Below are 288,358 nucleotides of genomic sequence, written 5' to 3'. Positions count from 1 at the left end.
ACTCAAGCCCGCAGGGGTCAGCTGTTGGAGGATGAGTTCCTCGACCAGGAGGTCAACCGGGCGGTCGTCGGAGGACTCCGGTACGCCGATGACACGGATGTTGTTGCGTCGGGCCCGTCCCTCGAAGTCCTCCAGCCGCCGGGCCATCTGCTCATTGACCCCCTTGATGTCGCCAAGCGCGGCCTGCAGGTCCGACACATCCGCACCCAGGGTGGAGGTCCGCGCATCGAGAGTTTGAACCCTCTCGTTTGTTTTGGAGAGGTCCGCCCGTATTAAGGTGACATCAATCGCCACCGTATCGATCTTGCGGGCCAGGGCCTCGTATTGCGTGGCGATGGTCTCCCTGATGCCATCAATGGCGCCCATGATGTCCTGTAGGGAAAGTTCCGAAGAGACGGATGTGCCACCACCGGCGACGTCTGAGGGGGGGCCGGCCGTTCCAGGAGAGCCTCTGCCCTGAGTGTAGCGGTCCATGTTGTTGGTCTGGACCGATCCTCCACGGAGGGAGGATTTAGTCTTACGCCCCTCGGGGCCCCCCTTGCCCCCCATGCGGCCACGGACTCCGAGGGGGACCGCCGATCAAAAGTAGTTGGGATACCGGCCCTGGAAACCAGCGCCTCACCCGAGGCCACAATATGGCGGTGCGGGGGGACCCAAGGCGATAGGCACTCTAGTGGCAGGTGGAGACAAAGCTTTGTGCAGAGGTCAGGGAAACACCCCGCCACCTCAATCGCTCCAACGGCCAGCCCCCTGAGGTCTGAAAGTGAAACCGAAAGTGGCCGAGCGGCCCCCGGCACCGCGCCGCAGCCGTTGTTGTTCAACTGCGACACGGCCCCACGGCCCACCTTCGCCCCGGGCACCTCCGTCAGGTGGGTCCCAAAAGTTCAAACGACGATAACTCAGGATTCCCGGGTCCGATTAAATTTCTGAAAAGAGATACGTGCTCAGCCGGTCGTCCACTCCCAGATTCCATAAACCAAATCAGGATATTGTCAGGATAAATTCCGAGGAGCAGCGAGGGTCCGGGGAGCCCTGTGCTCACGCGACCATCTTGGATGCGCGCTAGGCTCCTCCTTGAACTATTTTTTTAACCATGTGCTCCCATTTATCTGAACATTCATTATTTACAGCTCAACATTAAGTGCTATAAGAGCTAATTGCTGGGATGCAAGTGAACTCTCAGTAAACTGTACCTGTTTGTGCTGCTATTCTCAGAGTAGATATGGGATCACCACAAGCACTGGTCACATGACCCACTGTCACACTGCAAAGACAGATGAGTGACAGTCCAGGCAGAGCCCAAAGAAAGTGCATGGTGCAGTGCTGGGGCTTTTGAAGACCCACCTTGAATCTGGTGGCAATGAATAAAGCTGGATTTTGATAGGACCGGACAGTGCATGCAGATCCTATATCTGATATTTCTTTCATACACAAGGGGATTCAGATTGAGAAAATTGATGTTGTACCAGGGAATCCATAAGTAAAAAGCTGACTTCAATTGCTGAAGCATTATGTCCCAAGTGTGCAAGCACCACACATTAGACCTGAAATGGCGTGAAGCTCCAACTCTGTGCATTAATCGGATTAGTGTGGTCATCAGCTCAGATAATGAAACACACAAAAATTGATGGGAGGCAATTTGGCTAACCACTGGCAATCGCTCTGGTGTAGCATTCCAACCCATCATTCTTTTGCTTGCCATGCCACCTCAGTTTGGATATAGCCATATACAAATCATTATTGCTCCTCATAGGAACTGACCAGCCCAAGGTCCTCGCTGAACTGGAACACAAGCAACCCAGGACCGATCTTGCCCTAGTAATGGGCTCACCAGCCAGGTGCAGCTTGGTTGCAGTGACACGGTGAGCATGGGACCCACGCCTGGGCGTAGCCATGCAACTTAGGGCGGTACATGAAACAAACAAAAGGTGATGGGGGGGAAGGCTTGCTATTTGTCTAACCACTGGTAATTGCTCGGGGTAGCATCCCAAAACATTGCTCCTTTTGCTCACCATACCACCATTTCAGGCTGGACTGTTACCATGAGGAGCAGGGTCAAGACTGATTTGCAAGCATCCTCCCATCACCTTTTGTGTGTTTCATCATCCCAGTTAGTCAATGCTTTGTTTGTGATAAAACAGGTGTGGACTCTCTAAAATGAACCTTATGAAATAAATGTACCAAAATCTATATCGAGGAGGCTTGGCCTATGTAAATAAGGGTATGGCTTTCAATAAGACAAATAAAATCCTGTGCTTTACAAAGCATATCACCTAGTCAGTATTTGGGTGCCTCTATGTGAGGTGCATGTTATTGCATCCAGATATTTAACAAAACAACAAACATACACCTAAAAACAGGCCGGACCCGTTGGCTTTGTTAATGCATGCTAGCATATATATAGAAATACATGAGTAACAATAATGATTGTTTTGTGAATAATAAGAATTGAAAATGTTTAAATTCTGACATTTGTAGATGGAATTAAACAATGCTAAGATCCATGGAAAGGGACATGGTCAGCAGCGGGTCTCAATCACTTATGTTGTCCTACACACCACTTTCTTCTACTGTCTCTCGCTCCCTTTCCTCCCCACATCTTTCTAAAATCCATCTTACTACCTCCCACATTATAATTTTCCTCGTCACACCATCTCGACACTCGTTTTCTGCAGGTACTTCTGTTTATCTCCTCACTTGACCATCCCCTCCATACAACCCGCCAACTCGGCTTTAAGATTGCATTTTATTTTCCTTTGACACTGTAAATATTTAGACTGCTGTGTACCTCCTTTGCACACTTCACTATATGTGATGATCACTACTTGTACTCTGCAAAGCGGGAAAGGATTGCATGTGCTTGAAGTCGTAACACTGCCTTCAGACTCATCTCAAAAGATGTCACTCGTGTCATATCATGACTCATGAAATATCACTCACAAACGAACACACCGAGGCACCTGGAGGCAACTCAGTTCACATTGAAGAGTCATGTGTTGGATTAGAAAATGACAGAAACACACCATTTAGCAAAAAGCAAAAAAAACTCTTGTTGCTGCATCACTGTTATGGACTACCTCAAGGCTTTCTACAGTTGTTGAGTTGAGAACTCAAGCATTAGTTTTGCCTGTAAACGCATACATTTAGTATCCGATAATGATCTATTTAAATTTTTTAATATCTGCCTAATCTGAGATCTGGCAGGACCTGACTCACTTAAAGCCCTGCAGGTAGCACACCTTGATTGGGTCTTGGTCCGTTGAGCAATCAGATCCATGTCCTCAACACTGCCAATGTATCGCACTTTTTTTTGAAGCTCACTCTGAAATCCCACGGCCAGTTATAGAGGTGCACAAGCTATTGAGTTCTCAAGGTCCTCTGGTACTGTTGAGACTAAGACGAGCTGAGCTTTACTATGGTGTCTGCCTGCCCCCAAATTCTAATGCAGGAGTGGCTCATATTGGGGGAAAGAGGCAGGGGGCTGTGGGTGGAGGGAATGGGGGACGCCAGAGACAACACAAAAAACTAAAAAATAAAGCTGTCCTGCTGCCCTCCAGCATTGCATCGCGCTCTTCCGCTCCTGTCCACCACTGCAGGCAGGCACAGCTCTCAGCCTGCCCTGCGACCAATCCTGAAGCTGCTCTCAAGCATGAGAGCAGCTTCAGGATTGGCCTGAGTACCGATGATGTGCGCTTCAAGATAGCCTAGGAGTCTTTGCCTGCTCTCGCTAACCCCAGAGCTTCACTGCGCATGTGGTATTTGGCCGGCCTGAGATGACCGGCCATAACCACAAGCACAGTGTAAGTAGAGCCCACCAATCCCCTTCTAGCCTATCATCACCCTGGCCCCGCCCCAAGCCCTGGGACAAGCTAAATAAAATGATAATAAAACGGGTTTTAAACCAGTTTTACTATTGTTTTATTTTTACATTTTTTAAAGCCATTGTGGGGGAGCCATCACTGTTCTAATGGCATGGGCCAAACATTGATGATAGAGCAGTGACCTTTGATGAAAAATCGGCCAGCGAGATACCGATCCAGCAGCAGAATTGCTCATTGTGAAACCAGAAAACCTGGGGAAAATCACGGCTTCCCTGCTTGAACAAAATGTGTGATCGTAGAAAAATATTTTTATTTTACTGAGCTTATTTCACTGAGCCTCCTTTTTCTTCATTATCAGAAACAAGAGTACCTTCAAATGGGTAAGTTCAGGAAGTGCGCTGTAGAAAAACCTTGTGAATTTGATTTAAAAGACTAGAATATTTCTCCATTTATAAGAAGAATCTGGGCAATTTATGGAGTACTCCTGACAACTGACTTGCTTCTGATTTCACTTGTAGCATTGCCATCAAGGCGTGGGGGGTCATGAATATTTGTAGGTTTATGTTTTAAAACTGACACTTTTAATACATGTCTTTTGCTGTGAAAAAATCCAAAGTACTTTGTTCAAAGACATATGAGCGTTAAAGAAATACACTTGCTTTAAAGTGACTGGTGAGTTTTTATATGGTGTTCATTGCAAGATTTACATGCCAAATATGTTTTTGTCTCAGCTCGTGCACCAACTTTTAGAGCCAAGCTCTGCCCTCCGCCCAGTCTGTAGCCAAAGTAACTAATGTGTAGTGGCGGCTCCTCCGCTAAGGCCGTGTGGGGGCTCCTCCGCTAAGGCCATGTGGCGGCTCCTCCGCTAAGGCCGTGTGGCGGCTCCTCCGCTAAGGCTGTGTGGTGGCTCCTCCGCTAAGGCCGTGTGGCGGCTCCTCCGCTAAGGCCGTGTGGCGGCTCCTCCGCTAAGGCCGTGTGGCGGCTCCTCCACTAAGGCCGTGTGAGGAAAGGAAAAATAAAATGATAATAACTTGTTATTATCATTTTATTGTTTCCAGCTGCTTTGCAGGTGGGCGGGCAGGGCAGCTCTGCTCTCAGTGCAGGGCAGGGGAGGAGTGGCTTGCCCTCTCCAAGTGCGCAAGAATGCTTGGCCGGCCCTCTTGGGCCAGCCGACCATTCATGCGCACTTTGCATGTTCTCCATGTAGGCTGCATTACAGCCTGCATAGAGAACATGCCCAGGTCCCCATTCCCTGGCTTAGTTCAGAACCATGGCGCTCAGACTAATCATAATGCTGCATTGCAGTGTTGTGATTGGTCAGGGGAGCTGGGGTGCTTACCAATAACAATGCTGCATTGCAGCAGTGTGATTGGTCAGGGGACCCTGGGTGTGCCTCCTGGTTGTGTTCGTCCAGAGTCCCACAGAAGAGACACAGTGCAGAGGAGCGGGACACAGCAACAAGGTTTTTTTTACATTCCCCTTCCTCCTCCAACCCTCCCTCCGCCTCACCACCCCCGATCCATGCCGGCCGCTACTGGTAATGTGACTGTTGCTGCAGACAGCAATCCGATTCACATCGCCAGGTCAAGATTGAGTAAGAAATGTATAGGGGGTGCCACCTCATACCACCCCCCCCCCCTACAGCTACATCCCTGCTGAAAAACTGTGAAGCCTTTAGAAGGGGGCGTGTGGGTCCTTAGAAAACGTATACACTGATTAATAATTAACCCCTGTCCATATCTTTCAATGCCAGCTTTGTTACATCACCCACTCCTTTTTATATACGTGGCAGGGCGCCATTGTGCACCGTATGCCTCCCAATTCTTGTACTAAAAGGCATTATGCCCCTATTGATTTATATAATCTGTCGACTATTTACCTTGGCCCAAGGGTACAATTAAACACTCACATTACACTTCCCTGTCGAGTACTGGTGTTGTGCCATCAACAATGCATACGGAAACCATGTGCTCATCTCGCGGGAGTTCTCTTGTATGCAAAACAAAGCTGAACCACTTTCATATCCAGAGGCAAAGGACCTGTTTGTTGCTCTTTCCCTATCTTTCATCACAGAAATACAATCTGTGCAAAGAGGGGTCCAGTTCCACTAGTTCAATAGAATATTGAACTACGGCTTTGTATTATGGTTTTAGGCACAGATTATCAACACTTTGTGCCAGTGCAGTGCCAAGAAAAGTGACGTAGACCGGAAAAAAGTGTTGATGCAGAATTTATTTTAAAGTGAAACTCGTGCTTCACTGGAAATGAGTCCTAAAATAACATAAAGTATTGCTGTGCACTGCTTTCCTCTACTTTGCATCAAGGAGCCGTCCCATGGATGCTACATGGGTGTTGACATGCAACCACACACAGATTTTGAAAGAAAGCACCAACTACCAACATTTGTAGGCAAGGCTTTGCACCAAAAATATATGCTGCAAGAGTAAAGTGGCAGAGAAGTCCAAACATTTGAAATTCTACATGTGTGGTGCTCTGTACAGTACACATAGAAAGTTGCAATAGTGTTTAACTATGTCTAAGCATAATTTTTTGTACTGTAAGGGTAAGTACAAAGCCTATGCAGGGTAACACAGGACTATGTGTGGCAAAAGGCACTGCCTAAAGTGGACCAGCGGAGAAGGGGGGAGCAACAGCACCATACCGTAGTAAATATGGTTCTCTCCTGCTCTCTCCCATGCACACAAAATAGCGAAGAAACTTGGTTGCTGCGTGACTCTGCATGATTTCTATGTAAATTTTGCCTTTAATAAACATGCATTTGCATGGCCAATTGGAGTGGGTTTAATATGCTAATGCATGCAGCATAGACACATTCGAGAGAGACACATGTGAGGAAACCAGCAGGAGTGCACAGAGAGGGCTATAGTTGTATAGTTGTCCATCACGCAGTCAATTGGAGGCCGAAGGATCCACACAAATGGCCGACAGAATTAGCGGAGAGGTGAATACTCCACTGTGCTGAGCCAAGACTTAATTGATAATGTCTCAAGCTTATCGTTGAAATAGGCTGGTTTGGAGAAAACCAATGAATGGAATTTGTGGACCCAAAGCCAACTCAATGCATATTGGTTGCGGCCAGTTTGCTTGTTGATTGCACTGTCAAGACCCAGAACTAAAAGCATGGGAAGAAAAAAGAAAACAATGCTACTCTGGGGGTTTGGTATAGGGCTGCACATGCCATTTTTGTGGGCTTTTTACAATCTTTAACCTGATATGTACTGCCAGTATGACGAGTAGGAAGGAGCATGCTCTTGATCGGTGGTGTGGTCACTTGCTGACACAATGAGAGTCAGTCTTTTACTGCATTCAAGGAATGAGGAATATTGCTGACTTATAATCATTTATAGCTGTGCTTGGGAACTAGGAGAATGTGTTAATGTTATGCCATGCATATTCTCTTTATACCTAGAGCCTTATTTTCCATGTGAAAGCTTGAGTTGTACTTTCTTCTGCCTCATCATCATTCCTCCATCATCGTTGGCAGCCTCGCATCTTTTCCCTCAATCTAGATGAACACGGTTTCAGGCGCTCTACTAAAGGGTTAGTCCGAAGAGAGAGAGATTCAGGGACAGGAGGGTGGGACGGGCAGAGTGGTGAGGATTGACAGCCGATTACGTGTAATTGTGGCTCACCAATTAGGGTGTGGTAGACATTATGTTGTAAGTATAGTGAACTACTTTACTTGATAGAATGTTTGTGCTTTGTGACCTGTTGCCCTACCTGGGCCTCCTTGAGTGGTTATAGTTCCTGAAAGTTGGTATGTGCGAATGGTATAGTACAATGCTTTCCAAACTTTTGACTCCTGAGGACCCCAATTGAGTCACTACTGGAAGCCTGTTTCCCTCAAGCAATTTGTACTATTTGAATTTCAAACATTAAAACAATCATTCACAACAAATACACAAACAATTGCACACCACACAAATACTCAAATTGCTAATGGTTTTACTATTTCATACTGAAAAAATGTCGAAAAATATAAATGTTTAGGTCGCGCCTAGCAGCGCGCATGCGCTGCTCTGCGAGCCCTGCTGTATCTACTCTATTGAGATTGATCCCGCCCCTGGCTTCTTATTGGTTCCTTTGTGTGCTTGTTTAAATTCCTCCCTTTCTGTGGCTAATGTTCACATTTGTCCCTCCTTTCAGTGGGCGTTGACTGTCCCTGGACCTGTTACTTGTATAATTGCTCATCTATTCAATTTCACTACGTTTTTGCACTGCCTTTTCTGTTTCCTAGAGAAGTCTCTCCTAACGCACAGCAAGCACTCTGTTGCTGCTTCATCTTCTCCCCCGACCTTTCATCTTTCCCCCCACAAAGCATGTTATGTGTGTGTACATTAGTTACAGTGCACTTTTTTTTTTCTTTAGATTGCCTCGGCTCGTGTTCGGAATGTTGTTTGCTGGCTCTCAGAAGCAGAGCCCTCCCAGGCCCTGTTGAGCCTGGGCCTCACTTTTATCAAAATGCAGAGTATGCTCAATATGAGACTCTTAACAAAAGGTTGTTTTTCCACCAGTTTTGTCCAAGGGTGTACTATTTTAGCACTATTTTGTCCAAGACTTACCTTGTGAAACATATGCCTGCAGCTGTTGGGCTTGGATTCCTGTTTCTTTTCTCCTCCTCTTCCCTCTGCTCGTAATTCAATTTGGTGAGTGCTGGGTTTCCTCTAGAACTACATACACAGTGATTGGCTACTGATCCAATTACACCCAGGAAGGGCAGGGAAGTATGCACAGAGAGCTCTGAGGAGGGGGCAAGACTCCACGGTAAGCACGCCTCTCAGCAGCATGCTCCAGAAGCTTTTAGTATGTATGTACGTGCTATTAATGTATTTTTGTATTGCTGCACGGCTGACTGGACTGTGTAGAGCATACTGCTGCAGCATTGATTGATTTGCTCAAGGCTTGCTTCCTGGTGTAATAGCGTTACCAGACAGCCGCCATAAACATAAAGCAGAGTGAGGCGCTATGAAACTAAGGGGCATATTCTCAAGGACGCATCGCTGATCTAGTGGCACTTTTCCGCCACAAAATTGGTGCTAGATCCATCGCCCTATTCACAAGCCTGCGCTAACAGCCGACATCGCCAGTTTACCTGCGATAGCTGCCGCAAAAACATCGCCAAGGCTGACAGCGACAACTAACGCTAGTCATATGCAGAGTAGGCTTTCCCATCTAAAAACTCACGATAACACACCTCTGCGATATTCTCAACGACCAGCCAGATCGGCAATGCGGGGCAAAAACAAGCGATAAGGCACGTTAGCAGAAGTGACTTAAGACCTGCTTTTATCTGGTCTTAAGTAGGACGAAAAACTGCAGTAGAAAGGGAGCCCAGCCCTGAGCCACATCTGAAGACCAACAGATGCCATGGACCCACCAATCATGCAGCTCCGAGACCCAAAAGGGCCAAAACACCTCCACCCCCAGGAACCCCTCCCCCAGGGGAATACCACCCAGGCAGCGCAGAACAAGACAAACATTAGTCCACTCGTACTTGTCAACTATATGAATTATCAGAGTCACCAAATAAGCTCAAAATGTTTATTTTGACTACAGTGATACATGAAACAGCATGCGAGCCACGAGCAGCAGCAAAATGCATGAAGGGAGCACCATCAGCATTGTCACAATACCATAGAATACAAAAGGAGTTGTCATTCCATAAAGAAAGTGACAAAGGCAAAAGTACTAGGCCCAATCAACCTCCCCCGGCAGTAATAAGTCACCCTACATAACAGAAGATCTCTAGGAGACATTAGTAGACTCCCTACCTGAAAGCCTAAACGCAAAGGTCTACATCATAGGAACAGCAGAGTTCAGCTCCATGGAACGGCTTCCTATGAGTATATGTCAGAAACATGCAACCACGTCATATCAAAGCACGATTAGTCCAAGGTGCAGCTGATGCTAAAATGTCTTGTCTAGGTAATAGGGACTGACCAGAACAGAACAACAAGAGCCATTGTCGACCGACCGTGCACATTATGTACAGACAGAATTTGATGTTACAGCTGAGTACATGAAAAACAATCTGTCACCATGTACAGGGCAGAGGTGGAGTGTTGCGAAAAAAATCTCTAGCAGAGGCATGCGCAAAAGCAGCAGCATGGGGCAAGCAAACCCAGGCTAAGTTAGCAATGTCGACAATGTACTCAAAGGGCCTCATAACCCCATATAACACCCTCCCCCTGGTGAGTCAGTATGACATAGACAGAAGACCAAAAACAAAGTTCAAAACTCAGGCAGTTATCAAAATATCGGTGATGGACTTCCCCCAAAAAGAAATGGACGAAATCGTAGATAAAATGGAAAGTCAGTAGAAAAAGCCAAAGGCACATTGAGCTGTGGAAAAAAGAGTCAAAAATGCAGACAGCATAGTCGTGGTGACCTAAGCAGTTAATGCATGAAGGTACGTGTGCTAAGAAATGCAATTCCCTCCAACAGTTCATCCTTGTCATTTGTAGAAAAAAGCGATGAAATCCAATTAATTAAGTCAAAGGAACAATGATGTACCTCATATGCAGGAGCATCCAAAACCAGAAATGGGAAACTTGCGTGATATTCAATGAAACTACGTTGTAGGAAAGTCTACACAGCTGCACAGATATCCCATTGAGCCAAGATTCCAAGTAAAGCTGCACGCGTCATCTGACCATCCCCAAAACAAGCCTGCTCATGCGCCTCCAAGGGAACTATCAACCGGCTGAAATCAGGGACTGGACACCACGTGTTCGATAGGCACAGTTCCGTTGCCCAGGAGAAATGGCATCTCTTGAAATGTAGCACAGGTTGATCGCAAGTATAGTATGCAAATCGAAAGATCGTAACTTACGCCAATCGTTGCCAAAGGCAAGCATCCAAAAGCCTCATACAGGCGAATTCGGTAGAGTTGGAGCTGGTCCGGCCTGTGCACAGCCTCAAAGTGAGCAGCCATTATGAAGCACAAAGAGGAGGGGCAATATGAAGTGACACCCACCGAAGACGCTGGAATAGGTAGAATGAATGAAAGCTTGTATTACCCCAAATACAGTTTGGACAGAACAGACCATGCCAGATCCCCCACGTTTTAAAAAACATGCAAGGCCTGTCGTCTCAGATACATTGAATATTTGGTGAATTAGTTCCCCCAAATGAAGTGGGAGGTCAGTGTCAAGAAGCAACTGTATCTGACTCGAGTTCCGAGCCACCTGCAAACCTTGATTCATTCTCTGGAGGGAGTGAGGGCCACCTCCTGTTGGAATAAAAGGGCTTTGTGCCTGCTCTACTTTTTTAGCTCTGCTTACAAAGTTGGAATGGAAGGCCAAAGTGTAGGATCTTAACTCCCTTGTGTGGGTGGGAAAAGGACCTTGCTACAGCAAGTTATGCCCTGGGGAACTCTTACCATGTTATGGACTCCCACCCGCAAGCCACAGCAGTCTTGATTGTGTAACATGAGTTAGCTGCCGTCAGTGGGCAATGTGAAGACAGGCGTGGAGTATGGTCTTGGTATCCCCTTCAGTAGGCATGCTGGATTCTGCTCAGACACGTTACATTCGACGTGCAATTGGACGTGTTTGCACACAAGAGAGTGACACACTGCCTATTCACCCTCCTCCCCTGTAAGAGAAACTGCTTTATCCTCCCTCAGACACCGAGGAGCAAAGGGTAGCTCCCATGATTCATGCATGAAAGCGCTACCAAGGGGATTGAAGCTGCAAACCGGAATGTTTTGTTGTCAGGCTTGCGGACATGCGCAGACAGGCATGGCAATGGTATGCTGTAGGGGTGCACGTGATGCAACCGCGCAGCGCACACAGGGATATGGGCTCAGGGGTAGGGAGGAGCAGCTGTGAGGCTCCGTAATACACATTGATCCCACACATTTTCCAGGGGCAAAACATGGCAGACATGAATCCCAAAGTCGCACACATCACACGCCACATAACTTGTAGGTCTGCCAACAAAGCATGGAGAGCCACCACTTCACCCATGTCTCACTTGCCTCTCACAGGTGATCATGGATATGCACTCTGCCCAATTCACCCATGTCTCACTTGCCTCTCACAGGTGATCATGGATATGCACTCTGCCCATGGATGATGACACCCCTCCGAGCCACAAACACCTCGGACTAGAGGCAGTACAAGGTGGCCCACAAACGCACCAGGGGCATTGTTGGTCACACATTTGGCTTGTTGAAGTCACGTTTCAGGTGCCTGAGCATCAGAGGTGGAAGACTCCTGTACAGCCCAGATGACGTGTGCAAGATGATCATTGCATGTTGTGTATTGCACAACATCTGTGTACACACCAATGCCCCATGGATCAATGTTAAGTACAAAGACGATGGTCCTCAAACAAATAGAATAATGTTCAAATAAATATAGTTCGGAATCGATACTATATTCTGGATGTCCAGCCGGATATTCTAATATTATAATAAAACAATGAACATATATAGGAACAAAATTCATGTGGGACACGGTCCTGTATCCCGTGAAAACAACAACATTACAAAACACACAAGGGCATTTCAGGCAAGACAGTAGGAGCTTTGTACATTATCAGATGTCTCAAGCTTTTGAAAAACAGTAAATGCACTTTTTTACACAATGGATTAATGTGCACGCTGTTTTGTTGGGGTCGACGATGTTTCGATTCTGTTACTGGGGTTGTAGGATCATCATCAGGACATTGATGAGTGCATGCCTGATTATAACAGAAATTGCCTGTGAGAAAACAAAGGGGAGGGGTAAGCGGTGGGTAAAGGGGGCATAGAAAGAGAAGATCCAATGGTGGCGTGGTGAATTTGTCACAAAAATGACACATAGATTGCAGGTGTGGTAACCAAGAAGCATGCAAGTGTGTGGGCATGCGTTGAGCTCATAATTCATGAGAACGGATCGAATAAGGCGAGGAGATGGGACGAGATGTTGCATGGACGTGCTGGGGGTGCTATTAATGTCAATAATAAAGGGTGTCAATTACGCTCAAAGTGTGATTCAAGAACGATCGACAATTGATAACAGCCGAGAGCCAGGGTACCGCGTGCTCAGGCACCATGCGTGATTCGAGTCAAAGGGGAAAGGAGGCGGCGCTCACCTTGGTAGGGTAGTGAAGGGGTGAGATTTCCGTGTCCACGGAGGGTGGGGGTGAGTCGCGGGAATCGGAGACAACTGGCAAGAGGAAAGAATAAATAACCCGCGCTGATTGAAATGGCTACATACAAAGCTAGAATCGTGCTGGATAACGGTCCGGCGGTAGTATCGAGGAAGTACGATACTACGATGGCGTGACAGTCCACTGGAGATATAAAAGTTACGCGTTAAGTAGATCAATGGTGGGGAAGAGGGTGAATCAACGCTAATGGGGAAACATATTACCTAATGTGGAGGGGATCAATGAAAGAGCCCAACAAGTTGACGATCCAACGAGTGTTTCGAAAATTCGGAAAGTTTAGGCGGCATGACGATGCACTAAGGATAGAAATGCCAGTCATTAGTTAGGTCAATGCGCAGTTCTGTAGGAATTGGAGCTATGAAACGGGGGAAGTGGGGAGGTGTTGCCAGTGCTTACCGGTATTCTGCCGGGTCCTCTGGTGTAGTAAGCCAAGTGATGGGGCGATGGTGCGCTGTGTGCGTTTAAATGCTCGGAGCGCGTGTGAACGGCTAAAACGTGAACCGCGTGTGGACGACGCCATCTTAGGTGAGTGAAATGGAAAGTGAAAATAGACTAAGGAATTTAGAAGTGAAGGAAAAGAAGATAACAATGAGCAAAATCTTGCAATGCGGACCAAGCAATTATTAAGAGACAATTTACACGCATAGAAATGGAATAACAAGGATTGTTATTTTGCGGCGTCACTGCACATGAAAAATGCTATAATGAGCAAAAGAGGGAAAAACTGACACGCAATTAAGTCATGTAGTAGAAAGCAGTTCAATATAAACGTGAACTTGCTTACTTGAATGGAGCAACGCTAAGGCGAGATGCAATGAACAGGTGACAATGTGGAAAGAAAGAGGGGAAGGGAAAATGACAACACAATTGCTAAGGGAATTGGCATTTTACAGAGAGTGCTAAGGCGCGAATGAGAATGTGATCCAGCAATACAATGGCGAAATTACAGTATATCAAATGAGGTTTGTCCAGTCCTCACTGCGATTCAGGCCCTGCCTGATGCTGTTGGTGCAAATGATCATTCTGAGTTCTTCTTTGTTCAGGATTTTAGCAATGTCTCCACCTCTCGGCGGTTGTTTGATGGTTTTGATCACTGTCCATTTGATGTCATCCTCTTTGTGCCCCATTTCAATGAAATGTTCGACAAGTGGGCCATTAGGGGTTTTACACTGCACTCTGCTTCTGTGTTGGCCGATGCGCAATTTAACTCTTTGTGTTGTCTGGCCGATGTAGATTTTGTTGCATGGGCATGAGATTAAATAAATAACATTGCTTGTGTTGCAATTGGAAAAGGAATTCAGGGTAATAGAAACATTGTTGAAAACAAAATCTTTACCTTCCATGGTAGTGCTACAAACATTGCAATTACCACATTTGGCATGTCCGGTAAGAGGTTCTAACCCCCAGTGGGCATCAAGAGTCAGCGCTGGTCTAGAGGAAGGTAAGGCAGCACTTACTAGATGGTCTTTTAGGTTCCGGTTCTTCCGGAAGGCAAACATGGGCCGCTCTATTGTGAGGTTGCCCGCATTCACAACAGGCCAATGTTGCAAAATGGATTCGCGAATTTGGTTTGAGGCAGGGGAGAAAGTGGTGACACAAACTATACGGTTGGTGTTGGTTTTACATTTGGGTGTAAGAAGGACTTCCCTAGGGTAATACCAAGCACGTTTCTGTGCATTCCGTACTAGTCTTTTGGGGTAACCACGGGCTCTGAGTTTTTTGGTAAGAGTGGAGGCTTCAAAGAAATAATCATCCTTAGAAAAAAAATTGCGCCTAATGCTGAGAAATTGGGAGTAAGGTAAAGAATCCCTAAGTGCTCGGGGGTGATGACTTTCATATCTGAGTAGTGTATTTCTCTCTGTGCTTTTTCTGTATAGCTTGGTGAGTAGTTCACCATTGGAGTGGTATACAGTTAAGTCAAGGAATGGAATATGTGATCTGTCATGTGTACTTGTGAAGTTGAGATCAGCGCAGTTATTATTGAGCCAGTGTAAGAATTGGGAAAGTGTAGCCTCATTTTGATGCCATATCAAAAAAATATCATCTATGTAGCGGCGCCATATAGTGATACCTGAGAGGAATGGGTTGGTTGTGGAAAGGATAGACGTAATTTCTAGGTGATCCATATAGAGTATGGCTAGATTGGGCGCGAAGACAGCGCCCATCGAAGTACCCTTAACTTGTTGATAGTATTCATTCTCAAAACTGAAGAAGTTCCGGGTCAGGCATAGTTCTAGCAATTGGATAATAAAAAGTGTGGGAACAGAGTGGGGGCGAGGTCTAGAGTCAAGGATCCCTTGGATCACAATTAGTGCCAGAATTTGTGGAATATTAGTGTAGAGCGATTCTACATCCATCGTGCAAAGTATCTCCTGGGTGGGGTCAAAGGGGTGGTGTTCAATAAGGTTAATCATGGACATACTGTCTCTGATATAGCAATGGGTCAACGGCACGAAATCCTTTATGAAGTGGTCAATATATTAGCCTAAAGGCTCTAAAATAGAGCCACATCCAGAGACTATTGGGTATCCTGGGGGGTTGATCTGGTTTTTGTGGACCTTTGGCAAGGTGTAAATGACTGGGGTGCGGGGTGATTTTACATTTAAGAAGAGGTATTGTTTTTGTACTTAACTACTACCCAAGGTCTTTGATTACCCTCTGGGTTCCCTTATTTCTTATAACCATGGATCAATGTGCCAGATGCACCGGACGATGATGAGGGGGATGAGGCAGGTGGACCGCGCCCCACTGTGCTGCTTATTGCTGATGTTTGCATCGCTGTTGGGCCCATCGCAACTTTTTTCACGTTCGGGTTTCCTTTTTTATCGGCGCCCCGGTAAGTTTAAGACAGACATTTGGTGCGTTATCTGGAAACTATTGCCTGTTGCCGGCGTGTTGAGAATACACCGTTTCCCGCGATAGACGGCGTTCTGTGCACATGCGTTCACCTAGGTTGGCGATGATTATCGCACGTTCTTGAGAATATCCCCCTAGGTGGTTTAATAGCATGCTGTCTTACATTTTTTCCTGGGCCATTTTAGCATCTCTTTAGAATCTAATCAAGTGAGCCTCGGGAGAGCACCTTTGCAGCGCAGCACACTTCACATGTATTGCATTACTGCACAATTGATTTCGGTGAGAGATTACGCAGTTTGCTAATTTTGGCACACCCATTCAGCCAGGTTTTGTTTAATAGTCGCACCTCATTGGAAGTCAGGACGTTTTGAGTATCCTTGCGTTTCAAGTGCAGGTGACAACACAACCTGTAATAGTTATGGCCAGGGCTTCCCTGGCCTTTTCCATTCCTACCATGTGTGCGTGTTTTTATAGACTTTTTAGAAATCTATTTGAAGGAGGTACTCCCCTCCTGTTCTCTGATAAAAAGAAATTACAGGAACAAAGTGGGACATCAGGAAATCTGGTAGTGCTCGTGAATGTTTTTTTCCAGTACTTAATATCTAGCTTTCCTTTTTGTGTTCTTATTTAACGTTACCCCTCTTGGTTTTTTTTCTTTGCAAAAGGCCGAGTTTAGTCACTAAAACAGAGGCCCGATTACCCTTCACACTGCTGCTTGAAAAGTGGCAGTCTTCATGCTGCTGTCTTCCTGTATAGTGAAGCTAACCCCCCTTGGAATTAATTGCATTAGACTAAAAAATATATTAACTGGGACTGTCCTAAAACACAAACTGGGTTTCATGGCCTGCTTCAAGCCCCCAAATTGATTTACCAAATAATCTGTAATGAAAGTTATTTTGTACTTCCCTTTTGTCATTAAAAGTCAACCAGCCTCTCATTTCTTCAATCTCAGTATACATACATTCTTTCTTCCTTTCTGTCTTACCCCTTCATCTAATTAAAAAAATAAAAAGTGCAAGGTGAAGAAATATTATGTAATTGGGCATTTGTCAACACAGCCTCATTAGCAAAATTGATTCGGGATTGCCGGGTTGTAAAACGTTAACACCTCATGGTGAAGATTAATGGATTATGCGCCCATTTTGTTCTGCAAGAATGTGCACAAATATGTTTACATTTATAGCTGTTGCATTTAAGGCGCCATATAGAACTCCAGGCCGGCAGCAGTCTTGCAACTGATGCTGGTGTCTCTTCATTACCAAGGCTTTATTACCACACTGGAATTATCTGGGTGATCTGATGGATAATTCAACAAGCATTTACAATACAATGGTCTCGGCATTGGTAAAGTTAGAGCTATTGCCATTGCTCATGACATTATTTTTATTTATGTTTTTGTTTTTAAAACATTTAAAGAAACGGCATTGTCATGAGCAATGCCAATAGCTCTAACTTTAACAATGCCGAGACCGTTGCATTGTAAATGCTTGTTTTTTTAGTAGGCACGGGGAGATTAAGTGATTCAGCACCCAGAATCACAGGTGTTGAAAGTGGGCGCTGGAGAGCTGAAGGTGGGGATGGATTGAGGGAGACGGTAGTGGTACTCACAAGGGAAGGTGCTGGAAAGGACGTACTAAGGACGGGCACTGTTAAGGAGGTACTACACATTGGTGAATGAGAGTCCCAACGAAGGGTGTGCAACACAAGAGAGACAGAGCTCTCCATACATACTCCAGCTACAAAAGAAAGACCGAGATATCCATACATAATACTCCAGAATGAGGCAAGTCCATTTCAGAACCTTACCTTCCACCTCCAGAGAAAGGTTATTACAAATCCTGTTGCCTTCACTTCTCTTTCGATTCCAACCACCTTTAATATGTGCAGGCGAGAAGGAGTGATAGAAAAAGTAGTTTTATACCAATTGACAGACTACGAGACGGTAGTGGGAGGTTCATGGTGACTGTACTTTCCTAAAAATCGTGCAATTGGTTGAAGAATGACCCGCCCCTGTAAAGATGACCAACCCAGCCCGGAAGAAACCGCCCACTACTTGTGTAACTCCGGAAAAGCACGCCTACTGTTCCGGAAGTGAATATTCTTCGTCTCCCAGCAACTCGTGAGCCGGTACACCAACAGAAGCCACTCCATACTTGACGATTCGGGCTCCCTGGCTCACCACTCATCTAGTGAAATTCAACACCTGCCAAAAAGTTTTCTATACCTTTAACAGCTAGAACAACTCGTTTATAAATCTAAGAAATACCGTAGTTACTTATTCTATTGTATTCTTGTGCAAAAATTACTCAGTTTCAATAATACATCATTCTGTTACTTGCCTGGGTTGCGCATCCTGGTGCACTGTCTTAAATGGGACTATTAACGTGCGAATAGAATACTAACGCCAGTGCTCGCTTATGGATAGCAGAAAGCTCTTTAAAAGAAGAGCGGGTCCTCAGTGCCCAACAGTGCGTGCCTGTTTGAAGCACTAGTCAGGAGGGTTTGGCAGTTCGTGTCTGTGCCCTGTTTCACTCCGACGTAGGAGGGGGTCGATATCGTTATACGTTTTCACTGCGATGTGACTTCTCATAATTTATATCAACTCGCACCGTGGCTTGACAGATTCTATTTCTTGAGACCTGTTAAACGCGGAAAGGCAAGGAGAGATTCCTAGCTTCAAGATCACCCTACAGAAATGCTGCTGTGGTAATGTACTCTGTAGCCGACCTTGTTTTCGCATTGCGTTGTCGTGGCTTGTTTACAGCTTCCTTTGCCTGACTCCGAATCCCTTCGGGATGCTGTGGTGAAAACGTGTGAGCTGTGTGTCCTGTGCGGTAGTGTAGGTGTGCGTGCGTGAGGACGGGAGTTCTGCTCTTCACGTGCTGTAGTTGCTGCGCCTACGCATGAGATTGAAACTGAAGGAGTGAAGGGTAGGCCACTTAAGAGTCACTGGTGCCAGATGGTTCCGCAGTCTGTCAGGCAGGCAGGCAGGCGGTCGCGCTTGCTTCGAGCTTCAGGGTGACATACTCATTTTAAGAGTATTGACACAGCTCTTGGCATGTTCCGTTGGCATGCGTCACTCGCTCGAAACCTCAATTCTCGTGTAAAATGTCTAGTTTTCTCCCAACATGGTTTGAATGCGATCACTATTTAGCTCAAGGCTGCTCCTTAACATAAGTGCCTGCTGTGTCCACCCCTCTGTGACTCGCCCAGTGCCTGAATGCCCGATCCCTCCTAAAGCGACTGCAGAATCGCACAGCATTCGCCAGTCGCTGTTCACTGAAAAAAGAACCGATTGCTGTCGCTAGACCCCGCTTTTCACCTAACAAGCCGAGGGCATGCAGAATCGCACAGCATTCACCAGTCGCTGTTCACTGAAAAAAGAACCGATTGCTGTCGCTAGACCCCGCTTTTCACCTAACAAGCCGAGGGCACCGGAAGACACCACCGCCTTTCTCCGAGGCAGAGCAGAAATGCCTCGGAGAAAGGCAGCGGCATTTTCGGATTCAGGGGCGTGTTTGTCTTTTCTCTCCTCCAGCCATTGGCTGGAGGAGATAATGAGACTTCTTGCAAAAAACACGCCCCCCGATCCGAAAAGGACGGGGCCTAATCGGAATGACTGACCTCTTCTCCAATGGCTGGCCAGCATTCAAGAGGCCAGCCAATGGAGAACAGGGGAGAAGAGGGGCGGGTTCAAGCCCCTCTTCTCCAAGTCATTAAATCTCGCGAGCGAGACTGCGCAAGCGCAGCCTTCGCTAGCCGAGACCTAAAAAGGTACCCAACGCTATTGGCCCTATTTGAGTGCTTAATTACAGCATTTGTTTTATTTTGAGAGCACCTATACTGGACATTTGCTATTACAAAAATCTTCAAACAACTGCAGTCTCTTATACCCAATTTAACAGTACTTTCACTTGCCTGGTTTGCTCTTGCACTTTGACATAGCTGACCATAGCAGATGTTAGCAGTGGGCATTTAACTCGCTGAGCTTTTTTCCTAGTTCGGACCATTTTAAATATGCTTAATGCTCTTTTGGTGATGTTCTCTCACTTCAGCCAGGAAAGTCTGTCTCGCATTTCCAACCCTCATATCTCTCTCCACTGCCCCCTCTCATTCCTCCCTCCCTCACACTCCATCTCCTCTCTGTACTGCCTGCTCACACATGCTGCCTTCCTCAACACCGTTCTACTCTATGCCCCTGCACTCTATGCCCCTGCACTCTATGCCACTGTACTCTGCATCACACCACTCTGTGCCACTCTAATCTATTCCTCCCCACTGCACTCATCACCACTGCATTTTACACTGCACTGCACACAACTCTACACATCTGCACTCTACCCTGCACCGTTCCACTCAACTTCACTCTAATCTGAAGAAATCTATACCACTTTGCGACACGCCACTCTGTCATTGCCCTCTGTGGCACTGCAATCTACTCTGCACTCTCCACTCAATGGCACTGCACTCTATGCCAATGACTCTACACCACTTCACTCAAATCCACTGCGCCAATCTATTCTGCACTAGTGTACTTTATACCACTTCACTTTAGTCACTCTATTCTATTACACTCCACAATACTCCACTTTATGATACTCTAGTCCATTAAACTCTACCTCACTCTGCTCTATGCCACAACACCCTACTCCACTCTACGACACTAGTCCACTCAACTTCCTCAATGCCACTTTACTCCACTCTATTCTGTGATGCACTACCCCACTACATCATCTGAGCATCACCTCCGCACCAGCACACCACCACCTCAGCATCACCTCTAGTCCATTAAACTGTACCTCACTCTGCTCTATGCCACAACACCCTACTCCACTCTACAACACTAGTCCACTCAACTTCCTCAATGCCACTTTACTCCACTCTATTCTGTGATGCACTACCCCACTACATCATCTGAGCATCACCTCCGCACCAGCACACCACCACCTCAGCATCACCTCTAGTCCATTAAACTCTACCTCACTCTGCTCTATGCCACAACAACTCCACTCTACGACACTAGTCCACTCAACTTCCTCAATGCCACTTTACTCCACTCTATTCTGTGATGCACTACCCCACTACATCATCTGAGCATCACCTCCGCACCAGCACACCACCACCTCAGCATCACCTCAGTCTGCCCTCGGAATCTGGCATCTGTTTTTTCTCCTCTAGTGTTCATCCGCTGCTTGTGTTGTAATTCGGATACTATTTCCCAACATCCACCCCAAATAACAAAACTAAAGCTACAATAAACAAGCATTAAGAAAAGGCAGGAAGAAGTTGCCAGCATTGCAAGGACAAAAAACTAGAAGACATTTTTATTTTAATTCTTTGTTTAATAGGTTTGTTCAGGTGTACATAATGTCTTTTTGGTTCTATTTAAGGTACCAAAAATGCATAACACTTTTTAATTATAATTTTCAACATGATGCACAGCAGCTACACTGCTCTATAACATAATTTAAAAACATAGGCAAAGTCAATAGCTCTGGCTAAACACTTATAAGGTCCCAAAGGCGAGACCTATTGGGTATGCCAATGGTTGTTAAAGGTTGGTGCTGCATCTCTGTGACTAAATTTTCAATGTTTAGTTTTATTTCATGGTCTAAAGCTCCTACTTCTGCCAGGGCTGGACTGGAACCCCAAAGCAGCCCTGGCAAATGTTGTCAGATCAGTCCCCGTATGGTGCACACAAAGTGAAGTGAGTGAGCCTGACCTCTACAAGGGGAACTTTGGGAGGGCTCTTCCCCCATGAAAATTAGGGAAGAAATCTTGCATTCTACTGCACATTTGTCATTATATATTGAATTGTATTAGCTTTTGATGACCTTACTGTGCACCAAGATACGACAATGTTTGTATGGGCTCTTCAATGATTCCCTCACTTTCACACTTCAACAACGACTCTTCTCTCTTCATAGTCCCCCTGTCACATGTATTTACATTTTTTTATAGCACCATCGGTACAGGCTCGCCTTCTCGCAATACGACATGTGCACTGCTGTTCTCGCTGTCCTTGGAGTTGGGGGTTAGCTGCTGCACCAAGCTGGCTCCCGCATGAAATGGAATCCGACTGGAGGAGCAGAGGCTTCTCCCTATTCAGCACAGTATGCTACAGTCAGCAGGCTGGCAGAGGGGGCTAGAAGAGACTGGCAGGCTGGGCCGCCGTGGATAGCCACCATGTGAAGGAGGTAACTGCTCACTGGTGACACTGGTAGACTCAGCTCCACTCCAGAGCTTTTTGCCAAACATCACACTCCAAATGGAGCGCAGAGTTCTAAATCTCCACAAACTCCACTGGTGGAGCAGAGTTAACCGTCCACCCCTAATTAGGATAATGAAAGACTGAGAAAAAAACATAACTTACTAGCTTGTACCATGCAGTTTGCATGCAACTCTTTGATGGCAGTTCATCGCTCATTGTGCTAGATTATGATTGTAACTTATGAACTGCTCAGTAACAACAGAATCTCTGTGTCAAAAGCAGTAAACCACTGAGCTTTGCACATAAAATATTGTTTTTTTAAATGTATTGTACGCGTTCTTGCAGAAGGCATATTAACCCTCTGCACTACCTTAGGTGAGTCAAAGCTGCCACTGGACATAACTCCCATCCCTCCCCAGCAGGTACATCAATCACCAGAGTTATCTTGCCACTTTTATTGTTGCCAAAAAACTGCTGATTATACAAGGAACTTTTGTTAAAGGGTAATAAGTTACCCTTCTGGTGTGGTCACAAGGCACCGAAACACTGCTTATCTGAGAATAAGAACCCATATGTGAAATGAAGAAATAAAGTTGAAGTGAAACTTTTATTCAGCAAGTCATTAACACAGCAAAAGAAATGCATATCATTTCATTATCTAAGCAAAGCCATCAAGAAACCTGACTTCACTCTGTCAGGGATAAACCACATGATCAGGGATAAACTACATGATCATTATAATGCTCAGAAGTCTAGAAACCTGGCTGGAACTAGGACCTGTAAAATGACATAATTGAAATCAGTAAGAGATTCAAAAGACACAGAATACATTCTATGAAAATATAGCGCCTAGAGGCAAGCTTTTCTAAAGAGAACTAGCCATGTAAGATTAACATTTCAAGAGACCCTAAATGCAAGGAATTGGGTGTGGATGAAAAATACCGAGAATAATCAGAGATTAAAAAAGAAAAAAAGGTTATCTAAATTGGGAGGTACCACCTGAGAGAGGCTTTGAAGTCCCAAATCAGATAAATGGCCGGCCGGAGAACCCACGCATGTGATGGACACAGTAGCAGAATTCTGGCTTCTAATTGAGGTGTTGGATCTAATATACCTGAAAATGCAGAACTATGACACTGTTCTGATGCACTTTCTGACGCACTTTCTGGTGCAGGTGGCTTGACCGCATGTCTTAGGACACGGAAATGGTCAGGTGGTTGAAACGGGTGGGTGGCCATGCTTGACCGCAAAATATAAACAAAGAACATCTTGTCACGTACATATCTCTAGAAATATGGGAGAGCGGAACTTAAGACAGGTGCTCCTATCGCAAAGCTACGGCTGTGGTTTCACTTGAACAAGCTATCTTTCAAAATAATAATGTAGCATGATGTACCAACTTTTACCAGCTGGTCCTGTGTACGTGCGTGTGTGGGTGTCTTGCAAATGTGTTGTGGAAAGCTACTGTACTTTCATGGTTGCCCGAGCTACCTCGTTGTGTCCAGCGCAAACAGAAATGCACGTTTAAAAATCATTAGGGCCTAGTGGATTTTATTATCATGAGGCGGTGGCCTTTGGCCTTGGGCTCAGGCCTATATGCAGGCGGTTCAAGGGATCTGTGGGCCCTCATTTACTGATTGTGTATGGTGAAAAATGGTCACTTTAGCATATTTTCAGATTTTCTCTAGCAGGGCCATATGAGACCTTCAGACTATCAAGGTCGATCAAAATGCTCTTTTTGGTAATCAGATGGTAAAACGTGATCCTACATCATTTCCCTGCTCTTGTTAATTTATCAACACACTTTTAACAGAGCATTTCGGCGACCCCTCCGCTAGTGGGGGAATCCAGGGCATGTCGTTAACATAATACTTAAAGCTGCCCTGGGGTTGTTCTCTTGGCCTGGCAGTATCTCCATCTGGCTTAACAAGTATTTCAGCATAATCTGCACCTGATTTATTGAGCAGACATTCATATCGGACAGCTGTAGGGCCTTTGCTCAGGGTATCTCTACCTGGTGGGAGTGGAGGAGCTGATGGAATGTCATAGTGAGTGCCAGGTGCTGCTAACTTGCTCATTTACAATTGCATCCCAGTCCCATCCCCAAGAACCCGATCCATGTCCTCGTATTTTGCTACCGGGTAGATCCCTGTGCTAGAGTAGTTCATCCGTACTACCTTGGTGCTAAACTTCTTGACGCAATGGCTGCCTAGCTGAAAGACGCAACACAGAAGCAACACAATCCCAACTATGGATATCACTAATTTCAGGATTGCTGTCAGCCATGAGGGCATCCAGCCAAAATCGAACCAGTCCGTTGGAATAATGTCCACAGGGGCACCTCCCTCCTTCGTCATTTCTTTTCCCAAGTTGGTCAACTCCTCAATGGCCCTTGCTATTGATCCGTTATCCTCATTGTTTCCCGGTATGAAAGTGCAGCAGGATTTTCCGATCCGCTGGCACAGACAACCGTCTTTAGCAGTTAGCATGTCGAGGAAGTAGCGATCAATCAATCAATCAATCAATCAATCACAGAACTTATAGAGCGCACTACTTACCCGTGAGGGTCTCAAGGCGCTGCGGGGGGGGGAGGAGGCTGCTGCTACCGCTCGAAGAGCCAGGTCTTGAGGAGCTCCCTGAAGGTGAGCAGGTCCTGGGTCTGCCGCAAGTGAGTGGGGAGGGTGTTCCAGGTCTTGGCCGCGAGGAAAGAGAAGGATCTGCCTCTGGAGGTGGTACGCTGGATTTGTGGGATGGCGGCGAGGGCGAGTCTGGCGGAGCGGAGCTGGCGGGCGGGGGTGTAGAAGTTGAGTCTGTTGTTAAGGTAGGCTGGTCCGGAGTTGTGGAGTGCTTTGTGGGCATGGGTGAGTAGCTTGAAGGTGATCCTCTTGTCGACGGGGAGCCAGTGAAGATCTCTGAGGTGGGGGGTGATGTGGCTGCATCGGGGGAGGTTGAGGATCAGGCGGGCCGAGGCGTTTTGGATGCGTTGTAGTCGTTGTAGGTGTTTGGTCAGGATCCCCGTATAGAGTGCGTTGCCGTAGTCAAGCCGGCTGCTGATGAGGGCTTGGGTCACAGTTCTTCTGGTTTTGATCGGGATCCACTTGTAGATCCTGCGAAGCATGCGGAGGGTGTTGTAGCAGGAGGAGGAGACAGCGCTGACTTGCTTGGCCATGGAGAGGGAGGAGTCGAGGACGACTCCTAGGTTGCGTGCGTGGTCCGTGGGTGTCGGTGTTGTTCCTAGCGTTGTTGGCCACCAGGAGTCGTTCCAGGCAGACGGGGTGGGGCCGAGGATGAGGACTTCTGTCTTGTCCGAGTTCAGCTTCAGACGGCTGCTCCTCATCCAGTTGGCGACGGAGAGGAAGGAGGTGGTCCAGTCTAGGGCTTTTTCCCGGATTCCGGCTTCTTGGAGGCGTATTCTCAGTGTGCGGTGGCATACCGTGTCGAAGGTGGCTGACAGGTCCAGGAGGATGAGGGCTGAGGATTCGCCGTTGTCTAGTTGGCATCGGATGTCGTCTGTGGTGGCGATGAGGGCTGTCTCGGTGCTGTGGTTCCGTCTAAATCCGGATTGCGACGGGTCTAGGATGTTGTTGTCCTCGAGGTGGCGGGTCAGCTGTTTGTTGGCGATTTTCTCAATGACCTTCACCGGGAAGGGGAGCAGGGAGTTGGGTCGGAAGTTCTTGAGGTCCTTAGGGTCCGCCTTGGCCTTCTTGAGGAGGGCGTTTATTTCGGCGTGCTTCCGGGAATGTCGCTGAGTCGAAGGAGATGTTGATGACCTTCCGTAGTTGGGGTGCGATGATTGCGTCTGCTTTGTTGAACACGTGGTGTGGGCAGGGGTCTGTTGGTGATCCAGAGTGGATGGAGTTCATGATCTTTCGTGTCTCGTTGTCGTTGACGTGGGCCCATGATGTCAGCTGGTTGGTGCAGGTGGTGTTCGGTGTGGGATCAGTCGTGGTTGGGGCTGGTGGTGCGTTGAAGCTTTTGTGGATGTCTATGATCTTGAGGTGGAAGAAAGTGGTCAGAGAGTCGCACAGTTCTTGCGAGGGCAGGATGTCGTTGGTGTTGGCGTTGGGGTGGGAGAGTTCCTTGACGATGCTGAAGAGCTCTTTGCAGTCGTGTGCATTGTTGTCCAGTCGGGTTTTGAAGGAGGATCTCTTGGTTGTTCTGATGAGTTGGTGGTGTCTGCGAATGGCGTCCTTGTGGGCGGCGTGGTTGTCTGACGTGCGGTCTTGGAGCCATTTTTTCTCTAGCATCCGGCATGTGTGTTTGGAGGTCTGGAGTTCCTCGATGAACCAGGCGGCTTTCTTGCTGGAGTGGTTGATGGAGGGCTTCTTTAGCGGGGCGAGAGTGTTGGCGCAGTCTTCGATCCACTGTCTGAGGTTTCGGGCGGCGGTGTCGGGGTCAGTGGGGTCGGTTGGAGGGTCCAGTGCGAGGGCAGAGGTCAGTTGGTTCTCTGTGATTTTGCCCCAGCAGCGGCGAGGTAGTTGCTGAGTGTGGTGGTGCGTGGTTGCCTTCTTGAATGTGAAGTGGATGCAGTAGTGCTCGGTCCAGTGGAGTTCGGTGGTGTGGTTGAAGGCGACATGGGTCCTTGTGGAAAAGATGGGGTCGAGCGTGTGGCCGGCGGCGTGGGTGGGTCCGGTGACGAGTTGTCGGAGGCCGAGGTTGGCGAGGTTGTCGATCAGGGTGGCGGAGTTGGTGTCGTTGTTGTTTTCGAGGTGGTAGTTCAGTTCCCCGAGGAGGATGTAGTCCTTGGAGGCGAGTGCGTGGGTGCTGGTGAGGTCGGCGATGAAGTCGCTGAACAGGGCCCGGGATCCGGGGGGTCTGTAGATGAGTGTTCCTCTGAGGGTGGTGTTGGGGTCGGTGTGGATCCGGAAGTGGAGGTGTTCGGCGGAGTTCAGAGAGTCGTCTGCGAGGGTGTGGACCTGGAGTGTGTGCTTTGTGGACGATGGCTATTCCTCCTCCGATTTCGTTTGCGCGATCCCTGCGGGTGATCTTGTAGTCGTCCGGGATGGCTATGGCGATGTCCAGTACCGAGGATTCGTTCCACCAGGTCTCGGTCAGGAATGCTACGTCTGGGGCCGTTGTGTCGAGTAGGTCCCAAAGCTCGACGGCGTGTTTGCGTGCGGAGCGGGTGTTAAGGAGTATGCAGCGGAGGTGGTTGGGTCCGGTCCTTGGAGGCTTGGTGGTTCTGTCGCAGGAGAAGTTGCAGGTGTGGCAGGAGAAGGGTCCATGGGTCCGTTTCGGGGCGGCCTGGAAGCAGCGGCGGTCTCGGCCGGTGTTGAGAGCGAGAAGGGTGTTGGCGTTGTATCGCAGTCTGGTGTTGCGGGGGGCGTGGGATCCAGGGGTCCTGGCGCTGGGCGCGGTCCAGGCACGGACGGGCACAGACGGGATGCTCCAGAACCATCAGTCTTAAGGGGCGCAGTTCTTTCCTAATTGCATTTAGTCAATCCCTGGTGCTGTTGATGGCTTTCATGACCTCATAGCGGGTCACTTCGAGCCAGCGGGCATTTGCATTAGTTTGGAAGACTGGAACTACCCCTCCAAAGAAGAGCTGGGCCTCGTTGAAGAGGCAGAACTCCTGAGGAACATTACCAAGGGCCTCTGTTGCGAAGTACTCAGCTGTTCGCCGGTGGAGGAATATAACATCACCTGTCATTGGGTGTGACAGTATGTGGCAGGCGTTCGATGCCGGCACAACCAGGTGTACTTCATGCAGAGTCACAAGGGAGCACAGTCCGAGCCACTGAGGAGGTAGCTGGAGATAGAGGAGTTCTCCGCAAGCCCAGTAATAGTCCATCAAAGTGGAGGTGCCGAACTGCATATCAAAATTGAAGATAGTTGTGTTGCAATGTGTGTTACGCCCAACAGGTACAGAGCCATTACCTAGGAAACAAACAGATGGGTTTTTTAGTTTAAATGCTCTTTTAAGTTCGGACATTCCTTCCCTACCCCAGGTATACCTGCCACTTTCCTGAGCCCATATCTGTTCACAGTCCTCATCAACACCCCAGTCAATGTCTCCTTCATAATCTGTTTCTCCAGCCCAAGGGGGGCCTAAGGAATCTGCTCTACATATTAGGCCATCAACAGGGATCAATCTGCCCTTTGTGTAAATCTGTGCTAAGAACTTCAGCACAGTTCTATTGCAGCATAGACATGTGTGGTCCTCATGCGTTAGGGAATCATCGCAATTTGCTACAGGCACCGACACTGAGATATATCCTCGTTCCAGCATAATTGGTCCACGAAGGTCCATATTCCCGTATCCCCTTTTACGCATGTTCCCTATCTCTTCTGTCAAAGCGGCTGTCTCTGTGAGAACCTTGTGTAGAATGGGGGTATAGTCCCATGTTGTGGTATTCACAAACACCGTATCCAATTCAACCGTGCTGACCTGGGTCTGTCCCTGCATGCGGCAAAGATACAAGTGCAGAAGGCACATGGCAATGTGTGGTGGGACTTCTTTAGGAAAAATTAGTCTGTCAGCTCCTACTGCATGGGGGATGTATGAACATACGTAGCAAGAATCATTCGTTATTGTTTTCCCTACTGCTGTCATGTCCCTGTACCATGAGTTGTCTACTAGGGAGGAGTGGACCGAATGATCTCTTACTCACTGCTGTAGACCTAGTATGGGCCCTAAGCCCTTTTGTATCTCTACAAGATGATGAAATGTCTTATACCCTGTCCTCTGGTTCGTAGGCTTGCGGGGGACAAGGGGCTTTGTTCTGTGAGGGGAAATGTGGTATCTTGTATTCGTTGCCATGCATCTTTCCTGCTTCTCTGCCTTGCTGCTCAGCTAGAGTGCATGTGTTCTGTGTGGATGTGTTGTAGAATGCTGGTGCATGTGATGTAATGGAATGTTGGGGATGCCTGGTGGATGAGTGTCAGTTGGAAGGATGGGCTGAGCAGCAAGGGAGCTGTTCCTGGTGGGGTTCATATATGCTGATCTTACCATCTACAATCTTAATCAATAAACCATCTTCATTTGATTTACATCTCGGCATGAATGGACTTATTTATATTATAACATTTGGCGACGATCTGGGATCACCTACATGTACCTGATGGATTACAAAAATTGAATTCTGAAGAAGTTACAAGGCAAATTCAAGAACCTTTTGAAATTTCAAGCCAACTGCAAGTATCCCTTGAAACTACAAAAAACGATTTCCAAGACAAGGTAAAGAACATTTCAAAATTTCCTGAAACATTTATTATAGCATACTGGCACCCCTGAGAGCCCCACCAGTGACCTCTTCACCGGTCGCCCATTTCCTAAGAGTGCCAGTCCCTGCTGTAATTTCATCCTCCTGCTGCCTGCTTTTACGCTGCTGCCAACTACCTGCCTGTAAGCTTGCCTCTCCTGCCGTGATTATCTTCTTCTAAGTTCCGTGGCACACCGAGAGCTCACAAGAGCTTCATCATTGCTGTTTTTCCCTTGGTGTTTGTGAGGTGTATTTTGAAGGAGTCGGCAGTGTCGGGTGTTGTCGTCTGGCAGAGGGTGGATTTGTTGGGCATTGGATCTGAAGTAATTTTCATGCATAAGGAGCATTTTGGAGCACCATAAGCAGATTGAATTTGTTTTTTCGCGACCTATTTGTGACTTTCATTTTTACCGCTTTTGACTTCTCCCAGTGACATTTTGAAATTGCAGGTCAAAGGGTGATCGGCGCATCGGCGAGACTACGCTGTTTGGTGACTTTTCTTCGGGTTTTGGCCAACTTTAATTACAGCCATTTCATTGTCATTTCAACCGTCGTTTTGTTTTTAAAATTCCTGTCATGAGTCCCCGTAGAGCGCGCACTCTTACCTCTATCTTGCGCAGCTCCTCGAGACCTTTTGTGACGTAGGTCTGCCTTTTTGCTTTCCCTTGGACGTTTTGGTGCATAAGCGCACCGTGAGCCACCCTGCATCCACGTCTAAAACGTGCCGCCATTTTGAGGTTGCTCTGCATTCATATTCAAGCTGAGCCGATGTCACTTGTCAAGTTCTCACAACTTCGTGGAGCATGCTGATGGTTCCTGTTGTCGTTTGGAACAGTGCCATTGGGCGGACAATTTATAAGGCGGTACTGTGCTCTTCATTTATTTGCTTTAAGGCTGATCGAACTTTTGTTCATCGAGGAGTTTTTCAAAGGCAGCGATGTATTTTGGGACTTTGCAAATTTCGGTTCTTCTTGAGACTTTGTTGGCGTCTCACACAAGCTTTTCATTGGAACTTGCTTGTCCCGATTTACAGTACTTTGTGTTTCCATCACCACTTCTTCCTGCCACTGTCCTGGACTTCGGGTGAGAAATCGCTCACCGGAGTGAATTATTATTTATTTTAAATGTTTTGCTAATATTTAATTCTTTTCTCTACTGTACAATGCCTTACTGTGTTTTTCCTTATCATTCTTATTGGTCTTTCTACTTTATTATGTTTATAATGATTAGTCATTACGTGACTTTCCATTTTCTGCTTAAATATTTTGTGGATTAGTCACCTACTACATGTTAATTTAGGTTTTACTAGCCTTTTATGGTTATGTTTGGGAATTCTTCCCTTTAAAGTGTTAATGATAGTCGTTTGACTATGTGACTTCATATGTCACCTACTTTCACATGAATGCTATTTACATTAATGTACTTTGTGTTTATTAAGTAATTTCTTTGCTGTTTGAAGTGTGATTTTTGATAGTCTTTTCGACTATGTGACTCTCAGTGTCACCACGATACGTTATGTTACAGCATGTTTTCACAAGCTTAGTTACATGAATTTTTGCTTTTTGAGGTATGCTTTATATAGCCCTGGCTATGTGACTTTCCACCTGTTGCAATTTATTTTTGCGTGGAATTATTACTTAGGTTACCTACATGATGCTTGTATTGAATTTTAAACTTTGTTTTGCTAGCAAATTATTTCTTTAGGGGTTCCCCTTTTCTATGTGTTTTGTTTGTGATTATAGCATTTGCTATGTGACTTTGCTTTCTCTTCAAATGATTTTTGATGCATTAGTCACCTATTTCTAGTTTTCTTTGTTGGGAATTTACCTCTGGCAGAGGTATGTGATGCGATAGCTCTGTAGCTATGTGACTTTTGTCGCATTTTTCCTTGTGCGCATTTTTCCTTGTTTAGTGCATCTTATTCTTCTTTATAGTATTTGATGGATTTGTCTTCGTTTTGGGATTTTTTTTTTTTTTTTTTTTTCCAAGGTTTGGTACATTCTCGATTATTTTAGGCACTTTTGAGGTGTGTGTATTTTTTCACTATTAATTTTGCTGTGTGTTCAGCAGTGTCCTTTTTGGTTTCTGTTCTTGGAAGTACTTTTTTTGCCTTGTTGGATACTGCACGTTATTTTTCATTTGTTGGCGTTCGTTCATTATTCCCTTACTTACTGGTCTGGCCAACTGGTATGTACTGGTGTATTCTGGACGTTTGGTCTTTTGTTATCTCTTCGTGTGTTTAGTTTACTGTGTTGGTCAGAATTTTGCTGCATTATCAGTCTCTGTTTTTTAGTGTTCTCTCCAGCTTTCAATTCTATTATTTGTATTCACTCATTGAAACCAGGGTTTACATCCTGTTTTTTCTTATTATTATTTTTCCGTTAAAGGGGAAGAGATGTGTTATGTCATTATTGATTCTTTATTGATTTATTGTTTCATTCTTTTATCGTTCTTTATTGTGATGTGTTATACAACTTCATTCCATTGTTTAATTGATTCTTCCCTTTACATGCTCTTTGCTGTTCTGCTTATGATATTGTTGAGCAGCATGTTTTCCTTGTTGTGATTTGTAAAGAGGGAAGATGTGTGGTATCTTGTATTCGTTGCCATGCATCTTTCCTGCTTCTCTGCCTTGCTGCTCAGCTAGAGTGCATGTGTTCTGTGTGGATGTGTTGTAGAATGCTGGTGCATGTGATGTAATGGAATGTTGGGGATGCCTGGTGGATGAGTGTCAGTTGGAAGGATGGGCTGAGCAGCAAGGGAGCTGTTCCTGGTGGGGTTCATATATGCTGATCTTACCATCTACAATCTTAATCAATAAACCATCTTCATTTGATTTACATCTCGGCATGAATGGACTTATTTATATTATAACAGGAAATAACGAATCAGCGGGCTCTGTGGTGGCGAGAAGGACGTTGGCGGGAAACTTGTTGTTCTGTGATATTGGCAGCCCTTTCCCACGTACTATTTCTGTCCCCCAGGGCAGAAGTTGAGAGTTCGAGATGCACACTAGTGTGTGTATTGCTAGTGCTACTGTTGGGGAGTTTGGGACCTGGCGTGCTGTGTGTTGTGTTCTTCTGGTTGTGGGTGACCGCTGGTACAGTGGATGGAACAGTGGATACTAAGGCATTTTTGCTACCTATATCATGATAACATGATGTACAGCAAGAAAAAAGATATACCAATTAAACGTTGCTAGTGCCACTCCAACAATGTTACATAACATTAATATTGTAAGAATACATATCTTTGCATCACGTGAGTGTCTTCTTCTTCTTCGTCAACAGTGGAAGGGAAGCCGCAGTCCTCATTCCGGGGGACCAAGGGCATGTCGCTTTCTCTTTTAGTCCATTGTCTGATGCTGCGGAGGTGCAGTATCGAGCACAAGAGAAATTCATATTTGTGATCAGTGAGGCCTAGTAGATTTTTATATTTGAGGAGGATGAGAACTGAGGGACCTAGGTAGATGTGTCAGGAGAGGTGTGAGTTACTATGGCACCAGTGACTGTGTGATATAAAAAATGGCCAAAGTAGCACATTTCCAGGTTATGGTTAGTGGGGCCTATATAGAGACCTTCATACTGCCAAGGTCGATATTTATTCATTTCTATGGTAGCCCGTGATCCTCCATCATTTCCCTTCTCTTGTTCATTTTTGAACACACTTCTAACTGTATATATAGCTTGTTCTTTATCTCGGCCTATGTTCCAAGGGGTGTCATTAGCATAGAGCTATGGTATAGTCTATCCCTGCTAAAGGTGTACCTGGAGGAAGCGGGGGAGCAGTATATACTTAGTAGTTGATGTCGGGAGGGGTCTTCTACAAACGTGAGCCAGTCGGTGTGAGCTCAACTACCTCTAACATTGCTAATATACTCCTGTTCCTTGGTCTACTGACCCTACGTATGAACTTCCTGTAGATCCCTATCTTTGCATTGTTCATTTCTATTACTTTAGTACTCATTCTTTTCAAACAATGACATTTATCTGCGGGACGCAACACAAAAAGCAACAGGAAAAAAAAAAGAGAAAAAACTTTTTAGAACAGCCACAAAGGTATCCAGTCAAAGTTCAACCAATCAGTGGCTGTCCGCTATGGCACCTCCTCCAGCAATCCATTTCTTTTCTATCTTGTGCAAGTCGTTGAAGGCATTGGTGATGGAGCCATTTTCTTCAATGTTGGCAATGTGCAGCACAATCCCTTATCCAAAGGCATACCCTCCTCTTGATATTTCGAAGCCAGAGTGCTTTTGCCTTGATCTGGAACATCACAATGATGGTGTTGGAAAAAGAGCTGCACTCTGTTCAATAGGCAAACCTCCTTTGGTAGGTTTTTGAAAGCTGTCCTCCCTTAGTACTCAGCATACTGCCACTGTCGGTGGAGCCAGATAACAGAGCCAGAGATGGGCATCGATTTTTGGAGATATTTGCTGCTGGAACTGTCATGGAGACTTTGTGCAATGTACTTGTGAGCACAGGCTGCTCCTTCGTGGGGGCTGTTGGAGATGGTGCCGTTCTCTGCAGGCTCAGTAAAAGTTCATTAGGCTGGAGGTGCCATATTAAATATCCGAATTAAAAACAGTGCTGTTTGCAATTTGTGTCCCGACCCACAGGTAACATGCCATCCTAGAAAACAGAGAAGAGGTGCCTTTAATTTGAAATCATTTTATAATTTTGGACATTTTTCTCCCCACCCCAAGTAGACTACCTGTCTATCTCATCTTCATAATCCTAGTCTACCCTATGTTGCCCTAAGGACGCTGCTCTATACCTCAAGTAACCTGTGGCACTCAATTTGCCATGGACGTAAATTAGTGCAAATAACAATAAAGCAGTTCTATTCTTACATGGGCACGGTAGGGTGTGGGGCAACGAGCCATGATAGTCTGATAGAGATCCGGTTATCATAAACCCATAGTTCCTACAAAAGGCTACACTAAGGTCTATATCAGGAATACTTATCTAAAATATCCTTGTTGCCTTCCCTTCTATTCTGGAATTGGCAGTGACAACATCATGCATTATTGGGATGTGGTCCCTTACGTTTCTAGTTACAAACACTTCAGAGAAGGTGGCCTCAATAATCTGATATTTGGTCGTGTATTCTGCAGAGGACCAGGTGTAGGAAATATTCTACAGTATGTGGTAGTACCTCCTAAGGTAAAATCAGTCTATCTGTGCCTACTGCATGCGTAGTCTATGAGTTATATAACAGTACTCCTTAGTCTTCTGTCTACCTATTGTTGTCATCTGAATGTACCACATGTTGCTGTGAAGGGAATCATCAGTATGCTTTCTAACTGCTTGGGCACTATTCACATTATTGCATTAATACAGTATTACTTTCAGCAGGGGAAGGATATTAGGACACAGGGTGCGCATAAATATTTGGGGTGCTGACGGTACTGGCAGAGGATGGTGAACCCTTTTGCATTCTCACAAAGGCCATTTTGTCCATCTGCTAGCAGGTATATTGGAGGTGACTTGGGGTGCACAGTGGTATTGGCAACTTCAATAGTTTGAGCAATACTAGCCTTTCTATTAACACAATGAGGTATAACAATGAACTAATAAATCTTCCTAGTGCCACTCTGATAATACTGCCAAATATTAAAATACAAATACATAACTTTGCATAAGACACTTCTGTGCGGCGGGTGTTGAAGCTACGTCTGAATCTATAACCGACCAAGCTGTCACCGTCTTCTTCCTCTTGGACAGTCAATGTGAACAAGTTAACCTCCTCTAGTTCGTTGTCCAGAGATGAGGGGGTGCATGGTCGACCCTGAAGTCTGTTCTGTTAATCCTTTCCTTTTGGCAATGGGGACAGCTGTTTGTGAGTAGTCTATTATTATTTCAAAAAAGGCTTTGGGACAAAAATCCGTGTTGCCTTATTGCTATGTCGAAGCTCAGTACTGATCGGGCCCTTCTTTCCTCCACCTGGAAACCTGAGTTCGAAAGGAACTTTGCAGTGCGTGATACTCATACAATTTCTTATATATTTCATATTTATATACAATATAATATGAAGCACAGTTATTCAATGCACACTGTCCTCCTTTATTTACATATACTCATGTTTTCATTACTAACCTTAATACATAAATATGATATTACTATATATTATTTATCTTTTGTAGTCCCTGGCGAATGCACTGCATTAAAATGCAAATCGTGTGATCCTAGGCAATTTATTTCTCTTTACACAGCTCTCTGTGTTCTTAACTGTATACATACATATCTTTACATGAAGGTGGCCTCAATCTCCCATCGATCGTTACAAACTACAGGAAGCCTGTTTCCTGCCTGGCTCAACGCCCAGAATCTGTGGTCGGCCAACAGTGCTACTATCAACGGCAGCCCAAGAGAAAGCTTATTATTACCTCGTAACATCTACAAACATGTTTTGTGTTTAATTGTACGCTATGCTGAATAAAATATTTAATATCACGTCTTTTTTGTAAAGCACACTTTCACTCAGAATGGTATTTTGGCACTAGATACCAGGTCCTTATTGTTCCTTCAACTCAATGGTACTCCTTTCATCCACCTCAGAATGATGAAGGGCTGATCAGACCCCGCATCTATCCACTTTAGAAGGATGAAATGCTCAATAGACCTAGTAGCATATGAACCTGTGACCATCAAGTCAGACACAGGCTCACGTTCTCTGTATGTCATGCACGTTGTGTAAACGCCGTATATTCTAGTCTTTTGCTCCTAAGGGCCTACAATAATATATTGGATCTATATTTTGACTCAAAACGAAAATGGGGCGTAGCTAGCATGCATTTCATTCCTTTGTTTAATGTTCAACATCCGCTCCGACATCTACGTTGCTCTAAGGCCAGTGGCACCAACCAACTTGAACAATTTCAAAACCTCATTTTGTAATAGCAAACATCAACTGTGTGTGCTCTGTTGCGACACCCTCCCAGATCGGTTCTTGCATTTGAGCCTGTGCCTGCCTTGGCTGCTGCTGAATTCGGACGCAGGTAGGAGTAAATCATTCTGTACTTAGTATCTCGGGGCTGCAGTATTTTGTGTAATCTTACTATGTTAATCTAGCATCTAGCTGACCAGGTAGGCCCCTGCATTTTGTTCATTAAAGTATTGATGCCTAAAGATATTCATCACGTCTATAATGAAAAATTATTTTATGACTTATAATTGGTCATCTAAATAGAGAGATATTCATAAGCGTTTGAAAATGAAAGTATTTTCCTTTCTGCCAGAAAACTATATTTCTTATATTGATGGCATTTTTAGTCTTCTAACATTGTGGGCCATAGAACATTATTGTGTAAAGATCTATTTCCAATAATGAAGGAGATTTTTGATTGTTACCAGCAAAGCACTTTACTCATTTTTACAATCTTTGTTCATTGTTCTATTGTTGTCAATAATCTAGATGTTGAGGGGCATGTTGAATAGAATAAGGATCCAAAGATATCAAAGGGAATAGCTTCATTTTACCTGGTACTACATCTTCTATAATTGGGCTCTGGGCGGTAAGGGATGGCAGTCCTTGAGCTCAACCTATTATGTCATCTACCTTTGCTTGGCTGGTCTATCATTTGCTGCTGGGCCAAGTCTAGGGCGTAATAGTAACCAGAAAACATAAAAAGGTTGCTGTGTGACGTGGTCAATTAATGCCTGCGAAAACCCTCCTCCCCCTCTTACTACCACTTGACTCAATATTCAAGTGGTAGGATCCGTTATTAAGCGTCCAAGCACGCCAGAAAGGTGAGATGAGAGGCGTGTGGTGTGATGGTCAAGGAACTGAAGGTACTCCATTTAACAGTCTTGAAGGCAGCTACTTGGTAGCTAGACACAGTATACACTGAATGCACCGCGAACCAGTTGCGTGGTCTCAAATTGAACCTGCCTCAGTCAAAGTGGGTGTGTTGGGCACGTACCTGGATGAGGCGGAGGAGTGGTGCGGTGTACTACAGACCACAGCATCAAATAACTAGCGGCGATCTGTAAGGCTAATGACTGGTGTGATACAGATGACAGCAACATTCACTAGCGGGCTTTTTCCCTTAAATGACAGAATTGGTATAAGGCCAGTCAACTTTAAATTGACAAAATTTGCTCATACAGTCAATATTTGCATATATTAAAAAAGGATCAACATGACAATCAAGATGCACCTAGATATTATGGTCTCGCTAATAAATCAATAGATCAGCATCTGCCAGACAGGCTTCAAATTCAAGAATATTTAAAAAACAATTCACAGATCTAAGTTCTTCTAATAACTGTTTGTGAATCACAGGCGTCCCATCTTATTTAAGAAATCCACGCCTTTTCCAGCGCAAAATGCTGGAGTGTGTTGCTGTTGTGACATATGCAGAGTTTGAATAACCAGTGATGCAGTTGTCAGCCCCATTGTTTAAAGCGGAAATAAGTGCCACTAACCCAGCTTCTTGGGCTGGATAATGTGGAGGTAATGCAATCTGCTGTACAATGTCTAGGGAATCAGAGGACTCATGCAGTTGGGCCCTAACCACTGCGGCTCCTGTGTACCTGACCCCTTTTTCTTGGTCAATGGTGGAGGACCCATCAACAAAATATACAGTAGTATCTGGCAAGGGGTCCTCTTTTGCTGCTCCTGACTCATCTGGAGAGAATATGGCACAGTCATGGGTGTCATCATCTGAGGCTGCAATGGGATGTGCAAAGAATGTGGCAGCCTTGACTGTGTGACATTTGACAACTTTCAAGGAAGGCAAATGACAGTATCACTTCATAACCTGATACTCTTTGTGTTGTTAATGTTGTCTTAACTTTCTGAATTATGGCAAAGACGGCGTGCTCAGTGTACAGTGTTAACGGGGATCCCATGACAATGGGGGTACTTTTCTCAACAGCGAAAGCTGGTACGGCAAGAGCTTGCTCGCATTGGTAAGGACCTTTCATGACAGAGTCTAACATGCCGCTGAAGTAGGCAATGCGCTTATGGCCCATGGGATATTCCTGTGTGTCCACTATCTGATCTGAAAAGGTAATCAGGTGCCTGCTGCTGTTGCATGGGAACCTGTATTTGCAGGAGCGGTGGCTGGGTACGTTGGGCGTGAGAGTACAGTATTTGGGGCTGGAGGCGCTGTGGGTGTATTTGCTGTCGCTGGAATCGGTGTGGTGCTTGCTGGGCGGGACCCATGGATTGTTTGTTCTGGTCTTGAAGTCTAGTACGGCACTCTCTTTGCATATGGCCTACCTTGTGGCAATAGAAACAGATGTGCTGTCCTGACTGCAGTAGGAATCTCTGTTGGCCCATTTCATTCCCTCTTCCCTGCATACCTGTGTTCCCATTGGCATTCTTTCTGTTGTTGTTGTAATAATGTTATTGGTCATTGCAGTAAGCAGGTTGTGCAGACATGTATTGCACGGGAGGCTGTGGTTGCATCCATTGTGGGGCAGGCTGGGTGTTGGCTGCGAGTGCATTCACGGCAGTCTGAGGAAATGTGGTGACTGCCGTCATCTGAGTGACAGGTGCAGCTAACATGACTGTGTCTGGGGTGTCCTTTTTCTTATTAAGCTTCTGCTGCACCAGCTTTGCAGCTGCATTCTCTATAGCTAGCTGTCTAGGAGGAGGGTAGTTAGTTCGTTAAAAGTGGTGTTATGGACAGCGATAGCAAAGGTCGTGCACCAAATAAATAGTGCAATTGATAATACGTGGGGGGGTTGGTCATAGTTGATATGGAGGATGGCAGGCAGCGAGGGAGGAATACTTTTCCCCCCCTATTGTCTAGCAGTTGCAGAGGCAAATGATAGACAAAAAATGTTGTGAATGAATGTGCTGATGTTAAAGGTACGGTAAAAGGAAGGGTGGTGTAGGGGGATGGCGGGGGTTATTCTAGCTACCTAGCGGTGTTGCAATTAGATAAGGGAGAGAGGCCTGTTAGTGCAACCCAGACACCAGCTAAATGGAATGGCGGTCAAGACACTTGGCTACTGTGGGAAGGTGTCCAGACCAAGGAGTGGCGGGTACTGGGGTAGGACAAGGGCAAGTAGGCGCTATGTTATTAGAAGCACAATAGGCAAATAACAAAGCAAAAGACAAGAAAACATGTAACGTAAAAAAACAAAAATTAAACATGACATATTATTCGAAAATAAATTATGATGTAATATAGAAGATGCATCGTGAAAAATAGAAGGAAGCACTGTAAACAGACCTAGATATTAAATCTCGCTAGTGGCCTAGAAATGGGAGCGCAGTGCGAGAGAACACGAGCTCAAAACAAAAACAAAAAAAAGAGAGAGGTGTGAACAGTACCGAGGAGAGAGAGAGGCCACAGAAGGTGCAGGGAGAGCAGAAATCTGAAGCCGAGGAGAAGACAGTGAGCACAAAAAAGGGAGAGGGGAAGATGATAGCAGCGTATATTAGCGTGTACAGAAAGAGGGAGAGGGAGGGGGGAAGAGGAGAAGAGGAGGATAAGGGGTGAGAGGAGTTTAGAAATAAAAGAGAAAAGCAGATGAGAAAAGGAGAAAGTTATAATCGAATGACAGCTCAGCTGAGCCAGCCGTGCTGAAAACCCACGAAGGAGGAAGAAGGAGGGTCTGCAGTGACCACAAGGGACTTCCCCTTTTCCGAGGCAGTGAGCTGCGCAGCAAAAATGGACCATCAGGGAAAGATACAACATTTACACAGAAGAAACAGTGTAATAAAAGAGAAGAATGTTACACCCAATTCATGCAGAATGAGGTCATCAAGGAAAGAGATGAAGACACGAGAGAGAGAAAGACCTGTGAAATAATGTGACCCGAAAGGACAAAACGGGCAAAGAAGGGAAACACACATTGAAAAAGGGACCCTAGGGAAGAGAAAACCACACTGTAGATAAAACGTAGAAGGCAACGGTGAAATACAAAGTCAATATATAAAAAAAACACAATGAGGACTCAAAACCTCAAACCACAAAATTAGGACTCTAACCCCGAAACCTAGAACCAGAGGACTGTAACCTCGAACCAAAATGCACGGTAAAACCTAGAACCACATCCGAGGACTCTAACCTCGAAATAAAATACGTAATACAATCTAGAACCCCATCCGAGGACTCTAACCTCGAAGGAACCAAAATACACAATAAAATCTAGACCGACATCCAAAATCTGGAACCACATTCGAGGAATCTAGCCTCGAAGGAACCAAAATACACAATAAAATCTAGAACTACACACAATACAATGAGAAGTACGTATACAGCCGTGACCACACACAGAGGGTGCGAATCGTGGCAAGACAGACCACTACAGAGGATCGAGGAGTCGGGCAGAGAAAGAGCCCAAAGCCCCCACCTCACAACCACATACCAAGGACCAACGGAAGTAACTCAAGGGAAAAAATTAAAAATATCCCTGACTCACCCAGTGGCCGGCAGTGGGGAGAGAAGGGGGTCCGTGGGCAGACCGCCGAGTGTCCCCGGTCCGCCGCAGGTAGGATCAGTCAGCACAATGGATTCGTGGTCGCCAGCTGTTTAAGGGTTATAAGTTACGCTTCTGGTGTGGTCACAAGGCACCGAAACACTGCTTATCTGAGAATAAGAACACATATGTGAAATGAAGAAATAAAGTTGAAGTGACACTTTTATTCAGCAAGTCATTAACACAGCAAAAGAAATGCATATCATTTCCTTATCTAAGCAAAGCCATCAAGAAACCTGACTTCACTCTGTCAGGGATAAACCACATGATCATTATAATGCTCAGAAGTCTAGAAACCTGGCTGGAATTAGGACCTGTAAAATGGCATAATTGAAATCAGTAAGAGATTCAAAAGTCACAGAATACATTCTATGAAAATATAGCGCCTAGAGGCAAGCTTTTCTAAAAAGAACTAGCCATGTAAGATTAACATTTAAGAGACCCTAAATGCAAGGAATTGGGTGTGGATGAAAAATACCGAGAATAATCAGAGATTAAAAAAGACAAAAAAGGTTATCTAAATTGGGAGGTACCACCTGAGAGAGGCTTTGAAGTCCCAAATCAGATAAACGGCCGGCCAGAGAACCCACGCATGTGATGGATACAGTAGCAGAGTTCTGGCTTCTAATTGAGGTGTTGGATCTAATATACCTGAAAATGCATAACTATGACACTGTTCTGACGCACTTTCTGACGCACTTTCTGTTGCAGGTGGCTTGACCGCATGTCTTAGGACACCGAAATGGTCAGGTGGTGGAAACGGATGGGTGGCCATGCTTGACCGCAAAATATAAACAAAGAACATGTTGTCATGTACTTATCTCTAGAAATATGTGAGAACTTAAGACAGGTTTTCCTATCGCAAAGCTGTGGTTTCACTTGAACAAGCTATCTTTCAAAATAATAATGTAGCAAGATGTACCAACTTGTACCAGCTGGTCCTGTGTACGTGCGTGTGTGGGTGTCTTGCAATTGTGCTGTGGAAAGCTACTGTACTTTCATGGTTGCCCAAGCTACCTCGTTGTGTCCAGCGCAAACAGAAATGCACGTTTAAAAATCATTAGGGCCTAGTGGATTTTATTATCATGAAGCGGAGCCCTTTGGCCTTTGGCTCAGTCCTATATGCTCAAGGGATCTGTGGGCCTTCATTTACTGATTGTGTATGGTGAAAAATGGTCACTTTAGCATATTTTCAGATTTTCTCTAGCAGGGCCATATGAGACCTTCAGTCTATCAAGGTCGATCAAAATGCTCTTTTTTGGTAATCAGATGGTAAAACGTGATCCTCCATCACTTTGCAGTGCTTTTAAAAGCGCTGCCTGTGGACCACCTAGCAAAATGTCACTCACCACTGGGGGTCTCTGAGGGCCACAGTTTGGGAACCACAGGTATTATAGATTTTATATAATTTGGTCTTGCAGTGGCCATCCAAACCTGGCTGGAGTAATGTTACCAGATGTCTCCATGTCATGAGGGATGACACCAGTCTAAATTTTTCTTTGTCTGACACTCATAATTTAGAGCATCAGTCCAATTGAGTCAGTTGAGGTTTATCAGGACTGAAGCTTCCCGCATGCTTTATTTGTCACCGGAAAGTTCAAGACTGCAAATGGGTGTCTTAGATAGATTATCTATTAACTAACCCTGAGCGTAGTGGGGCTACGCGGAGGGCCTCGGATGTACGAACAAACTCCATGGTCCTCCGCGTAGCCCCGCTACGCCACCCATCTCCACCCCCCTATATTAATAACAATAAATTATACAACTAATAAGTACATTTAAACCACTTACCTGAACTGCGACGTCCCCGGGCTGCCCTCCTCCTCTTCGTCACCGTTTCTGCTAATTCTTGCAAAAACTGCGCATCCATGCGTGCCCATGCATGCGCATTTCTCACAAGAAATGCCGAAAAACTGCTGATTATACAGTTCATTTAACTCTTTGATATTTGGTCCCTCAATATTCTGCTCACGATATTGTGACCCTTCGATATTCTGACTTTGTTATTACATAGTAGGCCTCTTTCTGTAGCACATGTAGTAAAGCGTTAACATCACAGAAACTGACTGCAGAGTGCTCAGCTTGGAAACACAAAGTACCATCCATTGCTCCGAACCGAGCTGCGCTGGCTTCAGTACATGCACTTTTGTATGAGCAAAGGTGAAAATCTTTTGTAACATCTCTACTGGGTATCCCTCCAGGCTTTTTTAATAGCCTTCTTCTTTATGTGAAATTGCACAAAAAGCATGGTTACTTTGTGCATATATTGGTATGTACATTTTGCTCATGATACTCAATTTATGTGCTGGCACAGGAATAAATGTAAGCCTCAGACGTTTTACTCCAATCCAGTTTTGAGAAGGCCCCAGGGGTGTAACACAGGTTCATGCAGCCCTGGAAGCAGAGGGGGGATTCCAATCATTTAAGGAGCCCCAATCCTGTAGGGGACCCCCATTCGGCTGAAGACCGTGTATATCTGTGAAATATGGGATAGGGGCACCTCAACACATTCTGCAGGGCGACCCCTTCATTTTGTGTTACGCACCTGAAAAACTCCAGGTGAACTTTAAATTATTCCAGCTTAATTCTGTGGAGAGCAGCTCAAAACCCTCAAGGCAGCGCCCAAAGTAATCCATAGGCACTTCAGTAAAAGGTTTATGAGGCCCAGCTCGAAGTTCTGAAGGCACCACTCAAGAACAGGCACAGATAACTCAGTAAAAGGTCTATTGGGCTCCTCTTTAAGTGCTAAAACTGCTACTTAAGCAGGGCCACAGACATGAATGGGGACCCCCCAGTACTTAATTTGAGCTTGTGGTTGCAGGTGGTGACCACCAACTTGTACGTTTCCTCGTCAGACTTTGAACGAGAGCAAGAGAGAGAAAATAACAAAAGAAAAGAGAAGGAGAAAGAAAACAATGGAAACGCAGTAAGAAAGAAAGAATACAGGAATGAAAAAGTAACTTAAATAAGGGGCATATTTACATGGGCTTTAGCTCTGCTTTTTCGGCTTACAAAGCCAAAAAAGTGGAGATAAAACCAGCGCCCTATTTACAAGAGGGTGCCAACATGCATAATCGCATGTTAGCACCCTTTTTCCCAACGCCTCACTTTGCATCTCCAATGAGATGCAAAGTGGACGTTACTGGGCGTACCCAAGATGGACTACCTCGCAAATATCACTGATGTTTACATCGCGATATTTACAAGACAGCCCACATGATTTTAGCACACATTAGATTTTGGTGAAAACTGCCGTTTTCGCCAAAACCTAACGTCTGCTAAAATCCTGACTTAGCCATCCCTAACATAGGGGCTGGATTATGTTGATACGACCCTGTGGGTCGTATCAGCAAGGTTATCGCCCTTTTGGAGGGAACATCGCTGGAAAACCAGCGATGTTCCCTGCAAAAGGGCGATAACCTCGCTATCTCTGGAATTTTTATCGCCCTGGAGTAACGCGTTATTAATAACGCGCTACCAGGGCGATAAATACCAGGGATAGCCTGTGATAATACAATTATCGCTAAGCACGGCCAGCGATAATTATCGCTGACCGTTGTTAATATGCCCCTAAGTGAGATAAAGGGGCATAGATGCCTGATGGTGGATGAAAGAGGCATTAGGTGCAATTAAGACTATGCAGGCTTGGTGTTACCCGCCTGATATTCAATATTCAATAGCACGAGAGCCAAACTGGTGAACAAAACTTTGAGCCCTGGCACCTGTTCTTTAAGATATTAAGAACTGGGCTGAAGTGCAGTCATTCTGCACCTCGGGTGCACCTAGTAGTCATCAACACTGTCGACCTGAGGAAGGGTTGTTGGTGTTGAGCTCAGCTCACACTGCCCAAGGGTAAGACAGGAATACCTGAAAGAGGTCTTTGGTTTGCTTCTCATGGCGGAACAGGTGAAAGGGAATTCATAAAAGACATCATATTTTAAGGGCCATTATGGACAGACCTTATATTTTGTGGGGAATGCAGTGCAGACCAAATACTGGTATTGTCACTTGTACAGTAATTGGGGCAGGCCCCCATATGCGACCCTAGGGTCAGCTATAAGTATTTTGAGGCCCTCAGTGACTTACATCTTCTGTTTGGATTCACCATGTTTAGTCCTCTTATAGCTAATCCCCTCTAGCGCAGGTACACTCATGGCAATTTCTGGCAGGGTGCCATTAGTGACTTCCTGTGTGCCAATAACAAGAAATGATGACCATCCGAGTAACCTCTGAGGGCCTCTGCAGCACAGTTTCATATGTATTTGTAGGACACACCATTCCAACATCACAAGACCACTGGACTATCACAAAATGGATGTGAGTCTTCAATACAGTCTGCCTTGTGTTTCTTGTACGGTTTAATGTGATCAAACTGCACACAAGGACACACCAAACCCAGGCCTGGTGGCTTTGCCAATGCTGCCCTCTGTGGAGCTCTACATGAGTCATTCCCTTTCACAGAAGACTTCTCACATTACTCATGCTGGGTGGGTTGGTTTTGACACGCTCTGAGCTTGTGTGGTTTGCCACATTAAGAGCATGACTTGTGGTTATGTCAGTCACACCAACATTTACATCATGGTAATCTATCAGAGGGATTTCAAGGATGTTTGTGGTATAAACATTGAAAGGAAATCCCAGTCTGAAAGCGGGCCTGCTTTGCAACGCCTCAACTGATTAGATAAAGACTCTTGCGGTGAGAAGCCGCCAGGATTCGAATCTATCCAATTACCTGCCAGTTGTAAACAGGCTGCAGTACCTCACAGAGGCCACTATAGATTCTCCATCTAATTTATTTATCTCGTACTATTACTGCTTAAGTTTCGGGCTTCAGCCATTTTAACACTCTAATGATATGTGAGACATTCCCTTCCATCATTCCTATTGCAGCACGCGCTCTCCCTTTCAAGATATCGCAGGAAGTGACACAATGTTGGTACTTGATGACATCACAGTAAATGACATCATCATCAGATGAGCAGTAAAAAAGCCTCTCACATACCTGATTCAGGCATGTGGGATGAATTTATGGCATCAGATTTTGATGGCTGTAGAGCATTCTAGCGGTTCTGTATGGCAGCGCTGGCCTATGCAGCAATCAGGCAGTGTCCACTGGGCCGGCCTGAAAGTCAGTGTGTGTGCCGGTTTCTAGCTGCTTGTGGGCCTATTTTATGGTCTACTGGGCAGGTTTTTACTGTTGATTTACCTCATATTTAAACAAACATTGCCTGCAGAAAGCAGAAATTCATGCAGCTTTCCATACCTTGTAAAAGATTAACCCAGCGTCTTTACAAGTTCAAAATGGCCCCACTTCGCAAACATGGGCCAATTGCTTTTTTTAGATTTCTAATTCACTAATGGGGGGCACTTTTATTTTAGTGATGGACCTATTTTTTGTCCAGCCTATAGAAGGCAGCTGTTTTGGCTGGAATCTTGCTAGACCGGCAATCTTTAAACTGTGGGACAGCCTGATTGCTAAACTCTGAGGCCAGCTCAGCCACTTCAAAAGAATATCTATATTTGTACTATTGCTTGGTTTTTTATTTACTTCTGTGTTGCCATCCTCCTGGACAACCTCCCCAACCTCGGACTGAAACAACTAATCACCATCCCTACCTACAAGGCAGGACACACCCTCGATCCAATCTTCGCAGGAAGTGACAACATCCACTTTAGCCACACCACACACAATCCCCCTGAATGGACCACCACAGCGTATACTTCCATGTCGACAAACTCACTGCCCCCAATCCTGAACCACACCCTCCATGAAGGAACTGGAGCAAGGTCACTGAGGAGCACCTCAACCCCACCCTCAACCGCGATGCCTCCACAACCTCTACCGATGCCAACTACGTAGCCAAAGAACTTTACAGATGGATCACCAAATGTGCATACAAGCTCGCCCCCCTCCACATCCCCGATAGACAATGCCCCAGGAAGGCCACCTGGTTCACCACCGACCTCCAAGAAGCCAGACGAACATGCAGATATCTCAAGAAGAATTGAAGAACCAACTAAATTCCTGAAGACCGCACCACATACAAGAATGCCATGACGGAATACCACCTGCTCATCAGATCCACCAAAAAGGCCTTCATCCGCAACAAAATCCATGCCATTGCCAGCAAAACCAAGGAACTCTTCAACATCATTCAAGAATTCACCAAGCCCCCCAGCGAAGCCACGGACATCACACCCTCCCAGGACCTCTGCAACAAACTCAGCGCATACTTCCACCTGAAAATAAGATCCATTTACGACAACTTCAATGAACAGACTCCGAACACCGAATCCACTCCTCCCCCCAGCAAAGGCAACCAGCCCACCATCTCCTCCTGGACCCCGGCCACCACAGAAGATACCGCATCGACCTTGAAAGGCATTCACTCAGGAGCCCCCACGGATCCCTGCGCTCGGCACATCTTCCACAGAGCCGCCGCCACCATTGAGGAAATATGAATTTTGTGATCAGTTATGTCCCCTATCGTAGACCCCAACGGCTCCATGTGCATGCTATAAGTACATGTATGTTCCCTCCAGTTCCAGTTTTGAAGACGCAAATATATGTGCGTCCACCGTCAACATGTCCTCTTTCAGATCCGCCATGAATGGGTCAGATATTCCATTCCTAAGTATGAAAGGCCACCGACTTTATGTGGTTCACTTTCCACATTTTACAGATTCAGGCGAGTAGGCCCAGAATTCTGTCATCAAGCCTTTTCCTGCCTTCTGCCTCTGAAAGCTCCAGTCTGAGCCTGCATCTGTATCCATGAACTTTGTCCTACTCCCTGCGCGGCTAACGGTGCCTGATCCAGCCTGTTGCCTGCCAAAAACTGTATTTCACCTTCAAGATTATCTGCTCCGCTCCTCATCCGATGCATTCCTGTCTAGTAGTTTAGGTAAACATTCCTCCAGCTACCGTGCAAAGGGCCAGGCCTCGCTGTCCTCATGCAAGTAATTCATAGCTCCTGTTACCATGGAATATTCCTACCCCCTCGCATCCCCCTCGCATCTCATGTAGACACTTAGACGCTTGTACACGCACTAACAGTCAGTATAGAGTATAGATTCTATCCTAGAGACCTTTCCTTTTGGATAACACAGTTCTTTAAACATAGGATATTAGATATGATTTGGGATTAGGTTGACATGACCCCCCAGACTTCTGTCTCCACATGTAGAGCTAAATGTCAAGTCCCCTTCACCCTCTAGTTGCACGTCAATCACACGTCATGCGTCTGCGCGCGCATCTCTGCCAAATATTTCTGCTGACATTGCAGGATTCTCTTATGGATCCACCCACTTGTGACATCATGTATAATGACGTTATCTAAGTTACGCCTATATGTCCGCCTTTTTAGTTACGTATGCATATTTTATCTGTATTATCAGCTGTTACGCCTCCTGCATCTGTTTCACTGTAATGCATTTCCTATAAAACTGATTATCTGTCAATAATGTATGCCCTTCCTTCCTGAACTTTCGTGGTGATGGAATTAGAAGCCTGCAATTCGAATTGTATTTCCTTTGTAAAGGAATAAAGCCTTTTAGAACCTCTAATACCACGGATTCTGCCTCTTATATTTACTGAGTTATTACTGAGTTATTCTTACTAGACTTTACCGCATAAAAAATAGTACCGGTAATGAAATATTTACCACATAAATTGGCGCCCGAACAGGGACACTTTCTCATCTCACGCGCCGGAGGTGCGTTGCAGGCCCGGTCTCCTGCCACAGCTGAACGGACAAAAACGCGTACCTGCAGGATTTCCTGTATCTCCCTCCGGCCAAGCGGGGGCGACTGAGGCTGCGATCAACACCCAGACGAGGCGGTGAGAAGTGCGAAGTATCCCGACCAGAGCCTAGCTGAGGGAGCAAGATCCGAGGTATACAGAGGCCCACCAGGTTCCGAAGTTCCGAGTCCAGTCGAGTCGAGTCCAGTCCGGTCCAGTTTCAGTTCCGTTCCGAGGCCTTCCGTTCCGAGCTACCCGGTGAGTACCATTACCGGGGAGGCATTTAACGTGCACATAGTCTGTGCCGGTCAAGACGGGTTTGGGTACACAAATCCGGTCTGCACTGTTTCAGCAGTGTATCTGTACTGTTTAGCAGTATATCTAGTATGCCTTGCATATAAATAATTATTATCTAGTGTCAGTATTATGTCAATAACTAGTTTTCTATTAGTTATCATCGTTCGTTAAACTGTTAAGTGTTCAATGTTTTAATACGTTCTATATATGGTGGTGTGAATGACTGTTCATTATTGTGTTTATTGTATAAAGTGTGTCCTAGTAATAAGGTCTAAAAATGCCGCTCTTTTCGAAACTAAGACAGATCAAAACTAGAAAAGGTGTACTCGAAGAAGCTGTTCCCATTCCACCTAGGGACACTCCAGGGTACTTTATGTATCATAAGCATGGCCTAGATGCCGTATTATTTCTTGATTTATGGGTGGACTACACCAAGGATTTGCCAGAAAGTCAGAGGTGGCCCACAGCGGGGACCTGGGATGCAGATAGCATCATGAGAGTAGAAGAAGAATTATGGAAAAAGAAAGCCAGACAGTCACAGAAAGATGCCATTGAATTATGGCGTAAAGAATCATATAGACGTACAGAAAAAGCGCTCAGACAGGAAGAGAAAGGTAGAGAGAATTCAAATAAAACCCGAGAAAATCTATTAATTGAGGAAGGTACCCGAGTAAAATCAGAACAAGTAGACAGACAAAGAAACACTCTTATGAACGGTATGTATCCGCTTCTGGCCGAAGGGTTACCTAAGGCTACCCCGGAAATACCAAAAGACTTGACTCCTCCATTGCTCCCGATAAAAGCACATCCCAAAACACATCCCAAAACAGCAAAGGACGTTTTCCTTTCCTCCTATTTAGATGACGTAGCTCCCGAGTATGCTAATACCATACCACACACCCCGCTTGTCGATGGTGTTCAACATCAAGAGCATCCGTCTGTATCCCCGCAACAACAAACTCCTACACAAGTTCCAACAGGTCCGTCCGTTTCTACAGTTTTTCCCGCATCTACAATTTCTATCTTACGTCCAACGAATCCTTTCTTGCCCAGCACCTCAGATGGTGCTACAGGAGGTACGACAGACATGTTTGCCACACCGCCGCAAAATAAACAGACCCTTAGAGATTTAGCACTCCAACGTACACCCCAACTAGCGACATCCGACATGTTTAAAGAACAGCTTGTGGATTGTAGATACGATCCAGTGCCAGGTAAACAGGACAAATTGCTCATATCATCACTACGTATACGACGAGCTACATTGTATTTAATGACGATACCAGGAATGGTTGAACACCTAGACAATATATATCGCTTTGTCCAAACAGGGCGAGGTCCAGAGAGTATTAACGAAGCTATGGAATACCAGAAAGTGGATGTACAAAGACAACTACTACGCTTTTTCATAAATTGCGTGATTAGGAACCAAGACAGGCCTGGGGCAGATCATGATACCATGCAAAAACTTGCCAAATGGGGTCAGAACATATCAGAAGAGAAACATGATAGACAGGCGTGTATAATCGCCATGTATCGAAAGATCCGCAAGGAAGTAGAATGAATACATAAAGAAAGACGGGAAGCAGACAGAATTGAATCAGAGGAGGAGGAGGAGCAAGAATCAGAACAATTAGAAACGATAGCTTATGTAGGTAGAGGAAGACCCCATAATAATACTAGAGGCTTTAATGACCCGATACGTCCGATACGTCCAGAATATAATAGACATTTTCAAACCCCTATGTTAAATACAAGATCCCCAGAACACCTATTCCAAGCCGCTGATAAATTACTCCGAGATCGAAGGGGGTACCACATGCTCGATTCCATGGACGAACAAGAATTAGCCAGGTCAGCAGTACAATGGGCTGATAGTCCCAGCGAATACAATGATGATGTACTAGCACACACGTTTCTGAATCTTGCCCCATACGAACAGCGTTTAGCTAGTATATACATGATTCAACACCTCCTTATATTATATAAAAGCCAACACTCCGATCCAGGACCCTTACCTGACATATTGACAGAACTACTCACGAATAAATGGAGAGGGTCAGGTACTGATTTGATTAAAGAAATTCTAGAATTCCGAAACCAGTATATAGCTTTCGTGTGTCCAGAACACGTTCCAGTTCCCATTATGGGAAGAAAAATGTATCACATAGATAGACAGAATCCGTTACGCGAAGTACACCCAATCAGAGGTGAAGGTAATAACTTTACACGCGTGTTTGTGTACACGCCTATAACTAAAATTGAATTATTAGAAATGAAGAAAGTAGTACCCAGCCATGACAAGGATCCAGCAGGTTTCCACCGTGAGATAAAAGACATGTTACTCATGGGAGAGTATACCTACCCCGACATTATGAAAATATTAAAAGTCCTATTACCCGCCGGTGTTTATGAGAAACTCAAAGAAAAGGAATGGGAGGTGGGAGACCAAAAGATAGATTGGACAGCATTAGAAAACGAAGAAAGGGCCCGAGCTGCAGGAGCAGGGCTTGGGGAAAAGACTACAGCATTACCAGGATTACTAGTGCAGGTACTGCCACGTTTATTAACTACGAAAAAGGAAGACTGGGGTGCAATCTCAGCCTGTAAACAAAAGCAAGATGAAGACACTAGTGATTTCTATTCCCGATTTGAAAAATGTTTTGGTATAAATAGTGGCATAAAAGCCAGTAGCGAGTCATATCCACATCTGTTTGTGACAAAATTAGTTGAAAATTCCCTACCACAAGTCAAGAATAGAGTATTGAAATTCGAAAGTACCTGGCAAGGTAATACCCCGTCACAGATGTAACAGATGTTACAATATCACCACAATAGAATTAGAGAAGAACAAGAACACGAACAAAGACGTATGAAAGATACAAAAATGAAAATGCTTGTTGCTCAGTCAGTTCCAGCTGATGGTCATCTAAAGGGTGATTCCGCAGGTCAAACGAAAGGGACATGCAACTATTGTAAACAACAAGGTCATTATATACACGATTGTCCAGTCCTGAAACATAATATTGCCACAGGTAGAACCCAGGAGAGACCACGTCCACCTAGACAGGATCAGAATCAACAACAAATCCCTCAGCATGCACAACCTAGGTTAGCTCCGCAACAACTAGCTCCGCAACAGGCAGCTCCACAACAGACCGTGGCACCACCACAAGCGCAGCCTATTGCTGCCACACAAGCAACAACACAACAGATGTATCAGTATGCACAAGCAGATTATCCCGATTATCAGCGATACACATGAAATAGCCTAGAGAGGGAAGTTGGCTTACCCCCTATTGAGGTTCCTGTAGACCAAGGGGGACCTTATGTACATAGTGAACTATTAGGGGAAGACAGAAAGTTTTTACTTGATACAGGGGCAAGCAGAACAACTATATGACGCAGTGAAGTTCCAGGGGCACCCCTCTCAGGCTCACAAAATATTTCCCTTCGATTCTCAGGAAAACCTATAATTAATGATGTAACACAACCTCTTCCACTCACGGTTGGTCCATTGACACGTACTACAGATTTATTGCTTACTAAATCATGTCCAGAAAACTTGTTAGGTATAAAAACATTGAAAGCTCTAGGAGCCATTATATGTTGTTCTCCGGAAGGAGTACGACTATTTCTACGTGACTTTAAAGGTCACTACGTGTCCAGAGACATGGATCACCGGCTGCAGAATTTACCTACACATTTATGGGCACAAGGCCCCACTGATGTTGGTTGCATGAACATTACACCATATCGAGTCACACTGAAAACAGGAGTAGTACTACCACGAATGCGACAATACAAGTTACCACCAGATGCTGTTGTGGCTTTGCTGCAAATCATTGACGAGCTCATTGCACAAGGAGTGGTTGTCGAAACCGACTCCAATGTATGTAATTCCCCGATAATTCCGATTCTTAAAAGAACGGATCCAAAAGCACCACCAGTATATCGATTAGTTATTGATCTGCGCGAATTAAATAAATGTATTGTACCACAATACCCTGTGGTCCCAGATATCTCTTCATTACTAACAGCTATTGACTCAGAAGCAACGTTCTTCACTGTAATTGATCTCAAGAATGCTTTCTTTAGCGTCCCAATAGATTCGGAAAGTCAATATCTGTTCGGATTCAGTTTAAATGGACGAAGTTTTAAATTCACACGTGCACCTCAAGGATTTACAGAAAGCCCCAGCATCTATAGCCAAGCACTGAAACGAGAACTTGACAGTATCCACATGCCAGTTAACACTGCCTTGCTTCAATATGTCGATGATCTGCTGATCACCGCCCGAAGCGAACCTGAATGTGAAAAAGCGTCACTGACGGTTTTAAAATTTCTGGCCGACAAGGGGCACAAGGTGTCCCCTTCTAAGCTGCAATTCTGTGTCCAGCGAGTTGTTTACCTTGGGCACTCGCTGTCCAAGGAGGGAAGACAGCTTACACCCGACCGCATCCAGTTAATTGCTAACATGTCACCACCCAAGACACAAAAGGAGGTGCGGGCTTTTATAGGTCTCACTTCATACTGTAGGCAGTGGATCCCTCAATATGCATTTCTAGCGAAACCACTCATCCAGTTGACAACACAGGAGGCAGCCACATCGACTGTCCTCCCTTGGACTCAAGAACATACACACGCCTTTGAAAGCTTAAAGAAAGCTTTATGCCAAGCACCTGTTTTAGCAACACCATGTTACAGTAAACAGTTTACACTCTTTGTTACAGAACGCGACGGTACTGCCTTGTCAGTACTCACTCAGGAACAAGCAGGATCACACAAACCATGTGCTTATTTCTCTAGTACATTAGATCCAGTAGCTCAGGCTCTTCCTGCGTGCCTGAAATCGGTGGCAGCAACAGCTTTAGCAATCAGACAAAGCGATGCCATAGTGTTAGGACACCAATTGACAGTACAAGTACCACACGCAGTAGAGGTTCTCTTGAACCGCACACAAACACAACACTTGACTATAGCGAGACTCACTGGTTACGAATTGACATTGTTTCAGCCACATATAGAAATCAGACGTTGTAATACGTTAAATCCTGCCACACTGTTACCAGTGGGCGGAACAGACCCCTTGGCACATGACTGTGTCGAAGTCATTACTATCACGACGAAACCCAGACAAGACTTGACAGATATCCCTTTGTCAGATCCAGACTTGACATTGTATGTAGATGGGTCATGTATGAGAACAAGTACAGGAGAGTTAGTGGCCCCTTACGCAGTCACAACAGACACTGAAGTCATTGAAACAAATTGTATTAACACTTTGTCAGCTCAAGCAGCAGAGCTCATCGCTCTGACACAAGCCTGTATTCAAGCCAAAGATAAGAAAGTCAACATATACACAGATTCACGTTATGCATTCGGAGTCGTCCATGACTTCGGCGTACTGTGGCGAGAGAGAGGTTATTTAACTTCTCACGGTGCCCACATCCAACACGGACCCCTCATTCAAGCCCTATTAGACGCGATTCATCTACCTACTACAATATCGATTATGAAATGCAAAGCCCATACAAAAGTTACCGATATCATTTCTCAGGGTAATGACCTAGCTGACAGAACAGCTAAACAGACTGCTCAGAACCAGACTCATACAACTGACGCGACAAAGACAATAGTTCCGACACCAACACATTGCATGACAGTTAAGGATCCCGCCCTTGATGTAATTGACATACAGACACATGCTACACCAGAAGAAATAAAGAAATGGACTGAATTAGGAGGGATCCAAACGGATCAAGGATGGATGACGAAGGAAAAATCTATATGGTTTCTTCCCGACTCCATGGTTCAAGTCATCATTAACACAATACATAGTCCAGCGCACCTAGGAGAAAAAGCTATGCTAGACAGCATTCAACACATTTTGTTCAACAAACACTTACGAGCAGCAGCCAAACAGAAAGTACGTACATGTATGATATGTTGTCAGTTTAATCCAGGTAAAAGCATCCCCGTAGAGCAGGGTGGATTTCAATCTCCCGATCATGCTTTTGAAGTCCTCCAGATGGATTATATCCAGATGGAACGATGTCGAGGATTCAAATATGTTCTCGTAGTTGTCTGTGCTCTTTCTCGTTGGACAGAAGCCTACCCGGTTTCAGATTACACTGCCCCGACTACTGCCAAACAGTTAGTTCGAGAATTCTTCCCACGGTACGGTTTACCACGTGTTGTCTACTCAGATAACGGCCAGCCATTCTCATCCGAACTAATGAAACACGTTTCCCTTTTGTTAGGCTACCAATGGAAATTCCACTATGTCCGACATCCCGAGGCAGCAGGTCTCGTGGAACGCCATAATCAAACTCTGAAAATTAGATTGTCCAAAATATGTAGAGAAAAAGGTGTCGATTGGATAGTAGCCTTACCAGTTGCGCTCTTTTACATGAGAATGGTAGCACATTCTCGAACAGGGCTATCCCCGTACGAGGTGATCTTCGGTAGACCACCAAATATGTGGGGGACGCCTATACCTCGCAAAATCACTGATGTTGACTGTAATATGCTGACAGATTACCTGGCTTCCTTGATGTCTGCACTACAATCTTGTCGTTCACAGGTAGCTGCAGCTTTTCCTGATAATACTGAGGTGAAGCCCCATGACGTGGTTCCAGGCGACCTGGTTCTGGTCCGGAATTTCGACCGGAAGACCCAACTGGAGCCTAGGTGGAAATCGCCAAAGCTTGTTCTACTAACCACAAGGACAGCCGTGAAGATCGAGGGACGTAAAGGGTGGTTGCACTCGAGTCATATCAAGAAATTTTATGGACTACCATCCAGTGTGAATACTCAACCCTGCATTCCCTCACAGACAGACTCTAAGCTCCCCTTGGTTGAGCAGTCAAAAACTGAACTTTATAAACTAAAATTAAGGTCTAGCAAGTCAGACAATTTGATTGTTTAAGTCCTCTCCAAGGTGAATCGGTTGAATTTGTCTCTGACATGTATCCTCTAGACCGGAATAGAGAAAGAAATCAACAGATGCAGCTTAAAAAGCATGCGTATTGTAAATCACTTCGTAGTCACTGCACAGTAACATTATTAATTTTGTTTTTTCTAAGTCTTCTGATCATCATTTCCAGTATACTATTGCACATGCATTACCCTATTTTTAAGCGTGCTTACAATGTAACTGCAGAACATTCTTTTAGCGAATTACCTCCGCATGAGTTGTCCTATAGATTTGCGCTGCGCAACAACACATTCATTAGTATGTTACATCATTCCCATCAGACCAGCAATGCCACAAATTGTTGGATATGTCGCCGACTCCCTCCCTATCAGAACTATAAGGGAGTTTTGCCCCTCTTTCCATATCCGTTCACACACAATGGCTCCTGTGGAGCATGGTTTAGTTTGATTAATTCCCTAGATTCAAATTCCGCAGTTTATCAAGACAACTGGGTATGGGGAAACCTGAACCTAGTTTTGCTTAAAGTCTGCTACCCTAACAAGGAGGGACTTCCCAAAAGAACAGGAACTGATCTGGAAAATGAAGTATATGGATTAGGTAATTTTACACTTAACCTCATGATCCTGAACGTTGAATCTGAAGCTACACCAATCTTGCCCGCCATGTCAGTATTCCCAGTAAAAGGGGAATTATGTGTAAGAAAGAATGGTTCCATACACATGGGCCATAGTAAATGCACCACTGTAATAAAATTCAGTGATCAAGGCAAGTCTACCTTTAGAGCTTCCCATCATTCCTACTTCATATGTGGCCAGACCGCATATATACGTCTACCTCTAGATTGGGATGGTACCTGTTACATAGCATTCCTTCTACCACCTGTTTTCCTAGCCCCTCCTGATTATCACAGAAATACCCATTTAGTACACAATAGACAGCAGAGAGATCTCCCAATTGTCGATTACACTGAAACAGCATGGGAGCAATACACAGATTTCAATAAAGGTTTCTTTCCCTATATAGGTACAGTCACTAATAGTAAGCTGATACGTAGATTAACTAGAACCCTTGAAGCAGTAGTGAACGAGACTACTTCCGCCTTAGGCAATTTAACAGAAGAGCAGTCTGCTATGCGGATTGTTGTGCTTCAAAATCGTCTTGTCCTTGACGTCATCCTGGCCGATAGGGGCGGAGCTTGTAGGGTCATCGGATCAAGTTGCTGAGTTTTCATACCAGAAAATTCGCCGTCAGTATATAAAGCCATAACTCGCCTTCATAAGATTGTGAGCCAGATACACCAGAGTCCAGGCACCTGGACTTGGTCCGGTTGGTTTTGGAGCGTGTTGTCAGCCTGGGGATGGAGAATCCTATCCTTCCTAGGTATTGGCTTTCTCATACTATTCAGTTGCTGCCTATGTCTTCAATGTGGGCCAGCGATTTGTGGTCTGTGTGCCACATCGTGTATCCCACATCCACGTTTTCGTTCAAGATCCCGGAAGAAGAAAGAAGAACAAATGATGCTATATGAACAGATCGATGGATTGATGAAGATCGATATCTCCTGAGGGTCCGTAGGGGACAAGGAGGGAATGAGGAAATATGAATTTTGTGATCAGTTATGTCCCCTATCGTAGACCCCAACGGCTCCATGTGCATGCTATAAGTACATGTATGTTCCCTCCAGTTCCAGTTTTGAAGACGCAAATATATGTGCGTCCACCGTCAACATGTCCTCTTTCAGATCCGCCATGAATGGGTCAGATATTCCATTCCTAAGTATGAAAGGCCACCGACTTTATGTGGTTCACTTTCCACATTTTACAGATTCAGGCGAGTAGGCCCAGAATTCTGTCATCAAGCCTATTCCTGCCTTCTGCCTCTGAAAGCTCCAGTCTGAGCCTGCATCTGTATCCATGAACTTTGTCCTACTCCCTGCGCGGCTAACGGTGCCTGATCCAGCCTGTTGCCTGCCAAAAACTGTATTTCACCTTCAAGATTATCTGCTCCGCTCCTCATCCGATGCATTCCTGTCTAGTAGTTTAGGTAAACATTCCTCCAGCTACCGTGCAAAGGGCCAGGCCTCGCTGTCCTCATGCAAGTAATTCATAGCTCCTGTTACCATGGAATATTCCTACCCCCTCGCATCCCCCTCGCATCTCATGTAGACACTTAGATGCTTGTACACGCACTAACAGTCAGTATAGAGTATAGATTCTATCCTAGAGACCTTTCCTTTTGGATAACACAGTTCTTTAAACATAGGATATTAGATATTTTGGGATTAGGTTGACATGACCCCCCAGACTTCTGTCTCCACATGTAGAGCTAAATGTCAAGTCCCCTTCACCCTCTAGTTGCACGTCAATCACACGTCATGCGGCTGCGCGCGCATCTCTGCCAAATATTTCTGCTGACATTGCAGGATTCTCTTATGGATCCACCCACTTGTGACATCATGTATAATGACGTTATCTAAGTTACGCCTATATGTCCGCCTTTTTAGTTACGTATGCATATTTTATCTGTATTATCAGCTGTTACGCCTCCTGCATCTGTTTCACTGTAATGCATTTCCTATAAAACTGATTATCTGTCAATAATGTATGCCCTTCCTTCCTGAACTTTCGTGGTGATGGAATTAGAAGCCTGCAATTCGAATTGTATTTCCTTTGTAAAGGAATAAAGCCTTTTAGAACCTCTAATACCACGGATTCTGCCTCTTATATTTACTGAGTTATTACTGAGTTATTCTTACTAGACTTTACCGCATAAAAAATAGTACCGGTAATGAAATATTTACCACACCCCGACAACTGGAAACACGCAGAATTCAAGACCCTACTCAGCAGATCCGATGGACCTCAAGAACTACCAACCTATCTCTCTCCTTCCTTTCGCGGCCAAAGTCAACGAGAAGATTGTAAATGTCCAGCTAACAAAATTCATTGAAGATAACTCTATCCTCGACCCCTCCCAATCTGGATTCCGCAGCAACCACAGCACCGAGACCACCCAACTCGCTACCACAGATGACATCTGCACCCTCCTACACCTAGGCCACACCACGGCCCTGATCCTACTTGACCTCTCTGCAGTCTTCAACACCATCTCCCACCGCACTCTCACTGCCAGACTCCATGATGCTGGCATACAGGGAACCGCCCTCGACTGACTACACTCATTCCTCACCGGCAGAACCCAAAGAATCAGACTTCTGCCCTTCCTCTCCGAACCCACAGAAATCAACTGCGGAGTACCCCAAGGATCACTAATCAGCCCCAGGCTCTTCAACATCTACATGGCCCCCCTTGCCGCCATTGTCAGACAGCATAGACTCAGCATAGTATCCTATGCAGACGACACCCAGCTCATCCTCTCCCTCACCAAGGACCACATCACCACCAGACTCAGTTTCCAGGAAGGAATGAAGGACGTTGGATCCTGGATGAGCAGCAGCTGCTTGACGCTTAACTCGGAGAAGACAGAAGTCCTCATCCTTGGACCCTCCCCATCTGCATGGTGGCCCACCGCCCTCAGCAGCCCCCTCACCCCCACGGACAATGCCCGGAACCTCGGCATCATACTCGACTCCTCTCTCACGATGACCCGACAGATAAATGCCATCGCCTCCACCTGCTTCAACACCCTCCGCATCCTTCACAAGACCTTCAAATGGATCCCTCCTGAATCAAGAAAGACCGTCACCAACGCACTCATAACCAATAGACTGGACCACGGAAATGCCCTCTACGCCGGGATCGACAAATCTCTGCTTCGAAGGCTCCATACCATACAAAACACTGCCGCCAGACTCGTCCTTGGCATCCCCCGACACGAACACATCACTCAACACCTGCGAGACCTCCACTGGCGCCCCGTCGAGAAGAGACTAACCTTCAAGATACTCACCCACGCCTACAAATTCCTCCACAACACTGGACCCCAATATCTCAACGAAAGAATCTCCTTCTACGTACCCAAGAGAACCTGCCGATCCACCGACCTTGCCTTTGCCGAAAACCTGCGCATCCGCAGAGCCAGAACGGGTGGAAGAGCCTTCTCTTACCTCGCGGCAAAAACATGGAACGAGCTCCCGCTCAACATCAGACGCTCCCCAACTCTTCACATCTTCAGGAGGACCCTCAAGACCAGGCTCTTCGACTGACCGGAGCTGAACCCCTCCCCTCCCCCCACCAGCGCCTTGAGACCCTCACGGGTGAGTAGCGCGGTTCACAATTCCCTAATTGATTGATTGATTGATTAATTATTTCTTTTTGGTATCTATGTCATTGCTCACATCCAATATTGTATAACTGGGTTTCTTTTTCTCTGTTTTTATGAAGGAATTTTTGATTGTTGATCATTGTATGTTTGATTTCGAATAAACACTATTAAAGAATTGAGACACAAATGAATATCTAAAAACCCTTTCTTTTTCTAAATCTGCTATTTAAACTGGAAACCTCCTTACAATGTTTCTAATGTTACATATTGTTTTGAGTGAAATAGTAACTATGTAGATTATTGTTCTCAACATATCTCAAAGGCTACTCCAAATCTGCAGATTTATGTTGCAAAGATAACAATAACTCGCAGGTCATCTGGGGGTCATCCGAACATACTAGTTTACTCAAAGGGGCATGAGATATGGAATTTTATGCCCTCTAAACTATACTGTGGTAGTAAACCAAACCATTGTTATTTGTGGAAACGATTTGAGTCCCATTCATTACTATGCTTAAAAGCAAACGTAAAATTTGGACAAAATGGCAGGATTCATGATATATGAGAGTATCTCAGCAGCATTCACTGAAAAAATAGGTTACAGTGAAGCAAGATTAGAGAACAGCTGGTTTGTGTATAGAGTGGGCAGTATCAGTGTTGGCTGGTGACATTTAAAAGTGGTGGGCTCAGGCTCCTCATCTCGTGTCTGCATGCCTGCCGAACAATCACTGTCCTCACCATGCCTGTTTCTTACAGCTCCAACCCTTCCCACCATGCTATGTATGAGGGCTCAGTAGCTCTGAAACCGTTAAATAAATCCTCACAGTGGCAAGTCACCAGTTTACAGAAAGAAACTGAATGCAAACCTCTTCCATCTATCCAACCATTTATTGTTCAGTAAAAAAGCACTTAGACACAGTACAGCTAGCGTTGCCCCACTAAACACGTCTCTACCTCCACTATATACAGTGTGTGTGATGGACAAATTGCGCTGAGCACAGAATTTCTTAAAGTTTGACACAACTATGAAAAGCAACCAGGAACGCACCACAAAAAGTTTGAAAACCATGCTTTCATTTCTAGGGGCACCGAACATTTCTTGAAATACCAGCTTTGTGGTTTCCATCCAGTTCATCTAAAGAGTTTTGCTCAGCAAATCAGGCATAATCTGTTTTTTAAAGTTTGACAACAGGACAAAGGGCGTGTGTTCTTACAAACACGTTTTAGGGTATGTTAATTTACAGCTCAATTAACTATCACCAGTACATTTCGAATGTACAGCACTCACACTGGACTCTCTATGCAAAAACAGAGCAGACTGTCTTTCTTCTTCCATTGTTAGTGACGGTTTTGCGGCTGCATAAAGCCCCCGCAGGGGGCCACTAAAGAGGGCAGCCCTCTAGTGCCACTGGGGCACTCCACACCCCCCTTATGGTCAGGGACCCTGGGAGGAGTCCCCCCCCCAGCCTTGTTGCGGCACACAAGGTGGGCGTCACTTCCTGTGCGCGAGGACTGGGGGATGTCTATATAGGCCTCCCCCACCATCTGGACGTCCTCTTTTGCGCGCCGGACACGCCGTCTGTAGTGTTTGGCCCTCGGTTGCTCCGCTGAAGGCGATGTCCGGCCGTGTCGCCGTAGGGCCGTTTGGCCAGGGAGCTGCATCCTTGGTTTTGCGAGGTGAGGAATTTTTGGTGAATAGAGGTGAGGGTCCGATTGCATTGACGGCACCATTTGGGCCGGTCGTTGCCCCATGCTTATTGTAGGCCTGGCCAGGCAATTATGGGGGACAATGTGAGCGGCTCCTCCTGGAAGTTGTGAGCCAGGCAGGCTTGTGCTTTGTTGCGGTGATTTCGTTCTGCCCTCTGCCGCCCCCTCTCGGGGGGGTGAGGGGGGTAGGGGGTTGCGGGCGGTTTGGTCGTTGCTGCATTTGCCAGGGCACACGTGGTACAGCTCTTGTTCCAAGGGCTGGCAGACAGCGCTGGGGCAGTGGCCTAGCGAAACTTGAGGGGCTCCTCCTGGCAAAGACTACAGAGCCTGGAGGAGTGCAATCGGAAGCCCTGCCTATATTAGTGCCACAGTCTAGGTGACATTTCACTTTTGTGCTGCCCGATTGTTGTTGCTGCGGAGGGGGGGAGCGGGTTGCTCTCTGGAGTCGGGGCAGATGGCAGGGCGCGTGGGTCTGCGGGAGGCCACACGGCATTTGTTGGATTTGTGTTGTTGACCGATTGGGGCGATGGGCCGGCGGAGGCCTGTGGCACACCTCCCTCAGAGGGGAATGGGGTTGCTTTGTTTTCCTCCCATATGACCCGGGCGTCGCCCATGTGGCCAATGGCTCCTGCCTCCGGGCGCCGTGGGGGGGGTGCCTTGCCATGCGCTGCGGGGGAGAGATTGAGGAGGATTTTGGGATGGTGGCGCACTATTGGACGCCATTATTGGTATTGCTGGGGCGGTCACCGCCTGTGGCGTGTTGCATTGTGACTGCCTTGACCTTGTCGGTGGAGCATTTTCATTTCCAGGGAGCGGAGGTCCCATGACGGGTTGCCGGTTGTGACATGCCCCCCTCCTAAGGTGTGACGGAAGGTGATTGGGCATTAGTCACACGTCGGGCCTGTTCGGTGGGGCCGCGGCAGAGCCCACGGTCCAGGGGACAATTCCTTTTGTTTGGCTGCAGGAGAGACCAGTCAAACGGAGTGGTGTGGTCGCTAACATGGTCCATGTGGTGGCTGTTCGTGGTTGTGTCAAACCAGCAATGGGGGGTTGGTTTTGTTTTTAAAGAGTGGTGTGCTTTTTCTGTTCTTGAACTGAGTTGATTTGTGTTGGGGGCCATTTTGGCGCCTGGGACATTGGCTGCAGCCGGGTTCAGGCATCCCCCGCATTGGTCAAGCTATGCAGAAAGGCTTTGTTTTTTAATATACTCACCATGGGGCACTTGTTTCCTTGCCGGGTGGCCGCGGGGTTGTGGAGCGGCGTGCCGACCTCGGCCGACCGGGGCCAGTGGGTGGGGATCATTGTTTGGGCGGGAGACTCCGGGGCTTCACGCCCCCCTCCCTCAGCAAAACTGTTTGTGGCAAGCCCTGAGGCCAGTTGGACTTGAACCGGAGGGGGCGGGCTCGAGCACGCAGCTGACGCCTGCTCGGGGGCCGCTCATTGCCGCTGATGGAGATGCGGAGTTTGCCTTCCCCTGTGCCGCAGCTGGGGTGGTGGCCTCGGCTCCCCACCCCTCTTCCGTGGGAGTTGGTGGCTGCGTGGCTCCAAGCTTGGGTGGGCACGTGGGCTGAGCAAGGGGAGACTGAGACCGATTTGGCTTTGCTTTGGAAGAAAGAACAAAAAAGAAAGAAAAAAATAGAAAAAAATAGAAAAACCACCACCAGCGTGGGGCGTCGGTGTTGTTGTGGTGGGGTGACCAGGCGTCCCAGATTTGCTAGGACGGTCACAGGTTTTCGCCGGCGGTCCCGGCGGATTTCGGAAAATGTAACTCATGTCCCGGTTTTTAAGGAGTGTCGACTGAAAACAGCGGGAGGGGCTTTTTTGTGTTTTGAAAAGCAGGGATAGTTAGCAGTTGTTTCAATACAGCAATTTGATTAACAGGCAAACTACTGAGTTTCAGAGTTGCATTTCATGTATGTTCTTACTGCCTGCTGATAAACATGTAAAGAAAAAACTATACCTCAATGTTTAAATGTGTGGTTGAGGGCACAGGTAAACCTTTACTGCCTGGTGAACGTAGCCCTCCTCAGCTCCTTGAAGCTGGGGGAACACGAGCCGCCTCAGCTCCCTGAAGCTTGAGGAGAACAAACCGCTGAAGCTCCTTGAAGCTTAGGGAGCAAAGGCCCCTAAAGCTCCTGGAAGCTTGGGAGCACAAGCAGCCTCAGCTCCTTGAAGCTTGGGGAGCACAAGCCGCCTCAGCACCTTGAAGCTTGGGGAGCACAAGCCGCCTCAGCTCCTTGAAGCTGAAGGAGCACAAGCCACCTCAGCTCCTTGAAGCTGGGGGAGCAAAGCCACTTCAGCTCCTTTAAGCTTGGGTAGCACAAGTCGCTGAAGCTCCTTGAAACTTCGGGAGCACAGGCCGTCTCAGCTCCTTGAAGCTTGGGAAGCACAGGCTACCTCAGCTCCTTGAATCTCCTTGAAGCTGGGGGAACACAAGCTGCCTCAGCTCCCTGAAGCTAAGGGAGCATAAGCCACTGAAGCTCCTTGAAGGTGGAGGAGCACAAGTCGCCTCAGCTCCTTGAAGCTGGGGAGCACAAGCAGCTAAAGCTCCTGGTAGCTCTTGGAACACAACCCACCCAGCTCCTTATAGCCCATGCTACAGAAAGAGCACAGGCCCTGTGGCTCTTTGAAGATCGTCCTGCCTAAAGTACATGGGGGCATATTATCAAGGACTGCGTTAAAAATGCTCTATGGAATCTCCATAGAAGCCCATGTTCTGGGGTCAACATGGGCTTCTATTGGAATTCTCCAGGGCATGTTATCAAGCCCATTATCGCCGCTTTAGCGGCAGTTTTCTGCCGCTAAACCGGCGATAATTTTAACGCCGTCCGTGATAATATGCCCCATGGGCCGCACAGCTCGTTCAAGGCCTTGCTGACTCGAGGGCACAGGCTACATAGCTCCTTGAAGGCCGCCGCTGAGCAACGCAGAGAAGACAGACAGCTGCAACTCATTGGAACCACTGCTGCCTACAAGTCACCCGTGGCGGCTGGGCAGCACAGGCCGCTGAAGCCCCTGCTACCAGGAGAGCACAGCTCCCTACAGCTCCTTGAAACCCTTGCTATTTAGAGTGCTTTAGATTAGTCGTGAAGTCCCTTGATGCCCGCAGTCAAAAAGAGCCTGTGTCTCTGTACGCCGTCGACGCAGTGCTGCTTAGAGCTCTCAGGTAGCGCTGCTCCTTGAGGGCACAGGCCACGCATCTCCTTGAAGCTTGGCTAGGCATAGATCATGGGGGCCTGCAACCCATTGACACCATTGCTGCCTAGAAATCGCCAGTCACAGCCGATACAGCTCGTTGAAGCTCTTGCTACCAAGAGAGCACACACAATTACTGCTCATTGAAGCCATTTCTGTCTAGGGAGCATTGCTCCAAAGTCCCTTCAAGCCCGTACTGCAGACAGTGCACAGGCCTTCGTGGCGCTATGAAGCAAAGGCCACAGCAAGGAGCACAAGATGCTGCAGCTCCTTGAAGCCAGGGTGCCTAGAGAACATAGTTCTGCAGGGCCTTGTGTAGCTTAGAGGGCACTGGGCAGTTGTGGTCTTTGAACTCGCAGCAGCCTATCGAGCACAGACTGCTGCAGCTCCTTGAGGCCTGTGCTGCTCATTGAAGCCCGTTGCTGATTACTGAGCACAGGCCCCATAGCTCCTTGAAGCTCCTGCTTCCTAGAGAGCTCCAAGTCGCTACATCCCTTTGAAGCCTGAAAAGTACAGGGAGCTCAGGCTGCTGCCTCCATGGAAGGCAGGCGGCTGCAGCTCTTTCACGCACCCCAAGGCTCTGTAAATGAAGACCTCAGCAGAACTTTGAAGCTTGTACTGCCTGCCTACAGAACTTAAGGAGCTCGCTACAGCTCCTTGAAGTCTCGGCTGCCCAAAGATCACGGGCCATGCAGCTCCAGAGCTCTTCCAGTCTCGGATCGCTGTACAGCACAGACCACTCAGACCTATCCCATCCCATGGTGATCCAGAGCAAAAGCGCTATATAGCTCCTTAAAGCCTGTCGCTGGGGCGCTCCTGCCACAGTGTATGCAGATTCTCAGAGCAGCAGCCAGTGGTGGTTTGGCATAAATGTGGAAGCGATCACAAGTGCATTGTTTCTTGATTAAAAATGAATAAACTGATCCACTGACTTTTCCCAAGTTAAGAAACACCCAAATTGTGGTCATAATGCAGCCTCAGAATCACACTATATAGTGGCCTGAAGTCTAAAAACTTACAGATGATGCCGTCGGGTGTCTACTTGACATCATAAGGGCGTGTTGACTCTTCTGGAGGTTCAATAATTGAGCGAGCAAAGAGGGGCCAGGACATCAGACTGACTCTGCACTGCAGCAGACAAAGGGTGTGATATTTATGTCCAGGAAACCCAAAATTGCATATAAATTGTGTTCTGAGAGCAGTCGTCCAAGTTCAAAAGGGAGGGGAAGGGATCGAAGGTGGTTTGTTGATTTCCTACAAAGGCCAACGCAAACCTAACCAATCCTAGAGCTGCTTTCATGCTGTTTTAAGCCTAAGAGAAGCGCCAGGATTGGTTGGAGCAGGTTACCCCAACGCTCCTTTTGAGGGTAAGGGGCCTGTGCCTGCAATTCCCGGCTGTTTAACACAGCTCGGTTGGATGTTGTGTGAAGCGCACATGTCGGGCTAGCCGTTGCAAGACAGTCGGCCACTCTGTCATGCGCACTCAGCACTGGCACACTTGGCAAGTCATCCTGCTGCTGCCACCAATCAGCCCTGCCCCAGCACTCATACTCACGCTAGAACAGTGGGATGGCGGCGGCACATCATAATACAAATGGTAATGACCATTTATAAATTTGTATTTACTGCTGCGTTCACTGCAGGTGAGGCAACGCTCCTCTGCCCTTTAGGAGGAACAGCCCCTGGGCAGTATTTGGGTGAAATCTAGAGAATAGTGTTTCCATTAGTATATCAAACATACAAGGTCTTGGCTCAAGGCTGTAGGATACAATAGGCGAGTTATGACTAAATACACGGCAGAAGCCATGAAACCCACTGAGTAAAGCATCTCCCACCAGTCTATTTAGTTGAAAAGCTTCTCAAAGTTCTAGCAGGCCATAGCTGTGGATGACTCCTATCGTGAAATCAGACCACAAGCTCTCTATTTGGGTGGAGGATAAGCAAGTTGCATGAAGCTTGTTAGCTTTGAACCGAGTAGGTAAATTAAATATATTCTATTCTCCAGTAGTTTAATATTCAAGTTATTCTTTATTGATGCGTGGGGGGAAGGGAATAGGGATTATTGAGTGTTTCCAGAAGGCATGAGACAAGTAACCCTACAGGTACTGCCCAACTTCAGAAATTCAATAGGGAAACATCTTTCTTTTGGTTCTAGTTTTGTATTGAAAAGAGTGTGGACAACTGGGGCTGGTGAAGCAGTGCCTGGTTCAGATTTGTGGTGTTTCTGCATACAGCAACTTGTAAAAGGCAAGAAAGCAATTAATAATGTGATGTACAGCCTTGTGATGGAGAATCATGGTTAGTCTCAGACTTACCTCTTAGGAGGCCAGTTAGTCATCTCAGCCGCCCACAGCCTTATTATCGTCATCGAATTATCAGACTTTGAATTAGTTATAAGACTCTCTCATGGACCTGCCCTCTATGCAGGGTCACCCCCAAATGTTTTGCCTTCATCCCTCCTGTTTTGCTGAATTTATTTTTTGTTGGCCTTAAGACTCTGTGCACTTTTACACTACATCCCAGTGGGAAACCATGAATTACTTAGCAGAAAAATGCACCAGCATCAAAAATATTTTAATGCCTTGACCACCCTCAAGCACCAGTTTTGGGTATCACTCAAGGGCAGCAATAAGCACTAAATGCCCCCAACATACCACATGCCAATTGCCATCAATGGTCGTTGTCAAAGGTCAAGGGTATAAGTCCCAGGTGCCCCACCAAAAAATAGACTACTCCCTCACTGACCCACTGGGAAGAACAACGCAGATGATTTGCCTTATGTTGTAATGTGCTCAAAACAAGAGCTAATAACAGGACAGGAACCTGTCACAAGTCCAACTAAGTCCTCGCACCACACACCCTCGCCCCCAAGCTCAGCCATACTCAGCTGCTTTTTAATTTGGAGGTTTTAGAATGACAAATTATTTTTCTTCAGGCATATTCGCTCCTGCCATCGTTTGCCCTTTCATTAGTAATGTATCATAACATTTCTGGATCTTCTCTAGACCACACCCACACTTGGCAGTCAAACATTACAAAGCAAGGCAGCTCAATAACTATAACATTTTGTTATTGTGTGACGTGTGTCTAAAAATTCTTCTCAATTACTCATTTTGTCTTCTACAAGCAGTGCTTAATTTGAGCCGGTGGTTGCCAGTGTGGACCACTGGCACTCATTTTTGGGGTCCCGGCACTTATTTTTCTGCATCAGACTTTTACCAATAGCAAGGCAGGGAAAAACAAAGCAGAATGACGGTGGAAGAGAAAGATTAAACAAATGTCACAAAGGGAGAAAGCAGGAACCAGCACGACTGGGATAAATGGGCTGAGAGTATCTGGCAATGGATTGAAGAGGCATGAGGCGGATTTAAGACTTTAGAGTCTTGATTTTTGGTATTCCAACATTTATCTGCTCGGGCCATGGGCTTCTTAGAGGAGTTTTTTTTTTTTAGTTTAATATGCTTTATTGTAACATAAGAGACAGTAGCAGAATATAAAACATAACTTCTAAATATAATAGAGTAGGTAGACATAATCACAATAGAAAGCATTTTTTTAAATTTTAAAGGGAAAAAGAAGAAAAAGGGGGGTAAGAAGGGGAAAGTAGGAAATACTAAATATATTCGTAGATACTAAATAATTATTATAACATTATGCTCCTAAAAGAATACATAATATAAGAAAAAATTAACTAATAAGTAAAAATACTATATGAAAGAGAAGGAAAAATAGAACAAAGAGGAGGGAATTCAAGGGGGTTGGAAATTTTCTGAGCGACAAATAGAAACTTTATGAAGAGAAACTGTATTTATAGAACTTGCATTCAAATAATTAGTTAATGGAAACCAAAACACATCTCTATTCACATGAGCATTAAATTGGGAAGCATAAGCAACATCTAATCTGTGATATTGGCATACAGTATTCCACCATGACTTGAGTGAGAGTTTGGTCAAACACTTCCAGTTCATCGTAATTTGCTGAAATGCTAAAGCCAACATAAGATCAAATAATCGTTTGTTGGGAGAAGGCAGGGAAATGGATTGTGAGAGGCTACCCAGAAAAAGAAGGGTATTGGACATGGGAGTATGGATCTGAAAAATGGGTCCAAATTTGGTTCCAAAAAGAAATTACAGGGGGACATGAGAAAAGAAGATGTGAAATATCTGCTGATGGAGAATCACAGGACCAGCATTTCTTATCATTAATGTGTGCAAAATTTGCTATGGAAGTGGGAGTGAAATATAATCTGTGATATAAGTAAAACATGGATTGAGTGGTTGAAGCAGATCTTGAAATCTTTAACGACTGAGCCCATAACTTGTTCCATACCTCAATGCTCCATTGGGATCCAAAATCAGATTCCCAAGCTAGTTCAATCTTAGATTCATCATGATCAGGGTTTGTGGTAAAGAAAAATTTATAAATTAAGGAGGCTTTCGGGGTTGACGTTAAAATTTTTAATAATGAGTCCTACATGATTGACGGATCTTCGGAGGGAAGGGAATAAAAAATACTAAGAAGTAATTCCATAAGGATGGAAAATTTATATAAAAAAGAATGAGGACATTTAAATGTAGATTGAAATACAGGAAAAGAACAAGGAGAAGTACCATCGAACAGATCTTTAACCCAGGTGATGCCTTTTGTCCTCCAAGAGGACCAGTATAAGGGTCTATTATTAATAGTTATAAGATGATTATGCCACAGAGGAGAACACAAGAATGTATTTCTAGATATTATTTTTGGTTGAGTATGTGATTTTAACAGAAAACAAGTGTGCTTAAACAAAGGAAGGGATGTGAGGGCATTTTTAGCAGTAAAAGAAAGAACTTCCTTGGGGGAGAAAGGGGTAAGTAAGCAACGTTCAATTTTAACCCATAAAGGAGTAAAAGGAGAGGATTCCGTGAGAAGCCAAAAGGAAGCTTGTTTTAAACTAAAAGCCTTGTGGTATAAACGAAAATCTGGAAAATTGACTCCACCTACAAATTTTGGTTTCCTAAGATGAGTTAAAGAAATTCTAGATTTTTTATTTTTCTATAGGAATTTAGAGAGGAGAGAGTCAATCTTTTTAAAGAAAGAAGCAGGGATATGTAGTGGAATCATAGAGAAATAGTATAATAAAATAGGAGTAATCATCATCTTAATAGAGTCGAGTCTGCCCCACCAGGAGAGAAAGAGAGGATTCCAGGAAATGACGAGTTTTGAGATGCGGTCCAAAACCACATCTAAGTTTATTTTCACCGAGTTGGTAATAGAATTCGAAAATCAAATGCCAAGATATTTAATTTTAGAACTGTTCCAATTAAAGCCTGTGGATTCAAACTGCTGCTTGAGACAAAATTTAGTAAGAGGTAAAACTTCTGTTTTGTCGGAATTGATCTTATAACCTGATACTGCCGAGAATTCAGATATCTCCTGTAATAATGAGGGAATAGAGGAATTTGGGTTAGAGATAAAAAGTAAAATATCATCAGCATAGGCCGATAATTTTAGATGATGAGCCCCATAAGGAAAACCAAAGATAGAAGGATTTTGACGGATACGAGAAAGAAAGGGTTCAAGGGAGAGAACAAACAGAAGGGGGGATAATGGACAACCTTGTCTAACTCCACGATGAACTAAGAAGCGTTGTGAGATTTGCCCAATAACGATAGTAGAAGCAGAGAGGGTAGAGTAGAGGAGAGAAACAAGAGAAATGAATTTAGTACCAAAACCATGCCAACGGTGAGATTTAAACAAAAAGGACCAATCTACTCTATCAAATGCTTTTTCTGCATCAATGGAGATCGCCGCTAGAGGGAAAGAGAAAGAGGGGGCTTTATTGAGAACATTGAAAAATAAACGTGAGTTGTCAGAGGTTAGCCTTCTTTTAACGAAACCACATTGCTCAGGACCAATTAAATGAGGAAGAAAAGATTCTAGTTGAAGAGCTAAAAGTTTAGCATAGATTTTATAGTCAACATTTATTAATGAGATGGGGCGATCATTTTTGCAACATTTGGGGTCTTTACCATCCTTATGAATCAGACAAATTGAGGCTTCTAAAAAGGTACCACTTGCTACCCCCGTGGAACAGAAATGTTGGAGGAGATTAAAAAGTTTTGGTAATAATAAGCTAGAAAAATGAGGATAGAATTCGACAGAAAAACCGTCAGGACCAGGAGATTTATTTTTCTTTAGAGAATTCAAGGAGGAGGAGATTTCCTGTATTGATAGATCTGTGTCTAAGGAGGTAAAATCAAGATCAGAAGATGGGATGGATGTTATGAAGGTAATCATCAATGAGTGAGTCAGATGGGGGTGACTCAGGGGTGTATAGGGCACTATAGAACTTAGTAAACTCGGCAGATATGTCCTGATCTTTGAAAAGAAGTTTGCCATCGGATGAGTGAATGGATTCAATCGAAGTCTTTTCTTTCCTACATTTCAGATAATTAGCAAGAAGAGAGCCAATTTTATTTCGACCACCATAGTATCGAGCGCTACTGCGAAGTAAAGTGAAGGAGGCATTATTAGTGGAGATTTTATTAAACTCCATCTTAGCGCGTATAAGGTCCTGCAAAATAGAATCCGATGAAGAAGTATAGAATAAGTGTTCTAAGTGTTTAATGGTGGACAACAGGGCTTTATGTTTGATGGAGGACTGTTTCTTTTTCTTAGAAACAAAGTCTATTATAAACCCACGGGCTGATGCTTTAAAACTGTCCCACACCGTGACAGGAGATATAGAGGGATCTTCATTAATAGAAAAGAATTCTTCAGCAAAGGATATAAATGAGGATGAGAAAATTGGATCTCGTAAAAGATAGTTATTGAATCTCCATCTAGATGCTTTAGAGCGGGGAGGGAGTAAATCAAAGTCAGCGATTACTGGAGCATGATCTGCAATTAGAATGGGCTCAATCGAGGAAGAAATGAGGTTTTAGGCCAAGGATTGCGAAAGAAAAATGTAATCAATCCGAGATAAGGAACCATGGGGAGGGGAAAAAAGGAAAAATCTGATTGATCAGGATTACATAACCTCCAGGCATCTACTAATTGAGTCTGTGAAATAGTATGGAGAAATTGTTTATGCGCTCTATGGGGAATAAAGCGGACTTGGGATTTGCGATCGATAAAGGGGTCCATAACTTGGTTGCAGTCACCACCTAAAATAAAAAATTCGTCTTTATGTTGAAAAAACTTATCTGTGATGGCAGGCCAAAAAATGGGGTCAGGTTGAGTAGGGCCATAAATGTTAAACACAGTGAGAGGAACATTATTAATTAATAATTTGACTAGAACCCACCTACCGTCGGAGTCAGTATCTTGCATTAAAACAGTGCATTTCAATTTTTTATGACAGAGTATAACAACCCCGTTCTTTTTGGTATCAGTGGGAGAGAACAATACTGAACCAACCCAATTACGCTTAAGTTTGAGAGCTTCAGCCTCAGATAAATGAGTTTCTTGGAGCAAAACTAAATCAGGTTTATATGAGGCTAGATGAGAGAGAATTCTCTGCCTCTTTATGGGATTATTAAACCCTTTAACATTCCATGTGATATCTCTGAATGGAAAAAATTAACATTGTGTAACAACAATATAACCAGTATAAATGGAAGGATACAAACGAGCATAGGAGAAGAGAGAAGTATCGAATGAAGGAGAAATCAGACAGAAAGAGGAAGGAAAAGAATATATTTAGTAGAAAAAGGAAAGAAAACAGGAGAAGAATGAAAAGGGAAAGGAAATGGAAGAAGAGGCAGTACATGTCCAAAAAGGATGACTGAAAAAACATACCTGAAGGGAACAAAGAAGGTACAACGAGGCGGGAACGACACATGAAAAGACGAGACGCCTGAAAATGGGAAGGCGAACCACAACGGGATGAAGAAGAAAAAGGGAACGAATTATATGCATTGAAAATGTATAGGCGAGCCTGTAGGAAAAATAAGAAAAACAAACAATTAACAATGAATGAATACAGAGGATATCAGATGACTGACAAACAAATGACGGAACATGAACCATATATGAGAGATTGGATAAACAAAATATGAGACCACAAATGAACAATGAAAGGGGAAATACTAGAGAGAATCAAGACATTGAAAAATATATAAACAAGAACAACAGCCAATGAATATGAAACAAACTATTAAAAATGACAGTCGAAACTTGTAAAACCAGCAGAATTTAGCGGGAACAAAGCTAAAACCAGTCAAACGCATCCGGTAAGTATAAAGAAGGTTGCAGGCATCCTGTGGAGAAAAAGGTTAAATAATCAACCCTTTGGAGGACTAGCAGTATCCATAACAGTAGTATTGTGGATATGAAGGAAGTTTTTAAGTTCCGCAGGATCTTGAAAGGACCAAGTTTGGTTTTGATAAGTCACCTTAAAATTGCATGGGTGGAACAGTCCATATCTGGCGCCAAGATTAAAGAACTCTTTTCTCCTATTCGCTGTAGCGTTGGAGACATCTTGAGAAAGAAACACCCTCTGCCCCAGCCAAGTAATTTGCCGTTTAGCCCTGCCAGCTGAAAGAACAGAGAGTAAATATGTAAATTTCAAGAATAGGATGATGACTCCTCGAGGTTTAACTGAAGATGCAGAGACTGAAGGACGGGGACCAAGTCTATGTGCTCTTTGAATGCTGAGAGAAGTAGTAGAAGGCATATCCAATAATTTAGGAAGGAAGGAGGAAAAAAAAGAAACAGGGTCATCTCCTTCCAAAGCTTCCGGCAGACCATAAATGCGTAGATTATTTCTCCTATTCCTATTTTCTAAGTCCTCAGTATGTTGCTGGAGGCTGAAAACTGCCTTTTTCAAAGATGAGAGTCTCTGAGAGCTTCCCTGTACCTCCGACAGCTGTGTTTCCATTGAAGATACTCTGCTCTCCATAATAGACCACTTTTCTTCAAGAGATTGCATTTTATTATTAGTTTCCTCCACCAGTGGGCGCAACGCGCATATCTCCTCTAAGAGCAATTCCATAGAAATAGGAGATGCCGTTTTGTCGGGAAAAGTAGAGTCCTGTTTCAAACGCTTTGATGAAGAGGAGGGTGGAGATGATTTGTTAGAAACAGACTGTGAGGAGGAGTTGCGATTAGAAGATACACCAGCCATTTGGTCTGCGTTGAGAGAGGAGTGTGGTACCGAGGAAACAGGGGAAATAGTCTTGGGCACAAAAACAAATTTTGGTTTGCGCAGTTTCTTCATATACCTTTCTCACAGGAAGTACAACATACGTTGTTCAAACTTGTTGGCACTCGTAAGATATGGTCTTTCAGAAAAGCTATCGCCTCTGTAAACAGACAGGTATCAGGCAAAAGTAGGTAATAGGCAACAAGTTGTAGTGTCATAGGAGCTAAAGTAACGGAAAGTATGTAAGATATTGCGCTCCAAATTAAAAATAAAAAGCTCCAATAATTTTCACATAGACTGTAGCAAAAATGAAGGTAAATACTGAAAGTTAAAAGCAATACAAAATGGCCGCCCTTATATAAGATAAAAGTAAAACAGGTAAAAAGAATTCTGCATCATGTTGTAAAAGCTGGGAGAACCTCAATTTAAAAGAGCCATTGTGCAGGTATAAAGGTCCACTAAAGAGTAGAAAATATTTTATGCAGGTAAAGGCTGAGATTCCTCGAGTACATTTTGCCGGTGTTCAGCTAAAATGGCGGCCTTTCTGAAGAGAAGACGTCGGCAGACAACGATACTAAAATGCAAATAAGCGCGATGCGCTTAAATGCGGAAATTCAGCTCACCAAAGACATCACATGTTCCGGTGTCTGTTGCAGGCAGTCTCGGGCGAAAAACGGCTCGGGAAGTATGCTGGCAGAAGGAGTGAAAGTCCCGTCGCGGCGGACCAAATCCCTCAGGCGTCCATCTCGTCCGGCGCCGTAGCCACGCCCCCACTCTTAGAGGAGTTTTGATCACCGGTACCCAGTTATTTACAAATTAGGCACTGTGTACAAGAGCTAAGCATGCTGCTTTCATGCTGTCTGTGTGCATAGTAGGAAGTGCAATAAAGGCATGTAGATAAACCACAAAAAATAAACACCAGCATGTACTTTTGCACAAATATTTTTCTTTTCATGATACAAAGGAACTTTTTCGCTTCACTCCTTTGAATTTTTTTTTTGTGGTTTTGCTCAGCGCACTAACATTTCTAGCAATGTTTTTAGGAGTGTGCACATATGGGAATGCAGCCTATAAAAATAAAATGTGTGACCAACAGAAGGGTATGGACACATGTCAATTAATATGTAAAGGAGAACATGTGTGTTTATAGTTAAATCTCAGTTATGGTTCAGCAAACACAAACAAAAAGTTGAAAAATACATTTATGTGCAATGCACAATATATACCTTAATTCTTGTACCCGTCATATTCTGCTCTTTGTAGACGTTTCTTACACACCATTGGCTAAGGGGTGTACTAAACATGGTGAGGGCATGATTTATGGTGTGTGTTGGGTTTCTCACACCATAACTAGTGAATTAAGAAGAAGTACAGAGTGTAATATGCTATTTATTATCATTGTTGAGTGTGAGAGGGAGCCTTGATTCCTCAGCATAGGTAATAAATAGCATACTATACTCTGCACCTCTGCATATATGGTTTATCCCATAATATTGTTTCATGTGTATTTGTGATAATAAAAGGTATTTGTAAGAAAATAGATTATGTGGTGACCCACCTCAAGGAATAATCACAACACTTGCCACGGTAAACCTTCTTAGGCACTAAATTAATCTGAGCTCAAACCCCTGTTAGATATGGCACAGAGCAGACACGCTGAACTTTTGCCAATGTGTAAAGTAGTTATACAGTTCCAAAACGGTAATACATTTAAAATGCAAAACTATACAAATCCCAAACTGAATTAGAAAACTAGAGTAAACTGTAATAAACACAATGGCACCAAAATAACAAAAATCTAATAAGGGGAACCGAGATATGAAATTTTTAAAGTTTTAAGTAGGAATAGCTCCTAGAATCCCCAAGTGTGAATGATAGTCAGTGGTTTTGGTAGACCGGGATCTAGGTGCCGTTTGTTGCTGAATGCAATAGCGCATTTATCGCATAATGCATTGGATACACCAATCTGGTTCATACTGGTCAATGAGTTTACCTTCTGACTTAGTCCTTTAAGTCCCAATCGACAACAGGAGTACCCACCTAAAGTCATAGGAATGTACTTAGAGCCTCACAGGGTATCAGGCAAAGATCAAAGTGCAGGGTACTGTCCAGCTACTGTTGCCATTGGTCAGCTGGGCAGTTGCATAAAAATACCTATTGTAGCTTGTTGTCTCCCTGTAGCATTAACAAGAGGTCAGTCTTGGGACCCTTGGAGGCACCTTCATTGTCCTGGCTACAAGCATGAGAGTAGGTCCAGTTTTCTAGGCTGTTCTGAGGTCTCAGATATCAGATTCACTCCTCTTCTGATCTTTCTCAGGTCCAGGAGTGTTCTGAAGTGGGTGTCTGGGGGTGCCACATTCACACCTGGTGTAAGCAACCGGGCATGAATCACTCCTGGGAACACCTTAATCAATGGGGTAAAAGTTAGTGGGGCCAACCCTAACCACTTTGGGCATTTTCAAGATGCTGAAAGTCTTTGGCCACAGTAAACTTGGGTTATGATGGGTGGGGGCAGTGTGTGTGGACTGTACTATAATAATCCAGATGTCCTCACACATCTAACACTCAAACACAGTTTGGGAATGTCTCTGTACCGTCAATAAATTGAGAGCCAAAAATCAGGTAGAACAAAGCAGGGTATTTCAGCAAAACGTGTTTTGGCATCCTGTTTCTTGTCCTTTCTAGTGCACCCCCAGTGTTCTATGTAAACACCCAGCAGATCTGTCAATGAGGATTTGACACTCCAGCAAAAATTGACACAATAATGTCAAAAAGAGGCCCACTGTGATTGGAGCCTGCATGGCTGGGGTTGGGGCGGGGGGTATGGAAGGACTCTGTCCAGGTGTGAGCAAACATTTGTCTGTGACAGGGAGACCTCTTTGAAGGTAATGCAGTTCCTGGGCCCAACTCCACTGGTCATCCCGCCAAGGGAACAACAACATTTCCCCATGCACGGGCCTTTGTTCTCTGTACTGAAAGCAGTTTTCACACCACTTCAAATGATAATCTCTGGGTGGAAGAAGTGGTAGAGCAAATGCAAATGTAGCTTCCAGGAACTTTATAACTATTAAAAATATTGATTCATTAGTTTTCAAGCTAGTCCTATTCCAGAGATACAGTAGTAGGACATTAATCTGCACTCTGGTTTCCTACTTAGGACAGCTATGCTTGACACAGTGAAAAATAGCGTTTGGGTGCTAGTTATCATAAGGCCATGTTAACAATAAATGTATACATGTCCTGGTAAGAAAGTGGGTTACTGGTGGGGGAGGGGTGAAACTCTACTCAAGCAGCAACCACAATCCTTGTCAGGGTGAAGTCACAAGAAATTCTTAGATTAACCTGTGCGTATCCGCTGGTAGCTTGGCACAAAAGCAGACAGGCTTAATTTAGAGGCAATGTGGGAAGTATTAATGCAGCACTACAAGCAGTAATAAAATTACAACACAACACAAGAAAATCCCACACCAATCTAGACACAAAAAAGAGTAAAATTTAACAAATAATTTTAGACCACTAGGACAAAAATCCAATAAGTAGAACCGAACATATTCAATTGTAAAGATTTATGTGAAAATAGCGCCAAAAAGCACAAAGTGCCAAATGTGGATATCTGGTCGCCCTGGACTGGGGCAAAGTCACAAGGTCAGGTCACTCATCATGGATCCTGATTGCGGAGTGATTCAGAGTCCTGCGTTCAGCCACAGCCTGTGCAGGTTAAGAGCGGTGGGTCCGGGTGTGGGAGGGATTTCGACAGACGATGATGAGGGAACATTTATTATTTATTTAAATTTCCCTCGTCATTTTCCGTCGAAAACCCCACCCTCACTCAGCCCACCTACTCTTACCTGCACGGCCACGGCTGCTTGTATTATAGATGTGTAGCGCAGCTGTGGTTCCTAGGAGCTGCAAAGCTGTAAAGCAAGGTCTTGCATCGTCGCTGGGGATTCTGTCAAAGAGGGTTTTGCATGTCATGCGTTGAGATGCATCGCATGCCGGCTAGTTCCGCAGAAGCTGCGGGGCTTGCGATGCAGAGTTCTGCATTGAGGATGCCTTTGTTGAGGGGCTTGCAATGCAAAGGACTGTGTTGAGGATGTGTTGCGCAACTGCGGTTCTTGGAAGGCTGCGGGCGGCAATGTGTAGTCCTGCGCCACAAAAGAACCACGCAGTGTTCTCAATGCAGAGGTTGATGAGGCGATGTGTCATGCAGCAGCTCTGATACAGAGCTTTTGGTCAGTGATGCGTCGCACTGTAACTCTGATGCTTTGGTTCTGCTGGGACTACAGTTGGGGCTGACAGAGCACCTTTCAGGCCCGCCTCCTAGGGTCCAGGACTGGGGTGGCACAACTTGAGACGGTAGGACTCACAGCTCGCAAAGTCCAGGTGCTGGATAGAAGATAGAGGAAGCTTATTCTGTACCTGAGTCTTCTGATTAGGGGGCCAGCCAACTAGTCCTTGGAGTCACTTTGGTGGTTCTAGGTTCAAGATGTAAGTTCAGACCTTTACTCAGGCAGCAGTCCTTCTTGTAGCGGAGCAGCTCTATAATCCTTCTTCTGAGTCTTCCACAGGTCCAAATGTGTTGGGATCTGAGGTCCTGGTGCCCCCTTTGAAGTAGGAGAGGTTTCTAGAGGTTGCCACCACCAATACATTCTTGAAATTTACTGCCTCCCTGCCCTGGCCCCAGATTGTCTGGGGTCACAATAGGCTACTGTCAAAGCATTTAAGAGAGCGCCCAGCCAGGGACTTTTTGAAGTGCAAGTATGGTAGAAGAATTCTCCTCCCCCTTGTTTACTCAGAGTGACCAATCCTGCCAACACCTAGCTTCTCTTCGTCTAACTGTCTGGGGGAAATAGACAAAGACCTACTGCCAACTGCACCTAGCCATGTGACTCAGGACACAGGCAGAAGACACCAAGTAGTTGGGGCAAAGAAATGTCAGTTTCCTAAAAAGCGCCATTTTCAGAATTGTGACTGAAAATCTGACTTTACCTTTACAGAGGGCTTTAAATTACAATTCTTTAGAAACCAAGCTTGACCTGTCTACCTGCCCCAAATTTAAAGTTTTCACTTTTTAAATGTAATGAGATAGCCCAATGTTATCCTATGGGAGAGGTAGGCCTTGCAGTATTGTAAAACAAATTTAGGAACTATTCCCTACCAAGAAATGTAAATCTTAAAAAGTACACACTGGTGTAACTAGACAGAGGACAGTCCGCCCCAGGAAGCGCTGTTTTTGGGTGCGGCTGAGGTAAGCAAGTTATATCTGTCCAATACCACCATCCCCTCTGCCCCAGATAACAAGTCGTCCATCAGCTGTCAGCCCCTACTCCCCCTCCCCCCTCCACCCCAGAACAAGTTGTCGGTCGCACGCCACCTCCCCCCGCTTTACCTGCATTGGGCGGCAAACTTAGGGTATGTCCCAAATGGCAGTAGGTCTAGCTACGCCCCTTAAAAGACATGTCCAACTTTTAAAATCACTGCACCCTGCACTCTGAGATATTCGGGGTCTACCCGATAGTGGCTTATATGTAATAAAATGAAGGTTTGGCCGTGGCAAAAGTTTATTTTGCCAGGTTGAAATGGCAGTTTAAAACTGCACACAAAGGATGCAATGGCAGGCCTGAGGCATGTTTTAAGGGATTACCTAAGGGAATGGCACAATACATGCAGCAGGCTCACTAGTAGCATTTAATTTATAGGCCCTAGGTACCTGTAGTACCACTTTACTAGGGGATTTAAATGTAAATGAATTAATTTTGACAGACGACGAGGGAAAATTTATTATTTATTTAATATTCCCTCGTGGTCGTCTCTCAAATCCCCCCCAACTCTGCCCCACCACTCTTACCTGCACAGGCCGCTCCTGACTTTGTATCATATACTAGGGACTTGTAGGTAAGGGTAGGAAAAATATTCAGTTTTGCAAGTGGAATTGGCGGACATTTGGTGGCGTTTGGTGGACTTCCTGACAAATTTAGCTAATTGTGTGTGTTGGAATTTTTTCTAGCGTGCCGCTCTAAAACAGTAAGTTGATAAGGGCGAGCAAGATTTGGCATCCCCTAGCACGATTTTCTGTTGCTAGGGAGACATCTGGCATGATTTTTCCAGCTCGGCAGTCGCTGGTGGTCGTGAATGTTCACAGTCAGAAGGCTGCCCCTTGAGTAGAAAATCTACTAAAGCTGCAGAGAAATCAACTCGAGTAGCTATGCCCTCTGGCAAGCTGTGTGGTGCCATTCGAATTGATTTTTCAGCCCAGAATGCACTCCTGGCGCTAAATCAAAGCGTGAGCAGTGTGACATGCCTTTTTCCGCCCATTGGCAGAAGTCTACAGAGTCAAATTCTGCGAGTTCTGCCCACTTATACTTATAGGTAAGTTAAATAGTCTAATTATGACTATGCTAATTCATCCGTGTTTAAAGGGAAGCACAGGCACTTTACTTCTGGCTAGCAGGGGTAAAGTGCATAGAGTTCTGGCACCAGTAAAAATATAGGTCCAGCAAAAGGCCAAATATAGGGCGTGACCACGCAGAAAAGGCTGATTTCCTATAGTATTTAACCAAAAACAGGATGTAACTGGCTAAATTCGAACACCAAGGGACAATCTCATGTAAGAGGCCTCACAGCTGTTGGGAGAGCTGTTTCCCTGTATGAGGTCATTGATGCAAATCACTAAATCTCGCCTAAACATGAATGTGTCGTCATGTAACGCAGCTGGTGCTCATGTAAAGTGCTCTGATACCTTTGGGTCAAGTTCGCACTAAATAAAACTGCAAAAATATATATAAATAATATTTAAAATATAAAGGTCAGCAGTGCGGGTGGCAGGTTGTTCCTAGTATGTATGCCATCTTCACTCTCCATTTCCTTGTGGGTCGATTGCCTACGTCATCAACGACCCATTAGTATTGAAGGTCATGAAAGAGAGAGACAAGTTAAACCTGCTTGACGTATCATTGCAGAGGGTGTACGTGATTACAAGGTGTTTGGCAGCAAATGTGTTATCCACGGCTCGGCTGTTACCTACTTACGTGTTCCGCGTCAACGCCTCACTGAGGTGTCAAAGGCCCGCACTCCCCCTCCTTTGTAAATGAGTAACGTGACTGACTGATATGTATTATCCTAATCTGTGTATAATGTGTGCTCTTCCAAACAGGGGGTGGCATGTCATGCGACTAAAACATCACCTTGAAGCTACAGGAGTTTCTGAAAATATACTTAGTGGCTTGAGGGCGGGGGTCTCTCCAGGCATTTCCCCACCACAGGCTGAAATGCAGCCCTGTCAGATATTGAAGGGTCCCTGGCATGGGGTTATACTGATGTGATGTGTGCCCTGTGCAGGAACTTGTTTTAGGTAAGTCTATGCCTGGCACATATAGAGACTTTTCTCACTGTTTCACATTATCCCCCGTCTGTTCTAGTCAGTCTAAAGCATGAGTACTCACAAACATTTGACCAGGGGCCACAAAGAACAGCCTGTGGTGTGACTGATGCCCGTAGGGTACTGGGTGTGCCAGGGTTTGTGTAAGGAGGTCTAAAAATGTTTGATAAACGGGCAAGCTTTTATTTGCAAGTTAATGAATGCTTGTCCGTTTATTTAACATTTTTTTCCCTGAAAATTAGTGCTCAGCAGCTGTTGCTGCTCTGGACGGGGGGTGGGGGGTGGGGGGGGGCATGTGAAGGTCAAGAGCCCCAGGGCCGTACTTTGAGTATTACTGGTCTAAAGGATTCTCCCGAGTTCTCTGGCTGAGCACCAAATGTACGTGTTGTGTATATCTATGTATTCTATGTGGGTATGCTTACCTCATAGAATACTGGTATGTCATTACTAGAAGTGTCATGGTTCCAAGGTTCGAGAGTGTGGGGAGTCGAGGATACGGTGTGGTGGAGTGAAGTCGTGTTCCCTGGCACTTGCGTGTTCCTGTATTGTGTTACTACAATAAACATCTCAACCATCATCCTGCTTCCAGTCTTCACTACAAACTGGCGACGAGGATGGGATTTGAAAGGTGGCCACAGTGCAAAATCGTGAGGATTGTATTTTTGCGGAACAAGTCAAAAAAAAAAAAGGCGAGATTGAGGTGTGTACTCATCGCGTGTGGATTCGTTATATATCGGAAGAAAAACCGAGAAGAAAGCAAGTGACTGTTCAAGTCAGGCAAGAAACAGTATACGGTAAGATCACCTGGGGGCAGGAAGCCTGGTGTGAGAGCCGTTGTTAACTGCCGTTGGAAGTTTTCTTTCGGATGACGATGGAGTTCCGATGTGGACGTGCGCAACAGGAGGGGAAGGGTCTTCTGTTGTCCCTGAAGTTGTGCTAGACTCTCCTGTTGTTCCTGAGGTAGTTCAAGATGCTTCAGTTATTAATACTCAAGGTGTAGTTGTTTCCAAAAGAAATAGGGTTCCGTCAGTTTGGTTAAAAGATTATATAAAGTGATGTATTGTATAATTATCTAGTTGTATTTGTTATTTTCTTTTCTCTTTTATCATTTTTTAGATGTTGTTGTTTGTATGCTTTATTATTTGCATAGTGTTGTCTTATGTGTTGTTAAGGAGGGGGGATGTGTTGTGTATATCTATGTATTCTATGTGGGTATGCTTACCTCATAGAATACTGGTATGTCATTACTAGAAGTGTCATGGTTCCAAGGTTCGAGAGTGTGGGGAGTCGAGGATACGGTGTGGTGGAGTGAAGTCGTGTTCCCTGGCACTTGCGTGTTCCTGTATTGTGTTACTACAATAAACATCTCAACCATCATCCTGCTTCCAGTCTTCACTACAAACGGCACTAATTTTGCAAAGTGAAAAACACAGCACCTAGCTAACAAGGCTGCCTTGCACGAGGGGCAGCCTCGCACCATGCTGCAGAGGTGAGTGTCTTCTAGCATGGGATATGTACTGGATGCATAACCTTCCAGTATTAATTCCTACATCTAGACAAACTCAGCATGATCCCGCACAGATAAGGTTTACTGTGCAGTGTTGTGTCTCGTGCTGAGGCCCCTCAGCTATTCAGGCATGGGGCGCATTGGGGAAACACTGCATGCCTCACAATAACGACACGGAGCCTGTAGTGTGGTGCTTATGGCTGCCGCGTACGCGCATCGCTGAAGTCACGTCCGCGGCAGTCTCTTTATTAAACTGCCATCACATGACCTTGACCATACTATCTGGCCAGGTTCTAAAGAGGCAGGACCCCAGGCACCCCTCCCTTGCACTCGAGGTCAGGACACCCTAATGAGCGCATCCGTTGCATCACGGGTGCGGCATAACATTCGTCCCCAAAACAAAAGTTGTAAAGGTCTCAAATTAACTATGGCAAATGACAACAATCACAATGTACAAAACAAGAAGAACGTTCTTACGTGAAGTAGTCCCTCAAATTGCGGGCTGGCTCAGGGTTTCGTCGGAGTCGGTACTGTGACTTTCCGCGCCCACTCAGTTCTTCTTCCACCTTCCTACTCGAAGCAGAGTGCGGGACCTTGGAGGGGCTCCCCGGCACTTCGCCATTTCCTGACGCGCTGGTGTCGTGCTGGTGTCGTGATATTTCAGAGTTCTGACTGAAGGGTTTCCGAGTAGAATCAATGGCTCTCTCCGGTTGACCTTCTTCTAGCCAGGCATCTTCAGTGGGCCTATTCAACCTCACGGGTCGCTGTCCAATGACGCAGTCTCAGAGGAGTGAAACTTCTTGAAATGTGAAACGTTCCGGGTTACTGTCTCGCCACCTCGTCTGGCCATCACCCGAGTGCCCTTCACACGAATTACAGTCATGGGGTGCCTTTCATAGGGGAGACTGAACTTGCTACTAGTCATGTGGTTATTGATTAAGACTTTATCACCCCGTTCCAGGTGTAGTTGCTGGGCTCTCCGCCGCTGACTGACTTGAGCATGCACCCGTCGTCTCTGTTCGTCTATCCGGTGGTTGTCAGGGGATGTCAGGCACCACTGGGAGTGATGTGGGATGGAGTCGGTGATGACCCGCCCCATCAACAGATGCCCTTGAGTGATACCGGTGGTTGTGTGAGGAGTCTGCCGATAGTTACGCCGGAACGTGAATAGGGCTAGCTCTATGGGCTGATGGCATTCATGGGCTATGCGAATTACCTTATTTAAAGTTCGAATGAATCGCTCTAACATCCCCTTGGCCTGCGACCAGCAAGGAGTGATCCTCCAGTGTTTGATGCCCAGGGATGTTTGGTACATGGCTATCTCTTGCCCTTGGAAAGGAGGTCCATTGTCCGTTTTTAGTTCTTGAAAGATGCCATGAGTTGCTATTACTTTCTCCAACTTCGGGATTATTTCAGCAGCATTCAGTGTGTTGACAATCTCTACCTCTGCGTATTTGGAGTAGTCGTCGATGGCCACAAATGTGTGTCTCCGATCCAGAAGAAATCTGAAATGAAGACTGGCACTCGCGCAGGGACGTGGGGGCCGGCACTCAAGGAAGGCGGCTTCCACAAACTCATCCATTAGGGGAAACCATACCTTTGTTCGTAGCCTTGATGTGGTTTAGACCGTTTCTTGGTGCCCACCGTGTGCGAGTTGAATTACTCAGGCAGTCAGAGAAGAAGGGATAACCAGCCGATGTCCTCTCATCAGGACTCCTGTGGTGTCTTCCGTTAGTTCTTCACAAATGTGGTATAGGCATTCCAGGATCTGTTGCGCCTCTGCCGTTAGTATCTTCCACTTTTCTCGGGTTCGGTGCCAGTTCCCATGCTTCATAGCTTGTGAGGCTCTCTGTAGACACTCAGGCTGGTATTCGACTCGACAGCTGTAGTTCTGGAGCTGAAGCATCCACTTCTCTATCCAGGGAGGGGGCGTTGACGATGTGCCTGAGAAAAGGGATAGCAGTGGTTTGTGGTCGGTGGCCACCACGAACGGCTTGCTGTACACGTAGAGGTGAAAGTGGTGACACCCCCAGTGTATAGCAATTGCATCTTTTTCGATTTGTGAGTACCTCTGTTCCGTGTCGATGAATGAGCGGCTTGCAAATGCCAACGGGGCCCAATCTTCTTCAGCATTGCGGCGTTGCATTAGTACTTACCCCAGACCTTTCGGACCAGCGTCTACTACAACCAGCGTCATCTTTGTGGGTAGTGGCAGCTGACAGAGCCTCTTTAATGTCCTGGAAGGCCTTGGCCTGGGCTTCACCCCAGGTCTAGGGGACTGAGTCCATGGTGAGATCCCTCAGTGGTTGAGTGAGGGTCATGAGGTCTCGAATAAAACGCCCGCAATAATTAACCATGCCGAGAAAGCTGCGGACTTCTGTGATGTTGGCCGGTGCTGGTGCATTTTTGATGTCGCGGACTTTGTCTGGGTCCGGATTCACCCCTTCAGCCGTATAGGTGTAGCCAAAGAATTGTAGTTTAGTTTTGAGGAACTCGCATTTCTCTCGGTGCAGTGTGAGTCCAGCGTCTCGGATTCTCTGAAGTACTTGAACTAGTCGGGAGTTGTGCTCAGAGATGGACTTGGCATGTACCATGACATCATCACTTACATCACGGGTACTCATAGTACGGCCCGCGGGCCGCCAGCGGCCCGGCAAGCCTTCCTTGGCGGCCCGCGGACCTTGCAGACATAGTTCCTGTGCTTTAAAAAAAAAAAAAAAAAGAGTGTCAGCAAACACCACCGGTTGCAGCAGCGCGGAGCTGTGGGGGCTGGGCGATTCTTTTAAAGACCATTCGCTTGTTAATGAGGCTTTGTTGTATTTCACCTCTTCTTAGCACCCCTGCATCTCCACTCTGAGTGGAGATGCAGGGGTGCTAAGAAGAGGTGAAATACAACAAAGCTTCATTAACAAGCGAATGGTCTTTTAAAGACCCATGAAGTACTCGGGTGAGGCTGTGGCTGTGTGTGTGCCCGGGAAGCAGTCTCAGCCTGGGGTGACACACGCGGGGTGAGGTGACAGAGGGTGACGAGGACAGCAGGGAATGGGAGCAGCGGGTGACGTGACAGAGGGAGACAGACAGAGGGAGACAGATGGGGACAGAGAGAGGGAGATGGTGGGAGGGAGATGGAGGGAGGGAGCCAGACAGAGGGAGACAGATGGGGATGGAGGGAGGGAGACAGACAGAGGGAGACAGATGGGGACAGAGGGAGGGAGATGGAAGGAGGGAGACAGAGAGAGGGGGAGACAGAGCGAGGGGGAGACAGAGCGAGGGGGAGACAGAGCGAGGGAGACAGAGTGAGGGAGACAGAGCGAGGGAGACAGAGAGACGGAGCGAGGGAGACAGAGCGAGGGAGACAGAGCGAGAGAGACAAAGCGAGGGAGGGGGAGAGAGAGGGAGGGAGACAGCGAGAGGGAGGGAGAGAGCGAGGGAGGGAGAGAGAGAGGGAGGCAAGCAGAGTGAGTGAGACAGAGGGAGACAGAGGGAGAGAGAGAGGGAGGGAGAGAGGGAAAGAGAGAGAGTGATAGAGAGAGGGAGGGAGACGGAGAGAGAGGGAGGGAGAGATAGAGAGAGGGAGAGATAGAGAGAGGGAGGAGGACGACAGAGGGAGACAGACAGAGGGAGGGAGACAGAGAGAGGGAGACAGAGGGAGATAGAGGGAGGGAGGGAGGGAGGGATGGAAGGAGACAGAGGGAGGGAGGGAGACAGAGGGAGGGAGACAGAAGGAGGGAGACAGAGGGAGGGAGAGGGGGGAGACAGAGGGAGACAGAGGGAGACAGAGAGAGAGAGAGGGAGACAGACAGAGGGAGGGAGACAGACAGAAGGAGGGAGACAGATAGAGGGAGAGAGAGGGAGGGAGACAGAGACAGACAGAAGGAGACAGAGGGAGGGAGACAGAGACAGACAGAGACAGACAGAGGGAGGGAGACAGAGACAGACAGAGGGAGGGAGACAGAGAGGGAAGGAGACAGAGAGAGAGGGAGGGAGACAGAGAGAGAGAGGGAGGGAGACAGAGAGATAGGGAGGGAGACAGAGAGAGAGAGAGGGAGACAGAGAGAGAGAGAGACAGAGAGAGAGGGAGACAGAGAGAGAGAGAGAGAGAGAGAGAGAGGGAGACAGAGAGAGAGAGAGAGAGAGAGGGAGACAAGCAGAGTGAGTGAGACAGAGAGACAGAGGGAGAGAGGGAGGGAGAGAGAGAGTGATAGAGAGAGGGAGGGAGTCGAAGAGAGAGAGGGAGGGAGAGATAGAGAGAAGGAGGGAGAGATAGAGAGAGGGAGGGAGACAGAGCGAGAGAGAGAGAGAGAGATAGATAAATAGAGAGAGAGAGATGTGTGTATGTCGGGTCTTGTGGCTCAGTGGACGAAGGCATCCGCTGCAGGGGCCTGTGTTCAACCTCATTGGCATAGTTTTTTTTTTGCTGTAACCCCGCCCCCTCACCCTATTGCCCCCGCCCCCACCAGTGCGGCCCTCGGCCATAAACCACACTGTAAATTTGGCCCCTGAGAGAAAGTTTGTGAGTACCCATGACTTACATTGATGACTTCTGGGATATCTATGATTAACTCGTGGATCACATTTTGGAACACCTCAGCAGCACTAGATACCCCAAAACTCAAGCGTATGTACCTTCGGAGTGCAACATGGGTTGAGAATGTCGTGATGTTCCTGGAGGCTTGTCCAGGACAAGCTGGTGGTATCCGGACCACAGGTCGAGCTTCGAAAACCAGCACGCTCCTGCCATTTCCCCAATCAAGTCATCAATGGTCGGGGTGATGTTGCACTCTCTTTTGATGGGGCAATCTCATATCAACACATATTCTTACGGCCCCAGGCTGCTTGGGTTTGCGGGTGACGACGATTGGGGAGAGCCATGGCATGGGTCCCGTCACCTTTTCAATTATGCCAGCCTGTTCCAGCTTGATCAGTTCTTTTTCAACCAATGGGTGTAGATGAAAAGCCACTCGTCTATGCCGTAGGGCCACAGGTTACACCGTGGGGTCTGTGTGGAGATGTATTTCTTTTCCCTTGTATTTTCCCATTCCCTCAAATACCGAGGCAAATTCGGTGATTATATGCTGGATGGATTCCTGATGAATTCTTAATGCAAAGGTCACGATGTCTAGGTCGTCCGCAGCTCGGCATCCCAAGAGCATGCCCTGCCCGTCTTCAGTGTTGTAAACCATGGTGGTGACCGATCTAGTCCCATGTGTCACCATCGTCTTGAATTTTCCATGCATTTTCAGCTGTTTGTCCTGACCATAGGCGAAGACAGTGATCATCGTGGATTGCAGGGTGGGCGCCGGGTGCATGGTTTTATATAGCGCTGCCGACATTAGGTTTATAGTAGCTCCTGTGTCTACAACAGCCGTGACATCGTGTTGCCTGACTTGAATGTGGCACTGAGGAAGCCGTCTGCGTCAACTTGTCGCCGCTACGATCATGTGCACTTTGTGTACTGCTCGTTCCTCCTCCTCATCGTCCATGTCGCTTGTTTCACCGCCTCCTTCGGGTATTTGGTTGACCGTTGGCTTGGGTTTCTTGTATCTCTTCAAGCAGCATACTTTTTCAAAGTGGTTTAACCAGCCACATCCGGTGCATCGCTTTACTTTCGCTGGGAATTCTGCTGCCTTGTGAGGTGGTCCCACACAATAGCCATAGTTTCGCTGGTTCCCCTGCAGGTTACTTGCTGGCTCTTTTTTGGTAGGTCGGTATGTGTGCCTTGTTGCATCTGCATTTACCGGTTCTACTCTGACAGGTGACTGCAGCGCCACCTCCATATGAGCCACACTGGCTTTGGACAGTTCTTTGGTGCGCCCTAGGGTCAAGATGTCTGTCAACGGCTTGCCAGATTCTTCTAAAATCCATTCGCGATGTTTCGCCGAGGCACACCCCTGGATTATTTTTCCCTCTAATCTCCTCTGTCTCATCTCTGAAGCCACATGTAGATGCTAGGTTTTTGAGCCAGGCGTGGAAGGTATCAAGCGATTCGTCGGGCAGTTGTCTGGCCTGGCAAAAAATGAATCACTCATAATCCTGATTGGCAAATATAATGAGATGCTTCACCCACTCCTTCCATTTGGGTGCTTGAGCTGATGGGGGTCTCGCCACCACAAAGGGCTCTATCGGCGGAATTGTGGACAAGGTAGGCGTCTGGAGTACAGTGCGCTGTTATAAGTCTGGGTGTTGTGCCAATGCCACTCCCTGTGGACTAGGATCGCTTCCACCCTTCAGATATGGCAGGGATTGCCTTGTCTCCATACACTCACCGGTGCAGCACAAGTTCAGAGTATTGGCTGCGCGTGTGTATGCGCCGCAGCAGGGCCGATGACGTCTTGGAGGCCCCGAGAACTTAAACGCGCATGCGCGTCTTCCGCAGCCATGTGTGGGTGCGGAGTGAGGCGTAGGCTCCGATGGGAGCTGTCCGGCCGACCTGATCACATTGGGGACAGGGATCACAGCATCGCGGGGCACGGGAGCGCCTCACGTTGCCGCCACAGGGCAGGAACATGGTGCGGACATGCCCGCCCCAGTCGCCAGTGTTGTGTCTCGTGCTGAGGCCCCTCAGCTATTCAGGCACGGGGTGCAATGGGGAAACACTGCATGCCTCACAGTAACGACATGGAGTCGGTAGTGCGGTGCTTATGGCAGCCACGTACGCGCATCACTGATGTCACGTCCGCAGAAGTCTCTTTATTAAACTGCCATCAAGTGACCTGGACCATACCATCAGGCCAGGTTCTAAACGGGGAGGACCCCAGGCACCCCTCCTTTGGACTCGAGGTCGGAACACCCTACTGAGCGCATCCATTGCATCACTGGTGCGACATAACATGCAGCACACATTTCGATATGTTTATATTTGGAGAGATAAGCATATGTCTCCTTTTTTATGAGTACTTCAAGTAGGCGTTAGTTTTTGTAAAAAAAAAAAAACAGTCTGGCTACGACAGTAGATCAGGCTTTGTACCGAACCCTATGTGTTTTTGCACTAATCTACAACCTGAAAAGCACCCTTGACACAAAGAAAAAGCAGCGCAAACCAATTTTTGCACTGGAAAAGGGTCACCTTTCCATGGCAAAACATCCTAATGTCATAGGGTGTGAATACATTTTACTAGCCTTTTACTGCAGTAGCTTGCTATGAGATCAGGTACAGAAACTATTAAGAGACTTTTAATGTAGAACACTCGGTGACAAGTCTACATTTATTGAGGGTGTTACAGAACCGAACCAGGTCGACATCACTTGCAAATGGGACATAACAGGCGTCATCAAAAACCAACCTGGCTTCCAAAGTGCGAAAGGTTAACATATCCATCTTCAGTCTTATAATATAGCCCCAGAGTAAATCTTTGAGGACTCCTTTCAGTGTCCTGAACTGGGTTTTGGAAGTTACTAGAGACAAGTTTTTGAGCACACAGATAAATATGGTAAAGTCACCATTTTATCAAGGATCAAAGGACATATCGATGAGAGGGGAAGCTTCCTCCAGATCTTCTTTTTTGTCCAGGGACCTATCTTTCTAGCTTCTCTCTGACCTATCATGGATAACGAGAGTAGTTTGGGGTAGCAGGGTTAAGAGTCCTCCACAGGTTGCCTGTGGCTTAGCCTGCAAGAGCACAATTAATTAATGTTGATACTTTGGTTAGTGGACGTTTTATCCGGGACACGACACTGCAACCTCATATTGAGTTGCATCACAATAGTGAGACGTTCTACACAGAACTTGTTCATAGATTAACCCTAAACAGTGGCGGCTGGCATCTACCAGGAGGGGGTCGTGTGGACGGGCACACAATATTAAAATAATAAAAAGAGTTACTGAACCACTTCCTCAGCTGCGGAGCTCTTTTTTCGCCAACTCCCACATGAGCTGGTTGCTGTATCTCCATTAACCAATCCTGGTGCTGCTCTCATGCTGTGAGAGCAGCGCTCTGGCCGGAGGGAGAGGCCTCTCTCAGCACTCCAGAGCATCCTGGAGGCCTGCACTTACTCTAACCCAGCTGTCTTAAGACAGCTAGGTTAGAGGTTTCAAATTGTGCATGTCTGGCTGGCCATCACAGGACGGTTGGCCAGAGGGGCATGCGCACTTTCAAAAGTGCATAGCCAGCCCACCCTCCTCCCTGCTGCTGTCACTCAACAGCAGCCCATGCCCCTATCCTGACTCTCTGTTCGGGACGGGGGATGGAAAATAAAATGGTAATACATTGCCATTTTATTTTTTATCTCGGATGCTTTAGGAGGGTATTTAAGTAGGGTGACACTCCAACAGAGGGGCTGCCCATGACCATAAAGTTAATGACTTCATGGGGGGCGTGGTTTGGACGCCGAGAGAGATGGCGGCTCGGTGATTCTCTCTGCCCGTGTGAATTTCGATTAAGGACAGAGGAACGGGTCTTGCCGCCCCAACACCATTACATGGAGTGGAATCGTTGACCGGAATGTGTGGGGAGCACTGAGGAGTAAGCTGGAAGTTTTTTGATGCGGGGAAGCGGTTGTCCAGAACTTCGAATGCTCTGCCCGATGACTGCGGGGAGTAAACAGGCGAGAAGACCGCATGACTGCCGGTGTGTTGGCGGTCGCTCTGGAAGTCACCCGACGGATTCTGAGGGAATCGCTGTTGATTGCTGGGGGATGCGGTGACAAGCCGGTACTTGGAGGGGATGGTGGATGAGCTGGTGTGGCTAGACAGCCTGGAGCAGAGAGGAATAACTGGCGCCTATCGCGCACACAAGATGGCGGCACAAGCTCCCTAGTCGGGGAACCAGCACGGTAATACAATGGCGCCTGAGGGCCGAGCTGTGATGTTTGGGGACTCTGCTTCACTGGCGCGGTGTCTGCTACCCGGGTCGTGCCCTGGAAGGTATGGATGCCAGAATAAAGCTGCGTCTTGCTCTAATCAGTGCGGCTGACGCTACGCTGCACTCGTAATGGTGGCAATGCTGGCGTGAAGGCGAGAATGTGTAGAGGACTGTTCCTACCCATGAATATTCAAGTCAGACTCGGCCGGGCCTAGTATATCGCTTGCAGCGGGGTCTGCCTTCCTGGCCTGGTGTTTTGGAGCCTCTGGAGGGGATGTGGAGCTGCGGGTGAGTCTGGCGCTTTGCTACGAGGTCTCAGATTTGCCAACTAGACACCCTGTGTTATCACCTGAATCACCCTGCGATTTAATATACAGCGATATCATGGGACTGCGCAGTCCAGCCTTGCACACATATGCTGTCTTCCACAATGTTGACGCACGCCTCTGACTACATATAAAAGGGCGTGCTCCCTCATGGCGAGCCACCAACCACACAGGTAGCGGTCAGAAAAGGGCCAGGTAAGACAATCATACTATCAAGTGCGGTGGATTTATTGGATCGGTGTGCATCTAATTAAACTGGCTAATAGAAGACAACGGAGGGGCAGACGATCGTAAGACATTCCATAAGAGGCAGTAGGAGCATAAGGTGGCAGTTGAGACTGACCACGGAATTTGCGCGACTACAACCATGGTTGATAGTAAGGACTCAGTGAAAAGCATGAAGAGGCTCAAATCTGACCAGTTGAATCCAAGTTCACCTAGCAAGGGAGGGAAAAGCAATTCGGACCCGATGGAGCTGATAATTAGTAAACTAAATGAAGTAAGAGAGCTGGCAAAAGTGACCATAGAAGAGGTAGCGGCGATTAGGCAAGATAATCGCGAAACCAATGCAAGATTGATAGAAGCAGAATCGAGGATTAGCAGACTCGAGGATTTGGAAGTCAAATCGTGTACTGCCATCAAGCGACTATGCATAACTACGGATCAAACATCACGGAAACTAGCGGAGTTGGAAGACAGGAACAGACGGGGGAATCTACGTATTTTTGGCCTCCCGGAAGGTTCGGAGGATCAGCATGGAGGCTGTGTGGCCTTTTTGGAGTCTTGGTTCACTCAGGCTACTAACATGTCCTTTCATCATCCACTGGAGTTCGATAGGGCCCATAGAGTGCCGGGCAGAATAAATAAGAATCAAAAAGGTCCTAGATCTATTGTGTGCAAGCCACTACGCTACCAGCATGTAGAGCAAATTCTTGACTTCATGCGGAAAAACAACCATATCTTGTGGAAATCGGTCAAAATCTACATCTCACAGGATTACAGTAAAGAGACGGTGGAAATCAGGAAGGCGTTCTTGGCACTCCGACCGCTGCTAAAGAAAAGGGGCTTCCAATATGGGTTTGTGGGACCAGCAAAATATCGTATGATGATCCACGGCTCTCCGCACCTGTTTTCTGATCCCCTGAAACTGAAACGTATGCTAGATGGGCCGGAAGACTTGGACATGGAGACAAGTAACCCCGAGGGTGCAGTTGATCAGGCCTCGGCCTCAGGTTACAAGTGAACGATCCCTATGCACTTATGCCATCCACAATGCTATTTGTGCTTCATTTACTCACTGTGGAGGGTTATCGATAGCACGACTCTCTGCTTCAAGGCACTTTCCAATGACTGCTCTGTTGGTTGACTGCAGTTGTCTCTGTTACCTGGATATGTTGTATGGTTTCATTAATACCTTTCAATAAGATGTGTGTCAGGTCCCTAGGCTCTGACTACTAATGGTCAGGCTTCACATATAGTGTTAAGAAGAGTACGTTGGTGGCTTAATGTTAGTTTGGTTGCGGGCCCTAGCCCACCAGTAGAAGTCCCCGACGGTTGATCTCTCGATGTAGGTTATTTGATATTGCAGTGGTTAGGAGCTTATCTCAGTTCGATTATGCTAGTTCCTCTGTTCCATGTTTTTATTCTGCAATGGTCACGCACGGGGAGGAGGCGACACAATCTCTTTCCAGTAACCATGCCTACTACATACAGTGGGGGTGGGGAGGGTGGGGGGTTGAGGGTTTTTTGGAAAGGGGTATGTGTTCAATGTTTTTTGATTTTGTTTCCTCTTGCTTGCATAGTCTTCATCTCCTTAATGCTCGGGGGTGGGGGTAGTGATGGGCTCTACAACTGCTGTAACTGTGCTTGCCATGTGAAATATATAATTGTCGATATGATGGTGCAACATTTTGATGTCAAATAGCTCAATTGGTTCGCCGTTGGGAGTATGTAATATGGACAGATTGAAGATATTATCTCTTAACGTTAAAGGCCTGAACCAGCCTGTCAAGAGACAAAAGATTTTAGATTATGTAAAGAGAATGAGGGGTGACATTGTTTTACTTCAGGAGACGAAGCTTGAGGCTAAGCAGTTTTATCACCTGAGGAATAAATTTTATAATGAGGTTGTGGGCGCTGAGGCTGTGAACAAAAAGAATTGTGTTCTGATACTTGTTGCGAGGAAATCTAAGGTAGAGATCTTGTCCTCCGAAGCGAGTGTAGACGGGCGGTGGGTCACGGCCAAACTGAGTAGGGATAATACAGAGTTTTATGTTACGAACATATATGCTCCTAATACTAGCGAACTGAATTTTTGGAACGATCTGAATAAGCACCTTGAAACTATCCCGGATAACGCGGTGCACGTCTTAGCTGGGGATTTCAATCTTCCAATGGATGCGATTTTAGATAGAGACTCACGCTGTCCCTTCAAATCAAGTAAATCACATAAAGCCCTTCTCAAATTGTGTCAACGCTTCCACTTGGTGGATTCATGGAGGCTCCAAAATCCCACTGGGAGAGATTATACTTTTTACTCCTTGCCTCATGACTCGTATTCCCGAATTGATTATATCCTCATAACACAGAACGGCGTCCCTAGAATAGAGTCTACTACCATAGAACCGCGTGTAATGTCTGACCACTCTTGCATTTCCTTATCAATTGCTAATGTTAAACCCTCCTCGCGTCAGACGTCTTGGCGTCTGAATGATGAAATCCTCAATAGTGACAAGCACCGGTCCACAATACATGAGGCGATCTCTTCTTACCTGCAGATTAATAAAGAGGGGGACACGTCCGATCTTATTAGGTGGGATGCCTTGAAAAGTACCATAAGGGGAGTGTGTATCAAAATCAGGTCAGCAATGAACAAAAACCATAATGCAAAGTTGGAGGCCTTGGAAACCGAAATTGTGAACCTAGAGATTAGACACTTAAAGGATAGGGATGCTTTGTCGCTTTCTGCGTTGGCAAATAAGAAATATGAATATAATAAAATAGTTAGCGAGAGAGGGGGAGTCTGGCTTGATAAGGGTAGGAGGTTTAAGCTCTGTGAGTCTAATAAGGCAGGCAAGTGCCTAGCCTCGTAATTGAAGTTCAAGGTTCAGAAGAATTCTATTAGTGTCATTAAAGATGCATCAGGATCCTCGAATTCAGACCCAGATAAAATAACAGAGGTGTTCAGAGTATTCTACGAAGACCTTTATGCAAAGAATAAGGCGGTGGAGGAATCCAGGATTAAGGAGTACTTAGACAAGTGCGATCTTCCGCAGCTTTCTGCTGAGGACCAGGTCAGTCTCAATGGTCCAATTACTGCCCTAGAGATAGAGACTGCAATTAAAAAACTAAAGATAGGGAAAGCACCAGGCCCTGATGGCTTTACGGCAAAATTTTATAAAACCTTTCCCTCCCTTTTAGTCGAACCACTCCTACATCTATTTCAAGACATACATAGATCTGGCGAGGTCAGAGGTACACTGGCAGAGGCAATAATTGCTGTACTTCCTAAGGATGGGAAAGATCCGTCGCTGCCCAAAAATTATAGGCCAATTTCATTGATTAACATAGATTGCAAGCTTTTGGCCATGATACTTTCCGCTCGTCTCCAGAGGGTCCTTCCTCAGTTGATCCACCAGTCTCAGGCAGGCTTCCTTAAAAACCGGTTGTCCAGTGACAATACAAGGATTTTGGCACATGTCTTAGAAAAAGCGAAACTTCTAGGTACGCCCACGGCAGCAATAACACTAGATGCTGAAAAAGCATTTGATAAGGTTGATTGGTGCTTCCTTAAAGCAGTCCTATGTAAATTCAATTTAGGGGAATCATTCACAAGACTGGTAATGTCCATATATTGCTGTCCTTCGGCAAGAGTTAGGGCGGGTGGATCTTTTTCCTCCTCCTTTAGTCTAAAGCAGGGCACGCGTCAGGGATGCCCCCTGTCCCCTTCATTGTTCTTGTTGGCAATTGAGCCGTTCCTATATCATATAAGGAATGACCCCAAGATAGCTGGTATACCGTTTGGAGACTGCACTGTTAAATTAACGGCATATGCAGATGATGTGCTTATTATGTCAGAAAGAGCGGATGAGGCCATACCTGCACTCATGACTGATATTGAGGAATTTTCCAGAGTCTCTGGGTATAAACTCAATAAAGACAAAACGGAGGTCAAACTACTGAACAGTGTTGGGGATAAAGGGATCCTTGGAGACTCCGGTCTTACATGGCAGCCTCGGTGCTTTAAATATCTGGGGCTAGACTTTGAGAAAGATTTGATCTCCATGCTGAGAATAAATGAAGAATTGACCCTTAAAAAGATATCTGCATTGCTAGAGGGTTGGTCTCCAAAGTTTCTCTCCTGGTGGGGTAGAGAGGAGACGCTCAAAATGATGTCAACTCCGTTGGTGAACTACCTGGCCAGCATGCTCCCTATGACGTTCTCGAATAATTTTATTACCAGGGTGGATCAGCTGTTTGGTAGTTTTCTGTGGCAGGGCAAGAAAGCCAGAGTTTCACTGAAGAAGCTGCAATTAGCAAAAGATAAAGGCGGCCTGGGTCTCCCCTCGTTCAGGAACTATCAGACAGCGTATCTTTGCAAACAGGGTGCTCAGTGGTTGATAAAATCCCCAGCTTATACACCGCTTTGGGTTAATATTGAGGAGTCGCTAGTAGATCACGCGCCTCTGGAAGCCCTTCTCACTATGGACCTGTCACATCTACCACACTCCAAATATATCATGCTAAATACTAGACGGGCTTTGCTCAGACTCGACCAAACACATAAAACAAAGTTGACATTCGCTAGGTCATCGTTTATGTCCTTGTGGAGAAATCCCCATCTCAAATATAATGGTAGTAGACTATTCTGGGAGTCTTGGTCTGAGAGGGGCATTAACTTGGTGAAGGACCTGTATGATGTTAGGACTCCACTACCGTTCTCGACCTTGCAACAGAGGTACGATCTGACCCCGATGGATTTTTATGATTTCTTAAAAATCAAAGCGATGCTAACCGCTCGTAATTTCTCCCCATATATACCATGGCTAATAATTCATCTCCCACGTCTTATGTACGCGGGCCACTTTGTTTCGAAGGTGTATAAACTATTATTGCCTTTACCCACGACAAAACACAAATCGGTGGAATTAAAATGGGAGGCGGAGCCGAATCTAACAGGCATAACTTTTGACTGGGATGTGATCCATAAGATGGCTCTTACACACAAAGTCTCGCCAATCCTCTTCCAAACGAAATACATGCTACTCAACAGGGCATTCTGGACGCCGGATAAGCTTTTCAAATGTAAATTAAGGGAGTCTCCTACGTGTTGGAACTGTCAATCAGGCTCTGGGGATCTTGCACACATGATATTTAACTGTCCTTCGTTAGGGGATTACTGGGGGAAAATATTTGACTGCATTTATCACGTATTCAAGATAAGGCCGGTACAGGACTTTGTATATGTCATCTTAGGGGCGCTGGACCCACAGGTGGCAAATGTCCTAGATCGTCAGCTTTTGGACTTAATGCTAACAATGGCATGCAAAGTGGTTCTTTGCAAATGGAAAAATGCAAGTGAGGTGAGCTTCAAAATCTGGCAGGAGTGGTTATCTTTCCTGAGAGGTTCTAATAACCCGGCTCTACAAGCTTCTACTTGGAGTCCTTCCAATAGTAAGCTTTGGAAATGTTTGGACGCATCCTCCTTTCATTATGAGCCACCTTGAGATATTATATTGCTGATTGGTCCCTTTGATCGGGGTTGTTTGAGTGTACAGCTGTGATTTCCCTCTTGAGCCCAGAGGCGCCGCATCCACACATTGAGCATTGTATATATATATGTATATGTACCTGTATATTGATGCTGCAAGCAGGAGTTGATTTATTTTTGTATTGTTTGACATTGACTGACTCGAACCTTATTGTACGGAAGAGTTATTGTATTGTCATTGTTATTTCAATAAAAACGATTTGAAATAAAAAAAAAAAAAAGTTAATGACTTCATGCGTGTGTACAGCTTCCCAACATAAATTGATACAAAAAACCTTCTGGCAACAGAGGTTGAATTTCCATCTCGTAATATTTCCAATCATATTATGGATAATGGGGATCAATTACACATTACAGGCATTGACATGATTCCGCATATTTTCTCCCCCAACAGTTACTCTGGTAGACAAAACCTACCACAAGACTCAGGTTGTGGTACACCTGGCCATGGCACCAAGCTGCTTTGGGTGGTGCAGGAAGTTGTAAAGACAAAAACAAGTCACAACATCATTTCTAGCACCTTACTTGCCACGCCATCTGTCCCTGAAGGTCAGAATGATCCTATAGTGGTAAAGGGTTCAGTGGAAGTAAATTCTAGCCAGCTTTATTAAACTAAATGATGTTTGTTGCTTCCAGTAGATGTGTGCTCAATCATGGTTAGAATTAAGACTAATTCTAGCCAGCTTAGCAGAATTTCCAGTAGTGGCAAACAAACCAAAGGAAGTCCTATAAGGGGCTTAACTCCTTAGGTTTATCCAAAACTCCATAGCTGAGCTCAGCCGCTTCCCATCTTTCATGCTCCAGCAAACGTTCTGCATTTTAGATCACCACAGGAGATCATAGATATCCTGAACATGTGTATTCCTCCAGGCTGTGACTCGCATGCACAGTAGGTGTTGTTATCAGAATTTAAAGTTGCTGCAAGCTCCGCAGACTATCACCCATCATCATCTATGGCGGATTTAATACCCCACCGCAGGAGCTCTGGGAAGTAAATGTATCTAGACAGAAGCAGAATGGGTTGCAATATTGCTGTGGGTAAAAAGAACCACACGGTGAGGTCAAATTTTGCCAATATGTTGCTAAACTGTGATTTACGTTTTCTAAATGGCTGTACTTCCTGCGACAGTCCGGCTTCTCTAACTTTTAGGTCCGGGAATGGATCAAGCCTAACAGACTACATTTTAATCAATGTTGAGTCCTGGAAGTGTGTTTTACATCTGAAAGTTATGGAATGCCTGGAGAGTAACCATAGTCCTTTGGTTGCTAGTCTTCTTGCAAAGTTTGAAGAGACTTGTACTATCACTTATGACCTAATGAAATAGAACTGGGACAAGTATCAAAATGGCAGGAACCCTCAAGGCTATCCTTGAAGCAAGGCGGGAGAAGACAAGATATTTTAGATCCATTTAGTTTGGTAATGGTAAAAATGTCTTCATTCTGGTCCACCAACAAACCAGCCAAAAAAGTTATAAATAATAAATATGTCTGCTTCGATGCAGAATGTAACACACAAAAGCAAGAGCTGTCAAATATCTCTAACTGTGCGTCATCACTAGGAAAAGCTATCAATGCGTGAAGGTTACGAACTCCTCAGGAACAAGTTAAGATTTGCCACCGATGTAAAAATGTGAAGATTCTTGGATCTGGTATCCATTGGATATTGAGGAGGCGTAAATACGCAGGAGCATCACAACAGTGCAAAATACATTGGTTTCCCAGTTTTTTCAAAGCTCTATGGCGAAAGTAGCGGGGGAATAAAATCTAATCAAAAATATCAAATTCATATCACTGCTCCTTCACAGTCCTGAGACAGAAAGAGGCCTTACTTGTCAGAAGAGGAATAACGCCCCGAACCAGACACTGTCCCTGTCGATATGTTCTGCTCTGATACAAAACTGTGGGACCAGGTGCTAACAAATATTTTTAATGCTGTACTGGCATCTAATCCTATAGCCCTTTTGTGACAATCAGTAATCATTGTTCTCCTCATAAGAAGAGTAATCATGGCGACCCTGCGAATGATAGATGGCTCTTCCGCATTAGATGGAGTTGGCAAGATATTTGGCCAGTTCCTGCTTAATCAACTACAGAGTTTGATTAATTCAGAATTTATTCTAGTTGATTCAAGAGCAGGTTTCAGGCAAGGAATGGGGATTCTTGACCTGGTAATCAGGCTGGACATAGCCTGTGTAAAATATGCAAAAATTTAAGACGTTCCATTATAATTGACATTTATAAATTCCCACAAGTTTAAAAACATGATTGCCACCCACAGTCCCCTCATTGACATATTTCTCCATGATTGGATAAACCCAGAAGCATGTCACACTTTACATACTGAAGTGATAGAACAGACTGCCCCATCATATACTTCACTGCAGCTGGCCATCTATGGTCTGCATTACATATTCTGAGCAGGAAATAGTGGGGCTGTAAATACGGTGATTAGTATGGGCACTCTTAACCAGGATTTTATTGCGAAGATGAACATTAGAAACAAAAATCTTACTTTATATATAACCCATGTTCAAACTGAAAAGTCTTCTGCAGGGTAAAAGATGTGTGCCCCTGCCCTGAGTGCCCTACTGTACTTTTGTCTGGATCTCTAAAGCTTATCCCCGTTGTCAGAGGCAAACACAGATCATGCATGTGTACCATGACATAGGCCTGTCTCATGGATTGTGATCTTATTCGACCAGAAGAGGCACCAAAAGAACTACCCTAATAGTGGTGGAGAGCTATTGCCTTCACCAGGGGTTAAGCAGCATGAGGACAGTGGTGACAGCATACTGTGTAGTGATCAGTAGTAGTGAACAGGACCTTTTTACCCTGTGTCACTGGTGTGAGGTCTACAGGCTGACTCACCTTTTCAAAGGTTTGCTGCTGTGTGCTTAACTCACTCTTGACCTACACCAGTTAGATGTAAAGTGCTGCGCAGGAGTGGTGATTTTGCACTTTCGGTATGTGTGCCAGGAAAGGTTACAGTACAGGGATAGAGCAGTGCTATGCAGTACATAAATGGTGAGTGCATGTACTGAGTGTATGTATGCCTGTGAGAAATACGTTACATGAAGGGTGGAGTGTGATGCAGTGCATGTGCAGTAGAAGCATGTGGTACGTGTATGTGTGCTTCTGAAAAGTACAACACATGAAAGGTTGGGAAAACTGCATTAACAGTGCGGGCTAAGACAGGCTTGCCGGTATAACGCAAGCGGAACAAAGCTTGCCTTAAACATGCATATACCTTTACCACGCACATGCTTTAAACACACATATGCATGGTAAAGGCAGTTAGCGGTCTAGCATTGCAGCGAGCAGGCGGGACATGTTGGAGACTTCCTGCAGACTTTTTTCTTACTAACAGAGGCTTAGTGAGTAGTTTTTTTACTTTTATTTAGGTTTCAGGGAGGGGGAAATGACAGTTTTTAGGGCTCGGTCGGTTTTAGGGCTCAGGGTGGGGGCGGTTTTAGGCCTGGGGTCAGCTTTCGGGCTCGTGGCAGGGGGTCTGGGGGTCGGGGTAGGTATTATGGCTGGAGGCCAGGCTTTAGGGCCCAGTGTGGGAAGTCAGGTGGTTTTTAGGGTGGGGGCAAGGAGGTTTTAAGGACTGGGGACTGGGGTCTGATCTTTACTACGCATATGCCTTTACCAATCATGCCTTTACAACAAAATTTGGGGTAAAGGCATGCATGGCAAAGACACTGTTGTGGTTGAGACTGCATTGTTTAGGCATTTTTTGTTAAGGCATGTATTGCTACGTCATACAACAGAAAGGTTTAGTGTTGTGCAGTGCACGCATGGTGAGGAATGTGCGTATTGTGTATGCTTGCAAGTAGTACACTATGGCACAACACAGAACGGCTGCAGTACTAACAGTGCACAGAGCGAATGTATGTGCTGAATGTTTGTAAGTCTATGAGATCACAATGCATGAAAGTAACAGTACTGAGAGGAGCATATGCCCTGTCCATACACCAAGTGCAGATGGGCCTGCAATTATACATTACATGGAGGACCCTGGGTTTCTTTTTGGGAAGCTCAGGCCTGCCTGGTGAAGAATTGAGGAGTAAAGGAATCTACCCGGACATATGTGTATTGCTGTGTTCTTGTGAGCTGGGTTGGACACAAGGAAGAAGGGAGGAAGAGGCCCCTCCTGTACACCTCAAAAGATGGTCTTGGATTCAGTGGAAGGAAAGGATCTGTGCTGTGGGACTATCAGCTTCGGAGTCTCTCCTAATGTGTGTCAGACAACCTTTCAAGAAGAAGATGAGAGGGAAAAGTGCACAATTCAAACGAAGCAGAACCCCAACTTAAAACTATAAGATCCAGACCTTACATGACATTTGGCACATGGAAATGGCATATAAAAAGGGGATGTTGAGACCCCAAAATGTGTCATCTGCCAAGCAGCTAGACTGGCTATATGAAAAGGGAAAGTTCTGCAAGATTTCTGCCAGTGACCAGGATTGGGGGCCAAGGCCTGCTAGACTCCCTGATGGATGAGGGACATGGCCCTGTGAAACCAAGGCTACCTGCCCTGGAGCCTGGAGTACAAGTGCCTGCCTGCTTGCCAAGATCAGTCTGCCCTTTGAGGAAGAGGAGAGCGTCGAAGGGAACAAGGTCCAGTGGGAGCCCTGCGGAGACTCCCAGGGCGAGGTGTGAGGAGATGGCTGTGCACTGAAAGGGTCATTGCCGATGCGCAGAATTGAATCAGGCGACCCTTTATGCCAAGAGAGGGCCACATGGATTAAGCTGTTAATCGAGTGCTGAGCGTGGAGCATGAAGTCTCTAATGCCTTGATGCAGTGAACCCGTATGCCAGGAGGGGCTACCATAGAAGTGACTGTTGCAGACAAAGCTCCAAGACATGTGGTAACCTTAGCAGCAACTCCAAATGCCAAGAAGGTCCGCTATGGTATAAGTGGCTGCACAGTAAAGAGTGACATGTTGCCTGCAGGTACCGCAGCAACCACATATTCCAGAAAGGGCTGCCGGTAGTGAGTACTGCAAAGTTTGGACCGTCATCCAGGAAAACTGAAGCTGCGACTAGCGGATCGGAATTAAGCACCAAGACCTGCCCTCTGACTCACCCTGTGGACTCTGGAGGATCTTGAGAGGGCCTTGTTCTGTCGCTGGGACCTGGTCAGGAGCACAAAATTCAACCCCCGAAGCTTGTGCGGGTAAAGTTGAACTTACCACACCAATGGAAACCTGGAGGACCTCTGATTGCTGTTAAAACCAACCGCTCCACTCAGAAGAGAGCATGTGCCTGCCAGATGCTGCTGCTCATCTCGCAGGCAGACCTATTCGACTAAACAGCACTGAAACATTGCAAGTGTCCACTGTTGGTTATCGGCTGCAACACTGAATGCTAACTTGCTTCTGGAGTGGGTAAGACTTGATACAACCAGAGTATCTAAGGGATACTTTGGACCTCTTGCAGCTGCTACAGGATATGGAGTATGAGCCTCAGAGGCAGTTTCTGGTAGCTAGATCCTTAGCCGCACAGGAAAGGTTCTTTGATACTGCTCAGACCTTTATGTTGCAGTGTATTGAACAGGTACTCGCATAATCATTTTCAATACAAAGATCAGCTATTCCTACAAGTATCAGGGACTTCGATGGGGGCAACTTTTGCTCCCAGTTTTGCCTGCATATATGTGGGAATGCTTGAACCTCATTACATCTTCAATGAGTCGAACCCATGTGGTCCCCACCTTTCCTTGTGGAAGCGTTACGTATGGATTGGGACTGAAGTTGAAATGAACTCCTTTCTGGTCTGGTTCAACAGTTTGGATTCACATTTACATTTGACAGGGATAGTGAGCTGTCACTCAATTGCATATTTAGATTTAGACATTGAGGCACTGGACTCACACCTTTTAACATCTGTACACCAGAAGCCCGCAGATAGAAATTCGCTGTTACATTACAACTCTTTTCATCCACGAGCACTGAGGGATAACCTTACAGTGGGCCAGTTTATTTCATTACCACCGTACTGCATAGAGCATGAAACTTTCCTGAAACAGTCTAAAGCCTTACAAGAAAGCTTGATCATGCAAGCTTACCATAGGAACATTTTGAATCAAGCCAGGAAGTAGGCGTTGAATACCGCTAGAGCTGCCTTAATGGGGAAAGGGTCACACAAAAGATGAATTTGTCACAGTGGCATTTAAGTACGATCCTTTGTCAAGTCAATTACGGAATATTATTCGGAAACACTGGAACATCCTGAATGTGGGCTCTAACCCTGGTCCAAGACCATGTTTTGCCTTCCGGGGGACAGCCAATTTGAATGATAAACCTGCCCAGACTAGGCCATGGGTTGTCATCTAGGTTTATATTCATCATTAGTCCGCTACTTTCCATGGGAGGTTGATACTGATTCTTGTACACAACAAAGGACCTGTTCACAGGGTGATTATAATACTCAAATCCCTAGTTCACTTGTTATCATACATTTAGACAATCTGTTAAACCAGAGGTTTTATATAAACCATCTGTACTAGTAGGGATTGGATCACCAAATTTAGAAGCATTAAAATCTGTCTGTTATGTTGGTGGTAACCCGTGGCTCCCAAGTTCCCTTCGTGTGGTGAACTATGGCTAATAAAGCCAATACACAAAATAATGTGAAAAAATTTGAGAAAGGATAGGTGGTGCCTCACGGTAGTAACACCATGGGGGTGAGCAGGAAGGTACTCACCTGCTACCTCAGGTTCTCATCATCAGCTACCACCAATCCAAAGCAAAAGCGTGTAGGAAAATGAAAAGAAAACCATCAAGACAAGGTGCTAGGGTGTGTTAGCAAATGTTGCCTGTGCACCAGCTGGTGCGGCAAGATCGACCCTACAATTGGAACAGAGGTGCCGGCTCTAGCATTTAATAAACAGTGAATGAGCAGGCAAAGGTGGGGCCGGGCAGGGTGGGGGGTAGTAAACTATGGTATCCCCAAATGCGATGCAGTGCACGCAACAAAATTAGTTTTATTAATGTATATGTTTACTTACCTGTAAACCTCCGTAATCCATAGTTTACTACCCCTCACCCTGCCCCTCCCCCTCCCCACGTCACCGCCCTGCAGGAACTCCTACTACCGACCGCGGCTGGGTAAATACACTTTTATTTCAGTATAATTATGTGTATTCACCAGCCCTTACTCACTATGTGTAGCGTTTCTTGTGGAAATTTGTGAAATACAAATAGTATGTACAAGAACTAAATTTGCAGCTGTGGTGAAAGTACATGAGGGTATTCAGCTGCCCTTCACGTGAGCGATGTAATAACAAAATGGGCATTATATATGCACTGTATGCAGCCACCGAAAGAGCAGCCTGCTGAGAGGACAGGAAGTGCAGCAACTACATTAAGTGCATGTACATACACAAAGTGCAATATGGTCGAGACCCAGTCCCGTTGCAATACATGTAAAGGTAAAAGTGCACTTTGTAGGTACTGCCTGATATGACAAAAATACAATCTTCTTAATTATTGGTAGCCACAGATGCAAGCCAAGTTCACTATGTATTGCCAACAAGCGCACACACTCCTTATGCACTGCCTTCTGAGAGACCCGAAGCCCACCAGCGATATCCTAGGTGCAGTGTATGTAATGGCAGAAACTGCAGTCTTTTGAATTGACAGGAAGAGTTTCAGCTGCATTCCATGTGCACAATATGTATTTGGAAAAAAGTACACTCCATGTATAATGTCGGCAGGTGGTCCATCTCCCTACAGGGAATCGATTTTACAGTTAAATGCCATCCTGGAACAGACCACCCCAGTTTTTCTGCCTTAATGATGAGAACTCCCCAGTGGAGCAGGACTGACCTGCGCTTGACCCAAGACCATCTCTCCTTCAGGAAGAAGCTCAAGACCTGGCTGTTCGAGCAGTAGCGCCCCCCCCAAGCGCCTTGAGACCCTACGGGTAAGTAGTGCGCTCTATAAATGTCATTGATTGATTGATTGATTGGATGGGTAGATCTCCTCACTTTCAGCTGTGGCGGACACACATTTGACCCGGCATTCTTGGTGTGGTTTTCCCCCTAACCTTTTGCCTTCCATCCTCCTGTTTTCCTGACTTCGTTTTTCATGACCTTAGAACTCTGCACACTTTTCCACTGCTAACTAGTGCTAATGTGCCTGTTCCTTCTCCTTTAAACATAGTAGAATAGACTTATACCCAATTGCAATTACACAATTAAATTGGCCCTGGCCTGTAAATTAAATGCTGATAGTGGGACTGCAGCACTGATTGTGCCACCAACTTAAGTAACACTTTAAAAATGTCTCCGGTCTGCCACTCTAGCCTGAGTGTGCAGTTTTAAACTGCCACTTTGCTCTGGCAAGGTAAACATTTTGCCAGGCCTAAACCTTCCTTTTTTAGGTGGAGCGGAGCAAAAGCATAGGACCTCTTGAACACTTTGGCATACTACTCTTGTTGGATTAAAGCCATCCCCCTGCTTTTGACTTGTTTGTTTCAGTGTCCTTTAAAAATCCTTGCTTGCTAGTGGTGAGTCCTGCCTCTTATTCCCACCTGTTCTCCTCTGTTCCTCCCACACAGCAGGGACTAAGTACTGTCTAGCTTGAATCCAGTGGCAGAGTGAGCAAGGGACCCATGTCTAGGCATACCCTGCCAACTCAGGGCAAACAAAGAAAACACAAGGAGATGATGGACGGAGCGCTGAAACTTTTCAGACACTCACCCCCGGTCACAGATCTGGGTTGAATCCATCATCATTCTTTAGCTCGCGTTGCAACCCCAGTTCAGACACATCTATATGCAAATCAGTCTTGACCCTGTGCCTCATGGGAAAAGTCCAGCCCGAACTGCCAAACCATGTCTTCCCTGGACCGGAAACAAGCATCCTGGGACCGGTTTTGGGCTAATAGCCCTCTTCAGCCAGGCTAGCTTGAATCCAGTGGCAAAGTGAGCAAGGGACCCACGTCTGGGCATACATACCCAGCCAACTTAGGGCGAACAAAGCAAACACAAGGAGATGATGGACAGAGTGCTGAATTTTTTCAAACACTCACCCCCAGTCACAGATCTGGGTTGAATCCATCATCATTCTTTAGCTCACTTTGCCACCCCAGTTTAGACATAGCTACATGCAAATCAGTCTTGACCCTGTGCCTCATGGGAACAGTCCAGCTCCAACTGCCAAGCCATGTCTTCCCTGGATGGGTATCTGAGTAAATGGCTTGGCAGTTGGGGCTGGACTGTTCCCATGAGGCACAGGGTCAAGACTGATTTGCATATGGCTGGGTTCAAACTGGAACGGCATGGTGAGCAAAAAAACGATGGATTTAGGCCCAGATCTCTGTACTGGGGTGAATGTATGACAATGTTCTGCATTCTGTCCATCAACTGTTGTTTTTGCATTTGTCACCCCGAGTGGGAAGGGTATGCCCAGACGTGGGTCCCTTGCTCTCCATGCCACTGGAATCAAGCTATCCTGGCTGAAGAGGAGTGAAACCCCGAAACCGGTCCTAGGATGCCTGTTTCCAGTACAGAGAGAAACTGGCTTGGCAGTTCGGGCTGGACTGTTCCCATGAGGCACAGGGTCAAGACTGATTTGCATATGGCTGGGTTCAAACTGGAACGGCATGATGAGGAAAAAAACGATGGATTTAGGCCCAGATCTCTGTACTGGGGTAAATGTATGACAATGTTCTGCATTCTGTCCATCAACTGTTATTTTTGCATCTGAGGACTGTCTCATGCAGTAGTAAAACTGGGCTGCAAAAGTAGGGCTTACTTTCAGCTATGCACTTTTCAGATCAGGGAAAGCAGAAAAAGATGAAAGAGAGAATTGCATTTCTCAATCTGCTTTTTCCTTTCACAGGATTTCTGGTCTTCAGCAGCAACCACTATACTATTACTTATGTTTTTAAGCAGACTTTCAACAGAAAACAGTAATTGGATGTGAAAAAGTGGACCAGGGTCTTCTTTTCAGCACGGCACCAACAAAATTTTTTTCTATTTACTTTGGCTCAGATCAGATCTTTGACGCTGACAAGGCAAAACTCTGATCTCTTGCTCCCTCGCGGCTCTGCCCTTTTCCCTTTCCCCTAGCTCCCTGTTTTCCTTCTTGTATATTCCCACTGCTCTTTGTTCCTCAATTCCCCTAACACAGCTTCCTCTCTTCTGCACCTAATGTATTTATTTTTGATTGTCTTGACATCACTTTCCCATATTCTTTTTCTGCTTTCTTCATTCCTCCTTCCTCTTTTCCACTCCCAATTCATTTTCAGTTACTTGGGCAGGTTTCGTCTTATAGGCTCTTTAATTTGTTTTTCGCTACTGCAAGGTCTGCCTCTCCCATATGAAATCATTGGAGTTACCACATTACATTTAATAAGGGATCATTTCCAAATGGGAACAGTTAACCAGTTCATTTTTGGTGTCTTCGCGATTGTAATGGAAAATCCCTGTCATACTAAAGACTGGTTTTAAATGACTTGCACTTGAATAGGCAGTGTCCTGCCTTCAGACAAAGGGCTGCATAACCCTGTAGTTAGTCTGGATCAAGGACAGGGAAGCAGGAAGCCTATGAACTTCAAGGGGAAACCTCTAGACCATTGGGGTGACACCAAAAGCTAGTTGGCCGGCCTCCTGACTAGATCCACTGGGACAGAAGGCTCCAACAACCGTGAACCCAGCATCTGGACTCCGCCATTTGTGAGTTCTACCCGGCCAAGTGATGCCACCCCAGTCCTAGGCCATTGGACGTGGGTCTGAAGGTGCTCTGCTAGCCCATCTGTGGACCCAGCAGAACCAATGCATGTCCGCTGGTGCATGGCGCAAACCCAAGCAGAACTGATGCATTGGCTCAGCTGCGAGGAGTCTCTCAGTGCAAGGATTCCACAATGACCTGGCAACCCGCATCAGAACCACAGCTGTGCGAAGCTTCCCCGACACAGGCCTTGGTAACTAAATGTCTCTCGTCGATGGCAGCCTTCAATGACGATGCAGGTTCTCGATTCACAGCCTCGCAGATCCTCACAACCGATGCATCGCCCCAGCTGCGTGACACATCATCAACAATGGAATTTGCAACGCAAGCCCTTGTCGTCGAGACCCTCGACGATGAAGCAGGACCTCCCATCACAGCTTTTCAGCACCGAAGAACTGAAGCATCTCCTGGTGGCGATACCTCACAATGCTCCTCAACCAGGATTTAAGGTACTCTTGTTCAGCAGGTCTACTGGGTTTCCTGTAACCCGCCTGTGCTCTATCGTGGTCATCCTGAACTAGTGAATTTGCCCTTGTCCGGTGCAACCTGATATCCACGGTTGGTGTTTGAAGAGATTTTTGACACTAATTTCACTGAAATCTTTAAAATTACATATCTCCGGTTCTACTGATTGGATTTGTGTCAAATTGGTGTTGTTTTCTTTATTACAATTTAGGAAATTTTTATAAATTGGTGTGAGATTTTTCTTGGGTTGTGTTTTCACCTTGTTACTGTTTGAAGTGCTGCATAGATACTTTGCACATTGCCTCTAAGTTAAGCCTGAATGCTCTGTGCAAATCTACCAGAGGGTTGAGCATAGGTTAATTTGGGGTTTGCTTGTGCCATGCCCTGACAAAGATTGTTGTTTCTGCTTGAGGAGGGTTTCACTCCTTCAACCGGTAACCTAATTTCTCACAGGGTTGATATTTAGTTGTACAACCAGTATTTGGGAAGGAATGCATCTATTGAGCACAGCTTCGATGTTTGGTCATAGCTAAGAGCCATGCCCCTCTAAAAATATACTTCTGGCTATGGACCTAAGCAGACGTGTTTATGACAACTCGTTCACTCTAAAAATATACTTCTGGCTATGGGCCTAACCAGACATCTTTATGATAACTCGTTCACTCAGACGTTTTTTGATATTCAAGATCATTACAGTAACTGTAAACATATAGCGGCCACAAATATTGCCATTCATTTAAAAAAGGTATACATTAAGTCAGTAGATATTACCACTGAATTCAGCTACTGGAGCCCAAATCTATGTAAATGCTTTGATCAGTCAACATGTGGCAGGAAGTTAATGGTGCACACCCCTTAACTTCAATGGGTCAAGCAGACCAGATTATAACCTCCGCTGTCTCAGTCGGCACTAGGGTGGTCTCTGTTGATCATCTAATGTGTAGTTTGTGGGGGGCACTAAAATTAGAAGCCCCTCTAGCTGAGCCAAAAAGTGGGAAGATGTAGGAGAACTTATCAGGACATAGTTATAAATGCAGGTAAGTCTGGTGGAACAGTCATCTTGAGACATTTATTCACACCATTGCTCCAGACTCCGAAGATGTGCTTCAAAATGCATTCTTTTAGGAATTTGTTGTTCATCAAATATGCCAAGAAATAAAGGGGTATATGTACCAGCCCCTATCACGACGGGAACTTCACTTTTTATGACGTTGTGGTGGCGATAGGGGCATTGCCTTAGTTACGAGGCAACGTTCAGCCCCCTAACATGGCTTAATGCTGCCTTTTAAATAAGGCCCCCTCTCACTCTATGCTTATATGTGAAAGGGGAGGGCAATGGGTGTTGCTGTGGGCGTTCCACCGCAGCACCCATTGATTCTGACTCTGCCTCCTACTTACAAGGAAGGTGTAAATAGGAGGAACTGCCAGAATTAAAACCAGGGAAAACCTGGTCTTACCCTGGCGCAGCGAGGAGAAATGTTTCATTTCTCCTCATTTTTGCTGTTTTCTTTTGTGCTGCGTTGTGCAGCACACATGAAACCAGCAAAAGGCCAATGATTGTTTATGTACAGGAATGTACCCCTTCCTGCACATAAACAATCATGTTTAAAAAATGCTGTTTTGTAACTTCTGTGTGTGCTGCATTATGCAGCACACATAGAAGTTACAAAGTGGCATTTATATATTGTTTATGTGCGGGAAGGAATACCTTCCTGTACATAAACAATCTTCCCCTGAACGCAAACACCGTTACACTATGGTGGAGGGGTACCTGTGTTGGCGCTAGGCTGCAAAACCTAGCTCCAGCGCAGGGGGAAAGGCCAGGCTGCCCCATATTCTTGTAAATATGGTGCAGCCCTTTGTTTCAGAAGAGGCGGAGCGTGTCGTTAAGCCAAGGAGGCTAACGCTGCCTTCCGCCACTTCTTTGTACATATGCCCCAAAGAGTCTTATTTTGTCTAGTCAGACACTGTGCGTTCAAATAGAACCCTAACTGAATGATAAATCGCTAATTGTATGGAGAGCCCGTGCATCCTGAGTGACCACTGGTATTTGGATGTGTGTCCCGCGAGACTATCCAGAAACAGCTAAACTCTAAAGTGCACACATCTGGAAGCTCCCGAGCCTGAGGCCCAGTTCCACTAGATCCTAGAACCCAACATGTGTGCGGCCCTCATACCATGAGCACAGAAACCCCACGCCGAGCCATCCACAACCATCTCAGTTATTGTACAACATCTGCTGCAGAAGGAAAACAGAATGCTTCACAGGAAGGGAAGAAGTCTTATACAACATGACGATAGATGGGAGGAAGAAACAGGAACTGTGGTGAGGTCCCCTATTGGAAGGCTGTTGTTATTTATAACAGAGAAAGTTGTTCTGCCTGAGGATCGTCTTTAAACATGTGTGACCATGCGATGCTCCTCTGATAGATTCAGTGCTGGGAGGTATGGGATGCAGCAGTAAGGACGAGGTGTGCAGAAGCAGTGAACAGCTATTCTCCTTTGATGTAAATTGTCACTTGTCATCGTATCCTGTAAGGTCTCTCCGGCGCCTTACCTAGGGGTAGGTATCAACAGGAGGAAGAAGGAAAAATACCTCCACTTTCGAATGGGCATCCTACCAGCAGCACTGCTGCAATTTCCCCCCTGGAAACGACTGCCGGGCCAGGCAACTAGTCGTTTGTGCGACGAAGCCAACGAAAGTGTGTTGCACCTTCTGTGTATTTGCAGAGAACTACAAGTCGAAAGACGTCAGCTACTGAAGCCTTCTTTTGTAAGCATGGGGATAAGAACCTGCAGACAAGCAGTGATGGCGTGCCTCGGAGGAGGAGACGTTCAGTCAGCATGCCGTTTCGGGCAACTTATGGAAGCGGCGGAGAAGAAACTCTGTCGCCCTTGACTGGTATGTTTTACCACTGCAGCAAAAAGTCCTCTTTTAACCCCTTCCATGCTGCGCAGATTCCGCCGCTGTGCTGACGGAATCTTGCGCGGGCGTGGTCATGACGGAACGGTTCCGTCATGAGCACAGCTCAACCGTGGCTCATGACGGAACCGTTCCGTCATGAGCACCGAAGGGGTTAAGGGTGGATCCACATCTGGATGACACAGGCATTAGCAAAACAGTCATCAGCAATTCACAGCTGCAGCAGGCCAAAAAGCAACTGATTACTGTCCAGTTATCCCCTTCTGGGATCAGTGTTTTTTCACCCATTTTTTTTTTTTTTCTTTTTTTTTTTAGCCTTTTAAATTATTCTCCCCCTCAAAAATTCCCTAGAATTCTAAAAAAAGGATATTTTAAGGAAGCCATCTGGTAACCGGTTTTAGCACTGAAAGGTTGTAACCCTTTACCATTGTACTGCATCATACGACAACTATGGGCAACAGCCAGTATAATGCACGCATGTTTTTGGAGACGTCGATTTTAAATATGTCAATGCATTTTACCAAAGTATTGAATAACAATTTTTGATATATGTTTCATTGATGCTAATACTAGGAATGGGAGTTTATGAAATGCTATTTTTAATCTGTTTAAATTGTGAACCCTGCTGCTATAATTCTTCTTTTATGGATTTGAACAGGTTTTAACTAACCAGACAATAAATTACTTATTACTGCGTATCCTATAAGAATGGGTCATCGTGTGCAGTGGCTCTGCTGTTTCATTCAATATTTTTCATCTGTAACTTTTAAGCCGTTCACTCTCCATCGAGGCAGCTGACAGCGGTGAGAGTCATGAGGGACATGACCGCATGAATGCATCTTAAGAGGAAGACATCTGGCTGCACGTGCGGTTTGAAGTACTGACGCTGACATTGGCTGGGAGTCGAGAGGCAGAGACCTGCTCCTCGCTCCCCTGTAAAACGGGAGCCAGTAGAATACATGCACTTCTGTAACCAAGTCAAACCACTTGATTTCCCCGAAATCAGGCACATACCAGAAAGAGCTCTGCAGCCTCTCCAAGTCTTCACAGTTAGATTCTATTTTTAGAATGCCCACCCCTCTCTTCCTGTTGCTGTGCTAGGCAGCGCCCTGCACCCGTTGTTTCTTGTTTAGTAAAGGTGGGGCACACTTACTATCTTGACATCAGACAGTACAAAACAACAGACGCTAATTAGTGTCAATTTTATTTAAAGTGTGTTTTTAAAACAGACAATCTTAAGGCAGTATCATGCCTCCACTACCAAACCTAAGTTGTATTTAAGGTTTTCACCCATCTGGCAGCAAAGGTCAATAATCTTTGCAATGTGGACAATCAAACGTGTTCCATATCTTTAATGAGGCAAGAAATGAAGAGTTTAAACCAACAAGAGGACACTGTTCCTAAAGCAGGGTGCATAAAGTAACCCATACTTAAGGGTGCAAAAAGTCACCCGTGCATTTAAAAAGAAATGTGAACAGAGAAAGAAACCCTAGGTAAAGAGTACCCACAGGTAAGGGGAGAACACTTTTTGTCCTCTAATGCCCTCACACACCCCGAGGGGTGTCATGCTTCATCATCGGGCAGTTGCTCCTCGTAGGACCGGCGCTGCAAATCCCTTTGGGCCCCCCGAAGGGTCACTTTATCGGAGATCTTTTATAGGACTGCCAGATGGTGCATGAGGGTGTGTGGGGAGTGGATCCAATGAGGGTAAAAAGAAGAATGAGTGCGTGCAAAAAAATGATGAGATTAAAAAAGGGTCAACATGCAGCGGCATTGTACTTTTGTCCCCTTCGCAGTCCGAAAACCGCTGAATAAAACATTGCCCCAAAGGCACACTATGCCCCGGTGTCAAGGGTCATAGGTCAACATGTTTCACGCTTGTCTCGCCCAAACAGGGTCGTTTGAGCTTCTTCAGGACCAAAATAATTCAAACAAGTGAAGTGCACGTGAACAGTGTCATTAAGATAAAATACCCTCTGTCTCAATCAAGGCGGAACAGCAACCTGTATACCCTCAGTGTGGCAACAGCTGTATGATGGATGCCGCTCGTGATTAATAGCTGAGTAATTTTCTTATTATCAGAAATCTGTTCTGCTACACTCTTTATATCTTCTTCACTAATCACAAACCCCTTTCCAATATCATAGCCACAACTTAATTGCTTGTTAATTTGCTTGCTCAGTATTTCTATTAGATGTGGCATCAAAACCTTAATCACAAGCGCGAAACATGTTGACCTATGACCCTTGACACCCGGGCATACTGTGCCTTTGGGGCAATGTTTTCTTCAGCGGTTTTTGGACTGTGAAGGGTACAACAGTTACAATGTCGCTGCATGTTGACCCTTTTTTAATCTCATCATTTTTTTGCACGCACACATTCTTCTTTTTACCCTCATTGGATCCACTCCCCACACACCCTCATGCACCATCCGTCTGTCCTATAAAAGATCTCCGATAAAGTGACCCTTCGGGGGGCCCGTAGGGAATTGTTTGCCCTACGAGGAGCAACTGCCCGATGATGAAGCATGACACCCCTCGGGGTGTGTGAGGGCATTAGAGGACAAAACGTGTTCTCCCCTTACCTGTGGGTACTCTTTACCTAGGGTTTCTTTCTCTGTTCACATTTCTTTTTAAATGCATGAGTGACTTTTTGCACCCTTTAGTATGGGTTACTTTATGCACCCTGCTTTAGGAACAGTGTCCTTTTGTTGGTTTAAATGTATGCATTAGGAGCATGGACACTGGACCTTTAATGGCTCCTAGGTCCCCCCCCCTTTGCGTGATATAAGAAATGAAGAGTTAAATTTGGCTCAGTAAGACTTCATGCAGAAGGAAGATGAATCATTCGAGGGTCTGTCTTAGCCCTGGGGCAGAACACCCTGTTCCGGTTGAACGGAGCACACACAGCAGCCAAGGGATCCCCACCCAGACAGGAATGCACATCCATGGCCCGGTCTACCCGTGAGTTCTGAGAGTGGACAGCAGCCAAGGGACCCCCAGACAGGAATGCACAGCCATGGCCCAGTCTACCCGTGAGCTCTGAGTGTTGACATCAGCCAAGCGACCCCCACCCACACAGGAATGCACAGCCATGGCCTGGTCTACCCGTGAGCTCTGTTGACAGCAGCCAAGGGACCCCCACCCACACAGGAAAGCACAGCCGTGGCCCGGTCTACCCGTGAGTTCTGAGTGTGGACAGCAGCCAAGGGACCCCCACCCAGACAGGAATGCACAGCCATGGCCCGGTCTACCCGTGAGCTCTGAGTGTGGACAGCAGCCAAGGGACCCCCACCCAGATAGGAATACACGGCCATGGCCCGGTCTACCCGTGAGCTCTGAGTGTGGAAAGCAGCCAAGGGACCCCCACCCAGACAGGAATGCACAGCCATGGCCCGGTCTACCCCTGAGCTCTGAGTGTTGACAGCAGCCAAGCGACCCCCACCCACACAGGAATGCACAGCCATGGCCCGGTCTACCCTTGAGCTCTGAGTGTGGACAGCGGCCAAGGGACCCCCACCCAGACAGGAATGCACAGCCATGGCCCAGTCTACCCCTGAGCTCTGAGTGTGGACAGCGGCCAAGGGACCCCCACCCAGACAGGAATGCACAGCCATGGCCCAGTCTACCCCTGAGCTCTGAGTGTGGACAGCAGCCAAGGGACCCCCACCCAGACAGGAATGCACAGCCATGGCCCGGTCTACCCGTGAGCTCTGAGTGTGGACAGCAGCCAAGGGACCCCCACCCAGATAGGAATACACGGCCATGGCCCGGTCTACCCGTGAGCTCTGAGTGTGGACAGCAGCCAAGGGACCCCCACCCAGACAGGAATGCACAGCCATGGCCCGGTCTACCCCTGAGCTCTGAGTGTTGACAGCAGCCAAGCGACCCCCACCCACACAGGAATGCACAGCCATGGCCCAGTCTACCCCTGAGCTCTGAGTGTGGACAGCGGCCAAGGGACCCCCACCCAGACAGGAATGCACAGCCATGGCCCAGTCTACCCCTGAGCTCTGAGTGTGGACAGCGGCCAAGGGACCCCCACCCAGACAGGAATGCACAGCCATGGCCCAGTCTACCCGTGAGCTCTGAGTGTGGACAGCAGCCAAGGGACCCCCACCCAGACAGGAATGCACAGCCATGGCCCAGTGGTCTCCCCGTGAGCTGTGTACCGGCTACCGTATTCCTCTGGAAGTGGTGAAAGAAAAAATCATGAGTGTCGGAAGGGGGCACTGTAGGGGTTCTACTGCACCGAATGGTAATATAAAATAGGGTAAAGTCGTGCATTTTTCAATAGGTTCCCATAAGTCCAGTTATATCACAACATATATCAGATGTTATTTTAAATTAATGCTGCAGAGTGCACATGTCTCCCTAAAATGCATTCCTGTGACTATTGTCTAACTAGTTAAAAAAATCGACACCCCAAAAATCTGTGACGTTGATTCAAGTGTCAAAGTGGATGGGAGAAAATCATATGTTTTTTATATTAGATTTCCCACCTGAACACATACATGTTTTTGGGATGAGGCAACATAGCTTTGGGCTTATATACAACATAGGAAACAATATTGACAAGGGAGCATGTGAAAAATACAATACCATACTATGCTATACCATTAAAGTTAGTTAAAGCACATTATTGGGCAATAACATTTAGTTGAACAAACACATTGCATTATATTACAGCTGTACAACTTCTCTTGTAAAAGTCAAAGCCAGTTAGCTTTTAAAAGCATAGTACAGCGCAGTCTTATAACCTAAGCTCACAATAATTAAATATACTTCTTGCGTCATACGTCGGTTTCCCAAAGGCTACTTTATATCATACCATAACCAAACCACCGAAGACTCAAGCTGATGAACCCATTGACTTTTGCAGTAAAAAAGAAATCTGCCCTGTTGTTTGCACCTGACATGGCCCTTGACTGCTTCCTGACCATGCTGACAATGCACAGGGCCAGTGGTGTCGCGACCACTTGAGTGTCAAATCTATGCCCCCTTTATTTTGTCCCACAAAATGTTTCTTCCTTTCCTCAAAGTTGATTTTGAATAGTTATAAAAAATAAAGTAAAATGTACTGAGGGCAGCACTAAAACTAGCCCCAGATAATTTGAAATGCAGACACAGCCCTATCAGTGAGGATGGCTGCTTGCATCAGTCATACTCATGTCAGGAGGCCTGTTATGTCATCAGCCCTGTCTTTGGCGCCGAGCTCCACTCCCTGATTATGTGGTGGTAAAGTTGGCCCTGGGTGCTGCAGGGCCAAGAGCTTCAGTCAATCAGGGACTGGAGCAACCTCACCCCACCCTTTCACAACACTTCACCGGGTGGGGTTGGACCAGCAACCATCAGTGACGCCACCAAACCATGTGACGAGTTGTGGAAGGGCGGGGTTGGAAGATGCACGTGACAAGCTGAACATTGGAGTCTAGGAAGTTCTTCACCCCAGGAATTGATGACGCACTGGGCAGGTTCCAGCGCCAGGCTTCCCGCCTGCAGTCAGACTGTTCCGCTGTTTGGTGACCGACATTTGAGAGCAGTGAATTCTGTGGATGTCAGTGAGGCATCTTGAGCGCCCCCTCTGTCCCTCTGCTGTAAAACATGACGCGCATGATAATGTCACAATTTAATATGGTTTTAAACGGGGCCGGTTATAATACATGTTTTATGTCACGTATAATCATGTCCCTCTGCTGCTAGACACATAACATGTTATAACAAGCATTTGCAATGCAATAGGTCTCGCAGTAGTAAAAGTTTGAGCTTTTGGCGTTGCAAATAATAATCCAATACCAATAGCTCTAATTTTTAGTAATGCGAGGCCTATTGCCAACAGACAGCTACACAAAAATAACGATGAACACAAAAATCACTCTCAATAGAAAGCAACAAGCTCCAGACTCCAATGCCAAACAATTGCTTAACCTCAGGGTGACGGGGTGCCAGGTCGAACATTCGCAAAATGTTTCAGTTACTCTCTCCATCTCGACGGCAGGATACAGTATTGTTGCATAATAACAAAATAATTAATCATAAATAATTTGTAAAACGTGAAAACTTGTGCCGTGGTTGCGTTGAAAGGTGGGCCAGGCGTTCCTCCAGTGATTGCGGCCTTCAAATGCACAGGATGTCTTTTTAATTCAACTGCTGATTAATATATTTAAATTCAATTAAAGAAACGAAACAAAAAGCTGAATGCTGGCAGTACTGACCCAGCCTGAATCGCCCGGGGACGCGTGTAGGTTTCCAAGAAATTTTTGTTCCATTTACTGCTGCGCTGTGAAAGGCGTTAACGAAGGGGTTGTGTGGTGCCCGAGGCGGATTCTTAGATCTTAATCATAAAAGCATTACGCACGCACACCCAGATTGACTTAGATAGAGTGGCACAGACATCCATGCCCATGCACTTTTAAAGAAATACACAAACCCGCACACTCAGCTAGAAGGGAATTCACACACAAAGGCGGCCTAAAAGATTACATTATGGACTTGGCCCATTTAGAGGTGCTGGCAATGGTAAAATCGACCGAAAATTATGTTTTTACTAAATGTAAATGCAGGTACGTAGCTTCAGATGGGCTGTTTGGGCGGGACACCCCCTTATGATTTCTCAGTCCGGTCATGCTGCGAATTGCCATGCCAGGGTGCAAGGCGGGCGATCAATGGGCAGGTACCGCCGCCATGGCACCTCATTTACGAAGAGTCAAGAGAACAGTTAATGCTATTTACAACCAGCTCTGATAATATGAAAAGACAAGCGTGACCAAGGCGGACCGCACTGAAAGCGGACCACGCTGAAAATAAAGATACACAATACCATCACAAAACACATGCCAGCAGGGGGAGGAGAGGCTGTCAGGCCGGGGGCACCCACCATCCTGCTCAGCCGCAGCTGGCCGGTAAGGATCGCCAGCAGGGTGGGGTCAGGCTCCTTCACACTCACGCACACATGCCAGCACGGGGTGTCAGGCCGATCACGTGCACATGCCAGCAGGGGGTGTCAGGCTTGTCCACACTCACTCACACATGCCAGCAGGGGGGGTGTAAGGCTCGTTCCAACTCACTCACACATGCCAGCAGGGGGGTGTCAGGCTCGTTCACACTCACTCACTCACACATGCCAGCAGGGGTGTGCCAGGCTCATTCACACTCACTCACACATGCCAGCAGGGGTGTGCCAGGCTCGTTCACACTCACACATGCCAGCAGGGGGTGTCCGGCCGATCACTCTTACATGCCAGGAGGGGGTGGGGAGGGTGTCTGCCGGGGGCACCCACCTTCCTGCGCAGCCTCAGCTGGCCGGTAAGGATCGCCAGCAGGAGCATCTTGAGCAGCAGTGTGTTCTCCATCCTCGTGGCCGTGCGAGGGCTGCTCTCTGCCGAGGGTCACCGAGCAGTGCGTGGCTGCGCTGGGAAGAGGCACTAGGTAGTCAAAGGGGGGAGGAAGGTGACTCAAAGGGCAGGGAGTAAGACAAAAGGGGGTCGAAGAGGAGGCAGGGAGAGGAGGGGAGAGAGCTGCGAGGGAGGAAGAGAGGGGGCCTCAACGGGCGGGAGAACCTGAGCGTGGGCTGAAATGCCGGAGGGAGGGAAAGCGAAAGCACGCCATGCGCGCGTTGAGGGATACGCATGCACTGGCTGAGGGCGGCTGGTGCGTGTGTGTTTGTTGGCGCAGGGGGCGTAGAACTCGGCGAAGCAGGCGCTGCAGGAGTTCAGCAGGTGAGAGCAGGCCGAGTCGGAGTACAAGATGACCAGCGGGTCTTCCCGGGAGTACATGCCGGCCCAGCGACTGCAAAATATTCGTTGTTGCTTTGAATTGCGCTTGCATTAGTGGTTTGCCTACCAGGCACTAGGACCGGGGGCTCATGCCGATATGTTTAGCTGCCCGGGGACTGCCCCAGGGTAGCCAGCGATGGGGGTGGCTGGCCCGCTTTGGATTACACTCGGGCAAGACTGCCCGCGAGTTCTCTCCTCGCTTCCCCCTTCAGCCAGACCGGGTTTCCTGACAGCCGGCATCACAGATCCTTTATCCTGTCCCTAGGGGGGGGTGATAGCGCGACGGCCTAGGGGTGCAAGGCACACTACACGCGTTGTGTAGAGCAACACAACATAATGGCTAGAGCGTGGGACTTTGAAGCTGGGGAATCCAGTTCGAGTCTCGGCACCGACCCTCAAACATCCGGTGATTCTGGGCAAATCGCCTAGCTCCCAGCGCTAAAAAGGAATGGGCCCGCTTGTTTACGCTTGAATGAAGAAGGCAGTATAGGGCGCCCTGAGCACCAACCCTCCCGTTCGCTATTAGCGGATGTAGCGCGGCATGTAGTATGACGGAGCGCGCATAAGGCTCGAACCTGTTAATATGTACACATTGAAATGGCACAAGGGGCGCGAGCACTGGAGTTTGAGGGCTAGGTAATTACCGCAGCATGTGGGTACCAAGGTACAGGTGGCGCAGGTCCATCGTACCTCTCTGGTGTGGTTCTTGTATTTTTACCGCTGCGCCATAGCCATAGTTCAGGAATTGAGAGGGGCCCGAGTCTTTATGAGCGCGTTCACAAAGAAACTACTGCCTCGAGCCTAATTAACACGGCACCAAGCACCAGCTGTACACGTTACATGCAAGCGCCAAAAGCCCTGCGGAAGCCCAAATGCTGCGTTTTTAACGAGTGAATGTTCATGAAAGTGAAACTGCATGCTGACTTGCGAGGGAAGGGGGACAGGAGATGTGCACGCCGCGTGGCTGTAAGCGCGTACACCAACTCAAATCCGCCAAGAGCCTGCGCGTGCCCATCTCCTGTCCCACTTCCGAGGCAAGTCAGCAACAATAGATCTCGCTGGCGACAGCGCTTCGCGCTGCGTTTGCCAGGCGAGACCTAAAAAGCATATGTAGTCCCTGGGTTCTCTTGTATGCATTAAAATATGCAACATGTGTAACCCGACCAATCAAAGAATGAGCGCGTGTCTCTGCAGGGCCAGCCTCTCTTCGCACAGTCTGCAGCCGCGCCTGCTCACTTCAATATCGGAAAAGAGATTGTCTGTTGAGCAAACATTCTCTTTGCAAATAAAAACACTCCAACGCCTCGTCAGAAGTAGCAAGAACCATATACACGCTGATGTTTGCTGATCATCTTTCTGTGGTAAACTGTCACTATGGTACCTGCCGCTACCTTAACATCCCAACATGCTCAGAAAAGGTGTCAAACGCTGATCCTGAGTGCATGGAAAACAGTGACCCGAGCACTCAATACCAGTAGACTCGACTGAGTTGGCATTTCAGCATCCCTTACTTATCAAGAGACTTCAGGTGGTCTAGACCCCAGCAGCCAGGCTTGTTCTCGGTATGCCCCCTTTACCACTGTGAAAGCCCACATACACATCTTCATCGGGCACCTGTGCATACGCATTCCCTCTACAAGCTTCTTACGGATACTGCAAGGCAGTTGACAACCTTTGCCCTTCTTACCATAACAGCTGCATGCAATTTTTATGTTCCTTCCAGACAACTTTGCTCCTCATCTCACCTGCTCACACGCCACCTTTGCATCTGACGTGTTACAGCAGGAGGGGGCTCCTTTTCTAGGTCTTGCCAGCACATTGCTTGCGCTCTGCTTGCAAGATCTCTTGTTAATAATGAAAAATCATAAAAGAAGCACATCCATTACTTACCTTTACTTACCACTAGTTGGCTCCCATGTCACTCTCGTTTCCTTACTTCCTATTAGTCAGGGCCTCCGCCTCCATCTTTCTTCTGGGCATCGAGTCTTCATCCTGCTGTGGAGCTTGGACCAAATACTCCTTCCTGTGGCCAATGTCTTTCCACTGGCCACAGGCTCCTGCAGGTACTTTGTTTTTGAAAAATGTATTCAACATGTAGCAGTTGTTTTTAACCCACCCAACTCTTGCTTGAAGTCAGCACCCCCGCACACGACTGTTGTTTTTAACCAACTCCCCTCCGCTGCTTTTAACCCACCCACCCCTGGTCCAGCCAACTCCCCTGTCATCTCTTGCTTTCCCCACCGTACAGTTATTCATATTGATATGTCTGTCACGTGACTGTGTATCCTTAACCTGTATTTGTTTCCTATAAAACTGATTTATTTAGCAATAAGAATGGCCACACTTCTTTGACCGACTTGCTCATGCAGTGTGAATGTGGTTATTATCAAGGCTGTTCACGTCATTTAATGACAAATTTGGTTCAAATATGTCCTACATTTTATCTTTTTCTGTATACTTTTAGGGCCTTTGCTTTTAGGCTGCTCCCACTGGACTGTGTTGTTGTCTGTCGGATTCAGGTTTGAAGTTGGCGGTGCAATGCCTTCATGAAGAAAGGCCTCTTCAATGAAAACAAAGAGAGGACTCTTCATGGCAGCAAACTTGCTTCTGAGGTTCCTAGCCAAACCCATTCTTATCATTCTATCCCCACTCCATACTCCCTCTTTTCAAACCCATTCTTATCATTCTATCCCTACTCCATACTCCCTCTTTTCAAACCCATTCTTATCATTCTATCCCCACTCCATACTCCCTCTTTTCAAACCCATTCTTATCATTCTATCCCTACTCCAAGCCCTACTAAACACCCAAGAAATCAAGAGCACAAATCTAACACAACCACTGCACAAGAAATATACAACTACTAACCTACTACCAACTTATCTTGGGTTCCGAAGTAGTGTGCTACTCAGCCAAGAAAACGCTCCAATGCTTCATCAGTGGTCATAAGCGCTATATAAATATATTAAACAATTACAATTTTTTTTAAATTCTGCCCAGTTTCGAACGACCCCTTTTGTACCACTGCGGGAAGGGCCTAGTTCCCAACACTTCTCAATGTGATGACAGGCACACATGTTTACACCAATAATAGCACTGATCCCTTGGAAAAGGGGCAATGAAGTGTTGCACAAGAGGCCTCCTCTACCTCCCGTCCACCCAAGGCGAGCCTCTGTTATGCCTCAACTTTCGCTTCTTATTGGCTGGTTTGAGAGAGGGAAGCCCAGACCATCCCTCTCCAAGTGCGCATGTAGCAGAGCCATTCAAAGGTGGCCACAGCTGGCCGGCTGGTCTGGCATTGAGGTGGCGACATGTAGAAATCTTGACAACCTGTCCACTTAACCCAAAACTCATATAAAGACTTGTATTCCTACTGAATTCTGGGACTTGAAGTTTGTTATTTTATTATAATTATATTATAAATGATCGACTACGAATACCAGAATACATTTGAAAACCAGCATAGGGCAAACTCATTAGTCATGCATGTTACATCTCAGGGTAAATCCATCCATGAATGCAGCTGTTTGTTAGAAAGAAATGAATAATTGTAGCGTAAACACTGATATGTCTACACTGCTGCATGAACACCTCACTGTGGGAGCCCTGTGGGTTGCAAGAGCGCTGACACTGGGGAACAATCATGAGATACGATTGTTTTGAAGGTGACAGCGGACAGCGCCGGCTGCAGCTGCCTACATTGTATGCCCTGAGGACCATCTGTTTTTTAATTAGGGACTTTTCTCTAGTTGAAATGGATATTTCCACATGAACCACTTGCATACCTGGCGCATCAACCTGGATTGCTTAACTCCTACTGCGCCGTAACGGCACAATACGCAATCACGCACGTCAGCAGGATCCGGACCTGCAAGCCTAAGACTACAAACGAATGCTTCTTGCACCAGTGCACAAACACACTCAACTATTGTATCCAGTTCACAGGAGCATAGCTGCCAGGTTTTATGACAGCAGATGAGTGCCATTCTATTGCCAAATGTGTGACACTTTGAGTGACGCATCGACCTGAGGAAAACGAAGCAACAAAGTTAGTTTAAGGAGAAAAAAGAAGATATTAACCCCTCCCCAAATTGTGGCTCGGCAGTTCGGGCTGGACTCTTCCCATGAGGAGCAGGGTTAAGACTGATTTGCATATAGCTGGGCCCGAATAGGGTGACTTAGTGAGCAAAAAGATGACGGATTTAACCCAGATGTCTTGACTGGGGGTGAATGTTTGATTTATTCAGCATTCCGTCCATCATTTGTAGCTGCAGCACTTTTCACCCTAAGTGGGATGGGTATGTCCAGACATGGGTCCCTTGCTCGCTGTGCCGCTGGATTCAAGCTAGCCTGGCTGATGAGCGTCAATACCGTGAAACCGGTCCCAGGATGCTTCTTTCCGGTCCAGGGAGGACCCAGATTGGCAGTTTGAACTGGACTGTCAAGAATGATTTGCATATGGCTGGGTCCAAACTGGGGTGGCATAGTGAGCAACAGAACAATGGATTTATCCAGATCTCTTGACTGGGGGAGACATTTGATTTATTCAGCATTCAGGTCCATCATTTGTTGCCATATGTCCTTGCTGATGTGGAAGGTCACTAATCCTACTTCCCCATTTTCTAACATGATCGCATGATGTTCACCGAAGCTTCAGTGGCCCCCACTTTTCAGGGAGACTCCCTTTACAGGCTACACATTCTAACTTTAAAAACAGGTGCTGCGAGTTGTGATGCATGCACCTAATTTCTAGAGCTGGCACCGCTGCCTCCTGCCCCCTGCCAACCTCAGCCTGGGGGCTGTAAGATGGGCACTGCTGCCAGGCACCTGCACCTTCCATTATTGTGCTTTATAACTAATAAAATGCGATCCCTGTGTGCACTTTAATCAAGACTTCCTTTTCTGTCCACTAAGGTGGGTGGAGGTCAACAAGCGAAATAGAGTGGGGGGACCCTCACCGTGCCTCCAAGCACCTTCGTGCATTCGTCCTCCTCGGTGGGACTCGAGGTCCCAGGGAGCACCAGATCTTCACCAGCCTCAGCAGAAGTCGGGGGTTGGAGCCTTCATCAGCGCTTATAGCGTTGTCTCTCACCCTGCAGCGCGGGCCACCCCTGAGCAAAGCCTGGGACAAGGGCTCCCCACCCGCGCCTGTCAGAGACCGGAGAAGGCTGGGCTAGGCCCTCCCTCTTGGTCTTGCACCCCAGTTCACGGTTGGAGCATTTGGATTTACGGTGCCATAATTTCACCTCATCATCATTCTGATTTTCGTGGATTCTCCAAATACCTCTTGCACAAGACTCACAAGCATTACGTTTTCATTGACTGTTAGGAGATATTGTTTTTTCTTTTCTGTTGTTACTGTCTAGTCAGGGTGAACAAAGGTGGAAAGAAACTTGGTGGTTGTGTCCCAGCATCTACTTCCCCACAAAGTTCACTTCAATTGACCGGATGCTAGACAGGGCCGGACTGGCCGTAGCGGGCACCGGGCAATCCCCCGGTGCGCCGCACGGGTGGGGGCCAGTTTTGGGCCCCGGGGGCCGTTTTGTTACAGAGCCGTTTTTGCAGCATAGCTGCAAAATCGGCCCTGTAACAAAATCGGCCGAAAACCGGCCCTCGCAAAGAGGTCGGCGGCACCCCCAAGCCCCGTGGGGCCAGCCGAGCACTTTGCCAGGGCCGGTTTTGGTTCCCAGTCCGGCCCTGATGCTAGAGTGTGCTGTGAGTGTCGTCAGCACCGAGATAGCCCTCACAGAGAGGAGACTTTCTCTTAATTTGGGTGGTGGCCCTGAGACAGTACATCAGGTTCTCTCTTCCCCGGCAATCTTCCCAACATTAAAGGGATGTGTTTCAGACAAGGTTCTTAACCAAGTTGCAAACCACCCAGTTATTTAGAATTCCCTGCACCCTACTTTACCACAGAGCCATGGCCGCACACCGGTACAACCAAGAAAATCTAGTGTGGCTAATCCCAGACAATGTACAAGTCGTGCCTCTGTATCACACCAGGCACCCTCAAATCCTATGAAGAAGTCAGCGCACAACTCCTTGGAACTGCCAACAGAGCCAATGGTGCCATGTGCCAAGGGAAATTGATCTAATACAGACTTTGGGGCTGATTACGATGTTGGGCGGAGTCTTTGCCGCGTTTTTGCCTCCCGACATCGTCTTGGTCATGAGACCAACTGACACCCGGTCGGCAGTCACGACCGGCATATTGGGATGTGACTGAACACTGTTCGGTCGCATACCTACATTTTACAATGGGAGCATGGATTCCGGCCATAAACCGGCGGGAATGCATGCTCCCATTGTAAAATATGAGGAGCAGTTTATCTCTGCGCCCCGTGGCAGGCACCTACAGGAATTAGGAATCAGCTGTTACTGAATGACAAAGATGTTGCAACTGTCGCATCTGACCTGCAGGAATCAATCTTCCTCCTGTAGCCTGTCCTTATGTAACTGTTTTGACAGGCGTTCCTCCTCTTTGAGCCTCCCAGTCTGAATCTTATGAGGAACTCTTCAACAAAACCTTTGACTGGTTGGTGCGACAAAAGGGCCCTTCTTTCCCTCACGCTAAAAATATTTTATTTGTTCAAAGGTGTGCTTGGATTGGGCATAATATGGTTGACATTGTGGGGGATTGTTTTGTGAATTTTACATTTCCATGTTTGGCCCATAATTTGTATTTCAACACAAACCCTCACTTTTTGCAGAGAAGCTCCATTACCCTGCTCCTTCTAAGTTCTTTTTGTAAGTCCCCATTTCCATGAGACGGATGTACGTCCCATGGCAGGTTCCCTGTCGGATCATTCAGACACCTAGCCTAAGGTTGTACAAGCACATCAGGACCTGTCTGCACCTTGTCCGAATATGACATGTTTAGTAGGAGTTCCAGGTAAGGCGCCTTCACACGCATCCATGATCTCTACAATCAATGCCAGCAACCCTTTGTCTATTTCTGCATCCAACAGGTTCGGCGTTCTTTCGGACTTGGACTGACTTCCGGAAGTAGGAAATCAAGACCCGAATTCAGTAACAAGAACTATTGGACATGAAGCTCAAATCGCCTCTTTAGATCTTAGTCAAGGGAGCCCATTGTCCACACTTAGCTGGAATGTAGGAGGTCTCAAAGGGAAGATTAACAATCCCGACTGGCGGGGGTTTGTATTTAGGTTCCATTTAATTGCTTTCCAGGAAACCTGGTCTCTTACCCTATATTTTTTGACGGGTATGACTGCTACACCAAGCATGCGACTCCTTCTATTAGAGGCAGTGCCATGTGGGCTCTTTTAATATGGGTCGGCATAAATTTATGTGTAGACAGAACAGTTGTTAAATCAGAGTCACCAGCCTTCTTAGTTTTGAAATTTGTGATAGACCGAACAATTTTTCATCTTACTTAATTAATTTTTAGAATAATGATTTCTTCAACTCAGTTTGTATTCGTTTTACTGATCTGTTTAATTTTGTATTTAAATTCCAATCTCCGAAAGGTGACAAATCAAGACAGCTTTATTATTTTGCATGTGTCAATTTTAATGCTAAGCTAAAGGGGTGTGTCTGGGAATTAGGAGTGTACATGGAAGGTCGCGGAACACTGCAAGATGACAGGAGGACCAAGCTGAACAGACATTTAGCAATGCATGATTTAGTAGACTTACTCAAGACGTTTCGAGGGGAGGCAATTCCAACCCCAACTTTTCGAGGGACAGGTCGTGCCACACCCAGTGAATATACGTTTGTGAACACTAATTTTATGCCATGGTTTCTTAATTGGGATGTGTTAATAAACGAGTGGGTTGATCATAATGCTCTCTGTCCATTATCTCAATTGCCAATAAGTAGACTCCAACGCAAAATTAATGTGATCCCTATTACTCAACACTCAACAGACAGCTTTAGTCTTACTTGGTGGCTTCAAAAGTCAATTGAAATCCATCACTGTTAATTAAACTGAATCAGGGTCTGTTCTTCAGCTGTTTAGCCGATGCTGCAGCAATGAGATGTTACTAAAGAAGTTAGAAGTGCATCAAACAGGCCTTCATTAAGCCCATCTGTCTAGACATGGTGGCAACGCAATGGTTCAATGAGTATTCCTCAGCGGGCAACCAGAGATTGGGAAAGGCACTGTTCGCCTCCTCAAGGGTTTGGCCTGAGGTCTGGTAGGCACGTTGTGAATACAAAACTGCTATTAAAGTTATAAAAGTGGGGATTTATAAAAAATGACTGGGAACTCTTGGAGTTAGCGGCAACAGAGAATACAGAACAATATTTTGGGACTTCATAAAGAAAATTAGATTCGGAACACCCCTGAAATTCCCTCCCTGCAGTGTAATATTGTACCCTTAGATTGGGTATCACACTTTACTACTATATATCATATTGCGGAAGACCAGGGCCTAGTACTTGCTCTACACAGAAGACTGCAGCATTCACCACCCTTTCTTTTCTCCCTTCAGGAAGTTGAACTAGCTATACAGCAGATCACCGGCAGGAAAGCACCCGGCCCACATGGGGTCCCAATAGATCTCTTAAAATGCATGCCTGACCTATGGAGGCACCTGATCACAAACATTTTTAACGGCTGCCTCACTTCCAACATACCCCACTCCTGGACCTTCTCTACTATTGTTTCCTTGTATAAAAAGCATTTGCAATGCAATAGGTCTCGCATTTTAGAAAATTTGGCCTATTTGTATTATAAATGACAATGCGTTTTATTATTGCAGGTGTTTTTTACACACATAAATAAATAGCATTGTCATTTACACTGCCAATATGTCAAAATCTCGCAATTGCAAGACCATATGCATTCCAAATGCTTGTTCAACGCGATCCCAGGAGAGGCATGCAGGCTCATGTTTCACCTGCTCACAGCCTCTGCCCAAGCAAGAAGAGGTCATACGACTCTGGTTTGAGAAGCAAGGAATGTTTGCTTCATTTCACGTGTACCTTTTATGTATCCTACCCACCCCAGACAACAGCACAGCGTGCAAAGCCAAAAAGAGGTTTGCACGAAATGTTTGACTCATGTTCAAATACGAATATAGATAAAGTACCAGGTACCAGTGTGAGGTGGAGTAAACCATTTATTTAAGTATGGAGGGGGAGCCTGGGAAGGAAAAATTTACTGTTTAGCAAGGAGCAATTGTTCGGGGAGAGATTGTTTCTTGATCCATTGTTACTCCGTTTAAGGTTTCTTGTTTTCCTTCCGAGCTCCCCCCTGCCATGTATAATTAAGTGGTTTATTTAATGTGCCTAAAGCTGGGATAGGAAAACTTCATGGTCACCTGATGTTTTTTAGGTCTCTCCTAGCGTTGCAGCGCATGCCCTGCTCGCTCGGCCAGACATATAGTGAGAGAGGAGATTTCAGAAGGGGACTTGAAGCCCCGCCCATCATTTTCATTGGGTCCAGTCAGCATTTATGCTAAAAGCAGGCTTCCCATTGAAAATTATGCTTTTTGGCCACTGCCCTTTCTCCCTTTCGTCTGGCCCATACGGACTGGCTCGTCTGCTTCACGGCTGTGGGGAAGCAATTTCTTATCTCAACATCAGCCGTGTGTTTATTTTTGCATCGCGCTTTCACTTAAAGTGAAAGTGAAAGCGGGATGCAAATATGTACAAGTGGCTGCCTTCCCGCAATGGCGAGCGCTTGTTCTGGAAAGTTACCGAGAGCAAAACCATCCAGTTTTCGTCTGTATGTCTTTAATTCTAAGAAGAGAAACCCACCTTTTGCGTCTCCTGCAAATGAATCATGTTGGACGTGCTTCATGTTTTATCTAGCCTCCTTGGTTACCTTTGAATCTACTGATCACGTGGTGCAGGCTCTCGGAAGAAAGTCCAAAGTGTGGGAAGAGGCCAGGAGGCCACGCCAGGGATGCTGAGCTCTGTGTGGCCGCTAAGAATGGAGCCCGAGTGGCTTCTGCTCCTGCTGTAGCTCTTGAGTAAGTAGCGAGGAAGCTGCGGATATGTGATGAGAAGAGTAAAATGTTCTGGCAGCCCAAATCCCACGAGCAACGCCGTGAAGCACCACTGAATTCTCGTTTCATTTTGGCGTTGGAGATGAAAAGCTACAGAAATCGTTATTTATTTTGTCAATCTTACAGGCCTCGACCGGAGGCTAAACGCAGCCTTCCGAAACACTTGATATCACTCCAGCATTGCACAGAGCTACCTAGACAGCAAACAGGATTTACATTAAGAGAATACAATTTTTTTTTTTACAAATTGTTCTATTTTACAGGATAATTTTCGAAAATATGGAATTAAAAAGCCTGAGGCTTTATAGACAGTTCTAAAAAGAAATTATTAAAATAACCTAAGAATTCGGAACCTGGCACAGTATTTAGGAGCTTCACAACTCCACAGCAGCTAATCATATATTTGCTATATGAAAACTGTTTGGTTCTTCCTCAGGCCTGATGTGCTGCTGAGTGCTTAATGTGTAAAAGAGTAAGTGCCCGAGCTCAAGTGTTTGCTCCGAAGCCCACGGCAGGCGATATCTGTCAGGGGCGCCGAATACAAATGCAGCATAGCCTTGTTTGCAACTCACAAGTCTTGTATCCACTCCCAGACACTCCTTCCCCGTATCTCACTGTTTCAACTTCTTTTTTATCCCTGCTTTCTTTCTCTGCCAATATTTTTTAAAATTCTTCTGACTGAATTTTTACCATAACAGCAAATTCCTGGTGCAATACAATCATACGCATACAATGTCACCTTGCCGACAATATCATCTCTTTTGAGTCACAGTTCACAGGTAATTTAGCTGAAATCAAGGTTCATATTATAATCAAAACCAATCAAGTCAGTGATGTGTTGAAAACATCAGTTCTCATGGTAGTCGATTATTGGGAGGGTCTACTAGCTTGACCAGCATTGCGGACCATTCAGCTGGGTCTTCCGTCAATGTTCTCGTGGCCTTCATATGTTCTTCATCAGCCAGCGCCGATTAAAGTAAGTCACATATCCATAGATCTATCTTGCGGTCTTTAGGATATGACAAATGGATCTCTCTGTGTCGTTTAGCAAATCCTAGTAACCAGCGATTCCATTTCATTTTTCCTTTTATTTTGTGGGAATATACCCAAAGGGATTGTTTAATACTTTTAACAGGTAGCAAATCTATAGCTGAGCAGAAACAGTTAACCACCTTTTTTTTAAAGCTATTGTGTGGCATCTCCACACCATATGTAAGAAATACGCTTCCCTTACTCCACATCTGCTACTGGCAGTCAGACATTCTACCTGTGTAGATCTTCGCCAAATAGTTAGGAGTAATGTGGGTCTTGTGTAAGCCATGAAACTGCCAAGTTGAAGCATGCAGTAGGTGATACATATTTGACCTGCTCCCATGCTTTGTTCCACTCATAGACCTATAGCAGTATAGAGCACTCCCGTGACCACTTCTTTCCCATTGACTTTGTGTCCCTCCCTCTATCATGCACTCCCCCTAATATAGGTGAGCAATCAGTTGCCTAGTACCTACCAGGGCTAGGATATTTGTCATAACCCTTGTGTTTGGGGGTGGGGGTGTTGGGTGGGGGGGAGGTGGTCCAAATCCACCCAGTGATACTTACGTGCCAGGCTTGTGTGATGTAGGAACTGTCCAGGGCCAATTCCATAAATGTCCTTATAATTTGCCATTAAGATAAACAATATATAAATACCCTACTGTTATACAACTGCCCTCTCTCCCTTTAACCATGGGCATGCCTCTATTAATATCTTTAATGGCCATAGGGACAAAGAGGGATATCGGAGATTAAAGGGAAGTGTAGTGGGGGCATATTTACAAGGGCCATATCTCCGCTTTTTTGGCTTTTAAAGCCAAAAAAGCGGAGATAAAAATATCGCCCTATTTACAAGAGGGTGATAACATGCATTAGCGCATGTTAGCACCCTTTTACCCGACACCTCTCTTTGCATCTCTAATGAGATGCAAAGTGGGCATCACTGGGCAGTACAACTTTGTAAATATCGCTGATGTACACATCGCAATATTTACAAGGCTGCCCACGCATTTTAGCAGACGTTAGTTTTTGGAGAAAATAGCTGTTTTCTGCAAAAACTAACGTCTGCTAAAATGCAGACTTAGCTATACTTACCATTGGGGTGGATTATGCTGATACGACCACAGGGTCGTATCAGCAAGGTTATCCCCGTTTTCCATGGAACATCGCTGGAAAACCAGCGATGTTCCATGGAAAACATTGCTATCGCTGGGGAATTATCACCATTTCACAATCCGTTGTTAATACAACACTAGCATGGCGATAATTTCCTGAGATAGCCAGCAATAAAAATGTTCTCGCTAAGAGCGGCCAGCGATAATTATCACTGCCGCTTGTTAATATGCCCCCTCATTACTTATCTTTTCGTATTTTACTTGCTTGTTTGACCAAAGGAGGGTAATCTTTAGGTACAATGCTTCCAAGCATGGTATGAGGCAGGGCGCCCAATGTACAAGTTCCCCAGGAGTGTTTTTTCCCTGTTGTCTACATTAGCAAACGAGAGTGTTAGATGTTGCATCACCCAGGAGTTTTTTTCATAGTTGTCTACATTAGCAAACCAGAGTGTCACATGTTGCAGATGCGATGCAGTATAATAACGGAAAAGTTCAGGGATACCCAAACCACCTCTCAACCAGGAATGTGGAATTCCTATAGCCTGATACCCAGGACATATTGTTTGGGGTCAAGGACAAGTTTGCATGTGTATTCTGTCCTTTGGACAGGTAGGCCCAACCCCCCTGTTGCACAAACCCTTTGGTTACCAGTTTAAAGTACCACATTATGGATGAGGGCAGGGCATTGTCTGCAGTTCAGGTAATTTTTGAGTTTATGTGCTAATGCTGTACAAACTTGTATTTATGGCTCATTAATGCAAAGTCTTTATGATTAGGGTGAGTGTTCTAAGGAAATGTTGTAAGCTGGGACTGCACTACTGACAGCGATTCCAGTATAAACCTGTGTTCATATGTTTTCAAAGTTTAGCAGTATGAGGCTATGTATAATGCGTCCAGAATGCTCTCAGATTAGATGCAAATAAAAACGCATTTTGCTAAACTACTGTAAAATTTTACATACCATTTCTTTGCAGCATCATTTATAAAATGTGTTGATGCATGCTAGTATTTTCCCAAAATAATCCTAATGGAAAATCGGTGTAACCAGTTTCAACAAGATTATAGGAAACAGAAAAATAAACAAGCATTGGCAAAGTCAGTATGTTTGAAATTGGTGGTCAGCCTTTTGGTTTTGTCCATGCGTGTCTTATTTTGGCATGTTTTTTGTAATACCTTATTGGCATGGGAGCTGCTGGACCCTCACCATTATAACAAGCATTGGCAAAAAGCAAAAAAATCGTTTTGGTCTCAAAAAGCACACATTGCCACATTAGTTTCTGGCACTGAACAAAACTACTTTGTGTCCCAATATGCTCCTTGTAAAAGAGCAGAATGCTGTCACTCATAGTGAAGCCATTCGATTGATAGAGAGAGAGATAGAATTTTAATAAATACAAAAGGTCTTGGTTAATACCAGACCTAATTAGGAGCCCAATTATTAAAGAAATCTGAAAAGTGCACCTATTTTATATGCCCTTGCGTTAGTGAAGATTTACGGCTTCCATGAACTCACAAGAATTTACTAAAGTAGGTCAAGAAATCCTAGTCCTAGAAATATTTGTGAACTACATTTTAGCACGAGCAAACATGCATGCCATCTTTGGTGATTAATGGTGCTTCTCCCGCAGGTGCCTTGTCAAAACCCTGCACCTGCTTGAAGCAGGCGTAAGGAGTGACGCAGCATGTTAGGCATAGAGCGCCCCTGAGCATTGCTGGAGCCGCGTCGCGCTTGCGACACGACTCCAGCAAAGCGCCGCCCTTACACCACAGGATGCGACACACATCACCCTATCCTTGCGCCACGGTGCGCCGCATTCTAAATGCGGTGCATTTGTGGTGGCGCAGGGAGGGAATTGCATGTCGCATCTTTTCTGAAGCATCCCTGCTGATTTGCAGAGATGAGCCAGAAATCGTAAATCTGCCTCTTGATGTCCAGGGCGCCGTATTGAAACACAGAGCGTTGCTGTGTATATAAAAGTTTATGCATGTGATGGCTTGTAAAGCGCATGGCGCCCTGAATGTTGCAGGAAAGCATGTCGTGCCTGCAGTAGGAGAAACACATTAAAGTAAAGAGTGCTTACAGAGTAAATAAGATGAACCGTGTATCAACAGAAGTAAAGGGGCCAGTCCTCATGGGAGGTTACAGATGCAGGCAAGGCGGCACTAAGGAGGGACTAACAAGCCTATCAACCAATCAGAAGGTAGCATTTACAAAGGACAATGACGCAAGCCAATGACAAATATGGGCGGAGAGTGGGTGTGGCTTTAAGTACATACTCCAATACAGCATGCCTTGCAGAGCGAGCAGCGCATGCGCGCTGCCACTAGGCTCGACTTAAAAAGGGTAATCGTTCGCCTCCTAAAAGGTTCCTGACCCACATCACTTATAGACAGCATGATCAAAATCATCAGGAGAGCTGTCTATAGTTGTCTAATTACATGGGCTCGTTATAATGACATCTTTTCACCCTTTCAGTTTGGTTTTCGATCCCGTCTGGGCACAGTGGAGCACTGCTTGAACTTGAGCTTGTTAAGAAGCAAAAACACTCATGCTCAGCGTTCTCCAATCTATATGGCCTTCATCGATTTGTCCACTGCTTTTGACCCAGTAAACAGGACCAAGCTGTGTATAACTATGATAGGCTTAGAGATGGATCTCCCTTTAATGCATTTCTTATACTCCTTACATGAAGATTTAACTGCAAGAGCACGTGTGAGTGCACACGGCGAATTGTCACCTGAATTTTCCCTAAAAGAGGAGGTGCATCAAGGCTGAATATTGCGCTCCTGCTTTTTATCCAGTATAAAAACAGTCTATCCACTTATTTGGTCTCTAACCTGGCAGACACACAGTTAAAAATGGGGGTCTCTAGTTGGCAAGGGTTTGAATCTTTGTCCAAGTAGGGACCCTTCTTCCTAGTCAGGGTAAGGGGCATAACGTCTAAAATAACCCCTGCACACCCTCTTGGTAGCTTGGCTTGAGCAGACAGGTTTATCTCAGAGGCAGTCTGTAAAGCATTTGTGAACACGTACAGTAATACAGTGAAAAAATTAAAAATAGACACCACACCAGTTCAGAAAAATAAGTAATCTTTATCTAATCCAAATCAAGACAAGAGTGATAAAAATCCACAATACAGTACTAAAAATATGATTCTTAAAAGGTAGAAACAGTTATGTTCCAAGAAAATGTGGAATGCAACACTTTTACACAAAGTACCTTGGATGCATCACAAAAGGCAAGCAAAAAGAGTCACAGAGAAGGTGATGCGTCAGGTCTTATATTTAACTTTATATCTCTCTCGATGGGAGAGATTGCTTTTATTTTGTTTTAGAGCATGAGCAATACTTTGTCTTTTGTGTTTTAAAAATGTATCTGGTATAGAGGTGAATGATGTATCACTATGCCAATGCAACAACAAATATGAACAGTCACTATTGCACTTTATTTTTTCCTGCAATCTGTAAACATTTTCTCAAAAGAATTTTCTGAAGCCCGTATTAATAAAGTTAGGGCATTGGCGGTATAAAGAAGTCCTGTTTCACCTGCAATAACTCCGTTCTTTTGATGTATGTTTTAGAATGACTTCCTTTTTGGGTCTCGCCTGACCCAGCGCATGCGCTGGTCTGGTGAGACTTTTAGTGAGGGCTTAAAAAAATGCTGCCATGGCCGGCCTAGAGCTTGAGGGCATGTGCGTGGGCGCGCGCCGCGCATGATCGTGATTGCTTTCACTTTCGCGGCCGCTTTGATATTCTTCGTGAGCCAATGTTTGTTCTCCTAGCCACAAAGTATTCTCTTGCTCCAGGTTGCTTTAGTTGAAGCCTGCACTGTCTTCGGTCCGCTCGCATTCATTTACACGATGAAAACGGGACAATTCATGCATTTGTTTGGAGGGCAGTCCATAGTAACTGCAGGTATAGGTTGTCAGCTGCCTGCTGTTACATAGACCAAAGCAAGGGAGAATGCAACTGGAATCGTGGTTTTAAACCTTATTAACTGTGCAGCCAATCAGTTGCACCAGTTACTGGAAAGCATCAAGTTAGACTAGGTTTAATAACCAGCGTATTTGACTGACTCATTGGTCAATGGTGCATTGGAATAATATGTGTCACATGCGCTAGCTAGCTAGCTAGCTTGTTTGCTTCCTTCCTTTCTTCTTTCTCTTCCTTTACCTTCTTATGTTCTTTCTTTCTTGTTTTCTCTTTCTTTCGTTGTTTTCTTTACTTTTTCTTTTTTGTCTTCTCCTTTTCTTTTCATTAATTCTCTTTTCTTATTCTCTTCCTTCCTTCATTTCCTCTCCTCCTTTTCTTCTTTCCTTTCTTCTTCATTTCGTGGCTTAATACATCTATTTAGTTCTGATTCATGGCTTTTAATGCAAAATGAATAATACTAGTGTGCCAAATGGCTTTTATGGGGTAGCTCTGACTTTACAACTCAGAAAGAAATTAGCCTAGGTAGTGCATGTCCCACGTTCTTTCAAATAGCTTTGAAACTTTGTGGGCCATCCTCCCATTTACTGGCCCACGAGAACTTTTATTGTTGCACATTATTAAAACATGAAGTCACAACTAGAAAAACATTGGCGTTGTTTGCAGTCCCAGAAGTGGCTAATATTGAACGGATGTAACTCTTAATGCAAACTGGGAATGACAAGCATTGGCATAGCCAATAGGTCTCACATTTGGGACCTTCTAAGTGTTTAGCCATGCAACAGTTGGCGTTGTTGCACCAAGGATATTCTGCTGCATAACTAAATACTTATACGGCCCAAAAAGCGAGACCTATTGGCTATGCCAATGCTTGTTTAAATCTGCTATTAGAACCAGAAAATCTATGGATGTGAGCTTCTAATGAGGGTAAAATAATGAAATTATATATGAAATGTTTTATCATGTGTGCTTTCAATCTCAAACAATTTCTAGGTCGAGCCTCGAAGACCTATTGTATCCTCTTCTATGGGCTCTGGCACACCCACCAATTGCCATTGGTTGTTATATATGTCAGTTATAAATGCTGGCTTGTTATTGGTGCATTTGTTTAAATGTCCCTCCTCTGTGTGTTTAGCTCCCTCCCTGGCGATTTCACTAAGAGAACATTTTGTTTGGCCATCACATTGTTATAATATGTGATGGCCCCACCTCCGTCTTCCTGTATGGGCATTTTAGCCTTATACATAGCTTAGTTCCCTCCCACCTCACTGCTCCCAGCTGCATTGCTCTTCTTAGTAAGTGATCCTCATGGCTTGTTCTTGTTGGCCTGCCTTGCTATGAGAATCAAATGTGTTTTGTGTTACTTATTTGCTATGTGATTAATGTTTCCTCATGGACGCTGTACCCATTGTTTAGTTTAGCTGCGTCGTATTAATAATTTATGTACAAATCAATTGTGTTTTGTTTACTGATTTGCTGTGTGCTTAATGTTTCCTAACAGATACCGCGCTCGCTGTTCAGTTTAGCTGCGCTGTGCCAATATTTTATTTCAAGAGCTGGGCTCGACGCTTGAGGATCGTGAGTTGTGGGACAAGCTGCTGAGTGGGAGTGTGGGGGGCAGCCTGCGGGCTGTGGCCGCTCTTCTGCCCGGGGGTGCGGCCACGATCTGGTATGTTGGAGAGCAGCAGAGCATCCTTCTCAGCTTGCAACTTGAGGAGTGGAAACACAACCCTGTTTGAAGGGCTGCCAACTCTAACTTCACGAACGCCCATTCCCGGCACGCCACTCCCAGGCACCACTGCCACTTCCAGAGCTGCAACAAGTTGTATGGCAACTATTCACACCTCAAGGAGCTCTTGCGGACACACAGGAGAAAGGTCTTTCTCATGCACATGGCCTGAATGCACCAACAAGTTTGCCTGATCTAATGAGCTTGCCCGCCATCAACGCCTGCATTTGTGCATGCCTGCGTTTGTGTGCATGTCTGTGTGGGTGTGTTTGTGTATATCTATGTGTGTGTGCCTGCGTGTGTCTGCGTATATGTGTGTGTGCCCGTGTGTATGTCAGTTTTATGCAGTGCAAACCAAAATGTATCGGAGCGCTTTTACAAGAGCACCAGTGACATTCATTTTTAGGTCTCGCCTACGCATCGCGAATGTGCTATGTAGGAAAGAGACCTTCAGGAATCGGCACAGCTTTGTGGGCACAAACGTGCACGCGTTGCATTGCTTCCAATGGCAACGCGTGCACGTCTGGCGATTTCCTTGCAGGAGCGAGCTTTGGCAACATATGTTTGCTCGCTCCTGCAAGGGAATCGCTGTGTGTTCTCTCCCACTCCCCCCACCCCTCCCACTTGTAAGCCTGTTTCACTTTCGCGGCCGTGGGGCCGCATTTGTGTTTCAGCGCTTGTTTTATGTTTTACTTTTGCACAGCGACTGTACGTGGCCGAGACAGCCTCACACATACGCCACACTTAATTTTTAACAATGCTTGTTGTTTACATGTCACAATGTCGATGTGACCTGGCAGGCCACGGCGTGAATCCAAATGAAGTTTTTTAAAATTTCTTTTAAATGAAACAAAGTGGCATTGTACTGTTTAAGCATAATGTCGCAAGATACAAGCACCACATTTGGCGTATCGTTTTGAATCATGGCAATGAATAGCAGTTGGAACGGTTTGAAAACTACTGGAAGAGCGAGCTGTATAAAACATACGTCTATGCCGCCAAACAGACAGGTCTCTATGTACTGCCTTGTCTGGGTCTTTGTAATGCCAGACCTCTCCTCCCCCAAACACCGTTAAATGACAGAGGCAGGCCGGCCTGCGTGCTCAGCAGAGCTCAGGAGAGTGTGCCCCTGCTGTGGGCTAACGGACCTTGCATTTCATAGGGAAGCAGCCTACGCCAGACCACTTATTTTTGGGAGCCAAAGCCGCAGGAGTGCTTTCAGTCTTTTGCTATGCACATAAGAACAGCCTGTGTTTACCCAGAGTAGAGAGGAAGTTCGCTAGTCTTCAAATCTAAGATATAGACCAACTAGCAGAACTTTCCCATTAAGTCCAAGGCCAAACCAGCAATTTTAGAATTCCCTTCTCATTTTAATCATTTTAGCCTACTTGTGTCCACACGTACTCTGATTTATTTTTTCTGTCAGCAGAATTACGATTGAGAACTTCTAACTAGAAGTATTGCGGGGGCCCGAGATGGTCATCAGACGTGCACAATTTGAAATGGGCCTGAGCATAGGGACCTCGCCAGGGACTCAGCCCTACCAGGTACCTATCCGCAGCTGGATCCACCGTACTTTAATCTGAGGTTTCCAGACAGCGCAGGCCCTGGTGCTGCAGAGTCAGCGTTATCGTGCCCTGCTCTACCAGTGCCCTGCCTCCACCAGTCCCTTCCTCCTGCATATATGGTCCCGTGTGTAACAGTGCAATAGCGCCAAGGAAGAGCACAGGCACAAACCTATCAACATGCCCCCTTCGCAGTCACACTACAATTAATAGATCCACCCCCGACTGAGAGTGACGTATTTATTTTACAAATAAATGATGTTGGGAGCGCAGGTAGTGAAGAAAAAAAAACATTACCGGTGATGCGATTTTAAAGTGCAGAAGTAAATCGACCATTAAACACATTACGTTTTTGATATAGAACACATTACTTTGATTATTGCAGGTTTGTATTTCCTACCAGCGTTACTTTTTTATGATAGATACTGTGCTTTAAATGGGCAGGTACTGCCCAGTACTGTGTACCTGCACTTCTTTAATTTGAAGGGGAGTAAGTACCTGCACTTTAAGCCCTGCTGCAATACATGGCAGTGGATGCGTCCCGGTACTTTTTTAGGAGCCGCAGGTACTCTAAATAGAGAGTACCTGCACTTATATATTTCCATTTAAAGCATTGTTAGACACTACTTTTTTTGTTATTCCCCTGTGTTACGTGAAGTATTTTCTTGCCTGCCACAAAAACAATACTGACACCTTAACTTTACAGCATTATAGTGAGTTATATTGCCTCAGCTGCCATACAAACAATGCCAACATGTTAAATGACTATAGGTTAACGTCACATGAGCATTACATTTAGACCATGCTGGCCTATCTAGCTGTGATGTTGATAATCGGGCTTCTATTTTTAGCTGCATTCATTGTACTTTACTATTGAACTAATGGTGTTTCCCCTGCCTGTCCTTTCCTTCACCTGGCATATACATTTTCTTCTGTTGGTGGCATCAACTCTTTGACAGCGTTGGCTTGACCTCTGAAATTATTAAATTAAGCTGTCACTGATTTATGCCTTCAGTACATAAGCCAATTCTAAAAAACTTTTTTTTTTTTTTAGTTCTGATCTAAAAAGTGTAAAAATTATGTTATCCATATATGCTTGTAGGACACAGGATAGTCTGTGGTCAAATGTTCCTGGAAATCTGAAAGCTGTTGCAGAGCTACTATTAAATCTTAGCGGCAGATAAAAAAATAAAAAAATGTTCTTAACATTTGATTATTGGCATTACAAGCAGCGTTTAGTATGTTCTTTTGGCCATAGCAATACTTTACAAAGATGCAGTTTCTGTACAGCGAGTGTTTGTGCGCATTGCTCGATGCTCCACAATAACAGCAATAAAGAATACGTTTAAAATAAAGACACCTATCTCTTCCTAATTGTTCTTTTTGTTGAAGTGTTAAAAAAGTTTTTGGTAGACTCTTAAACACTCTACGAAAACTCATCCTAGTACTATTTTTCATAGAAATGTAGAGTACAAAAAAATTCCATTTCCATTGTAGACGTTTTCTGTTATGTAGCATAAACACAAATAAATTACTGATTGTGTAGTCTGTCAACTTTTTCCTCTGGCTTATAGGAATTAGATTTCCTGTTTTTTGTAGAGGCCTCTTGCCATCAGGTTTTTTGAGAAAAGATTATTCATGACCAGCTGGTACCTAGAGGTCCCACATTAACGTTATGATTTAGGGATATCAGGATAAGTAGGCATTAAATGTTTCCTTCTTTGCGTCTTGCAGATCTGTAAAAAGAATTCCAAATATGTGTGGCATGTTTGTAACCGCTAAATATTTGCATACCTCTTATATTGGACTTTGGCAATGCATTTACTTTCTACCATGAAGCATGTATCCTCTACTAAAAATTGGTTGTAGAAACATCCACAGGAAATAAACTGCCAAAATCATTTTCTAATGCTTCCAATCATACTACTGTTATCTGCAAAATATAGGTTTGCTTTTTTTAGGTGTTTTGTTGTGTCGCCTTTTTTAAGCATATATTAGTTTAAAGTGCGTATTGGTTACTTCTCAAAATCACAGTTGTCTTTATCCATTTAGTCGTGTCTGACTCTTGGTGATTAAATGGATAAAATTGTTGATTCGGCTCACTGGCTCTCTAACTGACTGACTAACTCTCACTCTCACTCTCTCTCTGACTGACTCTCTCACTGACTGACTGACTCTCTCTCTCACTAACTGACTGACTCTCTCACTCACTGACTGACTGACAGACTCTCTCACTCTCTCTCTGACTAACTGACTGACTAAATGACTGACTTTCTCTCTGACTGACTGACCGACTGACTGACTGCCTGACTCAATCTCTCTCTCACTGACTGAGTGACTCTCTCACTCACTCACTAACTGACTTACTCTTTGACTGACTGACTCTGACACTCTTTGTCTGACTGACTGACTCTCTCACTCTTTCTCTGACCGACTGACTCTCCCACTGACTGACTCTCTCACTATCTGACTGACTCTCTGACTGACTGACTCTCTCTCTCTCACTGACTGACTAAATAAATGACTCTCTCGCTCACTGACTGACTCTCTCACTGACTGACTCTCTCACTCACTAACTAACTGACTGACACTCACTGACTGACTGACAAAATAAATGACTCTCTCACTCTCTATCTCACTGACTGCCTGACTCTCTCAATCTCTCTCTCTCTCACTGACTAATGTACTCTCTCACTCTCTCACTGACTGACTGACTGACTGACTCTCTCGCTCACTGACTGACTAAGTGACTCTCTCACTGACTGACTCACTCCCTGACTGACTGATTCTCTCACTGACTGACTGACTCTCTCACTAACTGACTCACTGACTGACTGACTCTCTCACTAACTGACTCACTGACTGACTGACTAACTCTCTCACCAACTGACTGATTTTCTCACTGACTGACTAACTGACTCTCTCACTGTCTGACTGACTCTCACTCACTCTCTCACTGACTGACTCTCTCATTCAAGATAGGGCTTCCCCGTCCGTAGATTTCCCTGTATCAGACATTCCAATAATGGATATCCACTGCAAATTAGTTAAGGACTTGGTACCCGTACTACGTAAAATAACGAAGAAAGCTAACAATGCAATTACGGTGGCGGCTCAGCTGAAAAACCCATGGTACAATAAAGCATGTCGTACTGTACAAAGTGAGCTCATTGTGGCTTCTAAAACTCCAAACACAGTGGCCTTAAGGGAAAAAAGGGCAGAGTATAAGCAACTGTTAACCTCCGCAAAGAAAGAATGGGAGGCAAACATTTGGGACGAAATATTAGTAGCAGAGAAAGCAAAAGACCAAGTTGGCTTCTAGAGGCGAATCTCAAAGGGCAACAAAAATGGTAGAGGTAGTAGGGACCTTTTCTTAGACGCTAATACTTGGATAACACATTTTCTAGTCTCTACTCTTCTTCCCCAAATGACATTGACTTTTGCCCAATGAGTTACGAAACTACACTAAACACTGCACCTTTATACTTTAGCTTAAAGGAAACCCTCATAGCCATAGATGCACTAAAGCCAGGAAAGGCGCCTGGTCCCGATAAAATGCCTGGAGACCTATGGAAGCATGATAAAGGTGTGTGGGGCCCCTATATTAATTTGTTGTGCAATTCTCTTGCTTCAGGCGCTCCACTACCCGAAACCTGGAAAGGGGCAGAGATCACGACTATTTTTAAGAAGGGTGATCGGCATAACCCATCTCATTACCGACCAATTAGTCTTATCGATGTTTTGCAGAAGGTATACGCCAGGCAAATTTTAAACAGACTGATTGAATGGATTGAGAACACAACATTTTATCACAGTATCAGGCAGGTTTTAGAGTGAAGACTGGCACAATAGACCAGGTTTTTAGATTCCTTTGTATAGCCTGGAAATATATATTACTCAGGAAGGGACATCTGTATATCGCCTTTGTGGACCTAAAAGCAGCGTTCAATCTTGTCCCTAGAAATCTTCTGTGGAAGTCCTTAAAGGACCAAGGGGTCCCGGGGGAAATTCTTTTACAAATTATAAGGCTACATGAAGACAACTGGACAAAGGTCAGATGGGGTCCACGAGGTGAACTAACTGAACCAATTAGGGTTAACAGGGGTGTAAGACAGGGGTGCGTTCTAGCTCCAACTTTATTTTCTTTATACGTTAATGACATCCCTGATTATCTCTTGGGATGTGATCATGATTCCCCCAGGCTAGGAGGGCTGCCTGTACCAGCACTCCTCTTTGCTGATGATGCGATTTTAATTTCCCAAACACCAAAGGGTCTACAAAGTTTAATAAACTCATTTGGGAAATACTGTAAAGCCAAGGGGTTAAAAATAAATCCCAGTAAAACAAAAAATATGTCAATAAACCCACACAAAACTTTTAAGAAAAATGTAACTGCGGACAATCAAATAATAGAGTTTGTGCATGGTTTTAATTATTTGGGTATTACCTTGGATTCAAAATTGACCTGGAGGCCCCAGTTAGAAACAAGTAGAACTATACTCCTCCAGAACACATTCCCATTAATCAGGAAAATCGAAGGTAGTCATTCCAAAGCAATTTCACCCGCTCTCGAAGTGTATAAATATAAAGCACAATCTGCTTCATTGTACAGGGCAGAACTGTGGGGTCCAACGGTAAATGGAACATTCAAGGTGGGTAAAAATACGTTTCTTAGAAAAATATTAAGTTTGCCCACACGAACACCACTGACTCCTGTATTGATGGATTTAAATTTTAATCGTGTGGATGACCAGGCTAACCTTAGACCATTGTTGTTTTGGGTTCGCTTATGGAGTACAGAGAAGCTTATTCACTACAGGGAGGGTCTTGTAGAAATTCTCGGTCTAAATGAAGGTGTAGGTTTGCCTTGGTTAAAGCACATTCACAATTGTTTTTTTAAATTGGGATTAAGGCATTACTGGGATGAGCTGTCCGACTTGACATCTGCCTCAAAAAAACCTACTGGTCTTTTATACATGACTCCGTGTCCCATTCTCCTAGGATTGGGTCATTAACCACACGGTTCCTCCAAATGAAAATAGCTTGAAATTTTGAACCCTTAATGGATGAAATACAGCCACAATCAGCTAAGTCCTTCAACCTTAAATATCGCTATGGTATCCTACAAATAAAGGAAAACACAGTAAAATGGGCGCTGGGCAAGGACGAGGAGGACAGATGCGTTTCGTGTGATTTAGGTGCAATGGAGAACGAGACACTTCTGCTGTTCTTCTGAGCGGCCTATGCGCGCTGTAGGAATAAATGGATAAAACCTATTTGCTGGTTGCTTGGTACTAGATCATGCCTTGAAGCAGAAAGACTACGCCGTTCTGACACCAGGCAGACTGTGGTTTTTAGTGTTAGTCGATATTTGTTTGGTGTAAGCTTGATAAGGAAAAGGGAAGGTCTGAAACTCTAAGCTGAGAAAATGAATGGGAAATTACTATGAGCTTGGCACGTGCACTTTACTAGAACTAAACAAAATATATACTTACTTGTATATTACGTGATAAATCTGTCTTATGAAAATATCTTTTTTAAAAGAAATGGTTTTATCGGTCTTTAATTGTTCACATATGTATTTTATTTTGTCTTTTTAGAATGTCCTGAAAGAGTTGTTCCTAAAATCTGTTTAAAATCTGTTTAAAAAAATATTTTTTAATAATCTTAAGAAACTCGCGATACCGCTAGAACATTGCTAAATTGGTTGGTTAAATTTAGGTTGACTTCATAATGAAATATGCAGCATTGTATTGCATCTTACTTCCCATTAGATGTACTGTGGAAATAATTGTACTATTTTGTGAAATCTTTTATGGTTATTTTTAACCGAAATAAAGAATAAATGAATGACTCTCTCATTCTCTCACTGTCTGACTCTCTCTCTCTCACTGACTCTCTCTCTCTCACTAACTGACTCTCTCACTCTTTCTCTGACTGAATGACTCTCCCACTGACTGACTCACTGACTGACACTCTCACTAACTGACTGACTCTCTGACTGACTGACTCTCTCTCTCTCTCACTGACTGACTAAATAAATGACTCTCTCACTCTCTCTCTCTCACTGAATGACTCTCTCACTCACTAACTAACTGACTGACACTCACTGACTGTTTCTCTCACTCTCTATCTCACTGACTGACTGACTCTCACTCTCTCTCACTGACTGACTACCTGACTCTTTCAATCTCTCTCTCTCTCTCTCTCTCTCTCTCTCTCTCTCTCTCTCTCTCTCTCTCTCTCAATGACTGACTAACATACTCTCTCACTCTCTCACTGACTGACTGACTGACTGACTCTCTCGCTCACTGACTAAGTGACTCTCTCACTGACTGACTCTCTCCCTGACTGACTGATTCTCTCACTGACTGACTGACTCTCTCACTGACTGACTGACTATCTCACTAACTGACTAACTGACTCTGTCACTGTCTGACTGACTCTCACTCTCTCTCTCACTCACTGACTCTCTCATTCTCTCACTGTCTGACTCTCTCTCTCTCACTGACTCTCTTTCTGTCACTTACTGACTCTCTCACTCACTGACTCTCTCTCACTCACTGACACTCTCACTCTCACTGACTGACTGACTCTCTCACTGACTAACTGACTGACTCTCACTCTCTCACTGACTGACTGACTCTCACTGACTAACTGACACTGACTGAATCACTCTCTCTCTCTCTCACTGACTGACTAACTAACTGACTGACTGGCTAACTGACTCTCTCACTGACTGTTATACAGGCACTATTTCCCAGCCTTCACCCTCCTGTTATTTATGCCCCCCATAACAAAAACAAAACATAACAAACAACCATTGGGATAGGCAGATAGAAGTTGCCAGCATTGAAAGGACAAACAAAACCTCAAGACATCATTTATTGTTAATACTTTTTTAATATGGTTGTTCGGTTGCACATAATGCTTTCTTGGTCATATATACGGTAACAAAAATACTTCTGACACTTCTTTATTATGATTTATCAGCATGCTGCAGACTTCTGTACTGCAAAGATTAAAGAAATAGGCAAAGTCAATATCTCTGGCTAAACACTTAAGGTCCCAAAGGCGAGACCTATTGGCTATGCCAATTCTTGTTGTTTTAGGCTCTGGGAGAATAATTAATTTGTCAACAATCACTATGTGTTGGGCTGACACAGGGACTCTAACTTGGTTCCCCAGTCAGCAGCTCTGAAGGGCCATATCCTCTCTCCTGTTGTTTACACGCTCTATCTGCTCCCACCGCAGGGTGGGTAAATAGATTCAAGGCAAATTGTGAGTTGCAAATGACTAGATAAAACACAGATTTTTCCAGAAAATGCTTTAACCTCCAGAGTTACTTTACATTATTATTACCTGAGATATAATGGGCGCACAAATATCTATGCAGCAGGTGCCTTAAGTCCACAAGATATTTAAAAATGCAGACTTTGCAACCAGTAACACAACACAGATTTACTGCCACTTTTCTCCTTCGAGAAATGGTGGGGACCAATCTTTGTACGAGCAGATCCAGAATCCCGGCAAGTTGGAACGCTGCTAAACCAAAAGATATCTCGGCCTGATCAAAGTGACAAAGATTGGTCGTGAAAGCCCCTCCTCACCAGTGACAAAGGAAATACGCACTGGAGTCATAACTAAGAAAGTTCAAGAGAATGAATCAAGAGACATGAGAGTGAAAAAGGAATAGTAGGGAGATATTCTTTGAAGAGGATATCTGCACTCATTGATTGAGTCAGAAACCTCCGCCTCCTTTTTGGTTCCAACTCATACAACCCAAGAAGGAGATCAGCAGACAGGTGAAATAAGCCTAAAACACAACTGTGCAAGTGATATTCCCCTGCAAAGATACAATTGGATGTAGGGTCAATTTTGGGGAAAAAGTCATACATGTTAAAGGAGTCCTGAAGAAGGTGTTAAGGAAATAATAAAGATACACTGAAACGCGTCGACATATGGCCAAATGGATTGATATATTGTTTTAATGTAATCTTTTTCATGTGTTATGTGTATATGGGTATCACACACCAGGAAATGAGTTTGTGAGAAATCGGAATGAAATATTCGCTTTTTACTGGAGTTAGAATACACTTATAGGATGGTGCATTCTTGTCACATTTGAAATGTATAATATGTATGTGACAATGTGATATTTGCGAAGTGCTCATGAAAATTTGTGGTTACAGACATTGCGAATTTGTTATATTGTAAAAAAAAAATGTACATGTATTTTAATTATATGCAATCAAAAGCGGGTCTTTTTTTGCATTGTGTGGAATAAAGAATTCCAATTAAAATAGACGTGTTATGACACTTAATGAGTGAGTGCAGATTCTGGTTCAGTGCAAACTATTGAATAGTGAGTAAATTTGACAGAGAGGGGATTTTCTTTGTTAACTGTAAAGCACCTTGCATTGAGATGAATAGCACTTTAAAAATAATAATGGTATTTCAATTGTAATTTGTGTAAATACTGGAGGATACCAAAACATCTGACTTTTTTACAGTGCATGCATACATACATCTTATATACAGGGACTGAACAAAGTCAAAAGCATGCTTTTCTTAAGTACCTGTGAAGTAATAACAAGCTGTCTGCCTTTGATTCCGCTCCACTGCATTGCGTCTAGGTGTGAGGCTCTGGATAGCTCCTGCCCAGGATACTCGACATAAAGAGGCCTGATGGCCCCTTAAATTCAGCCTTTGTTTTGGACCGAGCTACAGCTTAAAATAGGACATTCCCCCTCCACAGCCTTCAGGTTGCTGCTACAAATGAAAGCGGAAAACCTGCTGGTGCTGCTGACCGTGTCCTGGTGTCTCAGTGGACTTAAGGTTCCACTCCCAGGACACGAATTAGACTCTGGGCTTGCAACAGTAATGCAATGAGTCTCCTTGAACTATGGTGAGATCGTCCCAGGTATGGGAAGAGGTTGATGTAATGTGGCGGGAATAAAACATAAATGCTCAAAAGAAAGGCACCCAATGTCACATTTGTAACCGTGTAGGGCATGCCTCCTGCCCTTTCCTCCCTTGTACCCCTTCTTCTGTCCTCCTGTACAGCACATAGGACAGCAGCACTCACTGTACAGTGCCTTACTGCATGTCAGGCTCCTGTGCCCGTCCCTGTGCCCTCCTCCTGTGCACTTGTCTCCAGTACCCACCTCCTGTTACCTGACTCCTGTCCTTTCCTCTCCTGTCCCCCTTCCTTCTGTTCTCCTGTACAGCACATAGGACAACGGCACATTTGCGGTTCAGTGCTGCACACTCACTGTACAGTGCCTCACTGCATGTCAGTCTCCTGTGCCCCTCTGTGCCCTCGTCCTGTGCCCTTGTATCCAGTACCCACCTCCTGTGCCCTCCTCTCCTGTCCCCCTTCCTTCTGTCCTCCTGTACAGCACAAAGGACAGCAGCACGTGTGCAGTTCAGTGCTGCATACTCACTGTACAGTGCCTCACTGCATGTCAGGTTCCTGTGCCCTCCTCATGTGCCCTTGTCTCCAGTCCCTACCTCCTGTGCCCTGCCTCATGTCATTCCCTCTCCTGTCCCCCTTCCTTTTGTTCTCCTGTACAGCACATAGGACAACGGCACATTTGCGGTTCAGTGCTGCACACTCACTGTACAGTGCCTCACTGCATGTCAGTCTCCTGTGCCCCTCTGTGCCCTCCTCCTGTGCCCTTGTCTCCAGTACCCACCTCCTGTGCCCTCCTCTCCTGTCCCCCTTCCTTCTGTCCTCCTGTACAGCACACAGGACAGCAGCACGTGTGCAGTTCAGTGCTGCATACTCACTGTACAGTGCCTCACTGCATGTCAGGCTCCTGTGCCAGTCCCTGTGCCCTCCTTCTGAGCCCTTGTCTCTAGTACCCATCTCCTGTTCCCTCTCCTCCTGTGCCCTGACTCCTGAGTGCTCCTCTCCTGTCCTCCTGTACAGCACATAGGCCAGCAGCATGTGTGCGGTTCAGTGCTTCACACTCACTGTACAGTGCCTCACTGCATGTCAGGCTCCTGTGCCCGTCCCTGTACCCTCCTCCTGTGCCATTGTCTCCAGTACCCACCTCCTGTGCCCTGCCTCCTGTCCCCCTTCCTTCTGTCCTCCGGTACAGCACATAGGACAGACAGCAGCACAAGTGCGGTTCAGTGCTGCTGCTGGAGCAGAGTTTTCTGTTGAAAATGTATCGAGTTTTAAGCTCCAGTTTTGTTTATATGTTTTTGACTAAAATTATTAATTTAAAATCATTAATTCATAGTTTGTTTTGTTGAAGTCGGACTAACCAATATTACTAATGAGAGAAAACTACACGTGGGAATGCATATATGTTGCTTAATAATAATGTGCGGTTTTAATTAAATGAATGTTGCAAAGTGCTATTTGTTTAAAGCACGAAACGCTTTTGAAATAACGTGTATTAATGCTTTATTGTGTTGCAAGAGGCTAGATAATTACATACACATAAGGGTATTAGTGGGAATTAACACTGTTTTATCATTATGCTGTGGTAACGTTGTTTTGTGTTTCTTTTAATTAAGATGGTCCGTTTTGGCCTAAAACAAGATGGCTGCCTTTTACAGCCTGCGCTCGAGTGAATGAATTTTGATGGGAGGCCTTGCTGAATATGGTCGAGAGTCACCTGACCACAGCTTTCGTCTGGTTAGAAAATCTTCCGTGAGGACAGCAGCTCTGGGAACGATTCCAGCTGGCCTTGGACAAGGATAAAGCACAATGAACATTGTCCAGTCTGCGGTGACTCTGCTAAGATATCAAGGAAGAACATTTATGAAAGATACATTTGCAAACTCGAGTTTCTTCTTCCGTCTTTTTATTTTTGTGATTTTTCCTGAGCGGAGGTTTCCTAAATGTAACCGAGAGACTTCCTTTCCTGCTCGCTTTGCCCAGTGGCTCAATGGATATCTAATATTTGTTTGTTACTTTTGTTCGCAACATTCCCTATAAATATGTTGGACTAGAGAGGGTCTGTGTTCCATTGCGCTTATTACTTCCATTGCGTTCCTTGCGGTTCATCGCGTTTTGGACTTCTTCCTGAACCTATGCTGAGGACGGCATCTCGAGAGACTTTACAGAGAGACCTGTCCTGACCCTTTTAGCTAGAATAGGTAACTATGAGAATAATGATTTTGCTAATGATTGACTTTCATTTTGAACTAATTTAGATAAATAAGCATTTGTTTGAATTACGGTGTTGGGTGTTCATTTCTTGTCATTTATTGAGTTACAAATGTATTTCCTATGTTTAAAAATCATGACTCAGGACAATGATTTTCTGGTCGCATTGACCTCATTGTAGATGCAGATTGGTTCTCCTATATTCAGTGTGGATAGAGTAATAGTATGAATTTTAGTGTGATGGGCCATAGCGTATGATGTGTGTATGTGCGTGTGACTGTAGGTTTACTCTGTCCGTGGAAGCAGGGAGAATTTATATGCGCCGATCTGCAGCAGTTTTCTGGTAGCAGTATGATGGTTAGATAATTGTCTTGATCAGATTAGATTGCTTGTATATTGGCTTTTGATTCATTGATTATTGATTGATGTTGGTATATGTACTAATACTATATGTTGAAGTCGTCGTATTGAGTTTTATGTAGTGCTTCTGGAACTTGGGAGCTGGTGACAGTTCCGTAGTAGGGCAGAGGGAAGAGTGTGCTGCTCTCGGGAAAGACGGGATTGTTGGAATTGCCTGTACGTGTGCAGGAAAAACGTGTGACAATTGAAGTTGCGCGTCACATTGTCTGGGTTCGGAATAGGTGACATCGTCATGTGTTACTATTAGATATATTTTCGGTATAAAAGGAGTGTGTATGGTAGCGAAGGTTATCTGTGAAACTCTGGTCATAAGTCCCAGGGATCCGTAAGGTTTGCCGTTAAAGCTTATCGCGGGAGAAGTAATAGGTATTCTCTGAGCTTGTCTGAAGGACTGGGCAGAGGTAAGCGCTGCTTGGTTAACGTGGTTATAATTCTGTAGTGGGACAGACTGTTCGCTGTTCTCGGGAAAGGCAGGATTCTGTGTGCATGTGCTACATTTTCTGGTGTGAAAGTGCGTGAATGTATGAGCATTTAATTGATTGTAAGACTCTTTGGAGCAGTCCTAGAGGAAACAGTTAATGGATGCATGTTAGAAGGGCAGAGTAGAGGGATGTGCTACTGTGTCAACGAGAGTAATAATTCCGTAGTGGAGCAGAGGCAAGCGCTGTTCTAGAGAGAAGCGGGATTCTTGTGAAAAAGATTTCCTTTACTATTCTGTGGTTAGCGAAACAGACAATGGAGATGTTTATATGTTGTAACTAATAGATTTTGTAAAATCTGAAACGAAGTCTACTGAGAAGGCTTTGTAAAGGAGGGGTAGACGAGTGACAGGAGACAGAGCAGGAGCGACTGCAGCGACTGCTGACGTCATTCAGACCGCGCTCTGATTGGGTAGTGAATCAGAATAGTGCTCGCGCTAGGATTGGTGCGTTAGTGTGAGCCGCGCAGGGATTGGAAGGAGTACAGAGTGACGTAGACGCTCCAGGATTGGTGCGTTGGTGTGAGTCGCGCTGTTATTGGACAAAAGATCGTAATTGTACGGAAGGGATTAGTGAATATTGGTAAACATTACAATGTATTACCAACCGGAGGAAAAGAAGAAGAAATCCTTGTTCGGTAAAATAAAGAAGTGGTTCGACAAGGATAAGAGCATAATAACCAGAGAGGGTGAATTGCTACCTCCGAGGAAAACTCCTGCATCCTTCATGGTTGCGAAATATGGGTATCATACCTGTATATGGTTGGACAACTGGGTTAGGTATACTAAGGAAGATGGTGTCTTAGCATTCCCGGAACATGGTTCATTTAATTTGGCCGTGTTGAGAAATTTACGGGAGAAAATAATGTGTCTAGAGCCTAGACCAAGGCCGACACAGTTCGAGGCATTGGTGGAATGGGAAGATGAGGTGCATGAGCGAGAAAAGCAGAGGAGTGGAAACAATTATAGATACTTTTTTGGGAGAAAATATGATCGTGAAACTCATCATGATCGAATGAGGAGATGGCGAGATGCTAGTATGTCAGAGGGATTATATCCTATGAGGACAGTTGAAGAAGCGGAAGGGAGGAAAGGTGCAGAGAAGGTGCCTGATGCAGAAGTGAGAAGGTATGGAGCTAATGATTATGAGGATGAGGTCTTGGATGACATGATTTACAAGAGACCACCTCCGTATAGACCAGAACCAGAAGAAAGTATGTCAGCTGCTACTCCTGTAAGAGATACTTTGCGGATTATTAAAACTGAGGTTGTGACACCTGATTTGGAAAGTGGTAGCTCTTTCGCGGAAAAGGAGAGAGAGAGAGAGCGAGAGAGAGAGCGTCGAGTTGGTGACGAGAAAACAAGAGAATTAGCCAGAACCACAACTGAGCTGACTGAGAAAATTAGAGAGCTAACGAAAAATCTTGAAGCAGTTACAGTGCCCGTAACTATAGGTCCGGTTGTGCCTATTTTTGATAAGCAAAGAATGGGTGAAAATGGTTTGACAGTTCCTTATGTTGGAAATGGTTTGGTTGGTACTTGCTCTTTGGAGGAATCAGGAACGAGAACAGGAGGAAATAATTTGAGTCAATTGAGACATGACACTTGTGGTGGAGGATTAGATGTACAGCCTAATTCAGGATTGAATACTGGTTATTTGGGAGGAACAATTCTGGAACCACAGAGGGTGACAGAACAAGTGGGTGCAGTGAAAAAGTCTACTGAAATAACAGCTGAGGATTTGAATGATTGGTTGAAGGTTCTTCAAAACAAAGATAAAGATTCACAAGCAATTGATGTAGCCAGGTTGCGCATGGAATTAGAGGAGCTTATTGCAGGGACAATTCCTACAGAAATACTCAAAAATCATCATGATGGGGAGTTGTTATTCATGTGTAAAAGCATCACCTGGAGGGCTAGGAGTACACATGACAGGTTAAGAGCAATAGCGAGTGAACAAGGAGTTGACATGGATAAAGTGAAGGTGTTACAGAGGTCTTACAGGATGGATTTTACAGACAAAGATATTGAAAATCTAAATGGTGCTGGTAGAACAGGGCAGATTAAGGAAATTATTGCTTTATTACGAAAATGGGGTGATGTAGAAAAGTGGAAGGATAGATGGTACAAGAAAAGGGAAGATTCAGTGGATAGGACTTATTCAGCTTTCCCTGTGAGAGAAAAAGAGAAAACAGTGGATGTTTATCCTATGAGAGAGATTCCTGGAGGTGGATATGTACATGTCCCATGGACTAGACAGGATATTTTATCATTTACGAATGATTTCCCTCGACTGAGAGAAAAGCCCGTCGAGTGGTATAGGCAGGTAGACAGGTTTGTGAAATTGTCAAAAGTGCTGTGGATTGACCTGAATAGTCTGTTTGATATAATTGTTCCAGCAGATTTGTGGGCTGAGTGTAAAATAGTTATAGGTTGGCCTGCAAAGGAGTATCCCAGAGATCAGAAAACAGGAGCACCAGATCCAGAGGTTATGAGAAAGTATGATCAGGTTATTGTGTTCCTGAAAAATAAAGTACCCCCAAAAGAGACAGACTGGGTTAAGATAGATCGAACACATCAAGAAGCAAAATAATCAGTTCATGCTTTTTACGAAAGGCTGATACTGGCTTTTAAACAGTTCAGTGGAGATGAACACCTGGGTGACAAGGATTTGAGTCATTTTGCAATTCCTGTCGCTGTTACTCACCGGAGGTCCTGCTGGTGATTTGTTTGCTGCTCTTCCGCTCCTGGGGTGCCCACGCTGTTTGTCCCCTCTGTCGGCGCCCAACGCTATCGCGCCGTGACAGGGGGAGACTACAGCTCCCAGCCTGCTTAGCGGCTACTTCCGCTTGTCCTTGCGCCCGGAGGCGCTGAAAAGGCAGAGGCTCCCTCGGTGGAGCGGGGGTGCAATTCCTGTCGCTGTTACTCACCGGAGGTCCTGCTGGTGATTTGTTTGCTGCTCTGCCGCTCCTGGGGTGCCCACGCTGTTTGTCCCCTCTGTCGGCGCCCAACGCTATCGCGCCGTGACAGGGGGAGACTACAGCTCCCAGCCTGCTTAGCGGCTACTTCCGTTTGTCTTCGTGCCCGGAGGCGCTGAAAAGGCAGAGGCTCCCTCGGTGGAGCGGGGGTGCAATTCCTGTCGCTGTTACTCACCGGAGGTCCTGCTGTTGATTTGTTTGCTGCTCTGCCGCTCCTGGGGTGCCCACGCTGTTTGTCCCCTCTGTCGGCGCCCAACGCTATCGCGCCGTGACAGGGGGAGACTACAGCTCCCAGCCTGCTTAGCGGCTACTTCCGCTTGTCTTCGCGCCCGGAGGCGCTGAAAAGGCAGAGGCTTCCTCGGTGGAGCGGGGGTGCAATTCCTGTCGCTGTTACTCACCGGAAGTCCTGCTGGTGATTTGTTTGCTGCTCTGCCGCTCCTGGGGTGCCCACGCTGTTTGTCCCCTCTGTCGGCGCCCAACGCTATCGCGCCGTGACAGGGGGAGACTACAGCTCCCAGCCTGCTTAGCGGCTACTTCCGCTTGATTGTATGACATAATTTCGAAAGACAAAAATTCGACCTACAAAAATATCGCAACAAAAATATCGTGGTCAAGAATATCGACATCCTATCTACAACATGGTAAGTACAAAAATATCGATAATTTAATATCGATGTCAAAAATATCGTAATTCAAAAATATCGGTTTTTTTTTAGTTTAAAAATATATGTAAAATAAACCAAATAATACTTATAAATCAAAGAAACATAATTAAATATATTGTATAATATGTAAAATTTATAATAAATATATATAATTAAATGAAACTTTAATTAAACATATATATAATATATAATATATACACTTACTTAATAATTACTTTTAATAATAATTTCTATAACATATAAATTATTAAATATTTATTTAAATTACCAATACATCTATACACATAAAACAATAACATTAATAAATATTAAATAATTACATATAGCAAATAATAATCAATAATTTTAATTTGAATAATTTTTATTATTAATTATATATTACAATAGCTAAAATATTACAAAACATATTTAATATCAGACACAATAAAACTACTAGTCCAACTTCAACAAAAACAACAGTAAGGAAAATGTTGGATAGCGTAGGGGTAAAAATATCTATTCCAACTCCCGAGAGTGCAACAGTAGGGAAAACATTGGATAGCGTAGGAGTAAAAATTACTATTCCAACTCCAAAGAGTGCAACAGTAGGGAAAGTGTTGGATAGCGTAGGGGTAAAAATTACTATTCCAACTCCAGAGAGTGCAATAGTAGGGAAAATGTTGGATAGCGTAATGGTAAAAATTACTATTCCCACTCCAGAGAGTGCAATAGTAGGGAAAGTGTTGGATAGCGTAAGGGTAAAAATTACTATTCCCACTCCAGACAGTGCAACAGTAGGGAAAACATTTGATAGCGTAGGGGTACAAATAACTATTCCAACTCCAAAGAGTGCAACAGTAGGGAAAACGTTGGATAGCATAGGGGTAAAAATTACTATTCCAACTCCAGAGAGTGCAATAGTAGGGAAAGTGTTGGATAGCGTAAGCGTAAAATTTACTATTCCCACTCCAGAGAGTGCAATAGTAGGGAAAGTGTTGGATAGCGTAAGGGTAACATTTACTATTCCCACTCCAGAGAGTGCAACAGTATAGAAAACGTTGGATAGCGTAGGGGTAAAAATAACTATTCCAACTCCAAAGAGTGCAACAGTAGGGAAAACATTGGATAGCGTAGGGGTAAAAATTACTATTCCAACTCCAGAGAGTGCAATAGTAGGGAAAGTGTTGGATAGCGTAAGGGTCAAATTTACTATTCCCACTCCAGAGAATGCAATAGTAGGGAAAGTGTTGGATAGCGTAAGGGTAAAAATTACTATTCCAACTCCAGAGAGTGCAACAGTAGGGAAAACGTTGGATAGCGTAGGGGTAAAAATTACTATTCCCACTCCAGAGAGTGCAATAGTAGGGAAAGTGTTGGATAGCGTAAGGGTAAAAATTACTATTCCCACTCCAGACAGTGCAACAGTAGAGAAAAGGTTGGATAGCGTAGGGGTAAGAATTACTATTCCAACTCCAAAGAGTGCAACAGTAGGGAAAGCGCTGGATAGCGTAGGGGTAAAAATTACTATTCCAACTCCAGAGAGTGCAACAGTAGGGAAAGCGCTGGATAGCGTAGGGGTAAAAATTACTATTCCCACTCCAGATAGTAAAACAGTTGGGAAAGCACTAGATAGCATAGTGATTCTATTAACATTATAACCAATTTAATAATTTCTTATAAAAAAATTGCATGTTAACAATGTTTTAAAAAAAAAAATATTATTAAATACCAATTATGTAAAATAAATATTTAAATAAATAAATTTTAATTACATCCCACACTATTCCCCCTTTAACACACAACACACTACACATAAAAATTCACATAATTAATTTAATTATGAATTAATCACTTAATAAAATTAAATCACCAATTAATTACTAATTAACAATTAATTAATTAACTATAACAATAAAGAAATATTATTAATAAACTAATTATAATTTATATAATTAACAAAATAATAAAGTAATTTTACAATTAATAATTAATTAAAAATTAATTAATCTATTAATCACATTAATTACCAATTATTAATTGATTACAAATTAATTAATCATAAATACCAATGAAACAATACATATTAATTCATTAATTATAATTACATTACTTCCCACCCTATTCCCCTATAAACCCACAACCCACTACACATTAAAATTCACATAATTAATTTAATTATCAATTAATCACTTAATAAAATTAAATCACCAATTAATTACTAATTAACAATTAATTAATTAACAATAAATAAATATTAATAATAAACTAATTATAATGTATATAATTAACCAATTAATAAAATAATTGTACAATTAATAATTAATTAACAATTAATTAATCAATTAATTACCAATTATTAATTAATTACCAATTAATTAATCATAAATACCAATTAAACAATACATATTAATTCATTAATTATAATTAAATTACTTCCCACCCTATTCCCCTATAAACCCACAACCCGCTCTGATACTAAAACGCTAAATTAAATGTAAAATAATTATAAATCTCTAAACATTTATTTTTAAATGTATTAAAATACATTACAATAATCTTTAACATACAAATAAAATACATATTAAATGACATTACACTAAATAAATATCGATATTATTGACATCGAAATTTTTACTTACGATATTACTTACATCGATATTAATTACTTCGATATTATTTACTTCGATATTACTTACCTTGGGATCGATATTCTGTCCATCGATATTCTTGACTTCGATATTCTGTACCTACGATATTAAAAACACGATATTATTGTAGGTCGAAATTTAAAACTCGATATTTTGGCTAACCACCCTTCCGCTTGTCTTTGCGCCCGTAGGCGCTGAAAAGGCAGAGGCTTCCTCCGCGTCGCGGGACGCGCGCGGGCGACGCCGGGCTAAGCCCGGGCAAAGGGCGGGCCGTTGTGTGGCCGTTAGGAGGCCGGAAGAGGTCGGGTCGGGCCACCCCCCTAAATCAAGGGATTCTGAGATTATTCGGTGCTATGATGATGACGTGAGTTGTATCAAGGCTTCATCCAGCTGAACATTTGCTGAACCAGGGTTGCTGTCCCATTATAGTACTGTAACAACTTGCGATTGAAATGAGATAGGCATTCTTTCTTTTAATATTTTTGCGTTCTCCACTGGTGCGGAGAGGTACGATCTTTTTTAAATAGTACTGATTTCTTACTACTAATACTGGAGACTCAGAATGGCCACAAAGAATTCCACCTTGGACAACTATTTGGTCAAAATGGTGAGCAAGATAAATAATGACCGACGAAAATCACTGGGGAAGGATTCTACTCTGGACCACACCATTTTTATAGATACTAATATTGAAAGTGATCTTACTATGTTGGATTTAACCAGCACTGACACCTCTCGTTCTGAAACTTTAACTATCACTTCCTTAGATCACGAAGTATCTACTCAAGTACCGTTACCTAGTGAACCTGTGTCACTTCTTTCCCCCCTCAAGAGACCTGTAAGAAAATGTAGAAAAACTCTATCTAAGTGGGGAAATGCTCACCCAAAGTTGAAGCTGGACCAAAGACATAGAAATACTGTGACTGTTACTGATAACACAGCTAGCAAGGGTGATGGGAATGACAATCTTTTGGGTCATATTGCCAAGATTTTCGAGGATAAATTAGACCTCATAACTAAGCCTCTCATGGAAAAAATTGATTCTCTATACATGGAGGTATCTAGTTTATTTGAAGCAAAATTAGATTTGGTGACCAAACCCCTTTTGGAAAAAATTGAATTCTTATCTATGGAGGTATCTAGGTTGGGCGGTCTTTTAGAGAATAAGAGGACAGATCAGACTGCAACAATCCTTGAATCAGAAATACATTCAACAGTCCAGGCACAACCAGCCATAATCAGAGGAAAGAGCCCATTCAAATCTTTACCCAGGGAGATATGTCATCCAGTTGGTTGTACCTCTCAGTCAAATGTAGCTCCACCTAATAATGAGAGGACCATTACTTCTGGTTATAGACCAAATCACATTAACCTCCCGCCTGATTGTGAACCTTATGTTGTAGTCCTTTCAAATGTCCCACTCCTAGATTCGACAATATCAAATCATCGGGAGGAATCCCACGATTCCCTTAAACGGAAATCAATTGCTTGGCTACACAAAAACTGTGGTTTTCCCCCACTCCTTTCTGATGACATTCTGTCTACTAGAAGGGTTTCCTGGATTGGTAATGCAAGAAAAAGATGCAAGGGAGATTGTATAATTATAAATTTTAGATACCCCCAGCACGCTGCAACCGTCCTTCTAAGAGCAGCATCCCGGGATATAGGGGAGTTCGATGTGGGAGTGCACTCTCTGGGGTATTTTTATAGGCATTTGACCAGAGTACCATTATCACTTAACACTCGTAGACCCTTGCTCATTAGCAGAGACATAAACTTTACCATCCCAACTGAAAATAGATTCTCAGCATTGAGCATGTTAGATCAAAATGATTGACATCTACATCCAAATGAATCAAACACAGACACAGGAATAGACAATCCGATATGGGGTTCAGGTGTGAATGTTGAACAATTGGATTCAAATCTTACAATACCAACTTGCCCCGGTGTTACTGTGTTAGATAAGTTGGGAAATAAGTTTTTATCTTTCTATCCTCCAACGAGTGAGGCTGCTAGTTCAGGGGTCACAGACAAGTATTATATAATATCTATGGAGGGAAAGGATGATATTGAAGTTGCTAATCATGCTAATATGGTAAATCCTTTAGACATATTAGAGGTCAATACAGGGAAGGAAATCACATTAGTAGGCCCAGCCTTATCAAACACAAAAGAGGATTCACGTATTAGAATGTTATCTTGGAATATAGCTGGGTTAGCTAAGAATTTAATGGACGAGATATGGTCCTCATACATAGAGGATTATGATATCATACTCTTACAGGAGACATGGATGGTGGAAATTCCCCACAGGTTGGGTTATAAAACATATTGTTTAAATGCAACACCATCCAACCGAGGTAGAGCATCAGGGGGCTTGGTTATTTGGGCTAAAGTGTCTCTAGAAATAGAGGCTAGCCAGTTATCCATTTCCCCTCCTGACCTACTTGGCATTAAAATTCTTACCAGAAGGAAAGAAATCATTTACTTAATAAATATATACAATAGACCATATCCATCCCATAAGGAATCTAAAACGATAGAAATCCTGGATTCCTTTTTAGATACACTGGGAGATAATGCAAAGGTACTAGTTGGCGGGGATTTTAATTGCAGATATGAGCCTGTTTCAGGTATGGAAAAAATATTTGATGAACAAGACGCCGTTAATGATATTTTACCCCTAGAATCAGTGGGCTCAGTTAATAACACTGTAGCTGTTTTTCAAATTTTACAATTGACTGTGGCGCACGACTTAAGGGCTTGTAATGGCCGTTTTTGTTCGGACAGACCAGCAGCTCCGACTTATTTTAAGGGAACTTACAGATCACACATAGACTTCATAATGGCATCCCGGAACGTATGGGAATTAATAGCTGATTTTAAGGTAGATCAAAGGACAGAGAGTGATCATTTCCCTCTCCAACTATGGTTAGATCCCCTCCCATTTATTACTAGACAAGAAGAAGAAATGTTACCAACATCACCCAGTGGGGAGCTACAAATATCTAACAATAGACGTGCGGTAAGATGGCCACATATTTTGGGGTCGGAAAAAACATTGGAAAAGATCTATAATGTCTTCTCTGAAATTATGGGAACACCCCAGTTGCCTATAGTGGGTACTCAGGGTGTTCTTGATTTACATTATAAATTGTTGGATGCTTTAACTCCACTATTGAGTAAAACTTATAAACAAGACAGTAATAGGGAAGGGAATCCCCTCAAGATGGTGAATCCATGGTATAATCAAGACTGCCGCCAAGCTAAATTAAGGCTGATTCAGGCAGTAAAATCTGGTAATCGTCTAGACATAAAAAATGGAAGACTAATTTATAACAAAACCATGGACCAAGCAAAAAAATCCTGGGATGAAACTATTTGGGAGGATCTCTTAAATGCAACTAAGCAACGTGACCAAAGTACGTTCTGGAATTTAATTGCCAAGGGGAATAAGAAGGGTAGATCAACTAAGGATATTTTCCTAGATGAAAATACATGGTGTGATCATTTTACCAAGCTTTACGCCTTTAAAAAGAATAGTCTGTCCCTTAAGGATCATGAGATAGACTTAGGAACGAGTAATGCCCCATTACACTTCAGTTTAGAAGAATCCATTCAGGCCTTGCAGGCCGTGAAAATCAGCAAAGCTCCTGGTCCTGACAAAATTCCCGGCGATTTACTAAAACATGATGTAGAAGTGTGGGGACCATATATAAACTTCCTGTGTAACTCGATTGCTGCTGGTACACCAATTCCTGACTCCTGGAAAGGGGCTGAAATAATAACAATTTTTAAAAAAGGAGACCGTTATGATCATAGTAATTACCGCCCAATTAGTTTAATTGACATTTTACAAAAAATTTTCGCCAGACATATTTTAAATAGGCTTTTAGACTGGACTGAAGAGACTAAAATACTGACTAAATATCAAGCTGGTTTTAGATCTAAAATTAGTACTATTGATCAAGTATTTAGGTTTATGTGCATCTGTTGGAAGTACATAAACCTAAGGAAGGGTAATCTATATGTGGCGTTTGTGGATCTTAGGGCCGCCTTTGACCTTGTTCCGCGTAAATTGCTGTGGTCTACACTTAAGAACATGGCGGTCCCAGGGGAACTACTTAAAGAACTTGTCAGGCTTCACACGGGGAACTTTGCGAAAATCAGATGGGGAAAGAACGGTGAAATCTCCAGGGCTATTCCCGTAGACCGTGGTGTGCGCCAGGGATGCGGGCTAGCCCCAACACTCTTTTCCCTATATGTTAATGATATACCAAGTTATCTGAGTAACTGCGTGCATGATTCCCCAAAACTAGGCGGTGAAGCGGTTACGGCATTATTATTTGCCGATGACATTATCCTTATCTCCCAAACGCCGAGAGGCTTACAAAACTTGGTTGATACATTTCAAAAATATTGTGAGGGGAAGGGGTTAGAAATAAACCCTAGCAAAACCAAGTACATGTCCATAAACCCCAAAAAATCCCTTAGGAGTAATCTGTTCCTTGAAAACAAAAAACTGGAACAGGTTGAGAGTTTTACTTATTTGGGGATCTTACTGGACAGTAACTTGTCTTGGAAAGGACAGATAGATAAAAGTTCCATATCCCTCAAACAAAATTCAATGCCTATTTTAAAAGTTCACGGAGCTAGCTACTCCAAGGCTATATCCCCGGCTCTAGAAGTATACAAAGCCAAGGCACAATCGGCTGCACTTTATGGTGCTGAGGTCTGGGGCTACTATTGTAATACCACTTTTGGAAAAATGGAAAATGACTTTGTGTGTAGCCTACTAAAGATACCAACTAGAATCCCCTTGGTTCCTGTATTTTTAGATATTAATCTCAAAAAAATAGACTACCAAGTAATTTTAAGACCGTTGTTGTATTGGGTCAGACCATGGGTAACCCCGGAACTGAGTGTCTATAAAAGTGGTTTTGTTGAACTTTCGCAGATTGATGGCTATTTGAATACACCATGGGTAAAGTATGTTTCAAAGTGGTATGAAAGATTAGGGTTTGCACACCTATGGAATGCTCCACAGAATATGACATTGTTCTCTAGGAAGCTTGTAAAGGATACCTTTTGGTCGTACGTCAACGGTGAACTATTGTATAGCTCATCGTTTGGCAAACTGACCATGGAATTTTTGCTTTTCAAAGATATTCCTAGCTTAGAGCAATTTCTGGATGAGATCTGTCCACCATTAGCAAAATCATTATACTTACAGTTTAGGTATGGTGTTTTACAGATTAACGCATATACATCTTGTTGGGGGAAGGTAAAAGGCCCTGAATTGTGTACCCTCTGCTCTCTAGGGGCCAAAGAAGATGCTGCCCATTTACTCTTTTTCTGCCCGAAATACAAAAAACCAAAGGGTTGTTGGATCAAACCTGTCTGTAATTACATGGGGGTTAAATCTTATAAAGAGGCAGAGCGTATACTTAAGTCAAACACCTCACAGTTAGTGGTGTTTGGAATAAGTAGATTTTTATACAGCGTGTATTTTATTCGGAAAAAAATGTAGTTACAAGCTGTAAATATACTTGGATTTATGCCCTGCTTTCCCCTTTTCCCCACTTTTTGTGCTTCACTTATGTCTTATTGTCTCTCCAGCCCATGTAATCAATTGTTCTGGTTTTTAATTAACTTATATATTGTTATTTATGTTTTTACATGCGGTACTATACTTATGGGTTTTTACAAACAAAAATTTTTTTTATCGCCAACTCAATGTAAATTTCTCCCATTTATATGATGAATTGTATATATGTATGCTATATTTATTTCTGTTGACTTTTATGGCTTATTGCCGAAATAAAGCTTAAATTGAATTGAAATTGTATACAGATTTGTATATGGCCTGAGACCTGAAATAAGTGAAAAGATACGTGAGCATACAGTGGATTGGCAGAGTAAAAAGATTGATGAAATCCTGAGACATGCAAAATACTTCAGTGATGAGATTGAAGCAAAACAGAGAAAGTTGAAAGAAAAGGCAATGTGGGCACAGGTGAAGGTTGCTGAAAGACAAGAAGCACAGTTGATTGAACAGGCAAATAATCCAGGAAATAGACCCAGATATGCAGGAAAAGGAAAGGGGAATTTAGAGGAGGCCAAGAAGAAGTTCCCTTGTCACAACTGTGGACAATTGGGGCATTGGAGATCCGAGTGTACCAATCCACCATTAGTGAGTAATGAAAATAAATCATTAAATCAACAGGTGCAGAACGAGGGGTGTAATCAACAGCAGCAACAACAGAAGGTTGTCAGACAGCAGAGCCAAGAGCCAAAACCGCCCTTGCCGCAGAATAGAGGGTCCCAAAAGTATAACCAGGACTGAGGATTCTACAATGATGAGCAGGTAAACAAAACCGAGACGTTCTAATCTGGTACAACAGTACTGGTTAAAGAATGAGGGGAGTGAGTCTGAAGGGGACTATTGACGGTGCCGAAGAGAGGAGGAAGAGTGCATACTTGGTGCAACTCTAGAAATAGACCAGGCAGGACCATTTGTAGATGGGAAAATAAATGGGGAGAGTGTTACTTTTTTGGTAGACACAGGAGCGACGAGATCAACTGTCAGGTCAGCAGATATTAGAAATCTTCCTCTCTCGGACGAAGCAATCCAAGTAGTTGGTGTAGCCAATACACAGATTAACCTCTTCAATGCCCGTGACGAGCTGGTCTCGTCATGGGCCGCGGTTGCGCTGTGCCCATGACGAGACCAGCTTGTCATAAACCCCGCCCGCTAATGCAACGGCCGGCACAGGGCGGGGAAAGGGGCGGGCACTGAAGGGGTTAAGACTCGTCTTACTGAACCAGTAAGGGTGAGTATAGGGAAATTTTCTGACATGCACAGATTTGTTGTCTGTGACATTAGTCCAGTGAACTTGCTAGGTAGGGACCTATTGTGCAAGATGAATTGTACAATTTTCTGTACTCCGGATGGAATAGCTTTTGAGACACCGGATGAGGATGTCTTGTACCGGATGACTCTGGATAATGGAGAGAGTGAGATTGTTGGTACATATGCTGTGTTTAATCCAGATGATTTGCCTCAAGAGTTGAGACACACAGTGAAAACAGCAGTTTGGGATTTTACTGAAGAAGATGTGGGATTGATGAATAATGTAGATCCAGTGAAGATTGCAGTGAAAGAGGGTATTGTTTATCCTAATATTCCTCAGTACAGATTGACACCAGAAATAATTGAGGGAATAACCCCTATAATTGACAAGATGATTCAACAGGGTGTTTTGAGAGAAATACTGAGTAGCCCGTGTAATTCACCGATAATGGGGCTGAAGAAACCGAATGGGAAGTTCAGGATTGTACAGGATTTGAGAAAAGTTAACAAAATTGTGGTGGCATGTTGTCCCATTGTGCCAAATCCTTCAGTGATTTTGTATCAGATTCCCCACGATGCTGAGTGGTACACAGTGATTGATTTGTGTCATGCTTTCTTTTCAATTCCATTGCATCATGACAGCCAGCCGATTTTTGCATTCTGGTTTGGCCAGCGTATTTTAGCATGGTGTCGTATCCCACAGGGGTATACAGAGAGTCCTTCGATATTCAATCAGTTATTGAAGAAATCATTGGAGAGTTTGATCATGCCTGAAAGCTCAGTACTAGTGCAGTATATCGATGACTTACTTGTGGCATCAGAGACACGTGAAGCTTGTGAAGTAGATACCATAGCTTTACTGAATCATCTGGCAGATGGAGGGTTAAAGGTATCTCCAGCCAAATTGCAATTTTGCAAGAAAGAGGTGCATTATCTTGGACACAATATTGAAAAAGGTCTGAGAAAGGTGACCGATGAATCAAAATTATCAGAGGAATGAGAGCACCAATGACCCAGAGAGAAGTGAGGATGTTTCTGGGGATGGTGGGTTATTGTCGTCAGTGGATAAGTAATTTCTCGCTGATAGCAAAGCCACTGATTAAACTGACAAAAAGTGAAGTGAGAGACCCATTGGAATTGGATGGTGAACAAATGGCAGCATTTGAAGAGCTAAAGAGCAGAATGTGTGAAGCCCCTGCTTTGGGAATGCCAGACTATGAGAAAGAGTTTGAGTTGTACTGCAGTGAGAGAAATGGTTGTGCACTTTCAGTGTTAATTCAGAAACATGGACAACTGTGAGAAGGCCGATTGCGTACTTCTCATCGACACTTGACCCCGTAGCTGTGGGTTTGCCAGGTTGTCTGAAAGCAGTAGCTGCTACATGCAGGAGCTTGGAACAGAGTGAGGGTATAATAATGGGATATCCTGTAAGGGTATTCGTACCTCATGATGTGGCTATTCTTTTGACAAGAAGCAGGACTCGGTACATGTCACATAGTCGATTGACTAAATATGAGAAAATCATTCTGGGAGCATCAAATGTGACTCTTGAGAGATGTGTGAATGTGAATCCAGCGACACTTCTACCGGATGCTGAAAATGTGAATGTTGGAGATGATGTTGATCATGATTGTTTGGATGTGCTTGATTACTGCACAAAACCAAGACCAGACATAAGAGATTTACCATTGCCTGAGAGCGATCATGTGTTGTTTGTGGATGGATCATGTCTGAGGACTGATGATGGTGTGCTGAGTGCAGCATATGCAGTGTGCAAGGTTTCAGAAGTTATGGAAGCTTCGCCTTTGAAAGGTGTGAGATCTGCTCAAGTGGCTGAATTGGTGGCATTGACGAAAGCTTGCAAAATTGGGAAGAATTTGAGAGTGACTGTGATGACTGATAGTCAGTATGGATTTGGAGTCGTTCATGACTTTGGCCAGCTTTGGCTACAGAGAGGTTTCTTGACGTCGAGTGGGACTCCAATAAAGAATGCTGAAGTGATTGGGAAATTACTTGAGGCGATACAGCTGCCTAAAGAACTAGCAGTTGTGAAGTGTGCTGCTCATGGACAAGGAGATGATTTTGTTACTCTTGGTAATAGATTTGCCAATGACATAGCGCAGTATTGTGCGAAAACAAATCAATCGATTAATAGTGCACGAGAAAAGGAAATGTCTTTTTGTTCTGTGATGTTTACTAATGTCCTAGAAATGTGGGATGAGGTGAAACAGTTGCAGGATGAGGCAGGAGATGAGGAAATGAAAGATTGGATCAAGGCAGGTTATGCCCCAAGAGAGACAGATCATGTTTGGATCTATAGAGATGGTAGACCAGTCATGCCAAACTCTATGCTGTTGACAATGGCAAGAATGTATCATGGCCAGGGACATCTGGGAAGGGACGCGATGATTAGGTCATTCAAGCAGACCTGGTACAATGCAAAGTTCAGGTTGATTGCAGAGAGCATCTGTCAAAGATGTTTGATTTGCCAACAGTTCAATACTGGGAAAAAGACAGTGGTGAGTCTAGGAACAATAGGTAGAGAAGGAGGTCCTTTTACCAGAATGCAAATAGATTTCATTGAATTGCCCCAAGTGAACAAATTGAGGTATGTTCTAGTGGTAGTCTGTTTGTTCTCGAGATGGGTGGAGGCCTATCCGACTAGGAGAAATGATGGAATAACAGTTGCAAAGTTACTGTTAAGAGAGTTGATTCCTAGGTACGGGTTCCCAGTGACAATTGAGTCTGATAGAGGTGGACACTTCTATAATGAGCTCATGGGTTTAATTTGTGAAGCATTGAGCATACAGCAGAAGCTACATTGTGCATACAGACCAGAGGCTTCTGGTGTCGTTGAGCAGATGAACGGCACAATAAAAAACCGAATTGGTAAGATGTGTTTAGCCACTGGAATGAAATGGCATGATGTCTTGCCTCTAGTGCTGATGACCATTAGGTCTACTCCAGATAGAACCACAGGTTTGAGTCCGCACGAAATCTTAATGGGACGTGTGATGAGACATGCTTTTGTGCCTGTCAACAAGTTGATGACAATAACTGATGACATGATTTTGGATTACTGTAAAGGCCTGGCTGAGGCAGTTCATTCTGTGTTTCACCAGGTTGGAGGAGACGCTACCACACTTGAGAAGAAGCAAGCCCTTGATCTGAGTCCAGGGGACTGGGTGAGGATTAAGGTACACAGAAGAAGAAATTGCTTGGTTCCAAGGTGGGGAAGGCCAAGACAAGTCATTCTGACTACGACAACTGCAGTGAAGTGTGCCGGTGTGAAAAACTGGGTGCATGCTAGTCATACTCTGAGAGTTCCTAATCCAAAAGAAGGGACTGGTAAGGAGTATTTTGAAGAGTCAGATTCGAGTGATGATGAAGAGACTGAACCAGTGAGAAGAAAGAAGAATCCTGAAAGAGCTGAAGGAGAAAGAGAGTCAGGTGATTCTTTCTTTCCAAGAGAGGCTTCAGGGGAAACATTGAGAGTTTCAGAGGAGAGATCAGATAGATCGGATTCTGTAAGAGTGCCTGAAGTTCTAACAAGCAGTGGAGAAAACAGAAGAGAAAAGAGAAATTCCACAGAGACTACTCTTGAATCAGATGAAGAGGTTGAAATTCCACTTGAGATTACACCTCAAGAAGCAGGGTCAGAAGAAGATAGAGAGGGACAGATTGCGGAAGACCCCCGAGGAGGTGTAGGGAACATTCCTGATAAGCTAGGTGAAGGGACAAGTAGACAGCAAGAAGATTGTGTGTCGGAGACCCGAGGAGGGACAGAATTAGGGAAATCTCAATCAGTAGTGGGAAAAACTGTGGAGCAAAAAAAGACTGCTGAAGAACAAGAGGCAAATGAGACAGAATCAGATGAAAGTGAAAATGAGAAATCAGAGGGTCAAGTTCTGAGAAAGAGAACTTGGATTGGAGAAAGGAATAATAAAGAAGTGAGACCGAAGAGAGTTGTAAGAGGAGATCTTTGGCCTAATAACAGGATAAAGAGGCTGAGGTACAGACTGACACGAGTAAATTCATCAAAAGCTGAACAGGTGAACGAAGTGTCGAGTCAGAATCAAGCGAAAGGTGAAAAACAAAAGATCACAAAAGAACCAGAGGAGATCAAGAGAATCAGAAAACCTAACCAGAAGTATAGGTCACCCGAATGGACGTATGTGGCACTGTCTGAAGGTGAAGAGACAGAAGGTCAAGGAAATCCAGAGGGGACCGTACGAGAAGTGGTTGAGGAGAAAACTGTTGGAATCCTGAAAGTAATCTTGACTGACATTGGAGAAGAGTCGGATGCACAGGATGTTGTTGATGATCTGATACAATTTGATGTTGCTGAAGAAGAAGTGAAAAGTGACGAAAATCCAAATTGAGTGAACTGGAAGAGTCACTTGGAGAAGTGAAAAGAGGAAATCTGAAATTAGCTGTTTGGAATAATCTAGTGTTCTAAATCTCAGTAGTGGAGTAGAAGAGGCTAAGTCAAAAGACACTGCCAAAGTAGTAAAATGGCTAACACAGAGAATAATCAAAGTAGATGTGCCTTCTTGAAAAGATGGTGTAGAATGTGCTGATGCTGTACTGGATTATTAATGCTATTATGGGGTGTACTAGCTTTATTAGTTACTTTTAGAGTTACAATGGATACTTTTGGAATACGTACTGAGAATGTGACTAATGTAGAGAAAAGTTCACAAAAAGTAGTTCCAACTAGAATTAGTAACATTTACATACATAAAGATAGGTCAATTAATGATTTTTCTAGCAATGTTTTTTCAAAGTTCTTGTACGAATACGTAAAGACAATGGAAGTTAGGGATTGCTACGTCTGCATGCAATTGCCTGCATCCGTTTCAGAAGGTGTTACTTATCACCATTTACCAGCTACGTATGGAATTTCCTGTAGTGTGTTGAGTAGTGTTTTTTACTTGTTAGGGAAAAGTCTAACAAAGATAACATTTTTGGGCAATTGTCTATGAACCAGAAGCTGAATCCAGCTAAAGAAGCTAACATTTTTGGTGAGATTTTTATTGAGAAAGAAGAATTAACATTAGATTATATTTTTAAGAACAATTTAATTTGCAGTTTGAAAGAAGAAGAGAAAGCTTTCCTAAACATGGTAGAGGAAAGGAGAATGAGCATGCATGAGAAGGCAGGGAAATATAAAATGAGTGAGACTATTTGGGACATTGAAATGGGAAAGGAGTTGAAGAATGGGGCTAGTCCAACTTTAGCTTTAGATGCACCACAGAAGGGTAAACTATGCATTACCAGAAAGAAGTCTCAATATGATACATATTTTGTTGGGACTAGTGAGTGTCATGATACATACTTCATTGAAACAGGATGGGGTTTTAAAGGTGGAGAAGATCCAGTTTTCCCAGGAGTGTATTATGTTTGTGGGAACAAGGCTTATTACAAGTTGCCTGATCATTGGTATGGCACGTGTTATGTGGGCCTGGTCTTTCCAAAGATTTTTCATATAGATAGGATAGAAGATGTAGAACACATTAATTTACTAACACGTTTTAAGAGAGAAACTTGGTCAGAGATCGTAGGTGATATTTTTGGTGCTTTAATTCCAGCAGTGGGAATTTCATTAAATGCATATGGGATTCGGAAACTGTCAACAGTGGTGGATCGCTTATCGACAAGTACCGCTGGAGGGTTTCTTTTGGTGAATACGGAGATGATTGCCGTACGTGCCATGTCTATGCAAAATCGACTTGCCCTTGATATTCTATTGGCCAAGGAGGGTGGAGTCTGCGGAATGCTGAAAGTTCAACATTGTTGCACTTACATTCCTGATGAAAGCAAAGACCTAAAGGTCTATATCACAAATATTACTGATTTGCATGAAGAATTAGTACCACTGGAAGCTGAAAGTGTCTGGACTAAAATAGCTAATAAAATAGTTGCTGTTAAGAGTTTTATTGCTAAGATAGGTAGTACCTTTATTGGTAAAATATTGTTTCCTTTGACATGTGTAATTGTTGCTTTATTGTTACTAAGATTGGGGTGTTTGTGTTGTAAAAACAGGGGAGGGAAAAAGAGAATAATTAGAGAAAAGGCAGAAAAGAAACAAAAGAGATCAAGGAGAGATCCACAAGAAATAGAATTAGAAGAGTTGAGGGAGAGTGTTTACTTGGAGACAAAGAGGGATGATGTAAGGGAGTCTGGTGTTTAATGTTGTGTTGAAAAAGACATTTTCAATTTCTCCTAAAAATTGGGACTTAAATTTGTTTTTTGGGTTGGTTTTGTGGTTTTTGTGGTGATAAGATATCACCAAAGGGGGGATTGCTGGAGCAGAGTTTTCTGTTGAAAATGTATCGAGTTTTAAGCTCCAGTTTTGTTTATATGTTTTTGACTAAAATTATTAATTTAAAATCATTAATTCATAGTTTGTTTTGTTGAAGTCGGACTAACCAATATTACTAATGAGAGAAAACTACACGTGGGAATGCATATATGTTGCTTAATAATAATGTGCGGTTTTAATTAAATGAATGTTGCAAAGTGCTATTTGTTTAAAGCACGAAACGCTTTTGAAATAACGTGTATTAATGCTTTATTGTGTTGCAAGAGGCTAGATAATTACATACACATAAGGGTATTAGTGGGAATTAACACTGTTTTATCATTATGCTGTGGTAACGTTGTTTTGTGTTTCTTTTAATTAAGATGGTCCGTTTTGGCCTAAAACAAGATGGCTGCCTTTTACAGCCTGCGCTCGAGTGAATGAATTTTGATGGGAGGCCTTGCTGAATATGGTCGAGAGTCACCTGACCACAGCTTTTGCCTGGTTAGAAAATCTTCCGTGAGGACAGCAGCTCTGGGAACGATTCCAGCTGGCCTTGGACAAGGATAAAGCACAATGAACATTGTCCAGTCTGCGGTGACTCTGCTAAGATATCAAGGAAGAACATTTATGAAAGATACATTTGCAAACTCGAGTTCCTTCTTCCGTCTTTTTATTTTTGTGATTTTTCCTGAGCGGAGGTTTCCTAAATGTAACCGAGAGACTTCCTTTCCTGCTCGCTTTGCTCAGTGGCTCAATGGATATCTAATATTTGTTTGTTACTTTTGTTCGCAACATTCCCTATAAATATGTTAGACTAGAGAGGGTCCGTGTTCCATTGCGCTTATTACTTCCATTGCGTTCCTTGCGGTTCATCGCGTTTTGGACTTCTTCCTGAACCTATGCTGAGGACGGCATCTCGAGAGACTTTACTGAGAGACCTGTCCTGACCCTTTTAGCTAGAATAGGTAACTATGAGAATAATGATTTTGCTAATGATTGACTTTCATTTTGAACTAATTTAGAAAAATAAGCATTTGTTTGAATTACGGTGTTGGGTGTTCATTTCTTGTCATTTATTGAGTTACAAATGTATTTCCTATGTTTAAAAATCATGCCTCAGGACAATGATTTTCTGGTTGCTTTGACCTCATTGTAGATGCAGATTGGTTCTCCTATATTCAGTGTGGATAGAGTAATAGTATGAATTTTAGTGTGATGGGCCCTAGCGTATGATGTGTGTATGTGCGTGTGACTGTAGGTTTACTCTGTCCGTGGAAGCAGGTTGAATTTATATGCGCCGATCTGCAGCACTGCACACTCACTATACAGTGCCTCACTGCATGTCAGGCTCCTGTGCCCGTCCCTGTGCCCTCTTCCTGTACCCTTGTCTCCAGTACCCAGCTCCTGTGTCCTGCCTCCAGTCCTTTCCTTTCCTGCCCCTTTTTCTTCTGTCCTCCTGTACAGCACATAACACAGCAGCACGTGTGCGGTTCAGTGCTACACACTCATTGAACAGTGCCTTACTGCATGTCAGGCTCTGTGCCCCTATGTGCACTCCTCCTGTTTCCAGTACCCACCTCCTGTGCCCTCCTCTCCTGTCCCCCTTTCTTCTGTCCTCCTGTACAGCACATAGGACAGCAGCACGTGTGCGGTTCAGTGCTGCACTACCCCCTCATTGTACATTATTTAACTGCCCCACCGGCTCCTGTGCACGCGTTTCTAAAAGTCGCAGTAAGTGCTGTGCATTATGCAGTGTGCTCTGGGTTTGGAGGCCACATATCCCCTACCCCCCTTTCTTTCAGGTTCTTATGCCCAAGAGAGCCCCTCCCCCACTCATCACCCTATTGTGAATCAGCATTACCCTGTTTGTAGGTTTTCAATAATACAATCTTCTATGCTTTATAATGAACAATTTACATTTATAGATGCATTTTGGGAGTTTCATCTACCATTCATCTATTTTTATTTTTATTTATTTTTTATTTATTTTATGCGTTTTTATATAGAGCGGATTTTACCAGAAGGTGTCAGAGCGCTTCACAAGAGAAAATTACAAGTGGGCATGTTACAAAAGCAAACGTTACATTACATGAGGCAAAAGTGACAATTGTGCATGTATCAAAAGCAAACAAAATACAAGAAGAGGTAGCAAACGAGATGTTACAAGAGGAAAAAGTGACATGTGTGCAAGTTACATAAGCGTACAAGATACAAGTAGAGGTATAAAACTGCAATAAATGGCAGACATCAGGCATGGAGTACAGACTTTCCTATAGTGGAAGAACTTCCTTTAGGGAATAGAGAGGGTGTGAATTAGATTTGGAAGTGTCTTTGAAGGAGGAGAACTTTGAGGTCAGTTTTGGAGGCCCGGGAAGAGGTGGTGGTCCGAAGCTGAGGCGGAAGTGAGTTCCAGATTCTCACCGCTTTGCCTGAAAAGGATTGGGCCATCGATCTTTCCTTTTTGAAAGTGGGAGGTTCAAGCAATACATTTTCCGCATTACGTGATGGTCTAGAGCCTCCAGAGAGTTTGTTTATTTGCCAGGTAGCGAGGAAAGGGGGAGTGCAAGGCTTTGCGGGTGATACAGTCAGTCTTCTAGATAGATCTTGCCTCGATGGGAAGCCAACGAAGGGTGGATAAAATGGGTGTGATGTGGTCGCTTCTTTTGGCCCCATATATGAAACGAGCTGCTGAATGGAGAACAGATTTAAGGGGGGACAGGTGGGATTTGGGGAGGCCAGTAAGAAGAGAATTGCAGTAGTCCAATCTAGAGAGAACCAGCGATTGGACCAGAGTTTTAAGGTCTTGCTCCGGGAAAAAGCCACGAATCCCCCAAAGAAGGCGCAGTTGGTATCGAGCAGACTTTGCAATGGAATTCATGTGGGAGAGTAAATTGAGTTTTTTGTCGAGAATGACACCAAGGGATTTTGCGCTGTCGACAATGATGGGTTTATTGTTAAGTAGATTCATCTGATCCATCCATGATTGAACCGGAGAAGGAGAAAGTGAGGAGGAGAGGAGGAGGAATTCAGTTTTGGAGGGATTCAGAATCAGTTGATGAGTTAACATCCAGTTTTGAATGGAGTCGAGAGTAGAGTTTAGGATGGAGAGATCGTGAGTGGAGGCCACCTTGAGGTAGATTTGAGTGTCGTCCGCATAGAGATGATAGAGGATCACGGATTTACTTAGGAGATTTCCCAATGGTTCCAAATAGAGGTTGAACAGAGTGGGTACGAGTATAGAGCCTTGAGGAACACCTTGACCTACCGCCAAATGAGAGGAAAGACTGTTCGCTATTTTGATCATTTGGGATATATCAGAGAGGAAGGAAAAAAAACATTTAAGCACAGTGCCCTCAATGCCCATTCTCTGTTGAAGAGTGTTAAGGAGAGTGTTGTGATTGACAGTGTCAAAGGCTGCAGAAAGGTCAAGGAGAATTAGAAGACAAGACTCCCTCGAATCCAGTATCTGCAGCGCGTCATCAATCACTTGCAGCAGGCTTCAGTTTTGAATGAAGCCAGACTGAAAATTGTCAAGAAGATGATTGTCCTTGATATAACGGGAGAATTGTTTCGCTACACATCTTTCTATGATTTTCGCAAGAAAAAGTAGGTTAGTGATGGGGCGGAAGTTGTTGAGGTCGTTCGCATCAGCGGTGGGTTTTTTAAGCAGAGGGGTACCCTGCCCAGTTTTGAAGGAAACAGGAAGGGAGCCTTGACAGAGGGAGAGGTTAACCAGAGTGGTCCAATAGGAAAGAGAATAGGTATAGAAGTCGATGGCAATGGTACTAGGGATGGGGTCAAGAGAATGGTTGGAGGGCTTTGTTTCGAGGATGCATTTGAGGAGGGCATCTTCAGAGATGGGGGTCAAAGTTCTGCCAAATGGCTAAGGATTTGCGCTCCTCTGGAGGGGTAGGAAGAATGACCTGATCCACAAGTGATTTCACTTTTTCATCAAAGAATATAGTGAATTCCGCTGCTTTTTTTGTAGAATCCTCCAACTTGGAGGTTGGGGGAGAGCAGTTTGGATTCTTGATGAGATCGAAAAGTTTTTGGGGTTTATTTTTGGCTGAGTCAAGGAGGGTTCTGAAGTGCGATGCTTTTCCAAGGAAGATGTGCTTGTGGTACTTGGATCTTGCTGAACGAAGCGTGGCCAAATTATCGGTGGAGGGCGTTTGTCTCCATTGTTTCTCCAGGATTCTTAGGTACTTCTTTTCTTCATAAAGAGATTTGCTGAACCAAGGTGCTGAGGGAGTAGGCCTTTTCTTTTTGCTTTGAAGAGGAGCGACGTTATTGATTTCGACTGCAAGGACTGTGAGGCATTGGGAGATGATAGAGGATGCATTTGTCTATTTTTATTTTTATTTATTTTTTATTTATTTTATGCGTTTTTATATAGCGCGGACTTTACCCAAAGGTGTCAGAGCGTTTCACAAGAGAAAATTACAAGTGGGCATGTTACAAAAGCAAACGTTACATTACATTAGGCAAAAGTGACAATTGTGCATGTATCAAAAGCAAACAAAATACAAGAAGAGGTCGCAAACGATACGTTACAAGAGGAAAAAGTGACATGTGTGCAAGTTACATAAGCGTACAAGATACAAGTAGAGGTATAAAACTGCAATAAATGGCAGACATCAGGCATGGAGTACAGACTTTCCTATAGTGGAAGAACTTCCTTTAGGGAAGAGAGAGGATGTGAATTAAATTTGGAAGTGTCTTTGAAGGAGGAGAACTTTGAGGTCAGTTTTGGAGGCCCGGGAAGAGGTGGTGGTCCGGAGCTGAGGCGGAAGTGAGTTCCAGATTCTCACCGCTTTGCCTGAAAAGGATTGGGCCATCGATCTTTCCTTTTTGAAAGTGGGAGGTTCAAGCAATACATTTTCCGCATTACGTGATGGTCTAGAGCCTCCAGAGAGCTTGTTTATTTGCCAGGTAGCGAGGAAAGGGGGAGTGCAAGGCTTTGCGGGTGATACAGTCAGTCTTCTAGATAGATCTTGCCTCGATGGGAAGCCAACGAAGGGTGGATAAAATGGGTGTGATGTGGTGGCTTCTTTTGGCCCCATATATGAAACGAGCTGCTGAATGGAGAACAAATTTAAGGGGGGACAGGTGGGATTTGGGGAGGCCAGTAAGAAGAGAATTGCAGTAGTCCAATCTAGAGAGAACCAGCGATTGGACCAGGGTTTTAAGGTCTTGCTCCGGGAAGAAGCCACAAATCCCCCAAAGAAGGCGCAGTTGGTATCGAGCAGACTTTGCAATGGAATTCATGTGGGAGCGTAAACTGAATATTTTGTCGAGAATGACACCAAGGGATTTTGCGCTGTCGACAATGATGGGTTTATTGTTAAGTAGATTCATCTGATCCATCCATGATTGAACCGGAGAAGGAGAAAGTGAGGAGGAGAGGAGGAGGACTTCAGTTTTGGAGGGATTCAGAATCAGTTGATGAGTTAACATCCAGTTTTGAATGGAGTCGAGAGTAGAGTTTAGGATGGAGAGATCGTGAGTGGAGGCCACCTTGAGGTAGATTTGAGTGTCGTCCGCATAGAGATGATAGAGGATAACGGATTTACTTAGGAGATTTCCCAATGGTTCCAAATATAGGTTGAACAGAGTGGGTACAAGTATAGAGCCTTGAGGAACACCTTGACCTACCGCCAAATGAGAGGAAAGACTGTTCGCTATTTTGATCATTTGGAATATATCAGAGAGGAAGGAAGCAAACCATTTAAGCACAGTGCCCTCCATGCCCATTCTCTGTTGAAGAGTGTTAAGGAGAGTGTTGTGATTGACAGTGTCAAAGGCTGCAAAAAGGTCAAGGAGAATTAGAAGAGAAGACTCCCCCAAATCAAGTATCTGCAGCGCGTCATCAATCACTTGCAGCAGGCTTCAGTTTTGAATGAAGCCAGACTGAAAATTGTCAAGAAGATGATTGTCCTTGATATAACGGGAGAATTGTTTCGCTACACATCTTTCTATGATTTTCGCAAGAAAAAGTAGGTTAGTGATGGGGCGGAAGTTGTTGAGGTCATTCGCATCAGCGGTGGGTTTTTTAAGCAGAGGGGTACCCTGCCCAGTTTTGAAGGAAACAGGAAGCGAGCCTTGACAGAGGGAGAGGTTAACCAGAGTGGTCCAATAGGAAAGAGAATAGGTATAGAAGTCGATGGCAATGGCACTAGGGATGGGGTCAAGAGAATGGTTGGAGGGCTTTGTTTCGAGGATGCATTTGAGGAGGGCATCTTCAGAGATGGGGGTCAAAGTTCTGCCAAATGGCTAAGGATTGGCGCTCCTCTGGAGGGGTAGGATGAATGACCTGATCCACAAGTGATTTCACTTTTTCATCAAAGAATATAGTGAATTCCGCTGCTTTCTTTGTAGAATCCTCCAACTTGGAGGTTGGGGGAGAGCAGTTTGGATTCTTTATGAGATCGAATAGTTTTTGGGGTTTATTTTTTGCTGAGTCAAGGAGGGTTCTGAAGTGCGATGCTTTTCCAAGGAAGATGTGCTTGTGGTACTTGGATCTTGCTGTACGAAGCGTGGCCAAATTATCGGTGGAGGGCGCTTGTCTCCATTGTTTCTCCAGGATTCTTAGGTACTTCTTTTCTTCATAAAGAGATTTGCTGAACCAAGGTACTGAGGGAGTAGGCCTTTTCTTTTTGCTTTGAAGAGGAGCGACGTTATTGATTTCGACTGCAAGGACTGTGAGGCATTGGGAGATGATAGAGGATGCATTTGTCTATTTTTATTTTTATTTATTTTTTATTTATTTTATGCGTTTTTATATAGCGCGGACTTTACCCGAAGGTGTCGGAGCGCTTCACAAGAGAAAATTACAAGTGGGCATGTTACAAAAGCAAACGTTACATTACATGAGGCAAAAGTGACAATTGTGCATGTATCAAAAGCAAACAAAATACAAGAAGAGGTAGCAAACGATACGTTACAAGAGGAAAAAGTGACATATGTGCAAGTTACATAAGCGTACAAGATACAAGTAGAGGTATAAAACTGCAATAAATGGCAGACATCAGGCATGGAGTACAGACTTTCCTATAGTGGAAGAACTTCCTTTAGGGAAGAGAGAGAGTGTGAATTAGATTTGGAAGTGTCTTTGAAGGAAAAGAACTTTGAGGTCAGTTTTGAAGGTCCGGGAAGAGGTGGTGGTCCGGAGCTGAGGCGGAAGTGATTTCCAGATTCCCACTGCGTTGCCTGAAAAGGATTTGGCCATCGATCTTTCCTTTTTGAAAGTGGGAGGTTCAAGCAATACATTTTCCGCATTACGTGATGGTCTAGAGTCTCCAGAGAGTTTGTTTATTTGCCAGGTAGCGAGGAAAGGAGGAGTGCAAGGCTTTGTGGGTGATACAGTCAGTCTTCTAGATAGATCTTGCCTCGATGGGAAGCCAACGAATGGTGGATAAAATGGGTGTGATGTGGTCGCTTCTTTTGGCCCCATATATGAAACGAACTGCTGAATGGAGAACAGATTTAAGGGGGGACAGGTGGGATTTGGGGAGGCCAGGAAGAAGAGAATTGCAGTAGTCCAATCTGGAGAGAACCAGCGATTGGACCAGAGTTTTAAGGTCTTGCTCCGGGAAGAAGCCACGAATCCCCCAAAGAAGGCGCAGTTGGTATCGAGCAGACTTTGCAATGGAATTCATGTGGGAGAGTAAATTGAGTTTTTTGTCGAGAATGACACTAAGGGATTTTGCGCTGTCGACAATGATAGGTTTATTGTTAAGTAGATTAATCTGATCCATCCATGATTGAACCGGAGATGGAGAAAGTGAGGAGGAGAGGAGGAGGAATTCAGTTTTGGAGGGATTCAGAATCAGTTGATGAGTTAACATCCAGTGTTGAATGGAGTCGAGAGTAGAGTTTAGGATGGAGAGATCGTGAGTGGAGGCCACCTTGAGGTAGATTTGAGTGTCGTCCGCATAGAGATGATAGAGGATCCCGGATTTACTTAGGAGATTTCCCAATGGTTCCAAATAGAGGTTGAATAGAGTGGGTACAAGTATAGAGCCTTGAGGAACACCTTGACCTACCGCCAAATGAGAGGAAAGACTGTTCGCTATTTTGATCATTTGGGATATATCAGAGAGGAAGGAAGCAAACCATTTAAGCACAGTGCCCTCCGTGCCCATTCTCTGTTGAAGAGTGTTAAGGAGAGTGTTGTGATTGACAGTGTCAAAGGCTGCAGAAAGGTCAAGGAGAATTAGAAGACAAGACTCCCCCAAATCAAGTATCTGCAGCACGTCATCAATCACTTGCAGCAGGGCTTCAGTTTTGAATGAAGCCTGACTGGAAATTGTCAAGAAGATCATTGTCCTTGATATGACGGGAGAATTGTTTCACTACACATCTTTCTATGATTTTTGCAAGAACAAGTAGGTTAGTGATGGGGCGGAAGTTGTTGAGGTTGTTTGCATCAGCGGTGGGTTTTTTAAGCAGAGGGGTAACCTGCCCAGTTTTGAAGGAAACAGGAAGGGAGCCTTGACAGAGGAAGAGGTTAACCAGAGTGGTCCAATAGGAAAGAGAATAGGTATAGAAGTCGATGGCAATGGCACTAGGGATGGGGTCAAAAGAATGGTTGGAGGGCTTTGTTTCAAGGATGCATTTGAGGAGGGCATCTTCAGAGATGGGGGTCAAAGTTCTGCCAAATGGCTAAGGATTTGCGCTCCTCTTGAGGGGTAGGATGAATGACCTGATCCACAAGTGAATTAAGTGAATTCCACTGCTTTCTTAGTAGAATCCTCCAACTTGGAGGTTGGGGGAGAGCAGTTTGGATTCTTGATGAGATCGAATAGTTTTTGGGGTCTATTTCTGGCTGAGTCAAGGAGGGTTCTGTAGTGCGATGCTTTTCCAAGGAAGATGTGCTTGTGGTACTTGGATCTTGCTGTACGAAGCGTGGCCAAATTATCGGTGGAGGGCGCTTGTCTCCATTGTTTCTCCAGGATTCTTTGGTACTTCTTTTCTTCATAAAGGGATTTGTTGAACCAAGGTGCTGAGGGAGTAGGCCTTTTCTTTTTGCTTTGAAGAGGAGCATCGTTATTGATTTCGACTGCAAGGACTGCGAGGCATTGGGAGATGAGTTTGTTAACATCCAGGTTCGGGTCTAGCCTTGGAAGTGATAGCAAAGCTGAATCACAGAAGGTACCGAGGTCAATATTTTTACTGTCACGGAACCAGGAAGTAGCCCTCTTACGTTGGCCGAGAGTTATAGAGTGTGATAGGTGAAGAAAGAATGGGATGAGGAGGTGGTCAGACCAGTCTACATGAATAGGGATAGCGATAGTAAGCATGCCTGCTTTAGAAATAACATGGTCCAGGATTGAGACCTTAGAGTGTGTTGTTTCTGTGCAGTGTTGGATAAGCTCGTTTGCAGAGAGGAAGATGACCAGCATATTCACAGAAGAGTCTTGAAGCGAGCCCCTGTGGAGATTCTGATTGTCACTTTGCGAGTATTGGTCGCTGATGAACTCAGTGAGTTCCTCCATAAACGAAGGGCTGCTACCAGGCGGGCGGTAATGGCATGGAATCTGAAGGGTGAGCAGTGGTGCAATTGAAGCTCAAGAGATTGGCATTCAAAAGTGCGGAATGTGCTTAAAAGGCAGCACTAGATCCAGGGGCAGTTCTAAAAGACCGCCCCCCCAAACCCGAAGCCCCCCTCGCCGCCCCCATGCCAACAGGTCCCCAGGCCTCAGTGCCGGCTACTGCCTCCCACCCCTTCGATGGCCCGAAGCACTACATATGAAGAGAGGAACTCCTGTGGGCTGGGGAAAGATAACTATAAGAGCCCCCAACTCAGGAATGTGTGGGGGCTGGCATTACAGAGGCCTGGCAGGAGAAAAGCTCCAGGGATGGTGAGAAGAGCTCCATTGTAGCCGGAGGGGTGCAGCCTGGACCAGGGTGCAAGCATGGGGGGCGGAGTTGGCATGAGGATGCCCGAGGTGTTAGGGGAGGCATTCAGGGCAGGAAGGCACTTCACACACCTACAGGAGCCTGCAGCACAGATCTAGGGGGGGCACATGTATCGTATAACAAGGGAGACGAAGGCTAGGCTCCGACCCTTATTCCTCCCTGCTGCAACATCTCACCATTGCTTTGGGAGGGGTGACTGAAGGGTGTTCTGTCGTGGGGCAGCCCTCAGCAGACCACCCCCACTGGATGAAGCACTTCTGATGTCACTGGTAATGACAGGGGTGGGGGCGACCACAAAAGCCCTGGATGCCAGACACAGACAGGCGAAATGCTGTTTGAAGCGAGCGTGCCGTGTGATCTGCTGCAGGTGAGTTGTCGGTGTGAGGAGGCTGGAGTCGGGAAAGGTACTAAGTGAGAGGGGTTTGTGGTGTAATTGTGGCGTAAGGGCCTGAGCTACCCACTCTGGCACTAGGAAAACAGGTTTGAGTCTCAGCGTCTGTTTCACATTCTGTGATACTGGGCAAATCACTTAATCTGACAGTGCCTCCCTAAACAAGCATGGGCAAAGTCAATAGGTCTCGGCAATGACGCAGCTCTGAGCTTTTAGCGTTTTCCGGTCTTCTTGTCACGTACTGAACATTACACGTAAAAAGACTGATGCCTTCTCTAAAGAGTGCGTGATACATCCACCAGAGACCCTGTCATTGTTAAATTTAACACGCTTTACTTCATGCTGCAGGGCACACATGTCACTGAGCGGCAGACTAAGCGCCAAGATCAGCCCTGGCCCAAAAATATAAACGCAAACCTCTCTCTCCCTCTTCTCTCTCTCCTCCCCTCCACCCACAGCTCTCTCTCTCTCTCTCTCTCTCTCTCCCTCTATCTCACCTTCCCTCCTTTGGTACTTCATCTCTCTCCTCTGCCTCTCCTCAATCACCAGCTGTGACAGCTGTCATCACCCGGGTGTGTTTTCATGATGTGTTCTGTCTGCGTGCCCATCCAATCATTGGCCTCTCTGCAGAGTGCAGAGGGTGATGAAGGTCACATATGTGCTGACTGTAAGAGTCTTCTATGTGACAGTGTGTGAAGGAGGCACATAGCTGTCGCAGTGTTTGTGTGTGAGGGAGAGGATGGCACAGTGGAAAGGAGGGACGTGCATGAGAGTGACCAGATCGATGGATGAGAGAAAGGATGAAGGGTTAGATGTACAGAGGCAGGCAGGGCTTTAAGTGGAATGAAAAAACTAGAGGCGCTGTGAAAGGTGAGTGGCCGATGTAATTAAGGGGGTGGCTTAAATATAAGAAGGCTAAAAATCTGTGCTTATGATGGTGTGCCGCCCACCTGTTAATTTTCTGCTTCTGTCATTGCATATAGATATATAATACCAATGCAACAAGTAACATTACACCTACAACAAGCAAGGGCTATTGGCTTTGCCAATGGTTGTTGTTTGTGTAAGATAAATCAGCAACAACTACGGCTTCGTTGTTTAGAATATTGAAAATGCTTTAGTTCTGAAATGATGAGACTGTGAAAGAACTATAACGACCCTCTTTGAAGTTACCTCAAAAGCAGTAAAGTGTGGTACTGCTGCAGAGATAGGATTTTTTTTTTCACTCTGAGGGCAAAAATGGAGAGTCCGATAGAGACCCGGTTCGGCACCTGATTTATAGAACTGCCGGTGCTCAGCACTGGCAGGACCCATCCCACTTAAAGCCCTGGATGCAAGGACTTTAGAAAGACGTGTTTGGAGAATGGCAGTGTACGTGACTAGTGCAGATGGGAGCCTGCATTGGAAATGATGCAAAAGGCATATTAGTTATTCAGGTATCTGATATTCGGCAAGAATTCTGCAGTCGAAGATTTCTAGCAAAGTGCTCTTCAAGACAGTAAAACGCATAGCCAAACTACCAGAGCCCTCTAGCATTGACAGCAGCGATGAATTCTGCAACTCCCTCGCACGTTTTTTAAGGACAAAGTGGAGGCAGGGTATAAGTCTTTTAGGAACAGCGACTTAATAGCAAATGGAAATCAACCAGTTGCCACAACACCTTCCCCATCTAATTTGTTTGTTTCCTTTTCCCCACCTATCACAGAACAGATTACTCAGCTGGTAAGGCCGTCAAATCGGGGGCTCCATCTGATCCATGCCCCCAAAAATACTGCCCTTGCTTCTGAAACCGAGTGAACAATTAAGGGCTGTATTCAAGGAGATCATCAGTTCAGGTATTTTTCCAGATGTTTGGAAAATAGTCTCGATTCTCCCACTCTTGAAAAAACCTAATTTAGATCCTGCTGATCCCAGCACCGTGCAGTGCGACAGTGCCCTTTTACTATTTGTTTCTTTTGATAAATGGGCAGCTATGATCGAGCTACACCTATTTTGCCTTTCCTTTCAGCATAGCACCAAAACAAACTGCTTCCTGGACAGATTCTGAGTCCCAGGATCCTGTTCTGCCCCAAGAGAGGGGCCTCTGACATCAGCCGCGATCTTTAGCTCTCGTCATCTCCCGCTGCACGGGGCACCAAAAGCTGCTTTCTGGAGGGACTCCGAGTCCCAGCATCCTGTTCTGCCCCAAGGCAGGGGCTGCTGGCATCAGCCGCGCTCTTTAGCGCTTGTCATCTTTCGCTGCGCGGGACGTGCCTGTCCTTGCCCGTCATTGCCAGGAAGAGATAGGGCCACCCCCTTGCGTTTTGCATTTCGAACCTTCTTGGTATCAGCTGTTCCTTCATAAGGTACTGTCTTTTCCTATTTTTCCTCCAAGACCTGCAAGACTGGTATGCCCACACCCCTTCCGATACGTTAAATCAGAGCAGGACGTCAAAGCTGTTAACCCGTTTTACAGACTGTAAGCTGATTCGGCGTGTTGATCACTAAGCCTTCTGGGACCAATCACTGCCAATATTTGTCATTATTGAAGTCACTTAGTGTTTGTCTGTGGCCAGAGGGTAAGGGAGATGCTCTGTGGGAGGGATACTCCAGATACAGAGGCAATATTTGATAATTACCCACATCAGGCCTGAAGACTGTTATAAGACCGCCGTAGGTCTTGTCCTTACTCGTTTGCAAAGCCTTATATGGGGAAAATACAATCTGTGGATTGTGGGGGGGAGCACAAAATCCAGCAAAGCAAAACAGCCCCACGAGAATGCTGGGAGCAACTGTGTGATTGATCACATTGACGACCTACTAGTCGAATGCGAGGAAATCCTATCTCCCACAAGGTCGGTTCCATCCCGCCCATCGGAGGGAGTCCCATCCGGTTCTAAACTAAAGCCCCTTAAATGTAAACCCTTAATGTTTAGGAAGCCTACCACTCTCAGTAGCAAGAGGATTCAACCTGCCCCATTTGTAACAGCAGATGTTAGTGTGACTAGGCACTCAGTTCCACTTGAAACCCAAATAACCTCTGAGTCTGGGGACACCGGCCTCTCCCTTCATAATAGGTTTTCATCCCTTCAAGAACAATGTGGCGACCAGAGCGAAGGGATGAGCATGAAGGAGATAGTAGGGGGTGAGGTTGGGACATCAGGGGCAAGAAGGGAAGATTGTACTGTCCCTCTATGCGAAGGGGCATCTCTGCTTGATTCCTCTGCTCTTTGAATTATAATCGGCCTGAGAGCGGAAGTTAGTGTATTGAAATCAGCTATTAAAGACATTACAGGTCAGGTTGATCTTCTACTAGCTACAAGTGCAAGCAACATACAGCCCCCCACATTGTCCTATAGTCAGTGGGTTACCTCATCCTCCCTAGTACAACTAGACTCAGCTCAAATCCAAGCAAGAGTTGCAAACGCTAAAGATGTAATTGCCAGAAATGATCCATCAGGGGCTCACAGAATTAAGCCGCAGCCTCAAAGCGGCTCATTAGGGCAAAGGGACTTTCTATCTACCCCTGAATATCCACCTACACATCCTAGGGACGCCAATTTTCATACTTTGTAAGGGCTTAGCGAGCATCCCGCATTGCCTCCCAAATGCATTCATATGATCAATGCCCCAAAACTCTTGCCTAACCAAAGATATGAAGAGGAAGACACAGTTATAAATAAATCCAATCACTGGATCCGCCATGTGAGAGGTTGCTGTTCAGTCATAAGAGATGACATCATAGAAGCCAGTAGACTCACCCACCTTAGCAACCACATGGATTGTATTGAACTGTGCTTGGCCGATGGCTAGGTGGCACATAATTTGATAGCAATGGATGCCAGATTTAGCTCTTCCACACCTACATGTATTCAACTTAAGAATAGATTACCACGAACCCTCCAATTGCCACTGTCCACTCCCTTGTAATTCCTTTGGGTATAGACTTCTCTCTAGCAGCCAACGACTGACTCAAATTTTTAAATAACCATATATGCCTAAGGTCTCGATTGTCAAACTTTCCAAACATCCACTCCCCTCTTGTCGATAGATGTGGCCCTACTGCAGTCCATCCTATACCCCTCTCACCTAACGGCACTCAGATTTCCAACAAGCTTCCTTCTTCTCATAGAAGAACGACTATGGGAGTTTCCCTGACTAACAAAGCCCAACTGCACGTGCCATTAGGGAATCCTCTAGATACTTCACAACTAAACACTACTAGTATTCAGGAAGTGGGTAGTATGCTCCAAATATTATCATGGAATGTGGCTGGGGTTAGATCAAAACTATCCCTCCCGCATTGGATTCAATTCATTGAAACATTAGATAATGGAATATTGCAGGAGACATGGAGTCCCTCTCACGTCTATGTCCCTGGCTATGCAACTTTTTTTCGTCCAGCATCCTCTAACAAACCAGGTCGATCAGCGCGGGGGGTGGTAATTTGGGTCAGGATTGCACTCCATTGCATATCTCGATAACCTTTGACCAATAGCGTAGACATGTTAGCTGTGCAACTTAAAGGCCAGAATGGTGCCTTCCTCAACATCTACAATGTCTACGCCAGAGGCACCAGGGCGGGAAGGCAGTCAACCACGTTGGATGAGCTGAAGGCACTTTTAGATGATATGGCCTCATTATCATCCCTAATTGTCGCTGGAAAGGGAGGACATTTGCAGTGTTAGCGAGGTGGATGAGATGTGGCATGTTCCCCACCTTGATTTACCCCCTTACAAAAATGGACCCAAGCGGCACTCCAACTGAATGCCCTCTCCCTTCAGTTTGGACTAAGGGCACCAAACAGCCGTCCTAGATCAGATATTATGGGGGCTAACCCCTTTAACAGGACCAGCAACACAAGCTGAATAGATTATTTTCTAGTAGACCTTAAGCTATGGCATAGAGTGGTGGATATGGCCGTGGGTCCTACAGTAGACAGCGTTCACAATCCCCTGCAACTCTTGATGCGGTCACTCTGGGAGGGTCCGCCTAACCTTCCAAATCCTGTTTTTACCTCAAAGGTTTCCCTTCAAACATCAATTGTTGACTTAAATGGCCCCAGGTAGCCATGGATGTAGGCAAGCTCAAATCTATCAAGCAGAACCTACTGTTATCCACAGCAGCAATTCACAATTTAATGTACAGATCTGGAGGACTGGACAAGATTCCAGCTTTCCATACTGGTCTCTTTGAGCAGTTAGCAAGCTACTTTACCAAATCACTCCGTTTGTGCAAATCAGGCCAGAAGTTAATATCCCAGATGGCCTGGATTAATAAGGAGTATGGAGCCCTTAGTAGACAACTAGCCCAGGCAATCAGAGAAAATAACATGGCTCCTGTGAGGGAATTGAGGCGGTGGTATAAGTTGGCACAAAAAAAGAGCTAAAAGGGACTGGGATGAAGCTAGATGGGCGCTGATCAGGGAGACCTAGGATATGAAGGGCTCTCAGAAGTTCTGTCTCATTGTTACTAGGGGGATTCAAATATGCATCCACAGCCTGCTAATAACTTCTCAATTACGGCATGGTACGACCCTTTCTCTCTATTATACTCTGGGCCCTGCGTACCGGAGGCAGAGGACCACACCCATGGCTTTGCTCCTGTCTCAGTAGTAGATTATTTCTCTTTAGGTGAAATTAGGACCTGCATTTCTTCTATCGCAAAGGCTAACGCTGCCGGTCCCGCTGGCATCCCAGGTGATGTGTTTGTACATGACAGTGAGAATTTGGCAATTTATATCTTGGCCTTAGAAAATTGCCATGGGGGCCCAAATTCCTCCCTCCTAGAAGGGAGCTGAGGTGATCCCTGTGTTGACAGATCTCTATCTTCTAACTACAGACCTATCAGTCTCATAGACTGTATCCAAAAGGTTTTTTCCTGAACACTTCTCCTAAAGGTCCAGTGCTGGGTGAATGACCATGACATCTTGTCCCCATTCCAAGCTAGGTTTAGACAAATAACGAGTACCACTGACCAGGTGTTTGTTTGCCTCTTCTTCCCTGGAAGACTGTGGTCATTGGTCGCGGGAGCCTCTACGTAGCCTTCATCGACCTTAAGACCTCTTTTGATCTCGTTCCTAGGAGCAAGCTCTAGCAAGTATTAAATGACATGGACCTCCCCCTAGAGATTCTTTCACTCATTATTCACCTTCATAAGGCAAATTTTGCTAGGGTTCGTTGGGGTTGCTAGGGTCAGCTCACTGACCCAATAGAAATCAATGGGGGACTACATCAGGGCTGTGTCCGGGCACCTACACTTTTCTCTCTCTTTGAAAATAGTGTGGTCCAGCACCATTCAGAGGTTCCCAGCAGACTCCCTTTGGAGAAGGTTAGCACTTTTGAATATCTGGGTATTACCATCTCAGAAGATATCTCATGGAAGCCCCACGTAGCAAAACAGACCCTCAAGCATAGACAAATTGTAGGGGCCTTGTTAAAGAACAGAGCACCTCTGTTAGTAAACCGGTGGCAACCCCTCTCCAGATCTATGGGGCTAGAGCAGTATGCTCTGCATTGTACGGAACCCCACTGTGGGGCTTTAAAAAGATAGACACCCTCTTGAACTCTGAGAACAAGTTCCTTAGGTCCCTGGTCTCCCTACCACGGAGCACGCCGCTACATCCGCTAAGGTTGGACTTGGGCAGAGCCTCCATTATTGAGAAGGCTAAGCTACGCCCCTTACTGTTTTGGCTGCGTGTAAGGTCCACCCCAGAGTTGTCCTCATATGCTGCTGCCCTTAAGGAAGTCATTGCACTCGATCACTCTAGAAAAATTGGTTGGATTCACAATTTGAAATCCTTGTTAAGTGCAATAGGTCTAGAGGGCTATTGTGCCTCAAAGGATCCACTACTGTTACCTAGTAAAGGCACAATTAGGAAGCACTATTGGGACTGGTTTACACAGGGCTCACTAACCAGTTCCTCATGGGTACACCTCACTATGGAGATACCAGTGACCACCTAAGGTCGGAGGTGCAGCTTGCCACAGAAGCAGCTGCTTCTGAGGTCACTTTGTAATGCACTGGCCTCCAAAGCAAAAGCAAGGGGCATCTCATCTCTATGATCCTCTCTCAACAAGGGACAGCAGTCCTCAGGTTCAGGAACATCATGCCTAAGTTTGGCAAGTATGCAGTTGCAGTCTAAGTCTCACGTTTAATGATGTTTTTACACAGAAAAATGGAGCATGTGTCACCCCAGCACAGTGTCCTAAACTACGGAGTCACAGAACACCGAGAGCCAGATTGGAAACCAAAAAAGGCCTGGGCACCCTACAAGAAGTGCCCCGCACTTGCAGATCACAACCAGGCATGAAGTATTACTTGGTTAGTATTGGGCTAATTTTGTGAGAACAACATTGTGGTACATAAAGCCTTTATACCCTGGAGGGCCAGTAACATTAGATAGGGATTAAAACGTCCTTTTCCCACTGCATCTCATCTACTGGTGAACCAGAGCTCCTCTTTAGGTCCATGGACCTCCCTTTGCCCTTGCTAATATTACCTCATATTACAATAAAGTGAAAACCCTCAGTTTATATGCTATGCCTTCCCATAAATCATCATACAATCTGCTTCTGCAGTACTGCCAGTGGCATTCCTCCTTAAAGCTTTTATTTAAAAGGTTGGATCCATTTATTTAAAAGATTGCTTTGAGTGGGATTAAACAGCGGCTAAAGTAAGAGCAGTCATTGCAGTTGGCGTGGGAAGATTATTGCCTCAGGCACCGGTGCACTGCACAGGCTGCAGCAATGATAGCAGCTGGGCCTCTGAACAGATGCAGAATGTCCTTATGCCCCACCACCTCCCCTGCGAGGTGAGTGTGAACTTTTCTGCTCAGAAGCAGCATCTCCTGAGGCAAATCCTGCCTATAATGCCAGAAGACCAGGTCAAGAGGAGGCACAGGACATGCTGTGCCTGCTGGGGCTGACCCTTTGTCACTCTGTATGTGATAATGGGCCACATGCAGACTGACAATGTGTCTGTGTTAGGATGGGAAAGAGGCTGCTGCAGCTCAGGACGAAAAGAAGGCCCAAGTCTGGCCTTGGCGACTGGCCGATTGTCCACCTTCAGGATGGGAAAGAGGCTGCTGCAGCTCAGGACAAAAAGAAGCCTCAAGTCTGTCCTTGGCGACTGGCCGAATGTCCACCTTCCAAATCCAACCATGAGAACACCTAATGATCCAGTGTAAATAATTGCTGTCTTAACTGGTCAAAAGTCACAGGTCCACTTTGAATCTTTGTATCATTGTGGACGCTTCTGTTTTTAAGCACTAGACCTGAAAGTTTAAATAAGGTGTTTTGCTATATAGGAGTCTTCGTGGAACAACAGTGAGGAGATAGGTAGAGTGGAGAGACCAAAGAAGGGAAAAGCCCACGATGGGAGGAGAGAGACAAAAGAAGATGAGTAGAGGGGAGAGACTAAAGAAGGGAAAGGACCATGATGGGAGAGAGATGAAAGGAGAAGGAGAGCACAGGACAGGACATAGACAAAAGGATGGGTGAGGTGGTTGTAAGAGAAGAGGAGAGGCACCAGTAATGTGCGAAAAGGAGAGGTATAGATTAGGAGCAGAGACACAGAAACAGAGAAGATAAAGGGGAACTAGGCGAGCAGGAAGACTGAGAGGAAAGGGAATGAGAGTGGAGGGAAAACGAAAGATAGAAAGCATGAAAAGCAAAATGGTGAGAAGAGAAAAAGGTGGAAAGATAAGAATAATTGGCAAATGGAGAAGAGAGGAAGCTGAGAATGTGTAAGGGATTTTCAGTTACAGAAATTGCAATAAGAGAATTGTTGCTACTTCGTGGGAGGTCCTATCTCAGTCCCCTACCAGTCTAGAGCCCCGATTTATAAGTGAGTGGTAAGTGAGAAACCTCCAATTTATGAGAGCCGTGATACATTTTAAGAATACACTAATGAATGAACTTTCCGACAACATAGGGATGGTGCGATGAAGGAAATTCCACTGGTTGATTCTCCTCCAGTGTCAGCACTTCTTGCAGAAGTAGGATGGCGTTTGGTTGCCCACAACTAAGGGCCCCATTTAATTTTTAGGGGTACTCCACCACACCGGCAACTGAGTGCAAGAATGCCGTCCGCCAGCCACGCTTAAATGCTGGAGACCTTAGGGTTAATCACCGCACTACTTCCTCTCCACCGTAATGAAGGCCCTCCGACGGCCTGCTGAGTCTGGGCCGGCGGAGGCTGACCTGTCATTTCGCCCACATAATTTAGATGGGCGGAATGACAGGTCAGTTTTCATTGCCCTTCACACCCAGTAAAACTCTGGCGGGAAGGACCGGTGAAAGCTGCTAAATGCTCCCCAAACCATGGGATAGGACTCCCGTGGTGAGGGCAGCACTGTATTTATCATTTTCCAAAAGAAAGTCCCATTTTGAGATTTTTATTTCCAGAGCCCTATAGCAAACAGGAAAATGCATTTACAGATACTGCTATGGCGGTGATTTCCTTCGTAAAAAGACCACCAGCTTGGTGATCATTTTATACATTAGGCGGGTGGAGTAATCTCAGCCTGGTGGATGTAACGTCCTCCCCCAGGCCAACAGAGAATACTCCATCCACCAATAATTAAATTGCCCCTAAGTGTCCTAACTGCTATACTCCCTTTTGAAGCCACAGTGCAAGGCAGTTTCTAGGTATTTACTTTGCATTACTCATAGGGACCACCTTTTTAATATCTTATTACTGGAACATAACTATTTTGGTGAAATCAATGTGTCAGTCACAATGTCACACATAAGCCTTGGAATGTCACACATAAGCCTTGGAATGTCACACATAAGCCTTGAATGTCACACATTTGTACATTGAAAGCATGAAAATGTCACACATATATAAACTGAAAACTTGACAGCTGTGTCTGAAATTACACTGGGACCAGTCCAGTGTATTTCATTAGGGCCCAACATCATGGGCAGGGATGGCCTCCACCCTGTGAGAATAGAGGGTAGGTTTGCGTACCCGTGTGTATTCCCGACGTGCACTCTGAGCGTATGAAACATAAGTGTTCGAAATGGGATTTCTAGTTGGCTAGGGCTTGCGCCTAAGGCAGGCAGAAACCACCACTCTAGTCAGGGCAAGGGAGTTATACGCTGAAGATAACCCCTTCTCACCCCCTTGGTAGCTAGGCACGAGCAGTCAGGCTTATCCCAGATGCAATGTGTAAAGCGTTTGCGCAACACACACATACAGCAGCAACACACTGGGTGCACCACGAAAGAAACTCCACACAAGGTTATAATAAAAATAGCCTTTGTATTATCCAAAACACATTAGAATAGTAATCACACCATATACACAGTGCCAATTGGCATTAGGCAATATTTACAGGGGATTATATACACATGACAGGGCCAATTGGGCCACTGTCAGCACCATCACCAAGCACACATAGTAAATGTAGAACACAACCAGTCATTACTGGCAAAACACTGTATACAGCATTATATCCTGCAACATAAATCACATTATGTAATCAGCATCACATCAGGTTAAAATACATTATGCGCCAACCTCATAAGCCAAAACACATTAGGTAATAATATCCTTCCAAGCATAAACACAGTATGCAATAACCTCATAATTAGAAATCACTTTAGTCAATAAATCAGGGTGCAGAAATCACATTAGGGCCTTGCATCCTTCCAGCCTAACTCTGACCCCCTGGCCAACTGGCCTTCTCTAGGGCTCAAATACCCTATGTCCAAAATGTCAGGGCACAGCTGCAAATGGAGCAAAGCAAAGGGCGCAAAGCGCTGGGGCAGGGCAGGAGTGTACCTTACTCCTTCTTCTCAAAAATGCCCCCCAAAGAAATGATGTCGCTGGCACCACTGTGCCTACTGAGCCCCCACTGGGACTCTTCAACCAAATGTGCCCACCGTTGCAGCTGCCCGCGCTGGTGCGGTGCAGCCGTGAAAAAGGCCTGGCACTGGCACAACTGTGCTGACTGAGCCCCACTCCGGGACTCTATAAAAACAAAAATGCCCCCCTTGGTGCAGCTGCCCGCAACGACTTTAGGAGGGACCACAGGGGGAGAGCACCAACAATGTGCCCCGACACCCCCCCCCCCACCGGACTCCCAAACCAGCCCCACTCACCAGGCTCCCTCTCGGGACTCCACTTGGGCTGGGACGGGCACCGACAGTGTGCTGGGATCAGCCCTGCTCTCGGGGCCTCTTCTCCCGGTCTCCTCTCACTGGTGGGGTTACATAAAGGCGGGGTAGGCTCCCTCCTTGACCCAGGCTCGTCTGGTTGTGACACATGTGGGGCTCTCACCGACACGGGAGCCCCGCTCACCACGGCAACACCTCCGCCTTACTTCCAGCTCTCTCAAGCGAGGCTCCGCCCACAACCAGGCATGATGCCTGTTTTCCGGGCCGTGGTGGTGATTCCCTTGAGGTCTTGGCAGCAATATGGGGTAGACTCCCATTTGAAATAAAGACAATTGCGGGGTGGACTCCCGCTAGAAATCCAACAGAAAACGGCAATGCGCGGTAGGCTCCCGCTCCGGCTGTAAAACGCGGGGTGGGCTCCCGCTAATAAAATATGCATAAAACGTGGGGTGGGCACCTGCTCCTTTGGCACCACAATGCGGGGTAGGCTCCCGCCTCTCAAGAGCACACAAATGCGGGGTGGGCATCCGCTCTTGAAATTATGCATAAAGCGTGGTAGGCTCCCGCTCGGTTTGGCCAAATGCGGGGTGGGCACCTGCTGTTGAAGGGAACTCAGGGGAATCCATACGCCGGGATTTCCTCCAGCAATCTCGGCAGCAGCCCGCTGCAGGCCACCCACGCTCCTCCCGTCCAAAGTAAAAGCCAAGCACTCACCAGGCACTATAGTACAAAGTCCAGGGGGGCACAAGGCTGGGCCCAGGCAGGCCAGCACACAGGGCCCTCCAGCAGGGAGGCAATCCCTCGTGGCGGTTCCTCCTGGAGCCCAGCAGCAGCAACAAGTCCCCAGTCACAAGAACAGCACACCATTTCATGGGGTCACAGCCCCAATATTTATATTGCATTTGTCCTTTGTCTGCAGAGCACAGGGCTTGGGGGAACCAGTTAGAACTGGTTATGGAGCACTCTGTTTACAGTGCTCACACCCTTCTTTGGGTGATGGGGACTCGGCAATCATACACACACCACAGGGGGGGCGGAGCCAGCATTGACCTAGACAGGCACAATCCTATTCAGAGCCAGGGATCTACTCCTCCCACTACTCCAAATGCAGAATAGGAATTCAGCCTAGCGCTGACTCACCCTTCTCCTCCTGGAGCCACACACACCTCACCAGCCCCTGTCACTCAAAAGCCAGACATACAATACACATCAGGCAGGCAGACACATAGCACACAGAATGCCAACTTCTAAAAGTGGCACTTCTAAAATAGTTATAATAAATCTGTGCACACAATTGCGCAGCATTTATTAGTCCTATTCCAACCATACCAAACTTGACCACGCTGCTCCTCTCATATCAGGAATTACCACTGAAACACTTATCAGGGAATCCCCAATGCATTCCTATGGGAGGGCAGCCCCACAGTAGTGAGAAACCAAAATGGCTGTTTGTCACTACCAGGATGTTGTAATGTAGATAGGAATGTTAGAAGTAGAATTCTAAGATGTCATAGAATGCTCAATGCTGGATAGGGATTGTAGCAGGGAGCTGAGGGAGACAGCGGACCGTTGATGCTGATCCTCTGTAACTTGTTGAATAAACCATGTTTTACACCACCTCATGGAGAGAAGATCCTATTTTTACACTGGCGATGATGAACTTACAAGCTTGATTGGGGACAAGCGAATTTCAGCATCAACTCCCCTGAAGGAACTTGGACTAACCCACAAGCCTTGAAACTGCATTTTGTTTTCTCTTCAAGATCACCTGACTGTATGTATAGTTATATACTTGCATCTCGAGACTCGCGCTCTGGTTGAACGACTGAATATTGCTTAGCAAGATTAGAAGACACTGTGGTCATGGTTTGACTGTAAATGCACAAGATTGCGACATTGCGACTTTGCGGACTGTTCTGGGAAATTAATTGCCTCAATTGAAACGTTCTTCTTATTATCGTGTTAAAGAGATACGCGGACGTAACTGACAGTTTATTGTGTATTCACTTACAGTTGTTTTTAACAGTGACCGCTCTCGGCATCATTTGAACGGTGGCATCATTCTGTGAGGTATCTTTGGAGCTGACTCGCGGTAACCCAGCGTGCTGTTCTGTTCACGCGAAGGGTTTCCTCAAGCTGTCATCACGCTCGAGGGCACGCAGCATGAGGTAATCCAGCGCGCTCTTCTGCTTACGTGAAGGTTTCCTGAAGCTGTCATCACGCTCGGGGGCACGCAGCGTAACCTTACGTGGCTGCCATTTTTTTTTATTGGAGTAGAAGCTATCCGGTGGATAACACGATCTTCAGGAAACATTTGAAATGTTCTGCAGCACAGTTTCCAAAAGCAATTTGTACCGGTATTTATTTACTCTACATTATTCTAAATACTGACTTTGATTCTTCCAGACTACGGTGACTACTTTATTTATTTTGGTTTGTTGTGTTAAAGGACCTTCCTTGTTGTTCTATTATTAAGTGACACTCCTGATTTTCACTCCTAGACTACAGTGACTACTTTTTTTTTTTTCTTTCATCTTGTATACTTAAACAGTAATACTTTTATTTACAAATTGATTTTATTTTGGATAATGTAACTTACACTGTTTTAATTAGCAATGGCTTCTGCAACTAGCATGTCTCAACCTCCAGCATTTCTTTCAGAAAAAGGAGATCCTATACTACCTTGGAAAAGGTGGAGAAACTTTTTTGATTCTTTCATTGTAGCAATTGGTGGGGAGACATTTTCGGCAATAAGGAAACAAGCTATCTTGTTACATAATTTAGGAGTAGCAGGACGTAACATTTATGATAGTATGCATCTCATTCCTGTAGGTACGGGAGAGGGCGAGTCTAGTGATGTGTACGAGATGTCCATGACAATGCTCGAGAGGTATTTTGGTCCTCGCATAAATGTCGTCCTCGAGAGACACAAATTCTTCACCAGGATCCAAGGAAGTAATGAACGTTTGAAGAGTTATGTAGCTTCTCTCAAGACTTTAGCAAGAACTTGTGAGTTTGGTGATCTTTCTGATTCATTAGTGAGAGATCGGTTGGTGAGATGTACAAACAGTACTCGTGTACAGGAAAAATTATTATCCAAGAACCCCACTCTTGTGGAAGCAGTTGCAATTGTTGAGGGAATGGAGAACACCTCCTTCTGGGTAAAACAAATGAAAAAAGGAGGTGATGAAAAGAAGGAAAATTCTAGCGAGGTTCACGCTCTGACCGGTGAGGAAAGTACAGTGAGTTCAGAAAATGTAGCCAAAGTCAGTTCTTCTGAAAGGTCTAGGGTTCCTCACAAAGATTCTAGAGCTTGTGGTTCTTCAAAGAATTTCCCTATCAAGTCTGATCGTGAAGTTCGCTCAAACTCTCATGCTTTCAGTTGGGGCGCTGATGAGAAAGTCACTAAAGATTTGCCCAAAATAAAGTGTTATAGGTGTGGAAGCACAGCTCACTTTTCAAATTATCCTCATTGCTATGCCAAAGATTCTATCTGCATGAAATGCGGAGTTAAAGGTCATTACGCTCGTGTGTGTAAGTCAACCCGCAATGCAGAGAAAAAGACAGAGGTTGTGCGTACGATAATCTTGAGCATTGATGAGGATAATGGAGTAGACACTGGAAAATTCTCCATGCCAGAGTGTAAGATCTCCGTGGATAACTATGATTTTAAAGTTTTGGCTGATTCTGGTTCCCCTTTCACAATGATTGGGAACAAACAATGGGACGAAGTTGTGGGATTGGACAATGTTGCACTCCTTCCTCCCGACAGTAATCCTGTTAGTTATGGGGGTGCTAGAATCAATGCATTAAGTTCAGAGATAGAAACACGATAGGGAAAGTTTACGTGGCTGAACGAGGAGATAATTTGCTGGGATGGAGACATCAGAGGGATCTAGGGACCATGCTCAACCCCAATGCCAAAGATCCCAAGGACCAGGTGATGTTGATTGAGAGTGGAAATGAATGTGGAATGATGAATGAGCAGAATTGTGAGTATTTTCGAAGATTTCCTGAGGTTTTTACTGATGATTTAGGATGTCTTAAGGGTTTTGAACATCAAATCATTCTGGAGGACAGAGCAACGCCTTGTGTACATAAGGTGAGGAAGGTACCAAACATGATGGTGGAGCCTCTCAAATCTGAACTTGACAGATTGTTGAAATTGGGTATCATTGAGGAAATAGAATCCTCAGAGTGGTTGGCGCCCACTCTTTTAGCCCCAAAGGATGGTGGTGCTGGGTCAGGATGTGTGTTGACTTGAGGAGTTTGAATGAGTGGATTTGGGTTGACCGATAGCCATTGCCCAACATCTCTGAGTCTTTAAGTATGCTCAAGGGGGCGCGTATTTTTAGTGTATTAGATTTGTCATCTGCTTATCACCAGATTCCCTTACATAAGGACTCGAGTCTCCTTACTTCGTTTGTGACACCGCTTGGAGCCTACCGTTTCCTAAGGATGCCGTTTGGGTTGGCCTCTGCTGCGGCGTGTTTCCAGAGGGTTATGAAAAAAGTATTGGATGGCATAAACAATATAATGTTCTTCCAAGATGATATTTTAATTTATGGTAAAAGTAAGGTGGATCATAACAAAACTTTGGTCGAAGTCATAGAGAGATTAAGGGAAAAAGGATTGACTGTAAAAAAAGAAAAATGTCGTATTGGTGTTGAGACTGTATCGTATTTGGGCCATATGGTTTCAGCCTAAATTTGAACTTGCACAATGTGTTGTCAAGGCCCCCATGCTGAAGGACAATGAACAGGTAAGGTCGTTCCTAGGTCTTGCTGAATTTTATTCTAAATTTGTTAAAGGATTTGCCTGTGTAACGGAACCAATCAGAGCCCTGTTGAAGAAAGGCTCAACTTTTGTTTGGTCTGGAGAGTGCCAGAAAGCTTTTGAAACGATCAAAACGGAGATTGGAAGAATGCCAACCCTTGGGCATTTTGAAGTTATCAAAAAATCTGTACTGACTACTGATGCCAGTCTTAAGGGATTAGGGGCTGTACTCTCCCAAGTAGTGGATGGTGAGCAGAAGACAGTGGCTTTTGCTTCTAGAGCTCTTAGAGACGTTGAGATTAACTATTTGTGTATAGAAAGAGAAGCTTTGAGTGTTTTTTGGGCTGTGCAACATTTTTAAGTTTTATTTGTGGGGAATACCTTTCTTGGTTAGGACTGATCATCGTCCGCTTGTGCAAATTTTCTCTTGTAGGCATAGTGAGCACATTACTCCCAGAATTAAGCGTTGGGGTGAAGGGCTACAAAAGTATAATTTTGTAGTGCAGTATATACCGGGATCCAGCAATAAGACGGCAGATTGTCTTTCTAGGTTGCCGGTTAGTGAGGTGAGTGGTGACAACGAAGATGATGTTGTATGTTGGGTGGCTGAACCTTCCTTATCTTTTGAATCCTGGGTCGAAGGTGTTAAGAGAGATAAGGTCTTGGAGTCACTGAAAGCATGGATCACTCATGGTTGGCCAGAGTATAAAACTTTGGATCATTAAATGAAAGCCTATTGGTCGGTCAGGGATGATTTATCTTTTACTGGAGGTAATCTTATGAGGGGAGAGAGGGTAATTCCTCCGGCAGAGTTCAGAGATAAAATTGTCAACACGGTTCATGAAGGTCACTTACCAAGGCCAGAGTGCGGGAAAGGTATTGGTGGCCAGGTATGGATCACATGATTGAGCAAGTAGTCAAAGACTGTGTGTCCTGTGCTACCAGCGATAAATCACATGTCGTTCAAAAAATTCCTTTATCTCCAGTTGCAGTCCCTGATGTGGTCTGGTCTAAACTGTGTTTGGATATTATGGGTCCCTTTGATTTGCTACCATCTTATGAGCGTTTGGTTATTTTGCTTGTGGATTATACTTCCAAGTGGGTGGTCACAAGGTGTGTACCCTCTGTAAATACTAGATCTGTTATTGAGTTCCTCAAAGGTGTTTTTGTTTTTGAAGGTATTCCTAAGTTCTTAGTTACTGATAATGGGGTGCAATTTGTGTCCTATGAAATGATGGAGTTTCTTAGAAACTACAATTTAGTGCATCAGAAGACAGCGTTGTATGCCCCTCAAGCGAATGGTTTATCCGAGAGAATGAATCGAGTGGTGAAAGATTGTGCCCAACGAGCACTTAGCTCTGGTGCTTCATTCAGTGGAGTTTTGAGAGATACGTGGTGGGCACATTGTACTACACCTAATGCTATCACTAATAGGCCTGGGCCAAAATTCCGTTCCGTTTGTGGAATTTGCGATAATTTGGCATTTTCGCGTTCGGCGGAAAGCGCGAAAATGTCTAAATTTCCGCATTCCGCAGCTTAGCCATAATTTGTTTCTTGCTCACGCTGTAAAATAATACATTCTCGCGTGCACGCGATCGCCTTACCTGAATCCCCGCGTTCGGCGACAAGTTTTCCCGATCCGGTCGCGTTCTCCACGAGATATTGGACAGTTCGCGCCCGCAGTAACGTCATACGTCACGCGATCACGTCTTTGTTCTCGCGATCATGCACCACGAGACAAGTGAAAACAAGAAGGCCGTGCCCGCGAGCAACCGCATGGGTAAGTTGGCAAGCCGCGACCATGCAGAAAATACCACGAACGGGCGGGAAAAAACTTCCGCATCTTCGCGATATTTTTGCGTGTTTTCGGAGATTTTTAACATTTTCGCGATAATTTGCAAAAGTGAATTTCGCAAATTCCGCCCACCCCTAATCACTAAGAACTCGCCATTTGAGGATTTGAGAGGTAGGAGGGCAACGTTGAAAATTAATCCTTCCTGGTTGCCTGTGTCTTCTGGTCCTGTAATGGACAAGGATATGCGTTGGAAGAGAATTTCAGAATACCAGCATAATTATAAGGCAGACTATGACTCTAGGATGAGAGTAAAGGACAAGAAGTGGGGACGCTTTTTCCAAGACCTGCCTGCTGCCACAACCACTTACCTGCCGTGAGGGGAACGGCTACTTTGGCGGGGTGCTTCCTCGCCTTTCTCCTCCGTTTTGCTTGCGGACGCCTCCATCACCGCCGTGAGGGGAACGGCTCACCTGAACTCAACCTCCCAGCATCCTTGGCGAGCGGCGCTTGCGGTGACGACACCTGGCAGTGCCGGATCACTACTTAGGCCGCCAGGTGCCACCGCAGCGCGGGACGCTTTTTCCGAGACCTGCCTGCTGCCACAACCACTTACCTGCCGTGAGGGGAAAGGCTACTTTGGCGGGGTGCTTCCTTGCCTTTCTCCTCTGTTTTGCTTGCGGACGCCTCCATCACCGCCGTGAGGGGAACGGCTCCCCTGAACTCAACCTGCCAGCATCCTTGGCGAGCGGCACTTGCGGTGACGACACTTGGCAGCGCCGGATCACTACTTAGGCCGCCAGGTGCCACCGCAGCGCGGGACGCTTTTTCCGAGACCTGCCTGCTGCCACAACCACTTACCTGCCGTGAGGGGAACGGCTACTTTGGCGGGGTGCTTCCTTGCCGTTCTCCTCCGTTTTGCTTGCGGACGCCTCCATCACTGCCGTGAGGGGAAATGCTCACCTGAACTCAACCTCCCAGCATCCTTGGCGAGCGGCGCTTGCGGTGACGACACCTGGCAGCGCCGGATCACTACTTAGGCCGCCAGGTGCCACCGCAGCGCGGGACGCTTTTTCCGAGACCTGCCTGCTGCCACAACCACTTACCTGCCGTGAGGGGAACGGCTACTTTGGCGGGGTGCTTCCTTGCCTTTCTCCTCCGTTTTGCTTGCGGACGCCTCCATCACCGCCGTGAGGGGAACAGCTCACCTGAACTCAACCTCCCAGCATCCTTGGCGAGCGGCGCTTGCGGTGACGACACCTGGCAGCGCCGGATCACTACTTAGGCCGCCAGGTGCCACCGCAGCGCGGGACGCTTTTTCCGAGACCTGCCTGCTGCCACAACCACTTACCTGCCGTGAGGGGAACGGCTACTTTGGCGGGGTGCTTCCTTGCCTTTCTCCTCCGTTTTGCTTGCGGACGCCTCCATCACCGCCGTGAGGGGAACGGCTCACCTGAACTCAACCTCCCAGCATCCTTGGCGAGCGGCGCTTGCGGTGACGACACCTGGCAGCGCCGGATCACTACTTAGGCCGCCAGGTGCCACCGCAGCGCGGGATGCGCGCGGGCGGCGCCCGGGCGCAGCCAAGGCCAAGGGCGGGCCCGTCCTTGCCCGTCAAGGACCGTCCGAGGCCGGGCTGGGCAATCCCTCTGACATCTGCTACAGAATAACAGAACTGTAACTGTTACAGCTCTCGTTTGTGTATTACCCTCCCAGCCTGTGATATCGGACGTACTTAGACTGATTATGTGTTTGGTATAGTCTGGTAGGATATATTCCTTTACTCCTTGCAGTCTGTTTTTCCTTGAAGCTAGGCCTGCTGTGGTGATTGGCTGTTTATTTATCACATTATGGCTGGGAGTCAAGAGTATTTGTTTTCCGGAAAGCCTGGGGGCCTGGCCAAGGGCACTCTGGATCACTACTTCAGTAAGACTATCATGGATCGAGAAAGGGAAGACACACTAGCGGAGCGCAGGGCCGAGCGCCGCCAGTCGATCGAGTGCCTGAAAAATAGGCCATTAATTGATTTACCACAACAAGCTACCCTGCCAGTCGCAAATCCCCCTGGCGACGATTTGATATCTTTAGATGGTGTCCCTGCACTTCTCCGGGAGTTATCTCCTGTACCTTTTGTATCTAACCCTTCGGACTCTACACATTCAATCACCATCTCCTGTTTGTGTGATTCCTTGCCAGGACCAGAAGTGATACCAACTCCTCCTTTGACAAACAAAGAGACCTCCAAAAGAAGGACTAGAAACTCATTGTTGCATAAGATTCCTGGTCCACCACCTAAAAAAAGGAGAAAGAAAGGGGGAGAGGTACGCAGACCTAGGACTAATCACACCGTCTTTGGGAAAAGTAACAAGATTACTAAACAAGACGCTTCTATTTATAAAATGCCTGTAGTAACTCCCAAGGTTGTTTCTAATATCGTATCAAACCCACCAGAAGTTGGCATCCCCCATCCTAGTCCATCTAAGAAAATACACTTAACTGATCCCCTGGAAAGTATTGAACACCTTATAAGGTCTTTCATATTACCAATAATTGAGAGGCTAAAGAGGGTTTAAGAAAGGCTGGGGAATATAGAATTGGCTGTTAGTAATAAATTCGGCCAAACTAGAGATAAAGTGGTCATGGACTGCCCTCCCGTTATAACACAACAATCTTCATGCTATATCGTGGAAGATGGTCCAGCTAGAATCTGTAGGACGATCACCGGCCCTAAAGAGATGACCACTGGCCCTAAAAAGCCGGTTATACAAATCCCTAGACCTGCAAGACAGTTGGCTACACAAGCCCCAAATGGTACCTGGAGGAGTGGGGACAAACGAGATGCAAAAAACACGGGTAACGATGAGTGTATGAGTCCTAGTATCACTGGGGGTACTAGTTGCAGGGAGCCCCGGGTTGAATTGCCTCCTGAAGCAGTTCCCTACGTGGTAGTGCTGGCGAGAGTCCCTAGATTGCCAGATGGTAAGAGGGAGGGATTTTTCCAGCTCAAAAATAAGATCGTTCATTGGCTTAGTCAAAATCGCCCACTCCCTCATTACGTTAATGGCGAAATACTCCATGTTCGCCGATTAGATTGGCTGGGAAGTAGTGTGAAGGATATTAACGGGGATTTAGTTGTTGTCAATTTTAGGGACCCCGCAGCGGTAAGGTACATCCTTAATTACCCTGCGGGGACTCTGGGTACTGCTATTATTCCCTTGGAGCTAACTTTTTTTTATCCCAGAAATCATGTGAATAGAGACCGACACCCCGGGGCTTCCCTTTTGCCCATGCCCTTGATTAACTACCGTGCATTTCGCACATACGAGTATAATATGTCTGAAACTAATCCCCAACAAATGACCATTGACAAATTCCAAAGGCTGGATACAGTATTTCCACGGAAGTATGGAAATTATAGTAGGAGGCCGGAACACCTTGTCCCTTTTACAACTTTGGATGTTTCAAACAGATATCAGGCTCTCTCTAATCTTGATGGTTGTGATTGACAGATGAGGCAAAAGACCATATTACCCTTTGACAAAATACAGCCTGGCCCATTAATGAATCCCGGGTTACTACATAATGATAATTCCGATCCAATGATACGACAAAGTCCTATGAAGGGGAATCTGAGTCCAGAACAAATCACCCCCTCCCCTACTTTACGCACTTTTCTTAATTGTGTATCCAACCAGGAGGTGGTAGCTGGGTCTCCCTTATTGAGTAGCTGTGCTGGCTTACCAGACTTCCAAATGTCTAAGCAATCCCTTAATGTTGAAGGTATTAAAATTATCTCATGGAATGTGGCCGGCCTCAAAAACAAACTTTCTAATCCGGAGTGGAGCTCATTTATCACTTCATTTGACATTTGCATGCTCCAAGAGACCTGGATGCTTAAAAAGAGTGTGGCTCCGGGCTTTGCAACATTTGATATTTCGGCATGCAAGAGTAGTAGGGGAAGGCCCTCGGGAGGGTTGATATCTTTGACTTTTCCCTAGCCCTAGTGGATCATGCCCCTACTGAACCCTTTACTCTGATTGAGGTGGAATCAGCAATTGGGAAAATGCTTTCAAATAAAGCACCAGGTTTGGATAAACTGCCTGGAGATCTGTTTAGGGCCCAACCAAAGATTTGGGCACCCTACCTGGTTGTTTTATTTAATAGCATTTTACAGGGGGGTGATGTACCCTATACCTGGCTCGGGGCTGAAATAGTACCTGTCTTCAAAAAGGGCTGCCCACTGACTCCCTCCAACTATAGACGTATTAGTCTAATAGACACTTCACAAAAATTAATGGGGAGAGTCCTTCTGGACAGGGTTCTTGACTGGATTGAGGAGAACGGGATCCTGACCACTTTTCAGGGAGGCTTTAGGGCTGGTACTTCCACTCTAGATCAGATCTTTCGCCTGCAGGTCCTGTATTGGAAAACTGCCTTGGTTGAGGGTGGCAGCCTCTACCTGGTGTTTGTGGACCTGCGGGCAGCTTTTGATCTAGTCCCCCGCACCAAACTATGGCAAGTTCTGGCAGATCTGGGCCTTCCATCCCATTTATTGGCTGTCTTATTTAGGCTTCATGCCAATAATTATGCCCAAGTAAGATGTGGCAAATATGGTGAACTTACTGATCGTTTTCCCGTTCAAAAAGGAGTTCGCCAAGGGTGTGTCCTGGCCCCCACATTGTTCAGCCTTTATATTAATGGTCTCATTGACCATCTGAACTGTATAGTAAATAATGACGCCCCCAGACTAGTGTCAGGACGTGTGCCCGCATTGATGTTCGCAGACGATACCTTGCTATTATCTAGAACGTCTACGGGCATACAAAATACGCTGAACGGTTTTGCAAAGTTCTGTGAGTCAAGAGGACTTGAAATAAATCTGGGAAAAACTAAATATATGATTTTTAACCCCCCTAAACGGGTGCGTCCCAACCCAGTTTTATTTGATATTCCCCTCGAGAGAGTTAAAACCTTTGTTTAGTTGGGTGTGACTTTAACAGAGAATTTTTGCTGGAACTCCCAGATTGCTAAGTCAACGCTCAAGCTTGTTCAATTGGCAGGGGGTTTGAATAAAGTTTTTAAAAGATCAAGTTTTAAACCAGTCTCTCCCACCCTTGAAATCTACTGTAGACAGGCTAGAGTGGCTACAATTTATGGGGCCGAACTCTGGGGACATAAGCAGTCAGTGTCTCTTTCAAGGGCTGAGCAATCCTTTTTAAGATCTCTTTTAGGACTTCCCTCCAGTACACCTTTGATCCCCCTTAGGTTTGATCTTGGGTTGGTCCCAATAGAGGAGATCATCAGTGCAAGACCTATTTTGTACTGGAAAAGGCTATGGTCAGTGCCTGAACTGTCCTCGTTTAGATTAGAATTTGCTGAGATTTGGCCTGCACTCAAATCTAAAAAGATCCCTTGGCTTCTGCACATTAATAAAGCTTGTACTCTACTAGGACTTTCGAAAATGTGGGCAAACCCGGAGGCAAGTTGCCTCGCGATACCAAGGAAGGAAATCCTTTCTTTGGTGTCCTTGAAGAACTCTCCTTTACACTCGAGTTCTTCAATTACGGGTAGACTGACCTTAGAATTCCTCATGGTTAAACAAGATCCCAAACTTGAGGAATTCATGGATCAAATAGAACCCCCACTTGCTCGCAAACTGTACATTCAGCTAAGGTATGGTACTTTACCGGTTAGGTCTTTTTCTTCCAAGTGGCAGGCACAAAATTTGGAAAGCTGTCCTGCTTGTAACTACAACACAGAGTCTGTTGTACATGCTCTGTTTTTTTGTCCTGCCTACCACTTAATTAGGAAAAGTTGGCTGATCCCCATCTGTAGGAATCTGGGTTTTCGCCACCTTAAGCAGGCTTGCAGGACCCTAGTCTATGATACTGATCCAAATATTGTTTTTGCTGTATTCCGCTATCTCTACAGTATGTGGCGAAGGAGACAAACGTTCTTAACTTAACTATTCTCATATTGATGACTTAAAGTTTAATCTCTTTTTAAAAGAATTTTTAACTTTAAATGTTATTTATTGTTTTATTGTGTCTATGTAATTGAGGATGTATGTATGTACACTTTTATGGTCTTTCGACCGAAATAAAGTTATCAAATGAAATGGAATATAGGAGACAGGGTCAGTCATGGTGAGGAATCCAAAACACAATTTGAAGGGGAAATCCTTTTTCATTGGTCCTTTCACAATTGTTGCTATCAAGAAAAATGTTGTGAGGGTTGACTCTGGTTCTGTGTGGAGCATGTCAAGGTTAGTGAAGTATTTTGGGAGATCTTCTAATGTCCATCTTAGCAATAGTAATTGTGAGGATAGTCTTCAATCTAACAGTGGGAACCTTGAGGATGGGAACACCTTGCGAAAGGATAGATGTCCTAGAAGATGTCCTTTGAGATGCAGACTTCTTCCTGGTAAATTTAAGGATTATATATTACATTAATTGATGCATCATTGTGGATTTTTTTTTTGTGGAAGTCAGAGTATAAGTTGCACTCTTGTTAAATTATTTTTTTCATTTTTTCTGGTTCTATTGCTGTAAAAATTGCATTGTTATTAACACTGTTTTTTTATATAGTTTTTTAAATATTTTCTTTTATGTAAGGAAGATGTGTTGTAATGTAGATAGGAATGTTAGAAGTAGAACTCTAAGATGTCATAGAATGCTCAATGCTGGATAGGGATTGTAGCAGGGAGCTGAGGGAGAGAGCGGACCGTTGATGCTGATCCTCTGAAACTTGTTGAATAAACCATGTTTTACACCACCTCATGGAGAGAAGATCCTATTTTTACACAGGACATGTCACACACTTAAAGTACATGTCCTATCTTTTACCTAAAATGCACCCTGCCAATAGGGCTAGCTAGGGCCTATCTTAGGGGTGACTGGCATGCAGTCAAAGAGGGTCACAGACATGGCACACACTTTAGGTGCCACGTCACAGCGGCAGTAACACTGCGTGCACAGGCCCTGCAATGGCAGAGGCCTGAGATAGGTTTGCAAGGCTACATTGGTGGGTGGCGCAATCAGCGCTGCAAGCCCACCAGTAGCATTTAATTTACCAGCCCTGGGTATCTGAGATACCACTTTACAAGGGACTGACAGGTAAATTAAATTGCCCAAACAGGTGTAGACCAATCTTACTATATGTAACACAGAGAGCACACGCATTTTACACTGGACAGCAGTGCTAAAGTGCCCAGAGTCCTAAAACCACCAACACCATGTCAGAGAAAAGGCTAGGAGAAAGGCAAAAGGTTTAGGGATGACCCTGCAAAAAGGGCCAAGTCCAACAATAAGGTACAAGTCAGGGGTGGGCCTCGAGGCCGCAGCTTAACTGTCAAAGTTTAGGTTATAAGTAAACACCTCCCTCAGGTCGTTGATCCACAGAGCTGCCTACAACACCTCATCTCGCCTCTGCTTGTAACCAGGGCACGCACCTTGAGCAGTTTGCTCTGCTTGAAATATGTACACGCTTCGTTTCCCAAGAAGTATGATGCAAATCATGTGGTGGGTGGTTTTCTGAGGTAGCCACAAACACTAGAGGATCGAAACTGAATTTGGTTCCAGCTTCTAGCAGTCAGCATCCCATGTTATGGCTAGCAGTGAGGTCTGCTGGTCCAGGCAGCTGCTGTGATTGATTGATTGATAGCCCCGGGTACCGCAATGGTAAATCCCGGATAGATTCAGAGGTGAGGAGACCCTTCAGCGAGGGAGGCAGAGGCTTTGGCTAGCTAATGAAGTCACAAGCCTCGGGGATGTGAGCTTGTCACCCTGGCGCGTCAGCGGTCTGGCACAGCAAAGCTCTTGAAATGTGCCTGCCACATCTTGCCTGGGAGGCACGTGCGGAAGTGAAGATGTGCATGACCAGCCAGCTTGAGACGGACTATCTGTGGCGCTCTTACTATTAATACCATAACAGAAACAAACAAGCATTGGTATAGCCAATAGGTCTAGCTTTTGGGACCGTATTTAGTTATGCAGCACAATATCCTTAGTGTAACAACATCAACTGTTGAATGGGTAAACACTTATAAAGTCCCACAAGCGAGACCTATTGGCTCTGCCAATGCTTGTTTTACATATGCTGCCTAATGCCCCCACGTCACGTGTAGCAGTTTCACCCATTATGGTCTTACTTAAAATCCATCTCGATTTGCATTTTGGGACTTGTAGTTTCATGCCATTGGAGTCAAAACACGGAAAATTGAAGATGGCATTTATGGAAACAGAGGGTCACTTTTAAGACTGTAAAAGTCTGGTTAAACTAACGTTTCGGTCACACTGCAGTCTTTAGAACATAAACCCCTTCATATAGTCTGGACAGGGGCCCTGGAGGCCGGGTGGTGGAGACAGTTAGATTGTCACAAGTGTGAAGAAGGCGCAGCTGAAGTTGTGAGGGGAGAGCTATGCGCCTCAGTGCCTTGAACTTTCATTGTGAAACGAGCGGCGATGGCGTCACCAGCTCCAATAACAGCAGAGCGGTTCTCGGTAGGACTTCTTGGCTCTGGCTGCAGTATATGGGGGCTTGGCAGGGTTGCCAGATTGGGCTATTTCTCGCACAATTGGGCGATATTTTTCCCGATTGTGCGAGAAAAAATCGTGTTGGGCGGGCTGCCGAAATTTGGGCTAGAATCCGCCGAGTGTGCGGCGGATTCAAAGCTTTGTGCGGCGCCGCCCCGCCCACGCTGCAGCCGATGTTTGCCTTCCTCATCACACCCCTTTCTGACCTTTAGGTGTCTGTGCCCTGCGGCCCCTGCCCACAAGTAACACCTGCAGGGCCGTATATCTTTGCAGGCGGGAAGCTGCTTCCAATGAGGGTCCTGCTATACCAGCAGCGACTTCCCGACCTGCCCCCAAGAGTGTGCTGACCTGCCCTGGGGTTCCTGTGACCCAATCGTGGGTCAGATTATTTACTCAGTGGTGTTGTGGTGGGCGCGTCAGGTAGGGTACTGGCCCGCCCCATACCTTTGCCCTTTATCTTTGGGCTCCCCCCCCCCCCCACTTCCTCTTTTTCAACTTCGGAGCTGAGCCTGCGACTACGAGGGACTTCGACTTGTAGCAGCCTCAGCCTGCCCTGCAGTCAGCTGCTCCTCCCGGCCCCAGCCCCTCCTCTCCTGTGAACTCTGCAGATTGCACCGGCGGCCCTCCCCAGCAAGTTTAAAGGTGAGGCAGGTGTGTCATTTTAAATGTATGCGTGCCAGTGGTCGAAGTGGGCGGGATAGGCAGGGCACAGCGTGCCCTTACTTTATTTGTATAGATTCCATTATTGGCAACCCTCCCGATTCAGGCGGGAGACTACCGATTTCAAGGCTAGTCTCCCGCCTCGGGCTTGGTATTGTGTAATGTAAATTCTTCCAGCAATAGAGAGTGGCGATGCAGGGGCTCTAGGAGGGGTGAAAAACCAACAAAGCCCCATTAACAAGCAGTTTCAGCCCGGGCTGCCAGAGGGGGGGGGGGGGTGTACGCACTGCCAGCAACCTGCCAGGGTTCACAACCCTTGCACCCCCCTCTCTCTGCCTGCCATTGTGCTCCATGCTTCAGTAGGGTAGGGGAAACACAGTGCATTTGCGTTTCAAATGTCCGATCCTGCAGCAGCCTCGGAAATAAAAAGCTTCAAAATATGAAATCAATAATGAAATAAAGGAAGACGGAGTGTTCTTAAAGTGGGCAGATTTTTTATTCAAACCACAAAAACAGCGTCATTTTACCGAGTTTGCCAGTGAAGCGCTGTTCCCCGCCCCCCCTGGCGAAGTGCGTCAAACCTGGAGGTATTGCATTTCAAAATGTGTAGGGCGGCTTTGTGTTCACGAATGTGGGGCCATATTAGCAAGTAACGGCGATAACATTATCGCCATTCCTTGATAATATGCCCCGTGGTATTTTTAAACAATACTGCTTACGTTTTGTGAGCATATAAGCATGGGACATTGAAATGGGTCCTTTCTGGGCCCTGTAGTATTCAGGCAAAAATACTCGTTGATTTCTGCATAAATGTAAAAGTGTTAAGTTCACCATATTGTTCCTGCTTACCTTTCACATGCTTTATTTAATCTTTCATTCCCTATGAGTGTTTGCTTTTTCCAGGGTGTTGTTACTATTTCCCCCCAAGCCTTTGATTATCCTAATGTTGCAAAAAGTGTTCATTTGGATAGAAATCAATAATGATTATTAAAGAGAACCACCAGTCATGGTATTAAGTTGTAAATTGTAAGTTTGTGTTTCTCCAGATCAATCACTATTAAACTATACTGCCTACTAATATGACAGAGCGCAGGTCAATGTTTAAGAAAAGTGTTTTTCCCCAAAATGGCAGCATCTCAGTAGCCAAGTGTTCCGCCCAAACTGGACAAGACTGGATAAAATGTAAACAGCTCGCTAAGAGCGTAGCAGTCATGTAAATTCTAAATTAATGTTGTTGAAGTTTTTTGTTCCGGTTAGTATTATTTTTTGTAGTTATTATTGTTTTATTTTACCATTGTGTTGCAACTAGCATAAATGGTGAAAGAATCCATCATCGTAATATAATCCTCATATTCACTTATTATCTAAGGTGTATTTCCTTTCTTTCCTCCACTAACAAGGCATGGCAGATTATATTCTTGGCTTCCTCCAGCAGCCTGTGGCCCTGTAAATTATTATGTAATGCCATTTGTTCAACCACCTGCCAGCCCCATCCTTCAGGGGAAGATGTGACAGACTCCATAGAAGACCAAATAGTAGCTGTCACTGATAACCACCTCGGTGGTTGCGTGTGTTTTATGTATTTTTTTTTTTCACCACAAATGGATAAACGGGTACACTTGTAAAGCAGATGCCCTAAGACATTGGTCTGTTTCGGGAAGTGATACTGGTGACATGGGTATCTATCTATCATGATAGTTTTTAAAACAGCCCTTGTTTTCTTTCTTCTTACCTGGGGTTCCAGAAGACACTTAAAAAAGTATTCATATGGCCCACTACCTAACACACTTTTTAATTTTGCTTAATAGCTGTAAAAAAGATTCCTTTGTAGAAGTGCCTCTTGGGACAGGACATTTTAAATAGATAGTATGAGTGCGCAATGCACACGACAAACTGCATCATTAAGAGGTGCTATAATCAAAAAACCAAGGGTAAGCTTTTCATGAACCTAAAGAGTTGATGTGGACCTGCCTGAATGCGGGCTTGCAGAGTACACATTATTGTCCACAAGCGCTCACCCTACTGGGTTATCTGTCTCACCTACTGTTCTAGGTGGTGGAACAGCAGAGACATGGCCTGAGAGGGGACCAGTGGTGCTCAGTGTAGTGGACCTGCACTCGGCAGTGCAGTTACCCCGAGAGCAGCACAGTCTTACAGGATAGGAGGGAAGAGCAAAAGTAACATAGCCGGCTCTGAGTGTGAATAGAAGGCATGGAGCGAACCAGGAATTTGTTCCTTGAAGCTGTTCAGATTTTCATGAACAGGAAGCAGTCTCCTTCACTGCTAACAAACCTTCCGGAAGCTGAATATGACCCAACGTGTCCTTGACATGAGCACAGTTATCCCAGTGCCACCTTTACATTATTGTACATGGTCCCACCATTGCCTGTAGTCTTCCTCCTGTGTGTGCATCTTGGTGCAACTTAGTTTTGTAAAGTTATTATCACTATTTGGTGTTCATTCAAACGGCATGATGAACCATACATTTCTACAGATGACAAGATTGTACCACACCGCGTGGTTCATGCAGCCAGTTACAAAATGCATCCTGTTAAAGTTCATAATATCTGAATTCCCACCGTCCCTAACAGCATAAAAGACTGTGGTTAAATTACTTTATAGTTATGTAATATTTGGCTGGATAATCAAGCAAAGGGTGACATATGGATTCAGGCTCTATTGATAATAGTGGCTGTTTTTGAAACCCATTCCATGTCTAAAGTATTCCACAGTCTTAAGTACCAATTTCAAGCAAGGGCATTTTTCCTTATCCAAAGAAGCTGCCAGAGTGTTTACCACCAATGCCAAGCAATTGCACATCAGTGCTCCGCCGGCCTCTGTTTGATGTTTCAACAGAGGGGTCTCTGCCCAAATTAGACGCCTATCTTCCTTGGGAGTGGGTTTCTTAATATTGTTTTCATGGCAGTTGTTGTTTTGTTTTAGAAGGGTTGTATTTGTGGGCAAATGAATTGTGTGCTCATGATTTATATGGCTGTAGTTGCCAGTTGTCCAGTGCCTTATAATTAGGGCTCCCGGTTTTATGGTATTTATATTTGTGTCATGTCTGTATTTATCCATATGTAATTTTTGCAAATTTTACCTGTATTTATCCATATTTATTTTAGGTTTTGTGAAATTCCGATGAAATGTGTATACCCTATATTTGTTAACCCCCTTGCCTGTCAATCCGCACAGCTATTGGCCTGGCAGTCATGATTGACAGCATTTAGAATCACTAAATTTCCGTTTTTTTCCACATTTAAAAATAAATACAGACAGGAAAATAAATGGTTCTCTGTCTGTTTTTATCTGTAAAAATCCAGTAAAAGCGGAAAACAGGGAGCCTTACTCATAATGGGCATCTCTCCCCTCCTCTAGAATCTGTATCTTTAGTATCTCTACAGTATGTTCGAGGTGTTGCCTAATATTTACCCATTCAAAGTGGAGCAGTGGTTCTGAAATGGATGGGGCGTCATCTTAGTAGCGCATAGATATAGTGTTCCTGGTGCCTGCAAACATTAATTTGACGTTGTGTAATGAAACTGGTGCTCATGTAAAGTGTTTCAATATCTTTTGTGCCAGTTCACACTATACAAAACCGTCCCAAAATACAGAGGTACAAAGTGAAACCAGAATGCCTGGCTAAATCTTGGCTTCCTGCTTAAAGTGTGCGATCTTAGGCAAATATTTTTTTGCACAAACTTTCTCTATTGTCTTGTATGCAGGTACTTTTGAATACGATTTCTGAATATTTGTTGTATGAAAACTTATTGTGTTTAATGTAATAGACTATAATGTGTCTCTATAATAATCTGGGCCACCTACATCGTGTACATCACTCTCTTGCCTCTCAATTCCCTAAAGAGACTTTGGTTCTGTTAATATTTCGGCAGCTTTATAGCACCATGACACACTTTCATATATAATCACAATTGGCACTTGCAACCATTGGTCTTTGCACTCTGCAGAGAGACAAAATAATCTAAACCCCGCAATGGCTCACATATTTGAATTGTGTCCCATTGGGAAACACCAGCCCACAATCTGAACTCTGAGATACCTGCGAGCAGCAAGGTCACAGCACTAGATTAATGCACAGTATGAAAAAAAACTACAGACGACAAGCAATGTGGTGGCTAAACAAAAAGAAATGCTATTAGGGAAGCAAATTAAGTCAAATGTGAACATCATCTTTCGCACACGACTTGCATAACTTATTAATATTCTTGCTCTATGGCCCTATTTTCCCTGGCCCAGAAGAAGAAGTTTGTGCACCTTTACCAGTCAGAACAATTTTGCCCACCTCAACCTGCCACTGCCAGACTCTGTGATGCTGCTATTCTTGGCAGTGCCACTGCCAGACTCTGAGATGCTGCTAGCCTTCACCATGCCACTGCCAGACTATGGGCTGCTGCTAATCTTGGCAGTGCCTGGCCCAGAAGAAGACGTTTGTGCACCTTTACCAGTCAGAACAATTTTGCCCACCTCAACCTGTCACTGCCAGACTCTGTGATGCTGCTATTCTTGGCAGTGCCACTGCCAGACTCTGAGATGCTGCTAGCCTTCACCATGCCACTGCCAGACTATGAGCTGCTGCTTATCTTGGCAGTGCCTGGCCCAGAAGAAGAAGTTTGTGCACCTTAACCAGTCAGAACAATGTTACCCACCTCAACCTGCCACTGCCAAACCCTGAAGGATGCTGCTACATTCTGCACTGCCTGGAGCATTTTCCACACCTCACCCTGCCACTGCCAGTCCCTGAAGGATGCTGCTATTTTTGGCAGTGCCACTGCCAGACCCTGAAGGATGCTGTTAATCTTGGCAGAACCACAGACTGAGATGCTGCTAGCCATCACCATTCCACTGCCAGACTATGGGCTGCTGCTTATCTTGCCAGTGCCTGGCCCATAAGAACTCTTTGGCACAATTGAACTTTCCACTGTCTGAACAAGGATCTACCATGCTGTTGCCTGGCAAAAAACAGGAGATGGCGCTTGTGTGAGTCTGCAGAATGCACTTGCACTTTATCAGGTATCAGCTCATGGGAACGTCAAGCAGCAAGCCCTGCACCCCATGCCTCGAACTGCTCTCTTCTGATGAGTACCACAAAGTACGAAACATACGTAATTTGCGTATGTAAAGAGATGTTCAGCATTGCTTTGGGAGAATTCAAAGAAGTGTGAAAAAACATGAAGCATTGGCCTATATTGCCGTTATTCTGGGGGGGCCTGACGGGAGTATGCAAGCTGAAGAGAGCACCTTTCCCAAGAAGAACGTTTCCGCACTTGCAGTCCCCCAAATTGAACCCAGAATATTTTGGCCCGGCTTGCGCCACACCATGCGATATCAAGTGAGTGACAGTTTTCCTGACAGACCAACTTTGATTTCAGTGTACAAAATGTAAGTTATCTGATTAATGTGGGAGGTAAACATATAATCCATGAAATAGAAGTATATTTGTGAACGTTGTAGTCAGGCTACACGTAAGTTAATGGAGTGGCAAAATTGGGCTACTTTTTGCTACTTTGGGCTACCATTTCGTTGCTTTTGGGCTTGAAAGTTGTGAAAAAATCTGGCAACACTGGGGCTTGGCTGGAGCTTTCTCTTCTGCCTCGCTGGTTGCGGTCACAAGGCTAGTGGTGGTCAGCCTCACCTTGTTTATGGGCAGCCATATTGGTCAGTGAGCAGCCGGCTCGGAAATGGTTCTGCGTGAACTACGTTAGGTTCTGTGGGGGGCGGTTGGCCATAGCTTGCTGTCACATGGCTTACATTTCAATCCATGTGTATGTGGGGGTTGCATGTTTAAGTTTACTTCCTCATGACGGTAAATATGTGTACTGCTGAGAATATGTATGCCAGTACTGCTAAAAGCATGCATCCTTCAGGTGGCTGGTAAAAACTAACTAACTGTAGCGCCTGGAGCCTAACAAGGCGCAGGGGTTATCGTGCCTCATGCAGAGACCTCCGTTTAATCTTAAAGCCACAGGCGCCATAACTAATAAAGATAGCTTAGTGGTCAATATGCCTGCTGCAGCGATGTGTGTGTGGATGCCGGTCGTTGGTTCCAATGCAGAAATACAGCTCAAGAGGGTAGCACGCCAGCTGCTGCAATGTGGCTGTGTAACTAATAATGGGTTTGAAGCCCTACAGGACAGACCCCTCCTTCAACCGGACCGTAAAAGATTGCTTTATCACCGATTATTTAATTGCGAAGAGACAATTCTTTCCGTGGGCTCCGCCGGGGCATTAGACGTGTGTGTAACGGCTGCCACAGGGACAGTTCGCGCACGCTTGAAAAAGAACAATCGCATATTCCCACCGTCACTTGATTGTACAATGTATAGCGCCAAAAAGACGCCTGGTGCGAGAGGAGCGCTAGATATCAATGATATAAAATAGACCAGGCTCTCTCGACAGTGGCGGAGGCGAGCTGCTTTACGGAAGCATCGCCGGCGTAATACGCATTTTTAGGTCTCGCTGAGTCAGCGCCCATGCGCTGATCGGAGAGACTTTAGTAGGTGAGTTTTCAAAGTGATGCTGATAGCTGGCGGTGCTCGCGTGAACGCAAGCTTGTCGCCAGCCAGCAGCACTTTGAAAACTAAAGTCTCTCCGAGCAGCGCATGCGCACTGACTCAGTGAGACCTAAAAACATTGGTTAAGCACATAGGTGAGAACATTTAATAAGTCAGTGCTCTGCCACTTCCTACAGAATTTGTGTCTGCTGTTATATGGTTATCTGAATGGGCGAGTGTGAGGATGAATTAACAGTCAGAGGGATGATTGACTTCACTGATGGATGAATGAATAAGTGATTTCCAGGCAGCAGGTTAGGTGAGTTCATGCATGAATGAATGATAAGTGCAAGGATGGATAAAAGGCTGAATGGAAGGGCAAGAGAACGACTGGATGCAGACTGGGTATGTAACTTAGTGGCTGAGTGTTCAGACAGCGGAAGTGATAATGTTATAAAAATGATAACAGCCACCCCTATATGCCAATTCAAGCATTACACCAGGGCTTTGCACTTGAAAGCTTGGGGATTCCACTGAATAACACTCAGAATGAGCAACTGAACGGTATACGTGGGAAGCCATCACAAACTAAAAATAGAAACCTCACACTGATAAATTCACTGATCCACTAACTGATCTCATTTATTTACCACTGGCACCTTTATATGTGTGAAAGTGATCCAAGATTTATTCTAATCAGCCAGCTCACTTACCTTTAAAACATTTGCTCTTTCAGCACATAATAATACAAAGCTGATCTTAACTGCACAAGGTACCAGGAGTAGTGAACTGAGATGCAACATAGGTTTCTCAAGCACATATGTCTACACATTGTCCTAGTTCGTGCTCATGTGTGAGCATAGTTTGCAGTGCTGCTTTGGTGAGTCTGCAGCATTGTGAGAACCAATAAAGTTTCTTATTGATCAACTGGCGGCGCGCGGGGAGGTCGCACAGAATCTTACTGCCCTGTTGCTGCTCACTCATCACGGGGTGGGCTGCGCTGTCTGTGGAGCGACCGCTGTTGGAGCTGAGAGCTGAGAGGCCGGGACTGCGAGGACCAGGGTGCTGTTTGTTGGACTGATTCCGCACACCTGGAGACTCTTCCCGGCCCCGCCCCCGCCGCCTACATTATTCCTCGCGGCCCCCGCTTCGCGGGAGCCGCTCGCTGATCCTGACATTGTTTTTGCAGAATCTTACTGCCCTGTTGCTGCTCACTCATCACGGGGTGGGCTGCGCTGTCTGTGGAGCGACCGCTGTTGGAGCTGAGAGCTGAGAGGCCGGGACTGCGAGGACCAGGGTGCTGTTTGTTGGACTGATTCCGCACACCTGGAGGCTCTTCCCGGCTCCGCCCCCTCTTGGATCCTCCTCCTGGTATATCCATTTTGCTCTCACGCGCCAGCGGACCGCGCCCGGGGCGAAGACCGGGCAAAGAGCGGGCCGTTTGAGGCCGTTAGAGGACGGGAGAGACTGGGCCTGGGCCAGTCCCCCTGATCGACTTTGGGACTGTATCTGGATTTAAAGAGTAATATTTGCTGACTTACTCCAGTGATGACGACCAGGGAAACAAGGAGCAAAAGCGTATTGGCTGTCGCTGCTACAACAAAGGGGACTTTGGACAATTACTTTGTGAAAGCTGGCTCCCTACTAATAGAGGACATTACGCTTCTCGAGAGGCGGATATCCCAGGAATTAGACCGGGTGAGGAGATCGTCAATGGGTCCTCTAGCTCAGGCAAAGTCTCCTGAGGTAAGCCCAGAACTTATCTTGCTGGATATGGGGGTTGAAGGCACAAATGACCCCTCTGGGACTTTGGACATTTCAAATTGTACCTCTAAGTTAAGCATGAAAGATCCTAGTGATCCTGTAGATCTTAGTATGCTAACCCTCCCGCCAGCTCACCCCACCCCACACTTATTACCACTCTTAATTCTGATCCTGAAAAGGTTAATTCTACAGGCCCTAACGAGAATAAGCGGAAGGGGATTAGAGAAGGTGCAATTTCAAAAACGAGAGGGGGACCAAGAACAAGGGTGGTCGGAAGCTGAACATTCCTCCCCTGCACCCGCTTCCAAATAGTCCGTGTTTAAACACAAGGGGGAGAACGCAAACTGTTAGAGCTCAGGCCTCGCCTTCAAATTTACCAGGGGAGAAAAGTACTCACCCTAATCAGAACTCTCCCGAGCCCATGGAGGAGGATATCACCCTTGCTGATATAGGCGTACTTATAAGAAATCTTTTAAGCCCCCTGGAAGAAAGGCTAATCAAAATTGAGGCCAGGTTAGCGGCCATAGAAAAGTCGACAGTGCAACTAGCTGACAGTTTTAAAGTAACTAGCAGCGGTGGGGCCAAGGTTTCCGACAGAGAGACAAAAGAGGAACCTTCCCAGGCTATTAATCAGGCTCATAGTGTTATTCACACAGTCCAGCAGGCAAAATCTACCCCCCCACAAGCACTAACATACCTTCTGAGGCTACTGTCCCTCAAAATTCGGCAGAACAGTATAATCACTTATCCCCTTCCTCATCTAGTGCTAAACAAACCAGGGATAATAACCCCGCCCCTACCAAACCACTGAATGCTGCAGAACAAATGGCTGAGGATGCTAATAAGAGGTCGAAGCCTAGACTAGTACATCTCCCCCCAGAGGCAGCACCATATACTGTAGTTCTAGCAGGGATACCAGAATTGAATAGTTCCTCTAAAGAATCCACCGCCTCACTGAAGAATAAGGTGATAAATTGGCTATCTACACACAGACCACTCCCGGAAGGCATATCGAGCATAGTCCTCATGGTTCGAAGGGTGCCTTGGCTGGGTAGTTTAACCAAATCCATAAATGGTGATTGTGTAATAGTTAGTTTTAGAGATCCTAGGACAGTCCAGCATATATGCGGATGGACATCAGAGGATGAGGGGAGCACCATTCAACCCTTACCTCTTTCTTTTTTTTATCCCCCTCGGGTCTATGATAGAGAGGACATGATTTGGGGGCCTCGGATACAAACATTGGCTGGCTGGAAAGATAGGAATAGAAGGGGAGTTTTTTTATCATCCTAGCAGCCAATACCAAGGATCCCCTGAAATTAATGCTCAGTGCACCAACATAGAGAGAGGGGGTGGGGGGCTGATAAGTGGATGGAGAGAATTCCCCAACTCCAGAAGACACCAGCAAACCCACTACACTACGAATATGGATGGTGAGGGATGGGAAATATGTCATAGGAGGGGAGGGAACTGGGGCTCTAATGAGCAAGATTACAACCCCCGGAGATCTGCCGAGCCATTTTATCTCCCAATGCAGAACAGGTATAGCCAATTGGATATGGTAGACTGACTATCCACACGTAGAAGCACCCAATGGAATTATATATCATCGGAGGGGGTGGTGGTGGGAAATACCTCAGAGATAGAGCTGGACGATGCCCAAGCACATAATGGCGATTTGGGTAACCTTACTGGTGTGTCTCGAAACAATGTTGTGGAAGAAATAAGCTACCCCCTAGTACACACAGAGACCATGGCCAGTGACACAGGGAATGATTCCATCCATACCACTATTGCAAACAACAGGCCTCTCCCACTAAAAATATTGTCATGGAATGTGGCAGGCCTGGGAAATAAGTCCAACTGCCAGGAATGGATCGAATATATCAACCTTAAAGATCTATGCATGTTCCAAGAAACTTGGGAGAGGGTGGAGCATCCAAGGCAGGGCTTCGCAGTTTTCTCCATTCCTGCGAAATGGGGGGGCAGGGGTCGTCCATCGGGAGGCCTTGAAACTTGGGTTGCAGCTCATTTGGGATGTCAGGTCACGCGTTTCCCAGTGGCATCAGAGGACATACTTGTGGTTATACTGGAATGGTCCAACTGCTTCAGACTAGCAGTGGTAAATGTATACTCGAGGCCGGTTACCACCTCGCAGGAGTCCCCTACTATTGAAGAACTGTCGGATGTTCTGGGCGAACTCCCCAAGGGGACCCCTTTTGTAGTGGGTGAGGACTTGAACTCACATTTTGAACCCCTAGCTGGCCTCTTGGATGGGGCTTCCTTAGAGGAAGATGCAAGATGGCGAGTACCACCAACAGCATCTATATCGCCCAAAGCTTGGACCCCTCTTGCACTCCAGATCACTGCCCTAACTTTGAAACATGGGGTCAGGGCCTGTAATGGGCGTGTTAAATCGGATATCTCGAGCAAACCCACGTTCAACCGGAAGGGAAGGGAGGCAAGATTAGATTACATTCTAGTACAACTATCCTCGTGGTCGCATGTCATTGATTTTAGGATAATAGACAGAGAAGATAGCGACCACAATTCTCTGGAATTGGATTTCCGCCTTCCTGGCCGGGAGCATGGGGAAGTAGAATTGCCGAAGATAAACCCGGACCTAGCCCTGGAAAACAATAGGAGGAGAATCAAGTGGGAGAAATTAGCTGCAAGTACAGTTAAGCTCCCTCGGTTCTACAAAAATCTTATTCCCATACTGGAAAAAATGGGCAGCCTAAATGACGAACCTAGCTCAAGGGAGAAAAATAATCAAATTTGGTTGCTGCATGAAGAAGTCGTTAAGACTCTGACTGCAGACTTATTCAATAATGGACCAAGACGGGTGGGTGGTAAGACCCAGCGCTCATGGTACAATGCAGCGTGCCGCAGGGCAAGGAGGGATCTTTTGTCGAGTATCAAGAACCGTAAAAGTAGGCCTGAGATTCAAGCTAGGAGACGTGAATACAAGAAGCTGGTCTTTAATGCCAAGATTGAGTGGGATCAGAACAAATGGGAAGAACTCGCCAGCTCCCTAGCCTCCATGGACTCACGGAGGTTTTGGAGAATTGTTAACACAGGTTCTGAGGAACTCGTTTCGGCGATAGAACCGAATATCTCCCCCAAGTCATGGCAGGAGCATTTTAAGTCTCTTTACACAGTGGAAGTAGGGCATGGAAACTGTAAAACCCCACTCGTATATAACTATCCGGAAGGGGTTCCATTCACCGAAAAGGAGGTCCGGGTTGCCATCCTAGGCCTGTCAACTGGCAAGGCACCCGGTCTGGATGGTCTCCCTGGTGACCTTTTTAAACAGGAACCAGATATATGGGCCCCTTATCTGCTGGTATTGTTTAATGCGGTTCTAAAGGGGATGGAGGTGCCCTGTACTTGGCTGGGCGCAGAGGTGGTTCCGATTTTCAAAAAAGGCTCGCCTCTGCTCCCATCCAACTACAGGCCCATCAGCTTGATAGATGTCTCCCAAAAACTTTTTGGGAGACTTATTCTAGATCGTCTCCAGAATTGGATAGAGGAAACCACCACCCTGAGCCCATATCAGGCCGGGTTCAGAAAGGGGGTATCCACCATGGACCAAATCTTTCGCCTCAATCTTATCTATTGGAGGACGGCTCTCGTAGAGGGGGGCAGCTTGTTCACGGTCTTCGTGGACTTGCGTGCCGCCTTCGACTTGGTGCCCAGATCCAAACTCTGGAATGTCCTTGAGGATCTGGGAGTCCCGCCAGACATCCTGGCCATCCTGATTAAATTACACCAGGATAATTACGCGCGGGTCAGGTGCGGTAGGATGGGGGGCTTAACAGAAAGATTCCCCGTTGACAGGGGGGTGAGACAGGGATGCGTACTCGCACCTACCCTGTTCTGCCTCTTCGTCAATGGGGTAATTGCCCACCTGTCCAGGATAGATGACATTGACGCCCCCAGATTGAACGGCAGCAGGGTGCCCGCCATAATGTTTGCGGATGACACCCTGCTGCTGTCTAAATCCCCTATGGGAATTCAACGGGTAGTGGATGGGTTCTTGCAATTTTGTACCGAGAGGGGCCTAGAAATTAATGCCTCCAAGACAAAATATATAATTTTGAACCCTACCCCCTCAACACGTCCAAACCCACTGTTGGGTACAGTGCGTTTGGAGAGGGTCTCTACTTTTGAATATTTGGGGGTTACCCTGAATGAGAAAATGACATGGGGGACACATATCATCAAGGCAGATATGAAGCTTTCACAGAAAGTGGGTGGTATTTTCAGAATGGTGGGCAAATCTATATACCGCCCACTGGGCCCCATGGTACAAATTTATAAATCCCAAGCTCGGGGCTCAGTTACTTACGGCGGCGAACTATGGGGTCACACTCCTGCTAAAAACCTAACAACCACAGAGAACAAATTTCTCAGGCTGTTGGTGGCTCTCCCCCCTAGCACGCCTCTGCTCCCTCTGAGATTAGACCTAGGACTTAGGCCCATCGCCGAGGAACTTGGCTTAAAACCACTATCTTTTTGGCTACGACTATGGAGCAGCGAGGATCTAAGCGATTACAGAAGCGAGCTACAGGAGTTCCTGGCCCTACCTAACACTAGTAATATCCCATGGCTCACCCACATAAAAAGATCTTGTGAAAGCTTAGGTCTAAAGGAATTATGGACCGACCCCGCAAATGCAAGCACGAGGATCCCCCGAAAGGCACTTTCTAAACTATACTATCAGTCGAAGTTGAACATCGCTCTAGATAACACACGGGTGGGCTCACTGACCAATATATTCATACAATCAAAAGATTCATACCTAATGGAAAGTGTTTTGGATGGCATGGCACCTGTGTTGGCAAGAAAGCTCTATTTACAGTGGAGATATGGCTCTCTACCTCTGAGGGCTTTCACCACCACTTGGTCCCAACCTCCAACAAGCGAGCAATGCCCAGCCTGTCCATATCCTCGGGAAAGTGATTTACATGTGGTCCTTTTCTGCAAAGCCTATCGAAGAGCGAGGAGGCATTGGCTCCTACCCATTCTTAAAAATATGGGGTTTAGGAAATTCTTGCCTGCGTTTAGAATACTAAAATCTGATTTGTCACCTCCGATTGTCTTTGCAGTGGCAAAGTTTTTAATGGCCATGTGGTATGTCCGATCTAGTATTTTAAAAAAGGGGGGGGTCGTTTAATGTTAAATGATTTTAGAACACTCTTTTTCATGTTTTTAACTTCTCTTTTATGGAATTTTTGAAAGTCATTGTTCACATTTACATGTTTAGTACATTAGAAACTTTCAAAATTTTAACATTGTCATGTATTTATATCTTTGATGATCTAAACGATCGAAAATAAAGATTATTTGATTGATTGATTATTGATCAACTAAAGACATTGCTATTCAACAGTTATCTGATGTGTTCTAAGCTTGAATCCATTCATTCCCAAATATTATTGCCACACATAAATTGCTGTAAACATATTTCAATATTTGTGGCCCGATGAAAGGAATTAGAATATGTATGTTTAACAACAGACATGTTTCGGCTTCCTACACGTTTTAATGAATGTGACTGTCTGTTGGATACCGAACCCACTAATTTAAGTTAAAAAAACTGAAATGTATGACGTGGCTAGATGAGGAGTAAAAGAATTAAAATAAGTACTTCTTTTCAGGACTATATGCAACCTGCTGCTTGCCATCCTCAAAAACGTTTGTGAGGATTGCTTACCCATTCAGTAAATTAAGCTTGGAAGAACAATACTGGAATGAAAATCGAATCCTTGCTTGAATGTCTGACTCTGTGAGTGTTTAGTGATAACAATCAAACCTGGAACAACGTAATCAATTAATATTAACTGCGTGTCAGAAGGCGTGTGAAATCAATTAAAGGATTCCTAGAGAGTTGCACTGTTCATCAGAAGCGATCAGACAGGATACCGATAACCTTCATGAAGAAAGACATTCACATAAAGGCAAATACTGAAATAAATAAGATAAAAAATACTTGGCTGCCGAAGATGGAACTTGAACCTGTGTGCCAACTGGGCTGACTTTTGTTTGTGGATAGGGAAGCCTTTCTGATCAATTTTAAAACAGAGGCATAGACACATCTGTCTGCCGCTCTACCAGGTTCGCTATGCACTTTAGTGCGGTATTACGAAACAGGAAACAATAAATTAGTTGCACATTAAGCCAAGTTTGCACAGCCCCCTTAGGATTTAAGGACCAGTTGTACACCTTTTGTGACTCTAAAACAGTTGCAAAACAACTTGTGCATGAAAAATGGGGCTTGACAAGACAGAGGAAGTAATATACGAGCAATACAGGCTGAGTAGCAATGTGATCCTGGAGCTAATAGACACCTTAAAGCCACTCCTTGAGAGCAGCACACTTTGCAGGAATGTTATCCCCACTCCTGACCAGGTGTTGTGCTCCCTCCACCTATTATACTCAAAGAATATTAAGGGTTTTACCCAAATTACCCTCCTGTACCTGGGTAAAAATTACAAGGATGAAGAGAAAAAATGGCCAGGAGGAACAACTATATCTATCTCTCTCTCTCTATTATCATCGGGAACTGTGTATTACCCTAATGACAGTACATAGTTCTGCTATTCATTCATATTTCTTTTTTATCAACAAAAAATCACAAACCAAGGACACATAATTACGTCATTTTAATTAACGTAATTTTGATTCAACTAATTTTTGAAATAATTTTTGAAATTCTTTTCTTAAACACACATCTATATATACAAAACCAATATCTACTAAACACCTAGGGCCCGATTCACAGAATTAACTTAAGACTAAATCCTAAACTTACTACTTTGTGGTATTCACAGAATGCACTTACTACTTTTGGTATTCACAGACTGCACTTACTACTTTTGGTATTCACAGAATGGATTTACAACTACTAACTTTACGTCCGCACTCGGGCCGGAAATTCCGGCCCGGAGGTGGAGTTTCCGGCCCGGAGGCGGAACTTCCGGCCCGGAGGTGGGGATTCCGGCCAGTGGCGGAGATTTAGCCATGGCTGAAATCTCCACCTCCGGGCCGGAAGCTCCGCCTCTGGGCCGGAAACTCCGCCTCCGGCCTGGAAGCCCCGCCTCCGGCCCAGAAGCTCCGCCTCGGGCCGGAATTTCCGGCCCGAGTGTGGACGTAAAGTTAGTAGTTGTAAATCCATTCTGTGAATACCAAAAGTAGTAAGTGCAGTCTGTGAATACCAAAAGTAGTAAGTGCATTCTGTGAATACCACAAAGTAGTAAGTTTAGGATTTAGTCTTAAATTAATTCTGTGAATTGGGCCCCTAAAATTCATAGGTTCCTTCTACCCACTTGTTGGAAAAAGTAGTGTTCGCCTATAACATAAAGGTGATACACTCAGAGGTCGTCTAATATGCACACTCAGTTCGTATTAATCTCAAAGCTTAATCGGAAAACTGTGCATTTAATAGTCAAAAGATAAATCAATTCTCATCAGACTCCTCTTTGTCAAAACATGTCGACGCGGACGCGTTTCGGCCGTCATGTACTTCTTGGCCTCCTCAGGACAAGGGTGAGGAAACAAACCTATAGAAATACAAATAAATATGTAGTACCTATCCATATGTAAATACTATCTTAATCTTTGTGTCAACCACCACCAGCACTCGTGTCACCGGAGAAACCAAAACCTAAATAAAAGAATGCAGAGAAAGTATATATGTGAATCAAAAAGTGTCCTCCAACACCGTGTGGTCAAACAAGGCCATCCGAGTCATATGTACATAGTAACCTGTAACAGAATCAGGTGCACAAAAGCCATACGTGAAAAGCATAGGTGGAGGCAAGATAACAAAAAAGAGACCACTACACTATTTCATCTTGTAATTCTTGCTAAACTATTGTAGTGTACATCTACTTGCCTGGAGGATAACACTCACATCATAAATATAAATCCAGTCACCATGCGGTCAGGACCGAGATGTATAAAGTCCAATAATGTCACTGTAACACACATGTTGTTATATTAGTGAAAACCAAGTCTTATCCAAGTCTTATCCCAAACAGTGGAAGCAGAAAAACACGAAAGTTCGACCCTGGCTTACCTTCAATATTTATTGTTCGAAATTGGTCCAAAAATGTTTCCAGATATACGAACCACTAAGGGCTTTCTACACCACTCCCTTTCTTTTTTTAATAAATCCTGGGGAAAGAAGGAGGATATAACTGTAACACTTTGTGTGCCTCCCTTGTATGTCCCACAGCCACAAGTCAATACCTGGTCCACTCGTAAAGTACCTGAATCCGCTTCTGAGATTCCGTCTTCCTGACCTTCTGCAATTCGATCGGCACTAAGCGTTCTCAACCCGACGCGTTTGTGTTAAAAACGCAACTCGGCGTGTCATGTGATTGTGACATAGTAATGAACACAATCGACGGACTACGCGTCCGGTCCCATTATTCGAAAAACTGAAGAAGGACTCACTCTCCAACATCATCCAAGTAAAATGAAAAAGGACCGCTACAAGAGTGTGTAAGTACCTCAATACCGCCTAGAGCCCTAGACACCATCTTCAAGCATGAAATCACCAGTTCTCCTCTAAATTGAAAACCAACATCCATGTACACCTAAGTGATGCCCTGCAAAGTGGTAGCCAGCACAGAGACAAGCTTACATTCTTGTCTTGTTATACACATATTTTTACAATAATCCATATATAATAAACAAAGACGTTTTTTACGTTATAATGTGTGAAGTACATATTAAAGACAACCACATAGTCAATATACCAATAAATATAAATGAAAGAAAAACAAATATAAATAAATTCACAATTTCTGACAACGAAACTACTGGGGTGTATATCCAAAGCCTATACAGTATATACATGTATACCTATTCACAAGAAATTCTCTGTCACATTGGTATTTATATGGATTTGTCACTCGTAAATAACTAAATACAACAGCATGCATTTAAATCAGTGCCCAGATCTCATCATGATCATTAAGACCAACATTTGCAGTATGATATTTCTCAATCATGCGAGCTTCCAACTTATTCAAAGTTGTCTGTAAGTTCGTTTTATTTGTCGATTTCACAACTAACAAGACTGACCACCTGATCTCATTTTTATTATGATTGCACTCCATAAAGTGTTGAACCAACGGCGCTCCCTGAGTCCCACAACGTATTCTTGATTGATGTTGCATCACTCTCATTTTAACTGCTTGTGTGGTCTGTCCAATGTATACTTTCCCACATGGACATGTCAAGGAGTACACAACTTGTGTGTTACAGTGACATTATTGGACTTTATACATCTCAGTCCTGACCGCATGGCGGCGATTTATATTCATGACGTGAGTGTTATCCTCCAGGCGAGAAGGAGTACACTACGATAGTTTAGCAAGATGAAATGGTGTAGTGGTCTCTTTTTTGTTATCTTGCCTCGACCTATGCTTTTCACGTATGGCTTTGTTTTGTGCACCTGATTCTCGTACAGGTTACTATGTACATATGACTCGGATGGCCTTGTTTGACCACACGGTGTTGGAGGTCACTTTTTGATTCACATATATACTTTCTCTGCATTCTTTTATTCAGGCTTTGGTTTCACCAGTGACACGTGTGCTGGTGGTGGTTGACACAGAGATTAAGATAGTATTTACATATGGATAGGTACTACATATTTATTTGTATTTATATAGGTTTGTTTCCTCACCCTTGTCCTGAGGAGGCCAAGAAGTACATGACGGCCGAAACGCGTCCGCGTCGACATGTTTTGACAAAGACGAGTCTGATGAGAATTGATTTTTCTTTTGACTATTAAATGCACAGTTTTCCGATTAAGGTTTGAGATTAATACGAACCGAGTGTGCATATAAGACGACCTCTGAGTGTATCACCTTTATGTTATAGGCAAACACTACTTTTTCCAACAAGTGGGTAGAAGGAACCTATGCATTTTATGTGTTTAGTAGATATTGGTTTTGTATATATAGATGTGTGTTTAAGAAAAGAATTTCAAAAATTATATCAAAAATTTGTTGAATCAAAATTACGTTAATTAAAATGACGTAATTATGTGTCCTTGGTTTGTGATTTTTTGTTGATAAAAAAGAAATATGAATGAATAGCAGAACTATGTACTGTCATTAGGGTAATACACAGTTCCCGATGATAACAGAGAGAGAGATAGATATATTTGTTCCTCCTGGCCATTTTTTCTCATTATCCTTGTAATTTTTACCCAGGTACTGAGGGTAATTTGGGTAAACCCCTTAATATTCTTTGAATATAGTAGGTGGAGGGAGCACAACACCTGGTCAGGAGTGGGGATAGCATTCCTGCAAAGTGTGCTGCTCTCAAGGAGTGGCTTTAAGGTGTCTATTAGCTCCAGGATCACATTGCTACTCAGCCTGCATTGCTCGCAAATTACTTACTCTGTCTTGTCAAGCATGGCCAGCCTGACTATGAAGATCCTCTTGTGTTTCTGCCTCCTCTGTTGAGCAGACAAATTTTGCCTCCTCCTTGCTAGCACGTATAGGACAGCCATTGTTGGAAAGTTTCTGATGCATTCTGGGCCTGTTTTTTATAGGTTGGGCCCTGTTACCACCTGCTTGCAGTTTGTGGCAAATAGCATATGTAATCAGGAAGTTTTGCGCTGATTCGCAAATTGTGACGTGTCTGTACATAAAGGTTAGGGACTCGCAAATAGCAACTCGCTATTGAGACATGCAAGTTAAGCCTGTAGATTTTTGCGCGGCGGCAAAATCAGATTTGCGAATGTCTGTCGTACATTGCGCATGCCCCATTTTTCATGCACAAGTTGTTTTGCAACTGTTTTAGAGTCACAAAAGGCGAACAACTGGCCCTTAAATCCTAAGGGGGCTGTGAAAACTTGTCTTAATGTGCAACTAATTAATTGTTTCCTGTTGCGTAATGCCGCACTAAATTACGTAATTATGTGTCCTTGGTTTGTGATTTTTTGTTGATAAAAAAGAAATATGAATGAATAGCAGAACTATGTACTGTCATTAGGGTAATACACAGTTCCTGATGATAACAGAGAGAGAGATAGATATATTTGTTCCTCCTGGCTATTTATTCTCTTTACCCTCCACCTATTAGCCAGTGGTAGCTAATAAAATTTAATCGCAGTGGCCAAAGGGGTTTCTCAGAGTGTGCTATTATGATTCTTTTGCAAGTTCCTTGACACCATGACCCACCACATACACAAACACATCTACCTGCCCAGGGATGATGTAGAAATGTAAAATACAATAACCCAATTTTACAGGATGGACAGATTTCCACTATGGGTAGGCGGAATTTGCGAAATCCACTTTCGCAAATTATCGCGAAAATGTTAAAAATTATCGCAAACACGCGGAAATATCGCGAAGATGCAGAAGTTTTTTTCCCGCATGTTCGCGAGATTTTCTGCATGGTTGCGGCTCGCCAACTTACCCATGTGGTTGCTCGCGGGCGCGGCCATCTTGTTTTCAGTTGTCTCGCGGTGCATGATCGCGAGAAGAAAGATTTGATCGCACGACGCATGACGTCACTGCGGGCGCGAACTGTCGCGAGACAGCGCAAATGGCTAAAAACAATACAACATCTCATGGAGAACGCGACCGGATCAAGAAAACTTGTCGGCGAACGCAGGGATTCAGGTAAGGCGATCGCGCGCGCGCGAGAATGTAGTATTTTACAGCACGAGCAAGAAACAAATTATCGCCAAGCTGCGGAATGCGGAAATTTTGACATTCTCGCGCTCTCCGCGAAACGCGAAAATGTCAAATTATCGCAATTTCCGCGAACGGAACGAAATTTTCTCCCAGGCCTAATTTCCACAGGTAATTGGCTGCATAGACGGGCCAATGTGCCCATATGTCCCCCATCCCACCTAGAATACATATTCCGGGACCGCAAACATACACATTCACTAAATATTTAGGTTGTCTGCAATGAACAACACATCATCACGGACATTGTAGCAACATTTCCAAGAAGCACCCATGACTCCTACATCTTTCGCCACAGTGGCATTCACCAGTGACTAGAAAGGGGGAAGTTTGACGAATGATACCTACTAGGTAATGCAATGTGGTGTACAAACTGAAATGCATCAGTGCAAACGTTACTCTCTGTAGGTTGTCTCACCCTCAAATTTGTCTCACCAGGTGACAGTGCAAATGCCCTGTGGCCATGGAAACTCGCGCCCTACCTGAATCCCAACCAACTACATGAGAGAAGGTACAACACTGCACACAGACGCACCAGGAGTGTGATAGAACTTACCTTCGGCATCCTGAAATACTCTTCCGGTGCCTTAAAAAAAATGGTGGTGCCTTGGAGTATGAGCCTGTAACGGCATGCAAGATTTTTGCAACATGTGCAATTCTTCACAACATTGCCTGCAGGAGGGGCATACCCATGGAGGTGTCTTATTAAGACTCAAAGGACGATGACCTTAGCCCACCTGCCCGACACCCACCTGAGCAAAAGCAGCAGAGGGGAGACAACGCAGCAATCACATAGCTAGACAATATGTTTCATGATAAGATGCGTCTATTTGCATAACACCCTCCATAAATGACAAGACTAGTAGTAGAGTTTACAAACTGGGAAACCCTTTAATTTAATGGTATTCAGAAAGGAACTGCAGCAAAACATGCCTTTCATGGGCAACATAATCAAAATGTGTTTGACAAAGGACAGTTACTCCATGTCCAACAATGGTCCATGGGGGTAATAGCATAGTACACATGCAATGTGCAATCACTTCCTGCCTCTTCGGGTTGCTTTGTGGGTTTTACTCTGTGAGGATGTGGCCTGCCTGCTGCTGCTCCTAGGTAGCATGTGTATCTCTCCAGTGGAGACACTGCTGCAGCTGGACACTTCGCTTTCAGGAGCATCTCTCATTACCCCAGGGTTGACAAGACTGGAGGTCTGTATGGCCTCAACAGCAGCAGCCATTTGCTGCGGACCTCTGGCCACATCTCCACTGTAGTCGCCAATTTCCACCTTCAGGGCCAGTGTGTATCTTGAGTGGAGGGTGGTTCCCAGTGAGTGCATTAAACTGGGCATCCAGTCGGGCCTGGTTGTCTGCCAATTGGAGAGATAGGTTTGTGAATCCCTGGGCCAGTTTACTGTTAATCACCCTCAACTGTCTCTGTTGCAGCTGCTGAATTTGCTGCATTGCCTGCTCGATGCGACTGGCCTCCGCCTGATTGCCCGTGCCTGCCTGAAAGAGGGCATAAGGCCTGGCCGTTGCCGCCTCTGCAAGCGCTGTGTTGGACACAGCTGCCAGATCCTGGTGACAGGAATTGTTGCTGGTGCAGCTGCCTGCTGGGATGTGTCAGCCTGGATGTCAGATGTACCTGGCTGCGATTCTGCCTGGACATCCAGCTCTTCCCTCATCAGGTCAAGGTCCTGCTCTTCCCCTGCTTCCTCTGCATGTCCTGGACTCCCACAGGTGTATCTCTGCAGTACATGTAAAATAAAATAAATGAACGTGTGATACACTATCTCAGTGGTCGAACCTTGTTATTCAGCTCATGTCAGAGAGTTACTCCACTGTTGAGGCACCTGACTACACCCATGATGCAACAGCTGTTACTTTTGATGCATGAAATGGAGTGTCTAGGGGTATCTGTGTTGCATGGCTGTGGATTGCAGGGTTCTGGCAGGTATGTTGAACTAATGGGTATATTGCACTTACCAGATTGTATTGTATTGTATTGTAATTGCATTTATATAGCCCATACTACCCCTGATGAGGCATCAGAGCGCTTTTTTGGTGAGTAGCACGCTACTCAAGAACCCATAAAGGATTAGTGGTGAATTAGTATAGTTAAATATGAAAGTGATTTGAGTGGTAGATATGTTAGTAAGTTATTTGGATTGAGAAGGATAGTGGAGAGATAGAAGAGGAAAAAAGGTTTGTATTTATATAACGCTTGCTACCTTGAAGGGGTGTTGAAGCACTTTTTTCGGCGAGTAGTACGCTACTTCAGAAACCCATAAAGGATTAGTGGTGAATTAGTATGGTGAAATATGAAAGTAATTTCAGTGTTGGATATGTTAGTCAGTTATTTGGATTGAGAACGATAGTGGAGGGATAGAAGAGGGAAAAAAGATTTGCATTTGTATAGCAAATGCTACCCCTGATGAGTTGTTGAAACACTTTTTTGGCGAGTAGTACTCTAGTCCGGAGCCCATAAAGGATTAGTGGTGAATTAGTATAGTGAAATATGAAAGTAATTTGAGTGGTAGATATGTTAGTCAGTTATTTGGACTGAGAAGGACAGTGGAGGGATAGAATAGGGAAAAAGGTTTGCCTTTATATAGCGCTTAGCGCTTACTACCTCTGATGGCGTGTTGAAGTGCTTTTTCAGCAAGCAGCACGCTACTGTGGAGCCCATAAAGTATTAGTCGTGAACTAATAGAGTGAAATATGAAAGCAATTTGAGTGGTAAATATGTTAGTCAGTTATTGGATTTGGATTGAGAAGAATAGCAAAGGAATAGAAGTGGGAAGGATTTAGAAACGGGGTATCAGAATCGTAACAGAAGTATGAGATGATGCAAGGAGGGGTAGAGTAGGGAGGAGTCTAGAAAGGGTTATTTTGGGAATCATAGTAGTGGTATGGGATTTTGGATGAATGAGAGAAAGGTGGTAAAGGATATATCGATAGAGGTATAGGATGAGAAATAGAGTAGTGCATTGGAAAAAGTAGTAGAAAGAGGTTTGAGATGAGTCAGAGAGTTGAGGTTGAGGATAGATTGAGAGCAGTATAGGGTGAAAAATAGGAAAAATAGGGTAGTGCATTGGATATGCTGATTTAAAAGAAAAGCAATACAAATATAGATCCATAAGTACATGGAAGGTATATAGATGCATAAAGGAAGTTAGTATACGTAGATTAAATATGCATTAAATAAACTCCGGCTTCCAAGTGTTGTACTTTAAATTAGTTTTATTTATTTATCTATTTATTTATATATATTTTATTGTAAATAAATAGTGAAGCAATTGTTGATAAATATTTATGATAAAAGATTTACTGGCACATGCATCAACAAAGACTTTTGCGATTCCTTAGTTGCGATTTTTAAGGAATCGCAATTAAGGAATTGCAAAAGCCTATGCATGTTGGAATCGCTATAAAAATAGCGATTCCTACAAATTCCTTAATTGCGACTCGCAAATTGTGAGTCGCAATTAAGGAATGCCGTCCCAATCATTCCTATGGGCCTCCAGGCCCATAGGAATGATTTGGAGATTGCATGAGCAAATTGCGAGTACCAGTAGGTACTTGCAAATTGCTCATGCAATTTCAAGGGTGCAAGGGTGTCAAAATGACACCCTATTGCACCCCTGAAATTGATCTGTGCACATATGTTTCACACACACATGCTCTAAGGGCATGTGTGTGCGCAACATGAAACTTTGAAAAATGCACAAAAGTGCATTTTTCAAAGGTTTTGCAAATTACCATGAAGTTCAACTTCATGGTAATTTGCTCCCCCTATTAGCGAAATCGCTAATATTTTAACTTTAATGCATTGCATTTAATTTGGGATTCCTTAAATGCAATCGCAATTTAAGGAATCGCTATTTAGAGATTCCTTAAATTGCGATTTTTGCATTTGGGATGATGCATCCCAAATGCAAAAATACCGGTCGCAAAGGGGCAGATTCTGCTAATCTGCCCGTTTGCGACCAGTTTTCTCGTTGATGCATGTGGCCCTTACTTATTTATGTAGTCACTTATACACATGTTGAAAACAGAGAATAATGTAACTATCAGTAATGTGTACATTTGTTAAGTAATGAATATCTATATCTATATATCTATCTATATATATACTTATATATATATTTTTTTTAAACATCATTATTCTACACATTTATACAAAGCAATGCACATATATAGGTACATATCTATAATACAAATAAATGCTTAAATGCAGATAGATATGCTGTATATTTATGTTTGTGTATGGTGGTTATGTGGGGAGCCAATTCTTGAGTAGTTTTCTGAAGATAAGGTGATTATCCGTGGATCGAATGTTCGGAGGTAAAGAGTTCCATAGTAAAGCAGGTTGAACAGAGAATGGTGTGCCACCCAAGTTTTTTTCTTGTATCTTGGGATTTTGAGACGAAGTGCCACTCAAGAGTGGAGGTTCCTTTGTTGAATGTGTTTGGTGATTTTATTCCTGACGAAGAGCGGTCCCGTTCCATGTAATGCTTTGTGGGTGATACAAAGCAGCTTGAACTTGGATCTTCTGGCAACCGGTAACCAATGCAGTGCTTTCAAGGCAGGGGAGATGCGGGCTTGCGGTTTTATATGTAAGAGTAGTCTGTCAGCCAAATTATGAATCCGTTGCAGTCTTTTCATGATTGTTAAAGGTGATCTGTAGTAGAGGCTATTGACGTAATCGAGTTTGGACAGAACAAGGGAGATATTATCCTGGAACTTGTGTGGAAATCCCACATGGGGGAAGATTTGTTGCTGAGTTTTTATAGTAACAAAGCTAGATCCTGCTAGTTTGTCCACTTGGGCATTCATCGCTAGCTTGGAGTCCATGGTCATTCCAAGGTTTCTTACTACCTTTGATACTTTAGGCGGTGTTCCCAAATCATCAGGCCATGCTACGAGCAGGTCATAATGTTTTTAATCGCCACACATGAATATTTCCATTTTGGAAGCATTCAATTTGAGATTGCTCCACGTCTTCCATTAATCCACGGCTCTGAGACAACTGAAAATTGGCGAGTTTCCAATGTCTTTGGGGCATTCCAGTTGAAGGAGTATTTGAGTGCCACCTACATAATTGATTGATCAGTGCCGGTAATGATTTCATGTAGATGTTGAAAAGCATGGGCGAGATAATAATAGAGCCTTGAAGCAGTCCTGCTTTAGGGAAGTACAGTTTGGATGAGAAAGGTGGGGTATGGATGACTTTAGTTCTGTTGCGAAGGTAGGATGAGATACAGGCTAGAGCAGTCCCCTCTATGCTGGCTTCGTAGAGTCTTTGTATCAGAGTGTCATGGTCAACCATGTCAAAGGCAGCCGAGAGGTCCAAGAGAAGTAGTGCTCAACTATGTTCTTCAGGACATCCCAGATGGCAAGGAGGGCAGATTCTGTGTCTCATCCTGGACGGAATCCCATTTGGAGGTCTTAAAGAATGGCATTCTCTTCAATGATTTGTAACATCTGTGTGGATGCTGCTCTTTCAAACAGATTTCCCAGGAACGGCCCATTTGTAATCGGTCTGTATTATCAGGGTTCAGCGGGTCCAAGTTTGTTTTCTTCACTAATGGACATATGCATTACTTTTTGAGTTCTTCTGGAAATATTCTGGTAGTTAAGGAGTTGTTGATGATTCTCCTTACTTGAGTGGCAACAGAGGTTGTTAGAAAAATTGTCTTAAAGGTTTGCGGTGGACATGGGTCAGATGGGCTGCCAGCAGGCCTGCTTGCTTTGAACAGGTCCATAAATTCATTGTGTGAAATGTGTTGGAAGGAACGGAGAGGCTGGGTTAGAGTATTCTTGAATTGTTGTTTTGTAAAAGGGTTAGTGCTGATGTTTTGTCTCTATTTTAAGTATGAGTCCAACGTGTCTTCTTTGTCCATGTAATGATTTGGCAGTTTGTCTGTGAGAGCTTGAGTAAGGGGATGAACTCCTTCTAGGCAATTTGGTTTACGAAATTCATTGAGAATTTTATAGAATTTAGTAATTTAGATTCTGTCTGAATAGTATATTTTCTTTGCTTTTTTGATAGCTGACTTGTATAATCTGTTAATTTTCTGTCGGTGAAGTTTGTCTTGATTGGCGTTGAGCCAGGCACTTTGCAGCTTTATAATTTGCTGTTTTATCTCTCTTATCTCTGTACTTCTCCAAGGTGCTTGTTTTCTTTTGTTCTGTTGTGTGGTTTTTAGTTGTGTCACGAATTCAAAAGCTTCCTGTACCCACTCATATAGTTTTTGAACAGAATGTATGGTCTCTAGATCGGCACTGATTGTTAGTTGGGTTTCTAAGTGTTCCAAATGGAGTCTGTTCCATGGCCGGAAGGTGGATGCACGTAAGGTGTTTTTTAGGTGCGTCTCTTCGTGCTGTTTTATGTTGGATGGCAAGGAAATAGTGGTCTGGCCAAGTGACTGGAGTCTTCGTTTGAAAGGTAGCTAGTTCTGTATTAGCAAAAATGACATCTAGGATGTGTCAGCGATGTGTGTGGGTTCGTGGACGATCTGATGCACGTTCAGTGCATCTAGGCCAGCAGTGATTGTTTTAGGAGGCGGCATGTTAGGTTTGTCAAACCAAATATGGAGGTCACCCAGAACGCATAGGATGGAGTGTAGTATTATCAGGTTTGAAACCATGTCTAAAAGTGTGTCTGAGAATGTTGCATTGCTAGGTGGAGGTCTGTAAAGGAGGAGGAAGTTACAGGAGGAAGACAGTGTAGGATTGCATCCGGTGAAAAGGGCCTCACAATTGTTTATGGAGACTTTGTCAACTTTAGTGATTTATAATGTTTGCCTGAAGACTACATTTAGGCCACCTCCTTTTTTGCCTATACAATCTTGGGTGATCGTTTGATAGCCTAAAGGAGAGGGGAGCATTAGATTGTCCCGCTCTGGACACTTGGGACTGTCCCAACTGTGCCGCAATCTTTCCTTTGCACAAGAGCACATGTCATATCATCTCTTTTTAAGATCATCGATGGAGCTATCTGCAACTCCCAGGGCATTTATCTATTGCTGCATTTCCCTCCAGAACTTGCGCTCTTCAGATTCAGAGAATGTCTGGGAGGCCTGCCCAAACAGTTGTTCATGGTTGTTGCAGCAACCATCAGTGAGAATTTCCAATTCTAAATCTAAAAATAACATTTTCCTCTTCTGCTATTTTTCTCTCTTTTCACTCTGCTGGTTGGCCATTGTAGGGCTTGTTTAGTGCCTGGATGCCGTCTTGGTGTGTGCCTCTGGTTCCACAATGTGCTCCAACTGCTTTGCAGGAATCAAAATGGACACCACTTCCTGGTTTGGGCTCCTTCTGCTGTTACAGGAAGTGATTGGGAACTTTTAAAGCCAGTGTCACTAATTGTGACCGCAATAGCGAATTGCAACCATGTTGCAATTTGCGAGCACTCACCAACTCGCTAAATGCAAGGTCAGTAATTGCAATGCAACTTGACTACGAGTCGCAAATTGAGTTTGAATGTACATTGGCTTTAGCGACTCATAATTTGCGAGATGCTAGTTCTCGCAATTTAAGAGGCGCTATTTCTCACGGTTGTACATCTGTACATTACAAAGATTTTAAGACAGTGATCTCTGTAGGGTACTCTGTTGGGACAGTTTGGTCAAATGTTATGAGAGGTAATAAATGGTTAGGTCAGTTAATAGATACGTTTGAATTTGAGTTGGAGGGGTGCATATTAATAGCTTAGTGTTAGTCTGATTATTTAATGTACTTCATATAGAACTATGGAAATAGATTTTTTAGAAGGGGTTACTTAATACTATAATGGTATATTTTGATCAAAAGACAAGTTTTAATGTTAAAATGATTTGAGATGAGAATTTGGACTGACTTGAGGCTGTGACCACTCCTAGAGAAGCAGTGATTGCCTCCCAGTATTGCTTAATCCAACTTAAGCTGCTTCATTGCACTTACTTCATTAGGGCCAGGCTGTTCAGAATGGGGTTGATTGCCAAGTGAAGTTGCCTATGTTGCTACGACCCAGGAGGAGACTTTCTCCACATGTTTTGTCATTGCCCCGTCCTCTTGCACTTCTGGAGTTGGGGTCCTGGGAGAATTAGAGGGAATATTGGGTTGTAGAATACCCAAGGATACAAAACTCATTCTTTTAAACATTACAGAGGAGATGGAGGGGAGCAAATATCAGAAAGCACCGCTCTGGCTAGGCTTGATGGTTGCATAGCGAGATATAGCACAAGCCTGGAAAGATGCGGAGGCTATGGACCACTGTATGCGCTTGGAACGCCCGCTATATCTAGCCAGAGGGTGTCCCCTGAAACACCACAAGATTTGGAAAGACTGGGATAGCCATAGGGGGATAGTGCTGGATCCCTGCCGGAGCCATGGTCCACGAATAGGAAGGTGCACTTATGAGGCATGGACTGACCTGTTTATTAAACATGTGGAAAACCTAGGGATTGACTTGCTGCATCGTATTTTGAACCTTGTGTATATATATATTGCCATGCTGTTCACTTGCCTCTTTAACATGTACTGTTGTCTATTTGTGTCATCTTATTATTGTCTCTGTACAAACCATAGGAGCTATTTGGTTAAAATCAATACAAATTCTTTAAAAAAAAGTAGTGTGTATAGAATGTATAACTTGTACAAAAAGAAATTACCATGTCCCTACAATGGCAAGGCTCTAAATGCTATTTCCACTGTGGAAGCCTGTGGCTGTCTTATAAGGAAAACTATAGTACAGATTAAAATGCTAATTATCCTATCTTGTATTTGGGACCAACTAGGAAAATAGTTTTTTAATATTTATTAAAAGCCAAATATAATGGTAAAGCTGGATTTGTAATAAATATTCAGGAAAACTAACTTTTAGAAAGTTCCCTTTTCACTGGCTGTCGCTCCTGGAGGCAAACTCACATTAGCTCTCCGGAATCTGCTCAGTGAGTGTGAGACCTTAATGAGGTGTAAAAACTGCTCCCAGAGCATTACAAAAGGGCTACATGTGGGTAATTGTTTTCCTCCCCTTGCAAGAAGGCCAGTTACGATGGACCTTGGAACTTTACCAACTGTAAAGGGGATTGGCCTTTCACAGATAAATGTAAGGCAAGACCTGGTGTCTTCAACCCTCTTCTCCCCTAGCCATGCTGGCACCAAACCCAGTGGGAGGGGAGCTACTCCCAGAACCAGTTTTGAGTGACCACAGGGGAGGAGACTGCTCCTTTCCCCAGACAAACCTCCGGGTGGGCAGACAGGTTTTCCACAAACGAGGAACAGTTTTCCTATTTTGTATTACAGGTGTACGGAGCACTTTAAGAATTTTTACAGGGTGACAAAATTGGAACTGTTGCAAAGAGATCCTCAGGACTTTTACCCTACTTGTTGAGGAGTCAGGAGTCAATCCCATCCACTAGCTGGTGCCAACCATAAATGTGATACCCCTGGGCCTCCTCAGAACACTTTCTGGACCAATGGCAGACCAGAAGAAAGACTGCACCTGCTGTTTGAGGCCTGTGAGAACACTTGAAGCGTTGGTCTTGCTCCCTTTTGACAAAACGGAGATTCCATGGGTTATTTGACTGGCATCCTGTGTAGCTACAGGGACACAACAAGCTGCAAGAGACTGAAGTGCCCAGCTGGTCGGTAACAACTGGGCTGGATCCGGCTGATTGCCTCTAGTGAAGTGAGTCTTGACCTCCTAAAAAAATGTTCCAGCTGTCCTCGGGCCCTTGGCTGTGCCAAGATAGGCTTCTACTAACAATTCTGAAGTGTTGGGGCTTAGAAAACATTTGGACATCCACACCTCCGGAGTCACGAGACCAACTGCCCAAGCCAACTTTGCTGGTCGAAAGAAATACGGTGCTCCCACTTGGATCTTTTCCAAGTAACAAATCTTTTTGGGGAGGCCCTTTGCAAAAAGGAATCTGGTCTTGTGGAACTTACCGGTGGATATAGCCTTCAACCATGACCTACTGGAGGATTCTCGGCTCTGAAAAAGAGACTACATCCGAACATAGGAATCTTGACCGGGCAAATGTGGCAAATATATCCGTCTAACACAAGGATTTCCCTGGGCATGCAGTTTGGATTTTCCTGCTTGGAGCTTTTCCTGCCAAAACCAACTTCTTCAGTGGGACCTCATTGCACGACCATCCATCCTCAAAACTACTTCCTGGGACACAGCCTGCAACCTTGCCCAAAGGAGGAATTCAACTTGAATTTCAGAGACCAAATCTCAAGCTAAAATCTCTTCTTAGATGGACCTGGTTGGTGTATCAAACCTGCGTTTTACCACGGTCAGCTTGAAATTGCGCTTAGGTCCCGATTAAACGTGACCATTTTCTATCATTACAACTTAGTGCTCTTTGGCACTATTTTACCTTAAATCTTCTAAAATTCATATATCTGGCACATATGACTTTATGGTACACATTGGAAACATGATCGTCTAAAACAATAAATAAGAGAACGTGTGCAACAGTAGGCTTTGATTAATCTTTATGCATGGAGAGTGCATCTTTGATTTTTGTCACTGCATCAGTATATAATCCTGCTTATGACAAAATGTGACTTACCTTTGCTAAGCGTTTATCTCTTTTAAAGTTACCAAAAGATAACAGCTCAAGAGAAGCCTCCGGGTTAATGCCACTTCAACATACAATATGTGCACCACTCGGTTCAGTTCAGTTCAACAAAGCTTTAATCGATTGTTAAAATACAGTCATAAAAGGATTACAATAATAAAATCACGATAATCAAGAAAAATAATACATTTAAAGTGTCAAATCAGACAGTCAATAATTTATGTTTGTAAAGTGCTGACTTCAAAAAGTTTTCAACATTAAAGCAAACCATGATGTTTGTTAACATATGTTAGAATACAAGGGAGGCTTCAATTGATGAAATAGAATTTTCGAAATGGTTTTAAAAACGTTCCGGTTTGGAAATCATAGAACTTGCAAAAAAAGCCAAAGTGTTCTAAAGATGGCACCGAAGACTTATCACACGGGCAACCTAAAACAGATCGGTTATCATATTGCCACAGAGGAAAAAGTAGAGATCTTATAGTCCCCAACCGAAATTTGGCAAGGAGGGATCTTTCCCAAGGGCTTAGGACTCAAGTCAAGAATGACTCAAGATTTTTTGATATTTGGACGATAGCATAACCTCGCAAAAGAGATTTCCTCAGCTCCTCCTTGGTCGACGAGCTGTGGCTCATAAAGATTTTTCGGACACGTAAAGTGTTAGCTTTAGAAAGGAAATGTTGGGATGTAAACAGTTTCCCCTAGCCAATGGCTTTAGATGATGATTGCACATATTTCAGCCAAGGAGTCGGAAGACCCTTCTAACATTTCAAGCAGTCTCTGATGATCTCCCTGTTGGCCCAAACTGAAACCCAAAGTACTAGGGGTGCCACTTTAGCTTGATCAGATACATTGGATATGCCCAATTCCTTGTGCAAAAAGAAATGGGGAGTTGGGGGGTGGGAAGGCCGAGGATATGCTGACAGAAGCGATTCTCTTCTTCCTGAACTTTGACAATATCCCGATAGCCCCAAACACCAGCATCATACAGTAACACGGGCAAAAGATTTCCCTTCGTAGACCTTTACTTGGGAAATATCGGTTTGTTACAGAGTGATTGTATAGCAGATATTGATTAGCTATGCACAAAACCATGAGCCTTTGGGGTTAAACACAATACCCAGATATGGGGAATTAGTAACCCTTCTCAATTCGCCTTCCATTAACCCAAAATGAGCCTTTTTAATCATTCTAGGGCCACAGACAATGTAATTCGTTTTTGAAATATTTGTTTCCAGATCTAGGTTCTCCATGAAGGCTATAAAACTTCTTATTAGGGACCTCAGACCCTTAGGGGTACAGGATAACAGGACTGCATCACCTGCATAAAGCACGGCTGGTACTAAGGTGGACTTGATCTTGGGTGGATCCTTCCCTGAGGTTTGCAGGCATTCATTTAAGCCATTGGTGTAGAGGGAAACTAGAATGGGGGCCAGGACACAGCCCTGGTGAACTCCTTGATAAGGCTCAAAAAAGTCAGCACATTAACCTCACGGTCCATATCAAACAGTTGCACACACTCCACAATGTAATACTGGAAGAAAAACAACCAAGTCAGCATCAAGCCACAGGTCAGCGAGAGTTTTGCAGAGTTTGCTTCAGTTGACTCTGTCGAAGGCACTGCTTAAATCCATAAAGGAGAGATACAGCGTTCCCTCTTTGGCAAAACGTATGTTTCTTAATAATTAAATGGAGATTAAGACATTGCTCTGTGGTGCCAAGCCCTTCCCTAAACCCAAATTGCACAGGGGAGATTTCTTGGTTAAGGCTTGCCCCTATTCGATCCTATTCGATCCTGCTCAGGACTATGCACCTTATGACTTTAACTGTGGAGTCTAACAAAGAAATTGGCCTGTAATATAGAGGATAATTTCTGCAGCCTTTTTTGTGGACAGAGATGACCACAGCTGTTAGACAAGCATGTGCAAGACGGCTGATTGTGGCATTATTAACCACGTTAGTGAAGACGAATGCCCAGTACTCCACATTCTCCTTGTTGAGATCCATCAGGACCTTATCAGGCCCAGGGGTCTTCCTCAACGGACTGGCGCTGATCGCCTCCAAAGCTCATGTTACATCAAATCTTACAGACAATGGGAAAAGCTGGAGTGAATCTTGAAAACTACAATCCATGACGTCCAGATAGAAATAAATAGCTTTAAAGTGACTTAACCAAAGCTCAGCACTGATGTTTGACCCCAAGCCATAAGTCAAGACATCTGTGATTTTCGGGCAATTGATCATTTTCCCAAAATCTCCCTATCCTTAGCTACAGTGGCTGCCGCCAGACTATCCCACATGTCTAGTTTAACTTCTCTCTTTCTCTCCCTGATTGCTTTTTTTATGTGCAGCTCAACAGGCCACTAATTAAGACCTTAACCTATGGGCAGACATATTGGCTTCACGTAGCCGCTTGTTTGCCAACCTGCCTTCCATGTCAAACCAGTGTGGATCAGAGTTGTTGATTACTGGAATCAAGCATTAGGAGCCTGCTTTTGATATTTTCATTGAAGGTGTGAAAAATTGAAAGAATGGCATCACTAGGCTGGGTTTCCAACGGAAGGTATTCCTAAGTTAAGAATAGATTGGATTTAATCACTAAAACGCTGAGTTTGGAAAACATCAGCATCCTGCAACCTGAGCCTTAGCCCTTGGTCATACGAGGAGACAGGTACCTGTTGCTCCAATCAGGGCAGGAGGGTTAACAGTCTCTGGGTGAGTTTATAGTCGCTGTAAGCACCGGCGGAGGTGACTATTGAAGGGTTAACTTACCCATGGGTGGGGGGCAGATAATGATCAATGATAGAACCTCGTCCCCTTCCAGTAAAAGTGCATATAACAGAGTCAATTTTCTCATGGTGTTCCATTTCATTTATCCAGCCTTATGTCAAGCAGATACTTAAGCAACTTATCTCCCACACGATGCGAATGCCCAGGTGCGCAATCCTCCTGGTATACCTGAAATGGCTGAAGGGTGGTGGAGTCAGAACCCAGCTTAGCATTAAAATACCCCCCACCCTATTAGAGAATTGAAATAATTAAACATTGAGAAAAACCTTCTACGAAAACAACGCACAATGAAAAACAGACCATCAATGTTGCAGGTAGAATAATAGGGTCCCACAGTAATATCAAAGTTAGTGTTATAGAAATTAAATTGATTTGGAAGAATCACATATAAAATGTGTATCCCTGCATGCTTTATAGGCACTATCTTTAGAGTTTGATTATCTCACATGCGTCCCACACCCGCGGTTCTGAGTCTGCTGAAAAGTACTCCAATCCCCCAGGCCCCTCCTCCTGAGCTTTGCAGTGGGTTCTGGGGGTTGGTACACAGCAGAAAGGCCTCCTGCGTCTGTGGTTCTGAGCATGCAGAAAGGCACTCCAATCATCGAAGTCCCTCCTTCTGAGTGTTGTACTGGGTTCTAGAGGTTGTGGTTCCCCCGTAGCACAACACAGAAGAAAGGGGTCCCGTGACCGCAGTTCTGAGCACGCTGAAAAGCCTCCAATCATCCAAGCCCCTCCTCTTGGGCTTTGCATGGGGTACTGTGGGTTGTGGTTCCCCCACAGCACAACACAGGAGAAAGGGGTCCCGTGACCGCAGTTCTGAGCATGCTGAAAAGCCTCCAATCACCCAAGCCCCTCCTCTTGGGCGTTGCATGAGTACTGTGGGTTGTGGTTCCCCCACAGCACAACACAGCGGAAAGGGGTCCCGTAACCGCAGTTCTGAGCACGCTGAAAAGCCTCCAATCATCCAAGCCCCTCCTCTTGGGCTTTGCATGGGGTACTGTGGGTTGTGGTTCCCCCACAGCACAACACAGCGGAAAGGGGTCCCGTGACTGCAGTTCTGAGCACGCTGAAAAGCCTCCAATCATCCAAGCCCCTCCTCTTGGGCTTTGCATGGGGTACTGTGGGTTGTGGTTCCCCCACAGCACAACACAGCGGAAAGGGGTCCCGTGACTGCAGTTCTGAGCACGCTGAAAAGCCTCCAATCATCCAAGCCCCTCCTCTTGGGCTTTGCATGGGGTACTGTGGGTTGTGGTTCCCCCACAGCACAACACAGAAGAAAGGGGTCCCGTGACCGCAGTTCTGAGCACGCTGAAAAGCCTCCAATCATCCAAGCTCCTCCTCTTGGGCTTTGCATGGGGTACTGTGGGTTGTGTTTCCCCCACACCACAACACAGTGGAAAGGCACTCACCAATTTAAATCGAGCCACACGTTATGACCCGCACCCATGTGGTTTCGCTGAAAGTGTGCTACACTCTGGAAGCTCATAATCTAGCTGACAGGAGGTGTTCTGTGCAGCGAACTGAATGCTTTTAGATTGAAATAGTGCAAAATACACAAAGAAAAAAATACCCAAAGCCAAAAAAAGTAAAACGTAAAACTGGCATGGGCACTGTATTGCACCACTTTTTAGATGAATAAGCACTTATGCACAAGCAAAATCACTCATTTGTGCAGTCCTCTTTCTGAGTTAAAGTGGCATAGAGGGTTGATGTGTCTCCTGCAAAGCACATCATGTAACATGCAGATAGCAGGTTTTAATTTTATGTTGCTAGGTACGTGGGTTACTGTTTTTTACCCAGGGACTCCTTTTGTTACTAGGTGTTTATAAATTGTAATCCTTTTAATATAGTACAGTGAGCTATGACGGACGTGAATCCTACACCTTGTAATCCTCACTTTCTTTCGTACAACATCCTAAATATTGATTTACACACTTGTAGAATTTATTGCCAATGCCTAATGTGTACGTGTAATGTAAAGGGCTCTGACACCCTGCATTGAGATGAAGAGAGCTATAAAAATAATAAAACAAAGTAGGTGCATTTAAATTGTTATTTGTGTAAATACTGGGACAGGTTAACCCATCTGACATTCTTATAGTGCATGCAAACCTCTTATATAAAGGGACTGATCAAAGCAAAACCATGCCTCTGTAACCCAGTTGTGAAGTAATAAGCTGTGAGCCTTTGTTTCTCCTCCATTGAATTTGCATCTAAGTGTGAGGTTCCAGACAGCTCCCAGCCAGGATAGCCATAAGGAGGTCTGATGGCCTCTGAACTTCGCCCTTTGTTTTGGCCTGAGATGGACTTTCAAATCACAAAGCTCCCTCCCCGCGTGCACATTGCTGCTCGGAAAGAAAGCAAACGGCGCGCAGGCCCTGCAGCTTTGTCTGGAAATTACACCGGGACAAGTTCAACACATTTGAGTGGGGCCCCATTTCTTAGCAGGGTGAATGGCGCTCACCCTGTGAAAACAGTGGGGGGACACCGTCTACCTGAGTGTACCCTCGATTTGTGCCCTGCATAGAGCAATGGTAAATGCTGTGTTGGGCGGATGCAAAACGTGAACGACAGTTGAACATACCAATGGATGAAGAGGGCTGACCAAAAGTCCCTCTATGTATACATATATGTGTACTTATTTTTAAAACTTTTTCAGAAAACATGAGGCTGGTGAGACAGCTAACACATCAATGAGCTGACACTGGAGACCTTAGTTTGAGCCACATTATTCTGGGTTCAAAGGCTCAGTTTTTATAATCTATTTTGATTCGTTCATGATCGGCGTTGCATTGTCACCGTTGGATTGTTTCCAACTACAAACACTTTCTAAGGCGGTGAGTAATAGTCACATGACTTTGCAGTAAAGTCTCCAAGATTCCTAAAGCATATTCTTATATTTAAATCCATGCATTTCAACATTGTTTTGCTGATATTCAAGAGCTGTTTTGCCAAAAAGAATTTTGGCAACTGGCTCTGTGAAGAGGAGTCACACACCAAGCGGAAGATGGCATTGCATTGTTATGCGTTGTGCTGCAACAACCCTCATACCTTGCAGTGAGAAGTATTGTCAAGTCCCTCACAATACAAAGGAATATAATGCAAAATCCATTGCAAACTGTTCACCGCATACATATTCATGTGTAATGTCAGATTACCATTTATCGTGAACATTTGGACACTGTGATGTATGCCTGGGTGGGACATGTACCTGCATTGCAACTCCTGGATCATGACAGGACAGGACAAGAATCGCATTGTGAACTTGTAATTGGGTACTGCATGCAGTGTCTGTGGCAACACATTTACACCTTCTGTTGTCCCCACGTGGTACGGGCACTGCAAAGTATTGACAAGTCATATGTAGCAAGTGGTTACTACCTGCCCGTTTCATGCTTTAGTACCACGATGAAGAGACACGGAGCGTTTGTCGACACAACTGCGAATCACAATGGGGGCCCATTCATTGGCTGCCCTCTTTCCATTGCAAGCTGCAGGGATCACCATTGGGTTCATTGCAATCTATAATGGTGAATGCGAATCACGAAGCATTCTTGTGCATTGCACATTTGAACTTTTTATTCTCAAAGTTTTCTGCATTACTTTGCAATTAGTGAAGCCTGGGTGAACGAGGACCCTGCTGTTCTTGTGAAATGAGTCACCTCACCATCCTTAGGTGCTCGCTTTACTGTTTGTGAGAAATGTTCAGTGCTCAGAAGCTACTCCACAATGGATGGGCCCCTTTGGCAGCAGATAGTGGCATGAACTTTGTCTTCCGGAGTAATCCCAACGCTCCTTGTTCATCAGGTGCTTTGGATGAGTCTTCTGAAGGTTGTGTCTCTAGCTGAGATTGGAGACAAATGTCACACCTGTGAAGGGTATGATGTCACACCTGTGAAGAGCATAATGTCACACCTGTGAAGGGTATAATGATACACCTGTGAAGAGTATAATGTCACACCGACGAAGGGTATAATGTCACACCAATGAAGGGTATAATGTCACACCTGTGAAGAGTATAATTTCACACCTGTGAAGGGTATAATAAAACACCTGTGAAGAGTATAATGTCACACCGATGAAGGGTATAATGTTACACCTGAGAAGGGTATAATGTCACACCTGTGAAGATAATAATGTCACACCGATGAAGGGTATAATGTCACACCTATGAAGGGTATAATGTCACACCTGTGAAGAGTATAATGTAACACCCGTGAAGGGTATAATGTCACACCTATGAAGGTTATAATGTCACACCTATGAAGGGTATACTGTCACACCTGTGAAGAGTATCCAAACTGAGTCTGTTCCACGGCTGGTATGTGATGCACGAAAGGTGTTTTTTAGGTGCGTCTCTTCGTGCTGTTTTATGTTGGAATGCAAGCAAATGGAGGTCTGACCAAGTGACTGAAGTCTTCCTTTAAAAAGTAGCTAGTTCTGTATTAGCAAAAATGACATCTAGGATGTGTCAGCGATGTGTGTGGATTCGTGGATGATTTGATGCACGTTCAGTGCATCTAGGCCAGCGGTGATTGTTTTAGGAGGGGGCATATTGGGTTTGTCAAACCAAATGTGAAGGTCACTCAGAACGCATAGGCTGGAGTGTAGTATTATCAGGTTTGAAACAATGTCTAAAAGTGTGTCTGAGAATGTTGCATTGCTAGGTGGAGGTCTGTAGGTGTAGACAGTTACAGGAGGAAGACAGTGTAGGATTGCATCTGGTGAAAAGGGCCTCACAATTTTTTATGGAGACTTCGTCAACTTTAGTGATTTATAATGTTTGCCTGAACACAACATTTAGGCCACCTCCTTTTTTGCGTATACAATCTTGGGTGATCGTTTGATAGCCTAGAGGAGGGGGGAGCATTAGATTGTCCTGCTCTGGACACTTGGGACTGTCCCAACTGTGCCGCAATATTTTCCTTTGTACAAAAGCACATGTCATATCATCTCTTTTTAAGATCATCCATGGAACTATCTGCAACTCCCAGGGCATTTATCTATTGCTGTATTTCCCTCCAGATCGTGCGCTTTTCAGATTCAGAGAATGTCTGGGAGGCCTGCCCAAACAGCTGTTTATGGTTGTTGCAGTAACCATCAGTGAGAATTTCCAATTCTAAATCTAAAAATAAAATGTTCCTCTTCTGCTCTTGTACTCCTTTTTCACTCTGCTGGCTGGCCAATGTAGGGCTTGTTTGGTGCCTGGATGCCGTCTTGGTGTGTGCCTCTGGTTCCACAACGTGCTCCTACTGCTTCGTGGGAATCAAAATGAACACCGCTTCCTGGTTTGGGTTCCTTCTGCTGTTACAGGAGGTGATTAGAAACTTTTAAAGCCAGTGTCACTAATTGCGACCACAATAGCGAATTGCAACCATGTTGCAATTTGCGAGCACTCACCAACTCGCTAAATGCAAGGTCAGTAATTGCAATGCAACTTGACTGCGAGTCGCAAATTGAGTTTGAATGTACATTGGCTTTAGCGACTCATAATTTGCGAGTTGCTAATTCTCGCAATTTGAGAGGCGCTATTTCTCACGGTTGTACATCTGTACATTACAAAGATTTTAAGACAGTGATCTCTGTAGGGTACTCTGTTGGGACAGTTTGGTCAAATGTTATGAGAGGTAATAAATGGTTAGGTCAGTTAATAGATACTTTTGAATTTGTGTTGGAGGGAAGCATATTAATAGTTTAGTGTTAGTCTGATTATTTAATGCACTTCATATAGAACTATGGAAATAGATTTTTTAGAAGGGGTTACTTTATACTATAATGGTATATTTTGATCAAAAGACAAGTTTTAATGTTAAAATGATTTGAGATGAAAATTAGGACTGACTTGAGGCTGCGACCACTCCTAGAGAATCAGTAATAGCCTCCCAGTATTGCTTAATCCCACTTAAACTGTACATCGCACTTACTTCATTAGGGCCAGGCTGTTCAGAATGGGGTTGATTGCCATGTGAAGTTGCCTATGTTGCTACGACCCAGGAGGAGACTTTCTCCACATGTTTTGGCATTGCCCCGTCCTCTCGTGCTTCTGGAGTGGGGTCCTGGGAGAATTAGAGGGAATATTGGGTTGTAGAATACCCAAGGATCCAAAACTCATTCTTTTACATATTACAGAGGAGATGGAGGGGAGCAAATATCAGAGAGCACTGCTCTGTCTAGGTTGTGTCTCTAGCTGAGATTGGAGACAAATGTCACACCTGTGAAGGGTATAATGTCACACCTGTGAAGAGCATAATGTCACACCTATTAAGGGTATAATGTTACACTTGTGAAGAGTATAATGTCACAACTACGAAGGATATAATGTCACACCTATGAAGGGTATAATGTCACACATATGAAGAGTATAATGTCACACCTGTGAAGGGTATAATGTCACACCTGTGAAGGGTATAATGTCACACCTGTGAAGGGTATAATGTTACACTTGTGAAGAGTATAATCTCACACCTATGAAGGGTATAATGTCACACCTATGAAGGGTATAATGTTACACCTGTGAAGAGTATAACGTCACACCTATGAAGGGTATAATGTCACACCTGTGAAGGGTATAATGTCACACCTATGAAGGGTATAATGTCACACCTGTGAAGGGTATAATGTCACACCTATGAAGGGTATAATGACACACCTGTGAAGGGTACAATGTTACACCTGTGAAGGGTATAATGTTACACATATGAAGAGTATAATGTCACACCTATGAAGGGTATAATGTCACACCTATGAAGGGTATAATGTCACCCCTGTGAAGGGTATAATGTTACACCTGTGAAGAGTATAATGTCACACCTATGAAGGGTATAATGTCACACCTATGAAGGGTATAATGTCACACCTGTGAAGGGTATAATGTTACACCTATGAAAGGTATAATGTCACACCTGTGAAGGGTATAATGTTACACCTGGGTAAGTTCTGTGGGTGTTCTTCGAAGAGTTTTCAAGTTGTGCCACGGTCACGCTTGTGTTAAGAACTACATGACGGCCACAGGACCTGGTCAGAACATGTTTGAAGGTTTTAGCTCCATCCTTTCACTGAAATACTGGGATATGCAGTAACTTCATGAGTACAGGTGCACCAAGGTACTTAGGCTTTTACTCACAAGCGTCCATAACTCTCTCAGATACTTCGATTGCTCCCTGTAGTTGTGAGAGTTTCTGAAAGGTCGTTTTCACGTTAAAATCAAGACTGTCTTGAACACTTGTAGTCGTTTCAAGAAAAAAGATCACTGACGTCTGTCCAGCTTCAATGTAAACCAGGGTCTACATTAACTAGTTCTCACCCAGTACTCACCAGGATATATTGCCAGTTTGTGTAGAAATATAACAAATCTTAGATATAGGAAAAGTGGGGATATCTGTGAGCTAATGGTAGGCCGATATTCGAGATCTACGCAAGACTTCACTTATGTAATACATGGAGTACAGGATGTGTGCTCTGAAGATCTATGGGGATTCAATTTATAATGAGATTGAAGCAGACCCAAAGGCAGAGCTCTGCAGTGCCCTTGCCAGGATTTAGTGGGTGGCGACCATTTTGTATTGTACAGCTCTCAGACAGTCCATTCAGTCAGGCAGTCTCCTTGCAGAAGAGTGAATGACACTTACATAATTAAAGCTAACTCCAGCTTGTCAGGTCATCTTTTTAAAAATTTCTATTCCTAAAAGTTAGTCACTTGTTGATAAAGATGCTGAGAAAGTGAATGTCTTTGGTGTGTGGAACATTTCCATATGTATCCCATCAGAAGATCAGCAATGAATGAGTGTCTAGATAATTCATACTGAGGATCCCCATGACCTACCATTAAATAAATGAGAGGTAGGGAGAGGGCCCCACCCCACAGTATAGAGAAAAAGACTGGAGCGGCATGTGCAGGTAAGACTGGTGTGGCGTTGGGGCGGGGTGGGAAGGGAGTCGACAGACGACAACGAGGGAAAATTAAATAAAAAGAAAAGACAACCACTTACCTTGCATTCACCGCATCGCTGACTCGGCGATATAGTGGACCACTACATACCTAACATGTTTTGTTAATGAAAAAATTATAGCATTACGCTATTTATTGCACTTGTAGAAATCTGTAAATGAAAGCTGAATTCTGTCTGCATGCTTCCACACACTCTCAGCAACAAAGCTTGCTTTGATGGTAATGTACCTAAAAATGTATGCATATGTGCGAAAGAAAAGTCAATGTCTTCACACCCACTTGAAGTCTCTAAAACTTTTGTTAAAGAAAAGATAAAGTAATAAACACTCAGTGAACCAGTGCTTTGCCTCCACAATCGAATGTGCCTGGTTTTTCATGCTGTTTGTCTTTTTTTTTTTGCATTTCTGCCCCAAAAGCAGTAATGGAAAATACACATGTGACAGAAACTAAATGTCAAATCAGTGGGTGTCTCACCAGGTAAATGACATTCTAGCGAGTAGGATTGAGAGGACCGTGACAAGACAATGAAAATACACGTTTCTCAGGTGCTGATCTAGGCAAATAGACATCCTCGCTTGCAAGTGCCAATACGAAAAGGAAGCTAAATTCACTAGAAGCACTAGTCCGGAACAGCTCTAAGTGTAATGGACATATGAAATGTCTGTGAATAAACAACATGGCCTTCATAATATAAATCAGCGCGAATCACTGATAAAGGCAAACTAAGGGGTATATTCACAAGAAAGCATGATAACTACCGCATGAGTAGCGTAACGCAACTTTCAATACCGCAGCCCATCGCGGGAAAATAACCCCGTCTCAACGAGGAATTCACAACACGGCGGTACCATGCGATAGACACCAGATAACGCGCAAAATGTCTGCATTAAAATCAATGCCACGCCGCAAAAATGCGATTCGCGAACGCAAAAAAACATGCGATGAGGCCAATCGCGGTACACAAATCAGTGAAGTCCAGCCACAGGCCTGCAAATCTCACGCGTCTGGTGGGAAAAGGCACTCTAAGAGCAACAAAAAAAGCCAAAAATAAATTCAAACTGCGTAGCAACATGGATGCACCCAGACCGAGTGCAGAGGACAAGCCGAACACCATAAGCCCCACAGCGGACCCGCCAGGAACCCCGCCTTTGGGGAAGTGCAAGGACAAGAGGAAGACGGGGTTCAGTCCGCAGGAAGATCGGACCATCGTCATGGAGATGACCCAACACCATCAACAACTGTTAGGCACCTCCACCGCGGCACTGGCAACCCAAACCGAAATATGGCAGGCCATCGTCACCAACGTCAATGCAGTCGGAGTGTCGAGGAGGTCACTGAAGGAGGTCAAGAGGCGCTGTTATGATCTGAAAAGGCAGATCAAACATAAACTCACCGCCAACAGAGAGGCAGCAACGGTGACTGGAGGTGGGCCTCCTGCTACACAGGAGGAGCTGGAGCAAATGGTGACCACAGTCAGCATTGAGGAGATGGTGGCAGGATTGGGGTCCTGGACACAGCATGATATGACCTGACTCAACAGCAACAGGGTGAGTAACCACCAGGGACGGGGGGGCGGGGGTAGCTGGGCACAATGGCACTCATGCACAAGTATGCGTAGCACACTGCACACCCACAATGACCGCGGAACATGTCCCTGATTGGCTTGGCACACTGCAGCATACATAGAAATGCCAAGTAGGCCCCCATCCACAATGTGCACAGACGGCCCCCCCATCACCAATATCACACTCGACCCATGCAAACTTGATGAATCCAGCAAAGCAGCGGCTCTGTGACCCGCACTGACTATGCAAGTAACACTGCATGTCCGACAGCATGGCAGCTGCCAAAACAAATTACATGGCCCACGAATCGACATGGAGGTAGCCCAGTGCTGATCACATCCGTAAAGGAGCAGGTCACACTCTGACATGTCCACGTGCACCCACAACCCATGCCCTATGAAACACGCAGCAGACGAACAATGCACCAGGCCACAAAATCTGTCACAGAGCAGAAATGACCCAAGTCCAAAGCCAATCAGGCCCCGAAAAGTACATAATTCAAAGGCACCCCGCCTCAAAGGTAGAAGGCTACACGTAGGGGCAACTCCACCACACTGCAGCACACACACATAGCAATCACATAACATCAGCAATGATGCCAATATGGCACAAAGTGCAACACCAGCACCACAGGAGAGAGCTCACAACAGGTTACGCTTGTTGTAGTGACTGGCCACTCACATTTGGCATTGCCTGACACTGTGTGATGACAATGTACGGGTACTATCACATATCCGTCATGTAGTCGAAACATACACTGACTGCCATCAAATAGCCAGGTCCCCCAACATATTAGCATGCAGTCTGAATGTAAACATCTGAAAATCTGCAACATACATGTGTAACTCTGTTAACCTGCATCTCCCCTTTACATTGCAGAGGGACAAATAACACCTCCTGCAGAGCACAACACACCTCTCATCAGTGATGAGGAGGAGGACAACCTGCACATATGTCAAGACACCCTCCAAAGGATAATGGACAGCCTCTGCACCCCACCCCCAGGAGCATGGCAGGCCAGCTTCCTCGAGGTGACCTCACCACCTGCACAGACCACACAGCAGGAAACACACACCACCACAGATGTCTCCCAGGACCCCCGACCAATACATGGAATTCCAATGGCGTGTGTTGGGTTGCCAGGTGGAGTTGGCTGATAAGCTGCGGGTAGGTTTCGAGATCGTGGCAGCCAAACTCAATGCCATACGTGGGTGTCTGAGTCCTATCAAGGACCACGTACAGTCCCTATGCGACACCCCCTGTAAGCACCATGCTCTGCCACAGACCTTGGCTGACCTTACTGGTGCCATGAATCGAATACAAGAACTGTCTGGTCATACAGGCACCAGCGATAACAGTACAAAGTTGGCACAGCTGCGAGGTCAATGAGGACCATGGAGCAGATGCATGCTGGAAGGATGTCTGCCACGGCTGGACACCAGCGAGTAGTAGCTGGGAATTTCAATGCCTTGTAGTACTTCATCTTGCCATTGCTGTCACTAAGCCTTTCCCAGATGACTGCAGCGTGAACATCGACATACACAGCTCCGACCCCTGATGTGTCCGTGGCACACAGTGATGCCAGGTGGTGGTCTCATAGTTTTGTGAACCTTGGGTAGCACATAAAAGTATGGTGTCCTTGGTCCAGTATTAACTAGAAATTCTGTTTCCCCCTAGGTAATCCAATCGGACTCCAACGCTTGTTCAACCATTGTTTTGATCTTCTTCAGGAGATGTAGTATTGCATCATTGTTGATCTGAGATAATATCGCTCATTGCTCAGTTGGCAGAGACATTCAGAGTGGTAGGCGGTCGCAACCATCACAACAGTGGCACCCCCTTTATCTGCCGGCTTGATTGCAATTTCTGGGTCAATGCTCAATGTGCGTAGACAATCTAATTCCTTCTTTGATATATTGAAAAATGAGGTCATAGCAGATGGCCTCAATTTCTCAAACTACTTCCATGGGCACCAAGTTGAGAGGTGGATTGAAAGTGGATTTTGGCTTGAGGCCGGTGTTGGTCCCCCGATCTGGAGTCTCAGTGGTCCTTTCTTTGAAGAAGATGTTCAACCGTATCTTCCTAAAAAATTGCGCTAACTCCGTCCGTGTGATGAAGACAGCTCCTGGATGTGTAGGCACAAATCCCAGCCCCTTATTAGGGACCCCGAGTTCCAAAGTGGTAAGGGTCCATGAGCTCAGGTTGATGGTTAAATCATTCAAGTGCTTGTCGATGGTGGTGGATCCAGTGCCATATTCCACGTTATTCTTTGCTCGAGGGAAGGATCCCAGTGTACCCTCAGTGGCTCTTAATGGTTGTCGGTCCTGGATCCTCTTTTTCTCTGTCCTCTTCCACCTCGGCTCTGTCCTAAAAAAGGATAGCTAGGTGCTCTAAAGGACATGAGTTGGAACTGTGGTGGTGGACACCCCCATCGTTGTGGTGGCCACCATGGTCCTGGCGGAAAATGTGTGGCCGGATGAGATACTTATAAACTGAAGCATGACGTGAACTTTTCCTCTCGCCCGGGCCCCCGTGGACACCGTAATCTTGGAGGAGTACTGTGGTAAGTTGCGCTTCGTCATGGTTGTGCCGCTTGTTCTAGGGATACCTTGTTACTCCTTGCGACATTGCAAATCCTGAGACCTCACTGGGAATGGGCATCTGATGAACCGCGTAAGATCGCGGTTTCCAATTGCTGTTTTTCGAGCTCCCGAGAACTCGGGGCTCGTGCGCCATTCTTTACGCCTGTTGCCCCCTCTTATGTAGGTTTTGGGCAATCTCAAAACCATGTCACCAATAGTGGTAGCTGTGCACTTGGCGGCCAGGAAGGGCACAGAAAGGCTCCTATAGTGACATGAACTTATAGTTTTTCCAATGTTGTCTCCCTTGCTCCCGGTAACTCGGGTTTTTTTTGTGCTACACTTTTTCCACATTGCCCGTCCACTCTCTGGTGAGTTTGCGGCAACCACGTGCACCAATACATGCTATAGTGTGTGTATGATGGTTGGAAATGTAATAGTGAGGCTCCCATAGTGGCTGTAGTTCGGAGTCTTGACCCCGCATTCACCTCTTTGTATGATTAGATATATCTAAGAGAGGTGCATATAGACAAGCACCACTGTGTTTGAGATTCTTATAGTCCTTTTCTCTGTGTTTTGGCCTGTTACAATGATTGTTTGACGACTATGTGTCACCTGACTGGTTTTCTGTACACTAATGTTACACACACACCACTGTTATTTTACTGTTTTTCAGTACTGACAGCCGAGCCTAGCCGAGGGGTACCTTGAGGCTAAAAATACTTCTATAAGAGGTAAATGCTACCCCATTTTCTCAACTGGTTTGACTTCTATCGACTGTCTATGGGGCTAATTATTTGTGCCTTGTGATGCCTTTTGCATCCCTTATTCACAGAAGTAGATCCGTATGTTTCCTACTGCGCATTTCTCTTTCTCTTTCAGATGGAGTTGGGGTATTAATTACCCATCACTTCCATGATTACAGTTGAACACGGCCAGTATAGCCATCTAATTGATTGTTTTTTAATTATATTGGTTTACACAGAGTGACTTGAAGTGTTTTTTGGTCCTGATGAATGCCTAAGAATTCGTTCGGAGTCTAACAAAGGCAGAAACATGTTGACCACTTAGGGGGTATATTTGTTTCGAACCCCCAGTCCTCTTGGTTTTTTAATCCTATCCAAGGACACCACCAAATAAAGTTATTGGGCCCTGAGATAGTTTTAACTTTTCACTTTTTTTTGGGGGGGTTGTGCACTCTTCCCCTCACCCACTCTTCTCCTCAGTGGTATCCTCACCCTAAAACACCTCAACTCCCTTCCACCTCATATTTCTTCTAGTGGAGCGTCATAGCCCACATCTAGGAACTTTGCGACCCAGATGTGAGGAGGGATCCCAATGTTGAAGCATGTCACCTTGGTGAGTGAGGGCTCTTGTCCTTATAAATGATCACTTTTTTGTTCCTTTTTCTTTCTGCTTCTACAGATGACCCTTGTTTTTAGTGGGACATATCTTTTGTGAGTTTCACCAAGAGGTTCATCTTGCCAGGTTGAGATGGCAGGTTAGCTCCATACACAGGCACTGCAAGGGCAAGCCTGAGACATGTTTAAAGGGCTGCTTAAGTGGGTGGCACAATCAGTGCTGCAGATCCACTAGTAGTATTTCATTTACAGGCCATGGGCACATGTAGTGCACTTTACAAGGGACTTATAAGTAAATTAAATATGCCAATTAGGGAATATGCCAATTTTACTGCATTTTAGGGAAAGAGCACAAGTCCGTTAGCACTGGTTATCAGTGGGAAAGTATGCAGAATCCTAAGGCCAACAAAAAGAAACTCTGTAAAAACAGGAGGTCTGAAGGCAAAAAGTTAGAGAACATCCTGCCAAGGACGACAGGTCTAAGAGGCATGTATGGGCATTTTCATTTCATATTATATATGTAAGCATTAATGCACATATGCACATGAATTTAGTTTCTCAGCCTTTCGTCGTGCTGTTTGAATAAAACCCAGTTAGATTCTATAGCAGTCTTAGAGTCAATAATCAGCCCATTATTACAGACCAATTTCATAGATTGTGGAAGAACGAGACAATCACCTACAGGATTCTGCAAATCTCTGCTTTAAGTCACCTCTCACTCAATGTATCTGAACTTGATTGCTGCCATTGTTCATACACTGGGCTATATTTGTGCATCCATTCAAATGATTCACAGATCTTTCTTAGGCTCATATGAGCACAAACAATCATTCTTGCCTTGAAATAGTCAATGTCTGGATGAGGAAATTATTTCAATGCTTCATGGAAGTAAGCCTGACGTACCTCTGTCTTGAAGAAATCCCCTGTTCTGGCCCATGTCTACTCAACTCAGACAGAGATTAGGGCATAACCTAGATGAGAAGTTGTCACTTAGGTAACAGAGCTAGGGTTTGTCAAAGTTCTGCTTTTTCCATACAAGTGTGTCAGGACTTAACCTAAGGGAAGAGGATGTGGTCAAACAGCTAGGGTGGTCGACCTCCAATCTGGGGAACTGGATTTGAGACTCAGCAATGACGTTCAACATCCTGTAGTTCTAGACAAATCACTTAATCTCCCTGTTCCTAAAAAAATGAATGTGTCCTTGTGTAAGTCAATTGGTGCTAATGTAAAGCGCTCCCATACCAGATACCTTCAGGTCAAGTTCGTGCGATACAAAACTCCGGGGGAAAAAAAACTGACAGTAGTACTTGCTAATTCTCAGAGAGAGCACTTCTTATCTTTTCTGTAATCCTCGTTCATGGTGAAATACAACAAGTATGGGGCCTATTAGGATGGCGGTCGGAAAACCACCCGACCGCCATGGAAGAGGAAAACAACCACCCACCCACCGGCACCGTGGAAAAACCGGCGGCCAAATTAGGATCATCTGCCAAAAAACACCGACCGCGGCGAAATGGGGCAAGAAAAACCGCCCGTAGCGGGTGGTGGTTGCCAAAATCCGTCCGCGGCGGTCGGATAAGCAGCAGAAAAACACCAACCCGCCGCAAACATAGCGGAGACACCGCACGGGAAATTAGAATTTCCCCGACGGTCCCGCGGTACGTTCCGATGTTCCCGACTGCCGCGGTCACACACTAGGATGAATGGGAGAGCCAGCGAAAGAGCTGCAGCATAGCCACCGCTGTGGACGGACCGTGAAAAATATGGCGGACGAATCAAAAAACCCACAATAAGGCCAAAAAGTGCACACAGTAAACTAGCCATGCCCCCCAAACACACAAAACACACTCCAATGACACAACCACATGGCAAATACAAAAATACAATTCCCAGGACAAAACACACAACACACTTGACAGCAATACCCCATTTGGACACACCCACATAGCTGAGTATAAAACCAGCCCCTTCCTGACCACAATCCTTTGCAACACTCCAGGAGAGAAGGGACATACACCCCAGCTTAAGGGAGAGGCAAAGAACACAACATCACAAGCCACACCACACACAGCACCACCATCACTTCCACACCTGCACCACTAACCCCCTGCACATCACACACCATACACATCACAACCACACCCACCACTCACACCCCTGCACCCACAACCACTTTGCACACCACACACCATGGCAACACACAAAATGCCAAAATTCACAGACAGTGAGTTGACAGTCATGGTAAATGAGATAGTCAGAGTGGAACCACAACTGTTTGGTAGCCTGGTCCAACAGACACCATTAGCCACAATGACACAAATGTGGGCAAGGATAGTCCAAAGGGTCAATGCAGTAGGGACCACCCAAAGATCCAAACAGGAGATCATGAAGCGGTGGCATGATCTGAAGAGGGTTGTGAAAGTGAGGAGAAGCAAGAACCGTGAGCTGGCTGAGAGGACTGGCGGTGGCCCTCCCATTCCACCAAAACCATTCACACCATGGGAGGAGAAGTTTGCCATACTGCTTCCAGAGAGTCTCACAGGAGTAGCCGGGGGAGTGGAGGCTGGTAAGTACAAACAAATGACTACCACCACACTGATATGTACTGCCTTGCACAACTACAAAGCTACACCACCTAGGACAAATTCCATCCATCTGCACCACACACTCACAAAAACATGTCCCACAGATCCAACATTCACCCACTCCTATTCCCCCCAAACGTAGCTACCAACATTACCATGGGGGCATGTGTACAGGCAGCCAGCAAAACAACTCCCACCATGCCCCCTGCCTCCCTCAGCAGGATGGAGCCCTCCCCCCACCCCACACAGAAGCATGTGTCAGCCATCACATCACCCTCATCAAACTTACAGGTAGGTAGCCATCTTCCCTGGGAGGGTGCTTGTTGGTGGGAGGCCTGTATCACTCCTCCCACCATTCCCCCTGTCCCACAGCCTAGCAGGATGGAACCCTCCCCCAACCCCACCCAGAAGCAGTTGGAAGCCATTGCAGTACACCAATCAAACGAACAGGTAGGTAGCCAAGTCCACAGTGAGGGTGTTTGGTGGTGGGAGGCCTGTACCACTACTCCCACCATGCCCCCTGTCCCACACCTGAGCAGGATGGAACCCTCCCCCAACCCCACCCAGAAGCAGTTGGAAGACATTGCAGTACGCCAGTCAAACTAACAGGTAGGTAGCCAAGTCCACAGTGAGGGTGTTTGGGGGTGGGAGGCCTGTACCACTACTCTCACCATGCCCCCTGTCCCACACCTGAGCAGGATGGAACCCTCCCCCCACCCCACCCAGAAGCAGTTGGAAGCCATTGCAGTACTCCAGTCAAACTAACAGGTAGGTAGCCAAGTCCACAGTGAGGGTGTTTGGGGGTGGGAGGCCTATACCACTACTCCACCATTCCCTCTGTCCCACACCTGAGCAGGATGGAACCCTTCCCCCACCCCACCCAGAAGCAGTTGGAAGCCATTGCAGTACACCAAACAAACTTACAGGTAGGTAGCCATCTTCTCTGGGAGGGTGTTTGTGGGTGGGAGGCCTGTACCACTACTCCCACCATTCCCTCTGTCCCACACCTGAGCAGGATGGAACCCTTCCCCCACCCCACCCAGAAGCAGTTGGAAGCCATTGCAGTACACCGAACAAACCTACAGGTAGGTAGCCATCTTCCCTGGGATGGTGTTTGGGGGTGGGAGGCCTGTACCCAGTGCTTTAAAAATGGGCCGGTACTCACCGGTACTGAGTACCGGCACCTTTTCATTTTATCCCCTTGAGTACCGGCACTTTTTCTAGAATGAAGAGAGTACCGGTACTCATAGGGACCTGACTTTAACCGAGGCAGCGCTCCCTTCACCCCTCAACTAATACCACAGCAGCACCTTTATCAAGAACTGCACGGAATCAATCGCAGGAGCTCGTCACCAGGACACAACGTGAGCTGCTTTGTAAGTCATCAGAGATGGGGTGTGTCTGCAGAAACATTAGCTTATCCATTGATCTTTCACAGTGGGACTGAGAGGGGGCTGTAAAACCTGATGGGTGACAGTGGAGGCACTATTCAGGACATAACAAAAGAACGTTTGCTAATGCTTTTACTGTCGCCACACATCTAAATTGCCTTCTTGCAGGTGTAAATAATTAGGGATCTTGTTACCAAACTAGCTGATTCCTATTTTATCAACCTTGGACAGACTGTAAGTCCAATGCAAAATGTGGAGATTGGCACCAGGTTCCCCAGTACAGACGTTGTCAGCTCTGGCCCTAACTCAAGTCTGCAAATGTTTCAGGAGAGACTTGTATACTAGACAGATGGCTCGGTATGCTGTAGGCCACTGGTTGGATTTAAGGCAGGCTGAAGCAGCATGTCAAAACAGTGCTTTAAATGGGCCTGTACTCACCGGTATTGAGTACCGGCAATTTTTCATTTCCTCCCCTTGAGTAACAGCACTTTTTCGAGAACGAAGAGAGTACCAATATCTCTATTGTCTGTGTGTCCACATTTCTCATCCAGTGGCAGAGAGAGAGAGAGAGAGAATATTATGCTCAAAGTTATACAAACTATGTCTCTTCGAAGGCAACTCTGGTTTCCAGGTTAGACAGAAACACCCACTAGTGGCATGAATGAAAAGACTGCCTGATGAATTCCTCGTTTTTTGCAGCTGCGCCTTCACCAATCATGAGAACCAGAAAGCATAAGTAAGTGAGCTTGGGGCATCATAAGTAACAATAAAGTGGATAACTCAGGAGGTTAATGATTTTGCTTAAATGATCTGTTTACATTCTAATCAAAGGTTCAACTCACCATAATATTGCATAGAGGATCAATGTGTCTGCTGGAAAGCACAGCATGCAACAGATCAGTTGTTTTATGTAGATAGCTTAGTCAATTACTGTTTTTTTTGCATAACGTCTTGTGTTACCTGCAGGTCAAAAGTTAACATCCCTGTATTATAGCTTAGTGAGTTATGAATCTGCAGCAAGGACCTGACTGCAAACAAGAAGGCATATATTTAGAACTCGCTGTTTTTTCCTCAATATTTTCTTACTTTAAAGTTGCTAAAAAATAGAAAATTTTCTTTGGATAGTAATAAACACTTATTAGTAAGGGCCAGATATATAGTTATTTGTGAGATAACTAATGGACAGATACATCCCACATTCAAACAATGCATGCAGATTTCTTGCATACAACCTTGGCACGGTTAAAAAGCTAACCCCGCCCCTTGTTCCACCTTAGCACCGCCCTTGTGCCCGCCCTAAACTCCGCCCACTGCTCCATTTGGTGAGTACCTGCACTTATTTTTTCCATTTAAAGCACTGCCTGTACCACTACTCCCACCATTCCCTCTGTCCCACACCTGACCAGGATGGAGCACTCCCTCACCCAGAAGCATTTGTAAGCCATTACAGTACACCAAACAAACTTACAGGTAGGTAGCCACATCATTCAGGATCATGACCCCACTGAGCAGGATCTAAGCCTCCACCATGCACACACAGATGTGTCACATCACAAATACAAATGCGAGCATGTAACCGGCAAGTAGCCAATACGTGCACCCACACATTTGTCACTAAAGAAATGGTGCCATATGACAACACCAGTCCTCCCATTGCACAAATATGCACACCGACCCCATTGCCACGCACAGTGCGCACACAGATAAGCAAAGGAAACTGTCACAGCTACCAGAGTGTGACACATGTAGAAGAAAGTCTGGGCACAATCATGCACAGCACCTATTGACATGTGCATCGCCATGGGGCAAGTGCAACAAGGACCATTCTTGAAAAAAGAAAGTATGTGTGGTGGTATAAACCAAGATATGCACATGACAGGACAAAGGTATGCAGGAGATGACAATGGCCAGTCCATGGCCAGATGTGACGTTTGCCACGTCAGTCAAATCAACAAAGAGTACTCAATAAAAAACATGTTGTGCCAGTCCCTAGATGGCAACAGGTCCCTGTAATCATAACCTATGCACGGGTCGCATGGTATGCATTGACACACCACACCATGGACAAGTAATGCATGTATCACTGCATCATGTCAGGAAGCACAGCAGTGCACATAGGAAACAATGTGATGAACAGTCAATTGTGCAGTGAACAAACAGTGAATGACACAGCTAAAACAAAGCTTGCGGGGTGCACTACAATTACCATTTCCCATCTGATCCACAGGTGACCAAGAACTCACTGCAGAGGACAACACCAGCAACCTGCAGAGCCAGTCTCCCCCCTGGTACATGGACTCTCGGGTGTTGACTCCCGGGATTCTCTGGACGATGAGCTCGAAGCCGGCCCATCTGATGTTCCAGGGAGCAACAGGTCCCAGGACCCCATCATCCCTCCCACCACATCTGCGGCAATAACAACTTCACTGCAGACCCCAGCTATTACAGCCTGTTCGGCCAACGCCACCACCACCACCACAACCAGTGCTGCCTGCAACACCCTCCCTGTCCCAGAGGATGACCATCCCACACCACCGACTGGGGAGGCCAGGGAGAGGATGCGGGTGCCCACAGTTGTGAGGCAACAGGTCCGTGGCAGCGGGGTAGTTGGGAGGGGCAGGATCACCCACAGACACCAGGAGGCTGGGACCCACTCCCTGGAACACATCACCAGAGTCCTTGGGGCATATGAACAGGCCCAGGGACGAACGGGCTGGTCAGACTAACTGTTGCACAAGCTCATCCTGCTGATGAGGTCCATCGACACCCGCATGGGACAAATTGGGGACCTCTTGGGCCAGTAAGTGGTGGTACTGAGGGACCAACAACTCCACATCCCTCTGATGGGCCGCAGGATGACAGTTCACCATCCTCCCCTGCGCCCACAGAGAGGGGTGAGTCCTAAGACCCCACTGGCCCTGCAGCCGGGCCCCCCCTGCCAAGCGACGAAGGGACCATCCTAAGAAGATCCTGGGAGTATCTGGAGGCAAAGCACCTGCCAAACGCCAGTCACGGAGCCAGCCCTGATGGCAACCCTCTTCACCACTGCATTGACATTTTGGACTGTCCTTCCCCACACTGCCTTGTGAATGGCATCTGTCTGTTGGACTGGGTCACCACATCAATGTGGTGACCACTCGATTATCTCATTTATCATAACTGTCAACTCACTGCTCCACCACCACCTCAATGGAAATGTACACCCCCCAACATGTCACCATTGCAAATAAAAAATCCTTACACACATGATGTTGTGTCTGCTCCGTCTTTTTTGCAGGATTTACAGTCTTCAACATGACCACAATAAACCAGGGGAATGGACTCTATGTAGGCAAGGAGTAGCTGAAGGCACCTAGGGAAACACAACAGAACAACATTCACTGGTCTGGGTGTGGCATCACAGACATCACACAACACCTACCATCAAGATAATCCAACATGCGCACGTCACAATGGAAAACAAGTGTCAACATGTAGATGTTCCCTAATGACCTGTCCCAGAAACATTGCCAACCACTGCTGAGTCTACAACTGGCTGCTGTTATGATTCTCACATACCCCCACACAACAACAGCAATATCAGCAGACAATGGGTATGTTGTACTTTGTCACCCACCTTCAAGTGAAGTAGAGCTAGATTAACTGTTCACGAAGGTCAACACCTTCCTCCTCTCCACTGTCCTCATCACTAGACATGGGTTGGTTTGCAGGCTGGGGCCTTGGGTCGGGAAACATCCTTTACCACGCAACCATTACAACGCGGTATGGTTACATCGTGGTTTTCACAACGCAAGTCATTACGTCGACTTCCACTGGAGGGCACTCTAGACTAAGGAATAGTGTGAATTACTATTCCAACACCTTCCCTACTGTACGTAGACTGGAGTTGGAATAGTAATTCACACTATTCCTAAATCCAGCGCCCTCCAACGCAAGTCAATGTAACGACTTGCGTTGTCAAGACCGCGATGTAACATACCGCGTTGTGATAGTACGCGGTGTATCATCATACATTCCATTGGGTCCTCACCATCATCCAGGAGCAGGGGAATCTCCTTGCGAATGGCTAGGTTGTGGAGCATGCAGCATGCCACTACAATCTGACACACCTTCCCGGGCGAGGATGCCAGTGCACCTCCGGTCTTGTCCAGGCAGCGGAAACGTGACTTGAGCAAACCAAAAGGACGTTCCACCACATGACGTGTCCTCCCACGTGCCTCATTGTAGCGGACTTCAGCTGGGCTCCTGGGATTCTGCAGTGGGCTCAGCAACCAGGGACAGTTGGGATATGTAGTCACGTAGGTATGACAAACACAAATAGACATTGCAATGTCGCTGAGGCAGAAGGCAGCAGGTCACACACACAACACGCCATACGACTAGGCATACTTACCCACAATCCATACCCACTTGGGAATTTGGCACACACATGGGAGATGATCATATCTGCCAGGCACACCACTGGCACATTTATGGAGTGGTAATGCTTGCGATTCCTGAAAATGTGCTCACTTGCCTGTGGTGGCACAAGCCCGACATGGGTGCAATCAATGGCACCAACAACATGGGGGATGTGTCCAAGGGGATAGAAGTCTCTCTTCACAGCTGGCAATTCAGCACCCTTGGGGAAATGGATGCATCTGTCCTTGTATATCATCATGGCGGACAGTACATCACGCAGCACCACGCTGAACATCAGTTGTGACATCCCACCAGCGCTGGCCACTGTCTCCTGGAACGATCCAGTGACAAAAAAATGCAGGGCCGCCATCACCATCTAAGTAAGGGTGAAAGCTGTTGGATATGCTCTGCGAGGCTGCAGGTGGGGCTCCAACAGGTCACAAGGGATTTTTAGGGTGGCTCTATCCAGCCGGCATTTTCGGATGATCACCACATCCTCCATGTCCTCCAGCACCGTCAAGTGACAAATCAGATTTGGCCTCCTCCTAGTTGAGATGAAAGTGGACACATGTCAATGCAATACATCATGAGATGGGCACAGCATCTCACATTCTGGATGACACAACGACAACGACTGCCATCAAAAATGAGTTACAGACCAGCTTACATGTAGGGACACCTTCAGCTACACAAAGGGCACACCTGTCAACTTACACAAAACAAGTAGCTTAAACAGCACCTTGGTCAATGTGAATGCACATAAGGATATGGCCACATTTTACATGGGTACTCCTGAGAGTATAGCATCCAGCATATGTGTAACAAATCAACCCCACTGTCTCCTACATAACTGCTGTACATGTCACACCTTCATGCGTCATTTCAACATGGCACACATCCACAACACAATGACCACAGTCAGCACAGAAATGACAAATGTGTTCATGAGCAGACAGAGGAGGCCATGCAAAAAGGATCATCATTCATTGAGTCGAGCATTGCTGTGATTGTCAGTGCACCTCAACACTTTGACATGTGTACACATTGTAGAGCCCAGGACAACACTGTCCTGCCTACCGGACCATCAAATCCATAGGTGACATGTGAGGGAGTACAGGGCAATCTACGAAATCACATACACAAACATGGCATGCGTAGTCAACAGTGGAGTAAATGGAACATTGGCATTGTGTGCACAATGATGTGCCATTGACAATGTGGGCACTGTGCACTCTTGATGTTTGCCAGATGGCCATTGCCATTGTACGGCACCCATATGGCGGTAGCTACCGCCTGGCCCGGCTGTATGTCACCAGCACCCCAATTCACACAAGTGTGGTAGTGATAGGCATGTAGATATGGGCAAATGGGGGTTGCAATGCTTCGCCATCCATATCGCGATAGCTACCGCCTGGCCCCGGCGGTGTGTCACCAGCACCCCCCATTCACACAAGTGCGGTAGTGATAGGCATGTAGACATGGGTAAATGGCGCTTGCAATGCTCTGCCACCTGACTCATGGTGCCTCGTGTCAATGTATGGCACCCATATCGCGGTAGCTACCGCCTGGCCCCTGCGGTGTGTCACCGCCATGGAGCTTGCCCTCGAGCCAATGGGAACATTGATTGTGGTGGCATGATGCAATTATGAACATCGCTGTAGGCGTGCTCTGCGGAGGCAGTCATTGGATGCATTTGAAAGAGGCAGACCTGGACCTTGCTGCAGCTAGGCACCTTTGAAACGAGCCCAGGGGGCTATATATGTGTGGGAGTGAGCCTCGCATTTCCACTGCTCCCAGAGCCTGCTGCCAGAGAACCCCCACCTGCTGCTGCCTCCAGGGACTGCAGTCTGAGACACCTCACCTGCTGCTGCCTCCAGGGACTGCTGCCTGAGACCCCTCACCTGCTGCTGCCTCCAGAGACTGCTGCCTGAGACCCCTCACCACCCAATTCCGCCGCTGTTATCTCATGTCCACAGTGATGGCAAGGACAGAGAAGATCCGTGCCAGTCCATTCATGAGCGAGGAGCCGGAGGTCCTGGTGGACGAGGTGCCCACACAGTACCCAAGGCTATATGGTGCCCCAAATGTCATGGTGAGTCCTCAACAGTGGGGGGATAGGGCAGGGGGGGCACATATGTAGTTGGACTGATGCAGTATGTTCCTGGGAGTGTGGGGTTGTGCCATGCACTGCCTGACATGCTGTCTCCAGGGGGAAGGTGTGTGTACCCAATACCACAGGTTTCCCTTCCTGCACATGTATGTATGAGTGACCTGTGTTGTGTTGTCAGCCATACAGTGACAAAGAAGTTTGTTCATGCAGGAGTCAGGACAGTGATTGCTTTGCTGAATGGCTGTGTGTGCCCCTGTAGTCCATCTCAGTGTGAGCCCAGTTGGCCAGTACAGTCCCCGCCCACAAAGATAAGGACACATCACTTCACTCACAGAGCATTACATCAGTCTTTTTAAATTGCACTCCAGCTATGGGCCATCTCAGCACTGTAGATTGCACATGACCGGCCTTGTGACGAGGATATTAGATTTGTCCCTCAATGTGACAGCCATGACACAGTTATCAATTCACATGGCAGGGACATTGAGGGCTGCGCAGTCTTGGACACAGTGAGTCTACCCCCAAACACAGGTTGATATGTGATGTATGTGTTGCTCAACCCAGCAATGGACTGGAGGTGTAGGCAGGCTACATAGCTGTTTCAGTGCTGGCATCCTGCATGTGTGTGAGATGTGCAGGGACTGTGTTCCCCCTCACACCTGCATGCATTTACATCAGCTTTTCCCATGCAGATGTACCATGTGATATATACTCTAGTCTCTGATAGACATATCGTCGGATAAGTGATGAGTCTGTATCTTGCTGCTATACCGAGAGATGTCGGTACATAACACTGTGTCACTGATCATTTCCCCCTCTTGTCTCCCATGCCTACAGCTCAAATACACCAGCGTAAGGCCGTGTGGAGGGCCATTGCAGCGAAGGTCCGAGCTCTGGGGTCTCAAACGGACGGTGCACCCACTACCACAAGAGATGGGATGACATCAGCCGGCTGGCAAAGAACATGGCGGAGATGACCTTGGGGCTGCTTCCTCGCACTGGGCGTTCGGCATGGCGTAGCATGACACCACTAATGGGGCGCATCTTGGCAGTGTTACAGCCTGAGCTAGATGCACAATTGAAGGAGCATCAGCAGCAAGCCAGGGGTGAGCATTTGGGGAGGGTTGAAGAACCGGGACCTTATGGGCCTGGCGGCGCAGGGTACGCCTTAATCTCCTGAGTTCACCTGCTTTGTCGAACAGACATGGGACACTCCATTAGGCATAGAAGATAAGGTTTATTAGCTGCAGCTAAGTACAGTTGTCCCAGAAGTACACTCGGTATGTTCTTAGGAGACTGCCACTTTACTTCGTGGCGCACAATCTTTTACAACACACATATTCACAAAGAACACACCCAATGTATACTGGGTTAACCAATGAGAAGAATGTGAAAACAAGATATTAAGTAACTCAAATAAGCCTCTCTTCCAACTGTGCTTGTCACCCTACCCCACAAGTTAATCAGTGGTAGTGTTTATAAGTCGACTTGCAGGTGATAGGACACGTTTGTATGCCCCGGAGGACAGTTGTGAAATGAGAGAATACGAGTAAAGAATAGCGAAGGCCAGAGGATAAGATAAAGTCAGGAAAGAATGGTGCGAACCAACAGATAGTCGAGACAGGGATCAGTCAAACCAGACAAGGATTAGTGGAGTCGGCCGGACCCTGACACCAGCTTTAAACAGAGGCAGGAGGTTATTTGACACGTTGCAGTAGGATGAGGGAAAACAACACCTCGTTCACCGTGCTGCCTGAGTGAGGGCAACACAAAATGGCGGAAAGACACAAAATGGTGGCTAAATACGAAAACTGAATTACCTCAGACCCTCCTTTTGCCATTACTCAGGCAAGACACACAGACTCATTTTAATCTGAGTCGACGTCAATGGCCATGAGGTCATCAAGCTGTTGCTGCAACATCATTTTAATGCTCTCCGTCTTTGGTGGCACAGGCCTTGGGACACACATAGTGGCACAAAGTCCACAGATGGCGGGGCCACACTGCATACAGAGACAACAGGAAAAAATGATGGCCAAAACCACTCCAAGGAATGCTAATACCTTCCATCCCCATTTGGACAGTAATCCCCAAAACCATTCCAATAAAGAGCAATCTCCTTCATCTTGATGAATCGACTCGGAGATCACATGTAATTTGGAGATGGCTTGGTATACCGTAGGGGCGTCGTCAGGTATATAAATGCAACAGCTAGATCCGATCAATTTACAAACTCCACCACGATCCGCAAGAATAACATCCAGAGCAATCCGGTTCTGCAATGTCATGAGACGATCCGCCTGAAGTTCAGCCGTGAGATTACTCAAGGCTCCCACAGTGACATCTATGGTAGTGTCAACAACATGAACCAATTGTCTCATGTTTCTACTGTTGGCCATTGGGCCCCAAAAAGGGAGAAATCCTTTAAGGAAATCACCTACCTCTTGTCCTGCCGTGTCTTTAGAATCAATAATCCCTCTGCCATATCTGTTTCTGTGAATCCCGAAGGAGCTGTGTTTGTAGGAGGGAGAAGAAAGGCTATATAGCGCGTTCCTGAAAAATCCGTCGGTAACCACGTGTAGGCTCTATCGTGGCAGACAAAATACGTGCCCTGGGATGGCACTAACGGTGGTGAATTCTGAGATGTGTGAATGTATGTATGGGAACAAAAACTCTTTCCTTGTCCAGTGTCAGTAGTCTGGCCATTCATTTGTAAACAAAAGTTACCTCGATGAGGCACAGTCCAAATTGGTGGAGATTTTCCCTGTTTAACTCTATCTGTAAGGCTAGTAACGTAACGAGTCACGTTCCAACCATCGTATGCCCGTTTCTCATCAACAGGAACCCTACTATTCTCCACAATTCTAGCCATAGCCACTATTCCTTTTATCAGAGAATTATGACTAAAATCTTGTCCACTACCAGATGAACCAACTGGACGTCTAAATTGGGTCTGATATGCATTTGAAAACATCACAAAATAGGCCCAAGCGGAACCTTCATAAGAAAATGGAAGGGTTTAAATATGGCATCCCTTTGTCTGTGGTATGAGGCATAAGTCTACACACCCAACAGTCGGTTGTGTTGACTACCAATTGGTGTTGATGCAACAACTGGACAAATGAATTGTTAAAATATTCTGTTCTCCTGATTAGTTCATGTTGGGGAAGCGTATGTAATTTATGTGGGGAGATAGTAGAATGGAGAGGCAAGGAAATGGAAGTAGGGACAGATTTGTGCTGCATAGCATGAACAATCCAACCTACACAAGCCAATAAGGTACTAAAAAACATAAGAACACACAATGTTATGCCACATTGACTGTACACTAATTTAAAATATTTCTTTCTCATCTCTTCCTTCTTATTATTCTTTCCCACTTTGACATCCATCCTCTAAAATTGTTGCTCACGGCAATCTTCCTTACTCACTTGGCTGTGATTATTAGCCGTCCTATGACACTGCAAGTCCTGGGGGCCTAGCCACTATACAGGTCACGAACCAAGACTCCTACCGTGACCCTGAAACCTGGACAGATGATACATGTCACGAAAGAGATGAAAATCTCAGGTGTCCTTGACCAGTCTAGGCCTTAAATTATATCGAGTTCTGTTCAGTACAGTTTGGTCCTGAAATAGTGTCTGTGGATCTGTAGTGTTCAATCGGAGATGTGGCGGTACGGCTTCTTGTAAAACGTCGTCATCTTCTTTCTCTGACCGAGTTCCATCTCGGTGTGCACTACTGAAAGGTACAAACCGAGGGACCCTTTCACCTTCAAAATCACCTACACGCTTACGGACCCACTAGTCAAAAGGCAAGGGCAAGGGCACCTTTTTGCAGTGCACGCCATGGATCCAGTTCTTTTTCCCTTCGACTTTCACTGCTGTACGTGTCACCAGAAGAACTTGTCGAGGTGCCTTCCAACGAGGTTCCAAATTCCTTGTTCTCTGAACATTTTTCACACAGACCCAGTCTCCCGGTTGGATAGAATGACCTGGGTCTGTGGAGGCCTCTGATAAAGCGTTTTGAACCTGTTGGTGGAGAACACGTAATTTAGTGGTGAGGTCATGTAAGTAGTTGATCAGCATTGGATACAGTATGTCAGAATACTTTTTAGGGCGAGGGACTCCCCAAACATTAGCCGGGCGCCCAAAAACAACCTCGTATGGGCTGAGTCCCAAACGAGAATGTACAGCTGTTCTAGTGGATAGGAGAGCCAAAGGTAAAGCATCGGGCCAGGCAAGTCCCGTGCTAGCCTGTACCTTTGCAAGCTTAAGTTTGAGAGTGCCGTTATAGCACTCTACCAAACTCGCTGATTGGGGATGGTTCGCCGCATGGAATTTTTGCCTGATACCAAGTCCGGCACACACCTTTTTTATAATTTGGCCCACAAATTCACTTCTATTGTCACTCCAGACAATGCGTGGCAAACCAAACCTAGGGAAGAACTCTTTCAGAAGAACTTTGACAGTGGACAAAGCAGTGTTATCTTTCAGGGGGTAGGCCTCTATCCATCTGGAGAAGGCACACACCACCACCAAAACATATTTGAGATTGTTGCATCGTTCCATGTGAATATAATCAATTTGCAACACCTCAACAGGATATGTTGGGGGAGCAAAATGACCTGCTGGATTTGGGGTTCCCTTTCCTGGATTATGCATCAGGCAAACAATACAATGCTTCACTAAATTATCTGCACATTTTGTAATCCCTTCGTTCAGCCACACTGGAGCCAGAAGCTTACATATTCCTTTCGCACTGATGTGGGCTGGACCATGTGCCATAGCAACTACAGGCAGTACATAGGCATCTGGTAAGAGCCAACGCTGATGTTCTGACAATTCTATCCAACATCCCATCGCGTCTAACATTCCTGTACTCTCTTTCCACTTACTCAACTCTTTCTCTGTAGCCCCTCATTCCTTTTTCCTTGGCCCAATTTGCAGGGCCCGCAACATACATGCGACTCATAGCATCTCTGGCTGTTTCTTTCGCTACCTCATTCGCAAAAGCATTCCCGCGACCAACACCATCAGTAATCATCTTATGCGCACTACACTTTATGATTGCTATCTGGGTAGGCAAAGCAAGTGACTCAAGAAGATCAGTTACCAACTGACCATGCTGTATTTTAGTACCGTGGGAGGTAAAGAATCCGCTTTCCTTCCACAAACGACCAAAACTATGAGCCACACCAAACGCATACTGGCTATCGGTATATACATTCACTCTCTTCCCTTTAGATAACACACACGCTCTGCTCAAAGCTATCAGTTCAGCTGCCTGAGCTGAATTATGTCTGATGTGTGCTGTCTCCACGATTGTATGCAAGGTGGTAACAGCATAAGCTGCAGTTGTTTCACCAGTAGGGAGTTTAAAACAAGAACCATCCACCCATAGGATCCCATCCGGGTCCATTAGTTGTGTATCTTTCAAATCAATCCTACCCTTTGTCTCCTCCTCAGTACGGAGAAAACAATGATGTTGTTCCTGAATACCTTTCTCCTCTGGAAGAGGTAACAATGTTGCTGGATTTAAAGTGTTACATCGTTTGATGTGCACATGGCTAGCCAAGAGCGTCAGCTCATACCCAGACAAGCGAGCGCTTGTAAGATGCTGCGTTTTTGTCCTATTTAGCAAGGTATCCACTGCATGTGGTACCATAAAAATAAGAGTGTTATCTAGCACCACTCCAGCAGACTGACGAATAGAAATTGCTGCTGCTGCTGTAGCTTTAAGACAACTAGGCAATGCCTTGGCTACTGGATCTAATGTAGCCGAAAAGTAGGCACATGGCCGCTGCTTGTCTCCAAATCGTTATGTTAAGACTGATAACGCACAACCCTCTCTTTCATGGACATAGAGCGTGAAGGGCTTACTGTAATCCGGAGTACCCAACACAGGAGCAGAGCACAGAGCAGCACATAAATCAGAAAAACTCTTCTGACATTTGTCAGTCCAAGGAAGGGGTTGGGGTGTGTCTTTCAAAGTGAGTGCCAACAAAGGTTTAGCCAACAAAGAAAAATTTGGAATCCACTGTCTTTGTGTGGATGGCACAGACATTTGTGCAATTGCTTGAATACGTTCTGGGGTCAGTCGCCTTCCCTCCTTCGACAAGAGATGACCTAAATAGGTAACCTCTTGGCGGGCATATTGTAATTTAGAAGGTGAAACCTTATGGTGAAGGTCAGACAAGTGACGCAATAGTGCAATAGTCACGTTCTTGCAAATATCCTCTGAATCAGCAGCAATCAATAAATCATCCACATATTGAATAAGGGTAGCACCTGGCGGCAAAGGAAAAGCCTCAAGCTGGCAATTCAGAGCTTGGCTATAGATGGAGGGACTTTCACAATAGCCTTGGGGTGCGCGCTTGAACCGGAAACTTCGGCCTCCTAAAGAGAAGCCAAAAATATCCCTACTCTCTTCAGCAATGGGGATGCTAAAGAAAGCATTTTTCAGATCAATAACTGAAAACCAAGCTGCCGAGGCAGGTATCATAGTTAACAGGGCAGTGATATCTGGAACAACAGGAAACTGTGGCACAACAATTTTATTAACCTCCCAGAGATCAATAACAAAGCGATAAACAGGAGGCTGAGAAGGATCAGTGCGTTTAAGAACCGGGAGAACAGGACTATTGCATACATTTCCCCTCGTCTCCTCAACCACACCTTTCTGAACCAAATCATAAATAATAGCAAAAAGTGCTCTTTCACCATCATTGGGAATTTGTATTGAGGGATGCGTGGCAATTTAGCATTGGGCTTGAGGGTAACGACGTAGGGTGGGATCTCAAGACAACCAACATCATTTGGACCTGTAGCCCAAAGTGTTGCAGGGAGAGAGAGCAATTCAGGTGGAAATTTATCTTTAGACAAATACATTGGAGAAGTCATTTTCTGCCCCAAAACGAGATGTACACCAGAAGGAGAACAATATATTGTTGCATGCAATCTTTTTAATAAATCCAAACCCAACAGATTTTCGCCGCAACCAGACGTTAAAAGAAGCGGAGCTTCCAAATCATAAGAACCAATTGAAATAGGAAGAGGACAAGAGACCGGGCTATGAACTGGGGCGCCAGAAAATCCTACGGATACGTTTGTTAAGCCAGACAAAGGTGCCCCAGGGAGTTTGAAGTGAATAATAGAACTTCTCATCGCACCAGTATCTAAAAGAAATGTCTCTGAAACACCCATTGTAGTGACATTAAGATAAGGCCCATTCTGATCTACTGGAATCGATACAACTCCCTCACTTTGTCTATGGCTGTCCTAGTTAGCGTGAAGACCGTCATTCTCACCTTCAACATAGTAATCATCATTGTAATACTGTGTAGACTGAGTATTTTGCTGATCAAAGTAGTTCATAGAATGTGGAGGTGGAAGGGAACGCTGTGTCTGGGGCGACATACCTCGACCTCTACCCCTGGGCGCTAACTGGGAACCACCACGACCTCGTGGAGTAGATAGTCCTCCATTACGCTGTAATAAAACCGGGCAGCCATTCTTAAAATGACCTTCCTCCCTACAATAGGCGCATTGGTTAGGACCTAACTAAGGCATCGGAATATAGGGCTCAGGCTTTTGAAACACCCTCTGAAACTGGGGAGGCTGTTGAAACTGGCGCTGAGCAGAGCGAGGAGGATAAGCTTGCTGCAGAAGAACCTTTGTTTTTAATTCTTTGGTCTTCTTCTCTTGTTTGTCTTTTTCCTCTTTGTCCCTGTTTTCGTAATATTGAGCAGTAGCCAATATCTGAGCAGTAGAAGAAACAGCCCATGAACTTTCAGAGTCTTTTAACTTATGTGACAACTCGGGGAGCAAATTAAATACGAATTTATCTACAAATAATCGCTGTCCACCCTCCGTAGTCATATCCTGACCACTGTGATCAATAAACGTTTCCTCAAAACGAGTGAAGAAATCGGAGACACTCTCATCTTTCTTCTGTCTACACGCAGCTAATTTATCCCAATTAACTCGTAAGGCGGGCATCATTGTTTTCATTAAAGTAATAATCCTACCAGGGAGTTCTGTGTTCAAAACATCAGGCTTAGCACCACCCACTTGTGCTCTATCCAAGGCAGTTATAGCATACCATGTACCACCCAATTCTTGAACGTGATCCTCTCTACGAATCCGAGCCAATAACGCTTATGGGACTACATTTCCCATCAACCTGTCAATATCGGCTAAATTCATAATACAGGCATCAACAGTCTGGGACAATTATTTATAGTAACCAGCAGGGTTTTTACGGGGATCCGGTAAAGATTGTTTGAGGGCCAAAACATCAGATCTCTTCCAGGGCACATGTACCCATATACGCTGGTAGTGAGCGGGAATAGCTGGATTATTACCTGCTTGCGCAACCTCTTCCCTCCATATCGGAGGAACCTCTCTCATTGGGTAATGTTTCAATGTCTGCCGAACAGCAGGATCAAAATCAAGAAAAGTTTGTGAAGAAAATAAGGACCTAAAAGTAACAAGTGTCCTTACGGCATCCTCAACCTTAGAACCCACAATGAGTCCTTTATCGAAATTAGCCTGAACGTCAAACAGACCCTGGGGAAGTAAACCCAAATCCATATCCTCTCATTCTTTAGCAAGAGTGTCACACATAACATTAAATACATATCTCTGCTTGGGCGCATCCCACTGATGAAAGGTGATCATGATATCTTTCACACTATACTGGGGACCCTTCTCGATCCATTTGCGAGCGAGAGAGTCCAACACCACCCGTTCGTCGGAACCTGGAAGTTGACTACGAAACTGTCTTTGAGAAAAAGCCGGAGACATGTTCAGAGTCCCAAGGAAAGGGGACAAAAAAACAGAGACCATATTTGTTATTCGTTTGCGTACAGTAGGAGAATTAGACATAAGGACAGGGGACAAGGTATTAGGCGATACAGGAGAGGGACCGGCAGTTATAAGGGGAGCCAAAGGCAAAGAAGATTGATGTTCAGGAGATGGAGACAAAGGAATCGGTGGCACGAGAGGTGGGAGTGGCAATACCGGAAGGGGCAAATGTAGAAGAACCGTAACAGGTGGGGGGACAACAGGCAACTGAACAGGTTGTAACAACGGGGGTGCATTAGCACCATGTACATAGGGTGGAGGCAATCTCAATAGGTGAGACATCAAAGGGTCTTCCTCCAGATCCTTACTTTTATCAGAAGGGGAATTAGGCAACACCGGATAGCATCTATCTATTGCCATACGATGTTGTCTCTCTGAAATTTCCATTGCATTATCAATCTCATTATCTTTAAACTGCTGGGCAGCCTGTATAATCGTCATATTTTGTGCTTTCTTATCTCGTTTTGCCTGCTTAATTTCTTTCTGTTTGGCTTCCTTACGCCAGAGGCGGAAAGAGTCAAACATTGTCGGCCGGGCTTGTCTTTTGAACAATATCGCTTCCAAATTGTCTAATATGTCAGGCTCAAAACTACCATTTTGTGGCCAGTGTAGAACACCATCGTTCTTCGTGTATCGGATCCATGCCTTATTAAAGGCAATGGGGCCGACACCATGTTTTGAATAAAGCTCATAGGTGGGAGTTCCAAACGGAGGAATCGGACAAGAGTCCTCCAGCCGGGAATCCCTATTACAACCAAGGCAACAGAACTTCCTAAACTTACTCAGACCAGGCATCGTTATTTCACTGGACTGTTCACAAACATCAAGGGGTTAAATCAAATAATACAGCACAAAAGTACTCACCCCTCGGCTTCGGCTTTTGCAATAGCCGAATCAAAGACCCAAATCAAAACAAAATAGTGGGAGCTACCCACCATTACTTAAGTGTCTTCTTACGCCAACAGAGGCCCGTCTAATGTCTCGCGATACCAAACATCATCAAAGGGACCAAAGCAGGGGCGGCAGTCAGGGCAGCAGTCGTCAGCAGCCGTCAGAAAGGAGAAACCGCGCTGCAAAAGACCTTCAGACCACTTCGGCATACAGGGGTCGCTTGACGTGGTTCGCGATTCCTCCAGAATTTGCTTGCGGGGCTCCTCACGATCCTCGGACAGAACTGCTACCTCTGAAGCCGGCCCACGTTCAGGCGCCAAATTGAAGAACCGGGACCTTATGGGCCTGGCGGTGCAGGGTACGCCTTAATCTCCTGAGTTCACCTGCTTTGAACAGAGACACGGGACACTCCGTTAGGCGTAGAAGATAAGGTTTATTAGCTGCAGCTAAGTACAGTTGTCCCAGAAGTACACTCGGTATGTTCTTAGGAGACTGCCACTTTACTTCGTGGCGCACAATCTTTTATAACACACATATTCACAATGAACACTCCCAATGCATACAGGGTTAACCAATGAGAAGAATGTGAAAACAAGATATTAAGTAACTCAAATAAGCCTCTCTTCCAACTGTGTTTGTCACCCTTCCCCACAAGTTAATCAGTGGTATTGTTTATAAGTCAACTTGCAGGTGATAGGACACGTTTGTATGCCCCGGAGGACAGTTGTGAAATGAGAGAATATGAGTAAAGAATAGCCAAGGCCAGAGGATAAGATAAAGTCAGGAAAGAATGGTGCGAACCAACAGATAGTCGAGACAGGGATCAGTCAAACCAGACGAGGATTAGTGGAGTCGGCCGGACCCTGACACCAGCTTTAAACAGAGGCAGGAGGTTATTTGACACGTTGCAGTAGGATGAGGGAAAACAACACCTCGTTCACCTTGCTGCCTGAGTGAGGGCAACACAAAATGGCGGAAAGACACAAAATGGTGCCTAAATACGAAAACTGAATTACCTCAGGGTGTCTTTGGCTGGGAGTGGCTGCATGTGTACAGAGCCTGTGCCAGCGCTGTCCTATGTGATGTTGGTAGTGTGATGCAGTGGCATGCTGGGCTGGGTGCCGGTGTAATGCATTTGCCCTACCTGTAGTCACAAAGGTGATTTGGATGCTATGCATTCCCATTGCATTCTGAGTTGCGCTCTTCAGGTTTCTTCTGCATTGGGGAAGTCTTGGGAATCCCATGGGAGGTAACAGCAGTGTGCCCGATCTGAGTGTGCCTTCATTAATGCGTCCATTGCATGCACCTAGATTGGGGAGACCTAGACATCTGACAACAATGTGCACCAGTCTTTGGACCCCAAAGTACGACATTGTGGGTGGCATGGGCTAATGGCCATTGTGGACTGTCATGTTGTAGTGTGTGTCTGTGTCGTCCCCTCCTGTTCCATCCAGATCTGTCATTGGCAACAAGTAGTGTGCCCCCATTATGTCCCTAGGTGTGCTCAGAACTAGTTGTGTGTCTGGTTGAACAGAGCCACAAGCAGGGTGTTGTGCTGTGTGGTCATCACATGGCTCACTCCTGCCTGAGTTTCCACTTTCCGCGCACTGTTTGAGACTATATAGTGAGATGGCACGATGTGATTGCCCAGGGTGGTGTGCAACATGTAGATTTGGTCATCTTTTGTTATGCATTGCTTGCATATGTTTGTTCTCTTGCTGCCACTGACCTGACCCTACATCTCTCTCTCTCATGCAGCATCTCCTGTGGTCACGGAGGGATAGGAGACGGACACCAGTGGGGGTGAAACTAGCACAATAGCTGCACAGGAGCCCAGTGACACAGATGTCACCAGCGCCTCAGAGGGGGCAAGAGTCTGCTGGAGAAATCCCAGCCTGAGACGCAAAGCACCACATCATTTGATGCCAGCGGGGATGCATCCATGTTGGCGGGCACAGGGAACAGGGACTCTGCATCGTCTTCCACCACCTAGCGGCCAGTGCCCACCCTCCCAGACACTTCCTCTGGTGCTGCCCGTGTCCACCTCATTAAGAGGGGTAGAGTGTCCTTCACCCCTGGCACTGCTGCCCCTGCCCCTGTCCCCCCTGCTGCCATCAGTGCTGAGTCTGTGGACCTTTTGCACCAGCTGTGTGTAGGCCAGACAGCTCTCCTCAATGCCTTCACTGACCATTACAAAAAAATGGCCCAGGTGGTTGCTTTCATGGAGGGCATACATTCAGACGTGTGTGGGCTGCACCGGACTGTCCAGGCTTTGTCCTCAACAGGGATGTCTGCCCTTCAACAGGCACATACTCACAGTCCAGCTCTGCTCCCTTTGTCCACCCCCCTGGCAGTGGCCATGTCTGACGATAGTGACCATGGTCCACATACATCAAAGTCACAATACTGCACACGAAGCACACAGCAGCAGCAACCCAAGCGGTCCCGGGCACAGACACCATCACCACAGAAGACCAAAGCCAGCCCAGAGGGCAGAGAAAATAGCCCGTCAGGCAACACCAGAGGACAAAAAGCAAAGCAGCAGACCTCAGGCACACAGTCCCCGAGACACAGCCAGCTCCCAGTCAGCCTGACAGCCAAGTCTGAGTGTTAGTCACCCTCACACACCTGTCTCTCACACACATAGAGCTGTACTGCACATTGTTACCCACTGACTGTGTTGCTTACCATGGAAAGGTACAGTCGCACACATTCCCGTGCAGCTTCTCATGAGCCTACTCTTCACTTTGCCCTGGCCACTTGCCTTGTTGTTCACTGCTGTTGTGCCCTTACCTGTGCAGCTTCTCATGGACCTACTCTGCACTTTGCCCTGGTCACTGGCCTTGTTGTTCACTGCTGTTGTGCCCTTGTCTGTGCAGATTCTAATGGACCTACTCTGCACTTTGCCCTGGCCACTGGCCTTGTTGTTCACTGCTGTTGTGCCCTTGCCTGTGGAGATTCTCATGGACCTACTCTGCACCCTGGACTGCCCACTGGCCTTGTTGTTCACTGCTGTTGTGCCCATGCCTGTGCAGCCTCTCATGGTCCTACTATGCACCCTGGACTGCCCACTGGCCTTGTTGTTCACTGCTGTTGTGCCCCTGCCTGTGCAGCTTCTCATGGACCTACTCTGCACCCTGGACTGCCCACTGGCCTTGTTGTTCACTGCTGTTGCGCTCTTGTCTGTGCAGCTTCTCATGGACCTACTCTGCACTTTGCCCTGGCCACTGACCTTGTTGTTCACTGCTGTTGTGCCCTTGCTTGTGCAGCTACTCGTGGACCTACTCTGCACTTTGCCCTGGTCACTGGCCTTGTTGTTCACTGCTTTTGTGCCCTTGTCTGTGCAGCTTCTCATGGACCTACTTTGCACTTTGCCCTGGCCACTGGCCTTGTTGTTCACTGCTGTTGTGCCCTTGCCTGTGCAGCTTCTCATGGACCTACTCTGCACTTTGCCCTGGTCACTGGCCTTGTTGTTCGCTGCTTTTGTGCCCTTGCCTGTGCAGCTTCTCATGGACCTACTTTGCACTTTGCCCTGGCCACTGGCCTTGTTGTTCACTGCTGCTTTGCCCTTGCTTGTGCAGCTTCTCATGGACATGCTCTTCATTTTGTGCCTTGCTTTTCTCTTCTCATGGTGCCTATCTGTGCAATATGTGAATAAAGACAGTTGCTCCTGTTGTCTATTTTTTCAGTGTCCTTACTGAATAAAGTTACTTTGCTGTGTGTATATGATTTACTGTGCCACATGGTCTGTGTGCCACTTCAACATAGTCAATGTTTGAGCTCACTTACTCTATTGTTTTCAGTGGTGACAGGGTCTTCAGTCCTTCCTGACCCAGATACTTGTGGGGGCAATGGTGTCAATTTTCAGTGGAAAGCAGTTGTCATCTACTTAATGTGTTCATTTTGGCTATATTGTACACATGTCAGGTTGGGGGCACTGCCAGCACAGAGTGGGTTTCTGCACACAGTATTGCAGGTAGGTTAGCCAGGGTCATCATGTGTGTGTATTTTTCCTTTATGTGTGCCCAGTGGTGTATGTGTGTGATCATCTAGTGATGGCAGGTCATCCTAGTCCCATGGCTTACTTTCCATGTATGCTCTTGGATGGTCAGGTAGTGTGCAGTGTGAAGGGGGTGAGTTTGTGGGGAGTGTTGATGTGTGCATGCCCCTGGATTGTCAACTACACACATGTGTCACCCAGGAGTTGTATGCCTGTTGTTTTGATTGTCCAGCCCTGTGGATGTGGTTGTATGCACATGTGTGAGTTGTATGTTGTGCACTGTGCAGTGTGTTGGTGTGTCCTTGTAGTTCTGTCTGACTCCTACTTGTTGTTTTTGTCACTTGTGAGTATGCAGAGTTTATGACTGGCAAGTCAGTGTTGTGTTTTGATGCACATCCATGTGTCTTGTTGCTGTTTGTGGAGACTGTGCAGACCTGCTGTTCCACACTGCCATTGTGGTTGTGTTTTCCCATGCATTGCTGTCACATGGTGCCTTCTTGCCACCAGTGTGTGTCTGTGCTTCAGATGCCTACCTATTGCGGATCTGCACTCCCTCTTTTTGTATATTGTACACTCCTGCCATGTCCCCTACTGACATGCAGTGCACTTCCCTTTGGTGTCAGTTGTCCTCTTGGTTTACATGTGTGTGTGCCTCCTTATCACTTCATTTGTGACACTGTGCTTTGTGTGGCAGTTCTTTGGCCAGGGTCAAAGTGTCACTCGGGGCATTTCACCAATGGGTTGTGTGTGATGTTCTGGTGCTGTTTGTCAGTCATGGTTGCTCCTATGCAGTTCAACTGTGTGTGCTGCCCAGTCCTCTGGTCAAGTTGTTTCCACCTTTGTGTCCCAGACTTGTGCATCTGTGGGTATTATGTTGGATGTATGTGTGTTGACTGTGGTATTGCTTCACTTCCTGGGTGGGCTGTTGTCTTTGTGCTGTGTGGTGTTATGTGGCTTGCTGTTCTGTCACTGATGTCTGTGTGTGGCTATTATGCTTGGTGTGCACACACTGCTTGTTGTGAATGCAGTGCTGTGTGTGTATGTTGCCTTGTCATTGCCTGGTGTGCATCCCCTGATGTCCTGCTGTGTTTGCTATATGAATTTTGTGCCTGTGAGTCTGTTGTTTGTTTGGTGTGGCTGTGTTGTTCGGTGATGGTGCACTTCTTGTGTGTGTTGTGGTATGTTGTCTGTGCGTGTTACTGAGTGATGAGGTTGTGCACTCCTGTTGTGTCTGTGCTCCCATTGCCTTTCCACAGTTTAGCTGCACAGGGCATGTCTGTTCTTGTTGTGGTTGTGTGTGTGTTTCTGTTGGATTATGTTTTGTATGTTGTTTTTGTGAAGACATTTGTTCTGGCATCCCTGTGTGTGTGTGTGTGTGATGTTTGTGGCTACCCCCAAGGTGTGTGATTGTTTGTGTGTGTATTGACTGGCAAGTATTGCCAGCCTTCAGTGTGTTTGGCACTGGTTGTGTGTGCTGCTGGTGTGAGGGGGGTATGTGTGTAGATTCCTACTGGTGTTTGTCAGTCATGGAGTGTGGCAATGGGCCTTGTGTGTAGTGCTGCTGGTGTACTCCTGTGAAGTAGTTGTATAGATGTGTGGCTGTTCACAGTTTGTCTTAAGGGCCTTCCTTTCACCCTTGTGCCTATACCTGGTTTGCCTTGCTGTCTCCCTGTGTTGTTGCACTGTGATGTCTGTGGTTTGACTTCACTGACTGTATCAGCCATGTGTGCTTTGGTGGTCTGAGGGTGTTGTTCTCTTTTACTTGCCTTGCATTTGATGTACAGATGCTTGCTGTGTGTCTCCATGGCCTTCCATTTGTGTTCAGCCCACTTTGGTTTTCCTATTTGTTGTGCTCCATCGCTGTTGGCATGTGGGGTGTGTATGTGTCTGTGTGTCAGTCTGTGGTATGTCTTTGTGACTTGGCAGGCTGTGTGTCCATTTGGATGTTTGTTCCTTATATGTGTTCATTTGGTGCTTGTCCTCATTTTTGTTTCCCTGAGTGTGGTGTTGTGGTGGTGTGTGTGTTTCCCTGGCCCTGTGCTACTGTGCTGTGTGCTGTGTGTTCCTGTGCAGCCACTCCTGCAGTGGCTGTATCCCTGGTTGTTTGTTGTGTGGTGCAGGATGTGTATTCACCTGGCTTGTTGTTGTGCATGTGTGCACAGGAGGGGCACATGGCATGTGCCTTCATGGGGTGTGCTAGTGTGTGGTGGGAGGGGGTGTGGCCCTGTGGTCTTTGTGCCCTGCCCATGCCTGGCACTGGCCCTGCTTTCTGCATTGTGTGCATGTATTTCCTTATGTTCAGTGCTGCGGTGACGTGACCGGGACATTGCTGCATGGTGGCGCTTGCTGTGTGTCCAGGATGCAGAGGAGTGACTTGGTGGCAGGTGGGTGATGTGTGGGTGCATTTGTGGATGTGTCCCTTTCCCCACCAGGGTGTCTGATGTGGATTTGGACCCTGTGTCAGCCCATATGTTGTGTGTTGTGTTTGTGTTATCGCGTACCTGCGGCGGCGTCTGCGGCTGTCCATGAGTTCCTGGTGATGTAGCAGGTACAGCACAGGAAAAACGTGTGGAGCTGGATCCATGGCGGTCGTGACCGGGTGGTGTGGACCGGGACTCTGGTTTCGCGCTCCACTGTCGAGCTTCCTCCGTCTCTGGTTGTACGGTATCTCCGCTGTGGTGCGCCTGCTTGTTTCGGGCATCATAATTTGTGGAGCGGGGCGGATGTCATTCCGCAAGGCGGAGAGTCTCCATTGGCTCCCACCGCCGCGGTGGCGGGTGTACTTTGATGGCGGTGCACGTCGCACCACGGCGGACGGGAAGTGGGCTATGTTTGGCCATACTAATATGGTGGGCGTAAGGACCGCTGCTCGCGGGCGGAAAAAGGCATTTTTCTGCATCACCAGCACTGCGGTGGTGCCACCGGCTGACATCCTAATGGACCCCTTAGTCTCTTTAAGACTCTACAAATGCTTCTAGAACTATCTTAAGGGGTCCAGAATCCATAGCTTCCAAATCACCCGCTTTTGGCGGGTGACACACACACTGAGTAGTGTAACCAGCCTCACTACTGCATCCTCCTGAGCTACCTTGCTGCAGTGTTCTACAGACTGCTCTGTCCAGACTGCCTGTTGACTTACAGCTTTAAAGCCAAGAGATAAGCGCAGCAGTCATGAATCAAAACAGTATTTCAAGAACACAACCTCGGAAAAATAATTAACTTGTAGAAAAAGCATGCAATAAATACCTGCAAATTTGAGCGTATGTTAAACACAAGCTTTAAACATGATCAGAAAGATAACATGTCAGTTTGTATTAAAGAAACAATACTTTCCTGCCGAAAATGAGTGTTAATAATCATACTGATTCTAGGACAAAGACAGTACGTTCCCCGTGTTCTGGCAGAGCTCCCCCAGCGGCCACCTGCTCGGTGAAGGTGTGTGTTTTACTCTCCTTGTATTCTGTCAGCGGCAGTTCCTGGGAATGTGTCCCTGCTGTTCCCTTGGCTCAGCGCCCCATTATGATGACATTCCTGCAAGGGGAGGGGCAGCTGCTTGCTATTCGAACAGCTGCCTGTGAAATGCCGTCCTAAGCAGCTGTGGAAACTCAATCTCATTAATGCTTCTAAAAGATCACATGTTGCTTCTGGTTACAGCGACAGATGGCTACAGATACCTGCTTGTAGCACTAGGCTGCTTGGAGTTATGGGTGACGTGATCAGACGGATCTCCCCACGACGTGGGCCAGGGCATGTGGTGTGATCTCTTCTGTGAATCCAGACTGGGCCCCACTGACGTTATATTTATTGAACCAACCTGACCTGTGAAGAATCATGCCTTTTCATTTGTCCTTTTAGGATGACTAATGCAATTGGATTCATGCTAACGTGTTACTCTGTATGTGTGCCTATAAGAAGTCAAGATGCTTATTTTTTATATGTCATATTTATCTCAGTGCCAGGGGGAGGGGGGGGGGGTTGGGGTTTCTTTCGTATTACAGCAAATGATTGCTATATATTTGTTTTATATATTTTTGACACAATTGTGGAGTTCTAAAATGCTTGTACAGATTCCAGTCCCGCGATGCAGATGGTTCGCATATGGAGCCTTTCTATTGTATTGCAAGCTTTCAATAAGCAAATATAAAAAAATAAAAAAAGAAGACGCCAGGGTTGTGTGCTTCACAGCTTGCAGCTATCCGGCTTAGAGCATTGTCCATCCAGGAATTGGGTAGTGCCAGTGAAGAAAGTGGGCAGTGCCAGAGGCAGATGACATTGCAGCCAGGGGAGAAGTGGGTGGTATCAATAGTGCAAGTGGCTTGCACCATTGGGGGAAGTGGGTGGTGACCCCTAAGAAGTATTTTGGTCATCTGCACCTCTCTCTTTTCATTTGATCCAGGCATTACATTTTATCACTCAAGTGTGGATTTGAAGGGTGCCTGACATATTTAGCCAGCAGGAGCCGCTTTAAACCCGGGCTCTGTTGTGCTGCTCTCCTCTCGGCTGTGAAGGGGCACTCAGAATTCTGATGGGATTGCTCAAACAGAGTGGTGATTGGCACATCACGTGATTGAATCCTGACACCGCCTTAAGAAGAGCTGTACATCAAGTGCCATAGATAAGGAAATATTACAATCTGTTATTTACAGCAACTGCAGCCTGAAGCACCCAGAAGCAAGACCGGCGATGAAGGCAGGCTGAGGGTGGGTTGAGAGGTATATTGTTGTATCAGGGACCTTTGAGATAACTTTAGCCGACTTATCAGACTATTGTTTTTATTTTTCACATAATATATATATAAAGAGCGCTTTGGTCAGCGGGCTTTATCCATTGGCCGGGTAAATTGTCAATCTCATGTTGCTTCCATCCACCACAGCATGGGACAACAGGTCAGCCCACTTGGTCCATTAGCTCCCTTCGTTTTGAGTGGCAGCACAAAGCTTATGCACATGCACATTTTTCAGGTACAATACAAATTATTCTTTTCTCATTGGTGACACATCTGGTTCAAAGCATGTATTATTATCTTTTCTCACATTGATTTTAAAATTCCCAACTTTAAGAAACCCAACACTCAACGTTGTCTTTTAGAGCCTGCAATACCATGTTCCAGTAACTGGCCCTCAAGTTGTCTTGGGTATGATAGATGTGGATACCTAAATTCTTCAAGCTGTGTGGTTCCCAAGCAACGTCTTCACGGAGCTGCTTCAGGGGTGCTGCATGCAAATTGAAACATACATCTTTGTTCAGTTGAGACTGGGTGTATGTGTAAACTCATCAAATACTTCTATTGATGGGCCAACACCAGATCTGCTGTCCCTCAGATACAGTATTATGTGACTGATGTACAGCAAGGCAATGTGTTCTTATCGAATAGGTTGTCTGACTCTACCCTGCCGTCCACCCCAAACACACTGTCCAGTGGTTCCATCGCCAGAGTGAACGGCACTGGTAATAACAGGCATCCAACGTGACGGACGAAAGAGAAGTATGTTCTGGTGCCTCACACGCCACACGTTGGATTGCGGCCAACCTTGGAGCGAGGTGCTTCTAGACACTCCTTGACGGGTCCTCGATTTGTTGCTAAACTCTTACTAGATAATAATTAGTTAGTATTATATTTTTGGTGTGGACCCTGGGACTAAGAAGGACCTCTTTTCTCTGTAGACACTGGATTACATTGATTGCTTTGAGGATCTGATGTCTGAGTTTATTGTGGTTGCATTTTCCTCTTTTTAGCTTGACTTTAACTTTGGGAGATCCGTGTGACCTTCAGCGGATCCACATTCTTTTCCCTGATGAAGGCTTTGTAGGTGAAACGCGTTGGCTGCGATGCTCTTTGGATACACTCAATAAAATGGAAAGAATCCAAGTTTCATGAGCTAGTGCTTCTTTGTAGTGTAATCTGTGTTCGTTGCCTCTCTTTATTGTGGAAATCGCCCGCCTCGCGCCCCTGGCCACTGGCAGTGGCGTAACGAAACTTGAGGGGGCCCCCTGCAAAGCACACTGAGGGGGGGGGGCCCCAGCGGCCCAGCCCATCACCTACCACTTTGCCCCACCGACAAATATAAGCAGTCACCTAAAGCCGTATTTTCAGCACTCATCTGTGCATACTTCAACAGCAAACATAAATCGAATGCACTTTAATTGTGCTCTAGGGCTGCCTGAATGATGAGATCCATGACTGATAATTAAAGGGAACAAAGACAGAAAAGTCACATTACAAATGAATACATACTTTTTTATTTATAACCCTATTTAGTGCCCAGACAAGTTCTTTCCAGGCTCTTTAAACACATGGCTGGCATTTTTTTTTGGCAACCCTACTTTATATTCTTTTTCATGAACTGCATTCTCACACTACAGCAGTAAATGTGAATTTCAAATGCAAGGAATAGGTAGAGTGGGGGCCCAGGGGGTACTGGAACCAGAAAAAACGAAGCCTCGGTAACCAGTTTACAAAGGTATGTTGACTGTGCACCTCAGATAGAGCGTACAGCTGACTGTTGTGGTGCACTGTAGCACCCAACAACACTTTTCAATAATGTACATCACAAGCCGACATGTAATAGCGCTCACTGGGTAGAGCTTATATAGTACGTAGCTCAGAAATACAATATAGATGGATGGCAAGCAGCTCCCAAGAGCATTGTAACTAGTTTAAAACACACGCAAGCATCAAACAGAACGCTCTGGGCAGACCTTGCATGCACCCCACATAGCGCAGATATACTATACAGCTGGCTGCAATGTGGCCCCGAAGAGCACTTTAAATAGAACATTTTGCTTACATCTAACTAAGCACAGACATGGCATTTGGGTCGTGGGCCATATTTTCCAGAGAATGCATTATATAAACATAAATAATGTACCATAACATGTAATTGCTGCCCCTATAGTTGTGTAGCTCTATCTATAACTTGGTCGTCAGAATGTGCTACAACAAAGACAATGACACTGGGCTGGTAAACAGGAGAAAGGGCCAACTCATCTTCGCTATTGAGAGGCTCAGAAGCGCATCATTTAATTTGTGAGGCAGGCCGCCTGGCCACAGTACTGATATGAGGCAACTGGTGCACCCATGCTGCAGCTGCACGCTACAACTACTGCGCTGATGGCCCGAACTCAACGCCACTCTACTCTATGCCACTGCACGTTTGGGTGGAGGTGCATCAGTGAGTGATGTGCCCCAGTACTGGGCTAGAAGTGCCAGCTGCAGATCAGAAATGATTGGGCACCTATGCAACTCTGAGTGGATCTCTGTACTGGAATTGCAGAAGGGGGCTGTCCTAAAGGCCAGAAACATGCTGGGAGAGTCGCTAACTAGATGCTGAGCACAGGGGTCATCCCCAGAGTGCAAGTGTCACGGTCCAGGCACATGCACAACGTTTTGACTTTGGCCCTCACAGTGCTGGATTGTGTGTGTGGGTTGACAATATATCAGTGGGCTTCAAGGACAGGTCCTCTTAACAATAAAAACCCTGTTTTTTGTGTCTAAAAGTGCTGTTTTCCCCCCCAAATGATTTAGTTCACAAATATTCACTTTGGTCCTATGTATGATATTCGAGACTTCCCAAGTGGACTAGCAGTCTGGAACAGAAAATACAGAATTGATAGACGCCATAGCATGAAAGAGAGGAGTTAGAGGCAAAGGGACTGAGAGTGGTGAAGGGAACCCCTGGGTGCGGAGGGAGTGAAGTGTTGAATTACTTGGAATGTAAAGCCGTGGGATCCCAGGCTTGTCAAAAGATGCTGTCGGACCCGGGTTAAAAAAAGCTAAACATTGGACCCTCTTTCCTTCAGTTATGCCAGTTGGCACAGGAATCAGATTCAAAGTATTGAAAAAAAGGTGGTCAACGGAAATAGAACAGGTATTGCTGGTTATTATACATGATCTGATGTCATCTATTGCCAATTCAATTTAAACTGCCTCATCATTAATATGAAAAGAAATGTCAGGCTGGCTTTATAAATCTATAAATCGATTTAGAATCAGGAGAGTGTGTCCCTGCAAAAATGCGGGACCTGGGGCATAATGGGGCAGTGAAATGCGTGGCCCTCAAGAATATGAAAGTGTGGGGTCCCTGTGGGGAGGGAGATCATGAATGTTGTGATAGCTGCATGATGGGGCAGAAGAGTGTGAAATCATAGAAGCATGGGGGTGCTGTGGCGTCTGGGCTCACAGAAGGGGGCAGTACATTTAAGTAGCCTGGTGGGATAGATGGTACAGTTGAGCACTGGGTGCCGTTGGGATGAAATCCCTGCGGCCAGTGGTGCATAGAACGCTAGTTCTCCATGCATAGGGCTGCGAAGCATATAGGATTCAATATGACGCGATAACTTGTCTACAGTCCTAAGCATTTATTGACTACATTAGTGGTTACTGGGAATTGCAGTCATGAAGACAGTGAGTTTTTAAGGGAAAGCTCACGCTGGAAAAGAGGTATTCTCGTGACATTGGGTCACATAACAGAACCTGGAGGATAAGCAGTGGCATTTGGGATCCCTGAGGAGCAATCAGTGGAGTCAGGGGGAGCAACTGGTGAGTAGATTACAAAGTGAATGTATGATCCCAGCAGGGCGTATCCAGTGGGGGGGGGGGGTGGAAATGATTTCCATGGGTGTTGGGGGGTAGAGAGTGCGGATGGAGAGTGTGGGATGCCACGGGTTGGATGACAGAAGAGCAGTCAGTATGGGACGCATGGAGTCTGAGAATCTGTGGGGGTGGGTGCCTTGGAGTGAATGATGCTCTCTGTGAGGGCAGTGGAATTTTTTGGACTGCCTGGGGTGCTGTGGGATGCAAAGAGTTTACAAGGCAACACCCTCACTCGCCATGAATGATTTGATTGGATCCCTTCCCACACTTAATTAACACAGGTCCATCCCCGGCTCCTGAGACAAGTGGAACACACAAAGAGTCCATCACTCGGCGTCATTCATCCATCTTAATGTATTGCAATGGCACCTGGGCGGCGGAGGAGCAGAGGAACCGCGTTACATATCTGACATGTCGAGTGCTATGCAGAGTTCAGTGAGTGGAGGGGTGAAGGAGCGCAAAGGAGATGAAATGTGCTTGGCATGCACGCCGTAAATCACTTAGCTCACAGCACAGAAGAGGCGCTCTGCAACAAACGCTCCTTCACTTCCCTCTCACGACATTAACACTTCCTTTTCTCCCTGTCACACTGTCTTTCAATCTTTCTCTCTCCCTTCCATCCCTCCCTGCCTACAACCTCTCTTTCTGCAACTCCCACCTCTACTCCTTGGTTTGCTGTCTTCTTTCTTCTCAAACATTTACCCTCTTCGCCATCTATTTCCTCATCTTTACTTCCCCTCGTCCCTCCTTTCAATTCTTCCTCCTCCCTTCCTTCCCCCATTACTCCCGTCCCGCTACTGTCCTTTCTATCACCTCCGTGCTTCTCCACCCTTGCCAATCTTACTATTTGGGGCCCGTCTTTCGCCCTCGCTTCCTTCACGACCGAGTCCCCCCTTCCTAATCATCACTTTAGACCATCTCTCCTCCCCCCCACCCTTCTCATCCATCCCCCCTTCTTTCCGTATCTCTTCCCACCTTCCGTCCCAATGGCGACCACCTTTACATTTCACTCTCTCCTTTTACCTTCGCCTCAAGTGACGGTTTCTTCTTTTCTCACCAATTATTTCTCCTTCCTCATACCCTAGCCATCCCGCC

The sequence above is a fragment of the Triturus cristatus genome, chromosome 7, assembly GCF_964204655.1.
Source record: "Triturus cristatus chromosome 7, aTriCri1.1, whole genome shotgun sequence".
Lineage (NCBI taxonomy): Eukaryota > Metazoa > Chordata > Amphibia > Caudata > Salamandridae > Triturus > Triturus cristatus.
Note: the sequence above shows the minus strand (reverse complement) of the source record.